Here is a 229898-nt window from a genome sequence, read left to right on the forward strand (position 1 = left end):
TGATATACATAGGAAACAACACAGCCAACTAACTTTACTTGCGATTCCATGAAAGGCTATTTTAAAGTTAGATGCTCGTGGATCCAACTTGAGTTTACCGTCCGCTTACGTTTCGGTGTAACAACATCATTCACCGCCTTTGTTGTGTAAAAAAAAATCCAATATGGCGTGGAAAAATGGTTGAGTTGGCGAATGTGTTTCGTAAATATTATCTTTATCATACCAGGCCATAGTCCTTTGAAAAATACAGGGCTCGATTCAGACGCATACGATACCCAGCAAAGAGGGCGCTATAGTTGCCAACGAGTTGTCTTTAGCCAGAAATCGCAAGCAAACAATTATTAGTCAAATAAATATTTCTCTATCATTGTGTCTTGTTAATATACATTTGTTAGATTCGAAAAAAACTGTTTTGTTTTCTTTTCTTTTTTAGAATACGACTGATAAGGTTTTCCATGTGCGGCATCGTGGTTGCAAACACATCTTCTGTGTTTGCAAATTGAATGTGGACTCATCCAGTGGCGGATTCAGAGGCCCCCATGGCCCCCATGCCCCCCCCCCCAAACGCATGACGATTCACGCCATCTGGATTAAGCATAGCTTCTCTGCGATTTACGCTCCGTATATATTAAGCGAAGCTTGGAACCCCCCCCCCCCCATACATTTTGCTGGATCCGCCACTGGACTCATCTATCTATTCTCCTGGGTTGTATGTCACGACCATGACGGAAGTACAGTTTTTGTTTTCTGTGTTTGTCTATATATTAATGTATACACGAAACAACATGATTCGAATGTCAGTACATGTAAATATATTGAACAGGTACAACGGGGGTAATTGTGTGATTCTAGTTTATTTTCATTGTTATTAAACACATGGCCGATATGAGTTTATTTAAATGTGTAGCAACGGGAACGTAGTGTAAAAGTAGTTTTTTTCCCGCCACGATGTTAATTTGAAATGGGTTCACCGAAGATGAAACTGAATATAATCCTTAAAAATCAAGACACGTGGAAGCGTCCTTTCAAGCATAAAAAACCGCTATTTCTGATGAGGAATGCGGAAAATCGTTATTGAAACTTTTAAATAGCTATTGGCTATAGACGGGGTACTTGGCTTACAATACAATGGCTTATAATTTATCACACTTCTTCTCAGAATGCCCAAACAAGGACAACAGCGTTTGCTATGTTGTGCACCCTTGTAATTTACTTATGTTTGAAATATTTACACGAGTTCTTTGTTTCAAATGGAAAATGAAACTGATTTGAATTAGTAATGAAATCATATGTCGTTGGGCAACTACAACGTAGACTGTTTGAGGGAAAAGATCTTGGAAACTGAATTATCTACTAGTACACAGTCCCTCTGGGACTGTGACTAGTAGTATATTTATCTTCTAAGTTGTCAACCCACAGACATACTATTAGCGCCATGTTGTTTATTTCTTCATTGAAATGTTTGTCATCCGGGTCATTACATAACATGCTATTTTGTTTAGCTCAACACTCAATTTTATTTGCAACTCTTCAGACATACGATTATATTCTTTTGTTTTATTTGTCTTAGAAAACTCTCTCTCTCTCTCTCTCTCTCTCTCTCTCTCTCTCTATATATATATATATATATATATATATATATATATATATATATATATATATATATATATATATATATATATATATATATATATATATATATATATATATATATATATATATATATATATATATATATATTTGTATACTCGAGTCGGACATCGGTTAGTTTGATCTGACCTCCACTGAACGCGGGATGGCGTACTGTGGCGACAGGTCCCACGGTCACAGTGTTCGGACAACGAGAAACACCAAGGAAAATGTTAAAGGGCGGCAGTCGTCGCGCCGGGTCCCGTTCGATATGGGACTCGTAGCGACGTATACAACGCGTGTAAAATCCATTATTTATTTACATCAAATTCGAACACGCGCTACGCGGCAACCACCGCGCTTTAACGTTAGCTTTCATGTGATCATGAAGGCAATTTCTCGCCTTCTTCTTGTCGGAATATTCAGCTCTGCGCAATACACGAGAGCTGGGTAACTACATTTTACTACTGCATACATAAACTATGGACGTAATTCCTTGCACTCATAAACTGACTCGTGGCCACAGGTATCAAACTTAATAAAAAATAATACACGCCGACTGCACATGTCAAATTATAGTAATTGAATACTAACTCAAACACCGACGAATTAATTACAATTATACTAATACTTGCGTATCCCATAGTATACGACCTAAATTTGCGACAGTGGGTTTGAAATTGGAAATCGTTACAGAAAGTGTATATAGGGCTAGTGTACTGCGCAACTCTCTCTGCCAGTAAAGAGGTATTACACATTTTCGTTCTCGATTGATATGCGTTCCTACATCGCACCTAACACTAGGGACTAGTAAGCATATATTATAGTGTAGTACAGACATGTACCGCCGAAGGCATCTCATCTCCTACGTGTACCCCGGGAGTAATTCGATCGATAGGACGTGCATCACTCCTCACTGTTCAGACAATTCTTTCACGGCACGTCGGTTTTACACTGATATGGCATTGTTAAGAGGTAAAAACATTGCACGTTTGAGCGACGGGACCCGGCACAGTCTCCTATAAAAAAGCCGTCTGTTAATAACGTTGTTTGTGTGCTAGAAATACGGCATAATTAGATAACCTTGCAGGGTCCTGCGAAGATGTATCCGTCACGCAACACGGATATTGAACTGAAGAATGCTAACTACGCATGTGCAGATACAGTCGGTGACTAAGAGTAACATTAAGTTTTCGTCTTGTGTTGCCTATTTCATTATATTTTTCATCTCAAAAAAACGTTATAATTATTAGGAGAAAACTATCGTTGAAATTGAGGTACTTCTATGTATAATACGTGTGTACCACGTGTTTTACAGGGGCAATGTAGACAACTTTTTGATCATGTTTTCAAGTTTTCTTCAACATTGCCTCTTGTTAAACAAATTAGGGTATGTGTTTGTTTTCATAAAATAAATCTCTTGTTTAGCTATAGCAAATTTAGCAATATTTGATCAACGCGATACTAACAAACTCCAATGCGCATGCGTGCCGGGTTTTTCCGACACGTAAAAACGAATACTGCTATGATTTATCAAGATTTTCATATTAAACAATAATCTAAATATTCTCAAAATACTCAAAATTATGCAAAACATTGCCTCTTTAGAGTAAAATACGTCATATGCCATTACGGCGACCGCTAGATTTACGCAAACAAACTGGAACATAACGTCATATGTTCACTGAATCAAGTTTACCCCTTTCACTGAATAAGACCGAATAATCACCCACTTTTAATTACCCTACCTACCTTAAACGAGATTTCATTACCACCATTACACCATGGATATTTAGTAACTAATAATAACCAGAGACTGTGCATACGTAGTTTATACATATAGCGTAGATCTGAAAAACAATTTACGTCGAATCAAAATCTGGTGTACATGTATCCTTATATGGCATCATGGCAATATATACAACGTCCCAGTTGAGTAATTACAGTTATTCGGCCAATGATTTTGTTTTTGTAAATATCAGACAAACAAAAGTAACCTCATGATAACCTTTCTTCTTTTCGCTATACTTTTGAATAAAAACAATAGCACAACCGCACACCACGACCTGTAATATTGTTCTCCAAGTATGTGCAAGAGTGTTTCCTGGCGCAATATCGCCCTGAAATTCAAGAATCGTCGTTATTTGAAATCGCGTTGTAATAATTTGAAAATATGCAAGTTTCCATGCTTGTATATGTAGCGAATTACACTTTTAAATAACAACATGTACGCATACGCTGTCATATCTGCATATAATAGTCTTGGTCCACGATTTTATCCATCAAGCGAAACTCTTGGCATAAACACACAGACAGGTGTTGGCCGCCGTCGAACACAGACCTAGTACACGTGCATCGAAGTCAAACACTACAAAAAGGGACGCAACAGTCACCTGCTCAAATATTATTAAAACTATACAAACAGTTTTAAAACATTGATATACAATGTATTACACTCCACGACGAAAACATCCCTCGTTTTGGGATTCTCTTGTACAAGGGGAGATGAAATAAAACACGTTTTTTTTTATGACGTCACGCTACGTAGGTGGTCCTAGTATCTATAGGTATACTTCGAGACTTGTCGAGTGTCACGGCACGCTGGAAATAACTAGAAGCTCTACCCGGAGGGAATGGTATCATATACATTGAAAATAATAGTGCACAAGCGATGCACAAAACTGCGCCACATGTATAAACGCGAGATACTATTTGATACTTGGATGTTTTCAGTGAAAAATATGATTATTCTACTGAAACGAGATATTACACCAACGATTACAATTGCTCAAATGTTTATTTCTTATTCCTCTACTACGGTGCATAGTCTCAATAGTATGTCGTACCCGGATGTCGTATCACATTAGCGACGAAGTGGGACAGATGCACGTGTCGCTACACTACACTCGACATATTTGTCGATGAGTGTTTGGGAATAAATCCACGTATTTTAAGCTAATCATAAATTATGAGGCGTACGGGGAATGTTTTGGTGTAATCATATACTAACAAACAAACACACTTTGATCATATCCGTGAAATGTCACAATTCCGATTACAATCTGGTCTTATGCCTGTAATAGCCGAATTACCAATTGTATATGCGACTAAATGCATAAAATACAAATGCATACTCTCCACTGAAATAAATATACTACAATGAAGGCATGATCACTAAGAGTCTGTAAGAGCCGTCCGTCAATTGTATGGCCTCACCCGTACAATCTTGTAATAGTGTCCTTGGATATAATCCGTTCAATGACCAAAGCAAGTGTTGTACCCATTCCCTTACCCCTGCGCTAACTCACCTTGTATATCTCGACCCAACTAAAGAACTATACGATACTCCAGCCTATCCCGTCCCGGCTGTCTACGGATGTTATGTCTACACCTATCGATAAGGGTCAATGAACGCATGGAAATAAACACTCTATATATACACACACCATATTAATCTAAGTGGCACGCTTTCCACACGCCATCTCTCAAGTTTACAGTTGTTATATCAAATACCACTTGTTATCTGATGATGTAATAAGAAGGGCCCATTGTCGTTGTCCGTCACAAGAGGGTGGTATACATATTGGAACTGACCAGCGGTAATCAACTTACGCGCAGTTTAAACTTTGCGCAAGAAACACCGGCCATGATCATTCCCATGGTAATAATTTGTTTTTCAGCGAAAATCGGAATTGCCACTGGTTCAATCGGGTCATATTATGTATACTGTACAGAAGTTTGAGTAAAATTGATCCAGACATTTTCGAAAAACTGGCACGTCGAATGAACTAACGATTACTATAAAATGTTATTTCAAGTCCCACGCATGGTGATTCAGCTCTGTACTATATACCAAATTAACCATATGGCATCTTTAATCATTTTGTAGGCTGCCCTTGTACGTATGCTGTATATAAACAGTATGTGCAAAAGCGAAAGTCAGTGGAGGATCAGAGTAATTAAAACTACATTACCAGTGATAAGAATCCTATACCAGGAAACTGTGTCTGTACAACTAGACAAATATAATTTCTATACACTTCTAAAACTTCTGCTTTTTAAGCAGGATTAAACAAAAGTATAAAAAAATGCCACGCACAACAATCATTACGTCCAGACGCCTGTGGGACCCATGTGGCGTATACAACGCGCTTAAATACATTGTTTGTTTACACGGAATTCGAACGCGCGCTAACGTGCCGACAGCGGCTTTCTACCACGAAAGAAAATTACCATATCACAGCATCGATAAAGAGTGGTTATATAAACCCCCAATTTTCCCACTATACTAACACTACCAATATTACAAGTCGAAATATTTTTGGACAGTTGCCAAGTGAAAGTAACCCCACGTGTTCGGGACAGGTATCCAAGAAAACGAGGAATTCATGGGTGATTTATATAGATACGAGATTACGAATTAGTTGAAGCTATGCATGTGGGAGATGACAACTCACTGGGACGTGTTTGCATTCGGAAAGAATGTTGAACCAATAGTAAATGTACAAAACAAGATACACCCATATTTCCATATCCGATGAATTGAAACCCACCGACTCAACATCACACATCGAAAATACTTGATTACATATATAATTGACGTGACAATAGAAAAGTAACATAACTTACCACTATTGTAGGTGCAATTTCATTAATCACCAATGGTGATGCAATATTGTTTTATATAAAATTCAAACATTGGATATGGTAATTTCTAATGTTACCTTGTCTGAATAACCAACCAACCAACCAACTACTACGGATAGAGGAATGGCAATATTCATCCATACACAATTTAGAGACAATTATACTTTACAACAGGTAAAGGAGATACCAAATTGATATCACCCTTATTAAAACAATCTTTACCTGAAAGAAAATGCAGCTACACCTTTTCAAACCGAGTTTGTTCTGAAATAATGCACACAAAAACGATCCGCTCATGACCCCAACGTCACAGAAGTAATACTAATACACGTCGTACGAAAATACGTTTCGTTATCGGTATTATCGACAAAGGTTGTCAATGACAAGAAAAAAACAGTAAGATTCCTATCATACTAGTCGCTGTGATACTTCTTAGCTCGTTTGTCGACTTTGAGGCTCTTCACTGGGTGGGAGACAGACGAGCGTCACCAAGCCAAGTTAGCTAAGGCTATTGAGACGGTGAGAGGAACCCGGTAGAGGTAACTGTCGCCGGCGCCGTGGTTATGTATATATGATAATGATTGTTGGTTTTAACCTCTCGGGGCCTCAGAAGTACCGGTTAAACACCAAGTTATTGTTTGATAAGTGCTTTGTAACAAGTTTTCATTCATTTCTTTATTTATTGAATGGTTCTTTAGTTTGTTCTTGCCAACGAGCCGAGTGGGAGGCATAGATAGCACTCCGGGCAAGGTCTTCGGAGTAGACCAAACACTTGACATGAAACAAGACACCAATGTGTCACAATAGTTGTCTCACGACCACTCCCTCCGTTAAATCCACACAAGGCTTAAATCAAAATGTATTTAAAACGACGTATTTTAATGGTGGTATTTTCTCTTAGAGACTGGCAACTAGATATTGAACCATTACAACGGGAGACTTCCAGTCTATGTCGCATATACAAGAGGGCGCCACTAGAAGTACACTGTTGATACTGAAGACCATTTTCGCTACTGCGTATTTTGAGGGAAGACATGATGTCGACACAAGTGTCTGAAGTTGCGACGAGTGAGCACATACACCAAGGGTGTATTAGACGACAACCAACGTCAGTGCATTGTCGACATTTCAAAAAATGGATGAAAAGTTGATGACACTCAATTCATTGCCAGATAGTTCTAAGATAGTTCTAAAGTCAAATAGGACAACATATCTCAATTTAGTACGTATTATTTACAGTTTCTTATTTTATAGATAACGTTTCTAGCAAGAAAAATATAGTGGTCTATCACTATAGTGGTCTACGTGGACTGGAAATTATCTATTAATCAAAAGAAAGCTATAGGATTGCAGATTTGATTATTGAATCAATGACTTTGTATCCTCCATGACACCAACGTTGATTGACATAATCAACTTCATCCCACAATGTAATCATTTGGAAGAACTGACCCACTGTATACTTCGTTACACATAACAATGCATATTCCAATGTGCCAATTATTCTATTGATTCGTACCAAAGCGAAATATATTAATATTCCATCTCGACATACAGTATTAATGAATAGTGGCACAGCCCGCGGCATTGACAATCAAGGGGTCAGGTACTACAACTAAGCTAAATGGGTGTGCATGGCCTCCAACGCCACGAATGCAGTCACTTAACGGTTAGACAAAGGACATCGTGACATCTAACCTGGACACCATGACCATTGAATCAACATAAGGCAATATCAATGAAGCCATCCACCCAACACGACTACGCAATAAACAACAGTTACAATGTCTTCCGCGATATGTAATACACATATATTGTATAAACAAAGTATACATTGCCATGTGATGAGGCCAACAAAAAACGTACGATGCCAACAAATGTGGCCAATACGACTAGTCAATTACACAAAATTACTATGTCAAAAACATAATCAATACGACTAATGAACCAGCAAAACGAGCGATGTCAAAAATGGCCAATACGACTAGTTAATTACACAAAATTACTATGTCAAATATATGATCAATACGACTAGTTAACCAGCAAAACGAGCGATGTCAAAAATGGCCAATACGACTAGTTAATTACACAAAATTACTATGTCAAATATATGATCAAGGCGACTAGTGAACCAGCAAAACGAGCGATGTTAAAACTGGCCAATACGACTAGTTAGTTACACAAAATTACTATGTCAAAAACATAATCAAAACGACTAATGAACCAGCAAAACGAGCGATGTCAAAAATTGACAATACGACTAGTTAATTACACAAAATTACTATGTCAAAAACATGATCAATACGACTAGTGAACCAGCAAAACGAGCGATGTAAAAAATGGCCAACACGACTAGTTAATTACACAAAATTACTATGTCAAATATATGATCATTACGACTAGTGAACCAGCAAAACGAGCGATGTCAAAACTGGCCAATACGACTATTTATTTACACAAAATTACTATGTCAAATATATGATCATTACGACTAGTGAACCAGCAAAACGAGCGATGTCAAAAATGGCCAATACGACTAGTTAATTACACAAAATTACTATGTCAAATATATGATCAAGGCGACTAGTGAACCAGCAAAACGAGCGATGTTAAAACTGGCCAATACGACTAGTTAGTTACACAAAATTACTATGTCAAAAACATAATCAAAACGACTAATGAACCAGCAAAACGAGCGATGTCAAAAATTGACAATACGACTAGTTAATTACACAAAATTACTATGTCAAATATATGATCAATGCGACTAGTGAACCAGCAAAACGAGCGATGTCAAAAATGGCCAATACGACTAGTCAATTACACAAAATTACTATGTCAAAAACATGATCAATACGACTAGTGAACCAGCAAAACGAGCGATGTAAAAAATGGCCAACACGACTAGTTAATTACACAAAATTACTATGTCAAATATATGATCATTACGACTAGTGAACCAGCAAAACGAGCGATGTCAAAACTGGCCAATACGACTATTTATTTACACAAAATTACTATGTCAAATATATGATCATTACGACTAGTGAACCAGCAAAACGAGCGATGTCAAAACTGGCCAATACGACTATTTATTTACACAAAATTACTATGTCAAAAACATAATCAATACGACCATTGAACCAGCAAAACGATCGATGTCAAAAATGGCCAATACGACTAGTCAATTACACAAAATTACTATGTCAAAAACATGATCAATACGACTAGTGAACCAGCAAAAGATCGATGTCAAAAATGGCCAATACGACTAGTCAATTACACAAAATTACTATGTCAAAAACATGAACAATACGACTATTGAACCAGCAAAACGAGCGATGTCAAAACTGGCCAATACGACTAGTTAATTAACAAAACGTGCGATGACAAAAATATGACCACACGATTTTTTTATTAACAAAAAAGTGCGATATCAAACAAAATAGCCAATAAAACTAATTAATTAACAAAAGAGTACGATGTTAAAAACATGGCCAATACGCGAATCAACAAATTTGCGAAGGTAACGGTTCAGCTTTAATAACAGTAAATAGTACTGGGAAATTTAGAATCATTTATAGTGGATCAACAAAATGCATATGTCATCAAAACTACAAGCTAATATGACAGGTAAATCAGAAAACTATGAAAACGTAATCAATATGAAAAAAAGAAACCATGTTATTCGATGTTGCCAATACGACCGAAGAACCAACAAAATGTACTATTCCATCGATTATGGCCAATACGAATGATGTATGTACAAAATGTACCATGCCAACCAACGTTGTAAATATGACTAGTAAACCAACAAAATGCACCATGTCAACCAACGTTGTAAATATGACTAGTAAACCAACAAAATGTACCATGCCAACCAACGTTGTAAATATGACTAGTAAACCAACAAAATGTACCATGCCAACCAACGTTGTAAATATGACTAGTAAACCAACAAAATGTACCATGCCAACCAACGTTGTAAATATGACTAGTAAACCAACAAAATGAACCATGTCAACCAACGTTGTAAATATGACTAGTAAACCAACAAAATGCACCATGCCAACCAACGTTGTAAATATGACTAGTAAACCAACAAAATGCACCATGTCAACCAACGTTGTAAATATGACTAGTAAACCAACAAAATGTACCATGCCAACCAACGTTGTAAATATGACTAGTAAACCAACAAAATGTACCATGCCAACCAACGTTGTAAATATGACTAGTAAACCAACAAAATGCACCATGCCAACCAACGTTGTAAATATGACTAGTAAACCAACAAAATGTACCATGCCAACCAACGTTGTAAATATGACTAGTAAACCAACAAAATGTACCATGTCAACCAACGTTGTAAATATGACTAGTAAACCAACAAAATGTACCATGCCAACCAACGTTGTAAATATGACTAGTAAACCAACAAAATGTACCATGTCAACCAACGTTGTAAATATGACTAGTAAACCAACAAAATGTACCATGTCAACCAACGTTGTAAATATGACTAGTAAACCAACAAAATGTACCATGCCAACCAACGTTGTAAATATGACTAGTAAACCAACAAAATGTACCATGCCAACCAACGTTGTAAATATGACTAGTAAACCAACAAAATGTACCATGTCAACCAACGTTGTAAATATGACTAGTAAACCAACAAAATGTACCATGCCAACCAACGTTGTAAATATGACTAGTAAACCAACAAAATGTACCATGTCAACCAACGTTGTAAATATGACTAGTAAACCAACAAAATGAACCATGTCAACCAACGTTGTAAATATGACTAGTAAACCAACAAAATGTACCATGCCAACCAACGTTGTAAATATGACTAGTAGACCAACAAAATGTACCATGTCAACCAACGTTGTAAATATGACTAGTAAACCAACAAAATGTACCATGTCAACCAACGTTGTAAATATGACTAGTAAACCAACAAAATGTACCATGTCAACCAACGTTGTAAATATGACTAGTAAACCAACAAAATGTACCATGCCAACCAACGTTGTAAATATGACTAGTAAACCAACAAAATGTACCATGCCAACCAACGTTGTAAATATGACTAGTAAACCAACAAAATGTACCATGTCAACCAACGTTGTAAATATGACTAGTAAACCAACAAAATGAACCATGTCAACCAACGTTGTAAATATGACTAGTAAACCAACAAAATGCACCATGCCAACCAACGTTGTAAATATGACTAGTAAACCAACAAAATGTACCATGCCAACCAACGTTGTAAATATGACTAGTAAACCAACAAAATGTACCATGTCAACCAACGTTGTAAATATGACTAGTAAACCAACAAAATGTACCATGCCAACCAACGTTGTAAATATGACTAGTAAACCAACAAAATGTACCATGTCAACCAACGTTGTAAATATGACTAGTAAACCAACAAAATGTACCATGCCAACCAACGTTGTAAATATGACTAGTAAACCAACAAAATGTACCATGTCAACCAACGTTGTAAATATGACTAGTAAACCAACAAAATGTACCATGCCAACCAACGTTGTAAATATGACTAGTAAACCAACAAAATGTACCATGCCAACCAACGTTGTAAATATGACTAGTAAACCAACAAAATGTACCATGTCAACCAACGTTGTAAATATGACTAGTAAACCAACAAAATGTACCATGTCAACCAACGTTGTAAATATGACTAGTAAACCAACAAAATGCACCATGCCAACCAACGTTGTAAATATGACTAGTAAACCAACAAAATGTACCATGCCAACCAACGTTGTAAATATGACTAGTAAACCAACAAAATGTACCATGTCAACCAACGTTGTAAATATGACTAGTAAACCAACAAAATGTACCATGTCAACCAACGTTGTAAATATGACTAGTAAACCAACAAAATGTACCATGCCAACCAACGTTGTAAATATGACTAGTAAACCAACAAAATGTACCATGTCAACCAACGTTGTAAATATGACTAGTAAACCAACAAAATGTACCATGTCAACCAACGTTGTAAATATGACTAGTAAACCAACAAAATGTACCATGCCAACCAACGTTGTAAATATGACTAGTAAACCAACAAAATGTACCATGTCGTCACCTATAGCAATACAACTAATGAATTAGTATCATGCCTCAAATTAGGGCTATTACAACACGTCAAAAAAAGTTGACACTGCATCCAGTCCAGTCAAGCAGACCGCGGTTTCCAACGTGGCCAATATGACCACTAAAGCCACAACATCACAACACAACACAACATCGTAAATCATTATAAACGCAATCCCCGGGATTCGATCGGGCAAATCAAATACACCCCAGCTATAAAAGTATTATTTAACACCATCACGGCCCATTATGTTCTGCTCTTGAGCAATCGATTCCATGTATTATAGTATCAACTGAGCATTGCTTGACAAAACGAATACCGTGCTACACCCTGTGAACGGCGTAACGAAATGCGTTATGGTTCGTCACGTGACAATTACTGGGCCGCCAGTTTCCAGCATGTGGCACTAGAGCAATGATTTGTATCCAATTTTGTTAACTGACGTGAACAAGCTATGACGTAGTAAATAAATCGTAGTGTCATTAAAGAGAGTGAACCATCTGCTGTCAACCCCTATACTATACACGGCAAATTCAATATCGCTACATATATATGTATGTACATGTCTTGGTAATCTTAACATGAATCCAACCCTAATCCAACACACCTGGCGAAAATATTCCACGAATGTTAGCACGTGTCACAAGGCGTCCGTACTCACAGCTGGCCCTCCATCGCTGTTGCTATTGATTCGATTTCTTATCATTGTGCAGATTTCATTGGTATTTCGCTAGTGTTTATTTGTGATCAAGAATCAAAACAAATACCAGTCACGAAGTCTTTCACGCCACATGTTGATTGTCACGTGACGTTGGGAAATCGACGCATTCAAAACACGTTCTGCCAATGTTGTTGGTGCGAGTTACTCTCAACTATGAGGGCGCTGTTGATACGTATTGCGAAACCATTTAGTTTCACTATTTTGGTATTTTGAACATATTTACTGGTTTTTCAAATTTGACGATTTTGTTAAGGAAACAATGAGTTTTTGTTATTTTACAAGCGACAGAAACAGCGCACCTAATAGAAATAAGAAAGGCGTACATACACATACACCCACGTACACATGGCGTTGCCAAAGTGGTCGGGCTTGTTTCCACGTGTGGAAAAGACACAAAGATTACAGGTTGAGAATAGACAGGTTTATATTGCTATAGTTTTGGTCGGCGGTGGAGAATTACCGGGGCAGGGTAGTCTACACACCCGGATAACGATTGACAATGGGGAAAAAATCGATAATATTGGCGAAGTGCTAAAGCGTAATTTAGTGAATAAATACCATGCGTTGAAGGCAGGGCTTATGAATACTTACCTTGGACAACTTTTGGAGTAGCCGTATCATATTGGGGTATTATAAGATTTAGAATATACTAGCGGGTAACGCTATCACCACTAGTGGTTCACGAACACGGGGACACCTGTAAACTATATCATACTAACATATACTTTTACAACACTTAGGTATGTTCGTGTAACGGTTCAGGTATCAGTGATTACTGTTACGTGCATGACAGAAAGGTCTTCTCCATTGTTATGCTGAGATAACGCATGTAATTTATGTGGTAACCATGCTGTTATCCGCGACGCGAACGAGTGGACTGGTTCGCTTAAGACGTCAAACTCGTCGCGCCGCGTCGTGTTCGAGGTGAGTTCCATGCGACGCACATAACGCGTTTATTTAAAATACGTTGTTTGTTTAAGCGCGCTGCACGAAGATTGTGACTATACATAAAATTCCTGTGAAACTTGAAATGAGTGTCAAGTCATACATCGGCAGTTATCCCGGTATCCTGGTACGACAGCCTTGAACATTAGCGGTGCGCCAGCTGAATTGATGTCACAGTATTATGAGGGTCGGCAAGGGGTATATTCGTAAGCAGTTTATTTTCGTAATAATGTAATTTGAATAAATAAAAAAACGTAAATTCGTATACATGGGCATGGTGTAAAACTTATTCGTCCGTAATTCGTACAAAGATCTTTTTCGTAAGCGTATAAAGCATTTTCCAATTTTGATTCTTAATAAAGGAAAAGTCAAACCAAACAACATAATGACTCGTCAAGAAAAAGCTCCACAAATGTAGGAGAATGCAGTTTACATTTTTTATATCACTTTTCATTCTCTATATATTCAACTTTTCGTCATTATTATGCAGTCAGCCATCTTTATTCTCAAGCAAAGGATTATGGGTAATGTATGACGTCATAGAATATGTTGTCAGAAATTGAGAAAATGATTTCTTCTATAACATGAGAAATACTGATACGAATTAGTTCAAATTTTCGTTGTGCATATTACTCATGTATATAATTATAGTAATGGAAATTAAAATGTTACAAATACACATAACGTGAAGATATTGTCGAAACGTTAAAAAAACAAAAATCGTTGTTTTAGTCGTGAAATATAGAATGACACTTTTCTGTCCCATTTTTGTTATTATCAAATATATTATAAAAATGTAAAATAAAATTTACTTTATCTGTAAAGTGTAAAAACCTATTTTTTTACTGTAAATGGAACTTTATTTCCTGTAAAAACGTAAAATGCCTTTTTTATTTCCTGTAACCTGTACCAGGTATCCCCCTTGCCCCCTTCTATTATATTTACCTGTGAGTTCACTTTCTTGCCCGGCGATTACTTCATAGCAACACTAATAATAATTGCTGCGACCGCAAGCACGTATATCAATGTCGGCCATCTTTGTTTCCATGGATACAACAACAATCTGACGTTTGTTGTTTGTGGTCGCATCTGTATGAACATATCTATCTCATCAGATATGTGATAAGGTTTGATTTGCTAAGATTAATCTGACCGTGAGAACCGATCTTCACTTCAGATTTAGATCGACGCAAAATTACCTGCGCGATAGTTTAAAATTGAAACTCACTGGCACAATGCACTGATCACGTGTTTTCCTTTTTGTTGACTGTTTGCTAATGATATTTCTAAAACCGTCGCGTCGCGTAAAAAATAGATGTCTTTACAACATGCGCTATAAGCGAGGTTTCTAGTACTACTGCTGCTAGTAGTATATTATAGATACGAGTATACATGGATACGGTCAACTTATATTCCGTTTAGGTGTTGACAAGGCAGCTCTTCCACTCACTATAAATTATACTTGTCAGTCAGTGTTGTACCCTAGAAAGGGTTCAAGCTCATTGTTATTAGTATACGCAGTATTCCGTCAGACATGTTAGATGTAAAAGCGAGTGCCGCCTTCGACAGGCTACACAGGAATGTCTGGAACAGGAGAGGGATCACCACAGAGACAAAGATCAAGGTGTATCAGACTGTCTGTGAAGCCTGGACATAACTTCATTGGTGTATACATGTTCACGTCACTGTACGAAAAGACGCACATGACAAATTAGATGGAAACACCAGTTATATAACTCATGGCTATCGATGATTCGTTTCGATAGCTTTATTTTAAGGTGAACCATTTGGAATTGTTGAGAGGCATAATCATGTCAAGCAATGCATTTCACTTCACCATTCCTTTTGCATTTTTTTCTTTCAAGCTGGAAGCTGGAAAATAACATTATTTTTCGTACACTATCATTTATTTAATAATTTGTTTAAAGCGGGGAGTCGTCACCTGCGCATGTGCCAGATGGCCATAGCGTGTCATCGTTTCCAAAACAAGCGTCCCCCATAAACCTTTGAGTTCTTAGCGTGTGTTGTTATCGTCGTTTGGGTCTCAATTCCCGCGCGTGCGCAGGTGACGACCCTCCCGCTTTAATAATTTCCTGATGCCATAAACAAAATACAGTGACACAATGATGTGTAAGCCAATATACACCAAAGGAACTTTCCATTCAGAAGTTCTATACTTCCTTGAAAGTTTACTATTTTCTAAAGGGAGTTATCAGCAACTAATCGTTTGAGTTTGATTCCGTAGTCACATCTCACATGGAATACTCTCCAATCACCACACCATTTTGCTAATACAGCTGTCAATCATGCATCGATTATTTACCAGACTTTTAACACACTTGGTGAAGTATAGATGCCCCAGAAAGTTCATTGCCATCGTACGACAATTATTCGATGGCATGCTGGCAAAAGTCAAGGAAAACGGAGAGACTTCTGATCCATTCCCCGTTTCCAGTGGAGTAAAACAAGGCTCCGTCCTTGCTCCCACCATGTTGTTAGTCATGCTGACAGATGCTGCCGTTGGTATCTGCATCAAGTACCGGACTGATGGTTCGTTTTTCAACCTCAGGAGGCTACAAGCAAAAACCAAGGTTTCGACTGACACCATCAACGACTTCCTTTTCGCTGATGAGCGCCCTCAGCGCTGCCACTGAGTGCTGATATGCAACACGGCGTTGACCTGTTCTCTGATGACTGCAACCACATTTGCCTTACCAACAGCACCATAAAGACTGAGGTAATGCATCAGCCAGTGCCAAGATCACAACAGGCAGCGGCTGCGCGCAGTGAACAAGTTCACATACCATTGAAACACACTCTCTAAGAATGTGGTAATTGATGATGACGTCAACGCCAGACTCTCCAGAAAATGTATGTTTGCAAATTAGATTTTCCCAAAATTCACATGCCCATTTCATCGTTATGTGTGGAATCATATCCCTTCTGTGGACGGTGACGACCGAAACATTGCTGTGGTTATGTGGTTTTGACTATATACCAGTCAAACACTGACAAGTATGTAAACTGTCCGGGTCAACATAAGTCTCGAGAATCACTGGTAGGTCACTCTAAGATCGAGTACAGCATCTGAGATATTGGTGCAAATTCATGAACTTAGTTCACATTACTTTCTGAGTTTTTATGCTGGAGAGTATATATAGGTACTGGATACGGTATACCACAAAGTAGAAATAACATGCATATACATATGGCAACCGTTGTTGATATGCGTACAAAAGTCATATATAGAATTTACAAGTTCAAGAACAGAAAATAAACGACTGTCATGTAAAGTACACAACATAATCAAATCAGTAAGAAAAAGATATCTGGATCCCATGGTATGCATGAAAATGTAAAAACAATATGCAAAGAAAAGTCCTGCAGCCGCATGGATAATCCCTAAATTGCAAAATCTCCAGTTTAAATCTCACTTTAAATCTCGCATGAAGTTACATGAATACAAATAATAACTTAAGAATAATGTTCTCTTATATCTAGGTTATATAATACATTCTCTTACTAATATTGATTGGTTTTATAAATTATCAAAACTTTAAATGCAAACATAATATACATGCAAAATTATCCAGAGTGATTTTGGATTTGTCAGAAATGTGCCGAGATGCTGAAACACTAATTGGTAGTGAGAATTACGAGAATATCACTGACAGCGAATGACACCCACCGCGAAGTGCCGTCTATAAATAAAATGTAATATTTTAACCTGATAACAACAAATTGATTCAAAAATATATTTCTTTAACTACTTTATTTCTAACTTATTTATTTCCGATAAATATTTTGACGACCGCAATCATCAGTATGTCAACGTATTTACACATTTGGACAAATATTGGATTGTATTAATTTATGATATTATCTCGCAAACATTTTGAAAAGTTAGACTTAATTTGGATTTGTTTTATCGTGCACTGAAAGGTTGGACACGTTTATGAAGTATCATTATTAGTGACTTCAATTGAATAATAGAAAACAACATATTAACTTATCTCACAATGTGATATTGTATAAATACATGTGATACCGCAACAGTTCATGATGAACGCGACAAAATTAGAATGAACTCAGAGAAATATATCTTTATAATAAAGCCGTTGCTGTACTATTCATCAACAAATAGTCGATACAATTTGCAGTCTGGGAAAAAAACGTGTGGAATTTTTTGGAGCCTGATAAATTAAAAGCCCTGACATATTTATTTGATAATATATCACGTACATTGAATACCATTATCAGGGGTACCAATGAAAGTGTAGCTTTTTAATGAAAATCACAGCTTTGACACCGTGCAGCATAGCTTGGTCGGGAAAAGCTTAGCTGCAGGAATGAAATCCGCTAGTTTTGACACCGAGAACTCAAGCTTTGAACATATTTTGATGTTGAGGGCGTACACAACATGGCTGCCTCCAAAAGCAGTGTTAGCGACGGGAAGTATTTTACTCGTTTTCTAAACAAAATCACCAAGTTATGCTGTGTAATATGCCGCGATCAGTGAGGTTCAGGTTCAATTTCATTTCTAGAAAGTTTCAGCCACCATTTTACGAAACTTGCAGAGAAATCTCAATTCCAATTTTCGAAGCGAACAGGCTAGCAGGATTTTATGACAGTGTAAAGACGTGGTGGCTAGTGTTGACAATGTCTGTTTTCGAGAGTTTGTAAAAGCTCACGAAGATTTAAAAGTTAGCATCATATGAGATGAATATTTAGCTTCTCTTCCTTTCATTTATGCGCTAGCCACCACGTCTTTACACTGTCATAAAATCCAAGTACATGTATAAGAATAGGACGTCCTGCTAGCCCGTTCGCTTCGAAAATTGGAATTGAGATTTCTCTGTAAGTTTCGTATAATGGTAGCTAAAACTCACTAGAAAAGAAATTGAACCTGAACCTCACTGATCGCGGCATATTACACAGCATAACTTGGTGATTTTGTTGAGAAAACGAGTGAAATACTTACCGTCGCTAACGCTGCTTTTGGAGGCCGCCATGTTGTGTACGCCCTCAACATCAAAATATGTTCAAAGCTTGAGTTCTCGATGTCTAAACTAGCGGATTTCATTCCTGCAGCTAAGCTTTTCCCGACCAAGCTATGCTGCACGGTGTCAAAGCTGTGATTTTCATTAAAAAGCTACACTTTCATTGGTACCCCTGATTGTTACAGTAGTCGCTGTACACTATGTACCTTATACCATGGACGTCAATGCTTCATCATACACAAATAAAAACATATTTTGTCCCATGTTTGTGAAACTTTACCATTGTTTCCTATAGTATAAATGTAATATTTCAGAACCGTGCGCAGTATAACACAAATTATGCGTACTATCTTTAAGTTACAAGGTGACACAGTTTATTGCTGCGACCACAGAATATTACAAACATAATTTTTAGTGTTTTTTCACAGTCAAATTGTGTTTTATTTCGATCTTTATGTATGCATGTTCAAACAAGCATGTATTATTTAGTTGTTGAAGCTAAGCGAGGTCAAGAGTTCAATAAATAAATGTCATAAATAAACGTCATGTGAGCCAAAATACAAGTAGACGAACGCAAGTGACTACTGGTGGTGGAACAGCCGAATCCAATCTGAGACAAACCTGGAAAAACAAAGCTCAAGCTGGATATAAAGAAGCCTCAAAACAGGTATAGATGAATGTTACTTTCACTGTAGCGACTGCGAAGGTGATTGTGCAGCATAGAAGAACGTGAGTTAAAACTATCCCGGGATACAGGAACTAGGAAAAAAACTTTCTTTACATGTATCTAGTATGTTTAGTGTCTAGTCATAACACTAACATGTCACGGAGATTGTGAGCCGTGTCACACCCGAACGAAGACTACCAACTTTCGATTTAAAAATGAACATGTTTAGAAAGAGGTTATCATTGCGGCCGGAGTACAATCTGTTGCCATGGGTACATGTTTTTTTTTCATTGTGGCCATTTATGCATTTATGCACATCACTTATAAGAAGTGTTCACGTTACATGAAGCTAATCTCATATGTTTGCATATCTGATAGGCCCAATTGCGTTCACACGCAGGAGCAAACAGTGGTTGGCACGAGCTAAGGGACGCCCAAACTTGTTAATAATATACAAAAATCTTCAGTACAGTAACTAGACAATACGAAAGCAAATTCAGAAAGTGCAGATTGCAGAATAACAGGAAGTAGCATCCTCAATTTTGTCAGAAATGGCACACCGAAATGAATAATTATGAATATAATAGTACATCGTCCAAATGAACATTGAATATGATGGTGTTTGGGCGCATAGCTCGAGCTAAGCGATAACATAACGCACAATTCGTTAACCCAGGAGACCGGGTCTTAAAAGGGGGCTAGATTTGATCCGGGTTAGCGTTTTTTATCACGTGCTAAGCGTTGACGAACGTTTTCCTAGCACGGGCTAAGTTGTTTGACCTCTTAGTCCGTGCTAAGGAGCTGTGTGTGATGCTACTACTGTAAACTATAAAATTAAATAAAATGTCAAGGCCGGGTTACCGCGAAACAAACAAGAGATTAATTTTAACGAGCATTTTAACGAGTATTTCAACGAAGTCACAAATTGGCGTAATTTACTATATCACAGGATTTGATGGGCGGAGCATGCTTACATATAAGTTTACATTACAACACCCACAAATACTAACACAAGCATCGCGATCAGAAGCGTCCGCGTCGACCGCATTCAGCGAGAAGGGTTATGCGCACGCCACATTGGGTCGTATCTGGGAGCTCTCAAATAGGACCTCCCGAATACGACCTACTTTACATATTACCCATATTGCATTATACAAAATGGCTGGTAGGTTAGTTGTTAGTTTTTTTCGGTTTCTTCGCAGTGTGTACTCGATGTTTTGCGTTTACCAGTAATCGTACGTTTTCCTGACGCAGTATTTGAACCAATATCGCCTCGCGAGATAGCGATTCAGTTTGCATGTTTATTCATGTTTATGAACGTAGGATTTATTGACATTTATTGGAATATTTATTGGCATCGGACTCGTTGCGTTGACCCGAATCTTCGACAGCTTGTTAAACGGAAGAATAACAAATAGATTTCCATACTCTTCAGGAGTAAAACAGAGCTGTAACTTAAGCCCAACATTATTTAATCGTTTTTATTTTATAAATGCTCTCCAGACATTTTTGCTATGAACACTTGTGACCCTCCAACCAGTCGGAGCCCAGGAACTTTGATCAACTGTACGCAATCCCTATGAGCGGGGGGGGGGGGGGTTATCGGCTGGTATCTAGTTTAAGAAATAAGGGATGAAGGCTCCAGCCAGCTCATATTTTTTAAACTCGAAAAAACAGTCAAACGGAATGAAAAAATAAAATCTAAAAAAAAAATACCAGCTTGAAGAATATTGGTTGCTGTTTAAAATTTCAAATTTGATCATAGTTCCTGTGCTCCAACACGGGGGGGGGGGGGGGGCTCCTTTTACCAAAACCACCACCCCATACCACTCCTAGCCCAATTTAATTGCGTATGTCCCTTCTAAGGACGCCTATAGTTATCTAGAGGGGGTATAGGGAAGAAGGCTTATTACTGAAACAAACGTACACTAGTACAAGTTCGTACTAAAACAAACACTCAATTCTGTCTCAAACCTCAAAATAAGCATAGCTCTAAACCTATTTGATAAATTGATAGCACCCATCATTAGCTATGGGTGTGAAGTATGGGGAGAGGAAGTCACTAAAAATAGCGATATTATTGAAACTGTTAACTATTCTTTCTTCTGATTACTCCTGAGGGTTAAAAAGAATGCTACTAAGCTTGCAATCTTAGGGGAATTGGGAAGATACCCTCTTGCCATAAAAATTATCACACAAATAATTAAATTCTGGCTCAGATCAAAACTTCCATAGACGCCCAAGTTAATAAAAAGCACCTTTGATGAGGTCAATACAGTAAAAACTAGGTGGACAAGAAATGTCGACAAAATAATCAGTGACAACAATCTTGATAAGGCAATAAAACAACAAATAAAAAAAAGAAACCACACCAAACCAAGACTATCTCTGCTTTACTGAAAGAAAATTATAAAATAAAATGGAAAGAAGCTCTATTTGATGACAACAGAGCAAATAGTGGAACAAACAAATTGGCAAATTATAGAACATTCAAAACACAGTTTAAAATGGGAAAATGTTTAATAACAATGAGTAATATTAAACTGAGACACTCCCTATGCCAGTTCAGAATCTCTGATCACAAACTTCATATTGAAACTGGCAGGCATTGCAGAACTCCAAGGAATGAAAGGGTCTGTAAACACTGCTAAAAAGCAGATTGAAGATGAGATACATTTTCTTATGGACTGCAGTCTGTACAATACACACAGAATTGAATTATTCAAGTACTGTAAGGAAATTATACAAAATTTTAGGAAGTTAAATGAACTAGAAAAATTCAATGCAATCATGAAATATTGTTCAGGAATAAGAACTGCACAATACATACAAAAATGTATGCAAATGAGATATGAGCAGCTCCACCAAAATTTAAAATATTCTTTCCACCATAATTATGACTCTAATGTGATTTTGTTACCTCTTAATAATATTAGCTAGTGTATTGTATTGTACCGTATAAGTTTATTATGATCTTTTGCGTGTTTGTAATATTATTTAGCTTTATTTAGCATTCTGTGTAGTTGATTAACATTACTGTATCTTAGTGTAGTTTATTTTATTTTATCTTATCTATTTTTATTGTTATATGACCATAGAACAACTCACTGTAGTTCGTTTTAGTGTTGAATAAATAAATTATTTGACAAATTAATTTATTTTTTAATTCAGCTAATCCTTGTTTGAGGTAGTGATGTCTGGGGGCATTGAAGCATGTACTGTTCCAATGTACTATTTAACATCTAGTATGTTAGCTTGTAGCATTTAACTGGTACAATTGTATAAAACCAGTTTAATTCCTCTCCAGGAATTTGACATGTTTCAATAAATGTAAGGTTATCCTGATATTACTTGTTCTAGACCTGAGTGTTTTTGGGTAAATTTTTTTTCTAAGATTGGGGAACACAGCATTAAAGAACTGGGTAATATTCTTTCCACATTAGACGTAAACAAATTTCACTGGCTAACTCAGGTGACTGTGTATTATTGTTGTCGTTAAAACAATACTTCATACCTTTGTAATTTTTAAACATTATTATCTTGGTATAGTAGTGGTTTATATCCCGGTATAAGGAGCAGTATAAATTTGATATCTTAGAACATAACATGTTTCTGTTTTAGCATGTTTGGTCTTATATTGCTTCAGTGATCAAAACATTCAATCCCATTCCTATACACAAGACAGAACCTATATTTCAAAACTGTGATTGGAATAAACATCTTTCATGATGTTGAATAGTTCCTTAAAATAAAAGGAAGACAGTGATTGGTGTGCTTACTACAGGCTAATTACTGCAATGTATTTTACAACAACTTTCTTTTGGTAACCATCAGGTGCTACAATTTTTTTCTCAATAATGATCAATGTATGTTTCTAATTTGTGTTTATTGAAAATCAAATTATTTTACTAATAGATGTCATCTCTATTACTTATAATAAATAAAATGTGGCTAATGATTTTTATCAAATTTACCGCTGCATGTACATAAATCGGATTAAATTATTACCAGTAGCTGATTTGGATGGCTGATAGACAGTATGAACCTAATAAAACGGTCCATGATTTAACAGTAGAATGTATAGTTTCCTTTCTCAAACAAGTGAATTTTTAACCTAATGAATATTTCTATTTAGTATCCACTGGAATTCAAACCAGTGAATGTTTTTTAAATACACAGTGCCCTCTATGGGTTGCTTGGAGAAAGATACAAAATAATGTGAACTACCCCCGGTAATTGAAATTGAAGATTGCATAGCAATTGTTAGTTTTATAGAAGTTCAAGAAAGATTAATGTCTGATAATTGTAAATGTAGTTCCACCTTGTTCAAATTCTACCATTTAAAATCATGAAGTGAAGAATACCATTTTTCAGGCATGCCTTAATATATTGTGTGCACCATAGTTTTGGAATCAGCTGTCCTGAAAATTCATTTATTTAAATATTTTAATCATTCATATTGTGAAAGGTGCAGCATTTGAATATTGCATAATATTGCATATATAAATACAATACTGTATCTTATTGTTCACATTTGTCCAGCCATCCCTTTGTGCTAGGCAGCATTATTCAATTTTTGAGACTAATTGAATCCCACATCCCAAATGCCTGGGTTGAGATTTCTCATGGAAGGAATATTGTTTTGAAATAGAAAAGTGATTGTGTTTACAAATCATTAACATACCATTGTAGCTATATAAGGGGATTATTAGGTTTGGGCCAATTGATATTTAAGGTAGAGATGCAGTTTACCAGACAGGTATTTTAATTAGTTAATTAGGCAACCAAGATGACCTCCCTTGTCCACATAACTATATATTTTTAGAAAGCTTATTGTATGAATTTTAAAATTTTGTAAGTATTTTTTTTTATGGACATTGTAGTTTGAAATATGCACAAAAATGTTTTTTTTTGGTCAAAAGTGATTTAAAACAAATTCGCTTCTAAACCATGTCTCTGTTTCCTGTCAAAATTGGTTTACGGGTACATCTGTTTACTATGAAGAAAGTTTCGTCTTGAAAACTGTCTACCTGGGCAGCAGCTCAAATTTCACTAATTCAAGTTTATGCATAAATTAACACCCAGGCTAGTTGTCTGTACGATTGTTGTAACACTGTTCAACCAAAAACAATGCCCCTACGGCGTTTTGAAGATAAACACATTGTCAATCATTTGTGAAAATTTCAAAACAAAAGGTCAAAGCGTAAAGTTTATAAGAGATAATTGCTAATTTGCATATTTTATAGTTAAGTAAAAATATATGCTGATTTACATTGCTATTGGATTTAACACAGTTCCACTAAAAAATGCTCGGCACCATCTAAAAAAAATTGTTATATATATATATCTGTCAGATTTGTTAAATTCGTGTAAAAATATGGAAATTTAGATTTTAAGTGAATATTTTTGTCATTTTTGGTAAAAAATGTTATTTTCGACAACTAGTTCGAAACCATAAGTCCAAATGCTTTCATATTTCCAGCAATGATACGTTGGATGGTCAGATTTGTTAAACTGGTGTCAAAATAAGCAAATTTGGATTTTTAGTGAACATTTTTCTCATTTTTGGTAAAAAATGTTATTTTTGACAACTGGTTCAAAACCGTAAGCCCTATTTACAGAGAGCTTTCAACTAAATATAAAACATAATACAGCTTTAAAGTATACTTTGAATATGTAATAGCACAAGTGAGTTAAGTAACTGGTATTTTTGATGAAAAATGCGATGATTATTCTGCTTATATCAGGTCCCTTAAATTGCACACATAATAATTTGGACGGTCATTATAAATAGAACATTGATACAGTCATTAGAAACAACTTTTAGATCTTCTCAGCTTATTTCAGAAGCCACCACATATATGGCACAACAATTGATCTTGCATTCAGCAATGTCTTATGTAAAACTGGAGTACATTTGTAATTGACTCTTTCATACCTGATCATAAGATTATTACTGCACAGATTTATTGAACATTACATATATGTACAACGTATCAGGAAAGATAACATTTCAAAAACATGACCACAATTTTCAAACAAAAACATATTTTTTTTTTCTCGACCATTTCTCAGGTTTTTGCACATCCATGATTTCTTAAGTTTAGCCTCAATGATGTTTGTCCAATGAAATGCACTATCCTTATAAACACTATAAAAGTTCATAATTGCAACTGCAAGCAACTGTAACTCAAGTGCAATGTTCTCTAAATGACTGACTATGAATATTACAACCACAATGCCACTTCACTGATTCTTGTTCCATGATAATGAAGACAGCGGACCTATTTCGACCGTCAGGTCGCTTGGTTTTCAGTAGATTAATGATTTATTTCACAGCACAAATCATCACTGTGTACATGGTATGCTATCAAATCACATATGCAATCTATAAACGACAACCATTACAAGTTCTGAATATTAGGGTAACATCCATGTGAAATATAGGAATCTGAGTCTTTGATTTGCACAGAAGATCTGAAGTTTGTGGACTCCTAGTGATACGTCACTCAAAATAGGGAATACTATATAATAGCTTGTGTTGCATGCTCGTTGAATTATGTTTCTTTATTATTTTACCTTTTGATCTTAAAAATTATATTATGTTGTTCCTGATAATAAAATCAACGAAGATCCCATAAATTTGCATGCACAAAGTTTCTTAAAAGTGGGAATAAATATAACCACAGTTTGGCAGTGCCATATTTACAATTAAATAATTGTATTTAATGTATTCATGGTCATTAAAGCGTTGCTGCGCATTCCCTGTAAACAAATGTGTATTTTACACGTATTGTGTATGTCATGAGTTCCATATTGATTAGGACAAGTAGTAGTTTGACCAATCATTTTCATAAACAGATTAAACAGCAAATACAGTGTTTATGTTAGCAACATATTTCTTAAGAACATTTCCCATCATTTCCAATGCTACTACCAGTACTGCAGAATTTACAGTTGATGGAAAATGTTACTGATATTAAAATATACAATCAATACAGTTTTTCTCTATTGGTGCATTAAAATTGTTGTTCTCTATTTCTTTTCTCTAATTTTTTTGGAGTATAAAGAAAACTGGTATTTTTTTTTTACAAAATTGACCATCACATTAAATGTTTGCAGTTTTCCCCATAGACCACCATGTAAACTGAAAAAGGGTGTATAGTAATGATCCATTTTATTTAGCCATTTCTGAATACAGTCTTGAAAATGTATTGGTCACCCTTAATTTCTGTGCAAATGAATTTATTCACTGATTTCACCTCAAATTTGGTTGTTTTCCAGACTTTTACAAAATTGTTATACAATATAGGCTTGTACATATGACTTACATATGAACATCCATTTGTGATACAGACTTATTTAACATGGACAAACAGTGGCAATTTTAGTGCTAAAAATACATCAAAATTCCCTGTTTTGGCCATTTCAGAAACAGATCTTGGTAATGCATAGACTGATTACATTCAAACTTGGTACAATGAAAACGAATGGGACCTTGATGCACGAGACATGCAGATATAATTAAAAATGGCTTACTGGTGGCCATTTTGTTTTACCAAATACAGTTCCAGGTCTCTATAATGGAAACACTGGAATGGTCAAGTTCAAACTTTATACAAACACCATACAACATGTGCTACTACTTGATTCAAGATTTAGTACTAAAAATGCATTAAACTTATTTAAATTGGCCTTTCTGAACTAATATTGAACCTTGATGCGCGTCCTTTCCTTTTGATTTAACAAATATAATTCTGGTTTCATATCTTGAAAGTACTTGGATAGTTAACCTGAAACTTTAAACATGCACACAACTCGGGATGCATATTTTTTATTCATATTTGTTTTTTATTTGTTTTTTTATTTTTAGAATAGTGTGTTTTCTTTTTTGTTTTTTTTTAATTATAGTTTTTAAATTTCTTTTTGTAAGACCCTTTTTATTCTTCCCTGAGGATTTTATGCATCTAATAAATATTATTAAGATGACTGCAGAAGGCCCCTTCTTGGATGGATTTTGTTTTTTATGCAATGACTTAAACTTCATAACCAATGAGGACTGTATAACTTGTTAATAGTATTTATGGGCAGGCAATACAGTAAAACTTGGGTTTTATCTATTTATAGCAGTTTAATTGTACCACAATAAGTCAAAGGTGACATTGTACACTCTTTGCCCAAAAACAATGTTTCTGGCCAAATTATTTTTTCAAAATTGATGCATTTCTTTACTACCATGGCCAACTACAAAAAAAAACATTTGACATGTAATCTTTGAGTGATGTGCATGGTGATCTGAAACATTATTTTGTTTTGTTGAGCTTAAACTATATATAAATCTTAAAAAACATGGCTAAGAAAACAGAAATTCTGTGGAACCACAGATAAATCATCCTTGTATATATCATGTGTGTTTGACATTCTGAGTGCATGCTTTTCTAGTTTGTATGTTACATTTGTATAGGAAAATGCAGAAAGTATTTGGTGTCCCTTGATGCCCTATTTTCACAGGTTCGTACAGAGTCCTGTCAGGAGCACTAGTGCATATAGAGATAGTCACACAGTGTTATAATGAAGACATTGCACACTAGACCTGATTAACCTATTTAACAAGTTTATAATTCCATAGTTTGTAATAAAATGTTGAGATGACGATGACATAAGTATCCACCACATTCCAGTATATTACTTACATGCACTGTAGGCAACTTTAATACACTTATGAGGGTATTAGTGACAACTGATTTTCATTGATGTCAGTTCAAATTTAAATAGCTAATTATTGCTACTGCAGAACTGACACTTGCCATATTAGTCATCTAGAAGGCAGCACATTTACAGTTTTCAATTTTTTTGGAAAATTATCTTTACCTACTTAAGATACTTGATGAAATTTGTGGTGCAAATTTTCACTGGCCCTTTAAATTAGTTGCACATAATTGTGGATGTACAGTTATTTATATTTTGTGGACACAAATCTCAATTGTCAGTTTTGCGTCTAAAATGTCACACAAATCATATGGACATTCAGAACCAAGTTTATTTAGTATGGAATAACACTGCAACCATTTACAATTATTATAAAACAAATTGTGTTTTATTAGAGAACCTATATAATATAACTGAGGATGCTGATAAAGAATGCCATATTTTTTCCTTTATATTCTTTAGAACAAGCTGTATGGAAACCAACATTACTGCACTGTATACTGGATATAATATAAATTAATGCTGGCTAACCTGGAATTATCAACATTGTATAGATGTGGGTGCAACGTCAGGACAGACATTTTGCCAGATTATTTCAGTTTATAATGAAAATATTTTTTTGATAATCATCTTATAAGCTATTTTCATTTGTTAACTTGAGTCTCGAGTCCAGGAAATAATTCCCTTTCCTCGATGGGTTAAATAAAGTGACACTGAAACATTACAATGAAAAGAAATTGTTTCAGATGATATTTAAATGTTTTTCATATTAAAAGTGCTGATAATACCATGAACTAACAAACATTCATTGTCAGCTGGCTACACATGAAGCTCCATGCAATACATAACCCCCAAAATAGCTTACTGCGGAAGCACCCAACACTGTTCTGTACACTATTCTAATACATTTGGAGTTATTGCTATATACCAGTACTGATAGAAAATTGCGTATTTCTAAAGATGCAATACAGTACAATTTATTAACTCATAACAACCTACTGAAGGAGGTTAAAGGTTACAACAACAACAAAAATTACAGAAAAAAAATTAATCAAATTACAATGGCTAATAGTTTAAAGACAACCAAAAACAGACTAAATTGAAGTTAGTAACGGAAATATATAATAAAGTAAAATGAAACACCAAAAAAAAACTATAAACTGAATATAAAAACAAAAACCCAATGAATAGGTGTAAAAAAAAATAAAAGAAAAAGTCAATGACTAAGTACCAGGGGTAGGTGCTGCTGTCTAATAGCAAAGCTGTATTTCAGATATTGTGCCAGAGGAATTGCTAAGTTATTATTTGACATTATTTTTATGAATTTATTTTCAGGTGTGAGATTAGTAAAGTCAGGAATAATCTTTTCAGCTTCATTGTATAAAACGGCCCTCTCTTTACTATATACTGGGCATATTATGAGGAAGTGATGTTCATCTTCAATATCATTTTTATTACACAATTTGCAGATTCTGTCGCTACTTTTGATTCTGTTTTGTCTTTCTTTTTCAATTTCTATACTGTGATTGCTCAGTCTGAATTTAGTTAGGGTACTTTTCAGTTCTTTATTTTTTAGCTTAATTAAGTAGTTTTCCAAAATGAAGTTTGTTTTAAATTTTTTGTAAGTCCTCAGTTTGTTTTTTGTATTAGTGTTTTGTCTGTTATCATCATTAATTGAGTTAATCCAATGCTTTATAAATACATTTTTTATTTTATCGTATATCCGTGACATTTGTGACGATTTTAGCTCATTATTGTCAATATCTGATAGTGTTGTATTTGTAGATTTAAATACAGTTATTATTATTATGCGTCTTATATCTACTTCAAACAAAAGTAGCCGCTATTCATGATGAGAACTGGAAAACCAACTGTAACTTGGGTAGCTGGTAAACTGACCTAGCTGATGACAAACCACTATCAAAAAAACTTTCGACCCCCATGTAGCCACGTACGGCCGTCAGCTATATGAACTGTACTCCGTCTACAAATGTTCATCTGCCGACACGTTATTGGACTTTCCCACCCACGATGACAACCAATAAATCATGTTTGTGACGTCTGGTCTGATTACACCCAGCAGCACAAGCTCTAAATCAGGGTCATATATTGCAGATTTGTATTTGAACAAATAATCGTGCATGGGCATCCTGTCTTCTAAGCTTTGTGAAAGCATAAGGTTTTGAAAGCATTGTGCATATTTACAACTTTCTAGCATTTCACACGTAATGCGCCATATACTGTAAAAGGATCAATTGTTCACCGGGTTTTAATTTGGCTTATTTCGCTGAATGAAAAATGCGCTAAATTAAAACCCAGTGAATATGTAAAATTTAGCATAGAACACATTATCTAAATGACAAAACCGTGAATTTAAAACCCACTTAATATACCTGAAATGGTAAATCAGCGAAATTTAAACCAAGTGAAAATTAGTCATTTTACAGTATGTGTATCGATGTCGCCATGCCAACGTTTCGTTTCGTCCTAGTTGTGATATTTATCTGTAAATGTCAGACCATTGGTCTGAGGTTCATCGCAGACTCTATTTGAAAGGCTGCGGTTGAGGTTTCATGTTGATCCGTCGAAAATGGCAGTTACTTATCACACAACAAAAACTTATTAGTTACGACAATATTTTCTTAACATTTTATGGAAACAATTCGTAGTGTGCATAAATTTTAAAGAAACATAATAGACAAAACAGTAAATTTTAATATTACTTGTTCGTGCTGTTTTGCAGCACTGCGAAGGAAAATGAAAGATTACAACAATTAGCACATATGGCTGGAAGTTACATTTGCTCCGTTGTGTAGACAGGTTTCAACATTTCATCAGATAATACAATTTATATCCAATCATCTAGAACAAACTTTTCTAGAGAACACACGCGCACAAAGATTTTGTGGTCTCGTATTGGGGGGGGGGGGGGGGGGTCACAGTAATATAAACAAGGATACATTTTGCCGAGATATTCAAATCAGTCGCTATTATGATTTACAGAGGCGGCGGAATGAAATATCCCATGGAGGGGCGAGATCTGCTCATCACCCCTCGCTTACTAGGAGGACCCAGGGGCATACTCTTCCTTGAATTTTGAAATCTAGACCCTCTACAACCTAAGCTATTTCCTTCATTTTGAGGGGCAAATTGTGCTGACACAAAAGGTTTCAGCTTGATTTTCGAGTGGCGGCATATTTTACGTGCCCCTGAAGTGGTTCTCGTTTTTAGAATATTAGAAATAAGTATCGGTCTTATTTCTGATCAAGATAGGTATGAATATCGGTAGTATTTTCCCAATTTGGTGTATTTATGGTTCCGTATATGAGCGAATATCTCCACCTCAGATTCCGGCCTCATATCCCTAGGTAACTGTTTTATTCGAAATAAACAGTGAGGACAGAAATGGTACTTTGGTATAAACATGGGTATAGATTTTGCCACTATCCAGTTATAAAATTGGCCACACTTTTGAGTACTCAGGGGCACTTCCCTACCCAACTATGTATCAACTGCCCCCCCCCCCCGCGTGCATGCCCGTGAATGTGGTTATGCAATAGAAAGTAATGTCTACACGTAGGTAGGGTTATTAAAATCGAGAAAACAAAATACGGGTATATTTTTTCCGACATATAAGATAAACGGAAAAGAGGTTACTAATCAATCTTCAAGTTTTACATTTTTGTAATTTCTTCTGTGAATCTCTCCGGCGAACCTACCAGCGAATCTCCGGTAAGGTATACTTAGTAGTACGTGACGTTCAGAATTCCCCCGCCCCTGAATAATCGCGAAGAACAGACTGGCGTGTTAACTGCATAAATATGTATAATTTCCTTCCTGAATGCAGAACTTAGTTGATCTAATCGTTAAGGCGTATGATACATTTTGATGTGAGTTAATTTGTAATGAATAGTTCAGCCAAACACTGAATTATATCATGATGGTGGTATGATGAATTATATTTTTTTTCAAAATGATATTTCTGGATTTCATAGAAGTATATTTTCATTTTTTGGCCGGCTAATGTTGGATGTGCAAACCTCATTCGGGAACATGTATATTCGGTGTTTAGAATAAAGATGGGCAAAATGCTAACAGGGCAATCGTTTTTATTGATGTGTTGAAATTACGCCAATAGGGTATGCTTTTGATGTTTTTGTTAATTGAATGTTTTTGTTGTTGTTGTTGTTGTTGTTTTTAAAAAATTGTGTACGTATTTGAAATTTATTTAAAAAGCTGAAGAACCCTTGTATCATCAGAGGGACTGTGCATCATCATAAGAATAGCGGATTTTGCAAGGAATAATGTTTACTTGCTCTCTTGACTGAACACTTAAAACCCAGAGTAAAGAATAAACTTTATAAAATAGTCGGATGGTTGAGATCATATACTAGTATCACATGAATATGTGTAGTTGTAGTCGGATGGTTGGGTGATATACTGGTATCACATGAATATGTGTAGTTGTAGTCGGATGGTTGGGTGATATACTAGTATCACATGTATATGTGTAATTGTAGTTGGATGGTTGGGTGATATACAAGTATCACATGGATATGTGTAGTTGTAGTCGGATAGTTGAGGTTATATACTAGTATCACATGTATATGTGTAGTTGTAGTCGGATGGTTGAGGTGATATACTAGTATCACATGTATATGTGTAATTGTAGTTGGATGGTTGGGTGATATACAAGTATCACATGGATATGTGTAGTTGTAGTCGGATGGTTGAGGTGATATACTAGTATCACATGTATATGTGTAATTGTAGTTGGATGGTTGGGTGATATACAAGTATCACATGGATATGTGTAGTTGTAGTCGGATGGTTGAGGTGATCTACTAGTATCACATGGATATGTGTAGTTGTAGTCGGATGGTTGAGGTGATATACTAGTATCACATGGATATGTGTAGTTGTAGTTGGATGGTTGGGTGATATACTGGTATCACATGAATATGTGTAGTTGTAGTTGGATGGTTGGGTGATATACTGGTATCACATGAATATGTGTAGTTGTAGTCGGATGGTTGAGGTGATATACTAGTATCACATGGATATGTGTAGTTGTAGTTGGATGGTTGGGTGATATACTGGTATCACATGAATATGTGTATTTGTAGTTGGATGGTTGGGTGATATACTGGTATCACATGTATATGTGTAATTGTAGTTGGATGGTTGGGTGATATACAAGTATCACATGGATATGTGTAGTTGTAGTCGGATGGTTGAGGTGATATACTAGTATCACATGGATATGTGTAGTTGTAGTTGGATGGTTGGGTGATATACTGGTATCACATGAATATGTGTAGTTGTAGTTGGATGGTTGGGTGATATACTGGTATCACATGTATATGTGTAATTGTAGTTGGATGGTTGGGTGATATACAAGTATCACATGGATATGTGTAGTTGTGGTCGGATGGTTGGGTGATATACTAGTATCACATGGATATGTGTAGTTGTAGTTGGATGGTTGAGACGATATACTAGTATCACATGGATATGTGTAGTCGTAGTCGGATGGTTGAGGTGATATACTAGTATCACGTGGATATGTGTAGTTGTAGTTGGATGGTTGGGTGATATACTGGTATCACATGAATATGTGTAGTTGTAGTTGGATGGTTGGGTGATATACTGGTATCACATGTATATGTGTAATTGTAGTCGGATGGTTGAGGTTATATACTAGTATCACGTGGATATGTGTAGTTGTAGTCGGATGGTTGGGTGATATACTAGTATCACATGGATATGTGTAGTTGTAGTCGGATGGTTGGGTGATATACTAGTATCACATGGATATGTGTAGTTGTAGTTGGATGGTTGGGTGATATACTAGTATCACATGGATATGTGTAGTTGTAGTTGGATGGTTGGGTGATATACTAGTATCACATGGATATGTGTAGTTGTAGTTGGATGGTTGGGTGATATACTAGTATCACATGGATATGTGTAGTTGTAGTCGGATGGTTGGGTGATATACTAGTATCACATGGATATGTGTAGTTGTAGTTGGATGGTTGGGTGATATACTAGTATCACATGGATATGTGTAGTTGTAGTCGGATGGTTGAGGTGAAATACTAGTATCACGTGGATATGTGTAGTTGTAGTTGGATGGTTGGGTGATATACTAGTATCACATGGATATGTGTAGTTGTAGTCGGATGGTTGAGATGATATACTAGTATCACATGGATATGTGTAGTTGTAGTCGGATGGTTGAGATGATATACTAGTATCACATGGATATGTGTAGTTGTAGTCGGATGGTTGAGGTGATATACTAGTATCACATTGATATGTGTAGTTGTAGTTGGATGGTTGGGTGATATACTAGTATCACATGGATATGTGTAGTTGTAGTCGGATGGTTGAGATGATATACTAGTATCACATGGATATGTGTAGTTGTAGTCGGATGGTTGAGATGATATACTAGTATCACATGGATGTATGTAGTTGTAGTCGGAAGGTTGGGTGATATACTAGTATCACATTGATATGTGTAGTTGTAGTTGGATGGTTGGGTGATATACTAGTATCACATGGATATGTGTAGTTGTGGTCAGATGGTTGAGATGATATACTAGTATCACATGGATGTATGTAGTTGTAGTCGGATGGTTGGTGATATACTATACTAGTATCACATGGATATGTGTAGTTGTAGTCGGATGGTTGAGATCATATACTAGTATCACATTGATATATGTAGTTGTAGTCGGAAGGTTGAGACGATATACTAGTATCACATGGATATGTGTAGTCGTAGTCGGATGGTTGAGGTGATATACTGGTATCACATGAATATGTGTAGTTGTAGTCGGATGGTTGAGGTGAAATACTAGTATCACGTGGATATGTGTAGTTGTAGTCGGATGGTTGAGGTTATATACTAGTATCACGTGGATATGTGTAGTTGTAGTCGGATGGTTGGGTGATATACTAGTATCACATGGATATGTGTAGTTGTAGTCGGATGGTTGGGTGATATACTAGTATCACATGGATATGTGTAGTTGTAGTTGGATGGTTGAGATGATATACTAGTATCACATGGATGTATGTAGTTGTAGTCGGATGGTTGGGTGATATACTAGTATCACATTGATATGTGTAGTTGTAGTTGGATGGTTGGGTGATATACTAGTATCACATGGATATGTGTAGTTGTAGTCAGATGGTTGAGATGATATACTAGTATCACATGGATGTATGTAGTTGTAGTCGGATGGTTGGTGATATACTATACTAGTATCACATGGATATGTGTAGTTGTAGTCGGATGGTTGAGATCATATACTAGTATCACATTGATATATGTAGTTGTAGTCGGAAGGTTGAGACGATATACTAGTATCACATGGATATGTGTAGTCGTAGTCGGATGGTTGAGGTGATATACTGGTATCACATGAATATGTGTAGTTGTAGTCGGATGGTTGAGGTGAAATACTAGTATCACGTGGATATGTGTAGTTGTAGTCGGATGGTTGAGGTTATATACTAGTATCACGTGGATATGTGTAGTTGTAGTCGGATGGTTGGGTGATATACTAGTATCACATGGATATGTGTAGTTGTAGTCGGATGGTTGGGTGATATACTAGTATCACATGGATATGTGTAGTTGTAGTTGGATGGTTGGGTGATATACTAGTATCACATGGATATGTGTAGTTGTAGTTGGATGGTTGGGTGATATACTAGTATCACATGGATATGTGTAGTTGTAGTCGGATGGTTGGGTGATATACTAGTATCACATGGATATGTGTAGTTGTAGTTGGATGGTTGGGTGATATACTAGTATCACATGGATATGTGTAGTTGTAGTCGGATGGTTGGGTGATATACTAGTATCACATGGATATGTGTAGTTGTAGTTGGATGGTTGAGACGATATACTAGTATCACATGGATATGTGTAGTCGTAGTCGGATGGTTGAGGTGATATACTAGTATCACGTGGATATGTGTAGTTGTAGTCGGATGGTTGAGGTGATATACTGGTATCACATGAATATGTGTAGTTGTAGTCGGATGGTTGGGTGATATACTGGTATCACATGAATATGTGTAGTTGTAGTCGGATGGTTGAGATGATATACTAGTATCACATGGATATGTGTAGTTGTAGTCGGATGGTTGAGGTGATATACTGGTATCACATGAATATGTGTAGTTGTAGTCGGATGGTTGAGGTGATATACTAGTATCACGTGGATATGTGTAGTTGTAGTCGGATGGTTGAGGTGATATACTAGTATCACATGGATATGTGTAGTCGTAGTCGGATGGTTGAGGTGAAATACTAGTATCACGTGGATATGTGTAGTTGTAGTTGGATGGTTGGGTGATATACTAGTATCACATGGATATGTGTAGTTGTAGTCGGATGGTTGAGATGATATACTAGTATCACATGGATATGTGTAGTTGTAGTCGGATGGTTGAGATGATATACTAGTATCACATGGATGTATGTAGTTGTAGTCGGATGGTTGGGTGATATACTAGTATCACATTGATATGTGTAGTTGTAGTTGGATGGTTGGGTGATATACTAGTATCACATGGATATGTGTAGTTGTAGTCAGATGGTTGAGATGATATACTAGTATCACATGGATGTTTGTAGTTGTAGTCGGATGGTTGGTGATATACTATACTAGTATCACATGGATATGTGTAGTTGTAGTCGGATGGTTGAGATCATATACTAGTATCACATTGATATATGTAGTTGTAGTCGGAAGGTTGAGACGATATACTAGTATCACATTGATATGTGTAGTCGTAGTCGGATGGTTGAGGTGATATACTAGTATCACGTGGATATGTGTAGTTGTAGTCGGATGGTTGAGGTGATATACTGGTATCACATGAATATGTGTAGTTGTAGTCGAATGGTTGAGGTGATATACTGGTATCACATGAATATGTGTAGTTGTAGTCAGATGATTGAGGTGATATACTGGTATCACATGAATATGTGTAGTTGTAGTCGGATGGTTGGGTCATATACTAGTATCACATGGATATGTATAGTGTAGTCGGATGGTTGGGTCATATACTAGTATCACATGGATATGTGTATTATATGTACATGTCGGATATTTTGTCTTTTACGCCTTGATGAGTCTGTCACATGGTTCACAAAGAATCACGTGTAACTGCCCCTTAAAAGAAAAATAACATTGCATATTCCGAGGTTAGTATTAAAGCCAATCGGCGAATTTTGCAGGGGCTTATTGCCAGTAGCCCATACTCTCAAAACCGTGGCGAAATGAAACATTAAGCTCAGTGGTTAGTTTACGCATCTTTTAAATGTGTTTTGATTCACAGTGCATTCGACAATCAACTGCAAGTCAGTTATGTGAATATGAATTGCATTCACTGGCAGCCGTACTAATGAACAAGTTGAAATCGCATTTAACGGTAGAAATATGATAATTCTTAAAACATCTACATTTCTATGAAAGGCCTCAGTACTCTATATTGTTTTAATTTGTATGTAGCTGTTGTTGTATTTTCTGATTTAGTAGTAAGTGCAATGTATATTTCATTAAATGAGTGAAACAAAGACGTGGAATTCATCACCTAAACCGAGTATAATAATTTGTCAAAATAGCAATAGAAAATAATATTTCTTTGGCATTACCCAATCTCATTTAATATACTTATTAGACAACAGAAAGACAGACAATATGCAGGGTTACATCCTTAAATGACGATTCACCGTGAATGGAAGGGGTTCACTGCCAAGTTGAAGCTCCTTGTGTTGGAGAGGTATAGGTACATTCTGCGCTACGGAGTTCTCATTTCAAACTGTTTAACCCCTCTTTTCAGTGTAATGTAGAACTATGTCTTATTATGACAACACATCTTCATCAAAATGTCGAAATTTGAATATCCATTTTAGTACAATTTACCCAAAATGGAGCCTGAGTTTTAAGACCTTTTCTAATATAAATAAGAAGTGGAGTTTAGAACACCTATTAAAACATACCATCTTACATATTTCGACATTGATTTTGCAAATAAAACATTCGCTTGAATGGTATCATCACACTGCTGTCATTTGAAATAAAATTTGCACTCTGAGAGAATTTATAAAGCGTTATTAGTGTACTGGAAAATGCCATTCTCTGTAATAGCACGGATTGTGACAAAACGTGAAACCGTGAGTTCTATATAAGTTTGTTGAACGTAAATAATTCCATTACAGCATTAAAACATGAAACTTAGTGCTGATGGTCAATTCAAATAATGGGTCAAATATTTTTTTAGTCTATGAAGACGAATCATGTATATTTTATGTAATAGATTGAGAGTTTCCTGTCACCCAGATTATTTGGAAATCTGTTTTTCAAAGCTAAATTTAGATAGCACCGCAGTTCTATTCAACCCACACATTTATAATTATAAGCAAACGCTGTTTTATTTTAGAATTATCTTGCGAGCATCATTGTTTGTTGTCATCAGAGTACTTCGCTAGGACCTACAGGACTCTATAGTAAACGTGTCGCTCTCCATGACCAACTTCTACAAAGTACCGAAAAATCTAATTGTTGAAAACATCACTACCGGTAAGTTGAAGATTATGAACTGGAACTCGAAGGCCTCAAAACACATTCTGTGCCCAGGAATATAACGGCACACGGCGTTTGAATCAGTCACAGTACCGACCGTTACATCGCGAGTCATCGAATAGTAGCACCGCAAACCAAGGGTCATTCAATAACCAAACACTCCCTTGCTCCCTTGCTCTGTCTGACTGTGTGCGACCCGAGTCCGCGACCCGAGTCCACGTCGCGAGCTCAGTTTCTATTTACGAAATACCAAATATATTGATACTAATGGGCCCGGCAACGTTAAATTATAATGTGCCACAACGCCATTGAACAATCAATACGTCACTTCCTGAGTCCTATTCGTGAGGTCGTATCTGTGAGGTTCTATTCGTGAGGTATATAGCGTGCGCATACATCAATTGCATTCAGCTGGCGCACACGTGATAATAAAATTTACCAATATTTACTATATGGGGGCAGGCACCTTGAATACGGCTTGTGAAACTTAAATACAGATCCAAGAGAAAACTACCAAACTTTTACTGCCAAACGATCTTTTTGGGACAACATTAAGTCAACCGCTAACACAATTCGGTCAAATTCGGCGTTTTTGTGCGAGAAATATATAACATTTCCCGGGGATTTTGAAACCGAAATTGTCGTCTAACTCAGGAGCCAATCAGCGACGGTCTTACAGTTAGATGACAATTTCGGTAACAATCAGTTGAAACAAAATTACAAAACACCATAACCCACTTTTATTAAAACCATAATAAGAATCCATGCTTAATAATTTGGAAGAGAAATGAAGTGAATATTTCATTTCATAAGATAGGATCGCACTTCGTGATATACAAAATAATTGTACATAACCTAGCAATAGTAACAGGCGTGCCCGTAATTTTAGAAATCGTCATTATCTAATTCCCGGTCAACGATTAGTTATTCATAGAGAAAATCTGTTCAGACAGATATTTTCTTCCGACAATTCTGCAAGACACGTGAAATACGGTATGTGTGAAGCGGTGGTCACTCTATGGCAGCTAAAACGGTAGAGCGATATACTTTCCGTGAACTTTCGCCATCGCTTGCTCAAGAATGGTACACTCGACGAATACCTTTACGTTTCGTTATACCATGTGACCCGCGTGTATGCCTGCGACGAAAACGTACTAAGTAAATAAATAATTCGACCAAAGTCACGTGATTGGGAGTTACCATACTGGTCGAAAGTAGCCATTAGCAGTAAACGACGTTGCATGTATAGGCCGCTGCACTGTGACGTCATATGTCTACATTTTTGCCAACTGGCATGCGAATGTCTGATGAAAAATGTCGTTTACCGATTTAGTAGTCCGCTAGTTGTTTGATTAAAGCGGGAGGGTGTCACCTGCGCACACGCGGGAATTGAGTCCCAAGCGACGATAACAACACACACTAAAAACGCAAAGACTCACGCTTTTTTGTAAACAATCACACTCTACGGCCATCATGCGCAGGTGACGACTCCTCCGCTTTGAGTTAAACAGGAACACATGATATGTATATTTGATATCAACGAACAAAGCCATTATTTTATCTAATGATGTGAACGACAGGTTCTTGTCAACCAGCCTGAGTCACTGCGCACATCCACGCACGCAAAATCTAAACAAATACGACGGCCTATACTTTCAGCTGGGAGTAACATGGCATTGATTAAATCAATTGATTTATAGGCTGGCCACAATATCCCTGGGTGATTTTTGCTCCATATCCATTTTTTAAATGCGGTAGAAATGTTAGGTGATGCACGAACTGCTCATACACAGCTGCTGATCTAAAAAGTAATAATAGCGTTATCAGATGGACCAAAATTACGTTTTTCAAAAACGTTATTATAACCAAAAAATGAGTCAAACCTATAACATTATTGAATGATGCATTTATAAAGTAAATAATTATGTTATAATGACGTTTGCAAAAAACAGCATAATTACGCTTTGCAATATCATACAAACGGTTTTTTTAAAACGTTATTATATCGCGATTTTATAACTTTATAATACTTTTATTTTTCAAATAGCATATATGTATTTTCTCTGGACACGTCACAGTGACGTTTGCTAAAAACGTTTTAATTGTAGTTTTAAATACATAATGGTATTACAAACAAAACAAAACACAATTCTTTTCAAGGTGATTTATTTGCGTAAATTATCATAATGCCATAATTACATTTTCAGTGATACATACAACTCGATGTATAAAGTTATTAAAAATAATAAACTGACATAGTAATATAACGTATTTTATTCAAAACAAAATATCGCCATTTACATAAAAAAATAAATTGTGATATAATTAAGACGAAATACGAAAATACGAGTTGTATACTTGTGTAATTTCCTAAAAAAAATCGTGATTTTCCGGCAACAGCACTCGGACATATCCTTTTCCAGCAACGTTATTCTGAAACACAAACAACAACAACAGAAATAATTTTCTCAATTTTTGATAACAGATTTTATGATGTCATACTTTACCCATAATCCTTTGCTTGAGAATCAATATGGCTGACTACATAATAATGATATAAAGTTGAATATCTATAGAGAATGAAAAGTGATATAAAAAAACTGTAAATTGCATTCTCCTACATTTGTGTACCTTTTCCTTCAGGGGTCATTATGTTGCTTAGATTGATGTTTCCTTTAACTATATCTAGTTAAACTTTGTACTTGAAGACTTCACTTTCCTTCAAGTTTCTCGATCGTCAATCATAACAAAAGAATTACTGTTTATAACGTTTCGTACAAATTATTCTAATGGAGAGAAGTAGCCTGCGTGTAGCGTTATCTCGCCTGGGTTACAGTGAAGCGCGATCTGCACAGAAGACAATAATTGATGGTTTTACTGACGGCCACGACGTTTTCGTTGCCCTTCCGACCGGAAGCGGCAAATCGATTGCATTTGAAGTTGCTTCGTTCTGTTTAGATGAAAAACAGTTTGGCACCTTCGAATTAGATAACTTGAAAACTATAGTAATTGTCATATCTCTTTTGGTTGCGATGATGCAAGAGCAAGTATCAAAGTAGCAGAAACTTGAACTGAAGGCGTGTTATTTTCATGCAAAAACGAACACTATACTAGACAAGTAACCTGTAGAATGCTGTGTGGGAAATATTTTTTTTTATTGATTTTTGTTGCATTTGCAGCAAATAGTTACCAAACAATGAGAAATCTATAGGATTGGACTTACCTCTCAGCTGGCTTCACGTGCATAGTGTGGGCAACAATTTACTGTTTTTTATGTCTATTTTCATTACCGAGAAAATTGACCCCAACGTTGGGGTAACTTTTCACCAATAACGGCTTTTAACTCCTCTAAGATTTTTTTTGGCTTGGCTAATTTTGTTCCTACAGGCAGGTCGTACCGTCACTAATTGGAAAAACAATCCTGATCAACAGCTACTATTGCAACAGCCAAAAACTCTTTTTTTAATACTTTCGCCCCAAACTTATTACCTCCTACCAGTCTTGTAATAGCAGTGTTCAAATGATCAAGCCTTTTAATTATTTTGACGTTGCACACCGGTAAGATATCACCGGCGCCGACATTGTTACACTGTATCAAAAGTAATCTCAGCAACTTTGAATGAAATGCTGTCTCCAGTCTAGAAAACACTATTGCAAAACGGTTGGAAATAATACATTTAACGGCAGTATACGTCCTAGCAATAAAATAAAGTGACTTCTAAAGACTGAATGTTTTTTGCGAACTTAGTATACGGTGCCCAGTTTCAGTCATAAACCATGTTAGCTTCACGTTCATGTCCTGCATTGGCAATAGCCGATAACATATTGCTTGGTTTTTTTTGAGCGGAGCGGATCGCCAACCAGCCTAGCGGCTTGTTTTCATTGGCAATCAAACTATTTTTATTTTGTAAACGTTTTTCGTCTGCTAAGTTTATCCAGTTAAAATCGTTCAGCAACATTTTTGGCATATTAGGTGTACATCACATGGAATACTACGATTGAGAGAACTTGATGTATGTTGACCGAGTTTTATAAACCCTGAAGGGCTCTCAGTAAAATTAGCGATTACCATTGAGGCGCGACTATCGAACAGCAAAGTATCAGGCGGTTTCTGCTGGCGACGTTGCGACGTTGCCCAGTTCCAAATAAAGATAACCAACGCCAAATGAGCAACATTTTAACCGGTAATCAAGATTCATTTAATCCATGGCTAACAAGCAACATCACAACCGAAGTTGTAGCGTGCAGCTCAGCGACGACCGCTGACGACGTAAGTCATCTCGTCAGTGGAGTACCGCAGTAGCACGGCATGTTTGCCTACACCATTGTATTCAAACGAATCACGTGGTGTGCCTTTCACTTTCAAACCCGGGATTCGATCAATAAGGGAGTTTCAGTTAAAAAACATCGCAAATCATGCAAGTTCAACATTTTCAAAAAGTATACTAAAACAGAAAGGCTCAACGATGCAAAAGACGGATAGATATTACTTTTCACTATGCACATCTCTGTTGATACTATCCCTCACATATTCTACTCCCAATTACTCCTGCGTAAAATGGACTCGCCTCCTTTCGTGTTGACATTCAGAGTAAAATCACGTGACAGGCTGTTAAAACTGGCTGTTGCATACTCTTTCGCCGGTCTGGAAAATATGTTTAATTAGCTCTCATTCAAGCAACAACGCAGATTTTCCAGTGGGAATGAAACTATTCGACTCTACCATTACAAAATAGGGGTGTTTTCAGCAAAATACGAATCACCCTAGAATGCACATAACACACTGAATTTCGTAACAAATCGTGCATTATTTACAGCAGCAGAATACCGCAGAAATATCAGACGAAATATGAAAACACTATATATTGTATTTCAGCCTGAACCCTCTCTATTGCAATTCAAGGATTTAACCCCATATGTGCTGAAGCGTTTGGTAACAACGTTCAGCAAGGTAACTCCAACCATGGACGTACTAGTACCAGTCCTAGAACGTCCATGCTTCAACTGGGTATTCAGCAGTCCGGAAACCATTCTAGCTCACAGAAAACTGTTACTCTCCAAAGAATACAATGTTTATCTTATTATACAGCGCGCACACCCCCACTCCTTTTCTGTATCCGTTCAGTGATGTTACTGCATATCATGAATAAATAATAGCAACATATTAGCTGCAAATAAGACCAGTCTGTGGCGATTTCGCGTTCACCCCACCTTTCGCAAAACTATTTTTCAATTTTTTAAAATTGTGTTTAATCCATTTGTTTTGGACAGGGGTGCAACAGTATTCGTCCGCAATTAAATTACGCTATAATAACGTTTTCATTAGAATATAGTAATAACATTTAACAATTACATCTTAAAAATATAACAGAGTGTAATTGACTTAACTTAGTGTTCTTAAAAAAAAAGTAAGCAGAGAATAGCTGCTGTTAAATTAAGTTATAATAAAGTTTTAGAATATTATAACTATGAAATAAAATATTATTTCAAAATAATTAAATTTTGAAAATGACAAGTCGTTACAAAAAGTTTTGAGAAAATTGTGATTTGAACTTAATAAAGTTATACTATAATAATGTTTCTGTTAGAGACCAGTATAATAGCAGTATATAAAATTATATTATCAATGTTTTAAAATAGTTCGTATGAAGCTTCATTTTATTACGTCATGTAAATATGTAAAATAAAAACAGTGATGTGAAATTATTTAATGATTGTCCAATACTGTCATTTAATTACATAATAAATACATTGTAGAAAATTACGTTTCAATGGCGTAATTGTGAAATGTTTCGATGTCATGTTTTTTCAGATCGTTTTTATAATGTCTCAAAAATATGATGCATAATTATAGTTGTAAACGTCATAATGACGTTTTCAAAAAAACGTATTTTCACCATAACAAAAAATAATGGTATAATTAATAATATAAAAACAAAAAAACGTAATTAATAATATCTCAATAAAATTTAATTTGATAACGCTATAATTTCGTTTTCAATCAGCAGCTATGTGGATAGAAGTAATTCCTCCCATTCCGGTTTGTGTAATCGCCCATTAAATCCAACAAAACAAAACAAAACAAACAAACAAACAAGAAGAAGAAAGCATACAACATCATTCAATACAAATACCTACACGTATTTGCAAACAAAATCGACAAAGTAACGCCTTATTGGCTTATCGTTGATTGTTCGACTTGATGACGTCACGCATAAATAAGCAGCACAAGCAAGACCCAGACACACAAGCCCAAGAACTGCTGCGTTGGTCGCTTTTTTTAATTGTGAATGCGAGTACAATTTGTCCTGTTCTCTGCAACAGTCTCTAGGAATTACAACGATCTGCACACCGTTGAACAGGTAAACACGTTGTGTTTAGTTCGAACGTAATTATGTTGGCGACTGCTGCATACGACGAAAATTATCACTGACGACGACTGGAGTAAAATACTCCATTAACAGCCAGTGATCGAGTCTAACTTGGGAACTGTTGCTATGACGGCATGTATCTGAACTCAGAACAAAGCAGTGGGGTATAAAACACACGGGGAATTTCAGAATGAACACGTTTTTTTCACGTGAACTCTTTGTTGGTCGACCACGCACACTTCAAGTCCGGGTATATTTACAACTTTCGCTTTGAACTAAATCAGTCATAAAGGAAGGTCAGCAGCATGGCTGCCGAGTTCACTCACCCGGACGATGACTTATATATATATATATCATTTATAGTTGCAAAGATATTTTTATTACAATAAGGTTGTCATATATATTGGTCAGACACGTTTTTTTTTTTTTTTTTTTTTTTGAGTTGTCCAATTTTTGTGTTTGCATAACTTCTAGGGGACGGTCTTTATTTAGGGGTAGTCGTCGCAAAGCGTGTGATCTAATTTCCTGTAAACAGATATAAATTTCTTCGTTCAGCTAGGGAAAATATGAGAGGCGTAAGAACCGTTTCACTACAAGTCGAAATTATCACATGCCCAAGCCAAGTTGTTGATTTCTACGACAAATTTTGATTTTTTTATTCCTGTTCCTACGACTTTCTTTGGTAATGTATGTATAATAGAGTACATGGTCATGTGCTGAACGCGCTCCCAGCCAACAGAGAAGAATAAAGTATATATTAACTGTTTCAATTTAAACATTTCAGAGTTGAGATGGCGTACACACCACAAATGGATGCACCAATGTACACTCCTTACCCAGACCAGCAACAGGGACCAATTCAGCAACAGCCAGCACCCGTAAGTAAATCGTATGGTATGCATCTAATAAACAGAACAAACTACTGCCGATGTTAAAAGGCCAATGTAAATATAGCGAATAGATAAACTACCATTAGGGGGTTGCCCATTAGAAACGCAGGGTGGCAGAATTTGAATAACAAATAAAAATGTGGATCAAAAACAGAAAAAACAACATCTGAACACCTAAATCTAAGAAAAAAAAATGCCATATAGTGTAAAAAATACAGCAAATTTATCATGAAAACAAAAAATTACCACAAAACAAAGTGAATAAAAAAATACTTTGCAAAATGTTTCTGTTATTCTTCATAATGTTCCACCTCCATGAAAAGTATAAATACATGTCAGACGCACCCTGGGAAAAACGCATGCCGAAGAAGTGACCGCATTTTTCATTGAAACGTCATACACGAGATCTTTTATTCCGCAGAATGTTTGAGTCATATAGTGGCTTGCTCTCAACGATCCTCTAGAGTTTCTAATGACCACCCCTTATAATCGAATGTTGATTTGTGTTTATATTTGTACGTTGGACGTGCAATATTTCTGAATAACCCGAGTCAGGCATTCAGTTAGTTAATTGCCCCGCTAATTTGAAGAATCGCCAGCCACTCCTGCGGAATGAATAACGGGTTATTTCAAAACACCCTCATACTCAGACAGTGGTGCACGTGTTATGTCTGTGTTTTGCACCTAATCATTCAGCGAAGGCGATTCAGCAAACCAACGAAGCATTTAGCTGGATCCCAGGCAACAATGTCTCAGGCTGACTGAATGGCTGGCTAGGGGTATACACCATTTTCTTCACCATTTGGCTGTATATACACACCATCTTCCAATAATGTCACGTGCTAAAAGTTACTCCAGAGGCACAATTTCTCGAAAAAGAAAATTGAAAGAGGACAAAATAACAAATAAGAATAAACCCAAAGAAATCATCCAAACACTGACGTGTAAATGTGTAATATATATTGGGTCAAAGTTCACCAATATCATTAAGTCCTTTATATCTGAGTTGTTCACTAGTATGGTATACACAGTGTTTAGGTGTATGTAATTTGCGCGTTATAGCACCAATACCCATTATGTGACAGTCAAAGAGCGAACATTTGGCGAAAAATGTATACTATTTTTCTAAATGGTTCCTTCAAAAGAGAGGGGAGAAGAGAAGGTTTATTTTCAGACAAAACCAAGTGCTGACTTTTTTAAATACAAGATGTAATAGTAGACGCCTTTTCGCACTCTCCACAAACAGGAAAAATTGACCCCATATGGTGTCATATAGTGAGATAAAATGCGATTAGATTTCAACGCGACACAAAATGTACACATAACATATTTTCTAGGAAAATACCGCCTCAGTGACGGCATAGTACAATGACATTGAGAATACAGTAAGTTCAGTAAAATACACTACTAGTTTTTTGTTATATATTTTTGAATAAACACATACAACGGTGAACGGAGCTGTCGGGCACGGAACATTTAGCCTGGTTACCTTTCTATTATTTCCCATTATTATACTTTGTCCCTTTCTATACTAGTCTGGAAACGTTGTCTCGATTTTATCCCATTAATTATGTAAATTTATTCCAACGTCACGAAGAAAGGGGCAGCGCGTGCAGAGAACATCTGTAATATCCATTGCTCGGAACATTAACATATTCAGATTACCATGGTGTTACATATATCACTGTAATATTCACTGTGTTCCTTATTCACCTTAAATGTATTTTTACATGCAATGAGATTACATGTACAATGTGTTCGTAATTTTAATGCCAATGTCCGGCATTGCACGTAATACCGTGAACAAAACAAACAAACAAACAAACAAGTTATTCACTATTGAACTTTCGATCAGTGCTCAACGCTCCAAAATGCTTATCAACTGACTTTCCACCAATGTTTCATGGTTTTTATGATATTCGGAACCATGGACACGATGACAGGAAAGAATGAAATTTTGGGCGCAACAAGTCTCATGCCTCGTGACTTTTTGCGTCTGAAGTCTATTGTACATAGTTTTAAATGCAGCTTATGACCCCATAATAATAGTTCTTGTGTATACTTATTACTAAACTATGGATTTATGTTTGTTCAGATGCAGCATACGTCACACAATACAACTGTGGTTGTACAGCAACAACCACAAAACATCATCGTGCAGGGACCACGTGACTGGTCTAGTGACCTGTGCGCATGCTTCAATGATTTGTCAAGCTGTAAGTAACTTACGGGTAGTAGTAGTTTTGATTCTTGCGAACCATCGCCCTCAATGGTCCATTCTCTCTTGAGAGGCTTCGTGTTAGTCTATAATAATAATAATAATTTATTAATTAATTGTATAATGGTCTCCGGCCCATTACAATCATACAAATTAATTATTGACAAGAAATAAATTTATATTACAAAATATGTATGAAAATATAGATGAAAAGGGTGTCAATGGATAATATAAGCACTATATAATAATGTGATGGGGATATTAATATTTATACATACAAGGTTATTAGGTTATTCTCATTTGATCTTTGATTAAAAAACACTTATAAATAAATAGAGCTAACGAGTTAGTGTCTCGTGTTAGTCTTATATTTATGAAGTGTGCTTTACTTCATTGTATGTAATGTTTGTTTCTGGATTTATTGAATTGAATGTTCTTTACGCTTCTATAAACTATTAAAATCTTATAATGCAATTTATTACAGGTTGTTTGGGAACATTCTTCCCGCTATGCTTTGAGATGCATTTGTGGAATCGTATGGGCGAGAATGCATGTGGCCCGTGTTGCATCGTCAACTCCGCTTCAATGTTGAGAGTTAAGATAAGAACCAAGCAAAATATTCAGGTATGAACAAATAAAAGTATTATTTAAAATATTGTTGAACATTTCGCTGGTTTTCATAGCACCCTCTGTACGTATTATCGTCATAAGTAAGTTTTGTTTCATTCTGTTATATCACGCAAATAATAGTATGTACATATTTAATTTATCACTTGGTTCACATAAATTGGCCACACTAGTGTATCACATCTATATCGGTGTGAGGAGAGTATACCATTCCCCATTGAATGCCAAACTAAAAGTTGTTAGCACATTTCACAAAATACTAGTAATCTTACATTTTGCTCTCAAAAGTGTTGACCAATTGGTAATTATATCCATTTGTTCCAAAAATAACAATAAAATTGTCGACGAATATGTTATATATGATATACCAAGTACTGTGTGTGGAATAGTCTTACACTCACCGCCTATTTTGTGACATCTTTGATTAGTCTCTATTTTGACCGACCACATTCAAACTTTATACAAACATCATGTACGATGACTTACATATATACGTACTTTCATTTTCGTTCCATTTGATGAGAAAATAGCTGACCAAGTCACCTAAATAAATTGGAGCAGAAATATTGAAAATTTTATAGACAGTCAACAGTTCTTTAAAATGTATTCTTTCACGAATGCTAGCCATTGCAAATCACAAAGTGTTGATGTAATGTGGTCAGAATTTTTTTTACAATTGACGAGTCTGGCTGCGCTGCATTTTGTACACATACGATTGAATTGAACCGTGGTTCCGCTATGATTATTTTGACAGGGCACTCTCTGTGGAGATTACTGTATTACTGCTTTCTGCTACCAATGTGTTTTGTGTCAGCTGTCTCGCGAGGTGGACTTCGTCGAGCGTACTGGTATGGACGGTGGCTCTCCAATGTCCGCTACTGGGACTACTCACACCATAATCCAATAATGATGCTATCATCAGGACCAAAAGACTGAAGAGGCTTATTTTTTCTTTTGTCGAACAAATAATATCTGTTGGGTTATCGTTTTGAGATGACCAATACAAAGTTTCACATCTTCTAAAGATGTTGATCGAAAATAGAAAGTAAAATATATTCTTGGATCGGTTATGATAAAATATATCTACAACAGTTTTTTTAATTATCAAATTACTTTATTTACTAAGTACGATATCTAGTTTGTCCTGTTATGGGTTATATAACATGACTGGATAATCAGGTTCAGGTAGATTGGGTAGAGTAGGTATACAGTATATTTGATATACTCATGTAATAATCAATTTGTACTTTTCAAACATTTACATTATATAATATTTTCAATAATAAACTTGTTGTGTTATTTTAATATAACGTGAAGGCAGAGATGCGCTTTAACTGTCATTCTGTGTACATTCACTATATTTTGACCCCCTACAGAATATTACACTTTTGATGTGTAGATTGTAGCGTTTCAGTCTAAACTTTAATTTGGTATAATTTCATTCATATAAGTGTATTCACATTTTATGACAACCTGTACATCCCTGCCTTCCGGAATAGTATAGATATTGAATTTCATTCCATTCCTCATTCTACAGGTCAGTTATATATCAGCCTTACTCATTTGCATTTAACCATTTCATCGTCCGCAAAATAGTCACAAGTTCAAGATCATTAAATTCTACCATGTAGGGGGAAGGATTAACTTTTGAAAGTACAGCAATATTCACAGGCTGGCAGTTCAATGTTAATATTAGCAACATAAACTCTTAAAGTCGGCGTTAAAGATTATTACTATTGCAATCAACTTTATACAAGTCAGCGTCATGTTGTTTACGATTATATACGCTTAAATTGTATATTTCTATTATATATTAACGTTTCCTGAATTGAACAATCTAATAAACTGTCTTTCTTTGACCACTGATGAGTTGTCTACAATTTATAACTACCTAGCAAGACCACTCCAGACTAGTCTAGATTATACTGCACACTATTCAAAATAACAAGATCACTCGTAAATACGACGTGACATCACGGAATATTGTATGATAATCCTTATTAAAATTATAACATAGATATATAGCTGGCGAAAAAATGAAATAGGTGGTCCTTACACACTTACCATACGTTTGTAGTAGCAACATGCAATATCATCTGCATATTTAGGTAGATGAAATGTATTCACGATATTATATTTGCTGATTTGCGGTCTTTGTCAGCATCTTTTATGAGCAGTATAATTAATATCCTTGAATGCAAAACATCCGTTTTTGTAAAAATAAGAGGGACAAGTCTAAAGCCAACAATGATACTTACGTAAGGTATATAGAGAAACAGCTTGGTTGAAATGTTAACAGTGTCAGACCTATTTCTCCAAATGGAATATGATTTGTAATTTAAACATATTAATTCTGCGCATATGTTCACAAACAAGTATATTTCACATTGCATCCGCGCCAGTAATTAACTAGAATTGCTGGGGGGGGGGGTAAGGGATGAAACTGAGATCATCACTAGATGCTAATTTAAATCAAAGAAATCCCAACCTTTCGGCTTTTGTGGACATGCTCACCGTTCTACTTGAAGATATTCACATGACAATATACGACAATATTTCCAAATATTTAACGTACAATTATAAATCTTGAAATTACGCCCCGCCGCGCAACGCATTATCATAGGATATCCGAAAGTCGAGAATAATCACGTAAGCTGGTGGAAATTGAATATTCGAAAATAATACTCGAATATCTGAATGTCATAATCTCATATCTAAAAAAACAGGAAATATTGTAATTGTCTTTTTTATAATAGCTATCCAGCCAAGCTGTTCTATCGTAAAGATTTATATGTAATTCTCGGGGCTAAATCGTTTTTCTATTGCTCGTGTAACCGAAAAATATCCATTATAGTTCTTTACGATAGGACAGTTTGGCAATATTTTGAAAACACCATTATGGTAGGAATACCACACCATAAACCTTACACACGCGTCGTTTGCGAACGAGGCTCAATTGGCAGTACTAGTACGTTCTATGTAAGGGGTGAGTTCAACGTTCGTCAGGAACTTACTGAAATTTGCAGACACATTTCTGATTGTTATTGAGTTGGTAGCAGCTCTTGTCCGCCGTCTATGCCGTCGAACCAAGACTGCTGTTAACTTACAAATGTTATCAAAAATATGCCGAATCTTTATGCCAAGCCACCGATGGTTTGGTAACATCATATATATTCCGTAATACCTACCCAGCAGGATTAAAAAAATAACAGAAATGTACAAAATACCCCAGCCAAAAATGACCGTACAACAATCTCTCCGCTCTATTAACGTTACACAAACACGCAACCCCCAAATGTGAGGTGAAACAAGACGCTTGATTTGTTGGTAAACAGGGCCCGTGTAATAGAAAAGGTGTGTGTTTACAATGGTTAAACACTGCGAGAGGGTCCGGCAATGAGAACGGAGAGTAGTTATATTGTCATATGTTTTGTTCAACATTTGTGTACTTTGTAACATTTTACAACATTTGTAACTCGATGTTCTGTGAACTCTTAAGAGAGTTTACGAGTTTGTGAGGACAGTTCGTATCTGTTCCTGTAATTAGCGCCATAAAACGTCAGGAAAGATAGAAGTGATTTCAGTGTCTGGAAACGTCACCTGGCACTAAAGTATGAAAATATATACAAACACTGCACCTCTTTCAGCTTTTCAGCAACCCTTGGTAAATACCCCCTCCACTTATATCCACCGAGTAACGACAATTTTTCAGCTGACCATTTATACATGGGCATTAATTAGCGCCCTCTCTGATTCTGGCTAGTAAACTCTGTTACAATAAAGTAACTAACATAATGCTTCGAATAAACAGAAACATCCACCATAAAATCCCGAATGGAGTATGGTGTACACAATTTAGTTTTTGAAACTGAAATAAGAAAGCTTCTAAAATAAGTATCTAAGTAAGACAGTAAGCCACAAGACATGACACAAATGTTATTGTTTTTATTACAATTGGAAATTTAGGAAAATAAAAAAGGATCATTACGATGTATGTGTAACGTACTTGATCATAAAAATGTAAGAGCCAGGGATGATACCACTAATCAATTTAAATGCCTAGCAAGAACCAATGAAATTTTTTAAATTTGTTTTTTCTCATGTGTTCCCTGTTTGAGGGCGTAATCACCTGGGTCAAAGGTGAGACCAACATGTGGTCTTTTGTTTACTACTTAGCGGCTGTGTACCTGTGGGTTTATTCTGTGTGTATTTGGATGTTCTAATCTTGGTGTTTTTCCAGTGATTTCTTTAGGTGCAATCTAAATACAGTAGGTGTGTCTTGTTTACCTGAGATTTGTAAGAGTTTGAGCTGGCCAACATGTTAGTTTTTTTCATATGGTTGATTACTGGCATGTTGATTTCCCATTTTTGAGCCATATTTTCAACTTTCTTCGTCATTTTCATATAGCAATCTCGTCATATGTTAATATTGTCGTCCATGAAAATTCAATTAGTGGTATGAGCCCTACAATGCACTATGAATCAAAAACCATATATCGCGCATGAGCAGTGACGTAGGAATAACCCTACTTCCGTTTCGAGGTCGACAAGACGGCTACATTAGCAGCGAGTGACGAAAACGTGACGTATTGCATTTTTGGTGTTTACTCTGTACAGGTGACCAGGTTAGTAGACATACTATTGTCGCGGTTCTGGGATAACACACACTGTCACACACGACGCATGCATGAAGCCCGGGCACAAACCCGGTGTGGCGAGTTCCCCGAATACATGCACAATCATTCATTCATTCATTCATTCATTCATTCAGCACATCGACTGTGATTTAAACCAACCCGTTACATAGTCGTGCTTCCAGGCTTATGCGACGCCACGTTCAACAGCATACGCATTTGCATTATACAATAATCAACCCTTCTACGTGATTTAACGACCATGGTTGACATACCCGACAAACCAAGTAGATTCGCGTACGAGAACTCAAAATGTTGCACAACACTGTCTTTTCGTTGCTTGGTGGCGCTCGTCGTGAAACTGGCAGGATATTTAGATTACTTTTAATTTCTGTCACGTATTTCGATGGTCTTATTTCTCTGAATAAGTAGGAAATCATATTTCCTCTACTGCATTGTGAGCCATCTGCTAGTATATGGAAAATATTATCCATTGGCGTAATAAGAGGCGTGTAGTAATTCATGAATAATACGGGAGAACGATTTGTTATACACTACAATACAGGCAAGATGACAAAATTAGTAAACATCCGCCCGCATTTGTTCAAAGTAGATCCTGATTATTATTTTAGTATTAAAATTCGTTGCAATCTCTTGCACCGTGTGTGTAAATTTCTGTTATATTGTTATATTTGTCACAATTTAGTCACTTAATTTGAAGGATTGTTGGTATCAAAACATCACCTATCTCTTCTATAAATGACACGTTTGACCTATATGTGACACTGTCTTCATATGATATATGATTGCAGTCAGCTTGAGTGACACGTGACATTAATGATTATCAATCATTCGGTTTTGTTTATATCAGATTACCCAATACCTGTTTGGTATTTGGAATGGACCACTGGAAATGGAGACTTCTCTCAATAATCCTGGTCATGTTACTCATCATCAAGATCGTATTCGCCATTATCCAAGTCGTCATCTTTGTGGGTTGCATGATAACGGACGGTGCCACAACTGTGAACTGTCGAAACTTTACTCTTATTCCGTACCGCGTGTATATAGTACCTATCGCCCCGGCGTCCACCGTATTTGTAGGAGCACTGTGGATCGTCGTCACTTTACAGCTGGAGCAGTCATTTCCGACTTTCCACGACACTCGTCGGATATTGACGAAAAAGCTTTTCTTTTATAAAGACAGTTTTATCGTCACGTGTCTCATCGTCTATTACATCATAGTCTTCTGTAGCGACCCAACTCGGCCAGGAGCCTCGGACTATATTGTACTGCCTGTAGAACTTCTGATCACCACGATGTTAATGTACGTCCTAAACTTCAGAAGAGCGCCCTCTATGGAAGATAAGACTAATTATCGAGGCGTGTATGGTATTTACGTAACAATACTAGTTTCGTGGGCCGCTCACAACTTCTTTCATGTTTTAGAAGATACTATATACGTTGGTTTAAATATTTACACATTTTCAGGGAAGAAAATCCTTCATCACCAAAAAGCCTGGTTTTCCATAAATCTGTTATTTCTGGTCATTGCAGGCACATTCAGGTAATGCACGTTATTTTAAATAATATGGCCGACTGGGGCTGCTTTATTTTCGGTTAGTCATCTTGTCATGTCGTATTTTAATAAATGTAACTGACACTGCTCTTATTCTTTGTGAATTACAGATATCTCTTGGGAAATTTTTATCTTAGAAAGTTATCCTGTTGTCTGAAAAACAAAGAATATCTCATTTTGAGAGACGAAGACGACGATTTGCGTCTGCCGTATATTCCTTACGCTGACATTAATGACGTGTTATAGTACATTTGAATGACGCTCTGCTATAGTTATGTGAAAATGTAATTTGAAAAATGAATGAAAATCTAATAATTGAGTCCATTTCATTGTGTATATTCAGTCCGTGCTACTAGGGCGCAGGACTGTCTTGAATTTCATGATATGACTAACAGGCATCATGACTGACTTTTGGTAAACACAAATGGCCGCCGAGATCTCGCTGAGATAATTACCATGGTTACATAGATCGGGAGAGCAGTTAACGAGATGACGTAATTGAATACTATTTGAAAGATAAAACAAGTCTCGTGACACGTTCGCTCTTAACGCGATCAATTATAAGTTTTATTCATTATAATTATGAGTATTTTTTGAATTCGCTAATTTTGTTTTGTTCATATTGTTCGTGTTTTTTCTGTACATATCCTGTGTATTTTAGTTATTTAGATATATGTGTACAATAAAGTAAAAAAAAAAAGACAATTTTGCTTTCTGGCATGGGATGAAAAAGTAATATTACATTGTTAATATTAACGTGGTATTGTTCAGCAAGTCTTTGTCAAACACGTATTGTCTTTTGTATTGTTGACGCAAGATACCGCATGACTACCAAGGCGATGTACATAATATTGACCGACAAGTATGAGATATGGCTCCGTGAAAATGCATTCCTTCAAACAAGATGGCCGCCAGTCAATTATTTTAGATTCTATGGTGACAAAAATACACGTGCATTTGTCTGATATGTGTGAAATGTGAACTTGGTCAGTCAATGCACGTTAGAGATGTGAATCCGGAACTGCATTCTTTAGAACAGAATCGGCCATTCTGGACCAATCCGAAAATTCGGTCCGAGCCATCAAATTCGTCCATACGTGACAGAGATCTGGATTCGGATTGATGAATATGTGTGATTTTGACACATTTTTGGCCTTTAAATGGCTTTTAAAATTGATCGATCCTGGCATTTTATATATATGAATCTGCATACTTTAAAACAAAACCGACCGAAAAATAAAATGACGTGCACCAAGGTCCCATTGTGTTCAATGTATGAATAAAAACGATGAACACAGAAGTCCCCGCTTTCAAACTACGTCAGAACGGACTAACAAAATTCAAAAAGTGACATTCAATCTAGTGAGTTTGTAATGTGATAATATGTTTCTATTTTATAAAATAGAAACTACCCTGCCATAATGTTCATATGTACAGAAAATGAAGCGGCATTAGTGTCTTTTCGTTATATATATACTTGGCGTTATGTTTGGTAACAACAAAATACAATCGTTTTCAAAATATTCCTGAATGATGTGTACATGTATTAGCGTATGAATACAGTTGTTATAGAATTCCACAATAATTTATTTGAAATAAATTTCTAAAGTAGTAAGTAAATTTAATTTGTCTGGATCTATTTCCACGGAAATCGTTCCTGATTGAGGGAAAAACGCAGAGACTCGTCGTTAATGGGCAATTGTCAAATGACTTCCATAGCCAATGAAACAGGCTTTGAATTTTAAAATGACGAGATAATGCTCAACACCTTTCTATAAAAACCGTCGACGGTTTCATGAAAATGGTTGTAGCGGTTGTGATCTTTTCTAAAAAAAACGGTACTTTAAAACTATAACAGTTTCATCGGCGACGGATGCACACAAATATTTATTATTTCCAACGTGCTACATCTGGTATGTAAGACAAATGTATTTTATTGGCGATTGTGACTAGAAAGTCTGGATTAAAATAAAGCTATTGCGGTTAGTGGTTTAAAAAGACGGTGTTACTTTTGTCATCGGGTGTTGTCCCGAGGTTCGGTCACTGATTGCGTTTAACTGACAACTACGATATTATGGCATCAACAATCTTAACTTGTGTCGTTTTGCTCTTCAAGTTGAATAAAATACAAAAATCCAGGGCTATGGTAGTGATGCTGTTCATTGCCCCAAGACAATGCCTCACAGGTTATAATACCGCGACCGTTAGTTCTTAAATATCTTTCTGCGCCGGCACTACAATCACGAAAAAGAACGTAATCATTTTTGGAGTGGTATTCAAGAAGGAACGTAAACGATCTTTCGTCTTCGCCAGGGGTAACCTCAGGAACGTGTGCAGGCGTACGTGCGGGATCACATGCCTGCAAAACACAAATTATGAAATACGTATGTATTGTGACAGTTGGGATGCTACTAATCAGTTGTATGCTTTGGGTAGAGCTTAACTCCCACTAACAAATAATCGTGAAATTGACACATTCATATCAATAATATCTAAACATGGCCATGCAAGTCAGTAATTGTGGCAAACCAGGCTACATGTACTTAACAATCATTTGACTCTGCGAAAGTGATGTCGAACCAAACGTTAATAATTTAACGAACGACGGGTTGGAATGTTTTTGAAACTTCACGATTGATGTAAAGAAAATATTAATGAACATGAATTAAAAACAAAATAGTTATTTCGAGGAACTAAACAGGTGAATGAAATAAATGCATAATCGGCACGTTTTTTTATGTTGGTACAGTACAGTATATCGAAAGATTGTAAAAGACGAGTTTCGTTTTCAAAGATTTTAATTTACAATGTCAGTGTTTACTGGCTGCATGACGGTTTACACAAAGATAAACACATATCTTTCTCGTACATTACCTGTGCCATGATGTTGTTTTCTTTGTCCCATTTTAACATGTATATTTTAGAGTCGTCCGCGTCCTCAACTAATTTACCTGGCACTCCAATACGGCAGTATTCACTGTCATCCAGTGGGAAATCAGTCATTTCCCATGGTCTGTCTGTTTTGTAAAACCTGAATAAAGTATCTGGAAGAGAGAGGAACACCACCATGACACTAGAAATACACGTATTTTTAATCAAGTCTGTTTGACTATCTTTCTATATTTGGGATTACGGTACAAGTCTGTTAGACTATCTTTCTATACTTGGGATTACGGGACAAGTCTGTTTGACTATCTTTCTATATTTGGGATTACGGGACAAGTCTGTTTGACTATCTTTCTATACTTGGGATTACGGGACAAGTCTGTTTGACTGTCTTTCTATATTTGGGATTACGAGACAAGTCTGTTTGACTGTCTTTCTATACATGGGATTACGAGACAAGTCTGTTTGACTATCTTTCTATATTTGGGATTACGGTACAAGTCTGTTTGACTATCTTTCTATACTTGGGATTACGGGACAAGTCTGTTTGACTATCTTTCTATATTTGGGATTACGGGACAAGTCTGTTTGACTGTCTTTCTATATTTGGGATTACGAGACAAGTCTGTTTGACTATCTTTCTATACTTGGGATTACGGGACAAGTCTGTTTGACTGTCTTTCTATACATGGGATTACGGGACAAGTCTGTTTGACTATCTTTCTATATTTGGGATTACGGGACAAGTCTGTTTGACTATCTTTCTATATTTGGGATTACGGGACAAGTCTGTTTGACTATCTTTCTATATTTGGGATTACGGGACAAGTCTGTTTGACTGTCTTTCTATATTTGGGATTACGAGACAAGTCTGTTTGACTGTCTTTCTATACTTGGGATTACGGGACAAGTCTGTTTGACTGTCTTTCTATATTTGGGATTACGAGACAAGTCTGTTTGACTGTCTTTCTATACTTAGGATTACGGGACAAGTCTGTTTGACTATCTTTCTATATTTGGGATTACGGGACAAGTCTGTTTGACTGTCTTTCTATATTTGGGATTACGAGACAAGTCTGTTTGACTATCTTTCTATACTTGGGATTACGGGACAAGTCTGTTTGACTATCTTTCTATATTTGGGATTACGGGACAAGTCTGTTTGACTATCTTTCTATATTTGGGATAACGGGACAAGTCTGTTTGACTGTCTTTCTATATTTGGGATTACGGGACAAGTCTGTTTGACTATCTTTCTATATTTGGGATTACGGGACAAGTCTGTTTGACTGTCTTTCTATATTTGGGATTACGAGACAAGTCTGTTTGACTGTCTTTCTATACTTGGGATTACGGGACAAGTCTGATTGACTGTCTTTCTATATTTGGGATTACGGGACAAGTCTGTTTGACTGTCTTTCTATATTTGGGATTACGAGACAAGTCTGTTTGACTGTCTTTCTATATTTGGGATTACGGGACAAGTCTGTTTGACTGTCTTTCTATATTTGGGATTACGAGACAAGTCTGTTTGACTGTCTTTCTATACTTGGGATTACGGGACAAGTCTGCATGACTATCTTTCTATAATTGGGATTACGGCACAAGTCTGTTTGACTGTCTTTCTATATTTGGGATTACGAGACAAGTCTGTTTGACTGTCTTTCTATACTTGGGATTACGAGACAAGTCTGTTTGACTGTCTTTCTATATTTGGGATTACGGGACAAGTCTGTTTGACTATCTTTCTATATTTGGGATTACAGGACAAGTCTGTTTGACTATCTTTCTATACTTGGGATTACGAGACAAGTCTGTTTGACTGTCTTTCTATACTTGGGATTACGGGACAAGTCTGTTTGACTGTCTTTCTATATTTGGGATTACGAGACAAGTCTGTTTGACTATCTTTCTATACTTGGGATTACGAGACAAGTCTGTTTGACTGTCTTTCTATACTTGGGATTACGGGACAAGTCTGTTTGACTATCTTTCTATATTTGGGATTACGGGACAAATCTGTTTGACTATCTATACTTGGGATTACGGGACAAAACTGTTTGACTATCATTCTATACTTGGGATTACGGGACAAATCTGTTTGACTATCTTTCTATATTTGGGATTACTGGACAAAACTGTTTGACTATCTTTCTATACTTGGGATTACGGGACAACACTGACTGACTATCTTTCTGTATTTGGGATTACTGGACAAGTCAATTTGACTATATTTCTATATTTGGGATTACGGGACAAGTCTGTTTGACTATCTTTCTATATTTGGGATTACGGGACAAATCTGTTTGACTATCTCTCTATACTTGGGATTACGGGACAAATCTGTTTGACTATCTTTCTATACTTGGGTTTACGGGACAAAACTGTTTGACTATCTTACTATACTTGGGATTACAGGACAAGTCTGTTTGACTATCTTTCTGTATTTGGGATTACGGAACAAATCTGTTTGACTATCTTTCTATATTTGGGATTACGGGACCAAACCGTTTGACTATCTTTCTACATTTGGGATTACGGGACAAAACTGTTTGACTATCTTTCTGTATTTGGGATTACGGGACAAAGTTTGTTTGACTATCCTTCTATACTTGGGATTACGGGACAAAACTGTTTGACTATCTTTCTATATTTGGGATTACGGGACAAAACTGTTTGACTATCTTTCTATACTTGGGATTACGGGACAAAACTGTTTGACAATCTTTCTAAACTTGGGATTACAGGACAAATCTGTTTGACTATCTTTCTATACTTGGGATTACGGGACAAAGTTTGTTTGACTATCTTTCTATACTTGGGATTACGGGACAAGTCTGTTTGACTATCTTTCTGTATTTGGGATTACGGGACAAAGTTTGTTTGACTATCCTTCTATACTTGGGATTACGGGACAAAACTGTTTGACTATCTTTCTATATTTGGGATTACGGGACAAAACTGTTTGACTATCTTTCTATACTTGGGATTACGGGACAAAACTGTTTGACAATCTTTCTAAACTTGGGATTACAGGACAAATCTGTTTGACTATCTTTTTATACTTGGGATTACGGGACAAAGTTTGTTTGACTATCTTTCTATACTTGGGATTACGGGACAAAGTTTGTTTGACTATCTTACTATACTTGGGATTACGGGACAAGTCTGTTTGACTATCTTTCTGTATTTGGGATTACGGGACAAAACTGTTTGACTATCTTACTATACTTGGGATTACGGGACAAGTCTGTTTGACTATCTTTCTGTATTTGGGATTACGGGACAAAGTTTGTTTGACTATCCTTCTATACTTGGGATTACGGGACAAAACTGTTTGACTATCTTTCTATACTTGGGATTACAGGACAACACTGTTTGACTATCTTTCTGTATTTGGGATTACGGGACAAAACTGTTTGACTATCTTACTATACTTGGGATTACGGGACAAGTCTGTTTGACTATCTTTCTGTATTTGGGATTACGGGACAAAGTTTGTTTGACTATCCTTCTATACTTGGGATTACGGGACAAAACTGTTTGACTATCTTTCTATATTTGGGATTACGGGACAAAACTGTTTGACTATCTTTCTATACTTGGGATTACGGGGCAAAACTGTTTGACAATCTTTCTAAACTTGGGATTACAGGACAAATCTGTTTGACTATCTTTTTATACTTGGGATTACGGGACAAAGTTTGTTTGACTATCTTTCTATACTTGGGATTACGGGACAAGTCTGTTTGACTATCTTTCTATATTTGGGATTACGGGACAAAACTGTTTGACTATCTTTCTATACTTGGGATTACGGGACAAAACTGTTTGACAATCTTTCTAAACTTGGGATTACAGGACAAATCTGTTTGACTATCTTTTTATACTTGGGATTACGGGACAAAGTTTGTTTGACTATCTTTCTATACTTGGGATTACGGGACAAAGTTTGTTTGACTATCTTACTAAACTTGGGATTACGGGACAAGTCTGTTTGACTATCTTTCTGTATTTGGGATTACGGGACAAAACTGTTTGACTATCTTACTATACTTGGGATTACGGGACAAGTCTGTTTGACTATCTTTCTGTATTTGGGATTACGGGACAAAGTTTGTTTGACTATCCTTCTATACTTGGGATTACGGGACAAAACTGTTTGACTATCTTTCTATATTTGGGATTACTGGACAAAACTGTTTGACTATCTTTCTATACTTGGGATTACGGGACAACACTGTTTGACTATCTTTCTGTATTTGGGATTACGGGACAAAACTGTTTGACTATCTTACTATACTTGGGATTACGGGACAAGTCTGTTTGACTATCTTTCTGTATTTGGGATTACGGGACAAAGTTTGTTTGACTATCCTTCTATACTTGGGATTACGGGACAAAACTGTTTGACTATCTTTCTATACTTGGGATTACGGGACAACACTGTTTGACTATCTTTCTGTATTTGGGATTACTGGACAAGTCAATTTGACTATATTTCTATATTTGGGATTGCGGGACAAGTCTGTTTGACTATCTTTCTATATTTGGGATTACGGGACAAATCTGTTTGACTATCTTTCTATACTTGGGATTACGGGACAACACTGTTTGACTATCTTTCTGTATTTGGGATTACTGGACAAGTCAATTTGACTATATTTCTATATTTGGGATTGCGGGACAAGTCTGTTTGACTATCTTTCTATATTTGGGATTACGGGACAAATCTGTTTGACTATCTCTCTATACTTGGGATTACGGGACAAATCTGTTTGACTATCTTTCTATACTTGGGATTACGGGACAAAACTGTTTGACTATCTTACTATACTTGGGATTATGGGACAAGTCTGTTTGACTATCTTTCTGTATTTGGGATTACGGGACAAAACTGTTTGACTATCTTACTATACTTGGGATTACGGGACAAGTCTGTTTGACTATCTTTCTGTATTTGGGATTACGGGACAAAGTTTGTTTGACTATCCTTCTATACTTGGGATTACGGGACAAAACTGTTTGACTATCTTTCTATATTTGGGATTACGGGACAAAACTGTTTGACTATCTTTCTATACTTGGGATTACGGTACAAAACTGTTTGACTATCTTTCTATAATTGGGATTACGGGACAAGTCTGTTTGACTGTCTTTCTATATTTGGAATTACGGGACAAGTCGGTTTGACTGTCTTTCTATATTTGGGATTACGAGACAAGTCTGTTTGACTGTCTTTCTATACTTGGGATTACGGGACAAGTCTGTTTGACTATCTTTCTATATTTGGGATTACGGGACAAGTTTGTTTGACTATCTTTCTATACTTGGGATTACGGGACAAGTCTGTTTGACTGTCTTTCTATATTTGGGATTACGGGACAAGTCTGTTTGACTGTCTTTCTATATTTGGGATTACGAGACAAGTCTGTTTGACTGTCTTTCTATATTTGGGATTACGGGACAAGTCTGTTTGACTATCTTTCTATATTGGGGATTACGGGACAAGTCTGTTTGACTATCTTTCTATACTTGGGATTACGAGACAAGTCTGTTTGACTGTCTTTCTATACTTGGGATTACGGGACAAGTCTGTTTGACTGTCTTTCTATATTTGGGATTACGAGACAAGTCTGTTTGACTATTTTTCTATACTTGGGATTACGAGACAAGTCTGTTTGACTGTCTTTCTATACTTGGGATTACGGGACAAATCTGTTTGACTATCTTTCTATACTTGGGATTACGGGACAAGTCTGTTTGACTGTCTTTCTATACTTAGGATTACGGGACAAGTCTGTTTGACTATCTTTCTATATTTGGGATTACGGGACAAGTCTGATTGACTGTCTTTCTATATTTGGGATTACGAGACAAGTCTGTTTGACTATCTTTCTATACTTGGGATTACGGGACAAGTCTGTTTGACTATCTTTCTATATTTGGGATTACGGGACAAGTCTGTTTGACTATCTTTCTATATTTGGGATAACGGGACAAGTCTGTTTGACTGTCTTTCTATATTTGGGATTACGGGACAAGTCTGTTTGACTATCTTTCTATATTTGGGATTACGGGACAAGTCTGTTTGACTGTCTTTCTATATTTGGGATTACGAGACAAGTCTGTTTGACTGTCTTTCTATACTTGGGATTACGGGACAAGTCTGTTTGACTGTCTTTCTATATTTGGGATTACGGGACAAGTCTGTTTGACTGTCTTTCTATATTTGGGATTACGAGACAAGTCTGTTTGACTGTCTTTCTATATTTGGGATTACGGGACAAGTCTGTTTGACTGTCTTTCTATATTTGGGATTACGAGACAAGTCTGTTTGACTGTCTTTCTATACTTGGGATTACGGGACAAGTCTGCATGACTATCTTTCTATAATTGGGATTACGGGACAAGTCTGTTTGACTGTCTTTCTATATTTGGGATTACGAGACAAGTCTGTTTGACTGTCTTTCTATACTTGGGATTACGAGACAAGTCTGTTTGACTGTCTTTCTATATTTGGGATTACGGGACAAGTCTGTTTGACTATCTTTCTATATTTGGGATTACGGGACAAGTCTGTTTGACTATCTTTCTATACTTGGGATTACGAGACAAGTCTGTTTGACTGTCTTTCTATACTTGGGATTACGGGACAAGTCTGTTTGACTGTCTTTCTATATTTGGGATTACGAGACAAGTCTGTTTGACTATCTTTCTATACTTGGGATTACGAGACAAGTCTGTTTGACTGTCTTTCTATACTTGGGATTACGGGACAAGTCTGTTTGACTATCTTTCTATATTTGGGATTACGGGACAAATCTGTTTGACTATCTATACTTGGGATTACGGGACAAAACTGTTTGACTATCATTCTATACTTGGGATTACGGGACAAATCTGTTTGACTATCTTTCTATATTTGGGATTACTGGACAAAACTGTTTGACTATCTTTCTATACTTGGGATTACGGGACAACACTGACTGACTATCTTTCTGTATTTGGGATTACTGGACAAGTCAATTTGACTATATTTCTATATTTGGGATTACGGGACAAGTCTGTTTGACTATCTTTCTATATTTGGGATTACGGGACAAATCTGTTTGACTATCTCTCTATACTTGGGATTACGGGACAAATCTGTTTGACTATCTTTCTATACTTGGGTTTACGGGACAAAACTGTTTGACTATCTTACTATACTTGGGATTACAGGACAAGTCTGTTTGACTATCTTTCTGTATTTGGGATTACGGGACAAATCTGTTTGACTATCTTTCTATATTTGGGATTACGGGACCAAACCGTTTGACTATCTTTCTACATTTGGGATTACGGGACAAAACTGTTTGACTATCTTTCTGTATTTGGGATTACGGGACAAAGTTTGTTTGACTATCCTTCTATACTTGGGATTACGGGACAAAACTGTTTGACTATCTTTCTATATTTGGGATTACGGGACAAAACTGTTTGACTATCTTTCTATACTTGGAATTACGGGACAAAACTGTTTGACAATCTTTCTAAACTTGGGATTACAGGACAAATCTGTTTGACTATCTTTCTATACTTGGGATTACGGGACAAAGTTTGTTTGACTATCTTTCTATACTTGGGATTACGGGACAAGTCTGTTTGACTATCTTTCTGTATTTGGGATTACGGGACAAAGTTTGTTTGACTATCCTTCTATACTTGGGATTACGGGACAAAACTGTTTGACTATCTTTCTATATTTGGGATTACGGGACAAAACTGTTTGACTATCTTTCTATACTTGGGATTACGGGGCAAAACTGTTTGACAATCTTTCTAAACTTGGGATTACAGGACAAATCTGTTTGACTATCTTTTTATACTTGGGATTACGGGACAAAGTTTGTTTGACTATCTTTCTATACTTGGGATTACGGGACAAGTCTGTTTGACTATCTTTCTATATTTGGGATTACGGGACAAAACTGTTTGACTATCTTTCTATACTTGGGATTACGGGACAAAACTGTTTGACAATCTTTCTAAACTTGGGATTACAGGACAAATCTGTTTGACTATCTTTTTATACTTGGGATTACGGGACAAAGTTTGTTTGACTATCTTTCTATACTTGGGATTACGGGACAAAGTTTGTTTGACTATCTTACTATACTTGGGATTACGGGACAAGTCTGTTTGACTATCTTTCTGTATTTGGGATTACGGGACAAAACTGTTTGACTATCTTACTATACTTGGGATTACGGGACAAGTCTGTTTGACTATCTTTCTGTATTTGGGATTACGGGACAAAGTTTGTTTGACTATCCTTCTATACTTGGGATTACGGGACAAAACTGTTTGACTATCTTTCTATATTTGGGATTACTGGACAAAACTGTTTGACTATCTTTCTATACTTGGGATTACGGGACAACACTGTTTGACTATCTTTCTGTATTTGGGATTACGGGACAAAACTGTTTGACTATCTTACTATACTTGGGATTACGGGACAAGTCTGTTTGACTATCTTTCTGTATTTGGGATTACGGGACAAAGTTTGTTTGACTATCCTTCTATACTTGGGATTACGGTACAAAACTGTTTGACTATCTTTCTATAATTGGGATTACGGGACAAGTCTGTTTGACTGTCTTTCTATATTTGGGATTACGAGACAAGTCTGTTTGACTGTCTTTCTATATTTGGGATTACGGGACAAGTCTGTTTGACTGTCTTTCTATATTTGGGATTACGAGACAAGTCTGTTTGACTGTCTTTCTATACTTGGGATTACGGGACAAGTCTGCATGACTATCTTTCTATAATTGGGATTACGGGACAAGTCTGTTTGACTGTCTTTCTATATTTGGGATTACGAGACAAGTCTGTTTGACTGTCTTTCTATACTTGGGATTACGAGACAAGTCTGTTTGACTGTCTTTCTATATTTGGGATTACGGGACAAGTCTGTTTGACTATCTTTCTATATTTGGGATTACGGGACAAGTCTGTTTGACTATCTTTCTATACTTGGGATTACGAGACAAGTCTGTTTGACTGTCTTTCTATACTTTGGATTACGGGACAAGTCTGTTTGACTGTCTTTCTATATTTGGGATTACGAGACAAGTCTGTTTGACTATCTTTCTATACTTGGGATTACGAGACAAGTCTGTTTGACTGTCTTTCTATACTTGGGATTACGGGACAAGTCTGTTTGACTATCTTTCTATATTTGGGATTACGGGACAAATCTGTTTGACTATCTATACTTGGGATTACGGGACAAAACTGTTTGACTATCATTCTATACTTGGGATTACGGGACAAATCTGTTTGACTATCTTTCTATATTTGGGATTACTGGACAAAACTGTTTGACTATCTTTCTATACTTGGGATTACGGGACAACACTGACTGACTATCTTTCTGTATTTGGGATTACTGGACAAGTCAATTTGACTATATTTCTATATTTGGGATTACGGGACAAGTCTGTTTGACTATCTTTCTATATTTGGGATTACGGGACAAATCTGTTTGACTATCTCTCTATACTTGGGATTACGGGACAAATCTGTTTGACTATCTTTCTATACTTGGGTTTACGGGACAAAACTGTTTGACTATCTTACTATACTTGAGATTACAGGACAAGTCTGTTTGACTATCTTTCTGTATTTGGGATTACGGGACAAATCTGTTTGACTATCTTTCTATATTTGGGATTACGGGACCAAACCGTTTGACTATCTTTCTACATTTGGGATTACGGGACAAAACTGTTTGACTATCTTTCTGTATTTGGGATTACGGGACAAAGTTTGTTTGACTATCCTTCTATACTTGGGATTACGGGACAAGTCTGTTTGACTATCTTTCTATATTTGGGATTACGGGACAAATCTGTTTGACTATCTATACTTGGGATTACGGGACAAAACTGTTTGACTATCTTTCTGTATTTGGGATTACGGGACAAAGTTTGTTTGACTATCCTTCTATACTTGGGATTACGGGACAAAACTGTTTGACTATCTTTCTATATTTGGGATTACGGGACAAAACTGTTTGACTATCTTTCTATACTTGGGATTACGGGACAAAACTGTTTGACTATCTTACTATACTTGGGATTATGGGACAAGTCTGTTTGACTATCTTTCTGTATTTGGGATTACGGGACAAAACTGTTTGACTATCTTACTATACTTGGGATTACGGGACAAGTCTGTTTGACTATCTTTCTGTATTTGGGATTACGGGACAAAGTTTGTTTGACTATCCTTCTATACTTGGGATTACGGGACAAAACTGTTTGACTATCTTTCTATATTTGGGATTACGGGACAAAACTGTTTGACTATCTTTCTATACTTGGGATTACGGTACAAAACTGTTTGACTATCTTTCTATAATTGGGATTACGGGACAAGTCTGTTTGACTGTCTTTCTATATTTGGAATTACGCGACAAGTCGGTTTGACTGTCTTTCTATATTTGGGATTACGAGACAAGTCTGTTTGACTGTCTTTCTATACTTGGGATTACGGGACAAGTCTGTTTGACTATCTTTCTATATTTGGGATTACGGGACAAGTCTGTTTGACTATCTTTCTATACTTGGGATTAAGGGACAAGTCTGTTTGACTGTCTTTCTATATTTGGGATTACGGGACAAGTCTGTTTGACTGTCTTTCTATATTTGGGATTACGAGACAAGTCTGTTTGACTGTCTTTCTATATTTGGGATTACGGGACAAGTCTGTTTGACTATCTTTCTATATTGGGGATTACGGGACAAGTCTGTTTGACTATCTTTCTATACTTGGGATTACGAGACAAGTCTGTTTGACTGTCTTTCTATACTTGGGATTACGGGACAAGTCTGTTTGACTGTCTTTCTATATTTGGGATTACGAGACAAGTCTGTTTGACTATTTTTCTATACTTGGGATTACGAGACAAGTCTGTTTGACTGTCTTTCTATACTTGGGATTACGGGACAAATCTGTTTGACTATCTTTCTATACTTGGGATTACGGGACAAGTCTGTTTGACTGTCTTTCTATACTTAGGATTACGGGACAAGTCTGTTTGACTATCTTTCTATATTTGGGATTACGGGACAAGTCTGATTGACTGTCTTTCTATATTTGGGATTACGAGACAAGTCTGTTTGACTATCTTTCTATACTTGGGATTACGGGACAAGTCTGTTTGACTATCTTTCTATATTTGGGATTACGGGACAAGTCTGTTTGACTATCTTTCTATATTTGGGATAACGGGACAAGTCTGTTTGACTGTCTTTCTATATTTGGGATTACGGGACAAGTGTGTTTGACTATCTTTCTATATTTGGGATTACGGGACAAGTCTGTTTGACTATCTTTCTATATTTGGGATTACGAGACAAGTCTGTTTGACTGTCTTTCTATACTTGGGATTACGGGACAAGTCTGTTTGACTGTCTTTCTATATTTGGGATTACGGGACAAGTCTGTTTGACTGTCTTTCTATATTTGGGATTACGAGACAAGTCTGTTTGACTGTCTTTCTATATTTGGGATTACGGGACAAGTCTGTTTGACTGTCTTTCTATATTTGGGATTACGAGACAAGTCTGTTTGACTGTCTTTCTATACTTGGGATTACGGGACAAGTCTGCATGACTATCTTTCTATAATTGGGATTACGGGACAAGTCTGTTTGACTGTCTTTCTATATTTGGGATTACGAGACAAGTCTGTTTGACTGTCTTTCTATACTTGGGATTACGAGACAAGTCTGTTTGACTGTCTTTCTATATTTGGGATTACGGGACAAGTCTGTTTGACTATCTTTCTATATTTGGGATTACGGGACAAGTCTGTTTGACTATCTTTCTATACTTGGGATTACGAGACAAGTCTGTTTGACTGTCTTTCTATACTTGGGATTACGGGACAAGTCTGTTTGACTGTCTTTCTATATTTGGGATTACGAGACAAGTCTGTTTGACTATCTTTCTATACTTGGGATTACGAGACAAGTCTGTTTGACTGTCTTTCTATACTTGGGATTACGGGACAAGTCTGTTTGACTATCTTTCTATATTTGGGATTACGGGACAAATCTGTTTGACTATCTATACTTGGGATTACGGGACAAAACTGTTTGACTATCATTCTATACTTGGGATTACGGGACAAATCTGTTTGACTATTTTTCTATATTTGGGATTACTGGACAAAACTGTTTGACTATCTTTCTATACTTGGGATTACGGGACAACACTGACTGACTATCTTTGTGTATTTGGGATTACTGGACAAGTCAATTTGACTATATTTCTATATTTGGGATTACGGGACAAGTCTGTTTGACTATCTTTCTATATTTGGGATTACGGGACAAATCTGTTTGACTATCTCTCTATACTTGGGATTACGGGACAAATCTGTTTGACTATCTTTCTATACTTGGGTTTACGGGACAAAACTGTTTGACTATCTTACTATACTTGGGATTACAGGACAAGTCTGTTTGACTATCTTTCTGTATTTGGGATTATGGGACAAATCTGTTTGACTATCTTTCTATATTTGGGATTACGGGACCAAACCGTTTGACTATCTTTCTACATTTGGGATTACGGGACAAAACTGTTTGACTATCTTTCTGTATTTGGGATTACGGGACAAAGTTTGTTTGACTATCCTTCTATACTTGGGATTACGGGACAAAACTGTTTGACTATCTTTCTATATTTGGGATTACGGGACAAAACTGTTTGACTATCTTTCTATACTTGGGATTACGGGGCAAAACTGTTTGACAATCTTTCTAAACTTGGGATTACAGGACAAATCTGTTTGACTATCTTTTTATACTTGGGATTACGGGACAAAGTTTGTTTGACTATCTTTCTATACTTGGGATTACGGGACAAGTCTGTTTGACTATCTTTCTATATTTGGGATTACGGGACAAAACTGTTTGACTATCTTTCTATACTTGGGATTACGGGACAAAACTGTTTGACAATCTTTCTAAACTTGGGATTACAGGACAAATCTGTTTGACTATCTTTTTATACTTGGGATTACGGGACAAAGTTTGTTTGACTATCTTTCTATACTTGGGATTACGGGACAAAGTTTGTTTGACTATCTTACTATACTTGGGATTACGGGACAAGTCTGTTTGACTATCTTTCTGTATTTGGGATTACGGGACAAAACTGTTTGACTATCTTACTATACTTGGGATTACGGGACAAGTCTGTTTGACTATCTTTCTGTATTTGGGATTACGGGACAAAGTTTGTTTGACTATCCTTCTATACTTGGGATTACGGGACAAAACTGTTTGACTATCTTTCTATATTTGGGATTACTGGACAAAACTGTTTGACTATCTTTCTATACTTGGGATTACGGGACAACACTGTTTGACTATCTTTCTGTATTTGGGATTACGGGACAAAACTGTTTGACTATCTTATTATACTTGGGATTACGGGACAAGTCTGTTTGACTATCTTTCTGTATTTGGGATTACGGGACAAAGTTTGTTTGACTATCCTTCTATACTTGGGATTACGGTACAAAACTGTTTGACTATCTTTCTATAATTGGGATTACGGGACAAGTCTGTTTGACTGTCTTTCTATATTTGGGATTACGAGACAAGTCTGTTTGACTGTCTTTCTATATTTGGGATTACGGGACAAGTCTGTTTGACTGTCTTTCTATATTTGGGATTACGAGACAAGTCTGTTTGACTGTCTTTCTATACTTGGGATTACGGGACAAGTCTGCATGACTATCTTTCTATAATTGGGATTACGGGACAAGTCTGTTTGACTGTCTTTCTATATTTGGGATTACGAGACAAGTCTGTTTGACTGTCTTTCTATATTTGGGATTACGGGACAAGTCTGTTTGACTATCTTTCTATATTTGGGATTACGGGACAAGTCTGTTTGACTATCTTTCTATACTTGGGATTACGAGACAAGTCTGTTTGACTGTCTTTCTATACTTGGGATTACGGGACAAGTCTGTTTGACTGTCTTTCTATATTTGGGATTACGAGACAAGTCTGTTTGACTATCTTTCTATACTTGGGATTACGAGACAAGTCTGTTTGACTGTCTTTCTATACTTGGGATTACGGGACAAGTCTGTTTGACTATCTTTCTATATTTGGGATTACGGGACAAATCTGTTTGACTATCTATACTTGGGATTACGGGACAAAACTGTTTGACTATCATTCTATACTTGGGATTACGGGACAAATCTGTTTGACTATCTTTCTATATTTGGGATTACTGGACAAAACTGTTTGACTATCTTTCTATACTTGGGATTACGGGACAACACTGACTGACTATCTTTCTGTATTTGGGATTACTGGACAAGTCAATTTGACTATATTTCTATATTTGGGATTACGGGACAAGTCTGTTTGACTATCTTTCTATATTTGGGATTACGGGACAAATCTGTTTGACTATCTCTCTATACTTGGGATTACGGGACAAATCTGTTTGACTATCTTTCTATACTTGGGTTTACGGGACAAAACTGTTTGACTATCTTACTATACTTGAGATTACAGGACAAGTCTGTTTGACTATCTTTCTGTATTTGGGATTACGGGACAAATCTGTTTGACTATCTTTCTATATTTGGGATTACGGGACCAAACCGTTTGACTATCTTTCTACATTTGGGATTACGGGACAAAACTGTTTGACTATCTTTCTGTATTTGGGATTACGGGACAAAGTTTGTTTGACTATCCTTCTATACTTGGGATTACGGGACAAAACTGTTTGACTATCTTTCTATATTTGGGATTACGGGACAAAACTGTTTGACTATCTTTCTATACTTGGGATTACGGGACAAAACTGTTTGACAATCTTTCTAAACTTGGGATTACAGGACAAATCTGTTTGACTATCTTTCTATACTTGGGATTACGGGACAAAGTTTGTTTGACTATCTTTCTATACTTGGGATTACGGGACAAGTCTGTTTGACTATCTTTCTGTATTTGGGATTACGGGACAAAGTTTGTTTGACTATCCTTCTATACTTGGGATTACGGGACAAAACTGTTTGACTATCTTTCTATATTTGGGATTACGGGACAAAACTGTTTGACTATCTTTCTATACTTGGGATTACGGGGCAAAACTGTTTGACAATCTTTCTAAACTTGGGATTACAGGACAAATCTGTTTGACTATCTTTTTATACTTGGGATTACGGGACAAAGTTTGTTTGACTATCTTTCTATACTTGGGATTACGGGACAAGTCTGTTTGACTATCTTTCTATATTTGGGATTACGGGACAAAACTGTTTGACTATCTTTCTATACTTGGGATTACGGGACAAAACTGTTTGACAATCTTTCTAAACTTGGGATTACAGGACAAATCTGTTTGACTATCTTTTTATACTTGGGATTACGGGACAAAGTTTGTTTGACTATCTTTCTATACTTGGGATTACGGGACAAAGTTTGTTTGACTATCTTACTATACTTGGGATTACGGGACAAGTCTGTTTGACTATCTTTCTGTATTTGGGATTACGGGACAAAACTGTTTGACTATCTTACTATACTTGGGATTACGGGACAAGTCTGTTTGACTATCTTTCTGTATTTGGGATTACGGGACAAAGTTTGTTTGACTATCCTTCTATACTTGGGATTACGGGACAAAACTGTTTGACTATCTTTCTATATTTGGGATTACTGGACAAAACTGTTTGACTATCTTTCTATACTTGGGATTACGGGACAACACTGTTTGACTATCTTTCTGTATTTGGGATTACGGGACAAAACTGTTTGACTATCTTACTATACTTGGGATTACGGGACAAGTCTGTTTGACTATCTTTCTGTATTTGGGATTACGGGACAAAGTTTGTTTGACTATCCTTCTATACTTGGGATTACGGGACAAAACTGTTTGACTATCTTTCTATACTTGGGATTACGGGACAACACTGTTTGACTATCTTTCTGTATTTGGGATTACTGGACAAGTCAATTTGACTATATTTCTATATTTGGGATTGCGGGACAAGTCTGTTTGACTATCTTTCTATATTTGGGATTACGGGACAAATCTGTTTGACTATCTTTCTATACTTGGGATTACGGGACAACACTGTTTGACTATCTTTCTGTATTTGGGATTACTGGACAAGTCAATTTGACTATATTTCTATATTTGGGATTGCGGGACAAGTCTGTTTGACTATCTTTCTATATTTGGGATTACGGGACAAATCTGTTTGACTATCTCTCTATACTTGGGATTACGGGACAAATCTGTTTGACTATCTTTCTATACTTGGGATTACGGGACAAAACTGTTTGACTATCTTACTATACTTGGGATTACGGGACAAGTCTGTTTGACTATCTTTCTGTATTTGGGATTACGGGACAAAACTTTTTGACTATCTTACTATACTTGGGATTACGGGACAAGTCTGTTTGACTATCTTTCTGTATTTGGGATTACGGGACAAAGTTTGTTTGACTATCCTTCTATACTTGGGATTACGGGACAAAACTGTTTGACTATCTTTCTATATTTGGGATTACGGGACAAAACTGTTTGACTATCTTTCTATACTTGGGATTACGGTACAAAACTGTTTGACTATCTTTCTATAATTGGGATTACGGGACAAGTCTGTTTGACTGTCTTTCTATATTTGGAATTACGGGACAAGTCGGTTTGACTGTCTTTCTATATTTGGGATTACGAGACAAGTCTGTTTGACTGTCTTTCTATACTTGGGATTACGGGACAAGTCTGTTTGACTATCTTTCTATATTTGGGATTACGGGACAAGTCTGTTTGACTATCTTTCTATACTTGGGATTACGGGACAAGTCTGTTTGACTGTCTTTCTATATTTGGTATTACGGGACAAGTCTGTTTGACTGTCTTTCTATATTTGGGATTACGAGACAAGTCTGTTTGACTGTCTTTCTATATTTGGGATTACGGGACAAGTCTGTTTGACTATCTTTCTATATTGGGGATTACGGGACAAGTCTGTTTGACTATCTTTCTATACTTGGGATTACGAGACAAGTCTGTTTGACTGTCTTTCTATACTTGGGATTACGGGACAAGTCTGTTTGACTGTCTTTCTATATTTGGGATTACGAGACAAGTCTGTTTGACTATTTTTCTATACTTGGGATTACGAGACAAGTCTGTTTGACTGTCTTTCTATACTTGGGATTACGGGACAAGTCTGTTTGACTATCTTTCTATATTTGGGATTACGGGACAAGTCTGTTTGACTGTCTTTCTATATTTGGGATTACGAGACAAGTCTGTTTGACTGTCTTTCTATATTTGGGATTACGAGACAAGTCTGTTTGACTGTCTTTCTATACTTGGGATTACGGGACAAAACTGTTTGACTATCTTTCTGTATTTGGGATTACGGCACAAAGTTTGTTTGACTATCTTTCTATACTTGGAATTACGGACAAGTCTGTTTGACTATCTTTCTATACTTGGGATTACGGGACAAGTCTGTTTGACTGTCTTTCTATATTTGGGATTACGGGACAAGTCTGTTTGACTGTCTTTCTATATTTGGGATTACGGGACAAGTCTGTTTGACTATCTTTCTATATTTGGGATTACGGGACAAAGTTTTTTTGACTATCTTTCTATACTTGGGATTACGGGACAAATCTGTTTGACTATCTTTCTATATTTGGGATTACTGGACAAAACTGTTTGACTATCTTTCTATACTTGGGATTACGGGACAATTCTGTTGACTGTCTTTCTATATTTGGGATTACGGGACAAGTCTGTTTGACTGTCTTTCTATATTTGGGATTACGAGACAAGTCTGTTTGACTATCTTTCTCTATTTGGGATTACGGGACAAGTCTGTTTGACTATCTTTATATACTTGGGATTACGGGACAAGTCTGTTTGACTATCTGTCTGTATTTAGGATTACGGGTCAAATCTGTTTGACTATCTTTCTATACTTGGGATTACGGGACAAGTCTGTTTGACTATCTTTCTATATTTGGGATTACGGGACAAGTCTGTTTGACTATCTTTCCATACTTGGGATTACGGGACAAGTCTGTTTGACTATCTTTCTATATTTGGGATTACGGGACAAAGTTTGTTTGACTATCTTTCTATATTTGGGATTACGGGACAAGTCTGTTTGACTATCTTTCTATATTTGGGATTACGGGACAAAGTTTGTTTGACTATCTTTCTATACTTGGGATTACGGGACAAATCTGTTTGACTATCTTTCTATATTTGGGATTACTGGACAAGTCAATTTGACTATATTTCTATATTTGGGATTACGGGACAAGTCTGTTTGACTATCTTTCTATATTTGGGATTACGGGAGAAATCTGTTTGACTATCTTTCTATATTTGGGATTACTGGACAAAACTGTTTGACTATCTTTCTGTATTTGGGATTACTGGACAAGTCAATTTGACTATATTTCTATATTTGGAATTACGGGACAAGTCTGTTTGACTATCTTTCTATATTTGGGATTACGGGACAAATCTGTTTGACTATCTCTCTATACTTGGGATTACGGGACAAATCTGTTTGACTGTCTTTCTATATTTGGGATTACGGGACAAGTCTGTTTGACTGTCTTTCTATATTTGGGATTACGGGACAAGTCTGTTTGACTGTCTTTCTATATTTGGGATTACGGGAGAAATCTGTTTGACTATCTTTCTATATTTGGGATTACTGGACAAAACTGTTTGACTATCTTTCTGTATTTGGGATTACTGGACAAGTCAATTTGACTATATTTCTATATTTGGAATTACGGGACAAGTCTGTTTGACTATCTTTCTATATTTGGGATTACGGGACAAATCTGTTTGACTATCTCTCTATACTTGGGATTACGGGACAAATCTGTTTGACTGTCTTTCTATATTTGGGATTACGGGACAAGTCTGTTTGACTGTCTTTCTATATTTGGGATTACGAGACAAGTCTGTTTGACTATCTTTCTCTATTTGGGATTACGGGACAAGTCTGTTTGACTATCTTTATATACTTGGGATTACGGGACAAGTCTGTTTGACTATCTGTCTGTATTTAGGATTACGGGTCAAATCTGTTTGACTATCTTTCTATACTTGGGATTACGGGACAAGTCTGTTTGACTATCTTTCTATATTTGGGATTACGGGACAAGTCTGTTTGACTATCTTTCCATACTTGGGATTACGGGACAAGTCTGTTTGACTATCTTTCTATATTTGGGATTACGGGACAAAGTTTGTTTGACTATCTTTCTATATTTGGGATTACGGGACAAGTCTGTTTGACTATCTTTCTATATTTGGGATTACGGGACAAAGTTTGTTTGACTATCTTTCTATACTTGGGATTACGGGACAAATCTGTTTGACTATCTTTCTATATTTGGGATTACTGGACAAGTCAATTTGACTATATTTCTATATTTGGGATTACGGGACAAGTCTGTTTGACTATCTTTCTATATTTGGGATTACGGGAGAAATCTGTTTGACTATCTTTCTATATTTGGGATTACTGGACAAAACTGTTTGACTATCTTTCTGTATTTGGGATTACTGGACAAGTCAATTTGACTATATTTCTATATTTGGAATTACGGGACAAGTCTGTTTGACTATCTTTCTATATTTGGGATTACGGGACAAATCTGTTTGACTATCTCTCTATACTTGGGATTACGGGACAAATCTGTTTGACTGTCTTTCTATATTTGGGATTACGGGACAAGTCTGTTTGACTGTCTTTCTATATTTGGGATTACGAGACAAGTCTGTTTGACTGTCTTTCTATATTTGGGATTACGGGACAATTCTGTTTGACTGTCTTTCTATATTTGGGATTACGAGACAAGTCTGTTTGACTATCTTTCTATACTTGGGATTACGGGACAAATCTGTTTGACTATCTTTCTATATTTGGGATTACTGGACAAAACTGTTTGACTATCTTTCTAAACTTGGGATTACAGGACAAATCTGTTTGACTATCTTTTTATACTTGGGATTACGGTACAAGTCTGTTTGACTGTCTTTCTATATTTGGGATTACGGGACAAGTCTGTTTGACTGTCTTTCTATATTTGGGATTACGAGACAAGTCTGTTTGACTATCTTTCTCTATTTGGGATTACGGGACAAGTCTGTTTGACTATCTTTCTATACTTGGGATTACGGGACAAGTCTGTTTGACTATCTCTCTGTATTTAGGATTACGAGTCAAATCTGTTTGACTATCTTTCTATACTTGGGATTACGGGACAAGTCTGTTTGACTATCTTTCTATATTTGGGATTACGGGACAAGTCTGTTTGACTATCTTTCCATACTTGGGATTACGGGACAAGTCTGTTTGTCTATTTTTCCATACTTGGGATTACGGGACAAATCTGTTTGACTATCTTTCTATACTTGGGATTACGGGACAAGTCTGTTTGTCTATTTTTCCATACTTGGGATTACGGGACAAGTCAATTTGACTATCTTTCTGTATTTGGGATTACGGGACAAGTCTGTTTGACTATCTTTCTATATTTGGGATTACGGGACAAAGTTTGTTTGACTATCTTTCTATATTTGGGATTACGGGACAAGTCTGTTTGACTATCTTTCTATATTTGGGATTACGGTACAAAGTTTGTTTGACTATCTTTCTATACTTGGGATTACGGGACAAATCTGTTTGACTATCTTTCTATATTTGGGATTACTGGACAAGTCAATTTGACTATATTTCTATATTTGGGATTACGGGACAAGTCTGTTTGACTATCTCTCTGTATTTAGGATTACGAGTAAAATCTGTTTGACTATCTTTCTATACTTGGGATTACGGGACAAGTCTGTTTGACTATATTTCTGTATTTGGGATTACTGGAAAAGTCAATTTGACTATCTTTCTATATTTGGGATTACGAGACAAGTCTGTTTGACTATCTTTCTATATTTGGGATTACGGGACAAAGTTTGTTTGACTATCTTTCTATACTTGGGATTACGGGACAAATCTGTTTGACTATCTTTCTATATTTGGGATTACGGGACAAGTCTGTGTGACTATCTTTCTATATTTGGGATTACGGGACAAGTCTGTTTGACTATCTTTCTATATTTGGGATTACGGGACAAAGTTTGTTTGACTATCTTTCTATATTTGGGATTACGGGACAAAGTTTGTTTGACTATCTTTCTATACTTGGGATTACGGGACAAATCTGTTTGACTATCTTTCTATATTTGGGATTACTGGACAAATCTGTTTGACTATCTTTCTATATTTGGGATTACGGGACAAGTCTGTTTGACTATCTTTCTATATTTGGGATTACGGGACAAAGTTTGTTTGACTATCTTTCTATACTTGGGATTACGGGACAAATCTGTTTGACTATCTTTCTATATTTGGGATTACTGGACAAGTCAATTTGACTATATTTCTATATTTGGGATTACGGGACAAGTCTGTTTGACTATCTTTCTATATTTGGGATTACGGGAGAAATCTGTTTGACTATCTTTCTATATTTGGGATTACTGGACAAAACTGTTTGACTATCTTTCTGTATTTGGGATTACTGGACAAGTCAATTTGACTATATTTCTATATTTGGAATTACGGGACAAGTCTGTTTGACTATCTCTCTATACTTGGGATTACGGGACAAATCTGTTTGACTGTCTTTCTATATTTGGGATTACGGGACAAGTCTGTTTGACTGTCTTTCTATATTTGGGATTACGAGACAAGTCTGTTTGACTGTCTTTCTATACTTGGGATTACGGGACAAGTCTGTTTGACTATCTTTCTATATTTGGGATTACGGGACAAGTCTGTTTGACTGTCTTTCTATATTTGGGATTACGAGACAAGTCTGTTTGACTGTCTTTCTATATTTGGGATTACGAGACAAGTCTGTTTGACTGTCTTTCTATACTTGGGATTACGGGACAAAACTGTTTGACTATCTTTCTGTATTTGGGATTACGGCACAAAGTTTGTTTGACTATCTTTCTATACTTGGGATTACGGACAAGTCTGTTTGACTATCTTTCTATATTTGGGATTACGGGACAAAGTTTTTTTGACTATCTTTCTATACTTGGGATTATGGGACAAATCTGTTTGACTATCTTTCTGTATTTGGGATTACTGGACAAGTCAATTTGACTATATTTCTATATTTGGAATTACGGGACAAGTCTGTTTGACTATCTTTCTATATTTGGGATTACGGGACAAATCTGTTTGACTATCTTTCTATACTTGGGATTACGGGACAAGTCTGTTTGACTATCTGTCTGTATTTAGGATTACGGGTCAAATCTGTTTGACTATCTTTCTATACTTGGGATTACGGGACAAGTATGTTTGACTATCTTTCTATATTTGGGATTACGGGACAAGTCTGTTTGACCATCTTTCCATACTTGGGATTACGGGACAAGTCTGTTTGACTATCTTTCTATATTTGGGATTACGGGACAAGTCTGTTTGACTATCTTTCTATATTTGGGATTACGGGATAAAGTTTGTTTGACTATCTTTCTATATTTGGGATTACGGGACAAGTCTGTTTGACTATCTTTCTATATTTGGGATTACGGGACAAAGTTTGTTTGACTATCTTTCTATACTTGGGATTACGGGACAAATCTGTTTGACTATCTTTCTATATTTGGGATTACTGGACAAGTCAATTTGACTATATTTCTATATTTGGGATTACGGGTCAAGTCTGTTTGACTATCTTTCTATATTTGGGATTACGGGAGAAATCTGTTTGACTATCTTTCTATATTTGGGATTACTGGACAAAACTGTTTGACTATCTTTCTGTATTTGGGATTACTGGACAAGTCAATTTGACTATATTTCTATATTTGGAATTACGGGACAAGTCTGTTTGACTATCTTTCTATATTTGGGATTACGGGACAAATCTGTTTGACTATCTCTCTATACTTGGGATTACGGGACAAATCTGTTTGACTATCTTTCTCTATTTGGGATTACGGGACAAGTCTGTTTGACTATCTTTCTATACTTGGGATTACGGGACAAGTCTGTTTGACTATCTGTCTGTATTTAGGATTACGGGTCAAATCTGTTTGACTGTCTTTCTATATTTGGGATTACGAGACAAGTCTGTTTGACTATCTTTCTATACTTGGGATTACGGGACAAATCTGTTTGACTATCTTTCTATATTTGGGATTACTGGACAAAACTGTTTGACTATCTTTCTATACTTGGGATTACGGGACAAGTCTGTTTGACTGTCTTTCTATATTTGGGATTACGGGACAAGTCTGTTTGACTGTCTTTCTATATTTGGGATTACGAGACAAGTCTGTTTGACTATCTTTCTCTATTTGGGATTACGGGACAAGTCTGTTTGACTATTTTTCCATACTTGGGATTACGGGACTACACTGTTTGACAATCTTTCTATACTTGGGATTACGGGACAAATCTGTTTGACTATCTCTCTATACTTGGGATTACGGGACAAATCTGTTTGACTATCTTTCTATATTTGGGATTACGGGACAAATCTGTTTGACTATCTTTCTATACTTGGGATTACGGGACAAAACTGTTTGACTATCATTCTATACTTGGGATTACGGGACAAATCTGTTTGACTATCTTTCTATATTTGGGATTACGGGACAAGTCTGTTTGACTATCTTTCTATATTTGGGATTACGGGACAAAGTTTGTTTGACTATCTTTCTATACTTGGGATTACGGGACAAATCTGTTTGACTATCTTTCTATATTTGGGATTACTGGACAAGTCAATTTGACTATATTTCTATATTTGGGATTACGGGACAAGTCTGTTTGACTATCTTTCTATATTTGGGATTACGGGAGAAATCTGTTTGACTATCTTTCTATATTTGGGATTACTGGACAAAACTGTTTGACTATCTTTCTGTATTTGGGATTACTGGACAAGTCAATTTGACTATATTTCTATATTTGGAATTACGGGACAAGTCTGTTTGACTATCTTTCTATATTTGGGATTACGGGACAAATCTGTTTGACTATCTCTCTATACTTGGGATTACGGGACAAATCTGTTTGACTGTCTTTCTATATTTGGGATTACGGGACAAGTCTGTTTGACTGTCTTTCTATATTTGGGATTACGAGACAAGTCTGTTTGACTGTCTTTCTATATTTGGGATTACGGGACAATTCTGTTTGACTGTCTTTCTATATTTGGGATTACGAGACAAGTCTGTTTGACTATCTTTCTATACTTGGGATTACGGGACAAATCTGTTTGACTATCTTTCTATATTTGGGATTACTGGACAAAACTGTTTGACTATCTTTCTAAACTTGGGATTACAGGACAAATCTGTTTGACTATCTTTTTATACTTGGGATTACGGTACAAGTCTGTTTGACTGTCTTTCTATATTTGGGATTACGGGACAAGTCTGTTTGACTGTCTTTCTATATTTGGGATTACGAGACAAGTCTGTTTGACTATCTTTCTCTATTTGGGATTACGGGACAAGTCTGTTTGACTATCTTTCTATACTTGGGATTACGGGACAAGTCTGTTTGACTATCTCTCTGTATTTAGGATTACGAGTCAAATCTGTTTGACTATCTTTCTATACTTGGGATTACGGGACAAGTCTGTTTGACTATCTTTCTATATTTGGGATTACGGGACAAGTCTGTTTGACTATCTTTCCATACTTGGGATTACGGGACAAGTCTGTTTGTCTATTTTTCCATACTTGGGATTACGGGACAAATCTGTTTGACTATCTTTCTATACTTGGGATTACGGGACAAGTCTGTTTGTCTATTTTTCCATACTTGGGATTACGGGACAAGTCAATTTGACTATCTTTCTGTATTTGGGATTACGGGACAAGTCTGTTTGACTATCTTTCTATATTTGGGATTACGGGACAAAGTTTGTTTGACTATCTTTCTATATTTGGGATTACGGGACAAGTCTGTTTGACTATCTTTCTATATTTGGGATTACGGTACAAAGTTTGTTTGACTATCTTTCTATACTTGGGATTACGGGACAAATCTGTTTGACTATCTTTCTATATTTGGGATTACTGGACAAGTCAATTTGACTATATTTCTATATTTGGGATTACGGGACAAGTCTGTTTGACTATCTCTCTGTATTTAGGATTACGAGTAAAATCTGTTTGACTATCTTTCTATACTTGGGATTACGGGACAAGTCTGTTTGACTATATTTCTGTATTTGGGATTACTGGAAAAGTCAATTTGACTATCTTTCTATATTTGGGATTACGAGACAAGTCTGTTTGACTATCTTTCTATATTTGGGATTACGGGACAAAGTTTGTTTGACTATCTTTCTATACTTGGGATTACGGGACAAATCTGTTTGACTATCTTTCTATATTTGGGATTACGGGACAAGTCTGTGTGACTATCTTTCTATATTTGGGATTACGGGACAAGTCTGTTTGACTATCTTTCTATATTTGGGATTACGGGACAAAGTTTGTTTGACTATCTTTCTATATTTGGGATTACGGGACAAAGTTTGTTTGACTATCTTTCTATACTTGGGATTACGGGACAAATCTGTTTGACTATCTTTCTATATTTGGGATTACTGGACAAATCTGTTTGACTATCTTTCTATATTTGGGATTACGGGACAAGTCTGTTTGACTATCTTTCTATATTTGGGATTACGGGACAAAGTTTGTTTGACTATCTTTCTATACTTGGGATTACGGGACAAATCTGTTTGACTATCTTTCTATATTTGGGATTACTGGACAAGTCAATTTGACTATATTTCTATATTTGGGATTACGGGACAAGTCTGTTTGACTATCTTTCTATATTTGGGATTACGGGAGAAATCTGTTTGACTATCTTTCTATATTTGGGATTACTGGACAAAACTGTTTGACTATCTTTCTGTATTTGGGATTACTGGACAAGTCAATTTGACTATATTTCTATATTTGGAATTACGGGACAAGTCTGTTTGACTATCTCTCTATACTTGGGATTACGGGACAAATCTGTTTGACTGTCTTTCTATATTTGGGATTACGGGACAAGTCTGTTTGACTGTCTTTCTATATTTGGGATTACGAGACAAGTCTGTTTGACTGTCTTTCTATACTTGGGATTACGGGACAAGTCTGTTTGACTATCTTTCTATATTTGGGATTACGGGACAAGTCTGTTTGACTGTCTTTCTATATTTGGGATTACGAGACAAGTCTGTTTGACTGTCTTTCTATATTTGGGATTACGAGACAAGTCTGTTTGACTGTCTTTCTATACTTGGGATTACGGGACAAAACTGTTTGACTATCTTTCTGTATTTGGGATTACGGCACAAAGTTTGTTTGACTATCTTTCTATACTTGGGATTACGGACAAGTCTGTTTGACTATCTTTCTATATTTGGGATTACGGGACAAAGTTTTTTTGACTATCTTTCTATACTTGGGATTATGGGACAAATCTGTTTGACTATCTTTCTGTATTTGGGATTACTGGACAAGTCAATTTGACTATATTTCTATATTTGGAATTACGGGACAAGTCTGTTTGACTATCTTTCTATATTTGGGATTACGGGACAAATCTGTTTGACTATCTTTCTCTATTTGGGATTACGGGACAAGTCTGTTTGACTATCTTTCTATACTTGGGATTACGGGACAAGTCTGTTTGACTATCTGTCTGTATTTAGGATTACGGGTCAAATCTGTTTGACTATCTTTCTATACTTGGGATTACGGGACAAGTATGTTTGACTATCTTTCTATATTTGGGATTACGGGACAAGTCTGTTTGACCATCTTTCCATACTTGGGATTACGGGACAAGTCTGTTTGACTATCTTTCTATATTTGGGATTACGGGACAAGTCTGTTTGACTATCTTTCTATATTTGGGATTACGGGATAAAGTTTGTTTGACTATCTTTCTATATTTGGGATTACGGGACAAGTCTGTTTGACTATCTTTCTATATTTGGGATTACGGGACAAAGTTTGTTTGACTATCTTTCTATACTTGGGATTACGGGACAAATCTGTTTGACTATCTTTCTATATTTGGGATTACTGGACAAGTCAATTTGACTATATTTCTATATTTGGGATTACGGGACAAGTCTGTTTGACTATCTTTCTATATTTGGGATTACGGGAGAAATCTGTTTGACTATCTTTCTATATTTGGGATTACTGGACAAAACTGTTTGACTATCTTTCTGTATTTGGGATTACTGGACAAGTCAATTTGACTATATTTCTATATTTGGAATTACGGGACAAGTCTGTTTGACTATCTTTCTATATTTGGGATTACGGGACAAATCTGTTTGACTATCTCTCTATACTTGGGATTACGGGACAAATCTGTTTGACTATCTTTCTCTATTTGGGATTACGGGACAAGTCTGTTTGACTATCTTTCTATACTTGGGATTACGGGACAAGTCTGTTTGACTATCTGTCTGTATTTAGGATTACGGGTCAAATCTGTTTGACTGTCTTTCTATATTTGGGATTACGAGACAAGTCTGTTTGACTATCTTTCTATACTTGGGATTACGGGACAAATCTGTTTGACTATCTTTCTATATTTGGGATTACTGGACAAAACTGTTTGACTATCTTTCTATACTTGGGATTACGGGACAAGTCTGTTTGACTGTCTTTCTATATTTGGGATTACGGGACAAGTCTGTTTGACTGTCTTTCTATATTTGGGATTACGAGACAAGTCTGTTTGACTATCTTTCTCTATTTGGGATTACGGGACAAGTCTGTTTGACTATTTTTCCATACTTGGGATTACGGGACTACACTGTTTGACAATCTTTCTATACTTGGGATTACGGGACAAATCTGTTTGACTATCTCTCTATACTTGGGATTACGGGACAAATCTGTTTGACTATCTTTCTATATTTGGGATTACGGGACAAATCTGTTTGACTATCTTTCTATACTTGGGATTACGGGACAAAACTGTTTGACTATCATTCTATACTTGGGATTACGGGACAAATCTGTTTGACTATCTTTCTATATTTGGGATTACTGGACAAAACTGTTTGACTATCTTTCTATACTTGGGATTACGGGACAACACTGTTTGACTATCTTTCTGTATTTGGGATTACTGGACAAGTCAATTTGACTATATTTCTATATTTAGGATTACGGGACAAGTCTGTTTGACTATCTTTCTATATTTGGGATTACGGGACAAATCTGTTTGACTATCTCTCTATACTTGGGATTACGGAACAAATCTGTTTGACTATCTTTCTATACTTGGGATTACGGGACAAAACTGTTTGACTATCTTTCTATACTTGGGATTAAAGGACAAGTCTGTTTGACTATCTTTCTGTATTTGGGATTACGGGACAAATCTGTTTGACTATCTTTCTATATTTGGGATTACTGGACAAAACTGTTTGACTATCTTTCTGTATTTGGGATTACTGGACAAGTCAATTTGACTATATTTCTATATTTGGAATTACGGGACAAGTCTGTTTGACTATCTTTCTATATTTGGGATTACGGGACAAATCTGTTTGACTATCTCTCTATACTTGGGATTACGGGACAAATCTGTTTGACTATCTTTCTATATTTGGGATTACTGGACAAAACTGTTTGACTATCTTTCTATACTTGGGATTACGGGACAACACTGTTTGACTATATTTCTGTATTTGGGAACACTGGACAAGTCAATTTGACTATATTTCTATATTTGGGATTACGGGACAAGTCTGTTTGACTATCTTTCTATATTTGGAATTACGGGACAAATCTGTTTGACTATCTCTCTATACTTGGGATTACGGAACAAATCTGTTTGACTATCTTTCTATACTTGGGATTACGGGACAAAACTGTTTGACTATCTTTCTCTATTTGGGATTATGGGACAAGTCTGTTTGACTATCTTTCTATACTTGGGATTACGGGACAAATCTGTTTGACTATCTTTCTCTATTTGGGATTACGGGACAAGTCTGTTTGACTATCTTTCTATACTTGGGATTACGGGACAAGTCTGTTTGACTATCTGTCTGTATTTAGGATTACGGGTCAAATCTGTTTGACTATCTTTCTATACTTGGGATTACGGGACAAGTATGTTTGACTATCTTTCTATATTTGGGATTACGGGACAAGTCTGTTTGACCATCTTTCCATACTTGGGATTACGGGACAAGTCTGTTTGACTATCTTTCTATATTTGGGATTACGGGACAAGTCTGTTTGACTATCTTTCTATATTTGGGATTACGGGATAAAGTTTGTTTGACTATCTTTCTATATTTGGGATTACGGGACAAGTCTGTTTGACTATCTTTCTATATTTGGGATTACGGGACAAAGTTTGTTTGACTATCTTTCTATACTTGGGATTACGGGACAAATCTGTTTGACTATCTTTCTATATTTGGGATTACTGGACAAGTCAATTTGACTATATTTCTATATTTGGGATTACGGGACAAGTCTGTTTGACTATCTTTCTATATTTGGGATTACGGGAGAAATCTGTTTGACTATCTTTCTATATTTGGGATTACTGGACAAAACTGTTTGACTATCTTTCTGTATTTGGGATTACTGGACAAGTCAATTTGACTATATTTCTATATTTGGGATTACGGGACAAGTCTGTTTGACTATCTTTCTATATTTGGGATTACGGGAGAAATCTGTTTGACTATCTTTCTATATTTGGGATTACTGGACAAAACTGTTTGACTATCTTTCTGTATTTGGGATTACTGGACAAGTCAATTTGACTATATTTCTATATTTGGAATTACGGGACAAGTCTGTTTGACTATCTTTCTATATTTGGGATTACGGGACAAATCTGTTTGACTATCTCTCTATACTTGGGATTACGGGACAAATCTGTTTGACTATCTTTCTCTATTTGGGATTACGGGACAAGTCTGTTTGACTATCTTTCTATACTTGGGATTACGGGACAAGTCTGTTTGACTATCTGTCTGTATTTAGGATTACGGGTCAAATCTGTTTGACTGTCTTTCTATATTTGGGATTACGAGACAAGTCTGTTTGACTATCTTTCTATACTTGGGATTACGGGACAAATCTGTTTGACTATCTTTCTATATTTGGGATTACTGGACAAAACTGTTTGACTATCTTTCTATACTTGGGATTACGGGACAAGTCTGTTTGACTGTCTTTCTATATTTGGGATTACGGGACAAGTCTGTTTGACTGTCTTTCTATATTTGGGATTACGAGACAAGTCTGTTTGACTATCTTTCTCTATTTGGGATTACGGGACAAGTCTGTTTGACTATTTTTCCATACTTGGGATTACGGGACTACACTGTTTGACAATCTTTCTATACTTGGGATTACGGGACAAATCTGTTTGACTATCTCTCTATACTTGGGATTACGGGACAAATCTGTTTGACTATCTTTCTATATTTGGGATTACGGGACAAATCTGTTTGACTATCTTTCTATACTTGGGATTACGGGACAAAACTGTTTGACTATCATTCTATACTTGGGATTACGGGACAAATCTGTTTGACTATCTTTCTATATTTGGGATTACTGGACAAAACTGTTTGACTATCTTTCTATACTTGGGATTACGGGACAACACTGTTTGACTATCTTTCTGTATTTGGGATTACTGGACAAGTCAATTTGACTATATTTCTATATTTAGGATTACGGGACAAGTCTGTTTGACTATCTTTCTATATTTGGGATTACGGGACAAATCTGTTTGACTATCTCTCTATACTTGGGATTACGGAACAAATCTGTTTGACTATCTTTCTATACTTGGGATTACGGGACAAAACTGTTTGACTATCTTTCTATACTTGGGATTAAAGGACAAGTCTGTTTGACTATCTTTCTGTATTTGGGATTACGGGACAAATCTGTTTGACTATCTTTCTATATTTGGGATTACTGGACAAAACTGTTTGACTATCTTTCTGTATTTGGGATTACTGGACAAGTCAATTTGACTATATTTCTATATTTGGAATTACGGGACAAGTCTGTTTGACTATCTTTCTATATTTGGGATTACGGGACAAATCTGTTTGACTATCTCTCTATACTTGGGATTACGGGACAAATCTGTTTGACTATCTTTCTATATTTGGGATTACTGGACAAAACTGTTTGACTATCTTTCTATACTTGGGATTACGGGACAACACTGTTTGACTATATTTCTGTATTTGGGAACACTGGACAAGTCAATTTGACTATATTTCTATATTTGGGATTACGGGACAAGTCTGTTTGACTATCTTTCTATATTTGGAATTACGGGACAAATCTGTTTGACTATCTCTCTATACTTGGGATTACGGAACAAATCTGTTTGACTATCTTTCTATACTTGGGATTACGGGACAAAACTGTTTGACTATCTTTCTCTATTTGGGATTATGGGACAAGTCTGTTTGACTATCTTTCTATACTTGGGATTACGGGACAAATCTGTTTGACTATCTTTCTCTATTTGGGATTACGGGACAAGTCTGTTTGACTATCTTTCTATACTTGGGATTACGGGACAAGTCTGTTTGACTATCTGTCTGTATTTAGGATTACGGGTCAAATCTGTTTGACTATCTTTCTATACTTGGGATTACGGGACAAGTATGTTTGACTATCTTTCTATATTTGGGATTACGGGACAAGTCTGTTTGACCATCTTTCCATACTTGGGATTACGGGACAAGTCTGTTTGACTATCTTTCTATATTTGGGATTACGGGACAAGTCTGTTTGACTATCTTTCTATATTTGGGATTACGGGATAAAGTTTGTTTGACTATCTTTCTATATTTGGGATTACGGGACAAGTCTGTTTGACTATCTTTCTATATTTGGGATTACGGGACAAAGTTTGTTTGACTATCTTTCTATACTTGGGATTACGGGACAAATCTGTTTGACTATCTTTCTATATTTGGGATTACTGGACAAGTCAATTTGACTATATTTCTATATTTGGGATTACGGGACAAGTCTGTTTGACTATCTTTCTATATTTGGGATTACGGGAGAAATCTGTTTGACTATCTTTCTATATTTGGGATTACTGGACAAAACTGTTTGACTATCTTTCTGTATTTGGGATTACTGGACAAGTCAATTTGACTATATTTCTATATTTGGAATTACGGGACAAGTCTGTTTGACTATCTTTCTATATTTGGGATTACGGGACAAATCTGTTTGACTATCTCTCTATACTTGGGATTACGGGACAAATCTGTTTGACTATCTTTCTCTATTTGGGATTACGGGACAAGTATGTTTGACTATCTTTCTATACTTGGGATTACGGGACAAGTCTGTTTGACTATCTGTCTGTATTTAGGATTACGGGTCAAATCTGTTTGACTGTCTTTCTATATTTGGGATTACGAGACAAGTCTGTTTGACTATCTTTCTATACTTGGGATTACGGGACAAATCTGTTTGACTATCTTTCTATATTTGGGATTACTGGACAAAACTGTTTGACTATCTTTCTATACTTGGGATTACGGGACAAGTCTGTTTGACTGTCTTTCTATATTTGGGATTACGGGACAAGTCTGTTTGACTGTCTTTCTATATTTGGGATTACGAGACAAGTCTGTTTGACTATCTTTCTCTATTTGGGATTACGGGACAAGTCTGTTTGACTATTTTTCCATACTTGGGATTACGGGACTACACTGTTTGACAATCTTTCTATACTTGGGATTACGGGACAAATCTGTTTGACTATCTCTCTATACTTGGGATTACGGGACAAATCTGTTTGACTATCTTTCTATATTTGGGATTACGGGACAAATCTGTTTGACTATCTTTCTATACTTGGGATTACGGGACAAAACTGTTTGACTATCATTCTATACTTGGGATTACGGGACAAATCTGTTTGACTATCTTTCTATATTTGGGATTACTGGACAAAACTGTTTGACTATCTTTCTATACTTGGGATTACGGGACAACACTGTTTGACTATCTTTCTGTATTTGGGATTACTGGACAAGTCAATTTGACTATATTTCTATATTTGGGATTACGGGACAAGTCTGTTTGACTATCTTTCTATATTTGGGATTACGGGACAAATCTGTTTGACTATCTCTCTATACTTGGGATTACGGAACAAATCTGTTTGACTATCTTTCTATACTTGGGATTACGGGACAAAACTGTTTGACTATCTTTCTATACTTGGGATTAAAGGACAAGTCTGTTTGACTATCTTTCTGTATTTGGGATTACGGGACAAATCTGTTTGACTATCTTTCTATATTTGGGATTACTGGACAAAACTGTTTGACTATCTTTCTGTATTTGGGATTACTGGACAAGTCAATTTGACTATATTTCTATATTTGGAATTACGGGACAAGTCTGTTTGACTATCTTTCTATATTTGGGATTACGGGACAAATCTGTTTGACTATCTTTCTATACTTGGGATTACGGGACAAAACTGTTTGACTATCATTCTATACTTGGGATTACGGGACAAATCTGTTTGACTATCTTTCTATATTTGGGATTACGGGACAAATCTGTTTGACTATCTTTCTATACTTGGGATTACGGGACAAAACTGTTTGACTATCATTCTATACTTGGGATTACGGGACAAATCTGTTTGACTATCTTTCTATATTTGGGATTACTGGACAAAACTGTTTGACTATCTTTCTATACTTGGGATTACGGGACAACACTGTTTGACTATCTTTCTGTATTTGGGATTACTGGACAAGTCAATTTGACTATATTTCTATATTTGGGATTACGGGACAAGTCTGTTTGACTATCTTTCTATATTTGGGATTACGGGACAAATCTGTTTGACTATCTCTCTATACTTGGGATTACGGAACAAATCTGTTTGACTATCTTTCTATACTTGGGATTACGGGACAAAACTGTTTGACTATCTTTCTATACTTGGGATTAAAGGACAAGTCTGTTTGACTATCTTTCTGTATTTGGGATTACGGGACAAATCTGTTTGACTATCTTTCTATATTTGGGATTACTGGACAAAACTGTTTGACTATCTTTCTGTATTTGGGATTACTGGACAAGTCAATTTGACTATATTTCTATATTTGGAATTACGGGACAAGTCTGTGTGACTATCTTTCTATATTTGGGATTACGGGACAAATCTGTTTGACTATCTCTCTATACTTGGGATTACGGGACAAATCTGTTTGACTATCTTTCTATATTTGGGATTACTGGACAAAACTGTTTGACTATCATTCTATACTTGGGATTACGGGACAAATCTGTTTGACTATCTTTCTATATTTGGGATTACTGGACAAAACTGTTTGACTATCTTTCTATACTTGGGATTACGGGACAACACTGTTTGACTATATTTCTGTATTTGGGAACACTGGACAAGTCAATTTGACTATATTTCTATATTTGGGATTACGGGACAAGTCTGTTTGACTATCTTTCTATATTTGGAATTACGGGACAAATCTGTTTGACTATCTCTCTATACTTGGGATTACGGAACAAATCTGTTTGACTATCTTTCTATACTTGGGATTACGGGACAAAACTGTTTGACTATCTTTCTCTATTTGGGATTATGGGACAAGTCTGTTTGACTATCTTTCTATACTTGGGATTACGGGACAAATCTGTTTGACTATCTTTCTCTATTTGGGATTACGGGACAAGTCTGTTTGACTATCTTTCTATACTTGGGATTACGGGACAAGTCTGTTTGACTATCTGTCTGTATTTAGGATTACGGGTCAAATCTGTTTGACTATCTTTCTATACTTGGGATTACGGGACAAGTATGTTTGACTATCTTTCTATATTTGGGATTACGGGACAAGTCTGTTTGACCATCTTTCCATACTTGGGATTACGGGACAAGTCTGTTTGACTATCTTTCTATATTTGGGATTACGGGACAAGTCTGTTTGACTATCTTTCTATATTTGGGATTACGGGATAAAGTTTGTTTGACTATCTTTCTATATTTGGGATTACGGGACAAGTCTGTTTGACTATCTTTCTATATTTGGGATTACGGGACAAAGTTTGTTTGACTATCTTTCTATACTTGGGATTACGGGACAAATCTGTTTGACTATCTTTCTATATTTGGGATTACTGGACAAGTCAATTTGACTATATTTCTATATTTGGGATTACGGGACAAGTCTGTTTGACTATCTTTCTATATTTGGGATTACGGGAGAAATCTGTTTGACTATCTTTCTATATTTGGGATTACTGGACAAAACTGTTTGACTATCTTTCTGTATTTGGGATTACTGGACAAGTCAATTTGACTATATTTCTATATTTGGAATTACGGGACAAGTCTGTTTGACTATCTTTCTATATTTGGGATTACGGGACAAATCTGTTTGACTATCTCTCTATACTTGGGATTACGGGACAAATCTGTTTGACTATCTTTCTCTATTTGGGATTACGGGACAAGTCTGTTTGACTATCTTTCTATACTTGGGATTACGGGACAAGTCTGTTTGACTATCTGTCTGTATTTAGGATTACGGGTCAAATCTGTTTGACTGTCTTTCTATATTTGGGATTACGAGACAAGTCTGTTTGACTATCTTTCTATACTTGGGATTACGGGACAAATCTGTTTGACTATCTTTCTATATTTGGGATTACTGGACAAAACTGTTTGACTATCTTTCTATACTTGGGATTACGGGACAAGTCTGTTTGACTGTCTTTCTATATTTGGGATTACGGGACAAGTCTGTTTGACTGTCTTTCTATATTTGGGATTACGAGACAAGTCTGTTTGACTATCTTTCTCTATTTGGGATTACGGGACAAGTCTGTTTGACTATTTTTCCATACTTGGGATTACGGGACTACACTGTTTGACAATCTTTCTATACTTGGGATTACGGGACAAATCTGTTTGACTATCTCTCTATACTTGGGATTACGGGACAAATCTGTTTGACTATCTTTCTATATTTGGGATTACGGGACAAATCTGTTTGACTATCTTTCTATACTTGGGATTACGGGACAAAACTGTTTGACTATCATTCTATACTTGGGATTACGGGACAAATCTGTTTGACTATCTTTCTATATTTGGGATTACTGGACAAAACTGTTTGACTATCTTTCTATACTTGGGATTACGGGACAACACTGTTTGACTATCTTTCTGTATTTGGGATTACTGGACAAGTCAATTTGACTATATTTCTATATTTGGGATTACGGGACAAGTCTGTTTGACTATCTTTCTATATTTGGGATTACGGGACAAATCTGTTTGACTATCTCTCTATACTTGGGATTACGGAACAAATCTGTTTGACTATCTTTCTATACTTGGGATTACGGGACAAAACTGTTTGACTATCTTTCTATACTTGGGATTAAAGGACAAGTCTGTTTGACTATCTTTCTGTATTTGGGATTACGGGACAAATCTGTTTGACTATCTTTCTATATTTGGGATTACTGGACAAAACTGTTTGACTATCTTTCTGTATTTGGGATTACTGGACAAGTCAATTTGACTATATTTCTATATTTGGAATTACGGGACAAGTCTGTTTGACTATCTTTCTATATTTGGGATTACGGGACAAATCTGTTTGACTATCTCTCTATACTTGGGATTACGGGACAAATCTGTTTGACTATCTTTCTATATTTGGGATTACTGGACAAAACTGTTTGACTATCATTCTATACTTGGGATTACGGGACAAATCTGTTTGACTATCTTTCTATATTTGGGATTACTGGACAAAACTGTTTGACTATCTTTCTATACTTGGGATTACGGGACAACACTGTTTGACTATATTTCTGTATTTGGGAACACTGGACAAGTCAATTTGACTATATTTCTATATTTGGGATTACGGGACAAGTCTGTTTGACTATCTTTCTATATTTGGAATTACGGGACAAATCTGTTTGACTATCTCTCTATACTTGGGATTACGGAACAAATCTGTTTGACTATCTTTCTATACTTGGGATTACGGGACAAAACTGTTTGACTATCTTTCTATACTTGGGATTACAGGACAAGTCTGTTTGACTATCTTTCTGTATTTGGGATTACGGGACAAATCTGTTTGGCTATCTTTCTATATTTGGGATTACGGGACAAAACCGTTTGACTATCTTTCTATATTTGGGATTACGGGACAAAACTGTTTGACTATCTTTCTATACTTGGGATTGCGGGACAAAACTGTTTGACAATCTTTCTAAACTTGGGATTACAGAACAAATCTGTTTGACTGTCTTTCTATACTTGGGATTACGGGACAAAGTTTGTTTGACTATCTTTCTATACTTGGGATTACGGGACAAGTCTGTTTGACTATCTTTCTATATTTGGGATTACGGGACAAAACCGTTAGACTATCTTTCTATACTTGGGATTACGAGACAAAACTGTTTGACTATCTTTCTGTATTTGGGATTACGGGACAAAGTTTGTTTGACTATCCTTCTATACTTGGGATTACGGGACAAAACTGTTTGACTATCTTTCTATATTTGGGATTACGGGACAAAACTGTTTGACTATCTTTCTATACTTGGGATTACGGGACAAAACTGTTTGACAATCTTTCTAAACTTGGGATTACAGGACAAAGTTTGTTTGACTATCCTTCTATACTTGGGATTACGGGACAAAACTGTTTGACTATCTTTCTATATTTGGGATTACGGGACAAAACTGTTTGACTATCTTTCTATACTTGGGATTACGGGACAAAACTGTTTGACAATCTTTCTAAACTTGGGATTACAGGACAAATCTGTTTGACTATCTTTCTATATTTGGGATTACGGGACAAAGTTTGTTTGACTATCTTTCTATATTTGGGATTACGGGACAAGTCTGTTTGACTATCTTTCTCTATTTGGGATTACGGGACAAAGTTTGTTTGACTATCTTTCTACACTTGGGATTACGGGACAAATCTGTTTGACTATCTTTCTATATTTGGGATTACTGGACAAGTCAATTTGACTATATTTCTATATTTGGGATTACGGGACAAGTCTGTTTGACTATCTTTGAATATTTGGGATTACGGGACAAATCTGTTTGACTATCTTTCTATATTTGGGATTACTGGACAAAACTGTTTGACTATCTTTCTGTATTTGGGATTACTGGACAAGTCAATTTGACTATATTTCTATATTTGGAATTACGGGACAAGTCTGTTTGACTATCTTTCTATATTTGGGATTACGGGACGAATCTGTTTGACTATCTCTCTATACTTGGGATTACGGGACAAATCTGTTTGACTATCTTTCTATATTTGGGATTACGGGACAAAGTTTGTTTGACTATCTTTCTATATTTGGGATTACGGGACAAGTCTGTTTGACTATCTTTCTCTATTTGGGATTACGGGACAAAGTTTGTTTGACTATCTTTCTATACTTGGGATTACGGGACAAATCTGTTTGACTATCTTTCTATATTTGGGATTACTGGACAAGTCAATTTGACTATCTTTTTCTATATTTGGGATTACGGGACAAAGTTTGTTTGACTATCTTTCTATATTTGGGATTACGGGACAGGTCTGTTTGACTATCTTTCTATATTTGGGATTACGGGACAAAGTTTGTTTGACTATCTTTCTATACTTGGGATTACGGGACAAATCTGTTTGACTATCTTTCTATATTTGGGATTACTGGACAAGTCAATTTGACTATATTTCTATATTTGGGATTACGGGACAAGTCTGTTTGACTATCTTTCTATATTTGGGATTACGGGACAAATCTGTTTGACTATCTTTCTATATTTGGGATTACTGGACAAAACTGTTTGACTATCTTTCTGTATTTGGGATTACTGGACAAGTCAATTTGACTATATTTCTATATTTGGAATTACGGGACAAGTCTGTTTGACTATCTTTCTATATTTGGGATTACGGGACAAATCTGTTTGACTATCTCTCTATATTTGGGATTACGGAACAAATCTGTTTGGCTATCTTTCTATACTTGGGATTACGGGACAAAACTGTTTGACTATCTTTCTATATTTGGGATTACGGGACAAGTCTGTTTGACTATCTTTCTCTATTTGGGATTACGGGACAAAGTTTGTTTGACTATCTTTCTATACTTGGGATTACGGGACAAATCTGTTTGACTATCTTTCTATATTTGGGATTACTGGACAAGTCAATTTGACTATCTTTTTCTATATTTGGGATTACGGGACAAAGTTTGTTTGACTATCTTTCTATATTTGGGATTACGGGACAGGTCTGTTTGACTATCTTTCTATATTTGGGATTACGGGACAAAGTTTGTTTGACTATCTTTCTATACTTGGGATTACGGGACAAATCTGTTTGACTATCTTTCTATATTTGGGATTACTGGACAAGTCAATTTGACTATATTTCTATATTTGGGATTACGGGACAAGTCTGTTTGACTATCTTTCTATATTTGGGATTACGGGACAAATCTGTTTGACTATCTTTCTATATTTGGGATTACTGGACAAAACTGTTTGACTATCTTTCTGTATTTGGGATTACTGGACAAGTCAATTTGACTATATTTCTATATTTGGAATTACGGGACAAGTCTGTTTGACTATCTTTCTATATTTGGGATTACGGGACAAATCTGTTTGACTATCTCTCTATATTTGGGATTACGGAACAAATCTGTTTGGCTATCTTTCTATACTTGGGATTACGGGACAAAACTGTTTGACTATCTTTCTATACTTGGGATTAAAGGACAAGTCTGTTTGACTATCTTTCTGTATTTGGGATTACGGGACAAATCTGTTTGACTATCTTTCTATATTTGGGATTACTGGACAAAACTGTTTGACTATCTTTCTGTATTTGGGATTACTGGACAAGTCAATTTGACTATATTTCTATATTTGGAATTACGGGACAAGTCTGTTTGACTATCTTTCTATATTTGGGATTACAGGAGAAATCTGTTTGACTATCTTTCTATATTTGGGATTACTGGACAAAACTGTTTGACTATCTTTCTGTATTTGGGATTACTGGACAAGTCAATTTGACTATATTTCTATATTTGGAATTACGGGACAAGTCTGTTTGACTATCTTTCTATATTTGGGATTACGGGACAAATCTGTTTGACTATCTCTCTATACTTGGGATTACGGGACAAATCTGTTTGACTATCTTTCTATATTTGGGATTACGGGACAAATCTGTTTGACTATCTTTCTATACTTGGGATTACGGGACAAAACTGTTTGACTATCTTTCTATATTTGGGATTACTGGACAAGTCAATTTGACTATATTTCTATATTTGGGATTACGGGACAAGTCTGTTTGACTATCTTTCTATATTTGGGATTACGGGACAAATCTGTTTGACTATCTTTCTATATTTGGGATTACTGGACAAAACTGTTTGACTATCTTTCTGTATTTGGGATTACTGGACAAGTCAATTTGACTATATTTCTATATTTGGAATTACGGGACAAGTCTGTTTGACTATCTTTCTATATTTGGGATTACGGGACAAATCTGTTTGACTATCTCTCTATACTTGGGATTACGGAACAAATCTGTTTGGCTATCTTTCTATACTTGGGATTACGGGACAAAACTGTTTGACTATCTTTCTATACTTGGGATTAAAGGACAAGTCTGTTTGACTATCTTTCTGTATTTGGGATTACGGGACAAATCTGTTTGACTATCTTTCTATATTTGGGATTACTGGACAAAACTGTTTGACTATCTTTCTGTATTTGGGATTACTGGACAAGTCAATTTGACTATATTTCTATATTTGGAATTACGGGACAAGTCTGTTTGACTATCTTTCTATATTTGGGATTACAGGAGAAATCTGTTTGACTATCTTTCTATATTTGGGATTACTGGACAAAACTGTTTGACTATCTTTCTGTATTTGGGATTACTGGACAAGTCAATTTGACTATATTTCTATATTTGGAATTACGGGACAAGTCTGTTTGACTATCTTTCTATATTTGGGATTACGGGACAAATCTGTTTGACTATCTCTCTATACTTGGGATTACGGGACAAATCTGTTTGACTATCTTTCTATATTTGGGATTACGGGACAAATCTGTTTGACTATCTTTCTATACTTGGGATTACGGGACAAAACTGTTTGACTATCATTCTATACTTGGGATTACGGGACAAATCTGTTTGACTATCTTTCTATATTTGTGATTTCTGGACAAAACTGTTTGACTATCTTTCTATACTTGGGATTACGGGACAACACTGTTTGACTATCTTTCTGTATTTGGGTTTACTGGACAAGTCAATTTGACTATATTTCTATATTTGGGATTACGGGACAAGTCTGTTTGACTATCTTTCTATATTTGGGATTACGGGACAAATCTGTTTGACTATCTCTCTATACTTGGGATTACGGAACAAATCTGTTTGACTATCTTTCTATACTTGGGATTACGGGACAAAACTGTTTGACTATCTTTCTATACTTGGGATTAAAGGACAAGTCTGTTTGACTATCTTTCTGTATTTGGGATTACGGGACAAATCTGTTTGACTATCTTTCTATATTTGGGATTACTGGACAAAACTGTTTGACTATCTTTCTGTATTTGGGATTACTGGACGAGTCAATTTGACTGTATTTCTATATTTGGAATTACGGGACAAGTCTGTTTGACTATCTTTCTATATTTGGGATTACGGGACAAATCTGTTTGACTATCTCTCTATACTTGGGATTACGGGACAAATCTGTTTGACTATCTTTCTATATTTGGGATTACGGGACAAATCTGTTTGACTATCTTTCTATACTTGGGATTACGGGACAAAACTGTTTGACTATCATTCTATACTTGGGATTACTGGACAAATCTGTTTGACTATCTTTCTATATTTGGGATTACTGGACAAAACTGTTTGACTATCTTTCTATACTTGGGATTACGGGACAACACTGTTTGACTATCTTTCTGTATTTGGGATTACTGGACAAGTCAATTTGACTATATTTCTATATTTGGGATTACGGGACAAGTCTGTTTGACTATCTTTCTATATTTGGGATTACGGGACAAATCTGTTTGACTATCTCTCTGTACTTGGGATTACGGAACAAATCTGTTTGACTATCTTTCTATACTTGGGATTACGGGACAAAACTGTTTGACTATCTTTCTATACTTGGGATTACAGGACAAGTCTGTTTGACTATCTTTCTGTATTTGGGATTACGGGACAAATCTGTTTGACTATCTTTCTATATTTGGGATTACGGGACAAAACCGTTTGACTATCTTTCTACATTTGGGATTACGGGACAAAACTGTTTGACTATCTTTCTATACTTGGGATTACGGGACAAAACTGTTTGACAATCTTTCTAAACTTGGGATTACAGGACAAATCTGTTTGACTATCTTTCTATACTTGGGATTACGGGACAAAGTTTGTTTGACTATCTTTCTATACTTGGGATTACGGGACAAGTCTGTTTGACTATCTTTCTATATTTGGGATTACGGGACAAAACCGTTTGACTATCTTTCTATACTTGGGATTACGGGACAAAACTGTTTGACTATCTTTCTGTATTTGGGATTACGGGACAAAGTTTGTTTGACTATCCTTCTATACTTGGGATTACGGGACAAAACTGTTTGACTATCTTTCTATATTTGGGATTACGGGACAAAACTGTTTGACTATCTTTCTAAACTTGGGATTACAGGACAAAGTTTGTTTGACTATCTTTCTATATTTGGGATTACGGGACAAGTCAATTTGACTATCCTTCTATACTTGGGATTACGGGACAAAACCGTTTGACTATCTTTCTATACTTGGGATAACGGGACAAAACTGTTTGACTATCATTCTATACTTGGGATTACTGGACAAATCTGTTTGACTATCTTTCTATATTTGGGATTACTGGACAAAACTGTTTGACTATCTTTCTATACTTGGGATTACGGGACAACACTGTTTGACTATCTTTCTGTATTTGGGATTACTGGACAAGTCAATTTGACTATATTTCTATATTTGGGATTACGGGACAAGTCTGTATGACTATCTTTCTATATTTGGGATTACGGGACAAATCTGTTTGACTATCTCTCTATACTTGGGATTACGGAACAAATCTGTTTGACTATCTTTCTATACTTGGGATTACGGGACAAAACTGTTTGACTATCTTTCTATACTTGGGATTACAGGACAAGTCTGTTTGACTATCTTTCTGTATTTGGGATTACGGGACAAATCTGTTTGACTATCTTTCTATATTTGGGATTACGGGACAAAACCGTTTGACTATCTTTCTACATTTGGGATTACGGGACAAAACTGTTTGACTATCTTTCTATACTTGGGATTACGGGACAAAACTGTTTGACAATCTTTCTAAACTTGGGATTACAGGACAAATCTGTTTGACTATCTTTCTATACTTGGGATTACGGGACAAAGTTTGTTTGACTATCTTTCTATACTTGGGATTACGGGACAAGTCTGTTTGACTATCTTTCTATATTTGGGATTACGGGACAAAACCGTTTGACTATCTTTCTATACTTGGGATTACGGGACAAAACTGTTTGACTATCTTTCTGTATTTGGGATTACGGGACAAAGTTTGTTTGACTATCCTTCTATACTTGGGATTACGGGACAAAACTGTTTGACTATCTTTCTATATTTGGGATTACGGGACAAAACTGTTTGACTATCTTTCTAAACTTGGGATTACAGGACAAAGTTTGTTTGACTATCTTTCTATATTTGGGATTACGGGACAAGTCAATTTGACTATCCTTCTATACTTGGGATTACGGGACAAAACCGTTTGACTATCTTTCAATACTTGGGATAACGGGACAAAACTGTTTGACAATCTTTCTAAACTTGGGATTATAGGACAAATCTGTTTGACTATCTTTCTATACTTGGGATTACGGGACAAAGTTTGTTTTGACTATCTTTCTATACTTGGGATTACGGGACAAGTCTGTTTGACTATCTTTCTATACTTGGTATTACGGGACAAAACTGTTTGACTATCTTTCTGTATTTGGGATTACGGGACAAAGTTTGTTTGACTATCTTTCTATACTTGGGATTACGGGACAAGTCTGTTTGACTATCTCTCTATACTTGGGATTACGGGACAAATCTGTTTGACTATCTTTCTATATTTGGGATTACGGGACAAATCTGTTTGACTATCTTTCTATACTTGGGATTACGGGACAAAACTGTTTGACTATCATTCTATACTTGGGATTACTGGACAAATCTGTTTGACTATCTTTCTATATTTGGGATTACTGGACAAAACTGTTTGACTATCTTTCTATACTTGGGATTACGGGACAACACTGTTTGACTATCTTTCTGTATTTGGGATTACTGGACAAGTCAATTTGACTATATTTCTATATTTGGGATTACGGGACAAGTCTGTATGACTATCTTTCTATATTTGGGATTACGGGACAAATCTGTTTGACTATCTCTCTATACTTGGGATTACGGAACAAATCTGTTTGACTATCTTTCTATACTTGGGATTACGGGACAAAACTGTTTGACTATCTTTCTATACTTGGGATTACAGGACAAGTCTGTTTGACTATCTTTCTGTATTTGGGATTACGGGACAAATCTGTTTGACTATCTTTCTATATTTGGGATTACGGGACAAAACCGTTTGACTATCTTTCTACATTTGGGATTACGGGACAAAACTGTTTGACTATCTTTCTATACTTGGGATTACGGGACAAAACTGTTTGACAATCTTTCTAAACTTGGGATTACAGGACAAATCTGTTTGACTATCTTTCTATACTTGGGATTACGGGACAAAGTTTGTTTGACTATCTTTCTATACTTGGGATTACGGGACAAGTCTGTTTGACTATCTTTCTATATTTGGGATTACGGGACAAAACCGTTTGACTATCTTTCTATACTTGGGATTACGGGACAAAACTGTTTGACTATCTTTCTGTATTTGGGATTACGGGACAAAGTTTGTTTGACTATCCTTCTATACTTGGGATTACGGGACAAAACTGTTTGACTATCTTTCTATATTTGGGATTACGGGACAAAACTGTTTGACTATCTTTCTAAACTTGGGATTACAGGACAAAGTTTGTTTGACTATCTTTCTATATTTGGGATTACGGGACAAGTCAATTTGACTATCCTTCTATACTTGGGATTACGGGACAAAACCGTTTGACTATCTTTCAATACTTGGGATAACGGGACAAAACTGTTTGACAATCTTTCTAAACTTGGGATTATAGGACAAATCTGTTTGACTATCTTTCTATACTTGGGATTACGGGACAAAGTTTGTTTTGACTATCTTTCTATACTTGGGATTACGGGACAAGTCTGTTTGACTATCTTTCTATACTTGGTATTACGGGACAAAACTGTTTGACTATCTTTCTGTATTTGGGATTACGGGACAAAGTTTGTTTGACTATCTTTCTATACTTGGGATTACGGGACAAGTCTGTTTGACTATCTCTCTATACTTGGGATTACGGGACAAATCTGTTTGACTATCTTTCTATATTTGGGATTACGGGACAAATCTGTTTGACTATCTTTCTATACTTGGGATTACGGGACAAAACTGTTTGACTATCATTCTATACTTGGGATTACTGGACAAATCTGTTTGACTATCTTTCTATATTTGGGATTACTGGACAAAACTGTTTGACTATCTTTCTATACTTGGGATTACGGGACAACACTGTTTGACTATCTTTCTGTATTTGGGATTACTGGACAAGTCAATTTGACTATATTTCTATATTTGGGATTACGGGACAAGTCTGTTTGACTATCTTTCTATATTTGGGATTACGGGACAAATCTGTTTGACTATCTCTCTATACTTGGGATTACGGAACAAATCTGTTTGACTATCTTTCTATACTTGGGATTACGGGACAAAACTGTTTGACTATCTTTCTATACTTGGGATTACAGGACAAGTCTGTTTGACTATCTTTCTGTATTTGGGATTACGGGACAAATCTGTTTGACTATCTTTCTATATTTGGGATTACGGGACAAAACCGTTTGACTATCTTTCTACATTTGGGATTACGGGACAAAACTGTTTGACTATCTTTCTATACTTGGGATTACGGGACAAAACTGTTTGACAATCTTTCTAAACTTGGGATTACAGGACAAATCTGTTTGACTATCTTTCTATACTTGGGATTACGGGACAAAGTTTGTTTGACTATCTTTCTATACTTGGGATTACGGGACAAGTCTGTTTGACTATCTTTCTATATTTGGGATTACGGGACAAAACCGTTTGACTATCTTTCTATACTTGGGATTACGGGACAAAACTGTTTGACTATCTTTCTGTATTTGGGATTACGGGACAAAGTTTGTTTGACTATCCTTCTATACTTGGGATTACGGGACAAAACTGTTTGACTATCTTTCTATATTTGGGATTACGGGACAAAACTGTTTGACTATCTTTCTATACTTGGGATTACGGGACAAAACTGTTTGACAATCTTTCTAAACTTGGGATTACAGGACAAAGTTTGTTTGACTATCTTTCTATACTTGGGATTACGGGACAAATCTGTTTGACTATCTTTCTATATTTGGGATTACGGGACAAGTCAATTTGACTATCCTTCTATACTTGGGATTACGGGACAAAACCGTTTGACTATCTTTCTATACTTGGGATAACGGGACAAAACTGTTTGACAATCTTTCTAAACTTGGGATTATAGGACAAATCTGTTTGACTATCTTTCTATACTTGGGATTACGGGACAAAGTTTGTTTTGACTATCTTTCTATACTTGGGATTACGGAACAAGTCTGTTTGACTATCTTTCTATACTTGGTATTACGGGACAAAACTGTTTGACTATCTTTCTGTATTTGGGATTACGGGACAAAGTTTGTTTGACTATCCTTCTATCCTTGGGATTACGGGACAAAATTGTTTGACTGTCTTTCTATACTTGGGATTACGGGACAAAACTGTTTGACTATCTTTTTGTATTTGGGATTACGGGACAAAGTTTGTTTGACTATCCTTCTATACTTGGGATTACGGGACAAAACTGTTTGACTATCTTTCTATATTTGGGATAACGGGACAAAACTGTTTGACTATCTTTCTATACTTGGGATTACGGGGCAAAGTTTGTTTGACTATCTTTCTATACTTGGGATTACGGGACAAGTCTGTTTGAGTATCTTTCTATATTTGGGATTACGGGACAAAATCGTTTGACTATCTTTCTATACTTGGGATTACGGGACAAAACTGTTTGACTGTCTTTCTGTATTTGGGATTACGGGACAAATCTGTTTGACTATCTTTCTATACTTGGTATTACGGCACAAGTCTGTTTGACTATCTTTCTGTATTTGGGATTACGGGACAAATCTGTTTGACTATCTTTCTATACTTGGGATTACGGGACAAAACTGTTTGACTATCTTTCTATACTTGGTATTACGGCACAAGTCTGTTTGACTATCTTTCTGTATTTGGGATTACGGGACAAATCTGTTTGACTATATTTCTATATTTGGGATTACGGGACAAAACCGTTTGACTATCTTTCTATACTTGGGATTACGGGACAAAACTGTTTGACTATCTTTCTGTATTTGGGATTACGGAACAAAGTTTGTTTGACTATCCTTCTATACTTGGGATTACGGGACAAAACTGTTTGACTATCTTTCTATATTTGGGATTACGGGACAAAACTGTTTGACTATCTTTCTATACTTGGGATTACGGGACAAAACTGTTTGACTATCTCTCTGTATTTAGGATTACGAGTCAAATCTGTTTGACTATCTTTCTATACTTGGGATTACGGGACAAGTCTGTTTGACTATCTTTCTATATTTGGGATTACGGGACAAAACTGTTTGACTATCTTTCTATATTTGGGATTACGGGACAAAACTGTTTGACTATCATTCTATACTTGGGATTACGGGACAAAACTGTTTGACAATCTTTCTATATTTGGGATTACGGGACAAAACTGTTTGACTATCTTTCTATACTTGGGATTACGGGACAAAACTGTTTGACTATCTCTCTGTATTTAGGATTACGAGTCAAATCTGTTTGACTATCTTTCTATACTTGGTATTACGGCACAAGTCTGTTTGACTATCTTTCTGTATTTGGGATTACGGGACAAATCTGTTTGACTATCTTTCTATATTTGGGATTGCGGGACAAAACCGTTTGACTATCTTTCTATACTTGGGATTACGGGACAAAACTGTTTGACTATCTTTAAGTATTTGGGATTACGGAACAAAGTTTGTTTGACTATCCTTCTATACTTGGGATTACGGGACAAAACTGTTTGACTATCTTTCTATATTTGGGATTACGGGACAAAACTGTTTGACTATCTTTCTATACTTGGGATTACGGGACAAAACTGTTTGACAATCTTTCTAAACTTGGGATTACAGGACAAATCTGTTTGACTATCTTTCTATACTTGGGATTACGGGACAAAGTTTGTTTGACTATCTTTCTATACTTGGGATTACGGGACAAGTCTGTTTGACTATCTTTCTATATTTGGGATTACGGGACAAAAACTTTTGACTATCTTTCTATACTTGGGATTACGGGACAAAACTGTTTGACTATCTTTCTGTATTTGGGATTACGGGACAAAGTTTGTTTGACTATCCTTCTATACTTGGGATTACGGGACAAAACTGTTTGACTATCTTTCTATATTTGGTATTACGGGACAAAACTGTTTGACAATCTTTCTAAACTTGGGATTACAGGACAAATCTGTTTGACTATCTTTCTATACTTGGGATTACGGGACAAAGTTTGTTTGACTATCCTTCTATACTTGGGATTACGGGACAAAACTGTTTGACTATCTTTCTATACTTGGGATTACGGGACAAAACTGTTTGACTATCTCTCTGTATTTAGGATTACGAGTCAAATCTGTTTGACTATCTTTCTATACTTGGTATTACGGCACAAGTCTGTTTGACTATCTTTCTGTATTTGCGATTACGGGACAAATCTGTTTGACTATCTTTCTATATTTGGGATTACGGGACAAAACCGTTTGACTATCTTTCTATACTTGGGATTACGGGACAACACTGTTTGACTATCTTTCTGTATTTGGGATTACGGAACAAAGTTTGTTTGACTATCCTTCTATACTTGGGATTACGGGACAAAACTGTTTGACTATCTTTCTATATTTCGGATTACGGGACAAAACTGTTTGACTATCTTTCTATACTTGGGATTACGGGACAAAACTGTTTGACAATCTTTCTAAACTTGGGATTACAGGACAAATCTGTTTGACTATCTTTCTATACTTAGGATTACGGGACAAAGTTTGTTTGACTATCTTTCTATACTTGGGATTACGGGACAAGTCTGTTTGACTATCTTTCTATATTTGGGATTACGGGACAAAAACTTTTGACTATCTTTCTATACTTGGGATTACGGGACAAAACTGTTTGACTATCTTTCTGTATTTGGGATTACGGGACAAAGTTTGTTTGACTATCCTTCTATACTTGGGATTACGGGACAAAACTGTTTGACTATCTTTCTATATTTGGGATTACGGGACAAAACTGTTTGACTATCTTTCTATACTTGGGATTACGGGACAAAACTGTTTGACAATCTTTCTAAACTTGGGATTACAGGACAAATCTGTTTGACTATCTTTCTATACTTGGGATTACGTGACAAAGTTTGTTTGACTATCCTTCTATACTTGGGATTACGGGACAAAACTGTTTGACTATCTTTCTATACTTGGGATTACGGGACAAGTCTGTTTGACTATCTTTCTATATTTGGGATTACGGGACAAAACCGTTTGACTATCTTTCTATACTTGGGATTACGGGACAAAACTGTTTGACTATCTTTCTGTATTTGGGATTACGGGACAAAGTTTGTTTGACTATCCTTCTATACTTGGGATTACGGGACAAAACTGTTTGACTATCTTTCTATATTTGGGATTACGGGACAAAACTGTTTGACTATCTTTCTATACTTGGGATTACGGGACAAAACTGTTTGACAATCTTTCTAAACTTGGGATTACAGGACAAAGTTTGTTTGACTATCTTTCTATACTTGGGATTACGGGACAAATCTGTTTGACTATCTTTCTATATTTGGGATTACGGGACAAGTCAATTTGACTATCCTTCTATACTTGGGATTACGGGACAAAACCGTTTGACTATCTTTCTATACTTGGGATAACGGGACAAAACTGTTTGACAATCTTTCTAAACTTGGGATTATAGGACAAATCTGTTTGACTATCTTTCTATACTTGGGATTACGGGACAAAGTTTGTTTTGACTATCTTTCTATACTTGGGATTACGGAACAAGTCTGTTTGACTATCTTTCTATACTTGGTATTACGGGACAAAACTGTTTGACTATCTTTCTGTATTTGGGATTACGGGACAAAGTTTGTTTGACTATCCTTCTATCCTTGGGATTACGGGACAAAATTGTTTGACTGTCTTTCTATACTTGGGATTACGGGACAAAACTGTTTGACTATCTTTTTGTATTTGGGATTACGGGACAAAGTTTGTTTGACTATCCTTCTATACTTGGGATTACGGGACAAAACTGTTTGACTATCTTTCTATATTTGGGATAACGGGACAAAACTGTTTGACTATCTTTCTATACTTGGGATTACGGGACAAGGTTTGTTTGACTATCTTTCTATACTTGGGATTACGGGACAAGTCTGTTTGAGTATCTTTCTATATTTGGGATTACGGGACAAAATCGTTTGACTATCTTTCTATACTTGGGATTACGGGACAAAACTGTTTGACTGTCTTTCTGTATTTGGGATTACGGGACAAATCTGTTTGACTATCTTTCTATACTTGGTATTACGGCACAAGTCTGTTTGACTATCTTTCTGTATTTGGGATTACGGGACAAATCTGTTTGACTATCTTTCTATACTTGGGATTACGGGACAAAACTGTTTGACTATCTTTCTATACTTGGTATTACGGCACAAGTCTGTTTGACTATCTTTCTGTATTTGGGATTACGGGACAAATCTGTTTGACTATCTTTCTATATTTGGGATTACGGGACAAAACCGTTTGACTATCTTTCTATACTTGGGATTACGGGACAAAACTGTTTGACTATCTTTCTGTATTTGGGATTACGGAACAAAGTTTGTTTGACTATCCTTCTATACTTGGGATTACGGGACAAAACTGTTTGACTATCTTTCTATATTTGGGATTACGGGACAAAACTGTTTGACTATCTTTCTATACTTGGGATTACGGGACAAAACTGTTTGACTATCTCTCTGTATTTAGGATTACGAGTCAAATCTGTTTGACTATCTTTCTATACTTGGTATTACGGCACAAGTCTGTTTGACTATCTTTCTGTATTTGGGATTACGGGACAAATCTGTTTGACTATCTTTCTATATTTGGGATTGCGGGACAAAACCGTTTGACTATCTTTCTATACTTGGGATTACGGGACAAAACTGTTTGACTATCTTTAAGTATTTGGGATTACGGAACAAAGTTTGTTTGACTATCCTTCTATACTTGGGATTACGGGACAAAACTGTTTGACTATCTTTCTATATTTGGGATTACGGGACAAAACTGTTTGACTATCTTTCTATACTTGGGATTACGGGACAAAACTGTTTGACAATCTTTCTAAACTTGGGATTACAGGACAAATCTGTTTGACTATCTTTCTATACTTGGGATTACGGGACAAAGTTTGTTTGACTATCTTTCTATACTTGGGATTACGGGACAAGTCTGTTTGACTATCTTTCTATATTTGGGATTACGGGACAAAAACTTTTGACTATCTTTCTATACTTGGGATTACGGGACAAAACTGTTTGACTATCTTTCTGTATTTGGGATTACGGGACAAAGTTTGTTTGACTATCCTTCTATACTTGGGATTACGGGACAAAACTGTTTGACTATCTTTCTATATTTGGTATTACGGGACAAAACTGTTTGACAATCTTTCTAAACTTTGGATTACAGGACAAATCTGTTTGACTATCTTTCTATACTTGGGATTACGGGACAAAGTTTGTTTGACTATCCTTCTATACTTGAGATTACGGGACAAAACTGTTTGACTATCTTTCTATACTTGGGATTACGGGACAAAACTGTTTGACTATCTCTCTGTATTTAGGATTACGAGTCAAATCTGTTTGACTATCTTTCTATACTTGGTATTACGGCACAAGTCTGTTTGACTATCTTTCTGTATTTGCGATTACGGGACAAATCTGTTTGACTATCTTTCTATATTTGGGATTACGGGACAAAACCGTTTGACTATCTTTCTATACTTGGGATTACGGGACAACACTGTTTGACTATCTTTCTGTATTTGGGATTACGGAACAAAGTTTGTTTGACTATCCTTCTATACTTGGGATTACGGGACAAAACTGTTTGACTATCTTTCTATATTTCGGATTACGGGACAAAACTGTTTGACTATCTTTCTATACTTGGGATTACGGGACAAAACTGTTTGACAATCTTTCTAAACTTGGGATTACAGGACAAATCTGTTTGACTATCTTTCTATACTTAGGATTACGGGACAAAGTTTGTTTGACTATCTTTCTATACTTGGGATTACGGGACAAGTCTGTTTGACTATCTTTCTATATTTGGGATTACGGGACAAAAACTTTTGACTATCTTTCTATACTTGGGATTACGGGACAAAACTGTTTGACTATCTTTCTGTATTTGGGATTACGGGACAAAGTTTGTTTGACTATCCTTCTATACTTGGGATTACGGGACAAAACTGTTTGACTATCTTTCTATATTTGGGATTACGGGACAAAACTGTTTGACTATCTTTCTATACTTGGGATTACGGGACAAAACTGTTTGACAATCTTTCTAAACTTGGGATTACAGGACAAAGTTTGTTTGACTATCTTTCTATACTTGGGATTACGGGACAAATCTGTTTGACTATCTTTCTATATTTGGGATTACGGGACAAGTCAATTTGACTATCCTTCTATACTTGGGATTACGGGACAAAACCGTTTGACTATCTTTCTATACTTGGGATAACGGGACAAAACTGTTTGACAATCTTTCTAAACTTGGGATTATAGGACAAATCTGTTTGACTATCTTTCTATACTTGGGATTACGGGACAAAGTTTGTTTTGACTATCTTTCTATACTTGGGATTACGGAACAAGTCTGTTTGACTATCTTTCTATACTTGGTATTACGGGACAAAACTGTTTGACTATCTTTCTATATTTGGGATTACGGGACAAAACTGTTTGACTATCTTTCTATACTTGGGATTACGGGACAAAACTGTTTGACAATCTTTCTAAACTTGGGATTACAGGACAAATCTGTTTGACTATCTTTCTATACTTGGGATTACGTGACAAAGTTTGTTTGACTATCCTTCTATACTTGGGATTACGGGACAAAACTGTTTGACTATCTTTCTATACTTGGGATTACGGGACAAGTCTGTTTGACTATCTTTCTATATTTGGGATTACGGGACAAAACCGTTTGACTATCTTTCTATACTTGGGATTACGGGACAAAACTGTTTGACTATCTTTCTGTATTTGGGATTACGGGACAAAGTTTGTTTGACTATCCTTCTATACTTGGGATTACGTGACAAAACTGTTTGACTATCTTTCTATATTTGGGATTACGGGACAAAACTGTTTGACTATCTTTCTATACTTGGGATTACGGGACAAAACTGTTTGACAATCTTTCTAAACTTGGGATTACAGGACAAAGTTTGTTTGACTATCTTTCTATACGTGGGATTACGGGACAAATCTGTTTGACTATCTTTCTATATTTGGGATTACGGGACAAGTCAATTTGACTATCCTTCTATACTTGGGATTACGGGACAAAACCGTTTGACTATCTTTCTATACTTGGGATAACGGGACAAAACTGTTTGACAATCTTTCTAAACTTGGGATTATAGGACAAATCTGTTTGACTATCTTTCTATACTTGGGATTACGGGACAAAGTTTGTTTTGACTATCTTTCTATACTTGGGATTACGGAACAAGTCTGTTTGACTATCTTTCTATACTTGGTATTACGGGACAAAACTGTTTGACTATCTTTCTGTATTTGGGATTACGGGACAAAGTTTGTTTGACTATCCTTCTATCCTTGGGATTACGGGACAAAATTGTTTGACTGTCTTTCTATACTTGGGATTACGGGACAAAACTGTTTGACTATCTTTTTGTATTTGGGATTACGGGACAAAGTTTGTTTGACTATCCTTCTATACTTGGGATTACGGGACAAAACTGTTTGACTATCTTTCTATATTTGGGATAACGGGACAAAACTGTTTGACTATCTTTCTATACTTGGGATTACGGGACAAAGTTTGTTTGACTATCTTTCTATACTTGGGATTACGGGACAAGTCTGTTTGAGTATCTTTCTATATTTGGGATTACGGGACAAAATCGTTTGACTATCTTTCTATACTTGGGATTACGGGACAAAACTGTTTGACTGTCTTTCTGTATTTGGGATTACGGGACAAATCTGTTTGACTATCTTTCTATACTTGGTATTACGGCACAAGTCTGTTTGACTATCTTTCTGTATTTGGGATTACGGGACAAATCTGTTTGACTATCTTTCTATACTTGGGATTACGGGACAAAACTGTTTGACTATCTTTCTATACTTGGTATTACGGCACAAGTCTGTTTGACTATCTTTCTGTATTTGGGATTACGGGACAAATCTGTTTGACTATCTTTCTATATTTGGGATTACGGGACAAAACCGTTTGACTATCTTTCTATACTTGGGATTACGGGACAAAACTGTTTGACTATCTTTCTGTATTTGGGATTACGGAACAAAGTTTGTTTGACTATCCTTCTATACTTGGGATTACGGGACAAAACTGTTTGACTATCTTTCTATATTTGGGATTACGGGACAAAACTGTTTGACTATCTTTCTATACTTGGGATTACGGGACAAAACTGTTTGACTATCTCTCTGTATTTAGGATTACGAGTCAAATCTGTTTGACTATCTTTCTATACTTGGTATTACGGCACAAGTCTGTTTGACTATCTTTCTGTATTTGGGATTACGGGACAAATCTGTTTGACTATCTTTCTATATTTGGGATTGCGGGACAAAACCGTTTGACTATCTTTCTATACTTGGGATTACGGGACAAAACTGTTTGACTATCTTTAAGTATTTGGGATTACGGAACAAAGTTTGTTTGACTATCCTTCTATACTTGGGATTACGGGACAAAACTGTTTGACTATCTTTCTATATTTGGGATTACGGGACAAAACTGTTTGACTATCTTTCTATACTTGGGATTACGGGACAAAACTGTTTGACAATCTTTCTAAACTTGGGATTACAGGACAAATCTGTTTGACTATCTTTCTATACTTGGGATTACGGGACAAAGTTTGTTTGACTATCTTTCTATACTTGGGATTACGGGACAAGTCTGTTTGACTATCTTTCTATATTTGGGATTACGGGACAAAAACTTTTGACTATCTTTCTATACTTGGGATTACGGGACAAAACTGTTTGACTATCTTTCTGTATTTGGGATTACGGGACAAAGTTTGTTTGACTATCCTTCTATACTTGGGATTACGGGACAAAACTGTTTGACTATCTTTCTATATTTGGTATTACGGGACAAAACTGTTTGACAATCTTTCTAAACTTGGGATTACAGGACAAATCTGTTTGACTATCTTTCTATACTTGGGATTACGGGACAAAGTTTGTTTGACTATCCTTCTATACTTGGGATTACGGGACAAAACTGTTTGACTATCTTTCTATACTTGGGATTACGGGACAAAACTGTTTGACTATCTCTCTGTATTTAGGATTACGAGTCAAATCTGTTTGACTATCTTTCTATACTTGGTATTACGGCACAAGTCTGTTTGACTATCTTTCTGTATTTGCGATTACGGGACAAATCTGTTTGACTATCTTTCTATATTTGGGATTACGGGACAAAACCGTTTGACTATCTTTCTATACTTGGGATTACGGGACAACACTGTTTGACTATCTTTCTGTATTTGGGATTACGGAACAAAGTTTGTTTGACTATCCTTCTATACTTGGGATTACGGGACAAAACTGTTTGACTATCTTTCTATATTTCGGATTACGGGACAAAACTGTTTGACTATCTTTCTATACTTGGGATTACGGGACAAAACTGTTTGACAATCTTTCTAAACTTGGGATTACAGGACAAATCTGTTTGACTATCTTTCTATACTTAGGATTACGGGACAAAGTTTGTTTGACTATCTTTCTATACTTGGGATTACGGGACAAGTCTGTTTGACTATCTTTCTATATTTGGGATTACGGGACAAAAACTTTTGACTATCTTTCTATACTTGGGATTACGGGACAAAACTGTTTGACTATCTTTCTGTATTTGGGATTACGGGACAAAGTTTGTTTGACTATCCTTCTATACTTGGGATTACGGGACAAAACTGTTTGACTATCTTTCTATATTTGGGATTACGGGACAAAACTGTTTGACTATCTTTCTATACTTGGGATTACGGGACAAAACTGTTTGACAATCTTTCTAAACTTGGGATTACAGGACAAATCTGTTTGACTATCTTTCTATACTTGGGATTACGTGACAAAGTTTGTTTGACTATCCTTCTATACTTGGGATTACGGGACAAAACTGTTTGACTATCTTTCTATATTTGGGATTACGGGACAAAACTGTTTGACTATCTTTCTATACTTGGGATTACGGGACAAAACTGTTTGAAAATCTTTCTAAACTTGGGATTACAGGACAAATCTGTTTGACTATCTTTCTATACTTGGGATTACGGGACAAAGTTTGTTTGACTATTTTTCTATACTTGGGATTACGGGACAAGTCTGTTTGACTATCTTTCTATACTTGGGATTACGGGACAAAACTGTTTGACTATCTTTCTATATTTGGGATTACGGGACAAGTCAATTTGACTATCCTTCTATACTTGGGATTACGGGACAAAACCGTTTGACTATCTTTCTATACTTGGGATAACGGGACAAAACTGTTTGACAATCTTTCTAAACTTGGGATTACAGGACAAATCTGTTTGACTATCTTTCTATACTTGGGATTACGGGACAAAACTGTTTGACTATCTTTCTATATTTGGGATAACGGGACAAAACTGTTTGACTATCTTTCTATACTTGGGATTACGGGACAAAGTTTGTTTGACTATCTTTCTATACTTGGGATTACGGGACAAGTCTGTTTGACTATCTTTCTATACTTGGTATTACGGCACAAGTCTGTTTGACTATCTTTCTATACTTGGAATTACGGGACAACACTGTTTGACTATCTTTCTATACTTGGTATTACGGCACAAGTCTGTTTGACTACCTTTCTGTATTTGGGATTACGGGACAAAGTTTGTTTGACTATGCTTCTATACTTGGGATTACGGGACAAAACTGTTTGACTATCTTTCTATATTTGGGATTACGGGACAAAACTGTTTGACTGTCTTTCTATACTTGGGATTACGGGACAAAACTGCTTGACAATCTTTCTAAACTTGGGATTACAGGACAAATCTGTTTGACTATCTTTCTATACTTGGGATTACGGGACAAAACTGTTTGACTATCTTTCTATATTTGGGATTACGGGACAAAACTGTTTGACTATCTTTCTATACTTGGGATTACGGGACAAGTCTGTTTGACTATCTTTCTGTATTTGGGATTACGGGACAAAGTTTGTTTGACTATGCTTCTATACTTGGGATTACGGGACAAAACTGTTTGACTATCTTTCTATATTTGGGATTACGGGACAAAACTGTTTGACTGTCTTTCTATACTTGGGATTACGGGACAAAACTGTTTGACAATCTTTCTAAACTTGGGATTACAGGACAAATCTGTTTGACTATCTTTCTATACTTGGGATTACGGGACAAAGTTTGTTTGACTATCTTTCTATACTTGGGATTACGGGACAAGTCTGTTTGACTATCTTTCTATATTTGGGATTACGGGACAAAACCGTTTGACTATCTTTCTATACTTGGGATTACGGGACAAAACTGTTTGACTATCTTTCTGTATTTGGGATTACGGGACAAAGTTTGTTTGACTATCCTTCCATACTTGGGATTACGGGACAAAACTGTTTGACTATCTTTCTATATTTGGGATTACGGGACAAAACTGTTTGACTATCTTTCTAAACTTGGGATTACAGGACAAAGTTTGTTTGACTATCTTTCTATATTTGGGATTACGGGACAAGTCAATTTGACTATCCTTCTATACTTGGGATTACGGGACAAAACCGTTTGACTATCTTTCTATACTTGGGATAACGGGACAAAACTGTTTGACAATCTTTCTAAACTTGGGATTATAGGACAAATCTGTTTGACTATCTTTCTATACTTGGGATTACGGGACAAAGTTTGTTTTGACTATCTTTCTATACTTGGGATTACGGGACAAGTCTGTTTGACTATCTTTCTATACTTGGTATTACGGGACAAAACTGTTTGACTATCTTTCTGTATTTGGGATTACGGGACAAAGTTTGTTTGACTATCTTTCTATACTTGGGATTACGGGACAAGTCTGTTTGACTATCTCTCTATACTTGGGATTACGGGACAAATCTGTTTGACTATCTTTCTATATTTGGGATTACGGGACAAATCTGTTTGACTATCTTTCTATACTTGGGATTACGGGACAAAACTGTTTGACTATCATTCTATACTTGGGATTACTGGACAAATCTGTTTGACTATCTTTCTATATTTGGGATTACTGGACAAAACTGTTTGACTATCTTTCTATACTTGGGATTACGGGACAACACTGTTTGACTATCTTTCTGTATTTGGGATTACTGGACAAGTCAATTTGACTATATTTCTATATTTGGGATTACGGGACAAGTCTGTTTGACTATCTTTCTATATTTGGGATTACGGGACAAATCTGTTTGACTATCTCTCTATACTTGGGATTACGGAACAAATCTGTTTGACTATCTTTCTATACTTGGGATTACGGGACAAAACTGTTTGACTATCTTTCTATACTTGGGATTACAGGACAAGTCTGTTTGACTATCTTTCTGTATTTGGGATTACGGGACAAATCTGTTTGACTATCTTTCTATATTTGGGATTACGGGACAAAACCGTTTGACTATCTTTCTACATTTGGGATTACGGGACAAAACTGTTTGACTATCTTTCTATACTTGGGATTACGGGACAAAACTGTTTGACAATCTTTCTAAACTTGGGATTACAGGACAAATCTGTTTGACTATCTTTCTATACTTGGGATTACGGGACAAAGTTTGTTTGACTATCTTTCTATACTTGGGATTACGGGACAAGTCTGTTTGACTATCTTTCTATATTTGGGATTACGGGACAAAACCGTTTGACTATCTTTCTATACTTGGGATTACGGGACAAAACTGTTTGACTATCTTTCTGTATTTGGGATTACGGGACAAAGTTTGTTTGACTATCCTTCTATACTTGGGATTACGGGACAAAACTGTTTGACTATCTTTCTATATTTGGGATTACGGGACAAAACTGTTTGACTATCTTTCTATACTTGGGATTACGGGACAAAACTGTTTGACAATCTTTCTAAACTTGGGATTACAGGACAAAGTTTGTTTGACTATCTTTCTATACTTGGGATTACGGGACAAATCTGTTTGACTATCTTTCTATATTTGGGATTACGGGACAAGTCAATTTGACTATCCTTCTATACTTGGGATTACGGGACAAAACCGTTTGACTATCTTTCTATACTTGGGATAACGGGACAAAACTGTTTGACAATCTTTCTAAACTTGGGATTATAGGACAAATCTGTTTGACTATCTTTCTATACTTGGGATTACGGGACAAAGTTTGTTTTGACTATCTTTCTATACTTGGGATTACGGGACAAGTCTGTTTGACTATCTTTCTATACTTGGTATTACGGGACAAAACTGTTTGACTATCTTTCTGTATTTGGGATTACGGGACAAAGTTTGTTTGACTATCCTTCTATCCTTGGGATTACGGGACAAAATTGTTTGACTGTCTTTCTATACTTGGGATTACGGGACAAAACTGTTTGACTATCTTTTTGTATTTGGGATTACGGGACAAAGTTTGTTTGACTATCCTTCTATACTTGGGATTACGGGACAAGTCTGTTTGACTATCTTTCTATATTTGGGATTACGGGACAAAAACTTTTGACTATCTTTCTATACTTGGGATTACAGGACAAAACTGTTTGACTATCTTTCTGTATTTGGGATTACGGGACAAAGTTTGTTTGACTATCCTTCTATACTTGGGATTACGGGCCAAAACTGTTTGACTATCTTTCTATATTTGGGATTACGGGACAAAACTGTTTGACTATCTTTCTATACTTGGGATTACGGGACAAAACTGTTTGACAATCTTTCTAAACTTGGGATTACAGGACAAATCTGTTTGACTATCTTTCTATACTTGGGATTACGTGACAAAGTTTGTTTGACTATCCTTCTATACTTGGGATTACGGGACAAAACTGTTTGACTATCTTTCTATATTTGGGATTACGGGACAAAACTGTTTGACTATCTTTCTATACTTGGGATTACGGGACAAAACTGTTTGAAAATCTTTCTAAACTTGGGATTACAGGACAAATCTGTTTGACTATCTTTCTATACTTGGGATTACGGGACAAAGTTTGTTTGACTATTTTTCTATACTTGGGATTACGGGACAAGTCTGTTTGACTATCCTTCTATACTTGGGATTACGGGACAAAACTGTTTGACTATCTTTCTATATTTGGGATTACGGGACAAGTCAATTTGACTATCCTTCTATACTTGGGATTACGGGACAAAACCGTTTGACTATCTTTCTATACTTGGGATAACGGGACAAAACTGTTTGACAATCTTTCTAAACTTGGGATTACAGGACAAATCTGTTTGACTATCTTTCTATACTTGGGATTACGGGACAAAACTGTTTGACTATCTTTCTATATTTGGGATAACGGGACAAAACTGTTTGACTATCTTTCTATACTTGGGATTACGGGACAAAGTTTGTTTGACTATCTTTCTATACTTGGGATTACGGGACAAGTCTGTTTGACTATCTTTCTATACTTGGTATTACGGCACAAGTCTGTTTGACTATCTTTCTATACTTGGAATTACGGGACAACACTGTTTGACTATCTTTCTATACTTGGTATTACGGCACAAGTCTGTTTGACTACCTTTCTGTATTTGGGATTACGGGACAAAGTTTGTTTGACTATGCTTCTATACTTGGGATTACGGGACAAAACTGTTTGACTATCTTTCTATATTTGGGATTACGGGACAAAACTGTTTGACTGTCTTTCTATACTTGGGATTACGGGACAAAACTGTTTGACAATCTTTCTAAACTTGGGATTACAGGACAAATCTGTTTGACTATCTTTCTATACTTGGGATTACGGGACAAAACTGTTTGACTATCTTTCTATATTTGGGATTACGGGACAAAACTGTTTGACTATCTTTCTATACTTGGGATTACGGGACAAGTCTGTTTGACTATCTTTCTGTATTTGGGATTACGGGACAAAGTTTGTTTGACTATGCTTCTATACTTGGGATTACGGGACAAAACTGTTTGACTATCTTTCTATATTTGGGATTACGGGACAAAACTGTTTGACTGTCTTTCTATACTTGGGATTACGGGACAAAACTGTTTGACAATCTTTCTAAACTTGGGATTACAGGACAAATCTGTTTGACTATCTTTCTATACTTGGGATTACGGGACAAAGTTTGTTTGACTATCTTTCTATACTTGGGATTACGGGACAAGTCTGTTTGACTATCTTTCTATATTTGGGATTACGGGACAAAACCGTTTGACTATCTTTCTATACTTGGGATTACGGGACAAAACTGTTTGACTATCTTTCTGTATTTGGGATTACGGGACAAAGTTTGTTTGACTATCCTTCCATACTTGGGATTACGGGACAAAACTGTTTGACTATCTTTCTATATTTGGGATTACGGGACAAAACTGTTTGACTATCTTTCTAAACTTGGGATTACAGGACAAAGTTTGTTTGACTATCTTTCTATATTTGGGATTACGGGACAAGTCAATTTGACTATCCTTCTATACTTGGGAGTACGGGACAAAACCGTTTGACTATCTTTCTATACTTGGGATAACGGGACAAAACTGTTTGACAATCTTTCTAAACTTGGGATTATAGGACAAATCTGTTTGACTATCTTTCTATACTTGGGATTACGGGACAAAGTTTGTTTTGACTATCTTTCTATACTTGGGATTACGGGACAAGTCTGTTTGACTATCTTTCTATACTTGGTATTACGGGACAAAACTGTTTGACTATCTTTCTGTATTTGGGATTACGGGACAAAGTTTGTTTGACTATCTTTCTATACTTGGGATTACGGGACAAGTCTGTTTGACTATCTCTCTATACTTGGGATTACGGGACAAATCTGTTTGACTATCTTTCTATATTTGGGATTACGGGACAAATCTGTTTGACTATCTTTCTATACTTGGGATTACGGGACAAAACTGTTTGACTATCATTCTATACTTGGGATTACTGGACAAATCTGTTTGACTATCTTTCTATATTTGGGATTACTGGACAAAACTGTTTGACTATCTTTCTATACTTGGGATTACGGGACAACACTGTTTGACTATCTTTCTGTATTTGGGATTACTGGACAAGTCAATTTGACTATATTTCTATATTTGGGATTACGGGACAAGTCTGTTTGACTATCTTTCTATATTTGGGATTACGGGACAAATCTGTTTGACTATCTCTCTATACTTGGGATTACGGAACAAATCTGTTTGACTATCTTTCTATACTTGGGATTACGGGACAAAACTGTTTGACTATCTTTCTATACTTGGGATTACAGGACAAGTCTGTTTGACTATCTTTCTGTATTTGGGATTACGGGACAAATCTGTTTGACTATCTTTCTATATTTGGGATTACGGGACAAAACCGTTTGACTATCTTTCTACATTTGGGATTACGGGACAAAACTGTTTGACTATCTTTCTATACTTGGGATTACGGGACAAAACTGTTTCACAATCTTTCTAAACTTGGGATTACAGGACAAATCTGTTTGACTATCTTTCTATACTTGGGATTACGGGACAAAGTTTGTTTGACTATCTTTCTATACTTGGGATTACGGGACAAGTCTGTTTGACTATCTTTCTATATTTGGGATTACGGGACAAAACCGTTTGACTATCTTTCTATACTTGGGATTACGGGACAAAACTGTTTGACTATCTTTCTGTATTTGGGATTACGGGACAAAGTTTGTTTGACTATCCTTCTATACTTGGGATTACGGGACAAAACTGTTTGACTATCTTTCTATATTTGGGATTACGGGACAAAACTGTTTGACTATCTTTCTATACTTGGGATTACGGGACAAAACTGTTTGACAATCTTTCTAAACTTGGGATTACAGGACAAAGTTTGTTTGACTATCTTTCTATACTTGGGATTACGGGACAAATCTGTTTGACTATCTTTCTATATTTGGGATTACGGGACAAGTCAATTTGACTATCCTTCTATACTTGGGATTACGGGACAAAACCGTTTGACTATCTTTCTATACTTGGGATAACGGGACAAAACTGTTTGACAATCTTTCTAAACTTGGGATTATAGGACAAATCTGTTTGACTATCTTTCTATACTTGGGATTACGGGACAAAGTTTGTTTTGACTATCTTTCTATACTTGGGATTACGGGACAAGTCTGTTTGACTATCTTTCTATACTTGGTATTACGGGACAAAACTGTTTGACTATCTTTCTGTATTTGGGATTACGGGACAAAGTTTGTTTGACTATCCTTCTATCCTTGGGATTACGGGACAAAATTGTTTGACTGTCTTTCTATACTTGGGATTACGGGACAAAACTGTTTGACTATCTTTTTGTATTTGGGATTACGGGACAAAGTTTGTTTGACTATCCTTCTATACTTGGGATTACGGGACAAAACTGTTTGACTATCTTTCTATATTTGGGATAACGGGACAAAACTGTTTGACTATCTTTCTATACTTGGGATTACGGGACAAAGTTTGTTTGACTATCTTTCTATACTTGGGATTACGGGACAAGTCTGTTTGAGTATCTTTCTATATTTGGGATTACGGGACAAAATCGTTTGACTATCTTTCTATACTTGGGATTACGGGACAAAACTGTTTGACTGTCTTTCTGTATTTGGGATTACGGGACAAATCTGTTTGACTATCTTTCTATACTTGGTATTACGGCACAAGTCTGTTTGACTATCTTTCTGTATTTGGGATTACGGGACAAATCTGTTTGACTATCTTTCTATACTTGGGATTACGGGACAAAACTGTTTGACTATCTTTCTATACTTGGTATTACGGCACAAGTCTGTTTGACTATCTTTCTGTATTTGGGATTACGGGACAAATCTGTTTGACTATCTTTCTATATTTGGGATTACGGGACAAAACCGTTTGACTATCTTTCTATACTTGGGATTACGGGACAAAACTGTTTGACTATCTTTCTGTATTTGGGATTACGGAACAAAGTTTGTTTGACTATCCTTCTATACTTGGGATTACGGGACAAAACTGTTTGACTATCTTTCTATATTTGGGATTACGGGACAAAACTGTTTGACTATCTTTCTATACTTGGGATTACGGGACAAAACTGTTTGACTATCTCTCTGTATTTAGGATTACGAGTCAAATCTGTTTGACTATCTTTCTATACTTGGGATTACGGGACAAGTCTGTTTGACTATCTTTCTATATTTGGGATTACGGGACAAAACTGTTTGACTATCTTTCTATATTTGGGATTACGGGACAAAACTGTTTGACTATCATTCTATACTTGGGATTACGGGACAAAACTGTTTGACAATCTTTCTATATTTGGGATTACGGGACAAAACTGTTTGACTATCTTTCTATACTTGGGATTACGGGACAAAACTGTTTGACTATCTCTCTGTATTTAGGATTACGAGTCAAATCTGTTTGACTATCTTTCTATACTTGGTATTACGGCACAAGTCTGTTTGACTATCTTTCTGTATTTGGGATTACGGGACAAATCTGTTTGACTATCTTTCTATATTTGGGATTGCGGGACAAAACCGTTTGACTATCTTTCTATACTTGGGATTACGGGACAAAACTGTTTGACTATCTTTAAGTATTTGGGATTACGGAACAAAGTTTGTTTGACTATCCTTCTATACTTGGGATTACGGGACAAAACTGTTTGACTATCTTTCTATATTTGGGATTACGGGACAAAACTGTTTGACTATCTTTCTATACTTGGGATTACGGGACAAAACTGTTTGACAATCTTTCTAAACTTGGGATTACAGGACAAATCTGTTTGACTATCTTTCTATACTTGGGATTACGGGACAAAGTTTGTTTGACTATCTTTCTATACTTGGGATTACGGGACAAGTCTGTTTGACTATCTTTCTATATTTGGGATTACGGGACAAAAACTTTTGACTATCTTTCTATACTTGGGATTACGGGACAAAACTGTTTGACTATCTTTCTGTATTTGGGATTACGGGACAAAGTTTGTTTGACTATCCTTCTATACTTGGGATTACGGGACAAAACTGTTTGACTATCTTTCTATATTTGGGATTACGGGACAAAACTGTTTGACAATCTTTCTAAACTTGGGATTACAGGACAAATCTGTTTGACTATCTTTCTATACTTGGGATTACGGGACAAAGTTTGTTTGACTATCCTTCTATACTTGGGATTACGGGACAAAACTGTTTGACTATCTTTCTATACTTGGGATTACGGGACAAAACTGTTTGACTATCTCTCTGTATTTAGGATTACGAGTCAAATCTGTTTGACTATCTTTCTATACTTGGTATTACGGCACAAGTCTGTTTGACTATCTTTCTGTATTTGGGATTACGGGACAAATCTGTTTGACTATCTTTCTATATTTGGGATTACGGGACAAAACCGTTTGACTATCTTTCTATACTTGGGATTACGGGACAACACTGTTTGACTATCTTTCTGTATTTGGGATTACGGAACAAAGTTTGTTTGACTATCCTTCTATACTTGGGATTACGGGACAAAACTGTTTGACTATCTTTCTATATTTCGGATTACGGGACAAAACTGTTTGACTATCTTTCTATACTTGGGATTACGGGACAAAACTGTTTGACAATCTTTCTAAACTTGGGATTACAGGACAAATCTGTTTGACTATCTTTCTATACTTAGGATTACGGGACAAAGTTTGTTTGACTATCTTTCTATACTTGGGATTACGGGACAAGTCTGTTTGACTATCTTTCTATATTTGGGATTACGGGACAAAAACTTTTGACTATCTTTCTATACTTGGGATTACGGGACAAAACTGTTTGACTATCTTTCTGTATTTGGGATTACGGGACAAAGTTTGTTTGACTATCCTTCTATACTTGGGATTACGGGACAAAACTGTTTGACTATCTTTCTATATTTGGGATTACGGGACAAAACTGTTTGACTATCTTTCTATACTTGGGATTACGGGACAAAACTGTTTGACAATCTTTCTAAACTTGGGATTACAGGACAAATCTGTTTGACTATCTTTCTACACTTGGGATTACGTGACAAAGTTTGTTTGACTATCCTTCTATACTTGGGATTACGGGACAAAACTGTTTGACTATCTTTCTATATTTGGGATTACGGGACAAAACTGTTTGACTATCTTTCTATACTTGGGATTACGGGACAAAACTGTTTGAAAATCTTTCTAAACTTGGGATTACAGGACAAATCTGTTTGACTATCTTTCTATACTTGGGATTACGGGACAAAGTTTGTTTGACTATCTTTCTATACTTGGGATTACGGGACAAGTCTGTTTGACTATCTTTCTATACTTGGGATTACGGGACAAAACTGTTTGACTATCTTTCTATATTTGGGATTACGGGACAAGTCAATTTGACTATCCTTCTATACTTGGGATTACGGGACAAAACCGTTTGACTATCTTTCTATACTTGGGATAACGGGACAAAACTGTTTGACAATCTTTCTAAACTTGGGATTACAGGACAAATCTGTTTGACTATCTTTCTATACTTGGGATTACGGGACAAAACTGTTTGACTATCTTTCTATATTTGGGATAACGGGACAAAACTGTTTGACTATCTTTCTATACTTGGGATTACGGGACAAAGTTTGTTTGACTATCTTTCTATACTTGGGATTACGGGACAAGTCTGTTTGACTATCTTTCTATACTTGGTATTACGGCACAAGTCTGTTTGACTATCTTTCTATACTTGGAATTACGGGACAACACTGTTTGACTATCTTTCTATACTTGGTATTACGGCACAAGTCTGTTTGACTACCTTTCTGTATTTGGGATTACGGGACAAAGTTTGTTTGACTATGCTTCTATACTTAGGATTACGGGACAAAACTGTTTGACTATCTTTCTATATTTGGGATTACGGGACAAAACTGTTTGACTGTCTTTCTATACTTGGGATTACGGGACAAAACTGTTTGACAATCTTTCTAAACTTGGGATTACAGGACAAATCTGTTTGACTATCTTTCTATACTTGGGATTACGGGACAAAACTGTTTGACTATCTTTCTATATTTGGGATTACGGGACAAAACTGTTTGACTATCTTTCTATACTTGGGATTACGGGACAAGTCTGTTTGACTATCTTTCTGTATTTGGGATTACGGGACAAAGTTTGTTTGACTATGCTTCTATACTTGGGATTACGGGACAAAACTGTTTGACTATCTTTCTATATTTGGGATTACGGGACAAAACTGTTTGACTGTCTTTCTATACTTGGGATTACGGGACAAAACTGTTTGACAATCTTTCTAAACTTGGGATTACAGGACAAATCTGTTTGACTATCTTTCTATACTTGGGATTACGGGACAAGTCTGTTTGACTATCTTTCTATATTTGGGATTACGGGACAAAATCTTTTGACTATCTTTCTATACTTGGGATTATGGGACAAAACTGTTTGACTATCTTTCTGTATTTGGGATTACGGGACAAAGTTTGTTTGACTATCCTTCTATACTTGGGATTACGGGACAAAACTGTTTGACTATCTTTCTATATTTGGGATTACGGGACAAAACTGTTTGACTATCTTTCTATACTTGGGATTACGGGACAAAACTGTTTGACAATCTTTCTAAACTTGGGATTACAGGACAAATCTGTTTGACTATCTTTCTATACTTGGGATTACGGGACAAAGTTTGTTTGACTATCCTTCTATACTTGGGATTACGGGACAAAACTGTTTGACTATCTTTCTATATTTGGGATTACGGGACAAAACTGTTTGACTATCTTTCTATACTTGGGATTACGGGACAAAACTGTTTGACAATCTTTCTAAACTTGGGATTACAGGACAAATCTGTTTGACTATCTTTCTATACTTGGGATTACGGGACAAATTTTGTTTGACTATCTTTCTATACTTGGGATTACGGGACAAAACTGTTTGACTATTTTTCTAAATTTGGGATTACAGGACAAATCTGTTTGACTATCTTTCTATACTTGGGATTACGGGACAAAGTTTGTTTAACTATCTTTCTATATTTGGGATTACGGGACAAAACTGTTTGACTATCTTTCTATACTTGGGATTACGGGACAAAACTGTTTGACAATCTTTCTAAACTTGGGATTACAGGACAAATCTGTTTGACTATCTTTCTATACTTGGGATTACGTGACAAAGTTTGTTTGACTATCCTTCTATACTTGGGATTACGGGACAAAACTGTTTGACTATCTTTCTATATTTGGGATTACGGGACAAAACTGTTTGACTATCTTTCTATACTTGGGATTACGGGACAAAACTGTTTGAAAATCTTTCTAAACTTGGGATTACAGGACAAATCTGTTTGACTATCTTTCTATACTTGGGATTACGGGACAAAGTTTGTTTGACTATCTTTCTATACTTGGGATTACGGGACAAGTCTGTTTGACTATCTTTCTATACTTGGGATTACGGGACAAAACTGTTTGACTATCTTTCTATATTTGGGATTACGGGACAAGTCAATTTGACTATCCTTCTATACTTGGGATTACGGGACAAAACCGTTTGACTATCTTTCTATACTTGGGATAACGGGACAAAACTGTTTGACAATCTTTCTAAACTTGGGATTACAGGACAAATCTGTTTGACTATCTTTCTATACTTGGGATTACGGGACAAAACTGTTTGACTATCTTTCTATATTTGGGATAACGGGACAAAACTGTTTGACTATCTTTCTATACTTGGGATTACGGGACAAAGTTTGTTTGACTATCTTTCTATACTTGGGATTACGGGACAAGTCTGTTTGACTATCTTTCTATACTTGGTATTACGGCACAAGTCTGTTTGACTATCTTTCTATACTTGGAATTACGGGACAACACTGTTTGACTATCTTTCTATACTTGGTATTACGGCACAAGTCTGTTTGACTACCTTTCTGTATTTGGGATTACGGGACAAAGTTTGTTTGACTATGCTTCTATACTTGGGATTACGGGACAAAACTGTTTGACTATCTTTCTATATTTGGGATTACGGGACAAAACTGTTTGACTGTCTTTCTATACTTGGGATTACGGGACAAAACTGTTTGACAATCTTTCTAAACTTGGGATTACAGGACAAATCTGTTTGACTATCTTTCTATACTTGGGATTACGGGACAAAACTGTTTGACTATCTTTCTATATTTGGGATTACGGGACAAAACTGTTTGACTATCTTTCTATACTTGGGATTACGGGACAAGTCTGTTTGACTATCTTTCTGTATTTGGGATTACGGGACAAAGTTTGTTTGACTATGCTTCTATACTTGGGATTACGGGACAAAACTGTTTGACTATCTTTCTATATTTGGGATTACGGGACAAAACTGTTTGACTGTCTTTCTATACTTGGGATTACGGGACAAAACTGTTTGACAATCTTTCTAAACTTGGGATTACAGGACAAATCTGTTTGACTATCTTTCTATACTTGGGATTACGGGACAAGTCTGTTTGACTATCTTTCTATATTTGGGATTACGGGACAAAATCTTTTGACTATCTTTCTATACTTGGGATTACGGGACAAAACTGTTTGACTATCTTTCTGTATTTGGGATTACGGGACAAAGTTTGTTTGACTATCCTTCTATACTTGGGATTACGGGACAAAACTGTTTGACTATCTTTCTATATTTGGGATTACGGGACAAAACTGTTTGACTATCTTTCTATACTTGGGATTACGGGACAAAACTGTTTGACAATCTTTCTAAACTTGGGATTACAGGACAAATCTGTTTGACTATCTTTCTATACTTGGGATTACGGGACAAAGTTTGTTTGACTATCCTTCTATACTTGGGATTACGGGACAAAACTGTTTGACTATCTTTCTATATTTGGGATTACGGGACAAAACTGTTTGACTATCTTTCTATACTTGGGATTACGGGACAAAACTGTTTGACAATCTTTCTAAACTTGGGATTACAGGACAAATCTGTTTGACTATCTTTCTATACTTGGGATTACGGGACAAATTTTGTTTGACTATCTTTCTATACTTGGGATTACGGGACAAAACTGTTTGACTATTTTTCTAAATTTGGGATTACAGGACAAATCAGTTTGACTATCTTTCTATACTTGGGATTACGGGACAAAGTTTGTTTGACTATCTTTCTATACTTGGGATTACGGGACAAGTCTGTTTGACTATCTTTCTATACTTGGGATTACGGGACAAAACTGATTGACTATCTTTCTATACTTGGGATTACAGGACAAATCTGTTTGACTATCTTTCTATACTTGGGATTACGAGTCAAATCTGTTTGACTATCTTTCTATACTTGGTATTACGGCACAAGTCTGTTTGACTATCTTTCTGTATTTGGGATTACGGGACAAATCTGTTTGACTATCTTTCTATATTTGGGATTACGGGACAAAACCGTTTGACTATCTTTCTATACTTGGGATTACGGGACAAAACTGTTTGACTATCTTTCTGTATTTGGGATTACGGAACAAAGTTTGTCTGACTATCCTTCTATACTTGGGATTACGGGACAAAACTGTTTGACTATCTTTCTATATTTGGGATTACGGGACAAAACTGTTTGACTATCTGTCTATACTTGGGATTACGGGACAAAACTGTTTGACAATCTTTCTAAACTTGGGATTACAGGACAAATCTGTTTGACTATCTTTCTATACTTGGGAATACGGGACAAAGTTTGCTTGACTATCTTTCTATACTTGGGATTACGGGACAAGTCTGTTTGACTATCTTTCTGTATTTGGGATTACGGAACAAAAACTTTTGACTATCTTTCTATACTTGGGATTACGGGACAAAACTGTTTGACTATCTTTCTGTATTTGGGATTACGGGACAAAGTTTGTTTGACTATCCTTCTATACTTGGGATTACGGGACAAAACTGTTTGACTATCTTTCTAAATTTGGGATTACGGGACAAAACTGTTTGACTATCTTTCTATACTTGGGATTACGGGACAAAACTGTTTGACAATCTTTCTAAACTTGGGATTACAGGACAAATCTGTTTGACTATCTTTCTATACTTGGGATTACGGGACAAAGTTTGTTTGACTATCCTTCTATACTTGGGATTACGGGACAAAACTGTTTGACTATCTTTCTATACTTGGGATTACGGGACAAAACTGTTTGACTATCTCTCTGTATTTAGGATTACGAGTCAAATCTGTTTGACTATCTTTCTATACTTGGGATTACGGGACAAAACTGTTTGACAATCTTTCTAAACTTGGGATTACAGGACAAATCTGTTTGACTATCTTTCTATACTTGGGATTACGGGACAAATTTTGTTTGACTATCTTTCTATACTTGGGATTACGGGACAAAACTGTTTGACTATTTTTCTAAATTTGGGATTACAGGACAAATCTGTTTGACTATCTTTCTATACTTGGGATTACGGGACAAAGTTTGTTTGACTATCTTTCTATACTTGGGATTACGGGACAAGTCTGTTTGACTATCTTTCTATACCTGGGATTACGGGACAAAACTGTTTGACAATCTTTCCATACTTGGGATTACAGGACAAATCTGTTTGACTATCTTTCTATACTTTGGATTACGAGTCAAATCTGTTTGACTATCTTTCTATACTTGGTATTACGGCACAAGTCTGTTTGACTATCTTTCTGTATTTGGGATTACGGGACAAATCTGTTTGACTATCTTTCTATATTTGGGATTACGGGACAAAACCGTTTGACTATCTTTCTATACTTGGGATTACGGGACAAAACTGTTTGACTATCTTTCTGTATTTGGGATTACGGAACAAAGTTTGTCTGACTATCCTTCTATACTTGGGATTACGGGACAAAACTGTTTGACTATCTTTCTATATTTGGGATTACGGGACAAAACTGTTTGACTATCTGTCTATACTTGGGATTACGGGACAAAACTGTTTGACAATCTTTCTAAACTTGGGATTACAGGACAAATCTGTTTGACTATCTTTCTATACTTGGGAATACGGGACAAAGTTTGCTTGACTATCTTTCTATACTTGGGATTACGGGACAAGTCTGTTTGACTATCTTTCTATATTTGGGATTACGGAACAAAAACTTTTGACTATCTTTCTATACTTGGGATTACGGGACAAAACTGTTTGACTATCTTTCTGTATTTGGGATTACGGGACAAAGTTTGTTTGACTATCCTTCTATACTTGGGATTACGGGACAAAACTGTTTGACTATCTTTCTAAATTTGGGATTACGGGACAAAACTGTTTGACTATCTTTCTATACTTGGGATTACGGGACAAAACTGTTTGACAATCTTTCTAAACTTGGGATTACAGGACAAATCTGTTTGACTATCTTTCTATACTTGGGATTACGGGACAAAGTTTGTTTGACTATCCTTCTATACTTGGGATTACGGGACAAAACTGTTTGACTATCTTTCTATACTTGGGATTACGGGACAAAACTGTTTGACTATCTCTCTGTATTTAGGATTACGAGTCAAATCTGTTTGACTATCTTTCTATACTTGGGATTACGGGACAAAACTGTTTGACAATCTTTCTAAACTTGGGATTACAGGACAAATCTGTTTGACTATCTTTCTATACTTGGGATTACGGGACAAATTTTGTTTGACTATATTTCTATACTTGGGATTACGGGACAAAACTGTTTGACTATTTTTCTAAATTTGGGATTACAGGACAAATCTGTTTGACTATCTTTCTATACTTGGGATTACGGGACAAAGTTTGTTTGACTATCTTTCTATACTTGGGATTACGGGACAAGTCTGTTTGACTATCTTTCTATACCTGGGATTACGGGACAAAACTGTTTGACTATCTTTCTATACTTGGGATTACAGGACAAATCTGTTTGACTATCTTTCTATACTTTGGATTACGAGTCAAATCTGTTTGACTATCTTTCTATACTTGGTATTACGGCACAAGTCTGTTTGACTATCTTTCTGTATTTGGGATTACGGGACAAATCTGTTTGACTATCTTTCTATATTTGGGATTACGGGACAAAACCGTTTGACTATCTTTCTATACTTGGGATTACGGGACAAAACTGTTTGACTATCTTTCTGTATTTGGGATTACGGAACAAAGTTTGTCTGACTATATTTCTATACTTGGGATTACGGGACAAAACTGTTTGACTATCTTTCTATATTTGGGATTACGGGACAAAACTGTTTGACTATCTGTCTATACTTGGGATTACGGGACAAAACTGTTTGACAATCTTTCTAAACTTGGGATTACAGGACAAATCTGTTTGACTATCTTTCTATACTTGGGAATACGGGACAAAGTTTGCTTGACTATCTTTCTATACTTGGGATTACGGGACAAGTCTGTTTGACTATCTTTCTATATTTGGGATTACGGAACAAAAACTTTTGACTATCTTTCTATACTTGGGATTACGGGACAAAACTGTTTGACTATCTTTCTGTATTTGGGATTACGGGACAAAGTTTGTTTGACTATCCTTCTATACTTGGGATTACGGGACAAAACTGTTTGACTATCTTTCTAAATTTGGGATTACGGGACAAAACTGTTTGACTATCTTTCTATACTTGGGATTACGGGACAAAACTGTTTGACAATCTTTCTAAACTTGGGATTACAGGACAAATCTGTTTGACTATCTTTATATACTTGGGATTACGGGACAAAGTTTGTTTGACTATCCTTCTATACTTGGGATTACGGGACAAAACTGTTTGACTATCTTTCTATACTTGGGATTACGGGACAAAACCGTTTGACTATCTCTCTGTATTTAGGATTACGAGTCAAATCTGTTTGACTATCTTTCTATACTTGGTATTACGGCACAACTCTGTTTGACTATCTTTCTGTATTTGGGATTACGGGACAAATCTGTTTGACTATCTTTCTATATTTGGGATTACGGGACAAAACCGTTTGACTATCTTTCTATACTTGGGATTACGGGACAACACTGTTTGACTATCTTTCTGTATTTGGGATTACGGAACAAAGTTTGTTTGACTATCCTTCTATACTTGGGATTATGGGACAAAACTGTTTGACTATCTTTCTATATTTGGGATTACGGGACAAAACTGTTTGACTATCTTTCTATACTTGGGATTACGGGACAAAACTGTTTGACAATCTTTCTAAACTTGGGATTACAGGACAAATCTGTTTGACTATCTTTCTATACTTGGGATTACGGGACAAAGTAAGTTTGACTATCTTTCTATACTTGGGATTACGGGACAAGTCTGTTTGACTATCTTTCTATATTTGGGATTACGGGACAAAAACTTTTGACTATCTTTCTATACTTGGGATTACGGGACAAAACTGTTTGACTATCTTTCTGTATTTGGGATTACGGGACAAAGTTTGTTTGACTATCCTTCTATACTTGGGATTACGGGACAAAACTGTTTGACTATCTTTCTATATTTGGGATTACGGGACAAAACTGTTTGACTATCTTTCTATACTTGGGATTACGGGACAAAACTGTTTGACAATCTTTCTAAACTTGGGATTACAGGACAAATCTGTTTGACTATCTCTCTATACTTGGGATTACGGGACAAAGTTTGTTTGACTATCCTTCTATACTTGGGATTACGGGACAAAACTGTTTGACTATCTTTCTATATTTGGGATTACGGGACAAAACTGTTTGACAATCTTTCTAAACTTGGGATTACAGGACAAATCCGTTTTACTATCTTTCTATACTTGGGATTACGGGACAAAGTTTGTTTGACTATCTTTCTATACTTGGGATTACGGGACAAGTCTGTTTGACTATCTTTCTATACTTGGGATTACGGGACAAAACTGTTTGACTATCTTTCTATATTTGGGATTACGGGACAAGTCAATTTGACTATCCTTCTATACTTGGGATTACGGGACAAAACCGTTTGACTATCTTTCTATACTTGGGATAACGGGACAAAACTGTTTGACAATCTTTCTAAACTTGGGATTACAGGACAAATCTGTTTGACTATCTTTCTAAACTTGGGATTACGGGACATAACTGTTTGACTATCTTTCTATATTTGGGATAACGGGACAAAACTGTTTGACTATCTTTCTATACTTGGGATTACGGGACAAAGTTTGTTTGACTATCTTTCTATACTTGGGATTACGGGACAAGTCTGTTTGACTATTTTTCTATACTTGGTATTACGGCACAAGTCTGTTTGACTATCTTTCTATACTTGGGATTACGGGACAAAACTGTTTGACTATCTTTCTATACTTGGTATTACGGCACAAGTCTGTTTAACTATCTTTCTGTATTTGGGATTACGGGACAAAGTTTGTTTGACTATGCTTCTATACTTGGGATTACGGGACAAAACTGTTTGACTATCTTTCTATATTTGGGATTACGGGACAAAACTGTTTGACTGTCTTTCTATACTTGGGATTACGGGACAAAACTGTTTGACAATCTTTCTAAACTTGGGATTACAGGACAAATCTGTTTGACTATCTTTCTATACTTGGGATTACGGGACAAAACTGTTTGACTATCTTTCTATATTTGGGATTACGGGACAAAACTGTTTGACTATCTTTCTGTATTTGGGATTACGGGACAAAGTTTGTTTGACTATCCTTCTATACTTGGGATTACGGGACAAAACTGTTTGACTATCTTTCTGTATTTGGGATTACGGGACAAAGTTTGTTTGACTATCTTTCTATACTTTTGGATTACGGGACAAAACTGTTTGACTATCTTTCTGTATTTGGGATTACGGGACAAAGTTTGTTTGACTATCTTTCTATATTTGGGATTACGGGACAAAACTGTTTGACTATCTTTCTATATTTGGGATTACGGGACAAAACTGTTTGACTATCTTTCTGTATTTGGGATTACGGGACAAAGTTTGTTTGACTATCTTTCTATACTTTTGGATTACGGGACAAAACTGTTTGACTATCTTTCTGTATTTGGGATTACGGGACAAAGTTTGTTTGACTATCTTTCTATATTTGGGATTACGGGACAAAACTGTTTGACTATCTTTCTGTATTTGGGATTACGGGACAGAGTTTGTTTGACTATCTTTCTGTATTCGGGATTACGGGACAAATCTGTTTGACTATCTTTCTGTATTTGGGATTACGGGACAAAGTTTGTTTGACTATCTTTCTATACTTTTGGATTACGGGACAAAACTGTTTGACTATCTTTCTGTATTTGGGATTACGGGACAAAGTTTGTTTGACTATCTTTCTATATTTGGGATTACGGGACAAAACTGTTTGACTATCTTTCTATATTTGGGATTACGGGACAAAACTGTTTGACTATCTTTCTGTATTTGGGATTACGGGACAAAGTTTGTTTGACTATCCTTCTATACTTGGGATTACGGGACAAAACTGTTTGACTATCTTTCTATATTTGGGATTACGGGACAAAACTGTTTGACTATCTTTCTATACTTGGGATTACGGGACAAAACTGTTTCACAGTCTTTCTAAACTTGGGATTACAGGACAAATCTGTTTGACTATCTTTCTATACTTGGGATTACGGGACAAAGTTTGTTTGACTATCTTTCTATACTTGGGATTACGGGACAAAACTGTTTGACTATTTTTCTAAATTTGGGATTACAGGACAAATCTGTTTGACTATCTTTCTATACTTGGGATTACGGGACAAAGTTTGTTTGGCTATCTTTCTATACTTGGGATAACGGGACAAGTCTGTTTGACTATCTTTCTATACTTGGGATTACGGGACAAAACTGTTTGACTATCTTTCTAGACTTGGGATTACAGGACAAATCTGTTTGACTATCTTTCTATACTTGGGATTACGGGACAAAGTTTGTTTGACTATCTTTCTATACTTGGGATTACGGGACAAGTCTGTTCGACTATCTTTCTATACTTGGGATTACGGGACAAAGTTTGTTTGACTATCCTTCTATACTTGGGATTACGGGACAAAACTGTTTGACTATCTTTCTGTATTTGGGATTACGGGACAGAGTTTGTTTGACTATCCTTCTATACTTGAGATTACGGGACAAAACCGTTTGACTATCTTTCTATACTTGGGATAACGGGACAAAACTGTTTGACAATCTTTCTAAACTTGGGATTACAGGACAAATCTGTTTGACTATCTTTCTATACTTGGGATTACGGGACAAAACTGTTTGACTATCTTTCTATATTTGGGATAACGGGACAAAACTGTTTGACTATCTTTCTATACTTGGGATTACGGGACAAAGTTTGTTTGACTATCTTTCTATACTTGGGATTACGGGACAAGTCTGTTTGACTATCTTTCTATACTTGGTATTACGGCACAAGTCTGTTTGACTATCTTTCTATACTTGGGATTACGGGACAAAACTGTTTGACTATCTTTCTATACTTGGTATTACGGCACAAGTCTGTTTGACTATCTTTCTGTATTTGGGATTACGGGACAAATCTGTTTGACTATCTTTCTATATTTGGGATTACGGGACAAAGTTTGTTTGACTATCTTTCTATACTTGGGATTACGGGACAAGTCTGTTTGACTATCTTTCTGTATTTGGGATTACGGAACAAAGTTTGTTTGACTATCCTTCTATACTTGGGATTACAGGACAAAACTGTTTGACTATCTTTCTATATTTGGGATTACGGGACAAAACTGTTTGACTATCTTTCTATACTTGGGATTACGGGACAAAACTGTTTGACAATCTTTCTAAACTTGGGATTACAGGACAAATCTGTTTGACTATCTTTCTATACTTGGGATTACGGGACAAAGTTTGTTTGACTATCTTTCTATACTTGGGATTACGGGACAAAACTGTTTGACTATTTTTCTAAATTTGGGATTACAGGACAAATCTGTTTGACTATCTTTCTATACTTGGGATTACGGGACAAAGTTTGTTTGACTATCTTTCTATACTTGGGATTACGGGACAAGTCTGTTTGACTATCTTTCTATACTTGGGATTACGGGACAAAACTGTTTGACTATCTTTCTATACTTGGGATTACATGACAAATCTGTTTGACTATCTTTCTATACTTGGGATTACGGGACAAAGTTTGTTTGACTATCTTTCTATACTTGGGATTACGGGACAAGTCTGTTTGACTATCTTTCTATACTTGGGATTACGAGACAAAGTTTGTTTGACTATCCTTCTATACTTGGGATTACGGGACAAAACTGTTTGACTATCTTTCTGTATTTGGGATTACGGGACAGAGTTTGTTTGACTATCCTTCTATACTTGGGATTACGGTACAAATCTGTTTGACTATCTTTCTGTATTTGGGATTACGGGACAAAGTTTGTTTGACTATCCTTTTAGACTTGGGATTACGGGACAAAACTGTTTGACTATCTTTCTGTATTTGGGATTACGGGACAAAACTGTTTGACTATCTTTCTGTATTTGGGATTACGGGACAAAACTGTTTGACTATCTTTCTATACTTGGTATTACGGCACAAGTCTGTTTGACTATCTTTCTATACTTGGCATTACGGGACAAGTCTGTTTGACTATCTTTGTATACTTGGCATTACGGGACAAGTCTGTTTGACTATCTTTCTATACTTGGGATTACGGGACAAAACTGTTTGACTATCTTTCTATACTTGGGATTACAGGACAAATCTGTTTGACTATCTTTCTATACTTGGGATTACGGGACAAAGTTTGTTTGACTATCTTTCTATACTTGGGATTACGGGACAAGTCTGTTCGACTATCTTTCTATACTTGGGATTACGGGACAAAGTTTGTTTGACTATCCTTCTATACTTGGGATTACGGGACAAAACTGTTTGACTATCTTTCTGTATTTGGGATTACGGGACAGAGTTTGTTTGACTATCCTTCTATACTTGAGATTACGGGACAAAACCGTTTGACTATCTTTCTATACTTGGGATAACGGGACAAAACTGTTTGACAATCTTTCTAAACTTGGGATTACAGGACAAATCTGTTTGACTATCTTTCTATACTTGGGATTACGGGACAAAACTGTTTGACTATCTTTCTATATTTGGGATAACGGGACAAAACTGTTTGACTATCTTTCTATACTTGGGATTACGGGACAAAGTTTGTTTGACTATCTTTCTATACTTGGGATTACGGGACAAGTCTGTTTGACTATCTTTCTATACTTGGTATTACGGCACAAGTCTGTTTGACTATCTTTCTATACTTGGGATTACGGGACAAAACTGTTTGACTATCTTTCTATACTTGGTATTACGGCACAAGTCTGTTTGACTATCTTTCTGTATTTGGGATTACGGGACAAATCTGTTTGACTATCTTTCTATATTTGGGATTACGGGACAAAACCGTTTGACTATCTTTCTATACTTGGGATTACGGGACAAAACTGTTTGACTATCTTTCTGTATTTGGGATTACGGAACAAAGTTTGTTTGACTATCCTTCTATACTTGGGATTACAGGACAAAACTGTTTGACTATCTTTCTATATTTGGGATTACGGGACAAAACTGTTTGACTATCTTTCTATACTTGGGATTACGGGACAAAACTGTTTGACTATCTTTCTATACTTGGGATTACGGGACAAAGTTTGTTTGACTATCTTTCTATACTTGGGATTACGGGACAAAACTGTTTGACTATTTTTCTAAATTTGGGATTACAGGACAAATCTGTTTGACTATCTTTCTATACTTGGGATTACGGGACAAAGTTTGTTTGACTATCTTTCTATACTTGGGATTACGGGACAAGTCTGTTTGACTATCTTTCTATACTTGGGATTACGGGACAAAACTGTTTGACTATCTTTCTATACTTGGGATTACATGACAAATCTGTTTGACTATCTTTCTATACTTGGGATTACGGGACAAAGTTTGTTTGACTATCTTTCTATACTTGGGATTACGGGACAAGTCTGTTTGACTATCTTTCTATACTTGGGATTACGAGACAAAGTTTGTTTGACTATCCTTCTATACTTGGGATTACGGGACAAAACTGTTTGACTATCTTTCTGTATTTGGGATTACGGGACAGAGTTTGTTTGACTATCCTTCTATACTTGGGATTACGGTACAAATCTGTTTGACTATCTTTCTGTATTTGGGATTACGGGACAAAGTTTGTTTGACTATCCTTTTAGACTTGGGATTACGGGACAAAACTGTTTGACTATCTTTCTGTATTTGGGATTACGGGACAAAACTGTTTGACTATCTTTCTGTATTTGGGATTACGGGACAAAACTGTTTGACTATCTTTCTATACTTGGTATTACGGCACAAGTCTGTTTGACTATCTTTCTATACTTGGCATTACGGGACAAGTCTGTTTGACTATCTTTGTATACTTGGCATTACGGGACAAGTCTGTTTGACTATCTTTCTATACATGGGATTACGGGACACAACTGTTTGACTATCTTTCTATATTTGGCATTACGGCACAAGTTTGTTGGACTATCTTTCTATACTTGGGATTACGGCACAAGTCTGTTTGACTATCTTTCTATACTTGGGATTACGGGAAAAAACTGTTTGACTATCTTTCTAAACTTGGGATTACAGGACAAATCTGTTTGACTATCTTTCTATACTTGGAATTACGGGACAAAGTTTGTTTGACTATCTTTCTATACTTGGGATTACGGGACAAGTCTGTTTGACTATCTTTCTATACTTGGGATTACATGACAAAACTGTTTGACTATTTTTCTAAATTTGGGATTACAGGACAAATCTGTTTGACTATCTTTCTATACTTGGGATTACGGGACAAAGTTTGTTTGACTATCTTTCTATACTTGGGATTACGGGACAAGTCTGTTTGACTATCTTTCTATACTTGGGATTACGGGACAATACTGTTTGACTATCTTTCTATACTTGGGATTACGGAACTAAACTGTTTGACTATGTTTCTATACTTGGGATTACAGGACAAATCTGTTTGACTATCTTTCTATACTTGGGATTACGGGACAAAGTTTGTTTGACTATCTTTCTATACTTGGGATTACGGGACAAGTCTGTTCGACTATCTTTCTATACTTGGGATTATGGGACAAGTCTGTTTGATTATCTTTCTATACTTGGGATTACAGGACAAATCTGTTTGACTATCTTTCTATACTTGGCATTATGGGACAAGTCTGTTTGATTATCTTTCTATACTTGGGATTACGGGACAAAACTGTTTGACTATCTTTCTATACTTGGCATTACGGCACAAGTCTGTTTGACTATCTTTCTATATTTGGGATTACGGGACAAAACTGTTTGACTATCTTTCTATACTTGGGATTACGGGACAAAGCTGTTTGACTATCTTTCTATATTTGGGATTACGGGACAAAACTGTTTGACTATCTTTCTATACTTGGGATTACGGGACAAAACTGTTTGACAATCTTTCTAAACTTGGGATTTCAGGACAAATCTGTTTGACTATCTTTCTATACTTGGGATTACGGGACAAAGTTTGTTGGACTATCTTTCTATACTTGGGATTACGGGACAAGTCAATTTGACTATCTTTCTGTATTTGGGATTACGGGACAAAACTGTTTGACTATCTTTCTATACTTGGTATTACGGGATAAGTCTGTTTGACTATCCTTCTATACTTGGGATTACGGGACAAAACTGATTGACTATCCTTCTATACTTGGGATTACGGTACAAATCTGTTTGACTATCTTTCTGTATTTGGGATTACGGGACAAAGTTTGTTTGACTATCCTTCTATACTTGGGATTACGGGACAAAACTGTTTGACTATCTTTCTGTATTTGGGATTATGGGACAGAGTTTGTTTGACTATCTTTCTGTATTTGGGATTACGGGACAAATCTGTTTGACTATCTTTCTGTATTTGGGATTACGGGACAAAGTTTGTTTGACTATCTTTCTATACTTGGGATTACGGGACAAAACTGTTTGACTATCTTTCTGTATTTGGGATTACGGGACAAAGTTTGTTTGACTATCCTTCTATACTTGGGATTACGGGACAAAACTGTTTGACTATCCTTCTATACTTGGGATTACGGTACAAATCTGTTTGACTATCTTTCTGTATTTGGGATTACGGGACAAAGTTTGTTTGACTATCCTTCTATACTTGGGATTACGGGACAAAACTGTTTGACTATCTTTCTGTATTTGGGATTACGGGACAGAGTTTGTTTGACTATCTTTCTGTATTCGGGATTACGGGACAAATCTGTTTGACTATCTTTCTGTATTTGGGATTACGGGACAAATCTGTTTGACTATCTTTCTATATTTGGGATTACGGGACAAATCTGTTTGACTATCTTTCTATACTTGGGATTACGGGACAAAACTGTTTGACTATCATTCTATACTTGGTATTACGGCACAAGTCTGTTTGACTATCTTTCTATACTTGGCATTACGGGACAAGTCTGTTTGACTATCTTTGTATACTTGGCATTACGGGACAAGTCTGTTTGACTATCTTTCTATACATGGGATTACGGGACACAACTGTTTGACTTTCTTTCTATATTTGGCATTACGGCACAAGTTTGTTTGACTATCTTTCTATACTTGGGATTACGGCACAAGTCTGTTTGACTATCTTTCTATACTTGGGATTACGGGAAAAAACTGTTTGACTATCTTTCTAAACTTGGGATTACAGGACAAATCTGTTTGACTATCTTTCTATACTTGGAATTACGGGACAAAGTTTGTTTGACTATCTTTCTATACTTGGGATTACGGGACAAGTCTGTTTGACTATCTTTCTATACTTGGGATTACATGACAAAACTGTTTGACTATTTTTCTAAATTTGGGATTACAGGACAAATCTGTTTGACTATCTTTCTATACTTGGGATTACGGGACAAAGTTTGTTTGACTATCTTTCTATACTTGGGATTACGGGACAAGTCTGTTTGACTATCTTTCTATACTTGGGATTACGGGACAATACTGTTTGACTATCTTTCTATACTTGGGATTACGGAACAAAACTGTTTGACTATGTTTCTATACTTGGGATTACAGGACAAATCTGTTTGACTATCTTTCTATACTTGGCATTATGGGACAAGTCTGTTTGATTATCTTTCTATACTTGGGATTACGGCACAAGTCTGTTTGACTATCTTTCTATACTTGGGATTACGGGACAAAACTGTTTGACTATCTTTCTATATTTGGGATTACGGGACAAAACTGTTTGACTATCTTTCTATACTTGGGATTACGGGACAAAGCTGTTTGACTATCTTTCTATATTTGGGATTACGGGACAAATCTGTTTGACTATCTTTCTGTATTTGGGATTACTGGACAAGTCAATTTGACTATATTTCTATATTTGGAATTACGGGACAAGTCTGTTTGACTATCTTTCTATATTTGGGATTACGGGACAAATCTGTTTGACTATCTTTCTGTATTTGGGATTATGGGACAGAGTTTGTTTGACTATCTTTCTGTATTTGGGATTACGGGACAAATCTGTTTGACTATCTTTCTGTATTTGGGATTACGGGACAAAGTTTGTTTGACTATCTTTCTATACTTGGGATTACGGGACAAAACTGTTTGACTATCTTTCTGTATTTGGGATTACGGGACAAAGTTTGTTTGACTATCCTTCTATACTTGGGATTACGGGACAAAACTGTTTGACTATCCTTCTATACTTGGGATTACGGTACAAATCTGTTTGACTATCTTTCTGTATTTGGGATTACGGGACAAAGTTTGTTTGACTATCCTTCTATACTTGGGATTACGGGACAAAACTGTTTGACTATCTTTCTGTATTTGAGATTACGGGACAGAGTTTGTTTGACTATCTTTCTGTATTCGGGATTACGGGACAAATCTGTTTGACTATCTTTCTGTATTTGGGATTACGGGACAAAGTTTGTTTGACTATCTTTCTATACTTTTGGATTACGGGACAAAACTGTTTGACTATCTTTCTGTATTTGGGATTACGGGACAAAGTTTGTTTGACTATCCTTCTATACTTGGGATTACGGGACAAAACTGTTTGACTATCTTTCTGTATTTGGGATTACGGGACAGAGTTTGTTTGACTATCCTTCTATACTTGGGATTACGGGACAAATCTGTTTGACTATCTTTCTGTATTTGGGATTACGGGACAAAGTTTGTTTGACTATCCTTCTATACTTGGGATTACGGTACAAATCAGTTTGACTATCTTTCTGTATTTGTGATTACGGGACAAAGTTTGTTTGACTATCCTTCTATACTTGGGATTACGGGACAAAACTGTTTGACTATCTTTCTAAACTTGGGATTACAGGACAAATCTGTTTGACTATCTTTCTATACTTGGGATTACGGGACAAAGTTTGTTTGACTATCTTTCTATACTTGGGATTACGGGACAAGTCTGTTTGACTATCTTTCTATACTTGGGATTACAGGACAAAACTGTTTGACTATCTTTCTAAACTTGGGATTACAGGAAAAATCTGTTTGACTATCTATCTATACTTGGGATTACGGGACAAAACTGTTTGACTATCTTTCTATACTTGGGATTACAGGACAAATCTGTTTGACTATCTTTGTATACTTGGCATTACGGGACAAGTCTGTTTGACTATCTTTCTGTATTTGGGATTACGGGACAAAACTGTTTGACTATCTTTCTATACTTGGGATTACGGAACAAAACTGTTTGACTATCTTTCTATACTTGGCATTACGGCACAAGTTTGTTTGACTATCTTTCTATACTTGGGATTACGGCACAAGTCTGTTTGACTATCTTTCTATACTTGGGATTACGGGACAAAACTGTTTGACTATCTTTCTAAACTTGGGATTACAGGACAAATCTGTTTGACTATCTTTCTATACTTGGGATTACGGGATAAATTTCTTTGACTATCTTTCTATAATTGGGATTACGGGACAAGTCTGTTTGACTATCTTTCTATACTTGGGATTACAGGACAAAACTGTTTGACTATCTTTCTAAACTTGGGATTACAGGAAAAATCTGTTTGACTATCTATCTATACTTGGGATTACGGGACAAAACTGTTTGACTATCTTTCTGTATTTGGGATTACGGGACAAAGTTTGTTTGACTATCCTTCTATACTTGGGATTACGGGACAAAACTGTTTCACAATCTTTCTAAACTTGGGATTACAGGACAAATCTGTTTGACTATCTTTCTATACTTGGGATTACGGGACAAAGTTTGTTTGACTATCTTTCTTTACTTGGGATTACGGGACAAAACTGTTTGACTATTTTTCTAAATTTGGGATTACAGGACAAATCTGTTTGACTATCTTTCTATACTTGGGATTACGGGACAAAGTTTGTTTGGCTATCTTTCTATACTTGGGATTACGGGACAAGTCTGTTTGACTATCTTTCTATACTTGGGATTACGGGACAAAACTGTTTGACTATCTTTCTATACTTGGGATTACAGGACAAATCTGTTTGACTATCTTTCTATACTTGGGATTACGGGACAAAGTTTGTTTGACTATCTTTCTATACTTGGGATTACGGGACAAGTCTGTTCGACTATCTTTCTATACTTGGGATTACGGGACAAAGTTTGTTTGACTATCCTTCTATACTTGGGATTACGGGACAAAACTGTTTGACTATCTTTCTGTATTTGGGATTACGGGACAGAGTTTGTTTGACTATCCTTCTATACTTGAGATTACGGGACAAAACCGTTTGACTATCTTTCTATACTTGGGATAACGGGACAAAACTGTTTGACAATCTTTCTAAACTTGGGATTACGGGACAAGTCTGTTTGACTATCTTTCTATACTTGGTATTACGGCACAAGTCTGTTTGACTATCTTTCTATACTTGGGATTACGGGACAAAACTGTTTGACTATCTTTCTATACTTGGTATTACGGCACAAGTCTGTTTGACTATCTTTCTGTATTTGGGATTACGGGACAAATCTGTTTGACTATCTTTCTATATTTGGGATTACGGGACAAAACCGTTTGACTATCTTTCTATACTTGGGATTACGGGACAAAACTGTTTGACTATCTTTCTGTATTTGGGATTACGGAACAAAGTTTGTTTGACTATCCTTCTATACTTGGGATTACAGGACAAAACTGTTTGACTATCTTTCTATATTTGGGATTACGGGACAAAACTGTTTGACTATCTTTCTATACTTGGGATTACGGGACAAAACTGTTTGACAATCTTTCTAAACTTGGGATTACAGGACAAATCTGTTTGACTATCTTTCTATACTTGGGATTACGGGACAAAGTTTGTTTGACTATCTTTCTATACTTGGGATTACGGGACAAAACTGTTTGACTATTTTTCTAAATTTGGGATTACAGGACAAATCTGTTTGACTATCTTTCTATACTTGGGATTACGGGACAAAGTTTGTTTGACTATCTTTCTATACTTGGGATTACGGGACAAGTCTGTTTGACTATCTTTCTATACTTGGGATTACGGGACAAAACTGTTTGACTATCTTTCTATACTTGGGATTACATGACAAATCTGTTTGACTATCTTTCTATACTTGGGATTACGGGACAAAGTTTGTTTGACTATCTTTCTATACTTGGGATTACGGGACAAGTCTGTTTGACTATCTTTCTATACTTGGGATTGCGAGACAAAGTTTGTTTGACTATCCTTCTATACTTGGGATTACGGGACAAAACTGTTTGACTATCCTTCTGTATTTGGGATTACGGGACAGAGTTTGTTTGACTATCCTTCTATACTTGGGATTACGGTACAAATCTGTTTGACTATCTTTCTGTATTTGGGATTACGGGACAAAGTTTGTTTGACTATCCTTTTAGACTTGGGATTACGGGACAAAACTGTTTGACTATCTTTCTGTATTTGGGATTACGGGACAAAACTGTTTGACTATCTTTCTGTATTTGGGATTACGGGACAAAACTGTTTGACTATCTTTCTATACTTGGTATTACGGCACAAGTCTGTTTGACTATCTTTCTATACTTGGCATTACGGGACAAGTCTGTTTGACTATCTTTGTATACTTGGCATTACGGGACAAGTCTGTTTGACTATCTTTCTATACATGGGATTACGGGACACAACTGTTTGACTATCTTTCTATATTTGGCATTACGGCACAAGTTTGTTTGACTATCTTTCTATACTTGGGATTACGGCACAAGTCTGTTTGACTATCTTTCTATACTTGGGATTACGGGAAAAAACTGTTTGACTATCTTTCTAAACTTGGGATTACAGGACAAATCTGTTTGACTATCTTTCTATACTTGGAATTACGGGACAAAGTTTGTTTGACTATCTTTCTATACTTGGGATTACGGGACAAGTCTGTTTGACTATCTTTCTATACTTGGGATTACATGACAAAACTGTTTGACTATTTTTCTAAATTTGGGATTACAGGACAAATCTGTTTGACTATCTTTCTATACTTGGGATTACGGGACAAAGTTTGTTTGACTATCTTTCTATACTTGGGATTACGGGACAAGTCTGTTTGACTATCTTTCTATACTTGGGATTACGGGACAATACTGTTTGACTATCTTTCTATACTTGGGATTACGGAACAAAACTGTTTGACTATGTTTCTATACTTGGGATTACAGGACAAATCTGTTTGACTATCTTTCTATACTTGGCATTATGGGACAAGTCTGTTTGATTATCTTTCTATACTTGGGATTACAGGACAAATCTGTTTGACTATCTTTCTATACTTGGCATTATGGGACAAGTCTGTTTGATTATCTTTCTATACTTGGGATTACGGGACAAAACTGTTTGACTATCTTTCTATACTTGGCATTACGGCACAAGTCTGTTTGACTATCTTTCTATATTTGGGATTACGGGACAAAACTGTTTGACTATCTTTCTATACTTGGGATTACGGGACAAAGCTGTTTGACTATCTTTCTATATTTGGGATTACGGGACAAAACTGTTTGACTATCTTTCTATACTTGGGATTACGGGACAAAACTGTTTGACAATCTTTCTAAACTTGGGATTACAGGACAAATCTGTTTGACTATCTTTCTATATTTGGGATTACGGGACAAAGTTTGTTGGACTATCTTTCTATACTTGGGATTACGGGACAAGTCAATTTGACTATCTTTCTGTATTTGGGATTACGGGACAAAACTGTTTGACTATCTTTCTATACTTGGTATTACGGGATAAGTCTGTTTGACTATCCTTCTATACTTGGGATTACGGGACAAAACTGATTGACTATCCTTCTATACTTGGGATTACGGTACAAATCTGTTTGACTATCTTTCTGTATTTGGGATTACGGGACAAAGTTTGTTTGACTATCCTTCTATACTTGGGATTACGGGACAAAACTGTTTGACTATCTTTCTGTATTTGGGATTATGGGACAGAGTTTGTTTGACTATCTTTCTGTATTTGGGATTACGGGACAAATCTGTTTGACTATCTTTCTGTATTTGGGATTACGGGACAAAGTTTGTTTGACTATCTTTCTATACTTGGGATTACGGGACAAAACTGTTTGACTATCTTTCTGTATTTGGGATTACGGGACAAAGTTTGTTTGACTATCCTTCTATACTTGGGATTACGGGACAAAACTGTTTGACTATCCTTCTATACTTGGGATTACGGTACAAATCTGTTTGACTATCTTTCTGTATTTGGGATTACGGGACAAAGTTTGTTTGACTATCCTTCTATACTTGGGATTACGGGACAAAACTGTTTGACTATCTTTCTGTATTTGGGATTACGGGACAGAGTTTGTTTGACTATCTTTCTGTATTCGGGATTACGGGACAAATCTGTTTGACTATCTTTCTGTATTTGGGATTACGGGACAAATCTGTTTGACTATCTTTCTATATTTGGGATTACGGGACAAATCTGTTTGACTATCTTTCTATACTTGGGATTACGGGACAAAACTGTTTGACTATCATTATATACTTGGTATTACGGCACAAGTCTGTTTGACTATCTTTCTATACTTGGCATTACGGGACAAGTCTGTTTGACTATCTTTGTATACTTGGCATTACGGGACAAGTCTGTTTGACTATCTTTCTATACATGGGATTACGGGACACAACTGTTTGACTTTCTTTCTATATTTGGCATTACGGCACAAGTTTGTTTGACTATCTTTCTATACTTGGGATTACGGCACAAGTCTGTTTGACTATCTTTCTATACTTGGGATTACGGGAAAAAACTGTTTGACTATCTTTCTAAACTTGGGATTACAGGACAAATCTGTTTGACTATCTTTCTATACTTGGAATTACGGGACAAAGTTTGTTTGACTATCTTTCTATACTTGGGATTACGGGACAAGTCTGTTTGACTATCTTTCTATACTTGGGATTACATGACAAAACTGTTTGACTATTTTTCTAAATTTGGGATTACAGGACAAATCTGTTTGACTATCTTTCTATACTTGGGATTACGGGACAAAGTTTGTTTGACTATCTTTCTATACTTGGGATTACGGGACAAGTCTGTTTGACTATCTTTCTATACTTGGGATTACGGGACAATACTGTTTGACTATCTTTCTATACTTGGGATTACGGAACAAAACTGTTTGACTATGTTTCTATACTTGGGATTACAGGACAAATCTGTTTGACTATCTTTCTATACTTGGCATTATGGGACAAGTCTGTTTGATTATCTTTCTATACTTGGGATTACGGGACAAAACTGTTTGACTATCTTTCTATACTTGGCATTACGGCACAAGTCTGTTTGACTATCTTTCTATACTTGGGATTACGGGACAAAACTGTTTGACTATCTTTCTATATTTGGGATTACGGGACAAAACTGTTTGACTATCTTTCTATACTTGGGATTACGGGACAAAGCTGTTTGACTATCTTTCTATATTTGGGATTACGGGACAAAACTGTTTGACTATCTTTCTATACTTGGGATTACGGGACAAAACTGTTTGACAATCTTTCTAAACTTGGGATTACAGGACAAATCTGTTTGACTATCTTTCTATACTTGGGATTACGGGACAAAGTTTGTTGGACTATCTTTCTATACTTGGGATTACGGGACAAGTCAATTTGACTATCTTTCTGTATTTGGGATTACGGGACAAAACTGTTTGACTATCTTTCTATACTTGGTATTACGGGATAAGTCTGTTTGACTATCCTTCTATACTTGGGATTACGGGACAAAACTGATTGACTATCCTTCTATACTTGGGATTACGGTGCAAATCTGTTTGACTATCTTTCTGTATTTGGGATTACGGGACAAAGTTTGTTTGACTATCCTTCTATACTTGGGATTACGGGACAAATCTGTTTGACTATCTTTCTGTATTTGGGATTATGGGACAGAGTTTGTTTGACTATCTTTCTGTATTTGGGATTACGGGACAAATCTGTTTGACTATCTTTCTGTATTTGGGATTACGGGACAAAGTTTGTTTGACTATCTTTCTATACTTGGGATTACGGGACAAAACTGTTTGACTATCTTTCTGTATTTGGGATTACGGGACAAAGTTTGTTTGACTATCCTTCTATACTTGGGATTACGGGACAAAACTGTTTGACTATCCTTCTATACTTGGGATTACGGTACAAATCTGTTTGACTATCTTTCTGTATTTGGGATTATGGGACAAAGTTTGTTTGACTATCCTTCTATACTTGGGATTACGGGACAAAACTGTTTGACTATCTTTCTGTATTTGGGATTACGGGACAGAGTTTGTTTGACTATCTTTCTGTATTCGGGATTACGGGACAAATCTGTTTGACTATCTTTCTGTATTTGGGATTACGGGACAAAGTTTGTTTGACTATCTTTCTATACTTTTGGATTACGGGACAAAACTGTTTGACTATCTTTCTGTATTTGGGATTACGGGACAAAGTTTGTTTGACTATCCTTCTATACTTGGGATTACGGGACAAAACTGTTTGACTATCTTTCTGTATTTGGGATTACGGGACAGAGTTTGTTTGACTATCCTTCTATACTTGGGATTACGGGACAAATCTGTTTGACTATCTTTCTGTATTTGGGATTACGGGACAAAGTTTGTTTGACTATCCTTCTATACTTGGGATTACGGTACAAATCAGTTTGACTATCTTTCTGTATCTGTGATTACGGGACAAAGTTTGTTTGACTATCCTTCTATACTTGGGATTACGGGACAAAACTGTTTGACTATCTTTCTAAACTTGGGATTACAGGACAAATCTGTTTGACTATCTTTCTATACTTGGGATTACGGGACAAAGTTTGTTTGACTATCTTTCTATACTTGGGATTACGGGACAAGTCTGTTTGACTATCTTTCTATACTTGGGATTACAGGACAAAACTGTTTGACTATCTTTCTAAACTTGGGATTACAGGAAAAATCTGTTTGACTATCTATCTATACTTGGGATTACGGGACAAAACTGTTTGACTATCTTTCTATACTTGGGATTACAGGACAAATCTGTTTGACTATCTTTGTATACTTGGCATTACGGGACAAGTCTGTTTGACTATCTTTCTGTATTTGGGATTACGGGACAAAACTGTTTGACTATCTTTCTATACTTGGGATTACGGGACAAAACTGTTTGACTATCTTTCTATACTTGGCATTACGGCACAAGTTTGTTTGACTATCTTTCTATACTTGGGATTACGGCACAAGTCTGTTTGACTATCTTTCTATACTTGGGATTACGGGACAAAACTGTTTGACTATCTTTCTAAACTTGGGATTACAGGACAAATCTGTTTGACTATCTTTCTATACTTGGGATTACGGGATAAATTTCTTTGACTATCTTTCTATACTTGGGATTACGGGACAAGTCTGTTTGACTATCTTTCTATACTTGGGATTACAGGACAAAACTGTTTGACTATCTTTCTAAACTTGGGATTACAGGACAAATCTGTTTGACTATCTTTCTATACTTGGGATTACGGGACAAAACTGTTTGACTATCTTTCTGTATTTGGGATTACGGGACAAAGTTTGTTTGACTATCCTTCTATACTTGGGATTACGGGACAAAACTGTTTGACTATCTTTCTATATTTGGGATTACGGGACAAAACTGTTTGACTATCTTTCTATACTTGGGATTACGGGACAAAACTGTTTCACAATCTTTCTAAACTTGGGATTACAGGACAAATCTGTTTGACTATCTTTCTATACTTGGGATTACGGGACAAAGTTTGTTTGACTATCTTTCTTTACTTGGGATTACGGGACAAAACTGTTTGACTATTTTTCTAAATTTGGGATTACAGGACAAATCTGTTTGACTATCTTTCTATACTTAGGATTACGGGACAAAGTTTGTTTGGCTATCTTTCTATACTTGGAATTACGGGACAAGTCTGTTTGACTATCTTTCTATACTTGGGATTACGGGACAAAACTGTTTGACTATCTTTCTATACTTGGGATTACAGGACAAATCTGTTTGACTATCTTTCTATACTTGGGATTACGGGACAAAGTTTGTTTGACTATCTTTCTATACTTGGGATTACGGGACAAGTCTGTTCGACTATCTTTCTATACTTGGGATTACGGGACAAAGTTTGTTTGACTATCCTTCTATACTTGGGATTACGGGACAAAACTGTTTGACTATCTTTCTGTATTTGGGATTACGGGACAGAGTTTGTTTGACTATCCTTCTATACTTGAGATTACGGGACAAAACCGTTTGACTATCTTTCTATACTTGGGATAACGGGACAAAACTGTTTGACAATCTTTCTAAACTTGGGATTACAGGACAAATCTGTTTGACTATCTTTCTATACTTGGGATTACGGGACAAAACTGTTTGACTATCTTTCTATATTTGGGATAACGGGACAAAACTGTTTGACTATCTTTCTATACTTGGGATTACGGGACAAAGTTTGTTTGACTATCTTTCTATACTTGGGATTACGGGACAAGTCTGTTTGACTATCTTTCTATACTTGGTATTACGGCACAAGTCTGTTTGACTATCTTTCTATACTTGGGATTACGGGACAAAACTGTTTGACTATCTTTCTATACTTGGTATTACGGCACAAGTCTGTTTGACTATCTTTCTGTATTTGGGATTACGGGACAAATCTGTTTGACTATCTTTCTATATTTGGGATTACGGGACAAAACCGTTTGACTATCTTTCTATACTTGGGATTACGGGACAAAACTGTTTGACTATCTTTCTATACTTGGGATTACAGGACAAAACTGTTTGACTATCTTTCTAAACTTGGGATTACAGGACAAATCTGTTTGACTATCTTTCTATACTTGGGATTACGGGACAAAACTGTTTGACTATCTTTCTGTATTTGGGATTACGGGACAAAGTTTGTTTGACTATCCTTCTATACTTGGGATTAAGGGACAAAACTGTTTGACTATCTTTCTATATTTGGGATTACGGGACAAAACTGTTTGACTATCTTTCTATACTTGGGATTACGGGACAAAACTGTTTCACAATCTTTCTAAACTTGGGATTACAGGACAAATCTGTTTGACTATCTTTCTATACTTGGGATTACGGGACAAAGTTTGTTTGACTATCTTTCTTTACTTGGGATTACGGGACAAAACTGTTTGACTATTTTTCTAAATTTGGGATTACAGGACAAATCTGTTTGACTATCTTTCTATACTTGGGATTACGGGACAAAGTTTGTTTGGCTATCTTTCTATACTTGGGATTACGGGACAAGTCTGTTTGACTATCTTTCTATACTTGGGATTACGGGACAAAACTGTTTGACTATCTTTCTATACTTGGGATTACAGGACAAATCTGTTTGACTATCTTTCTATACTTGGGATTACGGGACAAAGTTTGTTTGACTATCTTTCTATACTTGGGATTACGGGACAAGTCTGTTCGACTATCTTTCTATACTTGGGATTACGGGACAAAGTTTGTTTGACTATCCTTCTATACTTGGGATTACGGGACAAAACTGTTTGACTATCTTTCTGTATTTGGGATTACGGGACAGAGTTTGTTTGACTATCCTTCTATACTTGAGATTACGGGACAAAACCGTTTGACTATCTTTCTATACTTGGGATAACGGGACAAAACTGTTTGACAATCTTTCTAAACTTGGGATTACAGGACAAATCTGTTTGACTATCTTTCTATACTTGGGATTACGGGACAAAACTGTTTGACTATCTTTCTATATTTGGGATAACGGGACAAAACTGTTTGACTATCTTTCTATACTTGGGATTACGGGACAAAGTTTGTTTGACTATCTTTCTATACTTGGGATTACGGGACAAGTCTGTTTGACTATCTTTCTATACTTGGTATTACGGCACAAGTCTGTTTGACTATCTTTCTATACTTGGGATTACGGGACAAAACTGTTTGACTATCTTTCTATACTTGGTATTACGGCACAAGTCTGTTTGACTATCTTTCTGTATTTGGGATTACGGGACAAATCTGTTTGACTATCTTTCTATATTTGGGATTACGGGACAAAACCGTTTGACTATCTTTCTATACTTGGGATTACGGGACAAAACTGTTTGACTATCTTTCTGTATTTGGGATTACGGAACAAAGTTTGTTTGACTATCCTTCTATACTTGGGATTACAGGACAAAACTGTTTGACTATCTTTCTATATTTGGGATTACGGGACAAAACTGTTTGACTATCTTTCTATACTTGGGATTACGGGACAAAACTGTTTGACTATCTTTCTATACTTGGGATTACGGGACAAAACTGTTTGACAATCTTTCTAAACTTGGGATTACAGGACAAATCTGTTTGACTATCTTTCTATACTTGGGATTACGGGACAAAGTTTGTTTGACTATCTTTCTATACTTGGGATTACGGGACAAAACTGTTTGACTATTTTTCTAAATTTGGGATTACAGGACAAATCTGTTTGACTATCTTTCTATACTTGGGATTACGGGACAAAGTTTGTTTGACTATCTTTCTATACTTGGGATTACGGGACAAGTCTGTTTGACTATCTTTCTATACTTGGGATTACGGGACAAAACTGTTTGACTATCTTTCTATACTTGGGATTACATGACAAATCTGTTTGACTATCTTTCTATACTTGGGATTACGGGACAAAGTTTGTTTGACTATCTTTGTATACTTGGGATTACGGGACAAGTCTGTTTGACTATCTTTCTATACTTGGGATTACGAGACAAAGTTTGTTTGACTATCCTTCTATACTTGGGATTACGGGACAAAACTGTTTGACTATCTTTCTGTATTTGGGATTACGGGACAGAGTTTGTTTGACTATCCTTCTATACTTGGGATTACGGTACAAATCTGTTTGACTATCTTTCTGTATTTGGGATTACGGGACAAAGTTTGTTTGACTATCCTTTTAGACTTGGGATTACGGGACAAAACTGTTTGACTATCTTTCTGTATTTGGAATTACGGGACAGAGTTTGTTTGACTATCCTTCTATACTTGGGATTACGGGACAAAACTGTTTGACTATCTTTCTGTATTTGGGATTACGGGACAAAACTGTTTGACTATCTTTCTGTATTTGGGATTACGGGACAAAACTGTTTGACTATCTTTCTATACTTGGTATTACGGCACAAGTCTGTTTGACTATCTTTCTATACTTGGCATTACGGGACAAGTCTGTTTGACTATCTTTGTATACTTGGCATTACGGGACAAGTCTGTTTGACTATCTTTCTATACATGGGATTACGGGACACAACTGTTTGACTATCTTTCTATATTTGGCATTACGGCACAAGTTTGTTTGACTATCTTTCTATACTTGGGATTACGGCACAAGTCTGTTTGACTATCTTTCTATACTTGGGATTACGGGAAAAAACTGTTTGACTATCTTTCTAAACTTGGGATTACAGGACAAATCTGTTTGACTATCTTTCTATACTTGGAATTACGGGACAAAGTTTGTTTGACTATCTTTCTATACTTGGGATTACGGGACAAGTCTGTTTGACTATCTTTCTATACTTGGGATTACATGACAAAACTGTTTGACTATTTTTCTAAATTTGGGATTACAGGACAAATCTGTTTGACTATCTTTCTATACTTGGGATTACGGGACAAAGTTTGTTTGACTATCTTTCTATACTTGGGATTACGGGACAAGTCTGTTTGACTATCTTTCTATACTTGGGATTACGGGACAATACTGTTTGACTATCTTTCTATACTTGGGATTACGGAACAAAACTGTTTGACTATGTTTCTATACTTGGGATTACAGGACAAATCTGTTTGACTATCTTTCTATACTTGGCATTATGGGACAAGTCTGTTTGATTATCTTTCTATACTTGGGATTACAGGACAAATCTGTTTGACTATCTTTCTATACTTGGCATTATGGGACAAGTCTGTTTGATTATCTTTCTATACTTGGGATTACGGGACAAAACTGTTTGACTATCTTTCTATACTTGGCATTACGGCACAAGTCTGTTTGACTATCTTTCTATATTTGGGATTACGGGACAAAACTGTTTGACTATCTTTCTATACTTGGGATTACGGGACAAAGCTGTTTGACTATCTTTCTATATTTGGGATTACGGGACAAAACTGTTTGACTATCTTTCTATACTTGGGATTACGGGACAAAACTGTTTGACAATCTTTCTAAACTTGGGATTACAGGACAAATCTGTTTGACTATCTTTCTATACTTGGGATTACGGGACAAAGTTTGTTGGACTATCTTTCTATACTTGGGATTACGGGACAAGTCAATTTGACTATCTTTCTGTATTTGGGATTACGGGACAAAACTGTTTGACTATCTTTCTATACTTGGTATTACGGGATAAGTCTGTTTGACTATCCTTCTATACTTGGGATTACGGGACAAAACTGATTGACTATCCTTCTATACTTGGGATTACGGTACAAATCTGTTTGACTATCTTTCTGTATTTGGGATTACGGGACAAAATTTGTTTGACTATCCTTCTATACTTGGGATTACGGGACAAAACTGTTTGACTATCTTTCTGTATTTGGGATTATGGGACAGAGTTTGTTTGACTATCTTTCTGTATTTGGGATTACGGGACAAATCTGTTTGACTATCTTTCTGTATTTGGGATTACGGGACAAAGTTTGTTTGACTATCTTTCTATACTTGGGATTACGGGACAAAACTGTTTGACTATCTTTCTGTATTTGGGATTACGGGACAAAGTTTGTTTGACTATCCTTCTATACTTGGGATTACGGGACAAAACTGTTTGACTATCCTTCTATACTTGGGATTACGGTACAAATCTGTTTGACTATCTTTCTGTATTTGGGATTACGGGACAAAGTTTGTTTGACTATCCTTCTATACTTGGGATTACGGGACAAAACTGTTTGACTATCTTTCTGTATTTGGGATTACGGGACAGAGTTTGTTTGACTATCTTTCTGTATTCGGGATTACGGGACAAATCTGTTTGACTATCTTTCTGTATTTGGGATTACGGGACAAATCTGTTTGACTATCTTTCTATATTTGGGATTACGGGACAAATCTGTTTGACTATCTTTCTATACTTGGGATTACGGGACAAAACTGTTTGACTATCATTCTATACTTGGTATTACGGCACAAGTCTGTTTGACTATCTTTCTATACTTGGCATTACGGGACAAGTCTGTTTGACTATCTTTGTATACTTGGCATTACGGGACAAGTCTGTTTGACTATCTTTCTATACATGGGATTACGGGACACAACTGTTTGACTATCTTTCTATATTTGGCATTACGGCACAAGTTTGTTTGACTATCTTTCTATACTTGGGATTACGGCACAAGTCTGTTTGACTATCTTTCTATACTTGGGATTACGGGAAAAAACTGTTTGACTATCTTTCTAAACTTGGGATTACAGGACAAATCTGTTTGACTATCTTTCTATACTTGGAATTACGGGACAAAGTTTGTTTGACTATCTTTCTATACTTGGGATTACGGGACAAGTCTGTTTGACTATCTTTCTATACTTGGGATTACATGACAAAACTGTTTGACTATTTTTCTAAATTTGGGATTACAGGACAAATCTGTTTGACTATCTTTCTATACTTGGGATTACGGGACAAAGTTTGTTTGACTATCTTTCTATACTTGGGATTACGGGACAAGTCTGTTTGACTATCTTTCTATACTTGGGATTACGGGACAATACTGTTTGACTATCTTTCTATACTTGGGATTACAGGACAAATCTGTTTGACTATCTTTCTATACTTGGCATTATGGGACAAGTCTGTTTGATTATCTTTCTATACTTGGGATTACGGGACAAATCTGTTTGACTATCTTTCTATATTTGGGATTACGGGACAAATCTGTTTGACTATCTTTCTATACTTGGGATTACGGGACAAAACTGTTTGACTATCATTCTATACTTGGTATTACGGCACAAGTCTGTTTGACTATCTTTCTATACTTGGCATTACGGGACAAGTCTGTTTGACTATCTTTGTATACTTGGCATTACGGGACAAGTCTGTTTGACTATCTTTCTATACATGGGATTACGGGACACAACTGTTTGACTATCTTTCTATATTTGGCATTACGGCACAAGTTTGTTTGACTATCTTTCTATACTTGGGATTACGGCACAAGTCTGTTTGACTATCTTTCTATACTTGGGATTACGGGAAAAAACTGTTTGACTATCTTTCTAAACTTGGGATTACAGGACAAATCTGTTTGACTATCTTTCTATACTTGGAATTACGGGACAAAGTTTGTTTGACTATCTTTCTATACTTGGGATTACGGGACAAGTCTGTTTGACTATCTTTCTATACTTGGGATTACATGACAAAACTGTTTGACTATTTTTCTAAATTTGGGATTACAGGACAAATCTGTTTGACTATCTTTCTATACTTGGGATTACGGGACAAAGTTTGTTTGACTATCTTTCTATACTTGGGATTACGGGACAAGTCTGTTTGACTATCTTTCTATACTTGGGATTACGGGACAATACTGTTTGACTATCTTTCTATACTTGGGATTACAGGACAAATCTGTTTGACTATCTTTCTATACTTGGCATTATGGGACAAGTCTGTTTGATTATCTTTCTATACTTGGGATTACGGGACAAAACTGTTTGACTATCTTTCTATACTTGGCATTACGGCACAAGTCTGTTTGACTATCTTTCTATACTTGGGATTACGGGACAAAACTGTTTGACTATCTTTCTATATTTGGGATTACGGGACAAAACTGTTTGACTATCTTTCTATACTTGGGATTACGGGACAAAGCTGTTTGACTATCTTTCTATATTTGGGATTACGGGACAAAACTGTTTGACTATCTTTCTATACTTGGGATTACGGGACAAAACTGTTTGACAATCTTTCTAAACTTGGGATTACAGGACAAATCTGTTTGACTATCTTTCTATACTTGGGATTACGGGACAAAGTTTGTTGGACTATCTTTCTATACTTGGGATTACGGGACAAGTCAATTTGACTATCTTTCTGTATTTGGGATTACGGGACAAAACTGTTTGACTATCTTGCTATACTTGGTATTACGGGATAAGTCTGTTTGACTATCCTTCTATACTTGGGATTACGGGACAAAACTGATTGACTATCCTTCTATACTTGGGATTACGGTACAAATCTGTTTGACTATCTTTCTGTATTTGGGATTACGGGACAAAGTTTGTTTGACTATCCTTCTATACTTGGGATTACGGGACAAAACTGTTTGACTATCTTTCTGTATTTGGGATTATGGGACAGAGTTTGTTTGACTATCTTTCTGTATTTGGGATTACGGGACAAATCTGTTTGACTATCTTTCTGTATTTGGGATTACGGGACAAAGTTTGTTTGACTATCTTTCTATACTTGGGATTACGGGACAAAACTGTTTGACTATCTTTCTGTATTTGGGATTACGGGACAAAGTTTGTTTGACTATCCTTCTATACTTGGGATTACGGGACAAAACTGTTTGACTATCCTTCTATACTTGGGATTACGGTACAAATCTGTTTGACTATCTTTCTGTATTTGGGATTACGGGACAAAGTTTGTTTGACTATCCTTCTATACTTGGGATTACGGGACAAAACTGTTTGACTATCTTTCTGTATTTGGGATTACGGGACAGAGTTTGTTTGACTATCTTTCTGTATTCGGGATTACGGGACAAATCTGTTTGACTATCTTTCTGTATTTGGGATTACGGGACAAAGTTTGTTTGACTATCTTTCTATACTTTTGGATTACGGGACAAAACTGTTTGACTATCTTTCTGTATTTGGGATTACGGGACAAAGTTTGTTTGACTATCCTTCTATACTTGGGATTACGGGACAAAACTGTTTGACTATCTTTCTGTATTTGGGATTACGGGACAGAGTTTGTTTGACTATCCTTCTATACTTGGGATTACGGGACAAATCTGTTTGACTATCTTTCTGTATTTGGGATTACGGGACAAAGTTTGTTTGACTATCCTTCTATACTTGGGATTACGGTACAAATCAGTTTGACTATCTTTCTGTATTTGTGATTACGGGACAAAGTTTGTTTGACTATCCTTCTATACTTGGGATTACGGGACAAAACTGTTTGACTATCTTTCTAAACTTGGGATTACAGGACAAATCTGTTTGACTATCTTTCTATACTTGGGATTACGGGACAAAGTTTGTTTGACTATCTTTCTATACTTGGGATTACGGGACAAGTCTGTTTGACTATCTTTCTATACTTGGGATTACAGGACAAAACTGTTTGACTATCTTTCTAAACTTGGGATTACAGGAAAAATCTGTTTGACTATCTATCTATACTTGGGATTACGGGACAAAACTGTTTGACTATCTTTCTATACTTGGGATTACAGGACAAATCTGTTTGACTATCTTTGTATACTTGGCATTACGGGACAAGTCTGTTTGACTATCTTTCTGTATTTGGGATTACGGGACAAAACTGTCTGACTATCTTTCTATACTTGGGATTACGGGACAAATCTGTTTGACTATCTTTCTATACTTGGCATTACGGCACAAGTTTGTTTGACTATCTTTCTATACTTGGGATTACGGCACAAGTCTGTTTGACTATCTTTCTATACTTGGGATTACGGGACAAAACTGTTTGACTATCTTTCTAAACTTGGGATTACAGGACAAATCTGTTTGACTATCTTTCTATACTTGGGATTACGGGATAAATTTGTTTGACTATCTTTCTATACTTGGGATTACGGGACAAGTCTGTTTGACTATCTTTCTATACTTGGGATTACAGGACAAAACTGTTTGACTATCTTTCTAAACTTGGGATTACAGGACAAATCTGTTTGACTATCTTTCTATACTTGGGATTACGGGACAAAACTGTTTGACTATCTTTCTATACTTGGGATTACAGGACAAATCTGTTTGACTATCTTTCTATACTTGGCATTACGGGACAAGTCTGTTTGACTATCTTTCTGTATTTGGGATTACGGGACAAATCTGTTTGACTATCTTTCTATACTTGGGATTACGGCACAAGTCTGTTTGACTATCTTTGTATACTTGGCATTACGGCACAAGTCTGTTTGACTATCTTTGTATACTTGGGATTACAGGACAAATCTGTTTGACTATCTTTCTATACTTGGCATTACGGGACAAGGCTGTTTGACTATCTTTCTGTATTTGGGATTACGGGACAAATCTATTTGACTATACTTCTATACTTGGGATTACGGTACAAATCTGTTTCACTATCTTTCTGTATTTGGGATTACGGGACAAAGTTTGTTTGACTATCCTTCTATACTTGGGATTACGGGACAAAACTGTTTGACTATCTTTCTGTATTTGGGATTACGGGACAGAGTTTGTTTGACTATCCTTCTATACTTGGGATTACGGGACAAAACTGTTTGACTATCTTTCTGTATTTGGGATTACGGGACAAAACTGTTTGACTATCTTTCTGTATTTGGGATTACGGGACAAAACTGTTTGACTATCTGTCTGTATTTGGGATTACAGGACAAATCTATTTGACAATCTTTCTATACTTGGGATTACGGGACAAGTCTGTTTGACTATCTTTCTGTATTTGGGATTACGGGACAAAACTGTTTGACTATCTTTCTATACTTGGCATTACGGCACAAGTCTGTTTGACTATCTTTCTATACTTGGGATTACGGCACAAGTCTGTTTGACTATCTTTCTATACTTGGGATTACGGGACAAAACTGTTTGACAATCTTTCTAAACTTGGGATTACAGGACAAATCTGTTTGACTATCTTTCTATACTTGGGATTACGGGACAAAGTTTGTTTGACTATCTTTCTATACTTGGGATTACGGGACAAGTCTGTTTGACTATCTTTCTATACTTGGGATTACAGGACAAAACTGTTTGACTATCTTTCTAAACTTGGGATTACAGGACAAATCTGTTTGACTATCTTTCTATACTTGCGATTACGGGACAAATCTGTTTGACTATCTTTCTATACTTGGGATTACGGGACAAAACTGTTTGACTATCTTTCTATACTTGGGATTACGGGACAAAACTGTTTGACTATCTTTCTAAACTTGGGATTACAGGACAAATCTGTTTGACTATCTTTCTATACTTGGGATTACGGGACAAAACTGTTTGACTATCTTTCTGTATTTGGGATTACAGGACAAATCTGTTTGACAATCTTTCTATACTTGGGATTACGGGACAAGTCTGTTTGACTATCTTTCTGTATTTGGGATTACGGGACAAATCTGTTTGACTATCTTTCTATATTTGGGATTACGGTACAAAACTGTTTGACTATCTTTCTATACTTGGTATTACGGCACAAGTCTGTTTGACTATCTTTCTGTATTTGGGATTACGGGACAAATCTGTTTGACTATCTTTCTATACTTGGGATTACAGGACAAGTCAGTTTGACTATCTTTCTGTATTTGGGATTACGGGACAAATCTGTTTGACTATCTTTCTATACTTGGGATTACAGGACAAAACTGTTTGACTATCTTTCTATACTTGGTATTACGGCACAAGTCTGTTTGACTATCTTTCTGTATTTGGGATTACGGGACAAATCTGTTTGACTATCTTTATATATTTGGGATTACGGGGCAAAACCGTTTGACTATCTTTCTATACTTGGGATTACGGGACAAAACTGTTTGACTATCTTTCTGTATTTGGGATTACGGGACAAAGTTTGTTTGACTATCTTTCTATATGATACCCAGATATTTTTTGTGATATTTATATTTTTGGATGATTACTTATTGAGACGTTGAGTTCATTTATTAGTTGACAGCGTATATTAACCAGATTTGTGGTGGCCAGTGAATGGCGCCACCTTTTGGTCATGTGCGTGCATGTTCTATAAATAAAAAGGAGTTGCGTTAACTGGACGCTTTTGTGTGGTACGCCTATTGTCAGTGTCTCGCGTATGTGCGGATTTCTGCGTCAGATCTATTGTGAACGGTCCCGAAATCAGATTTTCCGACAGAGCATGACTCTGAGCGTCGTTTAACACCAGAAACGACCATATTGAACGATAATTCACGAAATGCGAGCGATGCCTTGGAGTTGCTGACCAAACGTTCACGACGCCGATACGTTGCTTCCATGGAATAGCACACAGAAGACGGCGCGCGGGTCGTCGCTGAATTACCCACTTGTCTATCTCGATGAGCATAAGTGTGCGACGGACATTGAATCGCCAACAAAATAAAAAAAGTAATAAGAGTGAGTACATTCCGATGTTAATGTTGATGTAACTTTATAACTAATTCTCAGACGATTTAATCACAAACATTGCTTTTTCTGTGATGTAACCTTGCTACGCCAACTGATCGCAGATTTATAGTGTGTACGCGACGTGGTGTGGGCTCAGCTAGTTTTCGAGGTGTTGAGAAGTTACATATATGAAATTTAATCGAAGTACGAAAGTTCTCGTCGAATTGTGAGCAGTTCTCCATATCTAAATCGCGGGAAAACCTTGTATCACGCTCATTTGCATAGACCTCATGTTCGAGCATCTCATTAACATTTTATCGCGTGAATACTTACGCGCGCCCAAGTGTCAATAACCTTGTGATCACGTGATAATCTCGCGACATTATTTTATCCCGAACTGTGCTGATTGTGCGTGCAACCTCGCTCTGACCAAAGTATTGCCGAACTTTTACGCAACGTAATAGAGGATACTGGACACGAAAACGAGGCTTCATTGAAATAACGTGTGCCCGTGTTAAAGTATAGGGAAATATTTAGTACATCAAAACAGAGTAATTCATGGTGATAACTAAATATTCTGAGAACAATTAGGAATTATTCGGAATTATATGATGCCTGCGACAGTGTGTAGAGCACTTTAAATTTTGTGGTTAGTTGTACATAGAGTACAATATTTTCCATGAAGTAGATGTCTTAGAAGATTTATATACAGCAGTATTTATGAATTTGAACTCGACTGACCTGTGCCTTTGACCAAGAAGTTGACACCCTGAATTGGCCTGATATGACATTGACCTTTGACTCCTGATTACAGTGAAAGTGCTGTTTCCATTGTTTCAACTGCCTGCAGTGTTCATCGGAACTATATATAGTAACTTTAATAACAATATATCTTACCATTGATGACTTTTACTATAATATTGATGATGTATAGCCATCCAGTGAACATTGCGTCTCTTGTTTCAATACATTGTAGTATTATTTGCCCTGTGCCAGAGTGCAGGTACACGAGTCGTAGTTGTGTATAAGTGTTCCCAGGAATTTCGATATCAGTACAGTATTATCTCAAAGTGTGATATATTTTACATGTTAATTGTGATCTCTGCTACTATAGTGAACCAATTACTTACCCTGAACACAAAGATTTATTATGCGTACCAGTATCCCAATGTTTGGACATTGATGGGTCGTTTTGTTAATAATTTGGTGGCCCCAGTTGATTTTTCCTGTGAACCTGGGAAAGGCGACTTTGCCTGTTGCCATTTATCTTGTTTTGGCCTCTTGGATGAATATTTTGGTTACATAATTGGCGCCCGCTAAGGGGGGTAGTCGATTGGTTGCTATCGCCGGTAGTCCTGAGATATGATTGTGGACAGTTGAGTGTTGTTCCCCTTTTGACTTACTGTGGCCCAGTGTGAGAGTGATTTGATTGACTTTCATGTATATAGTTGTATTGTATTCCAAGCTATTTTTCATTAACTTTTTGTAGAAGTGCATGTTTGGCAATTTATTTTTAGATTGGTGTAGTGAACTTGCATCACTTAGTGACCTGGACTATCAGTGGTGCTTCTAATTGGTAACTGATGCACTGCAGCTGCAGCCCTATATGATTATCACGATGGATGATCATAAAGGCGGCAAGGTAAATAAGAGTGATAACCATGGGGGAACTCAAGTGAAAACTTCACCTGATATACCTCTTAGGACCATGCCTGGGTTGGGAGGGGTGACACCTGGACTCCCTTTGGTGACACATGAAGATATGTTAGATGATAGGTGTGGGGATAGAACCCCTAGTCATTCTGGTAGTGAGGGTTATATTGGCAAATTGGCTAACGATGAGATGGAGTTACGTGAGAATGAACTGAGATTGGCCAAATGGAGTGCAAAGTTGAAAAGTTTGGAACAACACAATTTAGTACGTGAGCGTGAGTATGAACGCATGCAATTCCAGAGTAATAGTGATCATGCTAATCGTCAGTATTGCGAAGATATTGATGATTTTGAGCAACAATTCCGTAACAGAGGACAACACGCTCGATCCCTCAATCATGTTAATTAAGAAGTCGTGGCTGGTCTCAAAGAAGAATGTGACCAGTTGCAATCCAGAATTGATTGGTTTTACAAAGAGCACAATAATGATACCGAAAAATTCAGGCGTGATGAGTTAGCATCAAAGATCGAGCAGATGGATCTTAGAAATCATGAGGAAAAGCTTGCACAAGATCATGACCATGAAAGGCTGCGACTACAAGACGAATATGACTGTGATAGGCAGCAAATGCAAAAAGAGCGTGAGCTTGCTGAGCAGCAGTACCAAGAGAAAATGGAGGATATAGAGAAGCGTTACCGAAGTAAAGCTTATAGATGTTCTATGGATTCTGCAGTCATAGTTCCCCAATCTGTTATTGCGCCGCAGGTGAGTGTTAAAGATAATCTTTTGGGTACCTCGACCAGTATTGATGATACAACAGGTAAGAGTAATGTTCATTCAGGACAGGGAGCTTGTTCAGACATAGACTACCCAGACAGCCAAGATGTGCGGAAGCGTGGTAAGTTAGATAGTGAGAGATTTACTCACCAAACTACTTTGTATAATCCTCCAAAATTACCTACATTCTCTGGAGATCCTGATAGAAAAGGAGATGTAGATTTTGAAATTTGGAAGGATGATGTTGAGCATCTGAGTGAAGAGAATATGCTTAGTGATAAAGCGGTTGTTCGTGCAGCAAGGAAATCATTGAGAGGCCTGGCTGCCACAACAGCGATGAACATAGATAAGAATGCTACTGTAAAAGAAATAGTCTGCAAGTTAGAGGTGGTATTTGGTACTGTGGAAACTGGTCATGCCCTACTTCAGAGATTCTACAGTAGCAGACAGCGTGCAGGAGAGAAAGTTGCAGAGTATGGAGTACGCCTGGAAGCAGCCCTGAACCTGATAAGAAGACGTGGAGGTATCCTTGTTTCTCAAATGGATGAAACACTGAGAGAGACATTTTGGAAAACAATCCAGGATGATCAAGTGAGGAATGGAATAAGGCATTGTTACAAACAGTGTGATAATTTTGACGAAGTGATACGTGAAGCTCGTTTGGTGGAACAAGATCTGGCTGAGTACCAAACTGATTCCAAGAACCAACCCAAACAACCTAAGCAAGCTCGAACACATGTTCAAAAACAGCCTGAAGCTTCTAATACTCCGGCTGGTGAGAATGAAATGAAGGAAGACTATGAAAACAAAATTAAGGACATGACTAAGCTTATGTTACTCATGCAGGAGCAACAGAAAGAAACAAAGCGAGATTTGATGGAGCAACAACGAGAAATGAGGCGAGAAATGACTACTGAGATTGAGCACCTTGTATTGGACACACTAAAAAGAAATCGTCCCCTTCAAGAGAGTAATGGTGGATCATGGAACAACTTTAAAGATAGACCTCCATCATCACAACGTCAGCAGTCTATTGATAGGGGAGGACGTTCACCCATAATATGTTATAATTGTAATGAGACTGGACACATGGCGAAAGAGTGTAAAGCACCCTGCAAGATATGTCAACAGACTGACCATACTTCGTATACCTGCCCAAAAAGTAAATACCACAAGGGAAAACCCTCTGCTCAGTCACATGGTAATGTTGAATCCTGCCGAACACGTGGAAATTATCAAGGAGATCGTGCTGTCCCTTTAGATGACAGAGTAATAGGTCCACTGGGTGAGGAGATGGCCATGGTGAATGGTGTGCCATGTAAGACAATGATTGATACAGGATCTCAGGTAACTATTATAAGTAAATCATTCTATGACAGGAACCTGAGTGATGTTCCCATCATGCCACTTGCTGAAGTACTGCATGTAGCAGGTGTTCATGATGACATATGTGAGTATGATGGTGTTGCTGAGCTAGAAGTGTCCTTTCCAGCTAAAGTGTTTGGAGATGTTGGAACTAAGTTAATTCTGGCTGTGGTAAGTAATGACACTAAGTACTCTACACGTGTGCCGATGTTAGCAGGCACAAATTGGCTTGGACTGTATGCACGTAAGTATCCACTGAATGTTCTAAATAAGCAGGGTAAATGTTTGTCTCCTGTAGCCCGTACAGCCATAACATTGATTCGTGCTAGAGAAAAGTTCCAAGGCAGGAATGGCAATATTGGACAGGTGAGAGCTAGATTGGATAGCCCAGTAGTGATTAAGCCCAATCACACGATGACTATCATGGGTGCTTTAAAACCTGGTCCGCCTGGTGAGAAGATGGAAGTCCTCCTAGAAGATGATTATCGTGGTAGATATGAGAAACGATGGACCCTCAGCTCAATAGTGACTACTGTTGAATGTGGACGAAAACACTCCAAAGTCCCAGTTGTGTTATACAATGAAACTGCAGTGCCTGTAGTTGTTAAGTCTGGGATGGTAGTGGGTGTGGCTAAGGCTGTTATTGGCATTGACCATACACCAGTGCAGGTAACAGAGGCCAAAACATATGATGCTAATCCACAGAAGACAACCATATCAGGTGGTGGGTTAGATTTTGATATGACTGGAGCTCCTATTACAGCAGACCAAGCCCTTCAGGTCCGTGATATGTTGATTCGAAACCACAAATCATTTTCTAAATCTGACACGGACTTAGGGCATTGTGAATTGTTCAAGCATGAGATAAACTTGAAGGATGAAAGACCCATTAAGCAACCCTGTCGTAGAATACCACCCGCTTTATATGAGGAGGTCCGCAGACAGTTACAGGGTATGCTAGAGAATGGTACTATTAGAGAATCCACCAGTCCTTGGTCATCCCCTTTGGTGTTAGTGATTAAGAAAGATGGGACAACTCGAATCTGTGTTGACTACAGGCGATTGAACAGTCAGACAATTCCAGATGCTTATGCACTGCCTCGAATTGAAGAGGGCCTAGATATTTTGGCTGGAGCTAAGTGGTTTTCATCACTTGATTTAAAGAGTGGCTTCTGGCAAATAGCTATGTCTGAACATGATATTCCAAAGACAGCCTTTGCTACGCCTTTTGGATTCTATGAATGGACTGCAACCCCATTTGGATTGATGAATGCCGGAGCAAGTTGCCAGCGTACAGTAGAGCGATGTTTGGGTGACTATAATATGAAGATTTGTCAAGCATACTTGGATGACATCATAGTCTTTGCTAGTACATTTGAAGAACACCTTGATCGTCTTGAAAAGATCCTGACCAGATTGAGAGATTGTGATCTTAAGTTGAAGCATACTAAGTGCAAGTTGTTCAGGGATAAAGTAAAATACCTTGGACATATAGTGTCTGAAAAAGGAGTAGAGACGGATCCTGAAAAGACCGAAGCCTTACGAACATGGCCTACGCCTTGCAATGTGCATGAAGTAAGGACATTTCTTGGATTTGCAGGATACTACCGTAGATTTGTGCCTGGATACTCTACCATAGCCAGACCTCTACATGGCCTCACTGCTGGTTGCCCTAATACGAAGGAACGCAAGACTAAAGCTCCACCTTTTGAATGGACTTTGGAGTGTCAACAAGCATTTGACCTATTAATAAAGAAGTTGAGTACTCCACCGGTGCTTGCCTATGCCAATTACTCCAAACCATTTGAACTTCATACTGATGCCAGTGCATTGGGACTTGGAGCAGCCTTGTATCAAATGCAAGAAGTTGATGGTAGGGAAAGACTTAGACCAGTTGCATATGCCAGCCGTAGTTTATCAAAAAGCGAAAAAAACTACCCGGCACACAAACTAGAATTCTTGGCTCTGAAATGGTCAGTGACCGAGAAGTTTCATGACTACTGTTTTGGAAATGAGATTAAAGTCCTTACAGACAACAATCCATTAACTTATGTTTCCACATCAGCTAAATTAGATGCGACAGGACACAGATGGTGGGCTGCCTTGACTAATTATAATCTTGACATAAGCTACCGTCCTGGTCGTAACAACTGTGATGCAGACGCCTTGTCGCGAAGACCAAAACCCATACCCTCTCTTCCTGATGAAGGTACTGACAGATATGAGAGTACAATTCGAATTACACCTAGTGAAGTGAAAGGAGCAGTGATGTGTAATGATACAGACAGTGATACCCCATGGGTTGAGGCAATATCACATGTAGCAACAGCTATTCCAAATGATTACAAAGTGCCTCCGGAAATGCCTGGTGAAAGGTCATTGCCTACAATGTCGAAACATGATTGGAAGCTAGCTCAGGTAGCAGATCCCATCATCAAGCGAGTGAGAACCCTGAAAGATCAATGTTATCTACCTAAGAGAAGTGAAAGGTTAACTGAGATGCCCTTTGTCCGCAACATGCTAAGAGAATGGGATAAACTATGTTTTCGAGGTTTTGTATCGTGCGCGATTTGGGAATAATGGGAGGAAGTACTATCAGTTGGTTTTGCCTGAATCACATAGACGCAAAGTTATGAGAGGACTACATGATAATATGGGACACTTAGGACAAGATAGACTCATTGAATCAGTGCGGTCAAGGTTCTATTGGCCTGGAATGGTGTGTGATATCAAAGAATACATTAGAATCTGCCCTAGATGCACAAGACGTAAGGACCCGGCAGGAGCAAAGACAAGAGCTGAAATGGTCAACATCACAACTTGCCAGCCCCTGGAATTGGTGAGCATGGATTTTCTAAGTCTTGAGCCATCAAAAGGAGGCATGAAGGATATTTTAGTAATAACAGATCATTTCACTAAATTTGCCATGGCCATTCCAACTAGAAACCAGAAAGCATGCACGACAGCAAAACATCTTTATGAGGGCTTTATTGTGCACTATGGTATGCCCGAACGCTTGCACTCAGATCAAGGGCGCAATTTTGAATCTGATGTTATTCGTGAACTTTGTCAGATAATGGGAATTGAGAAGTCTCACACAACACCATTTCATCCACAGGGAAATGGACAGTGCGAACGTTTCAACAGAACACTGTTAAACATGATAGGCACATTGGAAAACCACCAGAAAGCTGACTGGAAATCTTACATAGCGCCATTGGTACATGCCTACAATTGCACCAAGCATGACACTACAGGGTATTCACCTTATTGTCTCATGTTTGGGAGAGAAGCCCGTACAGCTCTAGATGTTCAAATGGGTGTACAAGCTGATGATATAAGATCAGAAATGACTATTACTCAATATGTTAAAGATTTGAAACAGCGATTGGAATTTGCCAATGAAGTTGTAAGACAGAACATACGTAAAGCTGGTGCAGTTAATAAGAAACGTTATGATAGTAAAGTGTTTGATGTGAGTTTATGTGAAGGTGATTGGGTTCTTGTTAAGAATGTCAATTTAACTGGTAGTGTGAAGATCAAAGATCGCTGGGAGGAAGCACCATATCAAGTTATTCGTCGACTAAGTCCGGATATGCCAGTTTATGTTATCAAGTCTGATGCAACTGGTAGAACACGTACGGTACATAGGAACTTGTTGAAGCCATGCTTAGATGAAGTTAAGCCTGATGCAATGATAGTGCCAAAAGTGCCGGAAAAAGCTTCAAAACGAAAAATGCCTTCAAGACGACCTGTGAAAGTTATCATCACTGAGAGAGATTCAGAGTCGTTGAGCTCAGATGATGAGTATGAATATCATTATCTTAGAAGCAGGGGACTGAATCCAAATAGCAAAGTTTTCAAGCCAGCAACAATGGTTGAACGTGTTCTACCGACCATTGAAGCTGACATGAGAATCGAGACTGGTTTGAAAGAATTGCCTGCACAACATTTCAAAGAGAACAAAGTATCCACTGATGTGATGACAGAAATTACCCCCATGGGTCCGGGAATTGAGATACCAAATGTATCCTTTGAGATTAATACAAATGATACGTACGATGAAACCATTGAGACGACTGAGCTTGAAAAGACTGATGACATGGGAGATAGAAGTCAAAGTGATGAAACCCAACCTGAAAATATGTCTGCAGCTGATAATGTTGTACCTGAAGAAGTCCAAGAGATCATTGGGGCTGTATCTGAACAGAAAGAAGACGAGAGTGTATACAAACAAAGCGATGAGATTGCTGAACCTCAGGTCGATGGAACTGTACATGGAGTTGAAACTGATGACAAAAATTGTTCTAATGAACCTAACAGAATTCCTAGAAGATCTACTAGAACTAGACGTCCTACGCACTATTATGGATTTTCTAACAAAGCTGGAGTCAAGAGAGATGTGAGCAAATGCATGAATGACCATGATTGGAGGTTAACTGAACATGTGTTATTTGAATCTACTGATGATTATAAGAGTTGTAACACCCAACGATTATCTGACAGTGATGGAAAAACTTCTGGGAGAAGCAACCTATTGAAGTACTTGAGAGATCATTGGAGTGAGATGAAGGAGACATAGATCTGTTTTCATGCATTGTGTTTGTAAATATAGTTCAGTTCGTGTTTTGCAGGTATGTACACTCAAAACCTTTACTGATGATGGGGGAGTATTTTGAAACTGTTTTAATGTGTTATTGCATGATTGCAGGTGATTGCAGGGAGGAGGCCAGATATTGCCCATGTCCTACTATAGTGAGGATGTCGGACAGTGCCTTTGCCTTAGTGATGTCTAGTTGTTGTTTTTCATGATCCCTTGGTGGAGGCCAGAATTTCCTGTGTCCCTTTGTTCTATGGATGTTGGACTGTGCCTTTGCCTTGGTTGAATCATTGTCTTTCAGATACTGTTGTGAAGACTAGTATGTTCTTTGCTCAGAAATGATGTTGGACAACGCTTACAAAGAATCTATGTAATGTACTTTCATGTTATTGTGAATATATTGAAATCTGTGTGTGATTCAGATTGTATTGGATTACTAGGCGAATCAAGACCCACATGCAAATCCCGTGTACACAGACTTAATTGCCGTGTTGTCTGGTAGGGATGGGATTACGGCTGCTAATGGTTTTCTTGTTATGATGCTGAGTCTATGCTAGTGCTGCTATCATTTATCGGCGTTGCATTACTATTCTATATGGATTTGATGACTGTCTTCTGGAGTATATCCAGAATGTGACATAGTACATACATACTCACTTAGTGTGTCCTGCTATGACAGGATTGACTATTAGGTGATAATGCAGACGGAGTGAATTTAGTAGATACAGTTGCAGATATTCTATGGGATCTTCCTGTCACTTGGGGGAGACCATTGATCACCATGGGGTGACTTATGCGATATCTATTCAGGAACTGAAAAGGGGAATGTGTGACTTTAGTATACGAGCTATTCTACCACTGCACTGGGGTATCTTACCTTGACAATGGGAATCATTGGGTGACTTTTTGTATTTTGGTGTGGCCAAAGGTTACTCATCTCATTTACAGTCGCTACAGCAGAGGAGGAGAAGAAGACATTCTAGATTGAAGTTTCAAGGAATGGTCTCTGTGATGCTAGTTCGTTTGGAAGGGGCTAGCCCATGGCAGAGATGGAGCCTTTTTAGCTCTCTTGTCTCTACTAAAATCTAGTTGTTGAGCACTTTGTATGTTGGAAAGATGTTTCCATATTTCGATAGTTGGAATACTATACCACTTGTGTGAGTGTGTTTTGGTATGATCATACATTTTGTTTGTAGTACATTACTACTTAACTTCATGAACATGCACGTCCTGAACCTGTGTATTAATGCATCTGTTTAAAGGTATCTTGTTGATACATTTCTTTTTCAGGTCACTTTGCTTTACATGTGTTGGTGGAAGGATGATCTACCCTAATATCCACAAATAATGAGCAGCAGTGCCGTTTGAGAATTTCTGAGACCTTTTGATGACTCTATGTTGATCACACATTTAGGGATTGCAGTGTGGAAGTTAGCTGGAGAGTTAAGCTCAAGGCACTAGTGCATTGTGCTTTACTCACTGGGCTAACTTGGGGGAGTGTGATACCCAGATATTTTTTGTGATATTTATATTTTTGGATGATTACTTATTGAGACGTTGAGTTCATTTATTAGTTGACAGCGTATATTAACCAGATTTGTGGTGGCCAGTGAATGGCGCCACCTTTTGGTCATGTGCGTGCATGTTCTATAAATAAAAAGGAGTTGCGTTAACTGGACGCTTTTGTGTGGTACGCCTATTGTCAGTGTCTCGCGTATGTGCGGATTTCTGCGTCAGACCTATTGTGAACGGTCCCGAATTCAGATTTTCCGACAGACTCTGAGCGTCGTTTAACACCAGAAACGACCATATTGAACGATAATTCACGAAACGCGAGCGATGCCTTGGAGTTGCTGACCAAACGTTCACGACGCCGATACGTTGCTTCCATGGAATAGCACACAGAAGACGGCGCGCGGGTCGTCGCTGAATTACCCACTTGTCTATCTCGATGAGCATAAGTGTGCGACGGACATTGAATCGCCAACAAAATAAAAAAAGTAATAAGAGTGAGTACATTCCGATGTTAATGTTGATGTAACTTTATAACTAATTCTCAGACGATTTAATCACAAACATTGCTTTTTCTGTGATGTAACCTTGCTACGCCAACTGATCGCAGATTTATAGTGTGTACGCGACGTGGTGTGGGCTCAGCTAGTTTTCGAGGTGTTGAGAAGTTACATATATGAAATTTAATCGAAGTACGAAAGTTCTCGTCGAATTGTGAGCAGTTCTCCATATCTAAATCGCGGGAAAACCTTGTATCACGCTCATTTGCATAGACCTCATGTTCGAGCATCTCATTAACATTTTATCGCGTGAATACTTACGCGCGCCCAAGTGTCAATAACCTTGTGATCACGTGATAATCTCGCGACATTATTTTATCCCGAACTGTGCTGATTGTGCGTGCAACCTCGCTCTGACCAAAGTATTGCCGAACTTTTACGCAACGTAATAGAGGATACTGGACACGAAAACGAGGCTTCATTGAAATAACGTGTGCCCGTGTTAAAGTATAGGGAAATATTTAGTACATCAAAACAGAGTAATTCATGGTGATAACTAAATATTCTGAGAACAATTAGGAATTATTCGGAATTATATGATGCCTGCGACAGTGTGTAGAGCACTTTAAATTTTGTGGTTAGTTGTACATAGAGTACAATATTTTCCATGAAGTAGATGTCTTCGAAGATTTATATACAGCAGTATTTATGAATTTGAACTCGACTGACCTGTGCCTTTGACCAAGAAGTTGACACCCTGAATTGGCCTGATATGACATTGACCTTTGACTCCTGATTACAGTGAAAGTGCTGTTTCCATTGTTTCAACTGCCTGCAGTGTTCATCGGAACTATATATAGTAACTTTAATAACAATATATCTTACCATTGATGACTTTTACTATAATATTGATGATGTATAGCCATCCAGTGAACATTGCGTCTCTTGTTTCAATACATTGTAGTATTATTTGCCCTGTGCCAGAGTGCAGGCACACGAGTCGTAGTTGTGTATAAGTGTTCCCAGGAATTTCGATATCAGTACAGTATTATCTCAAAGTGTGATATATTTTACATGTTAATTGTGATCTCTGCTACTATAGTGAACCAATTACTTACCCTGAACACAAAGATTTATTATGCGTACCAGTATCCCAATGTTTGGACATTGATGGGTCGTTTTGTTAATAATTTGGTGGCCCCAGTTGATTTTTCCTGTGAACCTGGGAAAGGCGACTTTGCCTGTTGCCATTTATCTTGTTTTGACCTCTTGGATGAATATTTTGGTTACATATATTTGGGATTACGGGACAAAACCGTTTGACAATCTTTCTAAACTTGGGATTACAGGACAAATCTGTTTGACTATCTTTCTATACTTGGGATTACGGGACAAAGTTTGTTTGACTATCTTTCTATACTTGGGATTACAGGACAAGTCTGTTTGACTCTCTTTATATATTTGGGATTACGGGACAAAACCGTTTGACTATCTTTCTATACTTGGGATTACGGGACAAAACTGTTTGACTATCTTTCTGTATTTGGGATTACGGGACAAAGTTTGTTTGACTATCCTTCTATACTTAGGATTACGGGACAAAACTGTTTGACTATCTTTCTATATTTGGGATTACGGGACAAAAGTGTTTGACTATCTTTCTATACTTGGGATTACGGGACAAAACTGTTTGACAATCTTTCTAAACTTGGGATTACAGGACAAACCTGTTTGACTATCTTTCTATACTTGGGATTACGGGACAAAGTTTGTTTGACTATCTTTCTATACTTGGGATTACGGGACAAGTCTGTTTGACAATCTTTCTGTATTTGGGATTACGGGACAAAGTTTGTTTGACTATCCTTCTATACTTGGGATTACGGGACAAAACTGTTTGACTATCTTTCTATATTTGGGATTACGGGACAAAACTGTTTGACTATCTTTCTATACTTGGGATTACGGGACAAAACTGTTTGACAATCTTACTATACTTGGGATTACAGGACAAATCTGTTTGACTATCTTTCTGTACTTGGGATTACGGGACAAGTCTGTTTGACTATCTTTCTATACTTGGGATTACAGGACAAATCTGTTTGACTATCGTTCTATACTTGGGATTACGGGACAAAACTGTTTGACTATCTTTCTATACTTGGGATTACAGGACAAATCTGACTATCTTTCTCTACTTGGGATTACGGGACAAATCTGTTTGACTATCTTTCTATACTTGGGATTACGGGACAAAACTGTTTGACTATCTTTCTATACTTGGTATTACAGGACAAATCTGTTTGACTATCTTTCTATACTTGGGATTACGGGACAAAACTGTTTGACTATCTTTCTATACTTGGGATTACGGGACAAAACTGTTTGACTATCTTTCTAAACTTGGGATTACAGGACAAATCTGTTTGACTATCTTTCTATACTTGGGATTACGGGACAAAACTGTTTGACTATCTTTCTGTATTTGGGATTACAGGACAAATCTGTTTGACAATCTTTCTATACTTGGGATTACGGGACAAGTCTGTTTGACTATCTTTCTGTATTTGGGATTACGGGACAAATCTGTTTGACTATCTTTCTATATTTGGGATTACGGGACAAAACTGTTTGACTGTCTTTCTATACTTGGTATTACGGCACAAGTCTGTTTGACTATCTTTCTGTATTTGGGATTACGGCACAAGTCTGTTTGACTATCTTTCTGTATTTGGGATTATGGGACAAATCTGTTTGACTATCTTTATATATTTGGGATTACGGGACAAAACCGTTTGACTATCTTTCTATACTTGGGATTACGGGACAAAACTGTTTGACTATCTTTCTGTATTTGGGATTACGGAACAAAGTTTGTTTGACTATCTTTCTATATTTGGGATTACGGGACAAAACCGTTTGACAATCTTTCTAAACTTGGGATTACAGGACAAATCTGTTTGACTATCTTTCTATACTTGGGATTACGTGACAAATTTTGTTTGACTATCTTTCTATACTTGGGATTACGGGACAAGTCTGTTTGACTATCTTTATATATTTGGGATTACGGGACAAAACCGTTTGACTATCTTTCTATATTTGGGATTACGGAACAAAGTTTGTTTGACTATCTTTCTATATTTGGGATTACGGGACAAAACCGTTTGACAATCTTTCTAAACTTGGGATTACAGGACAAATCTGTTTGACTATCTTTCTATACTTGGGATTACGTGACAAATTTTGTTTGACTATCTTTCTATACTTGGGATTACGGGACAAGTCTGTTTGACTATCTTTATATATTTGGGATTACGGGACAAAACCGTTTGACTATCTTTCTATATTTGGGATTACGGGACAAAACTGTTTGACTGTCTTTCTATACTTGGGATTACGGGACAAAACTGTTTGACAATCTTACTATACTTGGGATTACAGGACAAATCTGTTTGACTATCTTTCTGTACTTGGGATTACGGGACAAGTCTGTTTGACTATCTTTCTATACTTGGGATTACAGGACAAATTTGTTTGACTATCGTTCTATACTTGGGATTACGGGACAAAACTGTTTGACTATCTTTCTATACTTGGGATTACAGGACAAATCTGTTTGACTATCTTTCTCTACTTGGGATTACGGGACAAATCTGTTTGACTATCTTTCTATACTTGGGATCACGGGACAAAACTGTTTGACTATCTTTCTATACTTGGGATTACAGGACAAATCTGTTTGACTATCTTTCTATACTTGGGATTACGGAACAAAACTGTTTGACTATCTTTCTGTATTTGGGATTACAGGACAAATCTGTTTGACAATCTTTCTATACTTGGGATTACGGGACAAGTCTGTTTGACTATCTTTCTGTATTTGGGATTACGGGACAAATCTGTTTGACTATCTTTCTATATTTGGGATTACGGGACAAAACTGTTTGACTATCTTTCTATACTTGGTATTACGGCACAAGTCTGTTTGACTATCTTTCTGTATTTGGGATTACGGCACAAGTCTGTTTGACTATCTTTCTGTATTTGGGATTATGGGACAAATCTGTTTGACTATCTTTATATATTTGGGATTACGGGACAAAACCGTTTGACTATCTTTCTATACTTGGGATTACGGGACAAAACTGTTTGACTATCTTTCTGTATTTGGGATTACGGAACAAAGTTTGTTTGACTATCTTTCTATATTTGGGATTACGGGACAAAACCGTTTGACAATCTTTCTAAACTTGGGATTACAGGACAAATCTGTTTGACTATCTTTCTATACTTGGGATTACGTGACAAATTTTGTTTGACTATCTTTCTATACTTGGGATTACGGGACAAGTCTGTTTGACTATCTTTATATATTTGCGATTACGGGACAAAACCGTTTGACTATCTTTCAATACTTGGGATTACGGGACAAAACTGTTTGACTATCTTTCTGTATTTGGGATTACGGGACAAAGTTTGTTTGACTATCCTTCTATACTTGGGATTACGGGACAAAACTGTTTGACTATCTTTCTATACTTGGGATTACGGGACAAAGTTTGTTTGACTATCTTTCTATACTTGGGATTACGGGACAAGTCTGTTTGACTATCTTTCTGTATTTGGGATTACGGGACAAAGTTTGTTTGACTATCCTTCTATACTTGGGATTACGGGACAAAACTGTTTGACTATCTTTCTATATTTGGGATTACGGGACAAAACTGTTTGACTATCTTTCTATACTTGGGATTACGGGACAAAACTGTTTGACAATCTTTCTAAACTTGGGATTACAGGACAAATCTGTTTGACTATCTTTCTATACTTGGTATTACGGGACAAAGTTTGTTTTACTATCTTTCTATACTTGGGATTACGGGACAAGTCTGTTTGACTATCTTTCTATACTTGGGATTACGGGACAAAACTGTTTGACTATCTTTCTATATTTGGGATTACGGGACAAAACTGTTTGACTATCTTTCTATACTTGGGATTACGGGACAAAACTGTTTGACAATCTTACTATACTTGGTATTACAGGACAAATCTGTTTGACTATCTTTCTGTACTTGGGATTACGGGACAAGTCTGTTTGACTATCTTTCTATACTTGGGATTACAGGACAAATCTGTTTGACTATCTTTCTATACTTGGGATTACGGGACAAAGTTTGTTTGACTGTCTTTCTATACTTGGGATTACGGGACAAGTCTGTTTGACTATCTTTCTATACTTGGGATTACAGGACAAATCTGTTTGACTATCGTTCTATACTTGGGATTACGGGACAAAACTGTTTGACTATCTTTCTATACTTGGGATTACAGGACAAATCTGTTTGACTATCTTTCTCTACTTGGGATTACGGGACAAATCTGTTTGACTATCTTTCTATACTTGGGATTACGGGACAAGTCTGTTTGACTATCTTTCTATACTTGGGATTACGGGACAAAGTTTGTTTGACTATCCTTCTATACTTGGGATTACGGTACAAATCTGTTTGACTATCTTTCTGTATTTGGGATTACGGGACAAAGTTTGTTTGACTATCCTTTTAGACTTGGGATTACGGGACAAAACTGTTTGACTATCTTTCTGTATTTGGGATTACGGGACAGAGTTTGTTTGACTATCCTATACTTGGGATTACGGGACAAAACTGTTTGACTATCTTTCTGTATTTGGGATTACGGGACAAAACTGTTTGACTATCTTTCTGTATTTGGGATTACGGGACAAAACTGTTTGACTATCTTTCTATACTTGGTATTACGGCACAAGTCTGTTTGACTATCTTTCTATACTTGGCATTACGGGACAAGTCTGTTTGACTATCTTTGTATACTTGGCATTACGGGACAAGTCTGTTTGACTATCTTTCTATACATGGGATTACGGGACACAACTGTTTGACTATCTTTCTATACTTGGCATTACGGCACAAGTTTGTTTGACTATCTTTCTATACTTGGGATTACGGCACAAGTCTGTTTGACTATCTTTCTATACTTGGGATTACGGGACAAAACTGTTTGACTATCTTTCTAAACTTGGGATTACAGGACAAATCTGTTTGACTATCTTTCTATACTTGGAATTACGGGACAAAGTTTGTTTGACTATCTTTCTATACTTGGGATTACGGGACAAGTCGGTTTGACTATCTTTCTATACTTGGGATTACATGACAAAACTGTTTGACTATTTTTCTAAATTTGGGATTACAGGACAAATCTGTTTGACAATCTTTCTATATTTGGGATTACGGGACAAAGTTTGTTTGACTATCTTTCTATACTTGGGATTACGGGACAAGTCTGTTTGACTATCTTTCTATACTTGGGATTACGGGACAATACTGTTTGACTATCTTTCTATACTTGGGATTACAGGACAAATATGTTTGACTATCTTTCTATACTTGGGATTACGGGACAAAGTTTGTTTGACTATCTTTCTATACTTGGGATTACGGGACAAGTCTGTTTGACTATCTTTCTATACTTGCGATTACGGAACAAAACTGTTTGACTATGTTTCTATACTTGGGATTACAGGACAAATCTGTTTGACTATCTTTCTATACTTGGCATTATGGGACAAGTCTGTTTGATTATCTTTCTATACTTGGGATTACGGGACAAAACTGTTTGACTATCTTTCTATACTTGGCATTACGGCACAAGTCTGTTTGACTATCTTTCTATACTTGGGATTACGGGACAAAACTGTTTGACTATCTTTCTATATTTGGGATTACGGGACAAAACTGTTTGACTATCTTTCTATACTTGGGATTACGGGACAAAACTGTTTGACAATCTTTCTAAACTTGGGATTACAGGACAAATCTGTTTCACTATCTTTCTATTCTTGGGATTACGGGACAAAGTTTGTTGGACTATCTTTCTATACTTGGGATTACGGCACAAGTCTGTTTGACTATCTTTCTATACTTGGGATTACGGGACAAAACTGTTTGACTATCTTTCTAAACTTGGGATTACAGGACAAATCTGTTTGACTATCTTTCTATACTTGGAATTACGGGACAAAGTTTGTTTGACTATCTTTCTATACTTGGGATTACGGGACAAGTCTGTTTGACTATCTTTCTATACTTGGGATTACATGACAAAACTGTTTGACTATTTTTCTAAATTTGGGATTACAGTTCAAATCTGTTTGACTATCTTTCTATATTTGGGATTACGGGACAAAGTTTGTTTGACTATCTTTCTATACTTGGGATTACGGGACAAGTCTGTTTGACTATCTTTCTATACTTGGGATTACAGGACAAATCTGTTTGACTATCTTTCTATACTTGGGATTACGGGACAAAGTTTGTTTGACTATCTTTCTATACTTGGGATTACGGGACAAGTCTGTTTGACTATCTTTCTGTATTTGGGATTACGGGACAAATCTGTTTGACTATCCTTCTATACTTGGGATTACGGTACAAATCAGTTTGACTATCTTTCTGTATTTGTGATTACGGGACAAAGTTTGTTTGACTATCCTTCTATACTTGGGATTACGGGACAAAACTGTTTGACTATCTTTCTAAACTTGGGATTACAGGACAAATCTGTTTGACTATCTTTCTATACTTGGGATTACGGGACAAAGTTTGTTTGACTATCTTTCTATACTTGGGATTACGGGACAAGTCTGTTTGACTATCTTTCTATACTTGAGATTACAGGACAAAACTGTTTGACTATCTTTCTAAACTTGGGATTACAGGAAAAATTTGTTTGACTATCTTTCTATACTTGGGATTACGGGACAAAACTGACTATCTTTCTATACTTGGGATTACAGGACAAATCTGTTTGACTATCTTTGTATACTTGGCATTACGGGACAAGTCTGTTTGACTATCTTTCTGTATTTGGGATTACGGGACAAAACTGTTTGACTATCTTTCTATACTTGGGATTACGGGACAAAACTGTTTGACTATCTTTCTATACTTGGCATTACGGCACAAGTTTGTTTGACTATCTTTCTATACTTGGGATTACGGCACAAGTCTGTTTGACTATCTTTCTATACTTGGGATTACGGGACAAAACTGTTTGACTATCTTTCTAAACTTGGGATTACAGGACAAATCTGTTTGACTATCTTTCTATACTTGGGATTACGGGATAAATTTGTTTGACTATCTTTCTATACTTGGGATTACGGGACAAGTCTGTTTGACTATCTTTCTATACTTGGGATTACAGGACAAAACTGTTTGACTATCTTTCTAAACTTGGGATTACGGGACAAAACTGTTTGACTATCTTTCTATACTTGGCATTACGGGACAAGTCTGTTTGACTATCTTTCTGTATTTGGGATTACGGGACAAAACTGTTTGACTATCTTTCTATACTTGGGATTACGGGACAAAACTGTTTGACTATCTTTCTATACTTGGCATTACGGCACAGGTTTGTTTGACTATCTTTCTATACTTGGGATTACGGCACAAGTCTGTTTGACTATCTTTCTATACTTGGGATTACGGGACAAAACTGTTTGACTATCTTTCTAAACTTGGGATTACAGGACAAATCTGTTTGACTATCTTTCTATACTTGGGATTACGGGATAAATTTGTTTGACTATCTTTCTATACTTGGGATTACGGGACAAGTCTGTTTGACTATCTTTCTATACTTGGGATTACAGGACAAAACTGTTTGACTATCTTTCTAAACTTGGGATTACGGGACAAAACTGTTTGACTATCTTTCTATACTTGGGATTACAGGACAAATCTGTTTGACTATCTTTCTATACTTGGCAATACGGGACAAGTCTGTTTGACTATCTTTCTGTATTTGGGATTACGGGACAAGTATGTTTGACTATCTTTGTATACTTGGCATTACGGCACAAGTCTTTTTGACTATCTTTCTATACTTGGGATTACAGGACAAATCTGTTTGACTATCTTTCTATACTTGGCATTACGGGACAAGTCTGTTTGACTATCTTTCTGTATTTGGGATTACGGGACAAATCTGTTTGACTATCCTTCTATACTTGGGATTACGGTACAAATCTGTTTCACTATCTTTCTGTATTTGGGATTACGGGACAAAGTTTGTTTGACTATCCTTCTATACTTGGGATTACGGGACAAAACTGTTTGACTATCTTTCTGTATTTGGGATTACGGGACAGAGTTTGTTTGACTATCCTTCTATACTTGGGATTACGGGACAAAACTGTTTGACTATCTTTCTGTATTTGGGATTACGGGACAAAACTGTCTGACTATCTTTCTGTATTTGGGATTACGGGACAAAACTGTTTGACTATCTGTCTGTATTTGGGATTACAGGACAAATCTGTTTGACAATCTTTCTATACTTGGGATTACGGGACAAGTCTGTTTGACTATCTTTCTGTATTTGGGATTACGGGACAAAACTGTTTGACTATCTTTCTATACTTGGCATTACGGCACAAGTCTGACTATCTTTCTATACTTGGGATTACGGCACAAGTCTGTTTGACTATCTTTCTATACTTGGGATTACGGGACAAAACTGTTTGACAATCTTTCTATACTTGGGATTACAGGACAAATCTGTTTGACTATCTTTCTATACTTGGGATTACAGGACAAAGTTTGTTTGACTATCTTTCTATACTTGGGATTACGGGACAAAACTGTTTGACTATCTTTCTAAACTTGGGATTACAGGACAAATCTGTTTGACTATCTTTCTATACTTGGCAATACGGGACAAGTCTGTTTGACTATCTTTCTATACTTGGGATTACGTGACAAATTTTGTTTGACTATCTTTCTATACTTGGGATTACGGGACAAGTCTGTTTGACTATCTTTATATATTTGGGATTACGGGACAAAACCGTTTGACTATCTTTCTATATTTGGGATTACGGGACAAAACTGTTTGACTGTCTTTCTATACTTGGGATTACGGGACAAAACTGTTTGACAATCTTACTATACTTGGGATTACAGGACAAATCTGTTTGACTATCTTTCTGTACTTGGGATTACGGGACAAGTCTGTTTGACTATCTTTCTATACTTGGGATTACAGGACAAATTTGTTTGACTATCGTTCTATACTTGGGATTACGGGACAAAACTGTTTGACTATCTTTCTATACTTGGGATTACAGGACAAATCTGTTTGACTATCTTTCTCTACTTGGGATTACGGGACAAATCTGTTTGACTATCTTTCTATACTTGGGATCACGGGACAAAACTGTTTGACTATCTTTCTATACTTGGGATTACAGGACAAATCTGTTTGACTATCTTTCTATACTTGGGATTACGGAACAAAACTGTTTGACTATCTTTCTGTATTTGGGATTACAGGACAAATCTGTTTGACAATCTTTCTATACTTGGGATTACGGGACAAGTCTGTTTGACTATCTTTCTGTATTTGGGATTACGGGACAAATCTGTTTGACTATCTTTCTATATTTGGGATTACGGGACAAAACTGTTTGACTATCTTTCTATACTTGGTATTACGGCACAAGTCTGTTTGACTATCTTTCTGTATTTGGGATTACGGCACAAGTCTGTTTGACTATCTTTCTGTATTTGGGATTATGGGACAAATCTGTTTGACTATCTTTATATATTTGGGATTACGGGACAAAACCGTTTGACTATCTTTCTATACTTGGGATTACGGGACAAAACTGTTTGACTATCTTTCTGTATTTGGGATTACGGAACAAAGTTTGTTTGACTATCTTTCTATATTTGGGATTACGGGACAAAACCGTTTGACAATCTTTCTAAACTTGGGATTACAGGACAAATCTGTTTGACTATCTTTCTATACTTGGGATTACGTGACAAATTTTGTTTGACTATCTTTCTATACTTGGGATTACGGGACAAGTCTGTTTGACTATCTTTATATATTTGCGATTACGGGACAAAACCGTTTGACTATCTTTCAATACTTGGGATTACGGGACAAAACTGTTTGACTATCTTTCTGTATTTGGGATTACGGGACAAAGTTTGTTTGACTATCCTTCTATACTTGGGATTACGGGACAAAACTGTTTGACTATCTTTCTATACTTGGGATTACGGGACAAAGTTTGTTTGACTATCTTTCTATACTTGGGATTACGGGACAAGTCTGTTTGACTATCTTTCTGTATTTGGGATTACGGGACAAAGTTTGTTTGACTATCCTTCTATACTTGGGATTACGGGACAAAACTGTTTGACTATCTTTCTATATTTGGGATTACGGGACAAAACTGTTTGACTATCTTTCTATACTTGGGATTACGGGACAAAACTGTTTGACAATCTTTCTAAACTTGGGATTACAGGACAAATCTGTTTGACTATCTTTCTATACTTGGTATTACGGGACAAAGTTTGTTTTACTATCTTTCTATACTTGGGATTACGGGACAAGTCTGTTTGACTATCTTTCTATACTTGGGATTACGGGACAAAACTGTTTGACTATCTTTCTATATTTGGGATTACGGGACAAAACTGTTTGACTATCTTTCTATACTTGGGATTACGGGACAAAACTGTTTGACAATCTTACTATACTTGGTATTACAGGACAAATCTGTTTGACTATCTTTCTGTACTTGGGATTACGGGACAAGTCTGTTTGACTATCTTTCTATACTTGGGATTACAGGACAAATCTGTTTGACTATCTTTCTATACTTGGGATTACGGGACAAAGTTTGTTTGACTGTCTTTCTATACTTGGGATTACGGGACAAGTCTGTTTGACTATCTTTCTATACTTGGGATTACAGGACAAATCTGTTTGACTATCGTTCTATACTTGGGATTACGGGACAAAACTGTTTGACTATCTTTCTATACTTGGGATTACAGGACAAATCTGTTTGACTATCTTTCTCTACTTGGGATTACGGGACAAATCTGTTTGACTATCTTTCTATACTTGGGATTACGGGACAAGTCTGTTTGACTATCTTTCTATACTTGGGATTACGGGACAAAGTTTGTTTGACTATCCTTCTATACTTGGGATTACGGTACAAATCTGTTTGACTATCTTTCTGTATTTGGGATTACGGGACAAAGTTTGTTTGACTATCCTTTTAGACTTGGGATTACGGGACAAAACTGTTTGACTATCTTTCTGTATTTGGGATTACGGGACAGAGTTTGTTTGACTATCCTATACTTGGGATTACGGGACAAAACTGTTTGACTATCTTTCTGTATTTGGGATTACGGGACAAAACTGTTTGACTATCTTTCTGTATTTGGGATTACGGGACAAAACTGTTTGACTATCTTTCTATACTTGGTATTACGGCACAAGTCTGTTTGACTATCTTTCTATACTTGGCATTACGGGACAAGTCTGTTTGACTATCTTTGTATACTTGGCATTACGGGACAAGTCTGTTTGACTATCTTTCTATACATGGGATTACGGGACACAACTGTTTGACTATCTTTCTATACTTGGCATTACGGCACAAGTTTGTTTGACTATCTTTCTATACTTGGGATTACGGCACAAGTCTGTTTGACTATCTTTCTATACTTGGGATTACGGGACAAAACTGTTTGACTATCTTTCTAAACTTGGGATTACAGGACAAATCTGTTTGACTATCTTTCTATACTTGGAATTACGGGACAAAGTTTGTTTGACTATCTTTCTATACTTGGGATTACGGGACAAGTCGGTTTGACTATCTTTCTATACTTGGGATTACATGACAAAACTGTTTGACTATTTTTCTAAATTTGGGATTACAGGACAAATCTGTTTGACAATCTTTCTATATTTGGGATTACGGGACAAAGTTTGTTTGACTATCTTTCTATACTTGGGATTACGGGACAAGTCTGTTTGACTATCTTTCTATACTTGGGATTACGGGACAATACTGTTTGACTATCTTTCTATACTTGGGATTACAGGACAAATATGTTTGACTATCTTTCTATACTTGGGATTACGGGACAAAGTTTGTTTGACTATCTTTCTATACTTGGGATTACGGGACAAGTCTGTTTGACTATCTTTCTATACTTGCGATTACGGAACAAAACTGTTTGACTATGTTTCTATACTTGGGATTACAGGACAAATCTGTTTGACTATCTTTCTATACTTGGCATTATGGGACAAGTCTGTTTGATTATCTTTCTATACTTGGGATTACGGGACAAAACTGTTTGACTATCTTTCTATACTTGGCATTACGGCACAAGTCTGTTTGACTATCTTTCTATACTTGGGATTACGGGACAAAACTGTTTGACTATCTTTCTATATTTGGGATTACGGGACAAAACTGTTTGACTATCTTTCTATACTTGGGATTACGGGACAAAACTGTTTGACAATCTTTCTAAACTTGGGATTACAGGACAAATCTGTTTCACTATCTTTCTATTCTTAAGATTACGGGACAAAGTTTGTTGGACTATCTTTCTATACTTGGGATTACGGCACAAGTCTGTTTGACTATCTTTCTATACTTGGGATTACGGGACAAAACTGTTTGACTATCTTTCTAAACTTGGGATTACAGGACAAATCTGTTTGACTATCTTTCTATACTTGGAATTACGGGACAAAGTTTGTTTGACTATCTTTCTATACTTGGGATTACGGGACAAGTCTGTTTGACTATCTTTCTATACTTGGGATTACATGACAAAACTGTTTGACTATTTTTCTAAATTTGGGATTACAGTTCAAATCTGTTTGACTATCTTTCTATATTTGGGATTACGGGACAAAGTTTGTTTGACTATCTTTCTATACTTGGGATTACGGGACAAGTCTGTTTGACTATCTTTCTATACTTGGGATTACAGGACAAATCTGTTTGACTATCTTTCTATACTTGGGATTACGGGACAAAGTTTGTTTGACTATCTTTCTATACTTGGGATTACGGGACAAGTCTGTTTGACTATCTTTCTGTATTTGGGATTACGGGACAAATCTGTTTGACTATCCTTCTATACTTGGGATTACGGTACAAATCAGTTTGACTATCTTTCTGTATTTGTGATTACGGGACAAAGTTTGTTTGACTATCCTTCTATACTTGGGATTACGGGACAAAACTGTTTGACTATCTTTCTAAACTTGGGATTACAGGACAAATCTGTTTGACTATCTTTCTATACTTGGGATTACGGGACAAAGTTTGTTTGACTATCTTTCTATACTTGGGATTACGGGACAAGTCTGTTTGACTATCTTTCTATACTTGAGATTACAGGACAAAACTGTTTGACTATCTTTCTAAACTTGGGATTACAGGAAAAATTTGTTTGACTATCTTTCTTTACTTGGGATTACGGGACAAAACTGACTATCTTTCTATACTTGGGATTACAGGACAAATCTGTTTGACTATCTTTGTATACTTGGCATTACGGGACAAGTCTGTTTGACTATCTTTCTGTATTTGGGATTACGGGACAAAACTGTTTGACTATCTTTCTATACTTGGGATTACGGGACAAAACTGTTTGACTATCTTTCTATACTTGGCATTACGGCACAAGTTTGTTTGACTATCTTTCTATACTTGGGATTACGGCACAAGTCTGTTTGACTATCTTTCTATACTTGGGATTACGGGACAAAACTGTTTGACTATCTTTCTAAACTTGGGATTACAGGACAAATCTGTTTGACTATCTTTCTATACTTGGGATTACGGGATAAATTTGTTTGACTATCTTTCTATACTTGGGATTACGGGACAAGTCTGTTTGACTATCTTTCTATACTTGGGATTACAGGACAAAACTGTTTGACTATCTTTCTAAACTTGGGATTACGGGACAAAACTGTTTGACTATCTTTCTATACTTGGCATTACGGGACAAGTCTGTTTGACTATCTTTCTGTATTTGGGATTACGGGACAAAACTGTTTGACTATCTTTCTATACTTGGGATTACGGGACAAAACTGTTTGACTATCTTTCTATACTTGGCATTACGGCACAGGTTTGTTTGACTATCTTTCTATACTTGGGATTACGGCACAAGTCTGTTTGACTATCTTTCTATACTTGGGATTACGGGACAAAACTGTTTGACTATCTTTCTAAACTTGGGATTACAGGACAAATCTGTTTGACTATCTTTCTATACTTGGGATTACGGGATAAATTTGTTTGACTATCTTTCTATACTTGGGATTACGGGACAAGTCTGTTTGACTATCTTTCTATACTTGGGATTACAGGACAAAACTGTTTGACTATCTTTCTAAACTTGGGATTACGGGACAAAACTGTTTGACTATCTTTCTATACTTGGGATTACAGGACAAATCTGTTTGACTATCTTTCTATACTTGGCAATACGGGACAAGTCTGTTTGACTATCTTTCTGTATTTGGGATTACGGGACAAATCTGTTTGACTATCTTTCTATACTTGGGATTACGGCACAAGTCTGTTTGACTATCTTTGTATACTTGGCATTACGGCACAAGTCTTTTTGACTATCTTTCTATACTTGGGATTACAGGACAAATCTGTTTGACTATCTTTCTATACTTGGCATTACGGGACAAGTCTGTTTGACTATCTTTCTGTATTTGGGATTACGGGACAAATCTGTTTGACTATCCTTCTATACTTGGGATTACGGTACAAATCTGTTTCACTATCTTTCTGTATTTGGGATTACGGGACAAAGTTTGTTTGACTATCCTTCTATACTTGGGATTACGGGACAAAACTGTTTGACTATCTTTCTGTATTTGGGATTACGGGACAGAGTTTGTTTGACTATCCTTCTATACTTGGGATTACGGGACAAAACTGTTTGACTATCTTTCTGTATTTGGGATTACGGGACAAAACTGTCTGACTATCTTTCTGTATTTGGGATTACGGGACAAAACTGTTTGACTATCTGTCTGTATTTGGGATTACAGGACAAATCTGTTTGACAATCTTTCTATACTTGGGATTACGGGACAAGTCTGTTTGACTATCTTTCTGTATTTGGGATTACGGGACAAAACTGTTTGACTATCTTTCTATACTTGGCATTACGGCACAAGTCTGACTATCTTTCTATACTTGGGATTACGGCACAAGTCTGTTTGACAATCTTTCTATACTTGGGATTACAGGACAAATCTGTTTGACTATCTTTCTATACTTGGGATTACAGGACAAAGTTTGTTTGACTATCTTTCTATACTTGGGATTACGGGACAAAACTGTTTGACTATCTTTCTAAACTTGGGATTACAGGACAAATCTGTTTGACTATCTTTCTATACTTGGCAATACGGGACAAGTCTGTTTGACTATCTTTCTGTATTTGGGATTACGGGACAAATCTGTTTGACTATCTTTCTATACTTGGGATTACGGCACAAGTCTGTTTGACTATCTTTGTATACTTGGCATTACGGCACAAGTCTTTTTGACTATCTTTCTATACTTGGGATTACAGGACAAATCTGTTTGACTATCTTTCTATACTTGGCATTACGGGACAAGTCTGTTTGACTATCTTTCTGTATTTGGGATTACGGGACAAATCTGTTTGACTATCCTTCTATACTTGGGATTACGGTACAAATCTGTTTCACTATCTTTCTGTATTTGGGATTACGGGACAAAGTTTGTTTGACTATCCTTCTATACTTGGGATTACGGGACAAAACTGTTTGACTATCTTTCTGTATTTGGGATTACGGGACAGAGTTTGTTTGACTATCCTTCTATACTTGGGATTACGGGACAAAACTGTTTGACTATCTTTCTGTATTTGGGATTACGGGACAAAACTGTCTGACTATCTTTCTGTATTTGGGTTTACGGGACAAAACTGTTTGACTATGTGTCTGTATTTGGGATTACAGGACAAATCTGTTTGACAATCTTTCTATACTTGGGATTACGGGACAAGTCTGTTTGACTATCTTTCTGTATTTGGGATTACGGGACAAAACTGTTTGACTATCTTTCTATACTTGGCATTACGGCACAAGTCTGTTTGACTATCTTTCTATACTTGGGATTACGGCACAAGTCTGTTTGACTATCTTTCTATACTTGGGATTACGGGACAAAACTGTTTGACAATCTTTCTATACTTGGGATTACAGGACAAATCTGTTTGACTATCTTTCTATACTTGGGATTACAGGACAAAGTTTGTTTGACTATCTTTCTATACTTGGGATTACGGGACAAGTCTGTTTGACTATCTTTCTATACTTGGGATTACAGGACAAAACTGTTTGACTATCTTTCTAAACTTGGGATTACAGGACAAATCTGTTTGACTATCTTTCTATACTTGGGATTACGGGACAAAACTGTTTGACTATCTTTCTATACTTGGGATTACAGGACAAATCTGTTTGACTATCTTTCTATACTTGCGATTACGGGACAAAACTGTTTGACTATCTTTCTATACTTGGGATTACGGGACAAAACTGTTTGACTATCTTTCTAAACTTGGGATTACAGGACAAATCTGTTTGACTATCTTTCTATACTTGGGATTACGGGACAAAACTGTTTGACTATCTTTCTGTATTTGGGATTACGGGACAAATCTGTTTGACTATCCTTCTATACTTGGGATTACGGTACAAATCTGTTTCACTATCTTTCTGTATTTGGGATTACGGGACAAAGTTTGTTTGACTATCCTTCTATACTTGGGATTACGGGACAAAACTGTTTGACTATCTTTCTGTATTTGGGATTACGGGACAGAGTTTGTTTGACTATCCTTCTATACTTGGGATTACGGGACAAAACTGTTTGACTATCTTTCTGTATTTGGGATTACGGGACAAAACTGTCTGACTATCTTTCTGTATTTGGGATTACGGGACAAAACTGTTTGACTATCTGTCTGTATTTGGGATTACAGGACAAATCTGTTTGACAATCTTTCTATACTTGGGATTACGGGACAAGTCTGTTTGACTATCTTTCTGTATTTGGGATTACGGGACAAAACTGTTTGACTATCTTTCTATACTTGGCATTACGGCACAAGTCTGTTTGACTATCTTTCTATACTTGGGATTACGGCACAAGTCTGTTTGACTATCTTTCTATACTTGGGATTACGGGACAAAACTGTTTGACAATCTTTCTATACTTGGGATTACAGGACAAATCTGTTTGACTATCTTTCTATACTTGGGATTACAGGACAAAGTTTGTTTGACTATCTTTCTATACTTGGGATTACGGGACAAGTCTGTTTGACTATCTTTCTATACTTGGGATTACAGGACAAAACTGTTTGACTATCTTTCTAAACTTGGGATTACAGGACAAATCTGTTTGACTATCTTTCTATACTTGGGATTACGGGACAAAACTGTTTGACTATCTTTCTATACTTGGGATTACAGGACAAATCTGTTTGACTATCTTTCTATACTTGCGATTACGGGACAAAACTGTTTGACTATCTTTCTATACTTGGGATTACGGGACAAAACTGTTTGACTATCTTTCTAAACTTGGGATTACAGGACAAATCTGTTTGACTATCTTTCTATACTTGGGATTACGGGACAAAACTGTTTGACTATCTTTCTGTATTTGGGATTACAGGACAAATCTGTTTGACAATCTTTCTATACTTGGGATTACGGGACAAGTCTGTTTGACTATCTTTCTGTATTTGGGATTACGGGACAAATCTGTTTGACTATCTTTCTATATTTGGGATTACGGTACAAAACTGTTTGACTATCTTTCTATACTTGGTATTACGGCACAAGTCTGTTTGACTATCTTTCTGTATTTGGGATTACGGGACAAATCTGTTTGACTATCTTTCTATACTTGGGATTACAGGACAAGTCAGTTTGACTATCTTTCTGTATTTGGGATTACGGGACAAATCTGTTTGACTGTCTTTCTATACTTGGGATTACAGGACAAAACTGTTTGACTATCTTTCTATACTTGGTATTACGGCACAAGTCTGTTTGACTATCTTTCTGTATTTGGGATTATGGGACAAATCTGTTTGACTATCTTTATATATTTGGGATTACGGGGCAAAACCGTTTGACTATCTTTCTATACTTGGGATTACGGGACAAAACTGTTTGACTATCTTTCTGTATTTGGGATTACGGGACAAAGTTTGTTTGACGATCTTTCTATATTTGGGATTACGGGACAAAACCGTTTGACAATCTTTCTAAACTTGGGATTACAGGACAAAAGTGTTTGACTATCTTTCTATACTTGGGATTACGGGACAAAACTGTTTGACAATCTTTCTAAACTTGGGATTACAGGACAAACCTGTTTGACTATCTTTCTATACTTGGGATTACGGGACAAAGTTTGTTTGACTATCTTTCTATACTTGGGATTACGGGACAAGTCTGTTTGACTATCTTTCTGTATTTGGGATTACGGGACAAAGTTTGTTTGACTATCCTTCTATACTTGGGATTACGGGACAAAACTGTTTGACTATCTTTCTATATTTGGGATTACGGGACAAAACTGTTTGACTATCTTTCTATACTTGGGATTACGGGACAAAACTGTTTGACAATCTTTCTAAACTTGGGATTACAGGACAAATCTGTTTGACTATGACTATCTTTCTATACTTGGTATTACGGGACAAAGTTTGTTTGACTATCTTTCTATACTTGGGATTACGGGACAAGTATGTTTGACTATCTTTCTATACTTGGGATTACGGGACAAAACTGTTTGACTATCTTTCTATATTTGGGATTACGGGACAAAACTGTTTGACTGTCTTTCTATACTTGGGATTACGGGACAAAACTGTTTGACAATCTTACTATACTTGGGATTACAGGACAAATCTGTTTGACTATCTTTCTGTACTTGGGATTACGGGACAAGTCTGTTTGACTATCTTTCTATACTTGGGATTACAGGACAAATCTGTTTGACTATCGTTCTATACTTGGGATTACGGGACAAAACTGTTTGACTATCTTTCTATACTTGGGATTACAGGACAAATCTGTTTGACTATCTTTCTCTACTTGGGATTACGGGACAAATCTGTTTGACTATCTTTCTATACTTGGGATTACGGGACAAAACTGTTTGACTATCTTTTTATACTTGGGATTACAAGACAAATCTGTTTGACTATCTTTCTATACTTGGGATTACGGGACAAAACTGTTTGACTATCTTTCTATACTTGGGATTACGGGACAAAACTGTTTGACTATCTTTCTAAACTTGGGATTACAGGACAAATCTGTTTGACTATCTTTCTATACTTGGGATTACGGGACAAAACTGTTTGACTATCTTTCTATACTTGGGATTACAGGACAAATCTGTTTGACTATCTTTCTATACTTGCGATTACGGGACAAAACTGTTTGACTATCTTTCTATACTTGGGATTACGGGACAAAACTGTTTGACTATCTTTCTAAACTTGGGATTACAGGACAAATCTGTTTGACTATCTTTCTATACTTGGGATTACGGGACAAAACTGTTTGACTATCTTTCTGTATTTGGGATTACGGGACAAATCTGTTTGACTATCCTTCTATACTTGGGATTACGGTACAAATCTGTTTCACTATCTTTCTGTATTTGGGATTACGGGACAAAGTTTGTTTGACTATCCTTCTATACTTGGGATTACGGGACAAAACTGTTTGACTATCTTTCTGTATTTGGGATTACGGGACAGAGTTTGTTTGACTATCCTTCTATACTTGGGATTACGGGACAAAACTGTTTGACTATCTTTCTGTATTTGGGATTACGGGACAAAACTGTCTGACTATCTTTCTGTATTTGGGATTACGGGACAAAACTGTTTGACTATCTGTCTGTATTTGGGATTACAGGACAAATCTGTTTGACAATCTTTCTATACTTGGGATTACGGGACAAGTCTGTTTGACTATCTTTCTGTATTTGGGATTACGGGACAAAACTGTTTGACTATCTTTCTATACTTGGCATTACGGCACAAGTCTGTTTGACTATCTTTCTATACTTGGGATTACGGCACAAGTCTGTTTGACTATCTTTCTATACTTGGGATTACGGGACAAAACTGTTTGACAATCTTTCTATACTTGGGATTACAGGACAAATCTGTTTGACTATCTTTCTATACTTGGGATTACAGGACAAAGTTTGTTTGACTATCTTTCTATACTTGGGATTACGGGACAAGTCTGTTTGACTATCTTTCTATACTTGGGATTACAGGACAAAACTGTTTGACTATCTTTCTAAACTTGGGATTACAGGACAAATCTGTTTGACTATCTTTCTATACTTGGGATTACGGGACAAAACTGTTTGACTATCTTTCTATACTTGGGATTACAGGACAAATCTGTTTGACTATCTTTCTATACTTGCGATTACGGGACAAAACTGTTTGACTATCTTTCTATACTTGGGATTACGGGACAAAACTGTTTGACTATCTTTCTAAACTTGGGATTACAGGACAAATCTGTTTGACTATCTTTCTATACTTGGGATTACGGGACAAAACTGTTTGACTATCTTTCTGTATTTGGGATTACAGGACAAATCTGTTTGACAATCTTTCTATACTTGGGATTACGGGACAAGTCTGTTTGACTATCTTTCTGTATTTGGGATTACGGGACAAATCTGTTTGACTATCTTTCTATATTTGGGATTACGGTACAAAACTGTTTGACTATCTTTCTATACTTGGTATTACGGCACAAGTCTGTTTGACTATCTTTCTGTATTTGGGATTACGGGACAAATCTGTTTGACTATCTTTCTATACTTGGGATTACAGGACAAGTCAGTTTGACTATCTTTCTGTATTTGGGATTACGGGACAAATCTGTTTGACTGTCTTTCTATACTTGGGATTACAGGACAAAACTGTTTGACTATCTTTCTATACTTGGTATTACGGCACAAGTCTGTTTGACTATCTTTCTGTATTTGGGATTATGGGACAAATCTGTTTGACTATCTTTATATATTTGGGATTACGGGGCAAAACCGTTTGACTATCTTTCTATACTTGGGATTACGGGACAAAACTGTTTGACTATCTTTCTGTATTTGGGATTACGGGACAAAGTTTGTTTGACGATCTTTCTATATTTGGGATTACGGGACAAAACCGTTTGACAATCTTTCTAAACTTGGGATTACAGGACAAAAGTGTTTGACTATCTTTCTATACTTGGGATTACGGGACAAAACTGTTTGACAATCTTTCTAAACTTGGGATTACAGGACAAACCTGTTTGACTATCTTTCTATACTTGGGATTACGGGACAAAGTTTGTTTGACTATCTTTCTATACTTGGGATTACGGGACAAGTCTGTTTGACTATCTTTCTGTATTTGGGATTACGGGACAAAGTTTGTTTGACTATCCTTCTATACTTGGGATTACGGGACAAAACTGTTTGACTATCTTTCTATATTTGGGATTACGGGACAAAACTGTTTGACTATCTTTCTATACTTGGGATTACGGGACAAAACTGTTTGACAATCTTTCTAAACTTGGGATTACAGGACAAATCTGTTTGACTATGACTATCTTTCTATACTTGGTATTACGGGACAAAGTTTGTTTGACTATCTTTCTATACTTGGGATTACGGGACAAGTATGTTTGACTATCTTTCTATACTTGGGATTACGGGACAAAACTGTTTGACTATCTTTCTATATTTGGGATTACGGGACAAAACTGTTTGACTGTCTTTCTATACTTGGGATTACGGGACAAAACTGTTTGACAATCTTACTATACTTGGGATTACAGGACAAATCTGTTTGACTATCTTTCTGTACTTGGGATTACGGGACAAGTCTGTTTGACTATCTTTCTATACTTGGGATTACAGGACAAATCTGTTTGACTATCGTTCTATACTTGGGATTACGGGACAAAACTGTTTGACTATCTTTCTATACTTGGGATTACAGGACAAATCTGTTTGACTATCTTTCTCTACTTGGGATTACGGGACAAATCTGTTTGACTATCTTTCTATACTTGGGATTACGGGACAAAACTGTTTGACTATCTTTTTATACTTGGGATTACAAGACAAATCTGTTTGACTATCTTTCTATACTTGGGATTACGGGACAAAACTGTTTGACTATCTTTCTATACTTGGGATTACGGGACAAAACTGTTTGACTATCTTTCTAAACTTGGGATTACAGGACAAATCTGTTTGACTATCTTTCTATACTTGGGATTACGGGACAAAACTGTTTGACTATCTTTCTGTATTTGGGATTACAGGACAAATCTGTTTGACAATCTTTCTATACTTGGTATTACGGCACAAGTCTGTTTGACTATCTTTCTGTATTTGGGATTACGGCACAAGTCTGTTTGACTATCTTTCTGTATTTGGGATTATGGGACAAATCTGTTTGACTCTCTTTATATATTTGGGATTACGGGACAAAACCGTTTGACTATCGTTCTATACTTGGGATTACGGGACAAAACTGTTTGACTATCTTTCTGTATTTGGGATTACGGAACAAAGTTTGTTTGACTATCTTTCTATATTTGGGATTACGGGACAAAACCGTTTGACAATCTTTCTAAACTTGGGATTACAGGACAAATCTGTTTGACTATCTTTCTATACTTGGGATTACGTGACAAATTTTGTTTGACTATCTTTCTATACTTGGGATTACGGGACAAGTCTGTTTGACTATCTTTATATATTTGGGATTACGGGACAAAACCGTTTGACTATCTTTCTATATTTGGGATTACGGGACAAAACTGTTTGACTGTCTTTCTATACTTGGGATTACGGGACAAAACTGTTTGACAATCTTACTATACTTGGGATTACAGGACAAATCTGTTTGACTATCTTTCTGTACTTGGGATTACGGGACAAGTCTGTTTGACTATCGTTCTATACTTGGGATTACAGGACAAATCTGTTTGACTATCGTTCTATACTTGGGATTACGGGACAAAACTGTTTGACTATCTTTCTATACTTGGGATTACAGGACAAATCTGTTTGACTATCTTTCTCTACTTGGGATTACGGGACAAATCTGTTTGACTATCTTTCTATACTTGGGATTACGGGACAAAACTGTTTGACTTTCTTTCTATACTTGGGATTACGGGACAAAACTGTTTGACTATCTTTCTAAACTTGGGATTACAGGACAAATCTGTTTGCCTATCTTTCTATACTTGGGATTACGGGACAAAACTGTTTGACTATCTTTCTGTATTTGGGATTACAGGACAAATCTGTTTGACAATCTTTCTATACTTGGGATTACGGGACAAGTCTGTTTGAATATCTTTCTGTATTTGGGATTACGGGACAAAACTGTTTGACTATCTTTCTATACTTGGTATTACGGCACAAGTCTGTTTGACTATCTTTCTGTATTTGGGATTACGGCACAAGTCTGTTTGACTATCTTTCTGTATTTGGGATTATGGGACAAATCTGTTTGACTATCTTTATATATTTGGGATTACGGGACAAAACCGTTTGACTATCTTTCTATACTTGGGATTACGGGACAAAACTGTTTGACTATCTTTCTGTATTTGGGATTACGGAACAAAGTTTGTTTGACTATCTTTCTATATTTGGGATTACGGGACAAAACCGTTTGACAATCTTTCTAAACTTGAGATTACAGGACAAATCTGTTTGACTATCTTTCTATACTTGGGATTACGTGACAAATTTTGTTTGACTATCTTTCTATACTTGGGATTACGGGACAAGTCTGTTTGACTATCTTTATATATTTGGGATTACGGGACAAAACCGTTTGACTATCTTCCTATACTTGGGATTACGGGACAAAACTGTTTGACTATCTTTCTGTATTTGGGATTACGGGACAAAGTTTGTTTGACTATCCTTCTATACTTGGGATTACGGGACAAAACTCTTTGACTATCTTTCTATACTTGGGATTACGGGCCAAAGTTTGTTTGACTATCTTTCTATACTTGGGATTACGGGACAAGTCTGTTTGACTATCTTTCTGTATTTGGGATTACGGGACAAAGTTTGTTTGACTATCCTTCTATACTTGGGATTACGGGACAAAACTGTTTGACTATCTTTCTATATTTGGGATTACGGGACAAAACTGTTTGACTATCTTTCTATACTTGGGATTATGGGACAAAACTGTTTGACAATCTTTCTAAACTTGGGATTACAGGACAAATCTGTTTGACTATCTTTCTATACTTGGTATTACGGGACAAAGTTTGTTTGACTATCTTTCTATACTTGGGATTACGGGACAAGTCTGTTTGACTATCTTTCTATACTTGGGATTACGGGACAAAACTGTTTGACTATCTTTCTATATTTGGGATTACGGGACAAAACTGTTTGACTATCTTTCTATACTTGGGATTACGGGACAATACTGTTTGACAATCTTACTATACTTGGGATTACAGGACAAATCTGTTTGACTATCTTTCTGTACTTGGGATTACGGGACAAGTCTGTTTGACTATCTTTCTATACTTGGGATTACAGGACAAATCTGTTTGACTATCTTTCTATACTTGGGATTACGGGACAAAGTTTGTTTGACTGTCTTTCTATACTTGGGATTACGGGACAAGTCTGTTTGACTATCTTTCTATACTTGGGATTACAGGACAAATCTGTTTGACTATCGTTCTATATTTGGGATTACGGGACAAAACTGTTTGACTATCTTTCTATACTTGGGATTACAGGACAAATCTGTTTGACTATCTTTCTCTACTTGGGATTACGGGACAAATCTGTTTGACTATCTTTCTATACTTGGGATTACGGGACAAAACTGTTTGACTATCTTTCTATACTTGGGATTACAGGACAAAGTTTGTTTGACTATCTTTCTATACTTGGGATTACGGGACAAGTCTGTTTGACTATCTTTCTATACTTGGGATTACGGGACAAAACTGTTTGACTATCTTTCTATATTTGGGATTACGGGACAAAACTGTTTGACTATCTTTCTATACTTGGGATTACGGGACAAAACTGTTTGACAATCTTACTATACTTGGGATTACAGGACAAATCTGTTTGACTATCTTTCTGTACTTGGGATTACGGGACAAGTCTGTTTGACTATCTTTCTATACTTGGGATTACAGGACAAATCTGTTTGACTATCTTTCTATACTTGGGATTACGGGACAAAGTTTGTTTGACTGTCTTTCTATACTTGGGATTACGGGACAAGTCTGTTTGACTATCTTTCTATACTTGGGATTACAGGACAAATCTGTTTGACTATCGTTCTATACTTGGGATTACGGGACAAAACTGTTTGACTATCTTTCTATACTTGGGATTACAGGACAAATCTGTTTGACTATCTTTCTCTACTTGGGATTACGGGACAAATCTGTTTGTCTATCTTTCTATACTTGGGATTACGGGACAAAACTGTTTGACTATCTTTCTATACTTGGGATTACAGGACAAATCTGTTTGACTATCTTTCTATACTTGGGGTTACGGGACAAAACTGTTTGACTATCTTTCTATACTTGGGATTACGGGACAAAACTGTTTGACTATCTTTCTAAACTTGGGATTACAGGACAAATCTGTTTGACTATCTTTCTATACTTGGGATTACGGGACAAAACTGTTTGACTATCTTTCTGTATTTGGGATTACAGGACAACTCTGTTTGACAATCTTTCTAGACTTGGGATTACGGGACAAGTCTGTTTGACTATCTTTCTGTATTTGGGATTACGGGACAAATCTGTTTGACTATCTTTCTATATTTGGGATTACGGGACAAAACTGTTTGACTATCTTTCTATACTTGGTATTACGGCACAAGTCTGTTTGACTATCTTTCTGTATTTGGGATTACGGCACAAGTCTGTTTGACTATCTTTCTGTATTTGGGATTATGGGACAAATCTGTTTGACTATCTTTATATTTTTGGGATTACGGGACAAAACCGTTTGACTATCTTTCTATACTTGGGATTACGGGACAAAACTGTTTGACTATCTTTCTGTATTTGGGATTACGGAACAAAGTTTGTTTGACTATCTTTCTATATTTGGGATTACGGGACAAAACCGTTTGACAATCTTTCTAAACTTGGGATTACAGGACTAATCTGTTTGACTATCTTTCTATACTTGGGATTACGTGACAAATTTTGTTTGACTATCTTTCTATACTTGGGATTACGGGACAAGTCTGTTTGACTATCTTTATATATTTGGGATTACGGGACAAAACCGTTTGACTATCTTTCTATACTTGGGATTACGGGACAAAACTGTTTGACTATCTTTCTGTATTTGGGATTACGGGACAAAGTTTGTTTGACTATCCTTCTATACTTGGGATTACGGGACAAAACTGTTTGCCTATCTTTCCATACTTGGGATTACGGGACAAAGTTTGTTTGACTATCTTTCTATACTTGGGATTACGGGACAAGTCTGTTTGACTATCTTTCTGTATTTGGGATTACGGGACAAAGTTTGTTTGACTATCCTTCTATACTTGGGATTACGGGACAAAACTGTTTGACTATCTTTCTATATTTGGGATTACGGGACAAAACTGTTTGACTATCTTTCTATACTTGGGATTACAGGACAAAACTGTTTGACAATCTTTCTAAACTTGGGATTACAGGACAAATCTGTTTGACTATCTTTCTATACTTGGTAATACGGGACAAAGTTTGTTTGACTATCTTTCTATACTTGGGATTACGGGACAAGTCTGTTTGACTATCTTTCTATACTTGGGATTACGGGACAAAACTGTTTGACTATCTTTCTATATTTGGGATTACGGGACAAAACTGTTTGACTATCTTTCTATACTTGGGATTACGGGACAAAACTGTTTGACAATCTTACTATACTTGGGATTACAGGACAAATCTGTTTGACTATCTTTCTGTACTTGGGATTACGGGACAAGTCTGTTTGACTATCTTTCTATACTTGGGATTACAGGACAAATCTGTTTGACTATCTTTCTATACTTGGGATTACGGGACAAAGTTTGTTTGACTGTCTTTCTATACTTGGGATTACGGGACAAGTCTGTTTGACTATCTTTCTGTATTTGGGATTACGGGACAAAGTTTGTTTGACTATCCTTCTATACTTGGGATTACGGGACAAAACTGTTTGACTATCTTTCTATACTTCGGATTACGGGACAAGTCTGTTTGACTATCTTTCTATACTTGGGATTACGGGACAAAGTTTGTTTGACTATCCTTCTATACTTGGGATTACGGGACAAAACTGTTTGACTATCTTTCTATACTTGGGATTACGGGAGAAGTCTGTTTGACTATCTTTCTGTATTTGGGATTACGGGACAAAGTTTGTTTGACTAGCCTTCTATACTTGGGATTACGGGACAAATCTGTTTGACTATCTTTCTATATTTGGGAATACGGGACAAAACTCTTTGACTATCTTTCTATACTTGGGATTACGGGACAAAACTGTTTGACAATCTTTCTAAACTTGGGATTACAGGACAAATCTGTTTGACTATCTTTCTATACTTGGGATTACGGGACAAAGTTTGTTTGACTATCTTTCTATACTTGGGATTACGGGACAAGTCTGTTTGACTATCTTTCTATACTTGGGATTACGGGACAAAACTGTTTGACAATCTTTCTATACTTGGGATTACAGGACAAATCTGTTTGACTATCTTTCTATACTTGGGATTACGGGACAAGTCTGTTTGACTATCTTTCTATACTTGGGATTACGGGACAAAGTTTGTTTGACTATCTTTCCATACTTGGGAATACGGGACAAGTCTGTTTGACTATCTTTCTATACTTGGGATTACGGGACAAGTATAAAGTACATTGATGTGCGATTGTCATGGTTACGTGTAAATACATTTTGATAATCTACTCACTCTGGTCGGCATACTCCCCTTGAGCACGAACACGAAACTGTTTATTGCTTTCTGCATTAATTTTGCCTTTAACTCTCCAGAATCCATCTCCATTCCTGCTCATGAGTGACCAAATACGAATAAAATCTCCATTGCGTGGTGGCCAAGGTAACATTTTGACCTGCGAGAAATGAATACATCGTGGTGCGTGTCAAGGGGTTCCAAATAAGTATTTTCTCCCTCTTGTGTAGGTTCTGTTTACCGCGCGGCCAAGCTCATAACAGAACGTCAATATATATTCATGGGTGACTGACAATGTACAAATAAATGTTACGAGAACTTGTTGTATAGACCAGTTCATACACCGATGCAAGGGGCACGTTCAAATAAGTTATATAAACAATATTCAGTTCAGTATTTCAAAACATCCCTGACTACAACCCCCACACATGAAACATCTCAGCACTTTTACTACTCGATCGTTAACTATAGATTTTATTATTGACATGTACCCCCTCCGCCCAGCAATATCTACATTGATAATTTCATCGATATTGGATATTTCATTTGACATGCATTTTCTGTGTTTCAACAAAGTTATGTGAAGGGGCGCCCTTAGTGTGGGCTACATTGAATGCATGATACGTCTGTTAATGGCTTACCAAATACATCTGTATGGCAATTTCTTTCGTTTCCTTTACAGCAATAACAGACATTACTATGATCAATCACTTGACCAGCATGGAGTAATCGTGCGGACATATTAGTCGTGATATCTTGGACCCTCCTACTCAAGTATTTCACCACTGATAATGTCTAGACTCTTACGACGCAGACGCTGTTCACATAATCAATAATATTATACCCCATAGCCCCGATACCCAATCAGATTCAAGCATTTAGCAGTGAATATATTTGCAATGAAAGACATAATATTCGGCTTCTGCGCTTACGAACGATCTAAGAAATGCTGATTCACCATAGAGCTTTGTCGGCGCTTTCCTATCACCTGTAATTTATGAACAGGTTCATATAAGATAAGATATCTTACATTATTTGGGACGAGTTATATTTCATGTTGATATCCTTTACAAGTCTGAGATGTCGAATGTTTGGCTGAGTGTGACATGCGTGAATAGAACATGGTTTAAATAAAGTATGAAATTACGGTTATTGGATATTTACTTGCGAGATTGGAGTTCTGAAACGCGTGAAAAATGGCTTGTGTATAACATTATAAAAAAATAATTTTCTCATTCACAATACGTCTTATGTCTTGATCCAGCTCACTGTATCCAATCATGTAAATTTCGATGCCGTAATCATAGATTACCTATTATGACTGCTCGCTATCAAAATGTTGCTACTCATGACAGAATATGTATCTTATGCCCAGGCAGTTATATTGGTGATGAATGTCACTATATGTTTGAGTGTGTAGCATTCCATACAATAAGAAAACAATTATTGAAGTCGTATTATCATTTTAGGCCAAATACATTAAAATAGAGCAATTATTCAATCCATCAAAATTTGTCTAAATGTTGTAATTATATTACGAAGCAGTTTTAATGGATGTAATGGTTAATATATACTATTATTATACATCTGTCACCGTAACGCCATAGGTTACAGCGTGCCGTAATTTTGCGGTATTTTACGGGGTATTTTCACCCAACCATATTAGGAAATGCGAAATCCAAATATGGAATTATTACGCGCGTAAGCGCCCTCCAATAATAAAAACAAACATGGCTGCCACCAGAATTTAACCGGACTACATACTGTTCTAAACTTTTTAAATTTCGGCATTCCCATGATGTATCCTTGGTAGGAAAAGATGTATAATAATAAGGTTATTCCGAAGATACCTCAAAGTATGCACTCAGACAGTACGCTGTCGCTTCGACCTCCGCTGCGCGTCGGTCGATACTGCCACTGTACTGTCTTCGTGCATACTTTGAGGTATCTTCGGAATAACCTCATAGTATTACATTGTCATGTCATACCATTCAATCATAATCGTGCATTTACAGGCGCTAATTGTTAATGCTACCAGAAATGTAATGGTTTAAATATCTGACCTGATTACTGCATGTAAAATGTCTAAGTTTAACAACAGCAGTCTTCTTTGGTACGACCTTGAACAATAACTTGAACATAATACTTCACAGTTTTGCCTCTACCTACTGTAGAATGTTATGTCGTAGCTGGAATTAATTTCCACTGAAAAAAACAGTTTTTTTATAATGTTATTTTCACTAATTCATTCAAGTGGAAATAAAGTACTTCACAGTATTTTGAAAGAAAGGAGACAGTTTCTTATTTTCCGGCTTGGTGTGCCCTCTAGCAAGGAAGCATTGCTATGACATCACGGAAAAACGAAGAAGTTGCGAGAGGGTGAGTTTCATATGAAATATGTATTGTCTTAGATTTGCCTGCAGCCATTCAACTCTATTGAATTTGGCACCAAGTAACACTTAAGTGTCCAAAAAAAAATGGTTTAAGTTGACGAATGTGACAGGTTCAAACTTGAAGAAAATGGAAGCTATATTCAAGTTCATTTGCAAATATAAAAAATGCCGCACAAATGTAGGTACTGGAATAGCGTATTCTGACGTTGACCTTGCCTGACTGCTTGGTTCGGTACAAGTAAATAAAAACAAGTGACAGAAGGAAATTGAAAAGATTACATTCACTGCATGGGACAAAGCATTCGCTCGGCACATAATATATGTAATTAGGACGTCAACATGGCTCGATTATGAAGTGCCGTCTATCGCAGGAATACATTGTTAACTTCTGTGGAAATTTCCCATTTTATGTGACAGTTCCGTCCAAGCATGATATACAGTGCAAGGCGAGTGTGTCTTCTGTATGTGCAGTGTGGACCCTGTGTAAACATATCATAATGACGTTCAGAATACCGCGTTGCAAGTATGAGAGTATACACCCCTACCTCGATCAGATTAAAAATACTGAACATGCCACATAGCCATCGTATATATTCACCGTTGAAGAACTTCCGTACAATAACTGGTTTATATTATAAGTATATTAAGTTATAGTTTACCTTATAAGTTATCGTAACAGATCCGTCACATGGGTGTCTTAAAGTGGTCAATAGGCACATTCTCAGAATGACGTTTCCTGGTAGTGGGTAATTTTATGACGGAAGTGATTGGAGCACTGTTTGGGGGCAAATAATTCTTTTGACCTTTTCAATCTTGAGAACCATTTACGTCTACGGCTTATCAACGGATACTCAGGGAGACATTCGAGTCGGGAATAAGTACCATATGGCAGTTTAATTTCCCTTCAATCCACGCCAGGAAATACTCCGTTATTATAAAACTTCAAAGATAGGGTCGTCGACAAATTCTCTTCAAATTACTATACTGCTCTTTGTATTCGTCAGCAGTATACACAGTGACTATATATTTCAATAACAATCGCCAAATATTATATAAATGTTGCTAATTTGTGATCTGTTTACACGGGATACACTTATGACGTATTATCATAACAGTAATTAATTTAATCGAAAAAAGAATATGCACGTTATTTGGAGACATTTAATAACCTATGTCGGATTGTTTCCGTTTATTTATGCGTAGTAACAAGGACGTATGTCGTGCCACAGTTGTTGCGTATTATGCATCAAAATATGCCGTCAAAACATGATCTTCAGTGTACTGTCATGATAAAATCGAAATTAAGGCACTCTTATCATATCCCCTGACAGAATTAACGAACATTTTTCTTCTCAAACTCAAACATGTTTTGGTATGTTAAATATTATATTAATAACTATTGTTTCTGGACAGAACCTATCTGTGCGTATTCAGCAAAGTGCAGTTTGTGACACTGCTGAGGAATATATTTTATCAATTGGTGTGATTTGAGGCGTGGTCTTTTGTTAGTTGGAATAACTTATACGAAAATTACTCTATAGTTGTCTTTATTCGTTGAATACCCCACCACTACAATGTACGTATTATACTTAATGAAAAAATATTGATTATTGTGAATTGAGTTCATATACAATATGTAATCGGTTAATATAATTTGCCAAATATATATGATAATCTCTGATAAGTGCACTCAAAATATCTTGTTTCAGGAATAGTAGGATGTTTATAATGCAAGTGGTGTATTATCTCAGTCAACTAGTCCTAACTTTGTGTATCAGGTGAAATGTAAAGATAAAGCAGTAATGCTATCAGTTCGCGTGTGTATGTAATTGCGCACTTGCAATATAATTGAAACATATTTTAATTAAATCATTTGCACCCGTGGTGCATTGCAACATCCGGATGGTACTCTTCGGCTCACTTGCGGCTCAAATACAAAAGAACACCAACGCGACTCGCGGAATTACGTAATCATTTTATTGTCATTCTAAGCATTGAGTTAATTGCTCATTGTTCGTGCATCATTAGAGCCCCACAAACATACATGTTACTAACATCGTTGTAGCAATAGAAGGTAGCAATACACCATTTTAGTTCGTCTTGTATTGAGTTTTTCAATGGTTATTTACTCATTTAAACATATGAGCGTCAAAGTCAACTTCATTTCATATATTTTTGTAGCGAATGAGAAATCATGTCCGGCCCATCATTATCAAACACTCAAAAAATGATAACAATCAATCGTTTTTGTCATATAGTCGACGCATTTTAACATTCACAATTTTTCGTTAATCAAGCAACGTGTTTGTTATGATTGGCTTGCTGTTTATGAATTAGGTTAGCGAATCAGATACGCTGTTATAAAACGCTTCTCATTTCCCATTCTCCATCACAGCCTATTATTGCTCAGTTTGTTCTTGAAAAGTATATTGGTTAAGACAGGACATGAGATAGGTCAGCACCGACTCTAACATCTTAGCACCAAAGGTGTGTGTCATTCTTTGGAAATCACTGGATGGTCGACATGCCAAATGGACATTTAGTAGAATCTTCCTGAGGGCTTGTCTGTGAAGATCAAAATTAGGATTATTTCAACACAGATTAAACACAACGCGCAATAGAAATACTACAAAGGCGTAGTACAGAATATGTGGAGACATTTCTTAATTGTCAATCTGGAAGTTTTAAATCCGCTATAAACAAGTCCTGCTTCTCCTTACAAAAAAGTGAAAGTGAAAGTGTTTCAGTATTCATAAAAAAATAATGTATATTTATATTCCACAAAATGTATTTATATTAAAAAATGCAAATTTATATTCAAAAATAAAATTTAGATTCCAAAAATACATATTAATATTAGGAACAGGTAAATTTATATTTCTAAAATACACATTTTTATTCAAAAAGGAAAATTTATATTTGAAAAAATGTAAAGGCATATGCTAGAAGCGTCAATTTACATACTAATAAAGTAAATTAATATTCGAAAAAGCGTTCATTTCTATATGTACAAAAATGTGTTTTTTTCAAGAAATTTATACTTATAGTAGAGGGCGCCCTTCTACTGATACATTTTTACTTGTTCCTGAAAACTATAAAAAATTGTTAAAGTAAATAAATCTGTATTGGTCGTTTTTTAGATATAAATTCACTTTTTGTAACATAAACATGTGTAATATTATATTAGCCCTCGCTGCAAGGCAGTTAATACTACATAAATTATACATTGTGAAGACAATATTTGAAATATAAATATGATAGATGTGTGTAATACATACATCAAATGCGGTATGGTACTTTTCTCCACACCTTCAATAATTTTCTGCCCCTCCACGTATTTTGTCAAGCACTCTTTATACGCTAGTATGAGGTCGCCTAGCTCTGCTTCGCATAGTGAAGAGAATGGCGTGATGTCGCCGCGTTGTCGGGGTTTCGGTTTTGGACATCCCAGAGGCAATGATCCCCTTCGGCGCTGGTCAGTAAGATCGAAAAAAAATAGTTCAGCCAAATAATCAGTAAATTGTGTGTAATAAAAACTAGTGATCTGATGCAATAGTAACAGTATATTCCCCATGGCGTTTATTTAAACAGTTACTCAGGGAATAAAGAATGGCGCACTACCCAATAGTGTGTGATATAACAAGGTGAGAATGGCAATGTGAACAATAATAATAATGGGCGTGACGTAGTTGAACCAATTATGTAACCGTGCATTCCTTTCCCCTCAACCCAAATATATATCAGACATAAATCCGGATTACACTCAGCAATACAGCTGATGGATTTCAAGAACAAAGATTTAATACAATTATTGAAGTGAAGACGAAGTGAAGTAATAGCAATAACACGCTACAAAAACATAATTGTTTGGTTATTTTCAATTCATATTAACAACAATTCAACAGGTATGTAAAATATAAACATATTTTTATGAAATTAATAAGTTAAATGTAAAGTATTAAATCATTTGTGTTTACATAACACGATTACTGAGAATAGGCGCTTTTATACCTTTAAAAAACAACAGAGTCCGTTTTCACTCATATTTTCGGGTTTACTTATTCTTCTGTGTATTTCTGCCATTGATATGAAATACCGCTTCTTCGAGTTGGTAACACCAAGAGTACCCAGCACTTCATAACCTGAAATATAAGAACGTTCATATAAAGACATAATGATTCGTTAACCAAGTCAGGTAAATAATAAAACAAACACAAGCACAACTCTCACAAGACCGGTGCCCATCAACATCATCGTACATTCATCAGCAATGACGATGTGATTGCATGTAATTTAAGCGGAGGGAATGAGGGTCATCCTCACTGCAAATCTACAGCGTGTTGGATATTACACAAATAAGACAACTGCACTGGTCTATCACATATTTAATATGACTACCACCATCATGAACACCCTGCTGCTAATTATCAAATCAAGAACATGTTGCTCATTTTACCACCATGTCAGCTTAACTGGTACATACAAACATACAGCAATTCATTTTCAAGAGGACACCCTTCCCACAGGTCACTCTATTTGCAAATAAATGAATACCATTCATTCTAGTTCTTACATAAAAAAAATTAAGTATATTGGCCCATATCCATTGAATGTTATCATAGTGCTAATATGATCAATACCCCGGATGTAATTTGCATTGCTAATGAATGAATGAATGAATGGATGAATGAATGAATGAATGAATGAATGAATGAATGAATGAATGAATGAATGAATAAATAAATAAATAAATAAATGAATGAATGAGATGATAGCTCTCACTTGTTAATACAACAGGTGCATAACCAATATGTGTCATGATGTGGTGAATATGGCCGCAAACATGATGGACTTACTAAGTCTGTTGAAATTGTGTGCGAAAAATATAAGCATACGTGAATATTGTTGGCAGGGACAATTTAGTGTGATGCTCATAATAATATTAGTGTCTATACTGATAATCAATTGTGCATTTGGATACTTGATGTGCACACTGTTCTTTATCTGTGTTGTAAACATTCTTGTATTATGACACCATCCCAGATTGTGACCAATTAGGAAAACATATATATATATATATTCCAAGCTTAATTGTCCGGGATGTGACATTTCGCGGCAAATATACTGAAATTATGAGCAGTTAGCAGTTGAGGAAAAATCATAGAAGAATCATAGTGAATAGTGAGTTATTCACAAGTTGTGACAAAGTTACCTTTGTAATATTATTGTTAGATTTTTACCTAATACATTATTGTTGTCTTGAATCACACCATCTTGATCAATTTCCGAGTATTTTCTCTTTGATCGGCGTTCCGTTGATTGTGTACTGTGGCTACCTCCTCTGAGTAACTCTGTTTAAAAGACCAGAACTAATTTGTAAATAATAATGCATTTTCCTTTATAGGTCATATGTGACAAATTTGAAGGTAGTTACCCGATAGTGTAGGAGAAGGAAGTCTTGTTTCTTCATGAATGTCTGATTGTCCTGTGGACTCTACTATAGGTTCACCAGGCTTATGTTTTGCCCAAGCTGACAAGTCTGATAAAAAAAAAATAGGTGTCTGAATTATTACACATTTGATTATTGGGAAATACAAATATATAAGTTCATTAATTATGCTTTTGAATACAATAATGTAAAAACAATTCTAAACACTCTGTTCGATGCCCTTAATCAACTAACCTGTGTCAAGACTTGCATTCAGCATTGCTTTCAAAATTGTGTGTTTATTTTGTTGTTTTCTGGGCTGGGGCGTTGTGTTATCGTTATGTTTTTCAGAGGTCGTCCCAAGGCGCATATCAGTTGTTTTAGTCGTGTGTTTAGCTGGATTATCTGAAGTGAATACAAGTTAGATTTAAATTAGATTAAAATGCAACGAATTTCTATTTCCAACTGCACTCGATTCACATTCTATCATTTGGTTGGGAAAAATATGATATGATATGTGTTCAGTATGAAGAGATGACATTAGAAAAAATAATAATAATGCATATTGTATGTCATTGTTTTTTACCAGCACTGCTTATATGACTCATGGTGTCTGACATTTGCTCAAATATTGCTGTATATTTCTTCTTCGGCCAATGCTCGTGCGCCACTGATGTACCGGCATTTGAGTATGGTGCGTTCATGTGAACAGCTGTGAAAAAAACAAGTATTAATCTATTCACTATGTGGCATTTATCGTAAAAGTCACATTGTGTTGAAAAGAAAAAATTGAAAGAATCACAATTTTTGAAAGAAAAGAAAGGAAAATATTCGTAAACATTTTAGCATTTGTGAACATGTTTAAGTAATTTAATTTTTCGATAACACTTCCTTGTTGAAATATACAGTATGATTTTTCATAAAATAAATAGACTGTTATTTGTTCGTTGACACACCAATCAATTTTAATGGTATGTGTCCCGGATGTACCAGTATGTACAAATGACTAAAACAAGTTTTCAGCCAAATCATTATTATATATATTATAATCAATCATACTTTAAATATGTTTATCAAGATGCTATATCAAACTTAACTATGTTAGCATATTTAATAATTCTAAAGGTTATCCTTTATCCTCACATTCCCTCTACAAAAACAGAGATTTGTATTGGACTTATCTATTTTTAAATATTATCGCAATTATACCTTACACCCATCTATTCGTCTAGATCTCATTCAACTTGAGAGCCACGAGATATTTAACACATGAATAATGTACTATACTCTGCCGTCATCGCTCTTCTTTAAATTTTAACATGAGACATGAGAATGAGACATCGTTTTAGTGGAAGAACAAGTCTCGCGTGTTAGGTATTTTGCAATGCACATAATAGAGACTTACCTGTACATGTCGGTGTATGCATTATCTCACAACTCTGGTTTCCTGTCGCTGTGACGTGGCCATAGGTGTACTTTCTTTCATATGATGATTTTGCCGTGATCCTTGTTGATAGATCGACTATAATAAAACAATAAGAAGTAAAAGTACGAATTTTCAAAATATCTGGCATCAGTTTTGGGGTACATTTGAATACAATGCTATGTATTTAGTCTGACTCGATGAAATAGATTGTTGTTAGTTCGGGTAACATAGTGATGTACCTGGTTCATTGTCCGTCTTTCGTATAATTTCATCTAAGCATTCTTCGATGGAAATTCGCTCTTCTTGTTTTTTCTCTGCTCGAAAACATCTTTTCGGTAAGTATGACATATCCTGAAAAAATAATATAAATGTTATTACACTTCATGTTATAATAACATAAATTTCTCACTTAACATTCAAAAGTTTGTTTGCATACATAACGAGTCTTTTAGTTACAAAGAGCAGTTCAAGGTCAATGACACTTAGATGATGTACAATATAAGTGCATATCTAAAATTATTTGATTGTGGATGTGATAGTTGTACGTTCAATAAAATCAGTTCAACTTATATAGGTCTTGGTCAATGTTAGTGATTGTTCTTATTTCCAAAACACTCGTTAAAGTAGAATAAGTTTGATTGAAGATTACTCTCGACTTCTTCTACGGTGTTGCCAACTGAAATACTGCATAGTTTTGTAAAATTGGTAAATAATATTTATTTACGCTAAGGAGTTTGTGCGTTTACTGGCACATGTCTACCAGCATAATAACTAACAACTTATGAACCAATTTTCATACAATGTAAGAAAGATGTTGCCATTGGACTTAAGCCATACTTCTAGTTTATTGATAGTCTACTTGAGTTATCAATTGTCATGGTATATGGCTCAAACTAGGGGATTCACTAAGTCGCTAAGTTCACGTGTCCGAGCGTGCGCAACTGGTTTATATCCAAATTTATGACACAAATCAGATTTTGTTTTGATATCACCGGTTTTACATAGTGGCAGGAAATTAGACTCTTCACCATGGCCATATTGGTCATTTGCAATTCCTTGCCTGTCAAAAGTACAAAACATGAAATTCCGTCGTCTGCTTAGATTTAAATATGCGTATAAAATGCAATGTTTGCGCATGCGTGGTTACGAATAGTCTGTTGAACTATAATAGTTTATTATATGTGTAATTCTATATAATTCCATGCGACCAACTAATGACTAATCGTGACCCTGATTATGGATATAATATATTACAGGTTGCACATGTGAACACAATGTGTTGGCTTATTTCGAACTCCATGATTTGTTTGTTTTTTCCGAGTGTTTGGATTGAGTATAAATGGTGTTATTTCTACTTTACAAGTAGAATTCGTAGAAATTATGTTTTATAATGTACAGGTTGTGCATTTAAACTAGACAACTGATTCACACATTGAAGATTAGGCCACCAAGTACTCACTGTAATAAAATTATGTTAACTTACATATTTTCGAAATATCTGATTTCGTATTGGACAGTGATATGTTCTTGAGCTAAGAAACGTTTTGAATAAATTTATAACTGGAGGATTATCACGAACAGTAATCTGAAATCGTGTTTCCATTAGAATTGACTTCGTTTGAATAGTAATATAAATAATCACAAGTAGTTTTTATAATAATGTTTGATTTAAACAATTTTGCTTCAGAAGACTCAATATAACAAATCAAAAACAAATCATGTGTACCTATACAATGACTGCTTTTGGTTGTCAAAATTATTACGAATGTTTTTCACAAATGATTTTCACTTTAACTGGTTGAAAACCTGCCATCAAATGGGTGACTCGTGCAATCCGTTCAAAATTCCATCAAGCAAATAATGTACTTCACACTAGATGTACGCATCGTATTGGAACACGAACATTTGAACATTTGATATAAGTAAGATATATAACCAGATTGACAGCACAGTACATGGGAAAAGTTACAATAGTTACGCTATGGTATTGATAAGGCGCGGGTCATTCACAGGTTAATTATTAACGGCGCCGTTATGTCACGTTCTATTATATTTTTAAATTACATATTTATTCTATATATAACATTGCCCTTAATGCCATGTGATCACGGGTAAATAAACAACTATGGGTGATTTAACCGAACTTTTTTGTAACCGACAATTTTAAATTATGAAATAAAAAATACTCTCAAAAAGGAATGACTTTTTGTTATAATATACATGGGCTTACACGTCTGGAATTCAGAAACGTTTTATTATAATCGATTCAAACAAATACAGTGTTATCGTGTTTGACACACGCCGACCTTTATCTAGGGCAGACTTGCGATAAAGGAGGTCAAGTTGCTCACCGTTAATTTTATGTGGAATAAAATTTGTTGAATGAAAACAAGCTTTCGTGATTATTCTTGATCTCACAACCTACGCGAACAGCGGCACGATTTCGGTTCTAGCTTACTTCAGTTAGCTAACTATGCACAAGGTATGGGTGAGAGAAACGTGATCGTAATTTCTAAAACAAAATGGCGTATATGCAGAGTTGCGTGACATAGTCCAGGGTAACTAAAGCACATTAACACTGAGGTCACTTGAACATTGCTATCATATAAGAACGATGATATTGGTGTCATCCATTTTTACTGAGATGTAATTATACTGCGTATACTTTTAAATGAACATGTGAATCATTAATCCTGAACAATTCGTACAAATTTGATCAACATGTAGTGCCTTCATGCAGGTAATAAATGTTATCAACGGTCGTGGTTGGCACGTAGAACAACAACTATAATTTGAATACACATACTTCATTCTTTATACATAGAATACATTTTCATTACAATTAGACATTCTATAATTGAAACCACTGGTGTAAAACGTGTCATTGTTTACATTTACCGCAATCGTAATATTGTGCAATAAGCCAGGGGCACCGGGTTTGGCACGTAACTCTAGAATTGTTCGACCGACTGTTGTCTACATCATTATATTGTGATTATATTTTAGATTTTAATCTTAGATTTAGTGTATACCAATATGACATATATTCTCGTCACTGAATGGTTTTAAATTTAACGACCTAGTTTTGTTGTTACGCTCTATGTTTTGTATCAAAATGGCGTTTGCCTCAATTAAGCACGTACTGCAAAAAGTATGGTCTGCAATTAATACGCTGAAACGATATGCTAGACTACCACAGACGTATTAATAATAACATACTCACCTCCCATTTGTCGACTTGAAATTGAATGTTGGACATTTACCTTAACGGTTACGTTAATATATATGTAATAAGGCCAATAACCAGACATGTATATTATATGAACCCGGATAATGGGGTAACGAGCTATTTACATAAGTAGAAAGGTCAGTAAGCCAGGCGTTTTCCTATAAGTTTATACGCAGTAGGTCGTAAAGGTCGACCACGTTGAGGCATGCGCTCTTGATATATCTTGTCAGTTCACCTATTATATGCATATGAGTGATATTTTTAGTTTAATTTAGAAGCTATAAACGTGACAATTAACTATTTTCCACTCTGAATTATTTTTTCAACACAATACATTTATTATTTCTAAATTAAAATATAGTTTAGATGAATCAGTAATTGTCCACAGATTTACACTAACTATTATATATAAACATCACAATTGCATCCAATGAGTTATCGAATTAGATATATTATGATTTTTAAAATGTAGTTCAATACATATTTTCCAAAAAGCTTCTAGAGTCGAAGTAGTACTCTGATGTTCGAATGTCTCAGATGACAGTACGCAATGTCACCCCTTACACCTATTTACATCACAGGAGCGCATCGTCACTCAATGGCGCTCATCACCATCTGCTTCTGTTTCGCGTTGGGGGGGGGGGGGTAATCCACGCAAGCCGTTTCTATACAATGTCTTCCTGACACATTGGCTGTGCTTCCAGCCATTCAATGCTGATATTACCTATCTACTTTTTCCTAGCCCTGCCTCTCTGATCGTTTCTATTAAATTGGCTTTTTAAGAATTCCCCTTCCTCAAATTGTGCCCAAAATATGCATTTTCCTGTTTAAAGATTAAAACTAGTGATCTTTTTCCCATATTTATATTAATTTGATTATTTTCCACTATATTTCTGATATTTTCAGAATTTGACATTAAGCCTATATTCAAAGTCATCAATTCTTGTTTCTAATCCATTTTAGATCCATGTGTCACGCCCATACTATAAGGTGGATAAAACATAATATTTGAAAATTGTGATTTAATATTAATATCGAGCTACCTTGTTGTTAATATTGTTATTAATCGCAGACTTGGCCATTCTTATAATTTTTGTATTCTACCGTCAATTCTCACTAATTGCCTAAATGCGTTACAGTTTAACTTGTCTTCCATTGTCGCTTTCAAGCTTGGTGATTGGCGGTGATATATTTTTTGTTAACTAGCATTTTCTTAGTCATTGTAGCGTTCATATTCATTTCAAACATTTTACCCACTAATATCTGAAGACCATATTGTAGAGGACACTTCTTACAGGACTTATGTATTAGCTTTGGCAATATTGAGTTTTATTTTTCACATGCAGGTGACTTTGGCGATTTGCAAGCAACATTTATATCGATGATCTAGTGGTTCAATTTGACTATAATTCCTCATCTGATTACAATAAACAACTACCCCACCAATTCATGTAGTGGTATTATGCTGTTACATTATTACACGCTGTCGTCTCATCATTACGTGATGCAGGTACACCGTTACGTGTAGCAGAAGCAGCATAACCTGAAGCAAGTACATCATTGGGCGATGCTGGTGAATCATTATGCGTGAATCATCAGTTACATGAGGAATATACACTACTACGTGTCGCAGATACACCATAACGTAACCCATTACGTATCGCAGATACACCATAACGTAACCCATTACGTGTCGCAGATACACCATAACGTTACCCATTACGTGTCGCAGATACACCGTAACATAACTCATTACGTGTCACAGATACACCATAACGTAACCATTACGTGTCGCAGTAACGTGTAATTACGTGTCGCAGATACACCATAACGTAACCCATTACGTGTCACAGATACACCATAACGTTACCCATTACGTGTCGCAGATACACCGTAACATAACTCATTACGTGTCACAGATACACCATAACGTAACCATTACGTGTCGCAGTAACGTGTAATTACGTGTCGCAGATACACCATTACGTAACCCACTACGTGTCGCAGATACACCATAACGTAACCCATTACGTGTCACAGATACACCATAAAGTAACCCATTACGTGTCGCAGATACACCATAACGTAACCCATTACGTGTCGCAGTTACACCATAACGTAACCCATTACGTGTCGCAGATACACCACAACGTAACCCATTACGTGTCACAGATACACCATAACGTAACACATTTCGTGTCACAGATACACCATAACGTAACCCATTACGTGTCGCAGTTACACCACAACGTAAGCCATTACGTGTCGCAGATACACCACAACGTAACCCATTACGTGTCACAGATACACCATAACGAAACACATTTCGTGTCACAGATACACCATAACGTAACCCATTACGTGTCGCAGTTACACCACAACGTAAGCCATTACGTGTCGCAGATACACCATAACGTAACCCATTACGTGTCGCAGTTACACCATAACGTAACCCATTACGTGTCGCAGATACACCACAATGTAACCCATTACGTGTCACAGATACACCATAACGTAACACATTTCGTGTCACAGATACACCATAACGTAACCCATTACGTGTAGCAGTTACACCACAACGTAAGCCATTACGTGTCGCAGATACACCATAACGTAACCCATTACGTGTCACAGATACACCATAACGTAACAGATTTCGTGTCACAGATACACCATAACGTAACCCATTACGTATCGCAGATACACCGTAACATAAACCATTACGTCTCACAGATACACCATAACGTAACCATTACGTGTCGCAGTAACGTGTAATTACGTGTCGCAGATACACCATAACGTAACCCATTACGTGTAGCAGATACACCGTAACATTACTCATTACGTGTCACAGATACACCAAAACGTAACAATTACGTATCGCAGTAACGTGTAATTACGTGTCGCAGATACACTATAACGTAACCCATTACATGTCGCAGACACACCATTACGTAACCCATTATGTGTCGCAGATACACTATAATGTAACCCATTACGTGTCGCAGATACACCATAACGTAACCGATTACGTGTCACAGATACACCATAACGTAACACATTTCGTGTCACAGATACACCATAACGTAACCCATTACGTGTAGCAGTTACACCACAACGTAAGCCATTACGTGTCGCAGATACACCGTAACATAAACCATTACGTCTCACAGATACACCATAACGTAACCATTACGTGTCGCAGTAACGTGTAATTACGTGTCGCAGATACACCATAACGTAACCCATTTCGTGTCACAGATACATCATAACGTTACCCATTACGTGTAGCAGATACACCGTAACATTACTCATTACGTGTCACAGATACACCAAAACGTAACAATTACGTATCGCAGTAACGTGTAATTACGTGTCGCAGATACACTATAACGTAACCCATTACATGTCGCAGACACACCATTACGTAACCCATTATGTGTCGCAGATACACTATAATGTAACCCATTACGTGTCGCAGGTACACCATAACGTAACCGATTACGTGTCACAGATACACCATAACGTAACGTATTTCGTGTCACAGATACACCACAACGTAACCCATTACGTGTCGCAGATACACCATAACGTAACCCATTACGTGTCACAGATACACCATAACGTTACCCATTACGTATCGCAGATACACCATAACGTAACCCATTACGTGTCACAGATACACCATAACGTTACCCATTACGTATCGCAGATACACCATAACGTAACCCATTACGTGTCGCAGATACACCATAACGTAACCATTACGTGTCGCAGTAACGTGTAATTACGTGTTGCAGATACACTATAACGTAACCCATTACGTGTCGCGGACATACCATAACGTGACCCATTACGTGTCGCAAATACACTATAATGTAACCCATTACGTGTCGCAGATACACCATAACGTAACCCATTACGTGTCACAGATACACCATAACGTAACCCATTACGTGTCACAGATACACCATAACGTAACCCATTACGTGTCGCAGATACACCATAACGTAACCCATTACGTGTCGCAGATACACCATAATGTAACCCATTACGTGTCGCAGATACACCATAACGTAACCCATTACGTGTCGCAGATACACCATGACGTAACCCATTACGTGTCGCAGATACACTATAATGTAACCCATTACGTGTCGCAGATACACCATAACGTAACCCATTACGTGTCGCAGATACACCATAACGTAACCCATTACGTGTCGCAGATACACCATAATGTAACCCATTACGTGTCGCAGGAACACCATAACGTAACCCATCACGTGTCGCAGATACACCATAACGTAACCCATTACGTGTCGCAGATACACCACAACGTAACACATTATGTGTCACCGATACACCATAACGTAACACATTTCGTGTCACAGATACACCATAACGTTACCCATTACGTGTCGCAGATACACCACACCGTAAGCCATTACGTGTCACAGATACACCACAACGTAACCCATTACGTGTCACCGATACACCATAACGTAACACATTTCGTGTGACAGATACACCATAACGTAACACATTACGTGTCGCAGATACACCACAACGTAAGCCATTACGTGTCGCAGATACACCATAACGTAACCCATTACGTGTCGCAGATACACCATAACGTAACCCATTACGTGTCACAGATACACCATAACGTGTGACAGATACACCATAATGTAACCCATTACGTGTCGCAGGAACACCATAACGTAACCCATCACGTGTCGCAGATACACCACAACGTAACCCATTACGTGTCGCAGGTACGTCATGACATGATGTAGTTTTATCATTATGTACCGCGGATATATCCCCGCGTGTTGTAGATACATCATTACGTGTTGCAGTCACATCGTTACTTATTTCAGGCACATCACTACGTGTAATACGTGATAATAAGCATTCGCAAGATGTTTCTGTGTTTTTGTTGTTTATAACTATATGGGATTACAAATATTAGCCATAATATGGGACGAAATAGTCTAGCATAAAACTAAACTCCCTCAAACGGCTAGTGTACTTGGCCTTACATATGCTGATTATAACTGTGAATATCTTGGTAACACCCTTGATCCAGGATTGTATAGTACTATGTAATTTTAAAAGTATCAAATGTTATAAGTATTATAAAAGGCACTCATTTGAATGTAGGTGAATGTTTTCTTTCTTTAAATATTGTAGTTAACGAGTAACGAAAAGATCAGAAAGTTAAGGCGCGGTGGTCGTCGCGCAGCGCGTGTTCGAATATCATGTAAATAAACAATATATTTTACACGCGTTGTATACGTCGCTATGAGTCCCATATCGAACAAGACGCGGTGCGACGACTACCGCCCTTTAAGACAAATACGCTGTCAAGTAGACATATAATTAAATCTATCGCCATGAACACAATGTTGTACAAGTATCACGTGCCTCACTCAAACTTCTAGACACAACACCCACACAGTTGTTAGCTGCCGTGGATTATACAAAGAAACCCACCTCTAGTAATGACCGCATTTAACTCCAGTGCTATGGGGTCATTCTGCTTGGTGAAATTGCTCCATACGCAAGTACAAGTATGCTTCTTCTGGGAGATTTTCAAATGTGATTTGCAGTGGCCTTGGACTTGACAAGGAGTTTGGTAGTATATGAATATGGGTCAGTTTCTACTCTCAATGTCATACAAAATTCTCCATCCCAAATTCTGGTAGTGTGTTATTTCAAAATCTTATTCCGCCTTGACTACTTCGTATTTGTCACATGATGGCTATAGTGCAGTAGTTGGAACGACAGCACGCCTCCCTTTCTGTAAAACATAAACTAGAACACAGCGAGTATATAAAAATTGACCCGCCACTGGAGGCGCACTTTTGGTAGATATTGACATTATCTCTATAATTTGTTCTGCAACCACTTATGTTTTTGTAGTGAAGCATTTGCGGGGGACATGTGAAAAAATTAGAAAGTACCCAAATTATTGATCATACTTTGAAACTGTCGGGAGAGGTGACATAAATGAAAGAAGATTTCCAACAAATGATGAAAAAAGATGAAAACCTGCAATAGAAGCACAGTTGGTTTTAAGAGTTGTGACCATTCAGAGTAAAGTTATACAATTTACAACTTATTTGTACCTGAGCCAAATTTTTTTTATTTCTGCTTTTCAAATATGCCGACATTATCATTGTTCAGAAATATGCGAGTACAGTTACTTTTCACTTGGTAACTAAAAACTGAAATCAATGTGCAATATAAAAAAAAAACTGTTGTTTTTTATTATACATGTATATGAGTACAAACATAGTTATCAATTCAGACATGAATATATGTGTAAATTGCTGTCATTAACATCTAATCAGGTTTCGATTTAATATTGTAGTTCTTTCAATTGGGACGATAGCGCGCCTCCTTTTCTGTAAAACATAAACTGGAACACGGAGAACATTAGTATATAAAATTGCGCTGCCACTGGAGGTGCACTTTTGATAGATATTGACTCAACAGAATACAATTGGTTTGAAGGGTAGTGACTATTCAGAGTAAGATTAATTATACAATTAACAACTTTTTTTTACCTGGGCCACAGTCAGCTTGAAAGATAGTGACCAATTCTGAGTAAGGTCCAAACTTCATTTCTATTTCCGCTTTTCAAATATGCCGACAATATCATTGTTCAGATATGTGTAGTTACATTTTTACTTGGTAACTGAAATTAATGTAGATTATAAATATATATGAGTGCAAACACATTCAAGAGTTATCAACGTAATGAAAGCGTTAAAACCAGTTGCCCACAATATACATTTTTTACTAAGTAATGTGACATAGTGGAGCAAAATTGTAAGGTCGCTGTTATTTGTTATCTATATTCGCACGTCAATAAATTGTGAAAGACTGTATAACCAAACACACAAAGAAATATTGCTTTCACCGATAGTATACGTCCGCTATAGAAAGAACCAAAACATTATCTGACCTTTGTTCATTGCAGTTGTTTACAGCGTACTCGACACGGCGTTTATTCAATGTATGTGACACGTCATATTGTGATAATGTGATAAATTAGTGCGTTTATCTGACCTTACCGACGGGTCAAAAAAATAAAACACCTACTTGTACACGTATAAAACACAACATTTCGGTCACATATGATGTGAGAAGAAATGGCATTGATTTGATTTGATATTGATCAAATGGTATTTTCGATCACAGATACGTGATGTACATTTCCACACTCGCAAGAAAACTCCACATAATGATGTGTTTGCATTTCCCGAAAATTAAATTAAATTGAACTACAAGGTACTAATACAAGTTAATGTTTGATTTTACTTGACAAAATTCAAACAGAAAATATAAACTTTGCAAACGTGTGAGCCAAACTGTGGGCATATTTTAAGTACATCAAATATTTATCGATATTCTGAGCAGATTAATGAAGATAATAAATTCAGATCGTAAAATACAAATGCGTTTTATGTTCTTTAGTAGAACCACTAGATAAAGATTACGACTGTGACTGCTGTAATCTATAAATTGCCAAATCATATTAGAAAAACGTCATTAGCATGTCACAAGTATCAATCAGCATGTTGGCTGAACAATTTCTATATTTGTATTCAGTATGGCAACAGTAACTGGAATCTACTATAGATGCCAATGGTTAAACGGACCATTTTTTGCAAATTTTCACTCATTGGATATGTTATTAACAGCCAGATTCAAAACAGTACTGTGTTAATATTGCACATGGCATTTTATTGAAATCTCCCAATAAAAGAAAAATACTACAAGTCAGTGTCAACACATTACTGTCTGCCAATTTAGCACAGATCAGTGGAAGCTAGTTTATATAAAGAATTTTAAAACAAGCATATGCAAATAAACATAATCTGTAGAAACGTTAAGCCAAGTTTTACCGGACAATGCACTGCAAGGATCCAATAGTAATCCGACAGTGCTTGACTTGTATACTAACTAATTATCACGCAATGAGTATTTAGTAGTGTCAGCACAGACGGGGACTATTCCATCTTCAATCTGACTTCTCTCTACCAGTCCTGTTACAATATACAAAGAGTATTTCACATACCTGTATAGCCACATAGCGTGGCGGAATATGGAGTATACTTTTTCAAGAGACACTTATCATGGCAAAAATGATAACAATCAAATAATACTGAACAAATGGGGTGAATACAAACAGATTCGATTAAATGTTGTGAAAGAGACAGGTTGATTCTCTATAATTAATTAATAAAACTATATAAAATTGTCAACTCTGTCACACGGGGCATTGATAGTTTAAAATCTACCTAGTGCTGCTCGGTTCCATTGGAGTTGTCAAACCTATACTAGCATTTATAAATGTCTGTGTTCACGTGCATTTAAATGGCACCCTCACGAGGTGTTGCAGTACTAAGAAAAAAATCACTAAAGAGGGGGAGGAGGGTGAACTCGTATCCAAGGAGGCGCGATCAGATACAGCCACTGGACGAGCAATGGATGTGGATATTGGCTTGTAGGGCTATTTTACGCTCATTATCTAAAACCTCAGTATAGCACTTACCTGCCCCACTTTGTGTATTGTATGAGAACAAAGTCTATGTATATCCTTGACAACCAATTGTGCAATGGAACAAATGTATTAGCTGAATTTATGGCATATTCCATTTGCAAACTAGGGCTATGTTCCCCTCTCCATGTATGTAATTTATGCTAGATTGTTGATACATGTTTCTACAAGTATGACTTTTCCCAATTTCTACCCCAAACTATTTTTTTAGAAATAGTTTGGGTCTGTATATCATTACCTTCGTAATTGGACTCTTCTTGGATATAAATTCCTAAACACGAAAGAAAATGTATCGACCCACAGCCTCGACATTTTATCTCAGGTTGTTTTATCTCTCTATATAATCAGGACTCACAGCACAGAACTCGGAGAAGGAGTCTGTGTGTTTTGAAAACACAATTGTCTTGTTGGCGGCCCGAGTTTAACATCATATCCCAAGCAAGAACCAGGGTAAGTAAGTTTTATTATTTAACAGAATGTAAACATATCAAGTAAGGGGACTTCAAACGTTTGTTTAATTAAACATTGCACAATTCTGTGAGTTTGTATGACAAATTATTTGACTGGGAAAACTATACACCATGCCAGTGTGTTTTTAGTCCAACGGTAGCGTAGCTGTCTCAATAGTTTCGTGAAAATATATCACCTTTGTCTAGACTCCAGATTGAGGACAGGGAAAGATGATTTGAATAATTCACCACGACGCAGAGAATATAGTTTCATTTTAATAATAAACAATATGTGGTATGCAGGGCAACTTATATCCAAACGGGATCTATCTGTCACGTTGACCGTCCCAAGACTGTACTAAGAGAACTCTTTGGGATCCTTTCTAGCGGAAGTGTTTTAAAGATTGGTACATAGAGTTAATCCATCTCCTCTGTCCTGGTTCAAAACACTACTAGGATGTCCACCAATCGCCATAACTACGGCCCAATCAAAATGCATAGTTACAAGCTGCAATACAAACTGTAATCTCATTTGATAATGTTGTTACATTTCCGTGACCTTTTGACACGGCATACCCTACCTGTCAAACTGATGACACAGAGCGGGCTAAACAGCACCTGGCTACAATTTAACAAGGGCGAGAAAGCGAGGATTAATTTGCCATTAATTTACAACTAAATAACAAGTTTACCTCTTTTTATCTAGTGTTTATTCTTCTCTCTAATCACAGTTGTGAAACACTATGGAACAAGTGAGTCATGCAAACGTGTATACAAGTCTAAAATGTATGGAAAAGACTTATTGTGGACGAATATGTATTTGCTGAGGGTCGTGAACCCATTATGTTCAATTCCAAAACTTGAATTTTGTTGCAGAGTATATCAACTGTGTCACTAATGTCTATGTTGACGTGGTAACATTTTATCAAAACCAAATACCATATATCATGTGCATTTGTGGGTGAACTGAGTGAATGTGGAACAACGCCCTTGATTGCCTAGTCATTATTACTATGCTCTTTACTCGACAGCAAGTTTACTGTGCGTATACTTCGAATATATACTATAATTATGTGCAGCGCCTTTGAACTTGACTAGTCAAGGAGTTAGGTAGTATAGGAAATGGCGTTAGTTTCTGTGTATTAGACAAAATTCGTAATGTCAACTGATATTTGGAGTGGTCGCCCCTCCAAAATAGAACTGAAACTATTTCTGTTAGCAACATTTCCCCCTCAAAATGCAGGAAATAGCGTTTCAGAGGTCTATATTTCCAAATTTTCAAGGGGGAGCATGCCCCCGGACCTGCAGCCTTGGCGTAAGTCTGATGTGCAGACCCCACCCCACCCCATGCAACATTTCGTGCCGCCGCCTCTGACAATGCAAGCAAAGTTTGATGGTATCTAATTACAACATCGCATTATGTGTGCGCCACGTTGTATTAGTCATGAATATAGTGTTGTAGTTGGATTGCTGTGTAACATAACTATTGTATTGCTTAAGCAAATATTATGCAAAATTAATAACAATGTGAAGGTAAACAAGTAATAACTCTGCATAATAATCACCTGGCAAGTTATCAGGTGCAATTGATTTCTGTAATTTTCTTCAAATCCTTAAAGCGAACCTAAATGTGGTCTTAATTTATAGTTGTGTATATTCTAAACTGTATTCGAAATAATATTGCAGTGGTTTAATTTTGTTTTAATTATAACTGTAGCTTGGATAGACATTTGAAGTGCTTGCAATTAAACGCCATGGAGGTCATTCATGGAGGGGAATAAATAACGAACGAACATATTTAACATCCGGGTACTTTTCAAAGCTATGACGTTTTAGTATCTGATCACATTCGTATACGCCATTGTACATAGCCGTTCATGCTGCCAAGCATTGTGTACTACTAGTATAAACTCAACTTTTATATGCACAATGTGCTTTTTAAAATTTGGGATAGAGCCTTATGCGTTTGAACCACAGTATTCTGAGAGTGAAAGCCCAATTGCGTTAAAGTACCGTACTTCTCCGATCGTAAGTCCCTCTCGAGTATGAAGCCCATCCCTATATTTTTACTTGGTATTTATCGAGTTGAGAGCATTCACGATTATAATATGCGTGTAAAAGGTGTGTTTCATTTCATAATAATCGTGAATGGCATGGTAGTTTGGTTCATGCTTTTAGTTTTATGAGAAAACTCGCATTAATTTCAGAGTGCATGGCGAACGTACACAACGTGGTTCGCATGCTTTCTATTCTGTCATTTACTCAGGATGAACCCCGATGTTGCAATTCTGGAGTAATCCCTATTTCTTTGAGTAGTAGCTGTCGAAAAGCCAAACATGTGATCGTTGAGTCGTGTACCTGGTTATTGGGCATGGTTTACTTTGAGACTATCATGAAAGGCCTAGGGGTTGAACGATGAGACATGTTGGCGACCGAGAAAGGTGTTTAAATTCTTCCTCCACACTCAGTTTACCCACGGTTACTATTAACCGTCATTTATATTTCGGAAATTGCGAATCGCCGGTTTTTAGGGAACAAAATCATCGTTTTTTTCGTTGCAATCAGTGCTACAGATTGCATTTTAACACAGCGGTAATTCACTTCCGCATTGCGTTAAAAAATCATCGTCAATAATCGGAACATTTCATCATTACGACACATCATTTTGATTGGTTAATGAAAGACATGACCTGTTATGTCGAAGGAAGTTGTTCCAGGTCAAATCGTGCTGAAAAACCTCATGGTGGAAAATTGCTTTGCGTCGAGAGTTTGCGTACGATTGAAAACATACCAAAACGAAGATAATGATAAATGCCTTCGTCCACTGTTTCCTCACAGACTCTACCCATTATTTCACCGTAAATTCAGATGGTATGTAAATCGTATTGTAATAAAATGTGTGTGCTTTTTTATGAACATGTTTGTTTCTTCATTGTAAGTGTCGTTCAAATCAATGACGCCTTTTTTTTCAAAAATAAGTATTATTTTCCCGAGCCCGGCGTGGTGAACAAATAACTTTTTTGGATAATTTTTCGTTGTTTGAAAGATGGTTACAGTGTTTAACCCCAAAACAAAATCATTTTTTCTGAGTTGGTCCGCGAGTACAAGCTCATCCCTTACTTTTCCATTACGTGTTCATGCCTCCGGGCCTATCAGGGAAGTACGGTATACTGTGAAGATTCAGATCAGTCCAGTGTGAGTGATGAGAGTATATCGTCGACGATGCCCCTTGTTCGGATGATAGTTTTATTTCAAATTACATGGAAGTCTGTGAACAATCTGCTTGGTGTTCCTGTGACACTTGTCCCATGATTTGCCAGTGCAGCCCCGTGAATACATGGACGAAAATGTTTCCACCACCACCCTACGAACTCAAGATTGCATACTCCAGCATCTATACTAAATTGAATAATTAGCACTCCGCACAGTGCAGTACTGGAAACAGCATTTATTAGACAGTTAGACAAAAAACAAAACAAAATGCCTGTCTCGATCAATCGCACATCCATAATGTTTGTATGTTGATACGCTTGTAAATAACATTAACGTAAAAGTCGAAACAACCTAGACTAGAAGTCAATTCACCAGTCCAGCCAACTATGGCTCTCTAAGTTGCTTATATTTAATCAGATACCATTTCGTCATCATGCTTGGTTACCTTACCTGTTTATACCTCATGAGGGCGTTTTTTGATGGCAAGATGGTGCAAACGGAAGTCCTTCGCAGGTTTATGGTGACTCATATTTAAATCATCATAACTCTGAAGATAACCATTTTTTTTAATTTTTTTTTCAAATTTATAATCAATATACATAACTTGATAAGTACAAACACCAAAATAGGCTCTATTTAGTTCCCCTTTAAGATACATTCATTTCCACTACTGCTATTTAGTAGAGACATCACTTACAACATGAAATTGAACACATAGCATAACGATCAACGCTATGAACATTGACAAATACAATAAATATCAGTATAAATTATTAAATAGTCACATACATACATGTAATGTTTGGGTTACTTATTTTCTCTGACATCAAAGATGGACGAAAGAATGAAAGAGATTCGCAGGGAATACATGCGGTTTGTTCGCTCTGACGACTCGTACATGAAGCAGTTGATGAATACATCCTACTTTTTGTATCCAGAGGTTATTAATGAGGCTGAAATAATATCATTAAATGTAAGTGTATTCATTTATCTTGTTAGGGCTAATTACTGTGATGGCATGCATGTTCACCATGAATCATATATTGTCAATCTAACTCACGTAATTTATTGATATTGATTCAACTGCTCTATATACAATATCATAATATGTATATATATATATACAATTCCTCACTGCAAACAGTTGTAAATCACATAGAACTGAATTAAAGTATCATGATTTACAATTTTAATACACTTAAGCTGACAATTTTTCTGTTGGTAAATATGACGTGATTGCATATACAATATTAAAAATGTTATTCAAGATCATTATGTTAATTGATGAAGAAATAGATTACATTGCAATGTTTAATGTAACAGTTCAAAAGAAAAGAAGACCGTCCTGGCTATGTTTTCGATTTGTTTATGAAGACTGAAGATGGGTGTTCAAAGATAACTAAAATCTTAACTGAGACCAAGAAGTCAGTCAAGCCAGGTGAGTTAAAAAAAAATGTATGTTTTGTTTGCAAGAATATGTTGAATTCAATATGACGAGGCAATATTTTATTCCCTGCTTTCTACACTATGTTCCATGTCGTCACTGTTATAGTATTAATAATTATAAACTTGTTATTGTTATATTGAAATTCCATTTAAAAACACTTAAAATGTTAATAAAAACGTTCCGAGTAACGAATAGGGTTATATGACGCACCGTTTTATATTTTGCAGACGTTTCTGCTCCATCCAAGTCTCAGAAACCTAAAGTGGAAGGTCAGTAAATAATTATTTGCTGCATAATAGTGACAAAGTGAATGTTTAGATAGTTAGTTAGTTAGTTAGTTACAGTTAAAAATAATCAACTATCGTGTTATATCTAATGGATCTCTAGTGCTTCCACAATTACTCTAGACACATGTTCATACATTAACTTAAAGTATATCAGAATGTTTTCAGACATTCAAGTGTTTGATGTATTCAGTTTTATTAGAAGCGATAGCTCAGGGCCAGTCGGAATTGTTTCAAGGTCAACAAGAAATAAAAGATGAAATGGTAAATTTTAAAATGGGTCAACAAGAACTCAAAAAAGAAATAAAATATACTAAAGAGTCAGTCCAATCACTTCGTTCAGACATTCTTAAACTAGAGACGTCGATGGAGACGAAAATTTTATCTATACAGGAACAACTGGATGCTCTCAAGAAAGGTAAGATATCAACCAATAATCTTTCTAAAATATACGTTGTTCAACTTAAGCACGTGTAGATAACATTGCTATTATTAACATCTAA

General features: G+C 36.4%; 4 protein-coding genes and 1 long non-coding RNA gene across 5 annotated transcripts; 3 read left to right on the top strand and 2 right to left on the bottom strand.

The window, feature by feature from the left end:
- Window positions 1–45305: 45305 nt before the first annotated feature.
- LOC100366545 (cornifelin homolog) lies at window positions 45306–50243 on the top strand. The gene is made up of 5 exons (XM_002731699.4): window positions 45306–45444; window positions 46238–46331; window positions 48439–48559; window positions 49046–49185; window positions 49943–50243. The coding sequence occupies exons 2-5, from the start codon at window positions 46245–46247 to the stop codon at window positions 50093–50095; spliced, it is 501 nt and encodes a 166-aa protein (XP_002731745.1). The 5' UTR covers window positions 45306–45444; window positions 46238–46244; the 3' UTR covers window positions 50096–50243.
- A 3453-nt stretch (window positions 50244–53696) lies between these two features.
- On the top strand, window positions 53697–56106 carry LOC102805215 (uncharacterized). Its single transcript, XM_006812654.3, has 3 exons — window positions 53697–53813; window positions 54694–55389; window positions 55512–56106. The coding sequence occupies exons 2-3, from the start codon at window positions 54722–54724 to the stop codon at window positions 55645–55647; spliced, it is 804 nt and encodes a 267-aa protein (XP_006812717.1). The 5' UTR covers window positions 53697–53813; window positions 54694–54721; the 3' UTR covers window positions 55648–56106.
- A 1153-nt stretch (window positions 56107–57259) lies between these two features.
- LOC144344279 (uncharacterized) lies at window positions 57260–206085 on the bottom strand. Its single transcript, XM_085498053.1, has 5 exons — window positions 206004–206085; window positions 205015–205156; window positions 202952–203111; window positions 58276–58445; window positions 57260–57760 (listed from the first exon to the last, which is right to left on the bottom strand). The coding sequence occupies exons 2-5, from the start codon at window positions 205090–205092 to the stop codon at window positions 57491–57493; spliced, it is 678 nt and encodes a 225-aa protein (XP_085354179.1). The 5' UTR covers window positions 205093–205156; window positions 206004–206085; the 3' UTR covers window positions 57260–57490.
- A 1214-nt stretch (window positions 206086–207299) lies between these two features.
- LOC102802176 (uncharacterized) lies at window positions 207300–215629 on the bottom strand. Its single transcript, XM_006824174.3, has 10 exons — window positions 215422–215629; window positions 212438–212549; window positions 212178–212294; window positions 211359–211484; window positions 211028–211177; window positions 210779–210883; window positions 210585–210695; window positions 209356–209486; window positions 208623–208816; window positions 207300–207909 (listed from the first exon to the last, which is right to left on the bottom strand). Exons 1-10 carry the CDS (start codon window positions 215455–215457, stop codon window positions 207744–207746), a joined length of 1248 nt encoding a protein of 415 aa, XP_006824237.3. The 5' UTR covers window positions 215458–215629; the 3' UTR covers window positions 207300–207743.
- Window positions 215630–224355: 8726 nt separating this feature from the next.
- Window positions 224356–228637, top strand: LOC102802292 (uncharacterized). Its single transcript, XR_014929209.1, has 2 exons — window positions 224356–224452; window positions 228497–228637. It is a non-coding gene; the product is annotated as an uncharacterized LOC102802292 (long non-coding RNA).
- Window positions 228638–229898: the final 1261 nt, after the last annotated feature.

Source organism: Saccoglossus kowalevskii, chromosome 4 (assembly GCF_978046115.1).
Source record: "Saccoglossus kowalevskii chromosome 4, keSacKowa6.1, whole genome shotgun sequence".
In the NCBI taxonomy this organism is placed as follows: domain Eukaryota; kingdom Metazoa; phylum Hemichordata; class Enteropneusta; family Harrimaniidae; genus Saccoglossus; species Saccoglossus kowalevskii.

Coding starts and splice junctions, on each gene's coding strand:
- LOC100366545 (XM_002731699.4), top strand. CDS start 46,245: ATGGCGTACACACCACAAATGGATGCACCAATGTACACTCCTTACCCA. Junction 46,332..48,438: donor TTCAGCAACAGCCAGCACCC/GTAAGTAAATCG, acceptor ATGTTTGTTCAG/ATGCAGCATACGTCACACAA. Junction 48,560..49,045: donor CTTCAATGATTTGTCAAGCT/GTAAGTAACTTA, acceptor AATTTATTACAG/GTTGTTTGGGAACATTCTTC.
- LOC102805215 (XM_006812654.3), top strand. CDS start 54,722: ATGGACCACTGGAAATGGAGACTTCTCTCAATAATCCTGGTCATGTTA. Junction 55,390..55,511: donor GTCATTGCAGGCACATTCAG/GTAATGCACGTT, acceptor TGTGAATTACAG/ATATCTCTTGGGAAATTTTT.
- LOC144344279 (XM_085498053.1), bottom strand. CDS start 205,092: ATGTTCAAGTTATTGTTCAAGGTCGTACCAAAGAAGACTGCTGTTGTT. Junction 203,112..205,014: donor ATTTTACATGCAGTAATCAG/GTCAGATATTTA, acceptor CATTTCTCGCAG/GTCAAAATGTTACCTTGGCC. Junction 57,761..58,275: donor AAAACAACATCATGGCACAG/GTAATGTACGAG, acceptor TGTGTTTTGCAG/GCATGTGATCCCGCACGTAC.
- LOC102802176 (XM_006824174.3), bottom strand. CDS start 215,457: ATGTCCAACATTCAATTTCAAGTCGACAAATGGGAG. Junction 211,485..212,177: donor GCATACACCGACATGTACAG/GTAAGTCTCTAT, acceptor TTTTTTTCACAG/CTGTTCACATGAACGCACCA. Junction 209,487..210,584: donor AGACAACAATAATGTATTAG/GTAAAAATCTAA, acceptor CTTATATTTCAG/GTTATGAAGTGCTGGGTACT.